At 49.8% G+C, this 280,204-nt stretch overlaps 21 protein-coding genes and 1 long non-coding RNA gene across 53 annotated transcripts in view; 9 read left to right on the top strand and 13 right to left on the bottom strand.

Annotated features, from left to right (window-relative positions):
• Window positions 1-663: 663 nt before the first annotated feature.
• Window positions 664-13,071, top strand: LOC122381388 (phenoloxidase-activating factor 3-like). Its single transcript, XM_043365468.1, has 8 exons — window positions 664-1,057; window positions 7,732-7,848; window positions 8,278-8,453; window positions 8,815-9,043; window positions 9,492-9,649; window positions 10,044-10,185; window positions 10,607-10,705; window positions 11,896-13,071. The coding sequence occupies exons 2-8, from the start codon at window positions 7,791-7,793 to the stop codon at window positions 12,207-12,209; spliced, it is 1,176 nt and encodes a 391-aa protein (XP_043221403.1). The 5' UTR covers window positions 664-1,057; window positions 7,732-7,790; the 3' UTR covers window positions 12,210-13,071.
• A 656-nt stretch (window positions 13,072-13,727) lies between these two features.
• On the bottom strand, window positions 13,728-49,865 carry LOC122381389 (synaptosomal-associated protein 25-like). 4 transcript variants are annotated; one of them, XR_006256522.1, is made up of 10 exons: window positions 49,670-49,827; window positions 37,834-37,981; window positions 32,275-32,316; window positions 19,346-19,394; window positions 18,718-18,836; window positions 18,254-18,381; window positions 17,782-17,926; window positions 16,493-16,578; window positions 14,970-15,034; window positions 13,728-14,691 (listed from the first exon to the last, which is right to left on the bottom strand). XR_006256522.1 is itself a non-coding variant. In XM_043365470.1 (9 exons), exons 2-9 carry the CDS (start codon window positions 37,906-37,908, stop codon window positions 14,685-14,687), a joined length of 630 nt encoding a protein of 209 aa, XP_043221405.1. In that variant the 5' UTR covers window positions 37,909-37,981; window positions 49,670-49,865; the 3' UTR covers window positions 13,728-14,684. The 4 variants fall into 4 exon arrangements, 3 of the variants coding, with proteins under 3 accessions (XP_043221405.1, XP_043221407.1, XP_043221406.1); XM_043365470.1 differs by lacking the exon at window positions 16,493-16,578 and having other exon boundaries at window positions 49,670-49,865; XM_043365472.1 differs by having other exon boundaries at window positions 13,728-15,034.
• A 496-nt stretch (window positions 49,866-50,361) lies between these two features.
• LOC122381390 (Bloom syndrome protein homolog) lies at window positions 50,362-69,964 on the bottom strand. Of its 3 annotated transcripts, none has more exons than XM_043365474.1 (17): window positions 69,886-69,964; window positions 64,743-64,861; window positions 63,814-64,157; window positions 63,449-63,612; window positions 62,878-63,136; window positions 62,482-62,648; window positions 61,302-62,111; window positions 60,930-61,032; window positions 60,309-60,427; window positions 59,613-59,845; window positions 55,002-55,139; window positions 54,431-54,662; window positions 53,945-54,030; window positions 53,465-53,607; window positions 52,747-53,085; window positions 51,519-51,718; window positions 50,362-51,269 (listed from the first exon to the last, which is right to left on the bottom strand). In XM_043365474.1, exons 2-17 carry the CDS (start codon window positions 64,826-64,828, stop codon window positions 50,598-50,600), a joined length of 4,095 nt encoding a protein of 1,364 aa, XP_043221409.1. In that variant the 5' UTR covers window positions 64,829-64,861; window positions 69,886-69,964; the 3' UTR covers window positions 50,362-50,597. The 3 variants fall into 3 exon arrangements, with proteins under 3 accessions (XP_043221409.1, XP_043221410.1, XP_043221408.1); XM_043365475.1 differs by lacking the exon at window positions 69,886-69,964 and adding an exon at window positions 66,622-66,639; XM_043365473.1 differs by lacking the exon at window positions 69,886-69,964 and adding an exon at window positions 66,215-66,482.
• LOC122381393 (mitochondrial import inner membrane translocase subunit Tim9-like) lies at window positions 64,700-77,164 on the top strand. Of its 5 annotated transcripts, none has more exons than XM_043365491.1 (4): window positions 64,700-64,720; window positions 75,943-76,046; window positions 76,204-76,299; window positions 76,864-77,164. In XM_043365491.1, the coding sequence occupies exons 2-4, from the start codon at window positions 75,969-75,971 to the stop codon at window positions 76,987-76,989; spliced, it is 300 nt and encodes a 99-aa protein (XP_043221426.1). In that variant the 5' UTR covers window positions 64,700-64,720; window positions 75,943-75,968; the 3' UTR covers window positions 76,990-77,164. The 5 variants fall into 5 exon arrangements, with proteins under 5 accessions (XP_043221426.1, XP_043221430.1, XP_043221428.1 ...); XM_043365495.1 differs by lacking the exon at window positions 64,700-64,720 and adding an exon at window positions 69,216-69,295; XM_043365493.1 differs by lacking the exon at window positions 64,700-64,720 and adding an exon at window positions 70,798-70,947.
• Window positions 77,157-79,808, bottom strand: LOC122381392 (nuclear nucleic acid-binding protein C1D-like). 10 transcript variants are annotated; one of them, XM_043365481.1, is made up of 5 exons: window positions 79,781-79,808; window positions 78,914-79,063; window positions 78,544-78,610; window positions 77,667-77,864; window positions 77,157-77,329 (listed from the first exon to the last, which is right to left on the bottom strand). In XM_043365481.1, exons 2-5 carry the CDS (start codon window positions 79,046-79,048, stop codon window positions 77,265-77,267), a joined length of 465 nt encoding a protein of 154 aa, XP_043221416.1. In that variant the 5' UTR covers window positions 79,049-79,063; window positions 79,781-79,808; the 3' UTR covers window positions 77,157-77,264. The 10 variants fall into 10 exon arrangements, with proteins under 10 accessions (XP_043221416.1, XP_043221423.1, XP_043221421.1 ...); XM_043365488.1 differs by lacking the exon at window positions 79,781-79,808 and adding an exon at window positions 79,463-79,777; XM_043365486.1 differs by lacking the exon at window positions 79,781-79,808 and adding an exon at window positions 79,463-79,485 and having other exon boundaries at window positions 78,918-79,063.
• A 4,802-nt stretch (window positions 79,809-84,610) lies between these two features.
• Window positions 84,611-86,671, top strand: LOC122381355 (transcription termination factor 3, mitochondrial-like). The gene is made up of 4 exons (XM_043365415.1): window positions 84,611-84,668; window positions 85,009-85,352; window positions 85,614-85,826; window positions 86,214-86,671. The coding sequence occupies exons 1-4, from the start codon at window positions 84,611-84,613 to the stop codon at window positions 86,580-86,582; spliced, it is 984 nt and encodes a 327-aa protein (XP_043221350.1). The 3' UTR covers window positions 86,583-86,671.
• A 693-nt stretch (window positions 86,672-87,364) lies between these two features.
• LOC122381391 (ribosome biogenesis protein NOP53-like) lies at window positions 87,365-92,682 on the top strand. Of its 3 annotated transcripts, none has more exons than XM_043365476.1 (9): window positions 87,365-87,383; window positions 87,824-87,953; window positions 88,211-88,390; window positions 88,617-88,780; window positions 89,122-89,256; window positions 90,394-90,533; window positions 90,970-91,172; window positions 91,760-92,023; window positions 92,487-92,682. In XM_043365476.1, the coding sequence occupies exons 2-9, from the start codon at window positions 87,835-87,837 to the stop codon at window positions 92,575-92,577; spliced, it is 1,296 nt and encodes a 431-aa protein (XP_043221411.1). In that variant the 5' UTR covers window positions 87,365-87,383; window positions 87,824-87,834; the 3' UTR covers window positions 92,578-92,682. The 3 variants fall into 3 exon arrangements, with proteins under 3 accessions (XP_043221411.1, XP_043221412.1, XP_043221413.1); XM_043365477.1 differs by lacking the exon at window positions 87,365-87,383 and adding an exon at window positions 87,419-87,472; XM_043365478.1 differs by lacking the exon at window positions 87,365-87,383 and adding an exon at window positions 87,419-87,448.
• Window positions 92,683-93,354: 672 nt separating this feature from the next.
• Window positions 93,355-100,513, top strand: LOC122381398 (ribonuclease H2 subunit A-like). 3 transcript variants are annotated; one of them, XM_043365503.1, is made up of 7 exons: window positions 93,355-93,427; window positions 93,633-93,819; window positions 94,173-94,371; window positions 96,769-96,895; window positions 98,594-98,780; window positions 99,192-99,315; window positions 99,796-100,513. In XM_043365503.1, the coding sequence occupies exons 2-7, from the start codon at window positions 93,678-93,680 to the stop codon at window positions 99,926-99,928; spliced, it is 912 nt and encodes a 303-aa protein (XP_043221438.1). In that variant the 5' UTR covers window positions 93,355-93,427; window positions 93,633-93,677; the 3' UTR covers window positions 99,929-100,513. The 3 variants fall into 3 exon arrangements, with proteins under 3 accessions (XP_043221438.1, XP_043221439.1, XP_043221440.1); XM_043365505.1 differs by having other exon boundaries at window positions 93,420-93,481; XM_043365504.1 differs by having other exon boundaries at window positions 93,395-93,819.
• Window positions 100,514-100,754: 241 nt separating this feature from the next.
• On the bottom strand, window positions 100,755-119,987 carry LOC122381395 (CLIP domain-containing serine protease B9-like). The gene is made up of 10 exons (XM_043365498.1): window positions 119,930-119,987; window positions 108,299-108,522; window positions 106,083-106,251; window positions 105,212-105,756; window positions 104,439-104,556; window positions 103,762-103,925; window positions 102,791-102,925; window positions 102,181-102,262; window positions 101,547-101,640; window positions 100,755-101,295 (listed from the first exon to the last, which is right to left on the bottom strand). Exons 2-10 carry the CDS (start codon window positions 108,384-108,386, stop codon window positions 101,161-101,163), a joined length of 1,530 nt encoding a protein of 509 aa, XP_043221433.1. The 5' UTR covers window positions 108,387-108,522; window positions 119,930-119,987; the 3' UTR covers window positions 100,755-101,160.
• On the top strand, window positions 116,701-125,273 carry LOC122381397 (mitochondrial genome maintenance exonuclease 1-like). Of its 3 annotated transcripts, none has more exons than XM_043365502.1 (5): window positions 116,701-116,741; window positions 122,838-123,541; window positions 123,900-124,119; window positions 124,359-124,488; window positions 124,759-125,273. In XM_043365502.1, the coding sequence occupies exons 2-5, from the start codon at window positions 122,869-122,871 to the stop codon at window positions 124,900-124,902; spliced, it is 1,167 nt and encodes a 388-aa protein (XP_043221437.1). In that variant the 5' UTR covers window positions 116,701-116,741; window positions 122,838-122,868; the 3' UTR covers window positions 124,903-125,273. The 3 variants fall into 3 exon arrangements, with proteins under 3 accessions (XP_043221437.1, XP_043221436.1, XP_043221435.1); XM_043365501.1 differs by having other exon boundaries at window positions 116,716-116,734; XM_043365500.1 differs by lacking the exon at window positions 116,701-116,741 and adding an exon at window positions 121,499-122,022 and having other exon boundaries at window positions 124,759-125,250.
• A 58-nt stretch (window positions 125,274-125,331) lies between these two features.
• LOC122381394 (plectin-like) lies at window positions 125,332-140,418 on the bottom strand. Its single transcript, XM_043365496.1, has 21 exons — window positions 140,284-140,418; window positions 138,966-139,108; window positions 138,566-138,699; window positions 137,774-137,876; window positions 135,692-137,318; window positions 135,227-135,424; window positions 134,432-134,567; window positions 133,958-134,090; window positions 133,544-133,698; window positions 132,812-132,958; window positions 132,228-132,339; window positions 131,831-131,903; window positions 131,507-131,681; window positions 131,073-131,162; window positions 130,695-130,812; window positions 130,051-130,182; window positions 129,621-129,759; window positions 129,140-129,219; window positions 128,712-128,875; window positions 126,101-126,239; window positions 125,332-125,784 (listed from the first exon to the last, which is right to left on the bottom strand). Exons 5-21 carry the CDS (start codon window positions 136,386-136,388, stop codon window positions 125,563-125,565), a joined length of 2,910 nt encoding a protein of 969 aa, XP_043221431.1. The 5' UTR covers window positions 136,389-137,318; window positions 137,774-137,876; window positions 138,566-138,699; window positions 138,966-139,108; window positions 140,284-140,418; the 3' UTR covers window positions 125,332-125,562.
• LOC122381396 (putative serine protease K12H4.7) lies at window positions 125,670-128,531 on the top strand. The gene has a single exon (XM_043365499.1). It carries the CDS (start codon window positions 126,741-126,743, stop codon window positions 128,208-128,210), a length of 1,470 nt encoding a protein of 489 aa, XP_043221434.1. The 5' UTR covers window positions 125,670-126,740; the 3' UTR covers window positions 128,211-128,531.
• LOC122381356 (39S ribosomal protein L48, mitochondrial-like) lies at window positions 137,061-138,723 on the bottom strand. The gene is made up of 3 exons (XM_043365416.1): window positions 138,566-138,723; window positions 137,774-137,876; window positions 137,061-137,318 (listed from the first exon to the last, which is right to left on the bottom strand). Exons 1-3 carry the CDS (start codon window positions 138,721-138,723, stop codon window positions 137,061-137,063), a joined length of 519 nt encoding a protein of 172 aa, XP_043221351.1.
• A 13,612-nt stretch (window positions 140,419-154,030) lies between the features above and the next one.
• Window positions 154,031-158,863, bottom strand: LOC122381399 (leukocyte surface antigen CD53-like). Its single transcript, XM_043365507.1, has 3 exons — window positions 158,434-158,863; window positions 155,210-155,407; window positions 154,031-154,801 (listed from the first exon to the last, which is right to left on the bottom strand). Exons 1-3 carry the CDS (start codon window positions 158,662-158,664, stop codon window positions 154,583-154,585), a joined length of 648 nt encoding a protein of 215 aa, XP_043221442.1. The 5' UTR covers window positions 158,665-158,863; the 3' UTR covers window positions 154,031-154,582.
• An 880-nt stretch (window positions 158,864-159,743) lies between these two features.
• LOC122381400 (loricrin-like) lies at window positions 159,744-161,460 on the bottom strand. Its single transcript, XM_043365508.1, has 2 exons — window positions 161,251-161,460; window positions 159,744-160,803 (listed from the first exon to the last, which is right to left on the bottom strand). The coding sequence occupies exons 1-2, from the start codon at window positions 161,263-161,265 to the stop codon at window positions 160,030-160,032; spliced, it is 789 nt and encodes a 262-aa protein (XP_043221443.1). The 5' UTR covers window positions 161,266-161,460; the 3' UTR covers window positions 159,744-160,029.
• Window positions 161,461-176,930: 15,470 nt separating this feature from the next.
• LOC122381401 (nucleolar and coiled-body phosphoprotein 1-like) lies at window positions 176,931-190,124 on the bottom strand. Its single transcript, XM_043365509.1, has 7 exons — window positions 190,022-190,124; window positions 188,668-188,798; window positions 186,499-188,304; window positions 186,036-186,186; window positions 185,121-185,214; window positions 179,247-179,459; window positions 176,931-178,645 (listed from the first exon to the last, which is right to left on the bottom strand). Exons 2-7 carry the CDS (start codon window positions 188,792-188,794, stop codon window positions 177,989-177,991), a joined length of 3,048 nt encoding a protein of 1,015 aa, XP_043221444.1. The 5' UTR covers window positions 188,795-188,798; window positions 190,022-190,124; the 3' UTR covers window positions 176,931-177,988.
• A 489-nt stretch (window positions 190,125-190,613) lies between these two features.
• LOC122381402 (autophagy-related protein 2 homolog A-like) lies at window positions 190,614-225,980 on the bottom strand. 2 transcript variants are annotated; one of them, XM_043365511.1, is made up of 38 exons: window positions 225,713-225,980; window positions 219,665-219,833; window positions 219,235-219,396; window positions 218,915-219,017; window positions 218,532-218,715; window positions 217,971-218,102; window positions 217,587-217,699; window positions 217,139-217,299; window positions 216,671-216,827; window positions 216,246-216,301; window positions 215,827-215,957; window positions 215,310-215,425; window positions 210,315-210,474; window positions 209,881-210,020; window positions 209,424-209,556; window positions 209,021-209,124; window positions 208,395-208,614; window positions 207,775-208,057; window positions 207,357-207,510; window positions 206,726-206,859; window positions 200,599-200,774; window positions 200,182-200,332; window positions 199,830-200,011; window positions 199,211-199,398; window positions 198,358-198,842; window positions 197,882-198,003; window positions 197,419-197,523; window positions 196,822-197,043; window positions 196,411-196,524; window positions 195,345-195,467; window positions 194,854-195,021; window positions 194,405-194,561; window positions 193,827-194,040; window positions 193,322-193,477; window positions 192,957-193,078; window positions 192,427-192,581; window positions 191,975-192,121; window positions 190,614-191,564 (listed from the first exon to the last, which is right to left on the bottom strand). In XM_043365511.1, the coding sequence occupies exons 1-38, from the start codon at window positions 225,878-225,880 to the stop codon at window positions 191,337-191,339; spliced, it is 6,195 nt and encodes a 2,064-aa protein (XP_043221446.1). In that variant the 5' UTR covers window positions 225,881-225,980; the 3' UTR covers window positions 190,614-191,336. The 2 variants fall into 2 exon arrangements, with proteins under 2 accessions (XP_043221446.1, XP_043221445.1); XM_043365510.1 differs by having other exon boundaries at window positions 195,345-195,482; window positions 225,713-225,944.
• Window positions 225,981-227,273: 1,293 nt separating this feature from the next.
• On the bottom strand, window positions 227,274-237,916 carry LOC122381403 (lysosomal cobalamin transporter ABCD4-like). Its single transcript, XM_043365512.1, has 10 exons — window positions 237,585-237,916; window positions 232,489-233,092; window positions 232,016-232,132; window positions 231,667-231,792; window positions 230,669-230,936; window positions 230,075-230,376; window positions 229,550-229,850; window positions 229,083-229,222; window positions 228,617-228,749; window positions 227,274-228,135 (listed from the first exon to the last, which is right to left on the bottom strand). The coding sequence occupies exons 2-10, from the start codon at window positions 233,043-233,045 to the stop codon at window positions 227,986-227,988; spliced, it is 2,094 nt and encodes a 697-aa protein (XP_043221447.1). The 5' UTR covers window positions 233,046-233,092; window positions 237,585-237,916; the 3' UTR covers window positions 227,274-227,985.
• Window positions 235,919-236,714, top strand: LOC122381404. Its single transcript, XR_006256523.1, has 2 exons — window positions 235,919-236,356; window positions 236,527-236,714. It is a non-coding gene; the product is annotated as an uncharacterized LOC122381404 (long non-coding RNA).
• A 245-nt stretch (window positions 237,917-238,161) lies between the features above and the next one.
• LOC122381406 (putative OPA3-like protein CG13603) lies at window positions 238,162-249,825 on the top strand. Of its 2 annotated transcripts, none has more exons than XM_043365516.1 (4): window positions 238,162-238,204; window positions 248,158-248,311; window positions 248,806-248,925; window positions 249,192-249,825. In XM_043365516.1, the coding sequence occupies exons 2-4, from the start codon at window positions 248,173-248,175 to the stop codon at window positions 249,506-249,508; spliced, it is 576 nt and encodes a 191-aa protein (XP_043221451.1). In that variant the 5' UTR covers window positions 238,162-238,204; window positions 248,158-248,172; the 3' UTR covers window positions 249,509-249,825. The 2 variants fall into 2 exon arrangements, with proteins under 2 accessions (XP_043221451.1, XP_043221450.1); XM_043365515.1 differs by lacking the exon at window positions 238,162-238,204 and adding an exon at window positions 247,643-247,890.
• A 340-nt stretch (window positions 249,826-250,165) lies between these two features.
• LOC122381405 (equilibrative nucleoside transporter 1-like) lies at window positions 250,166-275,328 on the bottom strand. The gene is made up of 11 exons (XM_043365513.1): window positions 274,198-275,328; window positions 270,806-270,887; window positions 258,717-258,877; window positions 254,763-254,908; window positions 254,363-254,480; window positions 253,935-254,064; window positions 252,807-252,926; window positions 252,279-252,402; window positions 251,856-251,941; window positions 251,215-251,414; window positions 250,166-250,853 (listed from the first exon to the last, which is right to left on the bottom strand). The coding sequence occupies exons 1-11, from the start codon at window positions 274,320-274,322 to the stop codon at window positions 250,742-250,744; spliced, it is 1,404 nt and encodes a 467-aa protein (XP_043221448.1). The 5' UTR covers window positions 274,323-275,328; the 3' UTR covers window positions 250,166-250,741.
• A 1,236-nt stretch (window positions 275,329-276,564) lies between these two features.
• Window positions 276,565-280,204, bottom strand: part of LOC122381407 (RNA-binding protein 42-like) — a 13,548-nt gene continuing 9,908 nt past the window's right edge. For all 6 annotated transcript variants that reach the window (XM_043365517.1, XM_043365519.1, XM_043365518.1 and 3 more), the window contains exons 7-8: window positions 280,160-280,204; window positions 276,565-277,742 (exon numbers count right to left, since the gene is read on the bottom strand). The exon at window positions 280,160-280,204 is cut by the window's right edge and continues 150 nt beyond it. In XM_043365517.1, coding sequence (XP_043221452.1) covers window positions 277,630-277,742; window positions 280,160-280,204 — 158 coding nt within the window. In that variant the 3' untranslated portion in view covers window positions 276,565-277,629. The remainder of the gene's footprint in view (window positions 277,743-280,159) is intronic.

Below are 280,204 nucleotides of genomic sequence, written 5' to 3' on the forward strand. Positions count from 1 at the left end.
ATGTAAATATGAAAACCTGAACATTATTCGAGGCATTCACATTTAAACGTCATACCTTGGAAATAGCCACGAATAAGCATAGTTTTATGTGAATGTTGAGATTCTAATTCTAGAGCGACCTATATGAAAACCTGATCCTTTGAGATTGATATCGATCTCTTTCTCTATGTGGGTAAGCTACCGAAGTCTGGTACTTTCAATACATCTCATTAAAAATTGGAGGAGGAATTTGGAGGAACATTGGAGGAAGCATTTGGTATTTTCGAACCACGGGCCTCGTAATTGCAGCCTGTCCTGTTCGAGCTCATCGCTTCCCCCCCCCCCCCATTGCATATCCACGAGCTGTAAAAATTCTTTCCGCTGTCTTGAAGCCGGTACCTTACAATTTCCACAGGGCCTCAAACAGCAGAATTGCTACTTGCGTCACGAAACGCAACTGTCACGCACATGGATCCCCGATACCCAGAATATGTCCACATCAACTGGGAACGGAGTGCATTACCTGTATATTACCTATGCGTGGCTATGTTAAACTGATTACTGCGGCCTCCGGCGTTTTTTCCAGGGGAATTCCGTGACGTCATGTCCGCACTGAATGCTCACTGCTCGTGGCTTCGTTTCACAATACGAGGTCAGGCACCTCAGTTCCGGCCTCGACCAAACAAAGCTCGCGGGGTCGGGACTCGGGACGAGCCGGCGACCCCCAGCCGGGCCGGACTCGGTTTTCTGACGGGGACTATCTCCGGTCCCATCAGTCCCGCTCTGAACCGCTCAGCAGGTCCGCCGAGTACCTGACGGCGCACCTGGGCCCAGCAGCTCGCTGTGACGTCATCGGTGACGTCACAGCTCGGCGGCGGAGTCTGGACGACCGGGTTTTCCGGCGGCAGGGGAGAGCGAGGTCGCCCGGCGAGCGGTGACGTCGAGCGGGCGAGGGAGGAGGGCTGTCGGCCGGCCGGCTGGTCAGACCAGTCGAGCTCGGCGTGCGGGCAGGAGACGCTGTCGGAGACGGGGACAGGAGACGCTGCCGGAGACGGAGACAGAGACGGGACCTGACCAGGTGAGACGGCCGACCGGCCACCGACCGACTGCGGATACCCGCGCAGGTGTTGTGATTATTGTCGTCTGCTCATTCTGAGAAAATATGATGTTGCCGAAGCGTCATTATTCTTTTCCTCAGGTTAATAAATCTCTAAAAAGTTAATTGTTTTCAAAACGGGCTTCGCTGAGGAAAACTAAATATTCCTCAAACGCCGGATATTTCGCTAAAGTTCTAAAGTTCAAACGAATCTAGATGCTAAAGTCGCTGAAGTTCAAACGTAGGTATCAATAGATGCCATTAGTGGCTACATTAGCCTTTCATCTAATACGATAGCATGCTGCATGAATGAGTTGATTACACAAGTTTGGTTAGAGAAGAGTAGCATAGTTAGTTACCATGCTGTCCGAGAAGCCGTCACCTGGCAACCACGTTACGTATTCAGTCGAGCTTAGAGACGTGACGGTGTTACCTTTTTATCTGAATCGCATGGTTGAAATGACAATTTACATTATAAACTCAACACAATGTAATTTCTCTGAATGTCCACTTTGATACGGGTCTCTCTCTCTCTCTCTCTCTCTCTCTCTCTCTCTCTCTCTCTCTCTCTCTCTCTCTCTCTCTCTCTCTCTCTCTCTCTCTCTCTCTCTCCGTTTCTTTGTCTCTCGAAGTCGACTCTCATCCTTGTTGCTTAGTATGCCTGCCTCTATCTGTTCTTTTCCTTCTCTCTCCCTTCCCAAGCAACAGATGCAGTGCGCCGAATCACGGTTGTCAATGCAACTGCATGGTGATTGGAGACACCTTGACTTGTCTTGTATACCAATGAACAAGTGCACCAAAGTTGTCTACCTATCTGTGGTTGATTATTTATGAACAACAGGCGCCTTGGCTGCAGAGAATATGGATAACGCATATCATTTGTGTATGTGTGCATATGCAAAGGAGGATAATTTGAATCGAAACCAGTTCTATCGTTTGTGGGAATACGTCAAGGGCTTCGAGGCTGGAATGTAGTCCTGGGACCTACAATGAGAAGGTTCTTTTGTTTGACGGTTGAAAGTAATTGCGTTTTTGTACACTTTGGCCGTGATGACTCACCGAAATCGTTGACTTGTGCATTAATGTTTTTTTGTTTTACTCACAACATGCGTGACTTTGCCGTTTACAGGCTAGTGGATAGATTTAAATGCCTGTACATACAACGCAGTTCAGTCGTGTTGCTCAATGGTATTTTCACGACAATTGGACCATAACGAGTGGCAGATACCTACAATTTATAAACAGTGTGACACCATCGGACCGGGTTGACGGGCCTTGCAGACGTCACCAGAACTTAATCCTGCAGAGGTGGTGGCTTGTCTGTTCAATGTCAAATGCCTGCCGGCCGGGCCGCGACCTGGCTGTTTTTCCGGATGTTCTATGCAAGCGAGGAGATTTTCACATCATTCATACGCAGTGAATACCTTCGTGACTGGGCAATGGAGACAGAACCTAAACGCTGTTTCGTTTTTGCGTCTCATTCCAAGAACTTGTCATGCGCGATTATCATTCAAGCCTTGAGATAGTCGACCCAAGAACACGAGAAGAAAGGTTTTAAAAGCGCTGCGCATCTCAAACTCTGGACCTGCATTGGTCACAAAACATACCTATAGAACCGCTGTGACTTATATTTGTGAGGTGCCGCAATGTCTTCGGACGTGATGTTAAAATGTGTCTTTACAATTTGAAAAAACTCCCAGTGCCTTTATCAGTAATTTTGCCTTTATCTGCACAAGGAAAGGCTCCCTGTCCCTAATCTCAGTGGCACAGACAGTGCAAACTGCAAAACATGTCTCGCCAATCGCAATTACTCAACCTTTGCGTTTATGATGTCATGTGCAGGTGACAAGGCGGATTAACTAGTTAAGCTGTTCTCGATAGACTTGGCGCATTTCCCTGGAACATGACGTCATAATGCGGACGCTTTTCTTTGTTGTCTGGACAAGTCACAATGCAAACTGAAAGTGCTACTGACGCGAGAAGCAGTTAGCACTGCTGCGCAGTGAATGCTGCTGGAATAACCAACTCGTACCGTCTGTTTATATAGCTTATCGAAGCCGTAATGTCTATTAGTTTCTCTGATGTAGCGCTGACCTTCATAAGTAAATGAATGTAGTTATTGCCATATAGGTACACCATAGATAAACCTCGTAATGCAAGGTGTTCTCGACATTAGCCTAGTCATTGCTGCGAGGAAAATGCACCTGTTTCGCATTGTCTGACCGCAGCTGGCCGTACGGGGCTCGGTCTGGCGGTGATCCACCACCCTCCCTGAGTCCCGCGGAGCCTCCTGTCCGGCCGCACATGACCAGTCATTTGCAAACACAAACACAACCGCCGCGGGCGGGCAGGGCTGCCGGTGCAGGGCTAGACCGACGGGGATGGATCCGGCGCGCTGATTGGCTAGATTCGGCTGACGCGAGCGGTATCAGCGTTTCGAGAACATGGACTGCTGTCTGACGATGTGCACAGAGCAAACTGCTGCTAACGGAACGGCGACCCAGCCGGCTAAAAGTGGTGTAATTTAGAGGTATAAGCTGACCTCGGGCTTGCATCAACTGAATTGTATGTGCAATTTTTTATTGAACAAATCTGAAATCTCATTCGAACAAATGTCACCTAAACTTCATTAGTAGACAAACACCGAACACGCTCAATTTGAGCGAAAAATAGAAATAAACGTTTGTATCGCCTGCTACAGTACGTTCATACATGTCGTGAGCCAATGGCGTAACCCAAAACATTTCTGTGATTTCGTAGATAGCATAGCAGACACCTTTATGCAAGACGCATGGGAACTGATTAACCTATACTGAGAACCTGATGTTTCATATAAAAATGAGTAATGTTCCTGCAGCGTGGGACTTATGCGCAGTTTGGCAGAGCCAGGAATACGATTCGTAGCTCTGTAAAGCAACCCCGTCGGGCACGGTGTCAGCATAACTGCCGCATGACAACATTGCCAAATGCCGCAGCTACTGCCCGCTCGCAACTTTCATGATTATAGGTTCATTATTTTATATATGATATGCTGAATGTCGTAGATTGATGATTTAACCACGCACTGAACTGCTGGGACTTCATAGAACCCTGATGAACGAGAACTATGAATAAGAGAAAATTATGCTGTTCACTCGGAAGGATATAGGTTTACCGAAGCGATGTTTAGCTGTAGGCCTCCACATCCGTGATGTTTATTCTTTGTCGGTCAGACAAGGTCAACTGGGTATTACCCTAAAGCCGTAGACCTTCACCTACCGTAAGGTGGGGCTATTTGAGACAGTGGGGCTATTTGAGACAGTATTTAGAATTGTTATAAAATAAAAACCGTTTGAAATTTATGCTTAATTTTTGTTCAGGCGATTTACCGCTCGATTCCACACTTTCCTGAGCAAAAATATCACATAAAATTCAAACGCTCCTCATTTTATAGCCATTTTAAAAACTGTCTCAAATAGCCCCACTGTCTCAAATAGCCCCACTTTACGGTACCCCTAACTATTCAGTATCCACCCAGTCCCTGGTAGATGATATGCCCTTATATTGCTGTGTCAATGTCAATGTGATAATCTCTGCAAAGTCAGGGTCCTAGCTTTCCTATAATCAGATAGTTTTGGTGGATTAAAACGACAAAGCCTGATTTATGTCATGGCGTCGTCAAACCAAAACGTAACGAGCAATCCAATCGTAGAACGTCTGTTACTAGTTAGGTGCTAACGAATGATCAGATGATATTTCCAGGACCAGTAGTGCCAAAAATAGTCACTGCTGATCGCAGCTCCGCCTGCATCGCTCCTTCGTGCTTTAGCAACAACTAGATCCCTGGCGACCGGACAAAATTGCATAGAAGAGACATTGACGTTTGGCCATGCCGTCTTCTTTCTATAGCTATCCTTGTGTTGTTGTCTTTGCCGTGACATTTGAAAGTTCGACTTATCTCGCGACGAATAAAGTGACGTCGTTAACACGAGCGCTATTAGATCACCTGCAGTTTCCAATGGAGAAGTGGGCAGCAATGTATTGAACTCGCAGTCTTATTTTTTGACCGTATCGAATGATGCGGAAAACATTATAACACATTTTTTTGCAAATGCTGGGTTTGCTTAGGTGAAACCCATCCCCATCACTTCACGAGAACCTTTCGGTTGGTGCTTGTGCATTACTTTCGATGATATTAGCATTTTTCCTCTCGAAGAAGTCCTCATTCAGACTCGTTTTGCTAGTGTCTCTGCAGGTAGATTGTCCGCGATCGGTCGGGCCGCGGCAGTCGGCCCTGGCTCAAGGACATGCCATCTAAGCTGGCGGATATGTGCAGCCAGCCGTGCTGGGGGAGGGGAGATTAGGGTTCACCGGACGGAAGATCGGACCCACTGGATTTGGGGAGGGGAGGGGGACTGGGGAGGGATGTCCACCGGAACATCCCTGATTGACCGTGACGGACTGAGTCACGGATGGACTGTAATGATCACGGCCAGACCGTGACGTAACAACGGGCTGCCTCACGGGTATAGACTGCGTGATTATCACAGGCAGACTGCGTTTTTAAGAGACTAAAATTACTCCCCAGAAATATTCCCAGCCATTTCTACACCTGAGACGCAGACTGCATGTTCAACTACATGCATATTGCACATTTAGGCATATGTCGTTCACAGACGACTTTACTCTACGCGGTCAGATTGCTGAGGCATGTCGGCCTGCAGCAGTAGCTTGAATCGACTGCAGCAATGACATTCATCGACCGCGAACACAAACTCGGGAGCTTGCAGGCAAAACCATGCACTGGCCTTGGTACATACCCGTCTAATCAAGCATTCAAATTAAAACCAGGAACAATATGCCATGACTTATCTGCCAAGGTGAGCAGCTTCTTAGGTGAATTCAGCATTAGGAAGCAATGACATTCTTGGCAGTATTTTTAGAGCCATTCTCTTTGGTATATAGCTGCAGCTCAATCCAGCTTATCAAAGCCATCAAAATAAAGATAGCTGAGACGGAATAGAAACATTTAAGTGTGATTAGCCTAATGAAGGTTACGTTTGTGCTCTGTGCAGTTAACATTTGCGTACAAGGTCTTTAAAAGGGAAAATGAGTGGTTTTGATAGGCAAATACCTACAATAAATGAATAGAAGCTCGTGTAAATGAAATACCGGTAAACGTGAACTTTTTATCAGACATTTCCGGGAATGCTTGAATAGCGTACTGAACCATTGTAATGGAACACATTACACATCCGTGCATTGTGTGATGTGTTGTTTATACCTACACTTATGCATGAATCATTTGTCACATGTTGTTTTGTTGTATGTAGTTGCATGTTGTATCCGCCGCATATTAAGCAATAATTACATTCATGGGAGGTCTCTTCCACTCTTTTGTCCGTCCCATAGCTCAATTGGAAGTGCGTTGGACCTCCGGCTGGTTCATGAGAGCCCGGGTTCGAGTCGCTCCGGCGCTCAGCATACAAGTACCAATGTCCCCTGACGGGTCGGTATGCGATGGGTGAGAGCAGCTGCACACAGTTTATCAGTTGAATGGGGTCCATTATTTCCGGCTTTAATGAGTACGCTTGATTTTGGCATAACAATTCCCCCAAAACCCCATTGCCCAATCGCACGGTTGGGGTCGCGGCCTGCTCAACAAGCTCTGCTCAGCGTGGGCTCCAAGTCTGTAAAACCGTTCATTCAAACATGCAAACTAAACTAAAAAGCACTGACATTGTCATCAAGATTGTGCAGTGCTAAAATTAGAAGATACACCACCAAACAGGCAAACGCTGAACTACCACAGCATTATAGGTTATGTAGGTTATGTACATACAGATACATATGTTTCATTAGTTTCATCAGTCATTGTCCTGTGACAGTCGCGGAAATTCCGAAATGACTGTAATTATTATCGACTGCCAAACTTTAGTTGAAGGTATCCCGTCCGGTTTCCACCAAGCAGCACGAAGAACGAGAGCGGCTCAGAACGCGCCCAGTTTGTTTTGAACATTATACGACTCGCATGTTGCAAAACCGTGTCAAAACAGTGGCACAACCATAGGCACATACTTTCTATCACAGGCGACGAGTCGTGTTGGATTTGCGAAGTGTTTGCGACGGTCAGGTGCTACACTGTTGTGCTATAGCTGCAGTCTCCAGGTCTCGGATAATTATGTTCAGCCGTAGGTACACAAGAAAATTAGTATCTATAACATGCTGGCCACAGTCACGAACCCACTTCTTGTGATTCGTACTGTTTCCTTTCTAATGCTGCTTTCTTGTGCCCGTGTTGCAGTCTTTCAATGCCGGCCATCTTTGTCACGCGTTTCTAGGGTTAGTGTCTTGTGCTTTTGTTGCAGTTTCCATGTGTTGGTGTATGCCGGTGCAGTTTCTGTTTGCTGACTACTGTACGTTTATCTGTACTTCTGTCGAACTCTTCACTTGTCAGTTGTCACCGGTCAGGTGATACATTGCTGTGGCTTGCTGCAGTCTCCAAGTTTCGGCAGTCCTCATCTCCAAGTCCTCGCTGAATTATTTATATAGTGACGCCAGGTTCAGATCTATTGTTCGGTTCACCTACCCCATAACGAAATACAATTCACTGCGCCAATATTGCTGTTATCCCTGTTTTCTCTGTCACTGACGATCTTCTTCATTTCTATCACCAGCTGGGACCAGAGTGATCAACGTTCTTACATCGTGAGCTGACAGCTGGGAGAAGCTCAGAATGCAGATGGCTACAGCGGCCCTGTTACTGGCGGGCGTGGCGCTTGCCAACGGACAGGGTGCGTAATATGCGAACGACAGCGATAGCCGTTCTCTGACTTCATCTATGCATGCTTGCTTATACGACCTTGCACACCATGAATTAGTACGGTCCCAAGAAGCGCGCATCACTCGTCTGACTGCCTTGCATTGTTATCGTATAATCGGATTATCCCTGTTCACGTTCAGCTGGCTTGGTTCTAACGATAAAAGCGAAGTTACATGACGTTACTTAATTTATACCGGATTGCTGCATTTCCAATTTGCATGAATGGTATTTTATTTAGCTTTAATAGCTTTCTTCGGTATTGCCTGTCATTTAGGTATGCCTTTGTGAATACTGGAGAAACGTTTTTTAGCGTTGATTATCACGTTCTTATATCAAAAGGTAGTAACGCACGGCTGTTTAGCGTTTATTGCTAATGTAAATATCTATTCTCTTTCATCAGCGATCACATTCGGCGGGGAGTCGAGCGGACCGGCGTCCTGCCGCGACTACCTCGGCCGGCAGGGGCTGTGTGACGATGTGTTCCAGTGTCCGGCCTTCCTGGAGATCCTCCGGAGCCGGCCGACGTCGGCCGAGCTGAACCCGATCCGGAGGAGCGTCTGCGGCCAGCGCGGCAGGGTGGGTTGTCGAATACTGACCGATTAGAATGGACCACAAAGGCACATCCATTGTCGGCAGCATATAGGCATTGACATCAGTATAGCCAAAAGCCATTGTGACTTCAGGATAAGGAATATAATTTCATTTTCCTGCATATTTTATGCGTATGCATAATGCATAGCTGATCACATATCGAATTGCATGTTCATCAATCTTAGTTATCCAAAGTTCGCTAGAGAAGAATGACTGCCAATTGTCATGCTGGCTGCATCTCACAGACGCAAAACTAAATCCATTCACATACGGATTTAGCCTCTGAATCGTATCAGACGAGTCCCACCCACCACCCGCCTGACCACTGCCCCGCCCGTTTCGGCAGCAACCCCTGGTTTGCTGCGCCAAGGACACACCTACACCACCGACCCGTCCGACGCGACCTCCTACGAGCGGCCCGTTCACCGGCGACCCAGAGCGCCACCCGAACCGGGGTCTGCTGCCGGACCCGAGTCGCCTGGAGTGCGGCACATCCGACTTCACCATCAAGATCGTGGGCGGCGTGGTGGCCGACCTGGGCGAGTTCCCCTGGGTGGCCATGCTCGGATATGAGAGTAAGTGGTGGCAAAGGGAGTGTAGGGAGGGAGGGACGGTGACTCGCCCGCCCGCCTGACGTGGCGTTCCCGGTAGGGCAGCGGGCGGTTCTGGCCGCTTGGTAACGATCACGGGAAGTACGGGTGGAAAGTGGTCAATGGAGGCAGCAACACAAAGGGTATTTGGTGATGTCATTAGCCGTCAGCAGAATTTGGAGTAATTGTTTTTGAACTTCAAAGCATATTGTTTTTGTGTTGTGTTGTTTATTCCTTATAACCTGTGCAAAATGTCTTAATTTCTCATCCAAACTGTTGGAATCTGTAAAGTGCGTCTGTGTGCAAACGATGCCATCCAAAGACACGGTGCCTGTACCAGTATGTGTCTGCCTGCATCACTTGAACAGCCCAGCGTTAACCACAATCGTACGTAACAGCCCCCAATATCACCAATCTCGGCGTTTCCCTGCAGGGTCCGGAGCGGCTGAGGTGGACTTCAACTGCGGCGGCGCGCTCATCAACGAGCGCTACGTGCTGACGGCGGCCCACTGCGTCACCGGCCTCCCCACAGAGTTCCGACTGGCCAAACTGCGGCTTGGAGAGCACGACCTCACCACGGACCAGGACTGCGTGAGTACAGCGGGTGTGCGTTTGGGAGGGGAGTGAGTTAGATTGGTGAGTTGGGGGAGGAGAGTTTGAGGGTTGCGAGTTAAAAGGGGCGCGAGTAAAGGGGCGCAAGTTCAGAGTGCGGGGGCTTTGTGGTCGTCGACTCAGGCGATGCGAGCACTGAGCAGGCACCATGACTTGCACAATTCGAACGGTGAGGTGGTGCTACACGGTGAGGTGGTATGTGCTGCCGCATCGGGCGTTTCAGATTTATTTTCAGGCCACCGTGCTCTAAGTGCCGGTATTAAAGCGCTGGCTGTAACAAAAATTCCAGCTTATGATCTGTAAAAACAAAATACGGCAAACGACTGATGTTATTCAAAGCAGCCACTCAACATCCACCCGCGTCCTTCGGCAGATCAACGGCGAGTGCACGGGCCCGGTGCAGGACTTCACACCGGAGGAGGTGATCTCTCACAAGGACTACAACAGCCCCGAGAGGTTCTGGAACGACATCGCGCTCATCCGGCTCGACAGGCCCTACGACCAGGCGCTCGGCTGTGAGTTGTAGAACAGGGAAATTATGGGGTGCATGAGCATTGTGGGGAGGTTGAAGATGCTATGCTTACATATTTGTGTTTGTTATCTGTAGTGAGGTCTTGTAAATGTAATCGAAAAGAGGTCGGAACATTACAAGAATATTATAAATGTGACTGGATAACAAATGTTTCCATGAGTCTGCTTTAGTATTAGCCGAAAGACTGTGTAGGAGGGTATTTCATGTGCACATACCTAAATAAGATGAGATTCAACCATGAGCAAATAATATGCAAGCTCACCATAAAACCTACAAGCTCGGTCATACATTACGACTCTATCATGTTCATGTTTTATCGTGGTCTTCCGTGATACAACTTTCCTCGCAATCATGCCTCGCTCGTACCGTCACTGTTTGCTGACAAAGCGTGTCTCCATTTTCAGCGGCCATTCGGCCCATCTGCCTGCCGTTCGGAAGCTTCGGAAAGGACCCGCTCGATGACAAAAAGTTCGTGGTGGCTGGATTCGGACTGACGGAAGCATGTAAGTTGATGGTACTCGAGCCATTGAAACTTATTACACATCTTGGAATACGTTTTGAGGTAGATGTCATAATACGAAGCGGAATAAAGCACAACTGATTGGCGAATGCTAGGTGCAAATAGGGGAGAGTGGTGCAGGAGGCCCCCCCCTAAGCTCAGTTACTATTTTTAGACAACTGATAATATTTAAGCGCTAACGTGTGCATGCGCTGTGAGCATGCATCATTTTCCCATACATATTTGCATTCAAAATGAATCTAGGGGGTACACAAACCGTAAACTTTAACATTTTGGAAAAAGTTGCAAAAGGGCCTCTTACACTATGGGTATGGTAAGACGCCCCCCCCCCTCGGGCGTTTTAAAAGTCAAGTCGACTTGTAAAAGACGCTTTGCGAACACAGCTGCAAGGCCTTTTATTTCGAGAAGCTAAGCAAATACGGTGTTATCGAAACCAATAACACTTCCAAAGCGCTCGAACAATGCGAAAACTAGCACAACCAAACGCTGATGACCAACGAAAATTGTACCTATAACCTCTAAGAAAAGAAACAGAAAAAAAGAAACAAAAACAAACTCCTTGAAAAAAGAATGCCACGCCTGCCGCAGGTGCAGGCGTTTTAGCATCGGGGGCGTTTTTTTATCGGGGGGCGTTTTATCATCCTCGAAGGGAGGGCCTCTTAAAAAAATACAGTGTTTTAACGTCCACAATATTTATGGTTTATGAGACATTTGCAGCGCACCAGAACATGGTCTATTCTGAAGCTAACATGTGACAATTTCGATGAGAAAAGATTGCATTTGATAGCCATTGTTTTTTCAGATATATAAGGGTGATAAAGATGCATATATCTAGCAAGTAAAGGGGCAAAAACAGAAACAGGCTTACCAAAAGTCGCTGCGACGCACCTGATACCTCAGGTTTCGTGAGTTGTTGTTTCAAGAGGGCTTCTGCTTTACAAGAACATTAAAAAATAAATAACATTATTGGTTTGGTAAAAAAAGCGATGGGGCCTCTTACCGACCCTGGGCGTCTTACACGGATCTCCCCTAACCTTATCTGTACTTGCTTTCTTTTCTGTTAAGCCCTAACAAAAAAACTAGCTCAATGAGGAAAAATGTCTCATTACCTCGACAACTGATGCTGTTAACCTGAGCCGCAGACCTCTGACGGCCCCCCCCCTCCCCCCTTAGTCGGCGACTCCAGTAACGTCATGATGAAGGTCAACGTGCCTCTGTTCGACGCCAACAACTGCTCGCAAGTGTTCCGCCGCAACCAGGCCAAGATCGGGCCCACGCAGCTGTGCGCCGGCGGGGCGCGCGGCCAAGACTCGTGCTCGGGAGACTCTGGCGGCCCCCTGATGGCCACTACCCGGTTCGGGCCGCCCTACCACGCCGTCGGCGTCGTCTCGTTCGGTGTGACCCGCTGCGGCACGGCCAATGTGCCCGGAGTGTACACCCGTGTCTCAGAGTACCTCAACTGGATCATGGATAACATGCGGCCCTAGGAGGGCGTAAAAAGGGTAGAAGAAAGGAGGGAGGAAAGAGGACGGAGGGAGGGCGAGTAGAGAGAAGAGGGAGAGGGATGCAAGGGGTGTCGAGTGGTATGATTGTAACGGAGACATATTAGGAAGGTACGGCACGGTAATGTAAGGACAAAATGAAGAAGGAAGTTGAAGAGGTAAACGCTATGCCCGAGAGTGTGTGTGTTTGTTGACGATGTACGCCTGCTAGAGGAAAAAATGGAACGAAGGCAGAATACCTGCACTAGGGACAGCATAGTGAAGGGAGCCACCTTCCGCACTGTGAGAAATGAGATAAAGATAGAGGAGTGAAATAGCGGCAAAGCTCCCATACTGTGACACTGTCACCCTGTCCTGTGCGACCTCCACGTTATCAGAGAACTGTGTGCCTGTGCTGTCTGGGGAGGATACAACGCCGCACGCTGGACGATGTATCGGGCTGTGTAAATATCTGAGGAGAATCGAGCCGAGTCTACGTCTTATGGATTGCGATATTGTCCAGCCATATAGCCATCGATGGAAGCTACGTGTAGAGTTGAGTTTTCACTCTTCGAGCGTGAAGCCAGCAGGATCGAGAACTCAATAACGACCTCGATATTCAAGCGAGCCGGTTTTATAGCTGAATTTTTTACTATCACGCATGCCGATTTTTTTATTGGAGGTTGCTATGCAACACAGGTTAGGTCCGCGTTCACACAGCAGCATTGCCTAGAGCACTGCGCAGTGCTTCAGTCATTGTGTGCAAACGCGCACTTCTCTGCTGGTGCAGGTCTGTGGGCTGCTTCGGCTTGGTTCTACGAGTGCGTGCGTTCATAGAAATACATTGTAATACATCTTTTACATCCTACTGCTTTTGCTGATGTGAGGATGTCTTGCTGGGACTCCTGGTCGCCGGGAAGTTGCAGCGGGAAGGATGGGACATCGCACTCGGTAGTCTCATGATTTGGTGGCCGTGAGCTCAAGACGGGTGTGTGCACCCCGTGCAGGACGGAGACAAGTCAGCTGGTGCTCGGACGTTCGATATGTCTGAATTATGCATGAACCTATCGAGAAGTCTGCAGATCGAACGAAGCAGATTGTCGCAAGGGGCTATGTCTGAGTGTAATCTCAACAATGTCACTTTACTATCAACTTTCACTGACCTTGCGGATCGATAAAATAATCCTGCCAGTAAGATAAATTAAATTATAATTTCTATGAAGACTTACCAGTAAGAAAATTAAAGGATATTCGTTTTATGAACACAGGCAAACTTCCGTTCAAAAAAAAAAAAAAAAATGCCAAGCCTCAATGAGGTTTATATGTCATTTAAAATTAAGCATATCGAGCGACTTTACGAACGCTTTCATCCTGCCGGCAACTGCGTGGGCCGTCTATGAGTTACTTGAGAGAGAAACCACAATATTTTTTGTGACAAGTTCAACCTCCCTCTTCAATCACCGTCTTTGGTGAAGCTATTTTGCACTGTTCGTCCCAACTCCCGCTGCCCCACAGTCGACAGCATCCGTTATAGCGGTTATATTTGTAAACCAGACAGTATAGTTCCGTAAAGCCTCGCCTCAACAAACCTCGGTCGCAGCCAGCGGACCGAGGGGACCCCCCCCCTCAGAGAGGAATGCCACCTATCTCACCAGCGGGTTATGTACACTTTATACAGAGACGCCGTATAGACATGTGCAAACACTACTCTACAGCCTGCCAATCGAGCGCGCCGCAATAAATAGCTCATTAAAAACGCCTACCAGCTATACGGAAACAACGAAACTGCCCGCTGGCGGGCCTGGTCTTTTGTCCGTCCCGCTAGAAGGCAACAAAGTCCGCCAGCCAACACTCTGATTATCACTTGAATACATCAAAATAGGTAACCAAACGGGACGCGGCCGGCGACCGGTGCGGCCGCCCGAACCAAACGGTGCCACCGGGCCGGAGGAAACCGCCCGTCCCGAGCGACAGCCCCGCCCGACCCGCGGACGGGGCGGGCGAGACCGGGAAAGCGCCATCTCTATTGCGTGTCGACCCATCACAGATTCTGACCAACGCTGAACGGCGGAACGTTTCAGTGTATGAGTGGAAGTGTGTGTGTGTGTGTGTGTGTGTGTGCTACAAACTATGGTGTCATCTACCTAACGCTTACAAACGGGCTCAAAGCGCCTCAACGCGGCACCACAACACGAATGACGCGACAACACGCGATGCAGAAGCAACAAGTCACGCCGACTCGCGACGAATTCGCCTACAGTTTGTAACAAACAAGTCGTTATCTGCGATTTTGATGACCGTTTCTTCACCGCCGCCGCCATCTCGGCCCGGCTCTCGAGCTCGGGGTCCTGACAGCGCGCGCGGGCCCCCCGGCGGCTGCAGAATTCGATGTGCGATCCTGTTGATGACGGCGGTGGTGCTGGTCCACAGAAGAGACTGAGAGCGGCAGAGGCAGCCGTGCAGGACAGGGGAAAGATGCAGTCACTTGCTGAAGCGGAACAGAGGAGAGCGCCGGTCTGCAGTCAGGCTATATAGAGGGCAGGACCAGTGCACAGCGACGGCAAGCGGTGGCGACAGGATATCGAGACTTGCCAGGCCGAATCTATCGGCACTGCGTACTGCCAGGCCGGGGAGGGGTGAGACCGGGATACGGCACGGACAGAGGACAGACACAGGGAGCGGACAGCGGACACCGAGCAGCGCCGACCGCCCGGAGGGACAGAGCGGGGAGAGCGCGGATAGGGAGCACGGGAGGAGCCGCCTTACGCGTTCTTCAGCAGACTGTTGGCCCGGTCGTTGGCCAGCTTCAGACGGGCCTCGTTCGACTGGCTCTGTAACAGCGGCGGGGCGCGGGTCAGAGGCCGAGACACGGCGCCGGTGGTGACGGACGGGTGGTGACAGACGCGACACTCGCAGCGGCGTGAGCAGCGTACACAACACGGACAGATTTCCGAAAAACAGCAGCCGGCTCACGGGCAGCTCAGTGACAATATGAAACAGAGACTGAACATTGCTCGCCTTCAGAGACTGAACAGTTGCATTAGGTCTGCTACAATATACCAGCAATTACAATAATTTGAGAACAGAACATGAACGCACAATCCACAGTCAACAGCTAGTCTGTCAGCATAGGTCAGCGACTATGCTACGCGGGTCCAACAACGGCAGGGCTTTCTGAAGCATGAAGCACGACAAACATACCAGCACGTGGACGGATACACTGATACACACATGCACTGAGGACCAGACGATATCGCGATAAGCGAAGCGCTAGGGAAGCACATGCAGCGAAAGCGCAGGCAACTGACGTCACAGGTAACGGGTTAGAAAGGGGAGACAGCTACGGGCACAAGAAGCCACAGAGGACGAGACGCAGCGGGTGCAGCGACACCCTACACTGAGGTCTAATAAGGGGCAAAATTGAGTGAGCCAGGAATACCGACAGTTGTGAGATAGAGGCTGTCTAGTGCTGGGCAGTGGGCACGGACAAGGACCTTGTACGACATAGGGGATTCGACACCATTGACTAGCCACAGTACAGGCCGTACGGGGGATCGGACAGGTTGGCGTGGCGCACTATCTTAAAGAATAAAGAAGACCTAATGACCTGGTTTCAATCTACCGTGATAACCTCATGCAGATGCGGGATGGCCGTCCAATCGTGTTTTTTATCACTTCATTACGTATTACGCAGAAGTTTTGGAACTGTTGTCCGTTTTTATCATCAGATAAATTTCAAGCAACGTCAATAAACTACCTATTGGCTATTGTGACTGCATCTAGCAAGCAATGAAAGTGATGTACATTTATGTGATACTGAACAATCAACGCTATTATACCCTCAGCTTTAGTACGGACTCTAAATGAGACCATAAAGAAACAAAATAAGTCGATATATGGTTGGATGAGGATTACAAACTCACTGGAAGAGCTGAAACATAACGAACATATTCAGTGGGATTGATAGAAAACTTTTCAACAGCATCAGTTGCTTTCAGCTTGAAAAACAAACATTAAAGAAGCAAGATGAAATCAAAATGAACGCAATAAATGATCGGTAGATAATTTCTGACGTGTTTAAGAAAAAGATAAGCCTGAAATGAACTAAAACATATAACACGAGTCTGAAATAAACCAAAACATATAACACTTATCTGTGCCTATCTATTTCGTGGCTAGAACAATACACCTAACTCAACACACAACTACTAAACTCTGATGAGCCAAACATAGCGGCGGGCAGGCTTACAATCCCTATGGGCACTACCGACGCACGCTCCGCGCAATACCGGCATTTGTGGCTCGTCTAGGCTGATTTCAACAGTTTTCCGGCGCGGTTGGCGGCCTCTGACACATGTGCCTCGTTGGAGGCGGTCTACGGACATAGAGATAGGGCGCTGTGTCGGAGGGCGGCGGGGTACAGATATATACAGGGGATGAAGGGGACGCACATACACGATAGAGGGAGAGGAGAGGGGAAGGAAAACAAGAAGCAAAGGAGCGATAAAAATATTTCCCCTGAGAATGATGTAATTTACAGGGGGAGATTTGGTTGATATGGAAAGACGACAGCGGAGGATTGAGTGCCAATATGAAGCAGCAAAAGCCAGCTTACAATGATAACAAGGCGTCAGCTAAGACATAAGTGCTTGCTGACCACGCTCAGCCCACGGAAGGTATCATAACTATTATCGCTCAACTATGATAACTGCAGAATGGACGTATTCCAAACCAAACTGCAAATACACGCCTAGTTGTATTTCCGTGTTATGAGCGTTGCCATGGCGAGGGTGTGGCCTGAGCCGAAGGGTGGGGTTGAGGTTAGGTGTGGGGGTGCAGTCCTACCAGCAGACACACACACAGGCAGATCAGCCATGAGAGGACAAAACGGTGCCGGCGGTCGCAGTGGCGGGGTGAAGGGTGCGAGCGGAACAGATTGAGGCGTTCACCGCCGTCGGGCGCACTCACAGGCACACACAGACACACACATAGTGAGGATAGTGGTAGGCATAGACACGGTCATGGAGACATACAGGGGCGGCGGGAGATAGAGCTACAGCTGGCCACCGCCAACGGGAGGGCATGCAGCACGGGCGGCAGCGGCAGGGTATTAGCAGCAGCAGCGGGGGAAAGGGGGCATTATGTACACCGTGGTGGGCCCACGGGGAACAGCTGAGGGCTAATGTCCAGGCACGGGGCAATATAGCACAGAACGTACGCTAAGTACACGCTGAATATACTTCATACAGACCGGACAGGATTCATAGACGCCAGGATAAACCCCACAGACCGAATCAAACAGACAGACTAAACAGAAAAGAACAGATTGTGCCGAACAAACTTCACAGTTCACCACATTTAATATGAGGATAGACAACAACACACATGAACCTAAGTACAAATAAATCCACACATAGCTCACTCATTCAGCAATATCTGCGTAACATTAGACACATCCTAATCCAGCCACCAGCTCCACAGCATACACAAACACATACACACACTCCTCCCTCCCTCCCCTCAACACCGCAAACACACAGAGAGACACATCGTCACAGCGCTTCCCTTCCCCGCTCACCTTGGCGCTTATCCTCTCGACCTGTCGGTTCTGGTTATCGAGCTCCGATCCCATATCCATGGCCATGTTACGCAGGTTGCCCACCATGGTGTTGACCTGTTCCATGTTACCCTCCATCTCGTCCTCACGGGCGTCGTTGGTAATCCTGAGACGACGAGCAGACGGTTAGATGAGAGAAGAAGAGGGATAATGCCACGGCGGTGCGGAGACGGAGATGGTTATAGAGATTGTGATTGAGTTTAGGGTGACAGATCTCAAGTATTGATGGAATAACAACAATCTAGCCCTAGCCCTCAGATAAATAAATACGAACGCTGTATGCACACCACCATGTTCAATTGTATTTCCTCAGAGAATCATGCTCGCAGCATGGCTGACAGTGTTACCCTCAACTACTATCTTCCAAGACTACGGAACTACAAATCCGACCTACCGTCGCCAGCCCCACACTATGAACCCCCTGACAACCCACCTGCCGATGTACCCGCCGCCGGGTCCCATGCCGTTCCTGTCGTCCATGACACGCTGCGGCTGGCTGTTCACCACCTTACCGTCGTCATTGCCCTTCCAGGTGCCGTCGTCCTCCTTGAACTGGCCTCCCTGCGGACGGCAAAACAGGTAGCGGTACTCAGAGAGCTTCATAGATGGCAGCACCAGGAGCAGAGCTACATTTCGCACGGGATCCATATCAAACAGAAGGTATTACGGTGGGTGATATAAGAGGATATTATTTCCAACCAAACTGCATTCGCAAACAACGGAATGTTCGTTCAACACCCGATATCCGTAAAAACAACAAAAGAAGTGCGATGGCAAGAGACGTAAGCTATTGCTTTCAACGTTTGCAAAAACGGAGCAACACCAGCAGAGCTGAAGCCGCTCCGCTCCGGGACACCCTGCAGCTGAGGGGAAGATCTGACCGGACAGCGCACCCACCTTTTTCCAGGGCAGGACGCAGAGGCCGCAGCATTTCTCCATGCCGGTGAGGTTTTTCTCGGCCTCGCGCATGTCGGCGTTGATCTGATCCATACCCTCCTCGATCCTGTCCAGTTGCTCTGTAAGTGGGGGGATGGGAGAGGAGCGGGGAGGGGGAACAGCGTCATACGGGTGGGCATTGAAGGTGCCACAGCACATACAAATGCTAACGCTTATACCGCCAATGAACCGCTAATGTCATCAGGTCAGTTGCTTTCATAATAAACACAATGAAACGTTATAGAATTTGAGGACAGGTTAGCGTGGGATAACAGAAAGCAATCATGGTCACGGCGGTAACTGGCAAAGACAGCGTTATTCGTTAATCAAAATCCGAAAAAAAATGTTGGAAGGAATACGGATGACGTAGACCAGAATAAGACACATGCTAGAAAAAAATAAAGCAGTTAACACTTAACATGTAAGACACCAGCCACCCACGCTAAAACCCCGATTATAAATATGCCTCAATTAGACAAAAGCTGGAGATGAGAGCATTAGAAATAGAACATGGACGCGTTATTCACAATGCTAACAGCGATGCCATGACAAGGTATGGGTACACATGACACACTTCAAAATTGCTTACCGCCTTGTGTTTGCAAATTAACCATCGTCTTTGCTCCTACGTCTTGACTCTAGAAATAAAACAAAACAAAAAATCAAAGAAACATCCTTCAATAAAAACATGCATCGAGCAACAAAATAACACCAATAGCAAAACAAATAAACAGTGCATGACATTATCGCATGCACGTCCTGAAAAACACTATATTGTGAAAATGGCATGCCAGTCCACATCAATATCAACAATGAATGGCCTCCATGAGCAAACAATCATAGATCCGTCACGCAGTATACATATACTCGTATTCCTGGACGGCTTTCAGTGATTGACGGCGCATGAAAACAATGGTGAGGCCCCTGGCCACCGTCGGTGTGTGTATTCTCAGTGTGTGTTTGTTTTGTTTCTATGTAACACCCAACAATAAACCGAAGCAGAGGACGATTTTGAAGATATGCGGGAGACCATTCCATGATCTACTCGTAAGAATAAAAATATCTTCCAGCATCACCATAAAATCGAAGACTAAACACGAAAAAAAAAATGTAGCAAACGTCCCAACTGCAGCGATGTGAATAAAACCACAAACGGAAACCGACCAGTTTTCAGCACCACGCCCCAGCAAAGAACAAAAAAAAAAAACAGATCCGTTCACAATGACCCACATCACCCATCACCAGTCACCCAACACCAATCCCGACACACACCAAATCACAAACAGTGCTGGCCCTCAGCAAAGGTCACCGGTACACAAATATGTCCCCCTCTGCGCGGCCAGCGCCGGCAGACCGCCCCGCCACTCCAGCACCCAGTGTCACTCCGGGTTACTTGATGTCACTCACCACCCTGCTCGTCTAGCAGACACACCACCTTGATGCCGGCGTCGCTGGCCTACAGCAGGGACATTGGCACAGCTCGTAACGGGGCTGAGCGTGCACACAGCAGAACGGCACACGGAGGCGCTGACACGGCACGACAAGAGCACGGAGTACAGCACAGCATACAGAGCACAGATCGGACAAACGAGCACATGTACGGAGCACAAACCAGCACAGCACAACCCTTTCATAGAACTGACCAAAACAGTCTCAGCTATTGGAGCACAGCACAAAAGTTGTGGACCACGGACCAGTCTTATCAGCTCAACAGACACTGAAATTGCCTAGCTATGAATAGCAGAGACCATTGCGAAGGTCTCCGATCTACGCCGAATACAAATAGACTCCCTAGAAGTGTTGTGCCTCCTCGTAAATGTGTGATGTGTGTCGCAGGTTAAACTGTCTGACCTTTAGCGGTCGACGCTTCTTGATGTGGAGACGAGTACACGAAATTCTGGCATTGGTAAGTTCTTCAGAGATGCTTGCATAATGCATAAGACGTCTGGAGGCATCATGCGCCGCATGACTTGTTTATTAACCTCTCCCTAGATGTCACTACATCAAGCGCCTGAAGTGATACTGCGCCGCACGACTGGTGTTTACAATACGTCCGCTAGATGTCCCTAATGTCAGCGCCTGTGAGGATACTGCGCCGCGCCGCCTGCGTTTGCAATGCGTCCGCTAGATGTCTCTAGTATCGGCGCCTGAAACGATGCTGTGCCGCATGACTCGTGTCTACAATGATCTCGCTAGATGTCGCTAGTGTCGGCGCCTGGACGGATGCTGCGCCGCACGGCTCGTATTTCTTTTCGCAAAGGACTGTCGCACACGGCGCGTTGACAGGCCGGCACATCACATTACCAGTTGACCTCATAAATACTTCACCATGGAGTGGCCGGCCGGATCATTCCAACTACCACAGCTCTCTGCTGATCTGGAAATCATACGATGACCGTCCCGAAATTCCCGAATGGACGATCTCCAACTGCCCGCCCGGACGAGTCGTTCCAACCCGTCATCACCATCTGCTGGCCTCTTTCCAGCACTCAGTCCGCGTCAGAGCACCAAGCCGTGGAGGCCCAGTGTCCCCGACGGACACAGAGTGCAGGAGGACAGCTGCTGTGTCCGCAGCAACTGTGTTCGACATATCGTCTCCGCATTTGATAAGGGGGAATATTTGTTTCTGGTCCCTAAAAAGCTGTTTCTAGCACCTAATTGCTGATCAGCCCCAAAATGCTTATTCGACCCTAATATCTGAATCCGGCACCTAATTGCTTCCACACAGCCTAAAGTTGCCAGATCGTCTAGTTGAACTCCGTATTTGCTGTTTGCTGATTCAGCACCAAAACCAAAACATCCAGCACCTATTTTATTCCACGTTTGCCTACCTAATTCGCGTAATCTTCCTGATTTTATGTATTCTAACAACATGAACGTTGCATTCGGTGATGTCAAGTGCCATTTTCGCCAGAGGAGATAATGATTAATGCCATTTCTAGTCAAAAGAGAATCACTAGCCAGCTATGGTGCAGCATAGCAAGACGCTCCTATACCAGCCCGCTATGTAGAGACTAGAGATTATTGCACCCTCAGCCATTTTAACGTGAAAAGTTTGGATCTGTCACTTCCAGCCAGGCTCTCAGGTCATATACTGGAGTAAAGCAAAATGTCAACTTTGAACAGACATGCCACGCAACCGGCCCTCTTTTCAATATTATTAGCTTTCTGCAATCATCGTCTGACTCCATCTCGATCAAACGCAGCATCCGGTTTCTACAGGGGCGTTTGACTGACCGGCCACACAATAACCAAAAACAAAATCAAAGCTTCATGCACACATATGACATAAGTAAGAAACGGATGAAAAAGGCACAACCACGGCACAACTCTGCGCGGCAAACAACGGACAACGCAAGCCACGCAAGATCCCGCGTTTCTTCAGCGGCCTTGAACGGAATGAAAACATTACATTTCTTTTTTGGAGCTATTTGATGACGTCAAAAAATACAATACCCGTTTTAATGGTCAAAATCGAGACAATTACTCACAAAAATGTTGCCGTTTAAGCATTACAAATAAATACTTTTAAATATTTAAATGACATTGTTTTTTCAAACAAATCAATATCATTTGCTTACTTAAACGTCATATACAATGCTGAGATCACTACGGGGCTGTCTTAGAGTGTAGCTGCACTGGCAACCTTTAGGCTAGACTCCAGGGGTCATTATACCAGAACAACATGATTCTACCAGCCAGTAGTTCATTTTTCTACTAGATTGGTGCTACGCTCAGCATTTAGGTGCCAGATTCAGAAAAAAGAGTAAGGCGTACCAATGAATAGGTGCCAGAAACAGCTAATTAAGGTCATTTTCCATGATTGGTGCTGGAATCCACCAAATAGGTGCTGAGGACCAATTTTGGGGCGAGTCAGCTTTTAGGTGCCAGAAATAGCTTTTCTGGGACGCAATTAAATGGCGTCCTTTGATAAGTGACTCAGACTGTTATCCATACACGGGACCGACGCAGACGTAGGGTAAACCGTCAGGGGCGGGGGGATAAGCACTAAGCAGCTCTCCGAAGTCCACAACACTGACCCGAGAGGCTCCAACCCGTCTCACGTCAAAACATTATCCTGTTTGAAGGCGGCCGTCCGGCTTCCTTTGTCACCCGTCTCAGGTGAGTGGGCGAGTGAAGTATCAGTGAGCTGAGCTAGGCGAGATTGGCTGTAAGACGGCCAAGAAAAAGTGCTGTATCGCCACATTGGTACTGCTAGTAATACAGCTTCATGGACTGCCATGCGTTCTGATGAAATCCGTCTCCGACGACGTTCACCGTGGTCCTCCGCTAGACCTCCACTGGTCCTCTATACCTGCGCTGGCCCTCCGTGGTCCTCTCCCCTCATCCGGTCCCCTATCGATCGGACCTGGAGCCCCAGTGACCCCGCCGCCCCACCAGTGACCTCCACTGCGAGCCCCGGCACGGCGTGGGGCGGTCGACTGGCCGACGGACCTACCACATCAGGGACCGGTAGATCCAACACACACACAAACAGTGCCGTTTGATCTGCCCTAAGCCGATGATGTTATGTAGGTGGTGGTCAGCAGCAGTGACAGAAGAACTTCCACTGTCGTGTCTCCAGACCTAGTTCACATGTGACTCGGTGCTCGCCAGGAAAGCCAGGCTGTAAGCGGATGTGATGTGACTTGTAAGCGGTTGTCAAACAACACACAAGCTTGACATACCGAATTGATCCGCAACAGTGCAGCCTTGAGGCAGAGAGCGAACCGCTTTCCTTTTACAATGTTTTGTAAGAAAGGCGATATTTACAACCTTGTTTTAGCCAAACCACCTGCTGTTGAAATACTTTTCAATGGCCTCCTTTATTTCTAACATAAGTCTACCAAAACTTTTGGAGCACAAGTACTAAACCTGCCAACGAATCGCATTTCCTTACTACTGGTTCAATGGATCCAGCAACATCCTTGCCCAGCTGATATTTCAAATGCGGAACCTGCGAAACTTAAGCTGACTCGTTCGGAGGGACCATCAGTACAGGAAAAAGCACCTGGCATCTTTGTAACATGTACGCCGCCGTCTCAGGCGCGGCTGACCACACTCGGACGCGGCCGGCCGGGTCAGAGGAGCCCACCGACCTACAGAGGAGACGCCGCCGCGGCGTATCGAGCAGTGACGTCACCCGGAGCCGACGGCGGCCCACGGACGATAGCCGGCAACAGGGGATGACCGCCGCAGAGGTCAGAACGGCCGGCGGAGTGGAATGGAATGAGAGTGGAAGGGAACAGTGCGCAATGAAGGGAACTCAGAGTAGCAGGTTTCAATGTTAGAAGCAAGTGGGCGGCGCCAGACATGGTCTTCGGGCGGGCGCTAACAGGAATGGGATAGCGTCAGCAGTCGACATTGCCAGAAACTGGGCAGACGCCAACAAAAAACTGCCGACTTTCTCCTTGACTAATGTCGATCTCTTCCACACCAATGACGACGGTAGTTTCAGCGCTGGAGCTAACAGCGCTGTGAGCAGCTTCATCCGTTCAGGCGATGGAGCTAGCGTCGGCGGCCGGCCATTCCATGTGTCCGGACGCTGATGAAAGGGGAAGCTCGCCGGGAAGTGGCGGAAGCCCGCTCCACTAAGCATGAGCCCGCTGTCTGACAGCATCACAGGCAACTGGTGGCCTCCAGACGTCAGTGGTAGCTGGTTGCCTTTGAGTGCTGGGACTGGTAATCACAGTACGGTGCGGGATACGGGATAACGTATGAACCTACTGGAGCTCGGTTTAGCACGATCAGAACTCGGCTAGGCACATATCGACACATGTGATCAGCTCCGGTGAATAGGACTGGCTGTTGGTGCATCTCTGTGATTTCAGTGATGAGCCGTGAACGGTCGGTAGCAGAACGCCAAGCATTCGGTGATAACCATTCGGTCTGCCCAGCAACGCTGACCACCGCCCAGCAGCAGTCTGCCGGCAGCTCACGCCGGCCGGCGAGCAGTGACGGCAGTCGGCACCGACCTAACCGTCGGCCGCCGCCCCCTCGCGACGTGTGTTGTTTTATGACCGGGGGCGCTGCAGCTGCTGTAGCGTTACTGTTTCGTGGCGCCATCGACGCGCGTCCGGCGGCGTGCCGGCCGTTCCCTGGGCGCCACCACAGCTACCAGTGAGTTAGGGCGACCATTGCAGGCCACCGAGGGCCAATGCAGGCCACAGCGGACTACTGCATGCCACGGCGGGCCCCAGCGGACCACTGTAGGTACGGAGGGCCACAGCGGACCACTGTAGGTACGGAGGGCCACAGCGGACCACTGTAGGTACGGAGGGCACAGCGGACCACTGTAGGTACGGAGGGCACAGCGGACCACTTCTGGTCACAGGAGACCACTGCAAGTCACAACAGATCCCAGCGGACCACTTGAGGTCAAGACGGGTCACTGCAGGTCACAGCCAGTTGAGCCGGATGGTCACTGCAGGCCAGATTCAGTCGGTCTCGACGAACTACTACAGGTCAGAAAGGTCATTGTGCGTTGAAGGCAGATCCATACCTACCACGGCGGCACACTATCTACCACGGCAGGGTCACCTCCACCTCAAGGTGCGCCAAGTGGCTGCAGACGACGATCGTTTAGTCCCAGCAGCATCACACATCCGGTATCGATCCCGATGTGTGTGCCCCGTGACCTGCAGACGGCGTGTGTCCGGTACACGGCCCCCGTGACCAGCTGCTCCACCGGACCGGCGCCCGGGGGACGGGGACGGCTGACGTGCATTGGTGCAGTACAGACACCGTACTGCGCAGTCCTGCTGTAAATGTGCCGCCAGCGCCACCACAGTCATTACTACCGCCGCCGCCACCGCCACTAATGAGCAATCCAACTGCCAGCCAGCGCGACACAGCGCTGAAAACTAACCTCCGGCTCCGTGTAAAAGTCGCCACTGAACTACTACCTCAGCACCCACCATCAGGCACAAATCATCGCCTAAAACTCAGCCATTTCAGGGCAGTTCGGCTCAATCGCCGGCCCACCAGTCAAAGTGTTGTCATAGGCCGGTCGGCCAGCGGTGGCTGTTTGAGTCCCAACTCTGACACCGGCGTCGGTACAATGACGCGGCGCGGGTCGGACAATCGGCGAACCGTTCGACCTGAGGCAATCACACTCCGGTTGGCGCCGATCGGCCGGGGCGGCGCGGCGGTCTGGTCCGACAGGCTCCGATTTCAGCCCGAGACACGGCGGGGGAGAAGTTCGTCGGGGCCGACGGTATGAATTGAGTTTAGTCAGCTCAGCACGACGATAGGCGGCTTCGTTTATGTTGAGTTCTGGACACGGTTCACCCGTGTGACTAATGTAGTGCTGAATATAGAGCTGAATGTTACACTTTCGGCACTATATTAACTTTCTGAGAAAGGGGAGCTTCCGTGATATCATGAATGATCGTAGTCGTAAGTGGCTAGCCGAAAGATAAATTCACGATCAAAGACAGCTGGTGAAAATAAAGAGATCATGAAACGGCAAGATTGATATGCAATTAAAACGCACGATCACAATTACAAAATGAAGACAGTTGCCTCCTAATGCAGCATCCTTGTCAAAACAGCGACCTTGAAGCACAGAACCGGAATCGCTCGACTCAAAAGATTAGCATACACGTTAATGCATCAGCCGAGGCCGTAAAAGCACTTATGAAGAGCATCGCCTCGGCATCAGCTGCTTTCATACATTCATATGCAGCCAGTGCTCGGGTGCACGTCACACAAAAGTACAACACAGTGAAGTTGAGCACAATAAACAAAAACTGCAGTAGAGTGCTGGTACAACTACGTAAGCAACAACTACCGAGCGTTGACATGATAAACAAACAGTTGCGAACATCACAGGCAGTGCACATGCGCAGTAACATCACGTGACACCCTCTGTATGGAGAGGGTAGGGTGGGGGAGGGGGCTGAGTCGCCCCGTCGAACCCACCTCCCTGGTCGTCCAAAGCGACCAGCGTGCGGATGCCGGCCTCCTTGCTCTACACGCAGCGTTAGGAAAGGCGGGCCGGGTCAGATTGTCACGTGATCGGGGTCAAGGCGGGTCAAACGGCAGGGGCGGAATTAGCTCAGACGACAGAGGCTTATTAGAGGTTGTCGAGAGTATGGGGAAGAATCGTCACACGACAGGCGATATCACTATTTAGTGATTCGTTGGTTTAAACCAACGAACACATTTGGGCACTGACACTACAACACAAGGCACACACAGTGTACGCAATCACGAGGTTGCGTAACCACAGAACTGGGTCCCCTTTGTGCAGTCTGCTATTATTCCACCCCGGCCTTCCCTTATTCGAAGCGTCAGAAGAAATAAGAAGCCTTTTCTCGTTGAATGTCCGAGCCAGGCAGCTAAAAATTTGGTCATGAGCTCCATATCAGCTCATGCGTCCTAGCAGTCTTGACGTTGCTCTCTGCTTTTATCCGCCGTCTCTATCACCCAGCCAACTCCCAATTCTAACCCTATCCACCCAAACACTAACCCTTACTGCCCGCCCACTGCCCTCACGGCCAAGCGTCTCCCTCAAAGCCCACCCACCACCATTGCTCACCTCTCCTCCCGACAACATCTGTCAAATGATCAACCACCGCGCATATATCTAATCAACTGCCTTGCCACCACTCTCCCCCTGTCATCCTCCCGCTCTCCCCGCTCTGTCCAGGGAATCATCCATCTACTATCATCAGCGTGGCGCCTGCGGCCGCACCATCCGACAGGAGGGGGCGGAGGAGGCGTTTTCCTGCCGCCATCCATTGTGGCACCGTCCTATCGACCTACATCTGCCCTCCCCATAGACCCGACCTCGCGGCTACAGCAGAGCAGGCGCGTCGGTCGGACCCACGCTGGTTATCCTCGCAACAGCCCGGACCGGCACCGTGACATTGACCTGACCCGGTCACCCTGAATCTCAGCCGACAATACCGGCATCGCCGCCACTTCAGCCCGATTTGGAATTCGAGTACGGATGGCCCCAGCTGCGGACAGAATCACCGCTCGATACGCCCGGCTGGAAATGACTGCCGCGGCGCGTCCCAGACGAACCAGCATCGCTCGTAAGCCGGGGATCGTGTTCCGAATGGCACTCTGCTCGATCCCCTGAAAAATCACACCACATTCAAGGGCGGCCGCGTCTTCTGCATTCAGCTCACACCGGATTCGAAGTTGGCTCGAACTGGGTCATACTCATGTGGACCCCAGACTGGGTCATGGAACGGATCCCGAACAAGGTTGTGGAACGGATCCCGAACATCAATGGCTGGGCTGAAATTTGGATCCCGAGGTATTCAAGTCATTTTGAGCCCCGAACCAAGTATTAATACTAGTAAAGTCCAAACTGGGTCACAATGTAAATTACAAAGTCACGATATACACCCTGAACTAGGTCATGAGTCCAAATTAGGTCACAAGGATCCCGAACTATGTAAGTACATAATTATATGGATCCCGCGCTAGAGTACGACATGGATCAATAGCAAGTCGTGACGCCTACTATGCATTTCAGACCCCATGAGACCCTGTTTTTCGGCGATAATTTCTCCAATTTTTGTCCAATCAGCTTGAAATTTTGGCATACGGCATTTCAGCTCAAGCGCCAATTTTTGTCAATATGGTCTCTTAACAAAATATCAAAATTTAGAGCACTTGTCATTGGCTCGTAATGTTAATCAGTTTTTGCACCCGGATAGAGGCTCGCTCGCTGCCGCACCGGATTGGATAGGAGCGCTGGCCAATCACGTTACGCCGGGCCCAGCTTAACTCCGCCCACTGGCCGTGGCCGCGATGGGCAGTCGGCGTCAGCACCGCGGAGAGGTCGCATCAGGACCGCATACTGGAGACAATGGAGCTGGCAAAGTTGTTACGGGACGAAAGCCCAAAAATTATCCGTTCGAGGGCAGTGGTGTCCTCTTCTCCATATTTTGGTATTTTAACGTCGAACCAGCTCATAATATTCATAATGATCAGAGGCCAGTTTTACTAACAGAACAATAGCCGCCTGCCGTTTTTCTTTGCGGAGACTGCTTCAGATACGGAGCGTAAAAAGCAAAGCCCTATCTGATTACGTGCCCATCGCGTTTACGCTCCGTATGTGAAGCGGTCCTTAGGTGAAAATTTCCGGCAGGCGGCCATTTTTCTGTTGGTAAAACTGGCCTCAGAATCAGAGTAGGATCAATTATATTATAGGACCGAACCGGCCGTAAGAGAAAAGATAGATGAACTCTTGGACTCTGGGCACTTATTTACGCCGGAGTTGCACCTATCTGATCGTCAGGCTGGGTCAGGTCACTATACCCGATTACCTGTGAGATAGTGGTGCCAATTTCATGAAATTTCAATTCCAATTCCGATCCAATTCCAAGAAATTGCCAAGTAAATTTCCAATTTTGTCCAAAGCGGGGGCTATTCCAATTTTTAACGATTTTTGCATTTTTTGCGTAAATTTTAAAAGTGTTTAAAAGCGTTTTAAAGGCCTCCGTTTTAAAATTTTAAATTTTAAATGCCTTGTGTTCCGATTAATTTCCAAAAAATGTTAAGAATTCCGTCCAAATTCCAAATTGGAATTGGACAAAAATTGGAATTCCAAGAAAAGAAATTCCGATTGGCACCAATACTGTGAGATCATGCGTAAGCCTCCACATGACCCAAAAATATTGATATATTTGGCAGCTTCAATAAATGTTTCTGAGGAAGGCGCAGAAAGCAACAAAGTAGAATGAAGACTAATGTCGCGGGCGCGGCCGATTGCCTGGGGCATCACTCCAGCGAGACGACCGTATTCGTGATTCGTAAAGCGGTGCGGGGCGCCGGGTGGAACAGAAGCGTGATGTGTCGTGTGGTCGAATTGTCCTTTATCGCTGTATGTGTTATATTGTTATTTGTTAAGACGTGCACAAAAAGAAATAGGAATGTGGCAGGCGGACGTTGAGCACTATACGGGAACGGTCAGCACTATACGGGAAAGGTTTCGCAGGAAGAGCTGTCAGGCCTACAGAGCTCTAGAAACATAAAAATGTTCCGACATAAAAGGTGTAGAATTAAGAAACACATTTTTTTTTTGTAATTTGGACGTAGTCTGACCTGATACATAATTTTACGCAACCACTTGAAATCAACAGCATCTTTTATGTGCGTTTTTCACAAGCCCCGAAGCTTGTGTGGAATTTATATTTTTGTGACTGAACAGGAAGTACGTACATTTGTGATAAATACAAAGTCAAGGGCTTCAGCTAGTGCGTTACTTATGCGCGCTTTTTTTTTGCTCATTCGATGAAGTTACGGCTGCAACAACTGCACGGCAGCTACGCTCCATGCGAGCCGCCCCGGTGCAGCAGCCACCGCCGCCCGCTCCACGAAGCCGACTGACCGGCCAAGGTCACCGCCCCGTCCGCCGGGAGGGCGGAGCTTAATGGTCACGTGTTTGTGACGTCATGCGCACGCACGGATAGCCTCTACTCCACTGACGGATTTACGGAGCCGATTTTAACATTGCGAGGCAACGACAAGTACCCTTAAATTTAATATTTTGTTAAGAGACCATATTGACAAAAATTGGCGCTTGAGCTGAAATGACCTTTGTGAAAATTTGAAGCAAATTGGACAAATATTAAATAAATTATCGCCAAAAAACAGGGTCTCATGGGGTCTGAAATGCATAGTAATTAACCATGCGGTAACCACAACCAACCCCAGCCAAGCGACGACCCGCGCCCACTCCACGTCCACAGTTTACGAGCGTCCAGTCCAACCATTGACCAAAAACACCGGCCGACCCGCCACGCGGCCCGTCCGGGACCGGTGCAGCTCCCCTGCCCCCTCCCCGTCCGCCCGGGGAGGCCGGGAGTCGATAGCGGCGTCGACGCTGGCCGGGAGGGCGGCCAATTCGGCGCAGAGAGCGCGCCAGCCGCCAGTGGCTCGTCCAGCCAGCGCGGATCGATGTTGACACGGCGCTGCAATGCCGCGACGGTCCGCCAGAGACGGAGTCAGAATTAGAGAGTGGGCCAGAGTTGGGATCTGAGCCCCCTGTGGAGTGCTCCCCACCGCACTAGCTGAAGCAGAGTGCAGAGTGGCTGAGGCGATTGCGGGGGAGAAATATCTTAACTCCGCCGCCGGTCAGCGGCCGCCGTCTGACAGCCAGCTGCGTCTCGGCCGCAGAAAACAGCGGAGAAAACGTCCGAGACTCTGCCGAACGGCGCACTGGGCCGTCCAATCGGCCGCCAACAAATGGCATGCATCCCTCAGACGGCCCGAGTAATACAGCCCGACCCGGAACGGCGCTCTGACGGAGACTCTTTCCGTTCAGGGATAGATGCACGGGCACGTTCGGATAGGATGTTCAATCAGCGAGTTATGCTGCCGGGGATATTTGTGGGGCTGATATAAAAGGGAATTGCGCCAAATCAGCATCAGCCAGATCGGCCAAAACACTGAGGGAATATTCTATTGACCGATTCGCCGGGCGGAGTCAGCATCCAGACACAGCGCTGTGGCCCCTCGAGGCCACCTATCAAACCCTGCCCAGCTGGCCGTCCGGCCGGCGGCGCCGGCGGTGGAGAGCCCCGGAGAGGCCGTTCTGCCTTGTCAGAGGCGGCCACTGCCACCGCCCACCCTCCGGGCGGGGGCGGGGCGGGGCGGGGGCCGCGTCAGCCGGCAGATGCCCGGTCGATCCGCCCGCCGCCGTCCGGTCGCCCGGCGGGGTTTCGTCAGCAAGCTGTCGTCTCGCTGTCTGAGAGTCGAGAGCCGTGTCTCTGAGGAGACGGTTCCCGAAACTAGCTAAATCTGAAGTGGGAAAGACAGAATCCATAACAACGATCCATACCGGGAACCACGTCGAGTGAGGGATACCACCAAAACTGGGAATCACGTAACAAGAAGAGAAAGCGAGTATTTTTGGACTACATCAGCCGGGTCGTCTTCCCAAGTAACCAGGCCAACAAAATAATCCGCATCTGGTCCCCCATAGCTCTTGATCTGTTCTTCTCTGTGGGTTCACACATGACGCACGTGAAAGATAATGACACGAGTCATGTTAACAATCAAAACTTCTATTATACGCGGTCTTGACTCAATTTCGACTGTACATAACCCAGCCATGCCTATAAGCCTCGCTCCCATCTGGGCCACGGCGCACCATCCCAAAACCGGGACCATCCGTTAGATCCATAATGCATTCCATCCCAGCATCCCAACACATGTAATCCCACTGTCCAAACCACCTTGCCCGGTCTGCTAATCTTTCCATCCCCCCTCCTCCCCCAGCAACCGCCCTGACATGCCAGACCCATTCGTCGCACAATCACTATCGTCCGGCGCCACCCCGCGACCTAATGCTACCGCCACTGCCCCAGGCGCTGCCGCTACCGTCCTAGCCCCAGGCGCTGTCGCCACCAACCCAGCAACTGGTGACCACTCTCGGTACGCGTCGGTGGCCGGTGGGAGTGACACGGGACCATTGGCGTCACACACGCGTCAGTGAGGGGGGGGGAGGTGCAACAAGGGGTATACACGCTCACGGTAGGGAGGGTGGCTTACCTCCTCGCATAGTGCCAGCATGCGCCGAGTGCTCTCCAGCGACTGGAAAACAGAGGGGCAGAGAGGTCAGATGGGTCTGTGAAACAGTGACGGACACGAGAGCAATCAGAGGTAAAAAGATCGGTGATGTTTCAGATCAGTCTAATTGGGTCTCGTCCCGGGCTCAGGTCCATATAAACCGGAGAAAAAAAAACTATAAAATTGATATCCATTGTTGAGCGAAGTATCGATATCTATGAAGTATGAACAGAAGAAGGATATCAACAACGGACAGCTAATTACCAAGCGACACATTTCAAAACCTATCTTTTCGCTACCTACTGCTCATCATTTCTATACTCGTATATCCGTTTTGTCTGTTTGGTGGGTATTTGGGGCGGGCTGACTGCTGGCTGCTTGAGACCATTCAGCCTAATTCCACCTGTCCACCGTTATCAGCGTTGGCTATTTACTGTATCACGGCACCCGCACAGGATCACGGGATCGCGCTATCACGGAATAGCGGAATCATGGTATCCCGGGATCACGGCATGACATAACTTTAACGTCCCGGACCTGCCAGCCGCGCCACCGATCGAAACCATCCCAACTCGGCGGCCATTCAGCCAGATAAGGTCCCCGAGCGCACCAGTCTAACTCTGACGTCACATCCGGCCAGACACCGCCGAGTGACGTCACCCGGCCGGGTCGGCGCTATGACGTCATACATCCGGTGCCGTGAGACGCGGTCGGATGTCGGGAGAGGTCACAGACTCGGTGACATTTCCATCCGACAGTATCATAGGAACTCGTGCGGTGCCGTGAGTCCCTTCCGTTGTGTTCTGTTTCCGACTGCACGGATGTTCTGTTTCGTGTCGTTCTACATATGTTGTCTCGTGTCCTTCCGTTCCGTTCCATCGGGGAGCAGCGTCTGGCGCCCCGACCCAGCCGGCCACCCGTTCCATTTCGCTCCATTCCAAGTCGTTCCGTTCCGTTCTGTCGGCGTCTGACCGCCCGGATCCGGTTAGTTCCGTTTCGTGTCGTTCCGTTCCGTTCCCCTGTAGGCGTCCGACCGCCCTGTCCCGCTTCGTTCCGCTCCCCTGTAGGCGTCTGACCGCCCTGTCCCAGTTCATTCCGTTCCCCTGTAGGCGTCTGACCCCCTGTCCCAATGTGTTCCGTTCCCCTATAGGCGTCTGACCGCCCTGTCCCAGTTCGTTCGGTCTCCGCCCGAGACCCACTCCTCACAGTGCGATCAATACCGGGTGGGAGCCCGCCCAGACCACCCGCCCGCCCGCTCGCCGCGCTCCACACATGGTAAACGGGCTCAGAGCAGCCGTTCCACTTCCCAGAAACGGCTCCAAATTAACAGAACAGGATACGAGCTGGAGACTTGTTAGTAACCCACCAAGCCGGCGATGTATGCATGGGGATTATGGGATGATGCAAACCTTTGAGTAACAATAGGTCTACTAAGCACACAAGCTGCGCAGTTTGGGTTTAGCTGATAAGTGGAAAGTTACAATGAAGACAGCACATGAGAAACTGAAGCTGGCGATCGGTTGCGATGTATATGATTGATGTTACTCTTTCTTGCAGTATGAGAAAGACTAACCAAATTTTATACTGAACTAACATGCTAAATAATGATATATCTTACCTATTAGCATACAAACTAAACATACCTATACAAGGATACCGATTCCGCTCGGCTCTCGACGCAATGCGAGCAGCTATCAGAGTACCCCAGCAATCAATCACGGCCGTTGCATTGCTAAGACCGAGTAGAAGGCAGTCATTCGCGGCAGCAGATGAAAGTGCGAAGCGCCGCGAGAGACCATTGGAGCGGGCAATATCAGCCGCCAATGACGCGTTGATCCGTACTGCCGCCGCCACTGGCGTCAACTCATCAGCAACCTAGATCAATATGACGCCCAACTACCGACCAGGAATGACGCAGGATGACGGTCTCAGCCGCCGGCTTTGTTCTTATGGAGCTACGATAGCAAAAAGCAATGACGCAAAGACTCCAAACTTAGCGTGATGAGCTGTGTGCGCATATCTCTCGTTCGAAGAACTCTGATTGAGCAGCGAAGCCCAAAGATAACGAAAAACCAAGCCACGTTGGAATAACCTAATGCGAATGTCAGTTGTATTGAGACGCACCGGGCGATTTACCGAGAACGAGCTTGACGAGAACTTACAACGATAGCGTGGGTGCCGCGGGTTAGATATCAAAGGTCAGAATGCAATAATAATAGACGTCAACGCCGACACACACTAAAGCACATGAGGCTCTCGGTAACCCGTCGCGTCAATTCACGACAGCAAATAGGGATCGGGTGTCTTACGTAAAACATGATGCATTGCACATGAGGCTATGAAATATGCTAGACCGTGATTTCTGACGACAGCCGTGATGAGCCGTCCGATCTAAAAGCCATCATTGATCGGCATAAAGGTCATTTGTGGCTCCAGGCTTATCGGGTGCCGTAAATAGATTTCATCAGCAATGGCTGAATATAAGCTTCAGTGAACTGTCATTAGATGCGGAATGCTTTGCACGCAGTTTGCTCGCAGAATGGCATTATACATTGGCATTGCCAGGAATCAGTTTATTAGCTCGGATATAAATTTTCCAGCACCGATATCATCAGCATACCACCAAATGTCATAAATAGCAGTACAACACTAAAAAATCGTCCATTCTAAGAAAGCTCAAGTGCCGTTTCCATAACATCGCCCGTTTCGTTCCAGCCCGTATGAACTCAGCAGCAGCAGAGCAGTTCGGAGATTATCGGCACTGCAGTCTATCGACCACATTGTCCCACGGATGTCGGCTGCAACCGCCATACGAACAGAAAAAAGATCAATCAGAGCTTCCGAACAAGACTGGACGAGCCAAAGAAGAGACCACTAAGTAAAGGGAACAAATGATATGAGAGCGCGCAAATGTAGGTACAAATAATGTATTCAAGTGACAAAAGTAGCCATATGCTACAATAAGTCAGACTATATTTATCAACCGACTAGCGCGCACCGCTTAGGTCCACGGCTACGGACGGTTCACATTGTGCATGCTGCCATGGCGGTGAGCAGCCGACAGTTACGGAACACAGGTGTTTGTGGCCGGCTTACAGACAGAGCGGGCACCAATAACGGAACGCGCCGGGAGAAATGGCAGGCACCCGGTTTTCCTGTCCAGCGAACGAGTTTTCCTGCTAATCCGCGTACTCTGTCCAGTGTCTAACAGACATAATCGCCCAACGCGTGACTCAAGTGTAGGAAACGCCAGCGTTCTTATGTAGCCTCTCATATCTCAGCGAAACGCTCGCAGCGTAGGTATGTCAAATAAAATGGCCTGAAGATACGATTTCCTAGATGCTTTGGAGAACACGTCGGATGGTTTGATCTTCAAATACCCGATGGATCCAATTCCCAAATGGCGTCACTGACATTTTGATGACCTTCAAGTTTCTCAATGGTTGATGGTCCACGCCGACGACATTTCCAGTGAGCTGTCAGGATATATGCGGTCGCCAGTAAGTCACCCTATTCTGTACACTGTTCGGTCGTGTTTCCTAGATATTTCCTAGATGTGTCTTCGTGTCCATCTACACGGTTTCTTTTCCCCTCCATCGGTTCATTCGTCCGTCCCGGTCCGTCTATCTCTTGCGATAAGGGTACGGGGGAGAGCCACAGGCTCCGTTCTCACAGTTCCGGCTAGCTCAGTTGGCTCTCAATTCTCAGTGCTTCAGTTCGATCAGGTAGCATTCTGTTAGCTCAGTCAGCAGCTGTCGATCAATATCATACATCTCCACCCGAAGTTTCATCCGATCTACTCGTGACCGAGCTTAAACCATTTTGTAGCAATTTCACTACAACTCGCGTTACATCTCTTCATTCTCTTCAAAAGGTCGGCATTCATAAAGCAGCATTCCACCTAAAAACGATCCATCACCTTCACAGACCCTGACCCCCGCTATTCCCACAGAGACCCCGGTCGTCCATTTGGGCCAGTTGACGGCGCGCGGCCGGCCGCAGAGCCGTGCCAATATTCGGCCGGCCCCGCCCTGCGGCCAGTGCCGCTGCCGGCTGCGACGCCCAGCATTAACGCTATTGGCGGCCGGGAATCAATACGTCCCCATTACCGGGCCACGGGCGCAGAGCGCCGCGTTACTTATTCAGACGGCGTAACGAGTCTGGTCTGCGTGACGGAACGGGACGCGTGTGTCCGTTACGGCCGATCGTGACGCCGACTCACGGCTGAGGTCCTTCCGCGGGCTTCCGTACACCCACTTTGTGGGGGGGGGGGGATCCTCACAGGGGTAGGGTATGTGTGTGTGTGGGGGGGGGGGTATGCAGAGGTGACAGCTGAGCGACCTGAGAGCTGGGGATATGACAAGACGTATGCCAACAAAGGGGAATAGCCGACCCCGCTGGTGAGTGTTTGCCAGAGAGATGCTAACCTTCTCAGTCACAGGGGTCACAGGGAAGGCATACGATGATACCGACCATATAGCTCGATACAGTAATTGTTTTCGAAAATTGTCTTTGATAAAACGAATACTACTATGTAGATTGTAGAAACCTGTACCGGAAGTTTGCAGGGTATTAACGACATCACGGTTGAAATTCCTGTCGCAGTTACAAAAACTGAACTACAAACATCCGGCGTTATATATCCGTGGGCGTTGACGAGGTTGGCTAGGTGAGGTATGGTCCTCCTGTGTGAGATGTGGTTTGAGACTCTCTTACATTGCCGCCATCACCCGGTACCGACCTGCCGGCGGGCGGGCGGGCGGGACCACGCGCGTTACTGCCGCCGCCCCTCACCGCAGCCATCCATACCGGCCGCAGCTAACGATAGATGGACGGCCGGCAGTGTGGGGAGTGTGCGAGAGCTCGGGGAAGTACAGGGCCGCTGATTGGTGTGATGGTCTAAACGGTACGACCCAAAAGCAGCTGGCGATTAGTACCTAATTTAGTGTCACATGCTGGATTTGACTGCAGCTTCTTTGAAAGTGAGAAAGTTACGTTTTAGCAAGTATACAATAAAAGGAAAGGACTTCTCTTTCTATCAGGCAAAAAATGCCCTGTCCTATCACGTGGATGTAACAGGCTAGGTGGTATAAATAGAAGAGGGCGGCAGACCGGCCTGCCACAGCGAGCCGCCAGTTATTGATTTCACTGTTCTCTTATTCACGCGCTGTCTTTGAAAGCATGAGGCTGATTCGTTTCCGCGAAACGAGACCACATTTTTAAAATTCCAGTTGATAAATAGCTTCAAAGTGGAACGACACCCATGTGAAACAGTTGGTAGCAGAGCGCTCGTATCAGACCCTGTACTGCGTCCCCTTTCATGGACCAGCTCAGCAGTCAATGAGCCCCAGACAGAGTAAAAGACGTCCCACCACTGATATTATCTTTGACCTGAGCGAGGTCAAGGGTCATCACAATTTCCATTTTTCTAGTGACCTGAGCGTGGTCACTGCACACTCACCTAGCTCGTGACCTAGCCGAGGTCATCACCATCCCTGACCTCACCCATGACCTGAGCGGGGTCACCGTTACGTCACTCACCTCATCTGTGACCTGGTTGGCCTTTTGCTGAAGCTGCTCCAGCTCCGAGCGCGGCTGTTCAGCGTCGGCGGCCATGTCTGGTAGGGCGGGCAACGGTAGAGGTGACGGTAGAGGTGACGGTCGAGGCGGTGGTCACTGCAGACACCGGCTGTGGAGGTAGAGGGGGGAGAGTCAGAACGGGGAGAGGTCACTACAGAAGACTGCGGAGAGAGCGAAAGAGAGAGGAGAGAGAGAGAGAGAGAGAGAGAGAGAGAGAGAGAGAGAGAGAGAGAGAGAGAGAGAGAGAGAGAGAGAGAGAGAGAGAGAGAGAGAGAGAGAGAGAGATGCAGCAATGGGCAGCCGGCGCCCGGCAGAGTGAGTAAACTGGTCATGGGCTATTGTTGCATGGATCATATTCTAGCGCTGTTACGCAGTTACACAAGCACCCGTTTCAATGGGTACATCAACTCAAAGCTCACGCGAGATTAAAATTCTAAAACGAAACCATTCCAAGTTTGGCCGCAAGTTTGCGTTTTCAGGGTGAACTCTTCTAAAGCTTTCAGCTCTGAATGAGCACCGCTCCAGCCTTTTGATAAGTCGGTGTTCGCGGAACGAACTGAGGTCCGCTGCGATTGAGAGTCAACGAACTGGCACCGACCGGGCTTCGGAGGACGCATGAGCGCGCCCGAGTACCCGTCCGGAGCAGTGGCCAGCTGAGCCGGCTCTCCCAGCGTGCAGGGTGCGGTAACATTGGGTCAGGGACGGTGAGGAGAGGGACCGCTAGAGTTAGCTGGAGACAATCCCCGCAGCTCAACCCATGAACAATTGGAAGATGGGTCGAGTTTAGTCTACGCTGGTGCATCAGCGAACAAAAGTCAAGATTGGTGAATCGGCAACAACAGACGACGGAGGAACAAAAAATTAAAGCGCAATCCAGACTCTGAAAAAGATGGTGCTTGAAGGTGGCTGGAAACGAAGCCCGCTAGAAGCGAGCCAGCTGTCGAAAGGAATTCTCCGGACAGTCAACACAGTCGGAGAATTGAATAAAACAAGCCACAGTCGACTCTGATTTCCCCACAGAGCTGCAGAGCTAGGCGGTGATTTTGCTCGACCCGAGTTGGCGGCCCACGGCACCCTGCAAAAACGGCGTACACCGACCCCAGCCCTGGCCAGTGGCCATCACAACGTCAGACTTGCTTGGGCCAACGCAAGAACGGCTTAAAGGAAATAGTTCACTTTTTAACATGGGTTTTGAACTGGAATAGCAGTTCCGTAGCTTGGGCTGAGACGAGCATAAATCAGGAGCTTTTACAGCCCAACGATCACCCTAGGCAAAGATATTCTATTTCTCGTCCCGAAAAAGGTGTCTTGCGTTGAGGATGTGTGCCTTGCATATATTTCCATCCAGTATGAAAAGAGCATGGGTCCCGAAAATTCTTCAGAAACTAGAGAAATTATCTACGAGAACTCGAGAGAAATTCTCGTACTGATCAATTAGGGCATTCAGGGGAACATTATCAGATCGAGCAGATCGCCCAAATGCCGGTGGCTGCGATAATTTCTCTGTTTCTGAAGAATTTTCGGGACCCATGCTCTTTTCATACTGGATCGCGTGTGCCTTACAGAAACTGAAAAGTTCTTCCTATATCAAAATATAGAAAATAATATTTTGTTATAAAAAGGTTTTATTTTCTTTGCTGATTATTTTGAACATAAAAAATCATAAATCCGTTGCAAAAAAAATAATTTCGTGAAAGTGAACTATTTCCTTTAAAGAAGCCGGGATTCACCAGTTGTCTTGTCAAGCTAACCACAATAAATAGGGCGAAACAAAGCGAAGGCTTGGACGATGCAATGAATAATAAATAAAGTAGGCAACCAACAGACACTAGGACTTCATTGATTACCTCCGCAATCCAAATCCTGCGGCCTTGTGTCCCAGTGGTTTCACACTATTCAGCAATCACATCATTCATCATTTCTGACCAAGAAGAACAAAGTAGGTAGTAGGTACCGATATCCAAAATAAAAGAACAAGAAAACTAAACCAACGCAGCGAACCTGATGAACGCCGTCTCTCAGAAGATCTCAAACGCCGAGCGCCCTCCAGAACCCACCAAAGGTCACCGTTCTGACCTTCCCGTTTCAGGCAGCTCCTTGGAGAGGCCCGGGGCGTTGGGCACACAACTTGACGAACTTACAGCCGGCTGAGAACGCTATCCGCCTCTGCGGCTGGCGGCGATGGTCTTAAACCAGACCCGTGACGCAGTCAGAGCCAGAATAACCCTCCAATGCCTGCCGAGCTGGAAATCAGAACGCTTGAAGAATACGAGGGTTCTCAACGATGGATAAAATTACTGGAGCGGCGTGTGATCTACTAATGATCTAACAGAGGCCAGGGTTAGATAATATAGCTCATAAGCCAAATGATTTGGCACGGCTACTCTTGCCAAAACACATTTAAAATTGTAGCTAGTGACGCCCCATACAAGATTGCTCGTAGTCGTACCCAACGTTCCCTCTTTTCCATTCACATGACTGTCACATCCTTTTCCTCCACGCCTCAGTCCCCTGTTCCGGGCTGGATGGGCAACTTAATCCCATACGGGATTGCCCGTAAGAGCACGCCCGTAGCCGGGTGCGGTAAGTGATTGGGTGGGGGGGGGGGGGCTGGTCGGTCTGTCCTCTGGACGGGCTCAGCCCTGGCGACTCACCAGGGTGCTCGGCCAGACCAATGTCTCTCCTTATTCCTAATTCCTATCATCCTTCCGGCATTGAAATGGTCTCGTCAGACCGAAAGAGCCTAACCCAACAAAACAACATTTACTTGAATGACCTAAGCACCATATCAAACCAATTGAATATCATAACCTTTGCAGATGACACTAATATCTTCCTCAGTGACACCATGTATGACAAACTAGAAGGCAAGATGAATAGGGAGCTACAACTTATCAACACTTGGTTTGAATGCAACAAGCTTAAACTGAATCTTGAAAAAACGTGCTATCAAGTGTATACCAAAAGAAAAGAACAAAATCAACTTAATATAAATATTGAAGGCAATAACATCAGGCACGCTCCATGTGTTAAGTTCTTAGGTGTTTATGTAGACTCACAGCTATCTTTTAAAGAGCATATAAAAAAGCTTTCTACTAAGCTAAGTCAAATTGCAGGTATAATCAGTCGGGCTAGATGGTGCCTAAGTGAGCACCACAGCCTATTACTGTACAACGCCCTTATCTTGCCTCATATAAGCTATTGCTGCTTGGTATGGGGCATAAACTATGAAACAAACTTAAAAGGCATCTTGACAGTGCAAAAACGCATAGCCAGAACAATTATGGGTTTACCATACAGAGAATCCGTGACACGCCGATTGAAAGAAATTGGTATGCTCACTATTCGAGACATTGTATCGTACAAAGCTACTATTTTTGCATATAAATACTTAAATGGTCTTCAACCAGCAATACTAAGAAAATCGTTCAAATTTAAACCCCCAAGTGTGACCAGAAACAAAGACACATTCCAGGTACCCTCCACCAGAAACAATTATCGAAAACACACTGTAAAATTTTACGTCCCAGAAGTATGGAACAAACTGAGCATACTCTGTGACTTATCAAAATATGACAGAATAGGGATAATCAAATCTAAAGTGAAGAACCATCTACTAAGATGAAAAGCACCAACACCGGTATAAAATGAACATGCAATGCTGTTACTCTCATCGAGTACAAGTCCTGACTACCGGCGCACGGTTAACTAGCTATAAGAACACATATCATAGATTTTAAAGAAAACGAAAAAAGAAAAGAAAAGAAAACTCATTTTATTCTTCATCAAATCCATACCGTTTTTAACTAAAATACTACGTTAAGAGATTGGTACATTGACTGATACGTTGCCCCCACCCCACCCACCGGGCTAACCCGAGACCGGCCCAGTTTAACTGCGGGGCCGGTCGGCTGGCCGGCCGGGCGGGGGGCCGGCCCATACGATGGGCTGACCTCCCACTCGGCTGGCCGGCCGCGGGGCGCCGTCCACGCGTGATGAACGCGGTACGCGGGACGGCGCGGGTGGGGGCGGGCCGCCCGCCTGGAACGCCGGGGAGGTACCCCACAGATCTCCCCGGCTGGGGAGGCAACGTTGAGTTCCCCCCGGGGCCGGGGCGGACCATTCCTCACGCATTGGTGAATGATACCGCCCTGGCCTGGCCAGGCGGGCCGCAGGAGTGTGAGACTGGGAGAGTGTTGGCATGGAAATGTTTGCTCGCATATAATCACCATATCAGGCCCCATCTCCCCGATGACTCTCTTGCAACAAGCTCGGCTTAGCTGGAGGGCATCGGGAGGGATGGCAAGACAACATGCATGAATTAGACCAGACCTGATTTACCCCACTAATGTCCCCTTCCAAGTGAGTGTGTGCGTGTTCCTCACTAACAATGTACGATTGAACCCTTAGCGGACAGTTGATGCTAGATTTGGCATTAACTACTATGGCTCTCTGTATCTACTAACCAAGTTAAATAATATCATACGTAGTCAATTCCGCTTCTTTTATGTTTTTTCCTCTTCTTAGCAGGGAGTGCCGCGACTTTTCAACTTTGATTTTTATTTTGGTGTTAACGTAAGGGTTCTTTGCGTCGCTGGGACTGAGGGTGGGGGCACTCCTGGTTGCCTGATCATGGGTAACGGACTATAAAAAAAGCTCGTACGCCGTGACCCTGAAACTAGAAATAAACCCATAAGAGGCAAGTGCTCTTAACTATTGGAATGAACTTGACCTGACCTGTTGCCGGTCAGTAAACTGGCCAGATAATGGTCTGACTTCTATGATTCTGACAGTTTTAACCCGTGCCTGGTAGGCGGGCTCATTGGACAACACACTGGTCTGAACTGTGGCTGGTGGGTGTACTAGACTGTGTATCGCATATAGATTGACATTTGGCCGATGGTTGGGCTAGAATGAGCGCTGACCTGACCTGACTTGACCTGTTGACGGTAGGTGTTTTGGACTGTGCACTGACCTGGCCTATGGTCGATTATTGTAATCTAGAATACCTATTGTCTCCTGATTCCATCTGAAGTTAACTATAGCCGAATGAAATACTAGGCTGTGACCTACCCTGCGACCGGTGGGTATGCCGAAATGTGCACTGTGCACTGACCTGACCCGGGGCCGACGGCAGCGCAGTGCGGCGACACTGAGCGCCCGTGTCGCGCGCGTTCACCAGCGGCAGCGGCGGCGGCGGCGGCAGCCAGGTACCGCTCTGCACTCCGACTGCCGCCGCCACCGCCACCGTCGCTGCCGCCGCCGCCCAATCAATACGGCACCCGCCGCCGCCGCCGCCGCCGCCGCCGCCCACCCCGAGAACAAAGAGCCGACGAGCCGGCAGCGGAACAGAACGCCGGCGTCCGCACCGGCACGTGCATCAGTCGGCACTCAGAGGTCGGGTCAGGTCAGCCGCGAGCGAGGTCAGAGGTCATATAGGGATGACCTAGGAAAAGGACGCACAGTGGTGGGAGCCATTTGGCAAGCCGTAATAAAGTTTTATCCGTTTCGAAGGCAAAACAGATACGCTATTGAAAAGAATAAAATCACACAAGCTGCGATCGGATAGCTAAGTACCACAAACATCCCAAACGAAAGAAAGACATGCTTAACTGAGCAAGTCATCCAAGGGGAGCGAGCATTTAGTTTGCAATTCAAGCAGGCTTGGCAATTCCCGTAGCTACCATTGGGGCCCACAGATGACAAGAATTTCCATATAAACGTCTTTAGATGGCACTATGTGAAAATGCCTACCATAAAAGCGTATGCCAGACCCTTCCAAATGACCTCTGGGAGATACAGAAGAATGCAAAAACTTCCGATTTAAAAGTAAATACATTCGCAGATACGAATCGACCAACTTTCTTGTGAATAAATTCGGAGTTTTTCCTCAGTATCCTGTCGTGTGATGGGCAATTACCCAAGTCAGTTTCGGTTTCGTATCAATAGTCTTTTGTAGCATGTATTAACTACGCCCCCCGTAACAAGAGTGTATTTGACTGAGCAATGCAAATATAAATTTCGCCATCTTCCAGTGATGCTTCCAGCACGGTTGCCCAGGCTGAGCCAACGTGGCGTTAGGAGAGGTCCGGTCTTACCGCTGCCCACTTCGGGAGCAACCGATTGACACCTGTTCGGCGCCCATTCAGCAATACATCGGCGGCCGAGACCCTTCAGAGGATCGGCATTCGGCGGGCAGCGACACGTGCAGGCGCGCCAGCTGTGGGGCGGCGCCCGCGGCCACGGCAAATGGCAGCCGGCCGCGCGCACAACACAGCCACGCCCGCTCTCTCATAGAATATTGCACATGCAGGTGCTGTATTGTACCTACATCTGCGGACCCATCATGTGGCAGCGTGGCTTGTGAGTGCATGGTAAAAAATGAAAGTGCATGATGAAAGTGGTGGGTAGTTACTTGAACAATGTAGGTAAGAAAAGCAGCCCAAACTGCAGCCAACTGGTATCACACTGCACTGCCTGACGGCAGTCGAGTGAAGGATTCTGACTACCGCTACTCGTGAGAAAGTTACCGGTGATATAAAAATTGTTCAGTGACGTCCGAAAGATATTACCTAGTGGCGACAGACACAGGACTATAGGTGGTCTAAGACACAGGCGAGCTGTCTCAGTGTTCTGCGTGAGAACAGAGCGCGATAACGACGTTACTCTTGCTGCTATCACGTAACACCGCAATCGGTCACAGTCATCCGAGACTCTTTACGGCCGTAATTACGACGGGTATATGACGTGTCACATGACTTAGCGACACACAGTAGTACCTATCAGCCAACAACCCCTCGGGATCGAACGAGTCAGCAATGGCCGCAGTGCCCTTGCACTTATGAACTGCTACAACATCGGTGCGAGCGACAAATAACTCCCAGGTGCCACAGAGAAGTTGAAGCCGTGTCAAAACATCTTATAGATAACGGCAAAGCCTAGTGCACGCCACCGACCTTGATAGTGAAGGCCGACGCCCGATCCCACATAGGAGACCGTTATCGAGATACTGAGAGAGGCAGCGGTATCTTGTTCCGCACCCCCGCTATCCGGTCTCACGAGGGTCAGGCTCATTTGGCCAGGAACAAGCCTGATTGGAGCTATGGATGGATGCCGAGATCCTAAGTCAGAAATGTCAATATAAGTACAAATATGCATCTCATGACAGATACCTAGATGGCATTTCATGTTGGTGTATCATGCCTGTATTGGAAAAAACAAAAAAATGGTGATGTTTGGAATGCAGACAGCATGACACATACGTGGTGCACTCCAGAAGTTTTGAGACTTTTTCAGTAGAGACAGTTGTCTGTTTCAGAGAAGCATGAAACTTGTATGACTCTCGAAATGGAACCTCCCGAGTCCAATGCACCTGCTTTAGCGCTCCTGTCACTGCCTGAAGGCCTGCTGATAGACCTTCAAAGTGAAGGTGCCCAGGGCCTCTGTCACAGCCTCACTCATCTCCTCCACATCCTACGAAAGACGGCCCCTGAGCTTCCCTGTCAGTTTGGGAAACATCCAGAAGCCACGGGGGCCAGATCAGGACTGTGGGAAGGGTTACGGACGGTTTTGACGCACATCTGTGTCAGATAGTTCGTCTCCATGGTGGACTTGTGGGTGTGTGCGCTGCCCTGGTGCAGGAGCCCCTGGTCACAGTTGAAGAGTTCCGACCTCTTGCGGCGAAATATCTTTCTCAACTCCCTCAGAACCTTCACGAATCATTCCTTGTTGACCATCTGGCCGTAGGGGACCCAGGTTATGAAGTTTTTGCCTTTTTGCTCTAAGTAAGGGATTAATTTGAGCTTCCCAGTGGACCTGCGCTGTCTGTCTTTATTGGGTCTGAAGGAGTCAGTGTGTTTTCATTGGACCTTCTGTCTCTTGGTCTCCTGATGTTAAAAATGCATCCAGCTTTCGTCTCAAGTCACTTGAGGGTCAATTTGCTATGTTTCTCGGGCATTTTTGCCAAGCTAATCCCAAAATTTTATTGCACAGCGACCCTCCAAGTTGTCTTCACATGAATAACCTGACTGTGCTCTACACTGGTCACTGTGACAAGCCGCGTGCGACTTGCCATGTTCAGGGTGACACTGTTGCCGTCTTTTGCAACGTAGAAAAACAAAATTACGCAAGTACGTTTATAACAACTGTGGTAAGGACTTGTGAGAACAACAAGTATCTAGCACTGTTCATATGGATTTTACGAGGCCAGTCTCAAAACTTCTGGAGTGGACGACGTATATAACTTACCAGCCTCAAGACACTGAAGTGTCATGTTAGTGCAGGCCGGTTTCAAACGGCACTAATAACATATTTATGCAAAACCAATCCAGTGCTGATAAAACACACACCTCTGAACAGAAGCATTCCTGACTATGTTCCATCTACAGCCAGTAACAGCTTTTGTTCAGGTGTTAACAGTGAAACACTGTTCACAACTTCACATGTTCATTGAAAACATAGGTTTTCATTTTCCTTGTTCCATTTCTGGATTATTATGGAATAAGACCTATAAACTGAGAAATGGCAAGCAAGCAAATAAGCAAAATCAAAGCCTAAGCCCATCTTTAGCAGTTAGCACTTTTTCAGATAAAAGCTATATAACTCATAAAATGTTGATTGGAGTACCCCAATTATGATAACCCTAAGATTTATCACAGTAACTGGCTTATGTACTGTTGTCAGATGTCATGCATTAGTGAATGTCATTAAGTAGTCTACACACAGTTATAAACTTAGTGATGATGATAAACTTAAACAGATGATAAACTTAGAGTCTGTCTATGATGACCAGTCACACTGAAGAATCTTGCCATCACCCAAAGACAACCAAGCAACCAGTCACAGTACAACCCAGGTTATATAGGTAGAATAATGGAGTGGATGGGTTCACAGTGCAATCATTACAAAAGCACACCAGCACAAGGCAGCCACAAAGAGGCAAGGTGGGGCCGGGGCATTCGTATGTACCCCAGTTCATGTTTGCCAAACATATGCCACAGCAGATTCTGAAGGTTGTAGGTGGGAGGTTTGAGGTTAGTAGGTTGTAAGTTGTAGATAAGGTGAGGTGAGGTAAGATTATGTTTTGTTTTATATTTTACTGTGAAAGGATGACTGTGATGATCATGAGGTGTGGATTTTGTGGCATACATGACATACACCTGGGCGACCTGGCAAGGCAATGTCCATCTGTGCCTGATGCTTACCAAAGTAGATGCTTACCAAAGTAGAAAGGAAAGAGGCAAAGGGAGCGGGTTGCTCATGGGATGCTGCCTCTTCTCAGTGTACGGACATGTTTATCATATCTGTTTTTGAAGGTATTGGTGTTCTTGCTCAGTACAACTTCAGATGGTAGTTGATTCCAGTGGTCCACCACTCTCGAAGTGAAGAATTGGTTCCGCCTGTGTAGCCGGTGTCTTGGCTTCTGTAGTTTGAGTGCATGTCCCCGCGTCCTCTGCATGTTCGCACCAGTCTCCATTCTCAGGAACTCCTCTCCAGCATTCACCTTGTCGAGCCCGTGCATCAGTTTGTATACCTCAATCATATCTCCCCTGATCCTTCGCTCTACCAGTGTTGTCAGCTGGAGTTCCTTCAAACGATCCGGGTACGGAAGGTCGGCGAGTTCAGGGACGAGCTTCGTAGCCCTCCTCTGAACCCTCTCCAGCTTCATGATATCCTTTTGGAGGAACGGGGACCAGGCTTGTATGGCGTACTCCATGTGGGGGCGCACCAGGGTTTTGTAAATAGGCAGGAACATTCCCTTGTCCATGTAGGTGAATGTTTTCCTCACTCTTCCTAACATGGAGTTCGCTGCTGCTGCTGCTCTGGTCACTTGCTCTGAGACCTTGAGGTCCGGTGTAATGACGATTCCCAGATCTTTTTCTTTTGCAGATGTATCAAGACATACACCTCCCATCATGTATGTGTATCCTGGGTTATTGGACCCAAAGTGCATTACTTTGCACTTATCCTCGTTAAAGCTCAGAAGCCACTTCTTGGTCCATAGTTGCAGTCGGTGGATATCCTCTTGGAGGTCGATCCTGTCATTGGGGCTCCTTATACTCCTGTAGACTTTAGCATCGTCTGCGAAGAGCTTCCCAGATGACTGCAGACCCTCCAAGAGATCATCAATGTATATGAGAAAGAGCGTAGGTCCTAGTACGCTACCCTGGGGTACACCACTCAACACATCCCTCCACCTGGAATGACAACCTCGGACAGACACTCTCTGTTCACGGCCAGTCAAAAAATCAGTGATCCAGTGTATGATTGGTCCATCAATACCCATCCGTCGCACTTTGGCTACAAGATGCTGGTGCGGGACAGTGTCGAACGCCTTGCAGCAATCCAGATACAGGGTGTCCACACAGTCCCCATCATCAAGAGCGTTCTCCAGGTCGAAAAGGTACTCTAGAAGTTGAGTCAGGCAGGATCTGTTCGAGCGGAATCCATGTTGCTGATGACTGAGCAGATTATTGGACTTGAGATGATCAACCACCTTTCTCCTTATCAACTTCTCCATCACCTTACATGGGACCGACGTCAAACTTACAGGACGATAGTTAAGAGGATCTGAGCGTTTGCCTTTCTTGAAGATTGGAGTCACGTTCGCTCTCTTCCAGTCCTTCGGCAGTCGTCCAGACTCAAGGGATTTGCAGAAAATAATGAACAGTGGCCTTGCGAGACTAGTTGCACACTCCTTGAGTACAACAGGGTGGACTCCATCAGGACCAGGCGCCGTTGGAGTCTTCTGCTCCTGTAGCAAGGTCACCACCTCTCCCAGGTCGATGTTGCACTGATCCAATTTGACCCCAACAACTGGCTCCAGCTCTGGTGGTTCCGTGCCATCAGGCTTCCTGAAGACCTGTTGAAATTGCTGGTTCATAACTTCACATGTTTCCTCCATTGTTGTTGTCATTTTCCCATTTTCCTTTTTCACTGCCAGCAGTTCTTCTTTGATAGACATCCTGCTTCTTGCATATGTATAGAACGCCCTGGGATCTGACTTGATTTCAGATGCAAGTCTGTGTTCGTAGTCATATTTTGCCTGTCTAACAGTTTTTGTGGTTGCATTACGCGCTTCAATGTATTTCTTCTTGAGTCTCTTTGACTTCCTGTTCCTCCTGTGCCTGATCCAAGCTTCCTCTTTGCGTCGCACCTGATCTAGCACTTGTTTATTGGCCCACTTCTTATGTCGATTCCTTGTCTTGTCAGGTTAGAATGGTACTGTTGCATCTACGATGGTGTTGTAGTGTCCCAAGAAGGTGTGCCATGCCTTCCGCAGTAGCCCAAAAACATTCATGTCCTGTACATTTCCTGCATCAACCAGTTTAGGTGGCCTTACATAACCTCATATTATCAGTGTGGCAGACACTGTACAATCTGACACCAATATTTATCATTGTGAAGCTCATCATGAACAACAGTGAAAACAGGGCGCCCGGGGCGATTTTATCAAGGTTCGTGAAATCCACACGTGACGTTTAGCATGTAGAAGGCCCACGAAGGGGGAGAAGTCACAAATGTCACGTGGTTAATATGCCCTCTGGCGCCCTGTTTTCACCGGCGACCCTCACCATCTCACTTTCCGTCATTTTGATTCGGATTCGGAATGATCAGATTTCCAGCCAACACTGCTTCCAGTAAGTGTGGTGCTCAGTGCAGCTGCAACCAGCCACATGAACAAATATTTGTCATAATAATCGAATTAATTTCTCCAAACACAAACCACCAGAACTTGGCCTGGACCGAAACTTGAAATTTACATGAACGGCATCGAAACAATTTGACTTTGACTTACTTTAGTGCACGAGTGACTGGCTTGTCAAACTGCTGAAATGTGCAGTTCGTTATTCCTGCAACAATTTCCCAGCTATCTTGAATCACAAATCTGTAAACGCCACAGCTAAAAATCAAAATATGAGGAGACGACAACACAGACAACACCAAGGCCATCTAAAGACAACACGACGCATAGCGGGGGCGTGTGAAAGAATGGAGAATCAAGGTTACGCATATTTTACAGTTGTCATGGATCTACAGCGAGCTGAATGACATCACAAGTATTTAGTATGACGTCTCAGTACCAATAGTTCCTCTACGTCCGCCCGTCAGATGCCCTGCTAAGTGCTATGTATATCTATCTCTTTATCTATGTTCTGTTCGCTTTTTGCACGTTGCCTTCTGCCTTTTGCAAGTCTTTGTCTGCCCGGGTCTTTGGTCTTGCTAAACAGGGAGCGTAAAACTAACGATTTCTCTCGTGTCTCTGGCCTGCTATATCAGTTTTGATAACTGGTTTGTGGTCCAAAAGTGCCATGACAGAAGGTAGCACTCTGAATCATGGCATTAGGTATCAGCTCCAGTAAAAAGTCGATAGTCCATACATATTAGCATCCTGTCGTGTGCAGCACGGGAAGACTACACTGTCAATGTCTGTGTCAATGTCCGTACTCTTTGAGGTTCCAGAAATGCATGCATCAACATTGAGTGGTGTAAGGTAAAAGCGAAATATTTATTTCTCCTCACTGGCCTAAGACTGTCACTGGCAGTGAAAAACCAATGCAAATATCACAATCACATAATTGTCATCTCAACAACAGGCGAGTCAGCGTACGTCATAACACATGCGGTATATAAAATGGTTCACAACCTTCCAACAACGATCAGCGTGCCGGGGTCACGCTGGGCACGGAATCACCCCGACACATTGACACTATGACAGCCGAAGCTCAGAGCAGTGACATCCGCGGCGCGCCGAGGAACGACCTGGGCTGTGGGGGCGCCATCAGTCCCAGAGTGGAGGTCGCCGGTCGGCCGGCCGGCGCGCCCCGTCCCCGTCCGCGGCTCACAGCCACTGCTTTATTCCGCGCCGCCGCCGCCGCCCACGACTGGCCCGTCTTGGCCTTCTTCGCGGGCGGGGTGCCGCCGCCACCGACCGCTCCACGACGCCGTCGGCGGGGCGCTGCTTTACCCGCCGTCGACGCCTTCTTCCCGGCTGCCGCCGCCGCCGGCGCCGCTCTGGTGCCGGCCTTTGCCGCGGCCGCCGCCGCCTCCTCCCGGTCCATAGCAGCCACTTCCTCTGCGTACGGCCGGATGGCCTCCAGAAGACGAGCACCGTGTTTGGCGAAGTTGGCCTCTGTGACGTGCGTGATCTGCAGCATCTCCTGGCGCGAGGTGGGCAGCCGGTCGGCCATCTCGTGTAGTGCCTGCACGTTGATGATGGTGGACGGTGGTACTCCGGCGGCGCGCGCCAGCTGCTGGCACACCTCCGTCAGCTGCTGCAGACACAGCTCCCGCACGGCGGCGCGCCGTTCCGGGTCGCCGGAGCCGGGGCCGCCCTCCGAGTCAGCCCGACCGCCGCCGGTGGACGCGGTCTGCTTCCGCGACCGCGAGAACCACACCTGAGGAGGGGAAACAGACACAGGGGTGTCAGACCGTGGGGAGCATGCGAAGCAGTTTACATACTACACAGAATTATGGGCTAAACTGAACAAGCGCCCGGTGTATGAGGATTGAACCGTTATAAACCCTGTTAGTCGCAGCGCAGAAGTAACAGGCGGCAGGTTGTCCGTCAGCTGCCGAAAATAACAGAAAGATGGGCACGCCCGCAAATGACCACCTCTCCCTCCATCTTTCTTCTGTCGCCTCACCTTTCTGTCCGCTCCAGCCGCCGGCCCGGTCAGCTCGGCGGCCCGCGGTCCCAGGCGCAGGTAGGCGTTCACGATGTCCTCCCTTCCGGCCACCATTTCCTCCTCGAGGTACCGCTCCAGCAGGAGGTGGCGCATCAGCCGCTCACAGTCGCCCCGCTCCCAGTCCTTCAGAGCGCCGTGCAGAGGGATTCGGTCCAGGCCTGGAGCAGGGGAGGGTGGGTCAGCGGAGGGTACTGATGACTGCCGACTGGTTACGGTTACGGGGGACTGGTTACGGGGACTAGTGACTGCCGGTATGGCTGGAGCACTTCGCGGCACGACGGTGCTAGTTTTTAGAGGTCTACATGCGTTACATCAAATACAACTTATGTGTATTTAAGAAGTTTGTTAATTTCACGTAAGATAAGATTTCATCTTTTTCACTTGAGACTTAGGATGTTTCACTTGGTATGCCTCACTTGGCTTTTTATATTTTACAAAAAAAAATCATTATTTTTTAGTCTATTTTAACTAGTTAGAAACTCTGAAATGTCCATGGTACGACTCAAACGCGGTGAGGGACGTGGCTTTATGGCGTCACACCAGATGCATGCTGATGGTGAGATGGTGTTAGGGTAAGGAACTTCAAAGCAGCTTGGTACTGGTGAGTCCAGCTTTAGCACACAGTGCACCGTAAAAAAGAGGTCGCAGGGAAATATCAAACTGAATATATAGGCGAAGCACGAAATTGAACACGATCAACTCTAAAATATTCACGGGTCAGCAAATAAAGTTCCTGGACAATGCCGATATGGAGCTCATTGGAGCCATGGAAATGAAACACAAACAGCAATGGTTAACCGAAGGAAAACACAAAAATACATCTAAAGCCAATGTAAAAAACTTATGGAATTCCTATGACACATTTATTTCTCAGCCACCACAGCTGCCCGTCCAAGGCTGATGAAGGCTGCACCACATGTCGAGAAATCGACCTGTGAAGAGTACGGTGTATGAAAAATGGTGCTTGCGAAAACTGATATATTGAATAAACGTACATCTGCAGAGGTCAAAACGCGTAAAGTGCGGGGCCAAAGAGCAATAACGCACCATTGGACACTCTTTAAACGGCAAGGGAATTAGGAAAATTTGCTTTTGATCCTCTAAACATTCCAGCGACAAGTAACTGCAGAAAGTAATTGCGCTACGAGTCACCTCTGAGTTCTGATCAGACCACCGACCGACTCACCGTTGTCCAGTATTTTCTTGTTTCTGCTGCCCTTCAGTAGGTCGACCAGCTGCTGCTGCGTGAAGTTGCCGCCGTAGGTGCGCGCGCGGATCTCGCTCAGCGCACCCACCACGTCCCGGGCCAGTGACGTCACGTCCTGGCGCTGCCCGGCGCCGCCCTGTCGCCGGCAGTTGTCGCAGGCGGTGGCCGGTGAGGCGCGGCACGCGGCGCGGTCGAACCGCTCGCCGAAGTAGTGCAGCACCAGGGCGCGCCGGCAGTCGGTGAGGTTCTCGGCGTACCGCACCATGTCCCACAGGTTCTTCTCGTGGGTCTTGTGCGCCTCGGCGTTCTCGCGACTCTCTGCCGGTGAGGTTGTATAGTCAATGGTTATTGGCATTTCGCTGAGCGAGTCGAGTGCTACGATTATTTGTTTGAGAGCTAGGTTCATATTTAAGGTTATCGCATTGAACGTTAAGAGATAAGTAAGGGATCTTGTAAATACATCATCAAGCTCAAACAAACGCGTGTCGCATACACCTTGAGAAGCTCGTATTCTTCAAGATACAATGGTATGCACAAGCCATTTTCCGGCTGCATAGGCGGCCGCCTAACCTAGTCGCTTTACCTTCCCACGGAAAAAAATATTCAGAAAGTTTTAATTTCAACATCATTGCCATCAGGAGCAGACGAATCCCAGCAGCCTCCCACCGCAGCACATCCCGGCCGTCTCCGCACTCACTGGCCAGCAGTCGCCGGATGCGGATGACGTCGCTGTAGTTGTAGTAGAGCACGCAGTCGGCTTTCAGACCGTCCCGGCCGGCACGGCCAGACTCCTGGTAAAAGCCCTCCAGACTCTTGGGCAGTGCGTGGTGCAGAACGAACCTGACAGAGGCCAGCGTGATGGTGAGCACTCGATAGTGAGTGGTGAACAGTGAATGGTGAGAAGCAGTGGCACTGATGAGCAGTGGACTGAGGTGAGCAGTTGACGGTGAGAAGTGGACGGTGAGAGCCGCAGTAACGCTTCTGGTGAGTACTGAGTGGTAGACTAAAAATGTCGAGCGGTTGACAGTGAGAAGCAGTGGCGAGTATCGTATGAGCGTGGACGGTGATGGCGACGCCGGTCACCGTGTACGACAGACACCGCCCCAGTGAGAAGTTTGATCTTGGCATAAATGATACGCTGAGTTGAGGCAGAGTAAACGAGGCATGTCTCACCCACCTGACGTCCGGCTTGTCGACGCCCATGCCGAAGGCGATAGTGGCACAGATGACCTTCACCTTGCCGGCCAGCCACTGGTCCTGCACCTGTACACAGGGAGCACACGGTCACACAGGGCATATCACATATGGTCACCGATTGTCGGTGGAAACGGAGCAGGGAATTCACCCAACAAAGACCGACGAGCTGCCAGTGGTAGCAGGCAAACAATGACCGATATTGAATGACATGATGCTCAAAATATAATTGGCTCAGATCGAAAAACCCCTTTTTAATGTCAGTTCTGTCTGGTTCCCACTTGGATTAAACAGTAGTCATCCCCTGCACTGCACTGTCTTGCCTAAAATGGGGAATGGGGGATTATTGATCCCACTGATGGTCTCGCAACCCCTGACCGAGTGTCCCGCCGAGAATCTCTTCCCCCCCCCCCACACACACACAAAAACACACCTGACCTCTCCCCTCCCAGTCACCCATCCCTCTCACCTCGCCGCGCTGCGGGTCGGTCAGGTCGGCGTGGTAGGCCGCCGCCTTTATCCGCTCCTGGCGCAGCGAGGCAGCCAGCCGATCGCAGTCCTTCTTCGACAGACAGTACACGATGCCCGTCTGTCCCGGGTGGCGCTCTCGGATAAATTCGGCCACCTGGGTGGTCACTTTGGCACCCTTCTTTTCCAGCACTTCGTACCTCAAATTGGAACGGTTGAAGCTGGATACGAACCTGTCAGTCAATGGAGAAATTAATGGGTTAGTTATTGGTCTGGCTTAGAGGATGAGCCTGAATACTTGCAGGGTTCATGGTTACTAATGGCGTTATCTTTAAGCTATTCGAAAAATACCAGAATCCAGGAAATCAATGTTTTAGACAATATTTTAAATGAAGAACCCATATATCAATGGCAGCAAGACCGATGAACACTCACTCAGATCCACGTCAATAAAATACATTTAACAATGCTAACTTATGCCTAATGAATATCAAAATTAACTTCCCAATATCTAGTTCGGCTCGCTCATGCCTCACAATTTACTGGTCATGTCTCCCCGTTTTTTTTCTCACCATTTGACGCCGGTCAGCCGGAGTCCCAGCTGGTGAAGGATATCACTGCGGACGCGCGGTGTGGCCGTGGCCGTCAGAGCCATCACAGGAGTGTCGGGAAACAGACGGCGCAGCTCACTCAGACGCTTGTAGTCCGGCCTGCGGGACACAACAGACGGACTTGTTACACGCAGGAACGAGACGGGTTAGAGGTGTCGGGAAACAGACGGCGCAGATCACTCAGACGCTTGTAGTCCGGCCTGCAGAGGAGACGGACGGTGTCAGTTGTTATATGCGGGGTGGGAGGGATGTTGCCGTAAAAGTTACAGCTGGTGTCGGGTATTTCAGTTTATGCCACGAAAACGTGTGACATGAGTCCTACCCTTCCATCCACTTAACCCGCGCCCTGCTGGGGGGGGGGGGGTGTTTGAACACCCCCCTTGTGGTTTTTCGCAGATATCTCAAAAACAACTTATCGTACATCAATTCTACACATGTTGTGAAAATTTCAGACCAAGGTCATTCAAGGTCAGGTCACCAGGTCACTTGAAGTGACCTCACCTCATAAAAAGTTTCAATGTCTGTCATAGCTACACCGAGGCTGGGGGGATCCATGTGATCGCAAGGCACCTCGCAGTTGCGATCAGACGTAAGTTGAATCGGAACAGATATTGGAGGGATCCATCACATCGTAGGCTAAGTAGATACGCAAGTTGTATCGCAAATGGTGAAGATACGAACTAACTTTACGAATCTTCTCGGTCGATCGGAAGGCCGATCGTAGCGAAGCTTTACCTCTTTCTCAAGAGAAAAATATAAGAAATTTTCAAAATTTTCACAAAATCGAAATATATGTTAAACAAATATGGTTGATGAACACGTGTGCAAAATTTGAAGTCGATTTCTTCAAAAATGGCTGCGCTAGAGCGTTTTAAATTTACACGTTGAAAACGGTCACTTTCACGTCATTTTTGTATTCACTTTTTTCAATTTTGAAATTTAAAAAGTGTTTTGGGCAATTTTTCGCGTTAATTGCGAAAATCTGACCAAAACATGTATCGCACCATCAATGATCCGATACGCCATCAGAGGCCGCGCCGCGGACAGGTGGGCGCGACGATACCTAGGCCGCGTGGGGGTTACACTGGTGTTCGGGAAGGGCTATGTCAACGCAAGGCAGGCCGCGGGGGAGCCGGTTGCGGCGCCGGTCCGTATTTGTCGGCGCCTAACAGTGCAGCGGTGCGTTTATGGCGGAGGGAGGGGAAGCGGTGTAGTGTCGGCAAGGCCGCACACAGGAGAGGGCACCGGGCCTCCCCCCATTCGAGTTGATGCCCCTAATCTTTAGACCGCCGAACACCATGTAAAATGAACTGAAATAATGATTGAAAAGACCGGGAGGGCCCATCTCGTTCCCCAGCAGGCCCATACGAGTCCATAAATGCCCAGTAGCGCAGCCAGGGGTATTGTGGTGAAATTTCAATGGCCCTCAAAAGACCTCAAAGGGCCCACAGATGGGGTCACCGGGTCCTCAGATGGTCTCGAAGGGCCCTCGGTTAGCGTCAAATGGCCCTCATCTGGTGTCAAAGGGCCCTCAGATGGCCAAATGAAGGGCCACAAGATGGCCTCAAAGGGCCCTCAGATGGGTCCAAAGGGCTCTCAGCCAACGTTAAAGCTACCTCAGAAGACCTTAAAGGGCGTCAAAGGGCCCTAAACCTGCGTCAGAGGGCCCTGAGCTCGCGTCGAACGACCCTCCGAAGGCCTTAAAGAGTCCTTAGCTTGTGTCAGAGGGCCCCCAGCTGGTGTCAGTGAGCCCTCCTCAGCTGGCGCCAAAAGTCCATCTGAAGGCCTCAAACGGTCGTCAGCTGGAGTACAACGGTCCTCAGATGCCGTCACGCGGCCCTCAAAAGTCTCAAGGAGCCCTTATAAGGTCTCAAAGGGCCCTCATTTGGCCTCAAAAGGCCCTCCGCTAGCGTTAACTGGACTTCAGAAGGCCTCAAAGGGCCCTTATCTGGTGTCAGAGGGCCCCCAGCTAGTGTCAGAGGGCCCTCAGTTGGCGCAAAATGGCCATCAGAAGGCCTCAAACGGTCCGTAACTGGAGTCCAACCGCAACGGTCCTCAGGTGGCGTCAAGCGGCCCTCAAAAAGCCTCAAAGGCCGCTTAGAAGGCAGCGAAGGGCCCTCATATGACCCCAAAGGGTCCTCTGCTGGCGTCAAACGGACCTCAGAAGGTCTCAAAGGGCGTCAAAGGGCCCTGAGCTCGTGTCAAATATAAAAGCGCCCTTAGCTGGTGTCAGGAGGCCCCCAGTTGGTGTCAGCGTGCCCTCAGCTGGTGTCAGAGAGCCCTCAGTTGGCATCTACTGGCCATCAGAAGGCACCAAACGGTCCTCAGATGGCGTCCAACGGTCCTCAGCTGACGTTAAGAGGCCCTCAAAAAGGCCTCAAAGACCCCTCGGCTGCTGAAGAGGCCCTTAGCCTCAAAGGGAACTCAAGAGACGTTAAATGGCCCTAAAAAGGCTTGAAAGGGCCCTCTGCTGGTGGCAAAGTGCTCGTATATGACGTCAATAACAGCTTTGTCAAAAACGGACCTGAGAGACCTTGCCGGTCCCTGGTTATAAGGGACTCCTGTCTCTTGCAGTAACCTGAGTGGCCCACGTTTACTGAGGGGCCCCTGGTTATTGAAGGAGTCCCTGGTTACTGGAAGGACCCCTGGTTATCAGAGGGTTCCCTGGTCACCTGGTGGGTCCCTGATCAATTGAAACCTCCCGATCATCTGAGCGCCCCCTGATTGCCTTGGTCTTGGCGTTGGCGTACAGTTTAAAGTCGTCGGCACACTGCGGCCTCCTCTTTCTCAACAAGTCCCTCTATTTCTTCTGCAGCGAGGGCGATTTCGTCAAAATACTCCTCCATCGCGAAGCCTCGTGCGCAGACGCAGTCTTCGGGGCGCTCGCTGCGCCAACTCTTGACGCCAACTGACGGGCTCCAAATGGAACAGATGGACTCCGAAACGAACATGGGAATGCCGACACATGAGCCCTCCAAATTTACAGAGGAGGAGATGTCCCTGACAGCCTATTTGCAATAAGGGTCACTTTTACACTATAGACGTATGGGGAATTCGACCTTATCGACATGGTACTACGAGGTCAGCTGATCTGCTTGGCATTTAAATCGTAGTAAAACTGGCATTTAAACGCTGCGAAACAACTTACGTACAACGTAGCTCCGATTTGCCGCTCTTTCTTTTTCATCCCTCCGATTTTCTTCCGATCAAGAGAAGTTTCGTACCGAGAGAAGTTTCGCAGCCACGTCCGATATAACTTACGATAGCACGGATCCCCCCAGCCCGAGTGACCGATCGCTTTGAAACTTTCAGCGATTGCTAAGAGCAATAGCATGTACAAAATGTATATCTCAGAATTTTGATATCGATGACCTAAGGTCAGGTCAATTTTGCGACCTCCCCATTATAAGTCAATGGGAGAAAATTGAAATGCGCCTCTTTTGGACAAAATACATTATAAACACTCCCAAACACCGAATTACAAGTGGCTTAGACACACTGAACATCTTAGGTCTTAGGTCACGAATGGTATCTAACAGTTTTTCGCAAATAACTTTTGATAGAGGCATGCTAGAGCGATGAAAACGCTTTAGATGTGTTCAGCTCGACGATACGGATCGACTGATATGCAACATGACCCTTTCCGGTCAGGTCATGACCTTGACCTGAAGTCAAATTTTCAAGTTGACCTTTCAAGGTCAACTTATAGTTCATTCGATGCGTCTTGACGAGAGGAACACAATGCCGGTAAAAGTAAGCTCGTACAAGGCTTGGGTCAAAAGTTATTGCAGAAAAACTGTTTCCGAAAAAATCGGCTATTTTTGCAATTTTTGCCCCCTGCAGGCAAAACCGTTGACGTTAGGTCAAATCTGAGAGAATTACTCAGAAAGGGCTTTAATAGGGCTATCGAATGCGCTTTTCCGCGGCGCTGTAGCTCTATTGGTTCTCGAGTTATGCGTTGGCTTCTTGGAAATTTTCGACATTCGACCTGGAAATCGGCGAAATTTTGCCTTCAATGACCTCTGGTGACCTGACCTTTGACCTGACCAAAAAATTGACCGAAGTGATTTCGTCATTATTTTTGACGCTCTTTCGAACGCCGCCTTCCGCGTATCGCTACGTGGCCCAGGAGCCGAGTTACAAGGGGGGGTGTTCAAACACCCCCCCCCCCCCCAGCAGGGCGTGGAAATCCAGGACCCCCAGCCGGGCGCGGGTTAAAACATACCTGAGATACATCCCCAAGAGACAACTCGAGACACCCCCTCCCGGCCTCCCCTGGTCCTTTCACCCACCTGAACTCGTAGTCGTGCCTCACTGGAGACACAGCACTGAATAGACACCCCTCCCACTGTGACATTCACGTATCCCCGCTAGACACTCTCCCTCCCTCCGCTTCCACCCACCTGAAGTCGTGTCCCCACTAGAGACACACTGGCTAGACACCCCTAACCTGTCACCCACCTGAACTCGTGCCCCCGCTGCGACACCCCTTCCCTCCCCGTTCACCCACCGGTAGTCGTGTCCCCACTGTCACACACCCCTGTAAGACAACCCTCCTCCGCCTCCACCCACCTGAAGTCGTGTCCCCACTGGGACACACAGTGTGCCTCGTCCACCACCAGTCTGCTGAGCAGTCCGCGCTTGTACAGCGAGCTGAGCGCGTCCCGCAGCCTCCCGCTGGCGGTCACCATCTCGGGCGTGGTGTAGAGCAGCTTGACGCCCGGCCGCGCCTGACTCAGCTCCATGTACACGCTGTGTCCCGTGGAGCCGGACGAACTGAGACCGGAGAGGTGCGTGGCGGGGATCTGACCCAGGGGGGGGGGGGTGAGTCCAGAGTCAGACGGCTGAGGGTCAGACTAGGGATGGGTGACGTGGGGCGTGGACAAACGAGGTGCAAATACCTCCGGAAATTTATCAGTAAGAGCGCAGAATTTACCAGTGAGTACACAGTGAACTGAAGCTTGGTTGATTTGGGACTATTACATTCAAGACGTGTATCAACAGAGTCTATCTAGTGCGTAGGACCAAGCCCATTTAATGCGAATGTATGAGTCACCAATTAAAGATCAAGAAGAAATCCTGACTGTGCATCGTTGGGAAGCTCCTAGTCATCAAATCCAGCCATCTAAGTCCACACAGCATCGCAGCCACACATGCGTCACACTCAGCGTTTCTGAGCCGCACTCAGCGTTTCTGAGCCGCACTCAGCGTTTCTGAGCCGCACTCAGCGTTTCTGAGCCGCACTCAGCGTTTCTGAGCCGCACTCACGTCGAGCGAGTTGAGTTTGCTGATCTGGTCTCGGATGAGCGATTTGAGCGGTGATATGACCACGGTGACACCCCGGTCCAGGAGAGCAGGTAGCTGGTAACACAGGCTCTTACCGCCACCTGTCGAGGGATGGCCGATGGTGAGCGGAGACATACACACTCGATAGTGGAAGGGGGAGGGCGGTGGTTGAGCGTAAGAGATAATAAGAGGTACGTACGTAGCGGGTGGGCTGTGGGCTGACCGGTGTCAAGGGGCTCGGTTGATGGAGAGGTAACGAAGGAATGAAGAAAAACGTTATGCAATCTACAACAAAGCGCTGCGCCATCAAACTAGCTTCAGTCGGTCCCACTGCACGCCCATCCTCATACCTCCTCACCCAACGGTCAGCCACAATACATTTGCAACGTGCATTGTCTAACGTCTATCGTCCACCGACCACATACTAATCCTCTATCGTCCACGTCCATCGTTTACCCACCATCGTCTACTAACCACTATCTATCGTTCCTCCCTCTCTATCTTTCCTCCTTCCGCACCTCCCTCCCTCCCTCCTTCATCCATCCCTTTACTCTCGTCCTGCCTCTCTTCCTTCATCCACCGTCCTGGCGGTAGTTGGCTCACCAGTAGGCATCAACACGAAGGTGTCGTATTTGAGCATGGCCGCCGTGATTACCTCCCGCTGGTTGACGCGGAAACTGCGCAGACCAAACATCTCACGGAACACCTGCGAACACGGGCAAATGCGTGCACTGTCACGACAGAGAAACGGAGCACGCAGTTAATTCCTTAGGCCAGAGGCCTCGCTAACCAGAGCTCGTTGGTCACCAAAGCGGCTCAAATCAGTCAGTATGTTATCACCCTTTGTCGATTCAAGGGTCAGACACTCTCTCATTGAGCTTCTAGCACAGGACTTTTAGTGGTTACCAATACGACATTCGGTTGTCACGAAACATGCACTGTGAGAAGTGAGAAGATATAAGAGTAAGTACGAACCTTGGTCATCTGCTCGCTAAACGGGTAGGTCTTCTTGAACTCGGCAGAGCCGCTGTCGTCCTTTTTAGCGGTGCCATAGCTGGCAGGCTCCGCGGCTCCCCCCACCGGCTGGGGCGTGGCGAAGGCAGCCGCTGCCGCGCTGGGGGAGCCTCCAACCAGCGGGGACAGGACCCCCAGGGGACGGGGGGCAGCCGGACTGAATGTTCCATTGGAATATGTGGAGGCGGGAGTATATGACGTAGAGGGAGTTGATGTTGTGGCAGGGCTGAAGATTGTGCTCGGAGCTGGGGCGACGGGACAAAACGTCGAGCTGGAGGCCGAGTAGGCAGGACTAGCGACCCCGTTAGGCGCTGAGTAGGCAGGACTAGCGACTCCGCTCGATGCCGAGTAGGCAGGACTAGAGACTCCATTCGGAGCCGAGAAAGCGGGGCTGAATGTGGCACTAGGAGCCAAGTATGCGGGGCTAAACGTCGAGCTACCATGCGAAGGCACGGAGCCGAATATCCCCTTGGTCGCTGACACGCCGGTATTGAATGTCGCCTTGGCCGCTGGGGGCTGACCGGGACTGGATGTGGCCGGGGAAGGATCGGCGGCAGGCGCGGCGGGCCTGCCCGTCAGTCGCCGGTAAGCCACCAGCAGCCGCCGGCATTTGGCGCTGTCCAGTCCCGGCACACCGTCCAACGAGACGGCCGGCAGCGCCTCCAGCATGTCGGCCAGCCGGACCGCCAGCTTCATAGCCTGCGGACTGACTGATGACGGCGTCTCCGGGGCCGGCGGAGGGCTGAGTCCGGCCGACGACGGCTCCGCGGCCTGCAGGAAAGGACCGGAAGATGTAATTGCTGACACTTAATCTGCCGTACAAAGGACGGCAGTAAATATGCATAGAAACCAATAATAACATAATCTAAAGCACCTAGAAAGGGGAAACGCCTGAAAAGTTAAATGTCCCTGAGCTGACAGAATATTCTGAAAGAAAGCGCAATATATGCAGGTGAGACTGGACGTGCAGTGGTGCAGATATTGCCACAGAAACCTATCATACCGAATATCTAAAAATATTCGAAAATAGGATTTGGAAATTCAAAGCCCTGAATAAGCTAAGATGTGGCTCACAAGATTAGGAAACGGACTGAAAGTGCATACTGCATAGTATAAGCCTCGTTCTCTCCCTTCCTCTCACCGGCGAATCGCGGACCGGCGGGCGGGCGGCAGCCGGCGCGGTGCAGACACCACCAGGGCCAGGGCCAGGGGTATTCAGCGGCTCGGCGGCGGGCTGCGAGGAGCCGATCACGTCATCGTCTTCTGGTTCCAGCTGTGGCGTAGGAGGACTGGGGTGCTGCCACCCGGCTGTTTGGGAAACGAACGGGGCGGGAGAACAGCTGTCAGGGGTGTGGTCGTGGCGAAAGCCAGACTACAAAAGGCAAATAAGGGGCTGCTCTGCTGATGACCATAAGGCGGATAAGCAAATCATAATTGAGACTGACAATGATTATGTGAGAGGCTATTCTGAGCAGCTCAAAAGAATATACTGCATAACATCACAGCTAACGGCCCTCTCCCACGTCCACACGCCCACCTGTGTCCCTAGCCGGCTCAGGTGAAGACATCCACTCTAATGCTTCGTCGACGTCCATGTCAGGTGGCGGGGGCGGCAGCGGCTCCTCGGCGGGCGCGAGCGGGGGCGGGGGCGGGGGCGGCGGCGGAGGGTCCTCGGCGGCCAGGCCCGACAGCAGCCCCACTGGTGGCGGCGTCAGTGACGGCACAATGATGTCCTCTGGTGGCTGCGCCACGGTTTCGGTCTGCGCCCCGGGCCCGGTCTCGGGCGATGTTTGTGGCTGTCGTGAAAGAGACCAATATTGAGAGGGATCGCTGTCACGGCGGTTCAGTCTACTTTCCCATAAACAAAACAAAATATGTCAGGATACCTTCACCATTTCCCCGCAAAAGTGTCTAAACATTTAAAAACCACTGAGATGGAGAGGGGAATGGTAACATCTGAATCGACATTAAGCTGATCATGAGGGCCTAAGATAAGGTCCTAGAAGTAAAAAAAAAAAAACACGGAATCAGCTGTGGCAAAAAGCAAACACTCACAGTCCCACCCTGTTCCTATGCAAGGATCAGCGCTGAACCTGGAGCTCCCCTACCTTCGCCGGCGGCTGCACGGGCTGTTTGTCGGCCATGACGGCTGCCGTGAACTCCTGGCTGCCGATCAGCATACAGTCGTCTCCGCTGTCCTCACCGTCGCTGGGCAGCACTCCCGTTCGACGCCGACGCCGCCGGCTAACGCTGCGAGTCGGCTCGGCCGAGACTGGCAACGGCAAGGAACGGGATCATTGCTCGGGGATTGCGATGTTTATAAGTTATCACAAACATTGCTGAAAGAAATCATTGGGATGAAAGTAAACACCAGTGTCTACATTTCTTAATAGCCATTTTCATACGCTATGAAACATCGAAAATCGAGAAATATGTGTGGAAAACATGTGGTTTGCCTCTTTAGATCACTCACCAAAGCTGCTGTTGAGGTCAAAATCATCCAAGTCTTCATCATCACCCGCTCCACCCGCCGGAGGTCGCGGTGGAGCGGGGACGGGCGCCGCCACGGCCTGAGGCAGGGAGGGCCGCCTGGGCGGGGACGCTGCTGGCCTGGCAGCAGCAGATGACTTCCTGGCCGGGCCGCCGGACGCGGCAGGAGGTGCCGGTGGGGGTGCGGGCTGTCTGATCGCGCCGGAGAGCTGAGCGGGAGCGGTGAATGGCAGTGAGGTCCGTTTGGCCGCGCCATTAGCCAGAGCTGAGGACGCTGCTGGCAATGAGCGCCTGGCGTCGGTTGTCAGCAAAGCTGGAGCATTTCCACTGAAAGTATAGCACAGTGTAATCAGGGTTCACAAAAAAACACTGTTTTATCAATGAGTTTTATATCTGCTAGGATGGGAGGCTTTCCAGGGCAGAAACCATGCTGAGCAGAGCTAATTGCAGAGGACACAACAACACCAAATTGCCAGTTAGTCCAACTCCCAAGTTTTGAGAGCTTAGGCTTTAGTTGCTCAGGTATTACGACTTAAATCCTATATCAGAGTCTCAGTTCAGACTCCAGAGCAGCCTTCATTAATCAGTTTCATTCATGGATTAACTTAAGGTAGGCGCTAAAAATAAAGATGCCATTCACATAGAGTGTGAGGGTATATCACAGCTATATTGTGGTCATCATAATCTACTTCCCCAATAAGCAGCTGGGAGAAAGGATTGCTTGGTGGTAATAGCATTTGTTGATGGGGTCAAGGTTCATTAAACATATTCTGAAATTGTAGGCTCTAGTAAATGTGTTCTCTCCCATGATTACAACCAACTGTTGACAGCTTTAGCTCCCAAGGGGCTGGCTGATTTTGATATTTTGGCATCATGGAAGAACTTATAAGGTCAGGAAAGTTTCAGGCATACCTGTTGAATGACAGTGTCTTTTGCCCAGAGGCATTAGCATGGCTGTCTGGTTTCAGTTTAACAGGCTTGAACTTGAACTTCTTCATGATTTTTTAGCAAGCATACTTGTAGTCACTAGTCTGAAAAGGAAAATAAATGTAAAAACAAAAGTGAACACAACAGTAAACAGCATACCTTAGTTCAGACTATTAGGACTATCTGGCTTCAACTAGATAGGGAGGTCTTGAACCTGACCCACCAGAATCAAGCTCTAGTTACTTAGAAAGAACTCAGTGAAAAAGGGCAATTGAACAATGAACAGCACAAGTGCTAGGCACTAAAATTGCCAGTAATTTAGAATATTCACAGCCAGAGGGTATTTATTTCTTGGAGTCTCAAAATTTTAGCTAGCCATGCTGAGGAATTACAGCTGCCACAGCATATCAGAAATAGGTATGCATAGCTAGGTAAATCATTTCAGGATAGTATAGAGCTTACATAATTTTTCATATGAGCAGTCATTCTTCAAATGTCTGCCAAAATTCAGGGTGACTTAAGGCAAAGTACAATGGTAGCTCACAATTGTTCTGTTGATAAAACTAGCATCAGGGCTGTTTCAGCTTGGTCACAGCTCATGACATGAGTCCCAACAGTATTCAGGGAATGTGAAGATGAAGTCCAGGTATATAAAAAACATAATCTTACTTCACCTAACCTTACCTACCTACTAACCTACTAAACAACCTACCAACCTACAACCTACCACTTGGACTTCTTCACATATACCATCATCAGTCCCTATGGCCAAATGCCCACTATTCTTTCTTTTCCTTAGCATCATAGGTATATCAGTTACAGATTCAAAAAGGCAGTCTTGGGCGCTGCAGGGGAGCACCGAGCATGCCACAAAAAACTCAATTCCAAAATCGTTGGATTTTCATTCCTAATCACTACTGTGCAGTTTAATCACTAGGGTAAGGTGCCTAATTAGCGACCCTTTCCGATTTGCGACCTACCTCCCTACAGAAAAACTGGCAGGAGAAAACGGGGTAAAAATATCGTCAAAAGGTCAGCCATACTTTGGTTATCAAATTAAATTATTTTCCGGTCGTCGATGTTTCTGGTGGGACGTTTCAGGTGAGTTTTAATAAAAATGACGAGTTTCTTATCCAAAATGTGTGTGTTTGGGCCCTCTCTGATGAAAAGCGATGCACATTAGGATGATGCACCTTTTTTATTCTGAATCGACATTCCTTCTTCAATTGATTGCCGTTTTCCCATAGTGAATCGCTCAACTGTGCACAGCATGGCGGTTAAAAATGTGTCGCAACTCATATTTCCTATTTGCGCCTGACATGGTCGCAAATAGCTCAAGAAGGGAAAGAAAGGGGAAAAGAGAGAAATGAAAATGAGGTGTTGCTGAAGCTTGCAATGTGTGGCAGGGGATGCCAAATGTCGTCACCGACTGCAGGGGTGCCGAATTCAACACGGACCTCGAATATCATACGAGATAGCCCGCAAAATTTGGGTTTCCGCCTTCTTTTCGCCTTTCGGTGCATCACGTGATCAGTTTTTACTTCCGTAAATGTGTTGGATAAACGTTCCTGTTCGAGTGATTGAAAACTTTGCGTATAGGTTTCCTTTTTGAGATCGTATTTCATCTTTTCAGGCGTCGCATTTTTTGCCATTTTTAATATGGGGAAACCCATAGACTTATTAGCGACCCTCCCCGGTCGCTAATCGGGAAGAGTTCCCTATCAGTCGGTGACACACCAGGGAAATAAGCTAAAATTAGAGCGCTCTATTTATTGCTCCCGCTACTTCACCGTCTCCCATAGGGTCCTGTGTTGAGCTGGTGTCGAGGCTCTAAAAATGACGCCGATTTTTGCACCCTTCTCACGAAAACCGCTCGGACCGCCTGGAAACCAATTGTTCCGCTCTAAAAATTTCATGATCGACGGGAAAATGAATGAGGAAAAGATTGGTCCTGAAATAATTCTGAACTCCCTGTAGAACATATCGAAATATGGCTGCAAACTAGGAGCATGTCAAAATCGACAAAACAATACAAATAAACTTACCGGGATTTTTTTTATTTTCCATGCATCTGTGTATGAAATCAGTCGGTTTTTCGGAAAGATCATCTTCTGTTTAATAAATAATTCCACAATTGCAATCGAGAAAAAAGAACATTTCCGCTGTGACAGCAGTTTTGGCATTGTGCCAGTAGTGTGGCGTGCGCGGTGCTGCGTGGTCGTCGGGGAGTTGTGAGTTATATTCGGTGTTTTAAATGGTTGATGGCCATTTGAACCAGCTTCATATTATTTCCTACAAATTTTTGCATCAAATTATTGCTTTGAAAGACCATTGAAACCCCTTATCTCTTCATGAAACACGATCATATTCATCGTCGACGAAAATGGCGCGGGACTCCATGTGCATTCCGATCGAAATAAATCGTAAATTAAATAATATTCGATGATAAGTATCATATTCTAGTGACACATTTTCATAAAATAAGGCATAAACTTTGCAAGGAAGTCAACATTGGATAATTTGATTCTTATTTTGCTCACATATCCTTGTAGTAGTCAAATGGCTCAATTGTTAGATGTAAGTATATGTTTTGGCTTGATGTTTGCTGTGAAACCACCCAGCCACTTGCTGGTTGAGTGGTTTTCTGATAATTACCTGATAATCATTTCTCCTTTTCCTTAAAAGAAACTAAAATTCCTTTCAAAGTAATCCATTTTATGGAAAGGCGGCTTGCTCGTTGGCATTTCAGGTTCTTGTTTTGTTATTGCTGGCAGTATTTTGATACAATAATGCAATATGAATTTTTTGCAATAATAAAACCTAAGACAAACTTAGTTAATGCGTCAATCAAACACCCAACAGAAAGATTGTGAGTCCTTGTGACGTGAAGTAGAATATTCTATGAATGTGTTATATAGAATATGCCAAATATTAAATTAATTATTATTTGATACTGATAGCTGAGCAGGCGAATTATGCCACAATATAATTTCATTTTCTGGTTTTGAAATAGCCGGCAGTATTTTACTTCAACAAATGTAATATACATGGAATACATGTTGTTATGTTACCTATGTTAAAAGTTTAATACATGTTGTAGGCTGTAATAAATAAATAATAACAGCCAACAGAAGGAGCTGTTTCAGCAGATAATGTTTGTACCTTATGCATTACCTTTCTTTTCTGCAGGACCATGCTTCCGCTGGGTGGTCGACGTTTGCCTCCTGAAGAAGTTGAGCAACATGAAGACCACCAGATGAGGTGTCTGCAGTTCATGTGGAACTCTGCAGACTACAAGTGTTATGCCAACCACAACCAAAGTGCTGTGATCATGGAGGCATGAACCTCATGACAACACTTCAGATTTGCAGTTGAACCAAAGTGTGATTCAAACCACCTGTGGCATCTCGCTCAGTGTGTGAACAGTGTGATTATTGTGCAGTGTTCAGCTGCAACTAAGACATTTATTAGTGACTTGTTTTGCAATTAGCCACCAAAAGCATTTTTGGGCTGGCTGCTGTAATTTGTTGTGCACTGCGCAATAGTGGTAGTGTTTTGTTACTTGTCAAGTTGTCAGTTGTGCATGTTGCAGGTTTCTCTTCCCTCGGCCCTCATTATCAGTTAAGTGGTGAATTGGCATCACTCAGTCTCCCCAGATCTCCATTGACTGTCTGTCAACCACCTAACTTGAGATGGTATTTGCTAATAGTGTCAGAAAAGAAGTGATTGTAGACATTTTTAGGAATATGAGCTCCGTTTCATGCGTGTTCCAGTGGTCATTTTGTCACATGTCCCATAGTGTAATAAATGGAAACTGTTGTTCCCTTTTGAAGGTACTCGCGGATGCAGAAAGCGTTGGGCCTAATTATTAAACGCACCCTCCTATCAGCGACGCACCAAATCGACAAATATCATCCTTTTTAGAACAGGAGGAAACGAAAACTTGTGAACATAGCTGTACCTACAACAGTGCATAAGGAATTGAAATTCTGGGAGTTTTTGAAATTCGGAGAAACTCAAGTTGTCGACAGGTATATGCCCCCTTGCACGTCAAAGACCGCCTAAAAAACAAACGTCTACAAATGAAGGCAGTATTCGTATGTTCGTTGTAATTGCAGCAGCCTAGCAACATGTATTGCGGTCCGATGGCGAATTACACTCGTGCTCAAAAACTATGCCGGTAACTGCCAATGCACTTAGGTCATAGGTGAGGAGAGGAAGGGTTATGTCATATGTCAATTGTCAACATCATAGAAATGGCTTCATCTGAGCTGTGCCTATTGTACATAATTCAACCAATCTATGCATTTTGTTTCTTGCAATCTACTCATGCTTTCACTCCAGCTTCAGAGTAATCATCCCATATTGTACGTCTTAAGATATTGATTTCTATGGCGGTTTGCAATTACTAGCCACGTCTCACCTCAGTTTGGTGACCCCGCATCGGCCCACTCGGCCGCTCTAAAATTGACTTACGGAGGAGGATGGTGCCTTTTATTTTAGCTTCTCCGCCGACTGCGGGGAGCGCCGTCGCCGAGGTAGGAGCAATAATTAGCTTATGTTTGGGACTAATTTCCACGCTTAATTAACATTTTAATGTTATTTTAATTAATTCATGTTAATCTTTGACGCATTGTCTTTCTATTGATACCATCCACCGGTCTGAGAATTACTGCCTTGCTGCGTAAGGGCCGATAAAAGATCACGCTTTTAGGGGTATCTCTTCAACATGGGGCAGGAGCAATAAATAGAGCGCTCTAATTTTAGCTTATTTCCCTGGTATGTCACCAACTGCTATTAGCGTTTTTTGCAATGGTTTGCCAAAATGCTCACTACAAATAAGTTAGAGAATATTGGGGCAGAAAATGACTATGTTTTAATAGAAAAATGAACGGTCTCTCCGAAAATCAAGCCAGTAATACATTGGCACCCACAGAGCGCGAGCAATGACGGTTCAAATTAAAGGGGTCGCTAATTAGGCACCTTACCCTACTTGTAATGCACTACTGTGCAGTTTAAAACAAACTTGTTCTAATAAAGGTAATTAAGTTTATAGTTTATTGTAAAAGAACACAATCATTTCTCAAAATTGTGGGCCAAAAACAAACTATCAAGTATCAAATCTTACATCGAAAACAGCCTCCCTTCCTTGACTCTTGGCTCAAGACCTTGACTCCCTCTCTGCGCGCGGTTCGTGAACTTGAAAAACATTACAAAAAAAATGAAACCAAGGCCCTATATACCAGGTAGGGTCGTCCGGCGATTCTACCTTTTCGTGACGTCAGCTCGTGACGTCATTTGGAGTCAAGTCTCGAAGCCCCGTTCAATCCCCATGTAAATGAGCGATTTTCGAAGCACTGTAGAATGAAGTCTGCACAAGATATATCAAACCTAAGTATCTTATCTGAAAGAGCAGACAATTTTCTGCAAGTTATCTTTTACGTGTTTTTCGCTAAATCTTTTGCTTTTTTCACAAAAGCGTAAAATGTCCCCCATGTCTCCGCAGCCTCCCTGCCGCCGGCCGCCGCGCGGTCGCGGTAGTGTAGTGGTTAGCGTGCCCGCGCAGTATTCCAAAGGTCCCGAGTTCGAATCTATGCGGTGCGGAACTTTAATTGCAATTCCAAGCTGAATATACTCACATCCATAAAAAATTATTATTCGTAAAGCTTAACTGTCACCAAGCTATCCATATAAATTGACCTCACCCAAAATATCGGCAAGATTCTATTAAAATATAAATTCAAATATGGCGGCTTGGACTGCCGCGTGCGTTAGGCTCCGCCCATAGCTCCGCCCACATGCGTGACGTCATTCGTGTTAGTGGACACACACGGAGATAGGGGACGACATGGGCCTGAATGAAACCATATTTAAATTTGGTAGCCTTATATAAAACATTTCTGACGAGTGCGCGACAATTTTATTTTGTTCTATTACCGACACAAGCGAAAGCACTTCTGCTGACAACCTTGTGACAACCAATGCACGAACGGTGTATCGCTGCTCATACAGAATTACTCTAGCTAACATGCTTTTAGAACAGGGTGGAACCTCCACACCGTGGCCAACGCGTTCGTAAGGTTCTGAAAGCACTAGTCGGTCGCAAATCACCAAAATTATCATTAGGGCTGGGTATATTATATTATCATAGCTTGGTATTGAAAGTGCATAGTGTGTAGGTTTGGTATAGGTGAGTGGTGAGTATTGTATTTTCCACATTCTGCTCAATCACGTGTTTTGCTCCCACAATCAAGGAGAGGCGGCAGGCGCCATACGCGGAGATACTTCTTTCTGACCAAACCAAACTTGACCCAACCTAAACCACAACCTACATCCTACAATCTATAACCTACAGCCTAGAAACCTACAATTGGTCAGAAATTTCAGCAGCCAGCTGGTTGCCGACCTGAGACCGTTATATCATGAAGCAGGTACCCCAACCACTATGCCGCGCACCCATCTGGCAGGGCTGTAGTGCCCTGGTGGCAAGCTGGTTTTTAAGGGTGCGTTTCACGCGTAACGCTATGAGAAACGTTTTTCGTGAATATCTAGAGCATCGTTGCTTCGATTGCCTTCGTTTTTGGATATGTTATGAAGGACGTTAACCTCGTCATCACAGAGTGGTTACCGTTGTTCTGCAATCCACATATACTGAGCAATTGAGACAAACATATTGAAAAATCAAAATTTCAAACGAATAGAACTCAATAACGGATTGTCCTACGGCTGTGATGTTTGCAGCTTCGAACTGACGAAGTCAAGGAAAACACTTCCTAGCAAGCCTTTTTTCAAATTTTGTACTATGTTTTGCATGATACAATTTTCATCTTGCGGTGCATTGCATGAAAGCCATGGCAACAATTTCAAAAATGTGGCTGCTAGGAATCATAAAGACATCGATTCTCTACACAATCCCGTAGAGTGAATCATCATTGCATGCATCACTATGCAGTTCTATTCATTTGAAAGTCATTGCACAGGTAGTTCATAAAATCGCCGAGAGATGTCTCTGGCTGTATGGCCCGCGCGTTTCGACGGTCCCCTCGGCTCGTCACTCAGCGGCGTTTGTTGACAGTGTCGCACCCATTAGTTACGGCGCTCCGCTGGCGTTCGGCCGCCGTCGAGGTGCCCTGAACCCTCCCTGCTAAGTTTCGCCGTGACCAGACGGGTCGGAGACTCATCCCACGATCTATCCATGAGCGGCACCCAGCCAGGCGTCTCCTATCGCGCGCCTCTCACTCTTGATCGGGAGTACGCCGGGAAAAGCTTGTGAGAAACTGACAACTTTGAAAGATGTCACAAGTTTTGTGTGAGTGGCATTACGAACAGCGAACAGGTATATTTTGACAATAGGTGGGTATTTGACCTGACCTGGGCAGTCGGTACGGAACATAAATAATGAACATAACCAGCAATACCTACAAATTCCATGGAGACATAGACTCTAAGTGACGTGAGACCAAATAGCCGTTTTCACGACGGGCTATCTAACGAATGCACCTAATTTGACCAAATCTGCACCAAATCTCTTTTACAATAAATATCTTCATATCATGACTATTTCAGTGTTTTAATTGAAAATAATGTTTGAAAATTAGAAAAATGAAACATAAGCATATGTGCAGCCCAAACTGATAGAAAGACAATGAAGCACAATTTTAAGAAACACAATGAGCCTCATTTGACCAAATCTGCACCAAATCTGCACCTAATTTGCACCAAATGCGTACCAGATGGCCGTCGTGAAAACGGCTATTATCAGTTCGACTGTTTGTCAAAACCCTCGCCCTGGCAGGGTATTTTTCCTAACGCGGCGTGGCAGGGGGAGGGGTCAATGCGAGTTGCGACCCCCCTCCCCCAGCGTTTCGAAACTAGCGTCGTTCGCAACAAAGAGCAGTCGATTGCTCTCAACGAGTACCTACTCGCGATTGGTTTTTACCCTAATTCAATAGTTGACCCAGTTATGACAGATCAAAGGTCAAATTTCGGGGAAAGCTGCAATTATCCAAATTACTTAGCCAATATTGGCGAATCTATGAAAGATAGTGACATGAAACTCTCATGACCGTGTTTTTCAACGAATTAGCAACAAAATGATGTATACTTGATTTCATTTCAGTCAAAATAGCGTCTCTAGAGATAGTTTTTCACGTATCACTTTTGAAGTAATAAAGCTAGGCAAAAACTGCATAAGAGCAATTAGCAGCATCGAAGTCCTCTCGTAATTTGACAACAAGCCTTGCTTAGTTGGACGGCCCTACAGAGGCTCAGTAAATGACCCTGCCTGAATTTGACCAGAGATGTTACCTACAACAATCCACTATGTATGTATGACTGTATCCCCCTCAGTTGTCTTCCTCCCACTAACTTTCCCCTGTGTGAGTGAGCATCAGTGGGCGTTTCAGGGATGAGGAGGGCAGTCACTAACTGTTTGCAGTTGTGACTACTTTGCTTCTTTTATACCATCTATTAACAGCATGCTTACTCCTCTGATATTCGCCTTCTTTTGTTTTTTTTTTTCCTTACTCTTAGCAGGGAGTGCCGCGACTTGTCATATTAAGTTTTCTGGTGTTAACGTAAGGTTCTGTGTGTCGCTGGGATAGAGGGAGGGGGCACTCCTGGTCACCTGTTCATGGGTGGCGGTGTAGAAAAAAAATTCGTCTCGTAGCATATATGTGCTGACTTCGAAAGGTCAAGGTCAAAGGTTGACCTCGGATCACATAACCTTAAGATACACACTGGTGGGGCTATTTTTGCCCCCCCCCCCCCTATCTCCGAAACTATTGGACGGATTTGCAAAACGCAAACGCAAACGGCGTTCGTTGTTTACCTTGGGAAAATTAACCCGCGCCGGGCCGGTGCTCTGAGATTCCGCGCCGGCCCTGGGTTCCACAATTTCACACACGATGAAAAATTGATGGATGATAAGCTATGCCAAGTTTTATATTATATAAAACTTATATAATATAATAATAAAAAGCCGGTTTTATATAACGGGTGGTCAGTATGAAACTGGACAAAGTTTGATTAAGCATAGCATCTCCAATTATGGACAGATTTTTATTATTTTTGGCAGGTGAATACTTCCATTTATTCTTTATTACCAGCTCAGATTTCAACTTTCTGCTATTAACTAGTAGAAAACATTGTGCCGGTAAGTCAGCAAGCGTTCCGGGACCTGTTCGCGCAAGTTTGTGAAAATAACACAAATTACAAACATGCTATCATTATGCGTCACATTACGTCATAGGGTGTAACCAGATCTTAAGAATATGTGATCATCGATAAATTCTGAGGAAGTGCAGATGTTTTGCATGGTGGGAACGGCAAGACCACCAAGAAAAGGCGCATTCAGCACCGGAAGAAACAAACCGGTGCCGTTACCGAACAGTTGGGGCTCTGCTTTTGATCTCTGGGAAGAAATTTTGGAATCTTCCAAATAAATGAACAATTAATGTGCATCAACAAGCAGGAATCAGGTACAAAAATAGGAAAAAGGTGACGGGGGCATAATTTCGTACGCAGAACACCCGCCTGCGCCGTCTGTCACAGGGTCCAATGCAGGGTAGTAAAAACATGGAGGTGCATGCATATGGACGATGAATCTTATTTCACCTGCAGGCTGCAGTGGCAGTCAAACGCCTTCCATTGTCGAATTTTACACCTCAGCTGGTGGAGACACTATTCCACATGTGGATCGCACCTTCGCTTTCGACCTGAGAGCAAGCATCCACCCGAGATGCCCGTCTGGCTTGCCATGAGTCCGAGGGGCTCACGCGTCCAGTTACTTGCCGAGCACAGGCAATGAAAAGGGCGAACTGTGCTATGAAAAGTGTTTGAATGGCGATTGTTACCACTTCTTGAGTCTCAGAACACAGAGCATGATGCTCTGTTAGGTTCCGACCCTGCAACAGTCACAGTACGCGCGCTAGAGCACGAAACTTCTTGAGGAGGCTGGGGTGCCCGAAATAGCACGTGACATGAACCCGCCATGTACCCCTCAGATTTAGCCCATTGAGGATCTGTGGGGATCATCAAACAGAAAGTGTATAAGGGAAGGTGACAGGTCAGCTGAGACGCATAATTGAAGCGGAGAATCCACCAGGCGATCCGTCAAATCGACCCGGAGGTGCCGCGAAAGACAATAACGGGGCTGCCAGCGCGCGTGCGCTTGGAGGCTGACAGAGGTCCAGTGTCGTACATCCATTAGGGCGAGCGTGATCACAACAAAATAATGGCACGGTAACGCGATTTTCGTTGTTTTCGCATGAAAACTTTCGACACAGTTACAATTCAAACTTTGTCCAGTTTCATACTGACCACCCGTTATTATATAAAACCGGCGCTTATACTGGCAAAAAAACTTGCAAGTTTGACAAAAACGCCCCACCTCCCCAACCGAGGACTAATGAAGCTAACACTATGAATGTGACTGAAGCTGCTTTCCTGTACCTCATTCTGATTCTGTTAGCCTTTTCATTATTCCGGTCTTTCCCTATCCGTGTGTGTCGGCGCGGGTTCGGTCCAATGTCGACTGAGTGCTTGACATCTGGTCCTTTCCGCCCTGCCTGATCGGCGCGGCGGACCCGTGCCACTCCTCCCCGAACTCGCGGGGCGCGGATGGGGAGGGGCGGTCCGGCAGTCGAACCCCTCTGCGCTAACAGATGGATGGACAGGGGAAATGTGATACTTGTCCTATGACAACAAACCGGCGTTCAGCGCTAGGGCCATCTACTGGTCTAGAAACGTATCTCTATGTCGGCAAGATCCTCGCCAGGTGGTGTAAAGGTCGCGTGAAACGCACCCTTAATGATGCAATAGGGTATTCCCCCATAGTGCCTTTGCGCAGCCGGAATAAGGAATTACCCTGCTTAACCCCCGCTATAATACTTGGAAAAGGATCCTTGTTGGCTCCTCTAAGAGTTCTGAGGGAAGGTTACCAGAGAAGGGTAATACAGATTACACGGAAAAATGCCCACTTTATTTCTCAAAGCATTCCTACAGCCTACACCTCTGCTGGCCTTGGTGAGAAGTGCTGCCACATTTCTTAGGTTCCCCATCCCCCCAGCAGCAGTGGCACATAGTACAACTAAGGGGCCAGCAGGTTCAGGACTTGCTCACTAATTAATGTGGAGTAACACTGTATTTATTTTCTTGAACTCAAATCTATGTGTTTATATTCCAGGCAATCGACTGCTGTTCCAAATAAGAATGGCAGGACTACTTGGAGGAGCCCCGTCTGCTGGTGCTGCAGCCAGTCCACAGGAAGAGGCAGAGCAGCTTACCAAGGTCGGCAGTGGCTTCACTAAATGGAACCAACAGGGAATAAATATTGCACAACCATATTTATTTGTTGATTGCCTTTCCTTCCATTATAAAACCTTGCTAGATTATGGTAGGTATGGTGGGCAATTTATGGCACCTGACCAAGGTTTGTTGTTTTCAGATCAGAGATTTCTTCATGCATTTCAACAAGATCTCTGAGATGTGTTTTACAGACTGTATCTGGGACTTCACTTCTAGGGACGTCCGTGGCAAAGAGGTAATGAAATAATTTTTGTGACGACCTCCGACTGACTAATTTGTATGGTTCATTAGCAGCGTGTCATATTTACCAAATTTGTGATATTTTGTGAGCCCATTAGCAGTCCATACATCCGGGCTGCGGTCAGCCATGACACGCTATACCACCTATGAGTTGTTGAGGACCATGGTCGTCTTTTCGTGCCTACGGTCGTCTTCTCGCGCCGCCCAATTCCTTAAAGTTTACGACTTCGAATGGATTAAACGTTACCTTGTACGCCATCATTATGATATCTAGGGCGATTAAATTACTAGAAATAATTCAGCCGAATTTATGAACGACCCTGGCGCCAAACGGCCTGGAATATAGCATTCATATTTGATAAGTTGGATGAATGATACAATTACCTATCAGCAGTGGTAGTTGGAGAAGCAAACGCGCTGTAGGTACATCATGGCTCCACTGTGATAAAATGTGCAGCATTTTCTACACTGAACCATAGTGTAATAAATAACACTATGGCTGAACTGATGTCATTACCATCGAGTATTGACCCGTTCGGTCCTTCTACTCTTTTCACAGGAAAAGTGCGCCATCTCCTGCCTGGAGAAATTCCTCAAGGCCAGCAACCGGATATCACAGCGTTTCCAGGAACACCAGATGATCGCTAACGAAAGCGCGATGGCCGCCATGAAGGCAGGGAAGTGACGCAACAGACCTCCCGGACATTAATGGCCATGTTTTCTTTGACACGGTGTTCATGTACGAGTTTGGTGTGTGCGTTGCCTCTTTCTTGTACAACTACATACATACCGAGGTTCCATGTAGTGCGGAATGCTTGTGATGAATTATCGTTTTGTTTGTATAAAATGATACTCGTGTGGTTTGTAAGGTTTATTGCATACGACAATGGATGATGACGACGCACGTAATACGGTAATACGATGAATCCACATGGCAGTTAAAGCACGTTAGGTTTTAACTCACGTCTTCTTTTTCCGCTTCACGGCGGGATCCGCTGATGCGTCAGCTGAACGCTTGCCTTCGTCTGTAAATTAAAAACAGGCCCTCTGATTAGCTACAGACAACACGTCAATGTGTGTTTTTTATATCTCTAATTAGTGATTAGTGCTTTCGGTCGGGGCGTGGGTAGAAGGAATATGCAAAAAAAAAAATCAAGAACACCGAGAAAAATACAGGTCGTGCTTACTGCAGTGCACACAACTTTAAGGAAATGGTGCAATTTATGTAGTACAAACGTGTAAAACGAACTCATTGAACCGACTTATTCGGTCTCACATTATCGCACTCTCGTCGGCCGTCGCCCATCCTCGCACTCAGCACTGGTGGAAAAGATCAACTGCCTCGCGCCGCTCGGTACTCACCCGGCGTGCCCTTGGGCGCCCTCTCCTTGGCCTGCCACAGGCTCTTGGAGACCATGCGGTGGGCGGCGGGCCGGTCCACGCGCATCGCCTTGGCCTTGTCCTCTATCTCCTTGACGCGCAGCATGGTGGTCTTGAGACGCTCCAGCTCCGTCTTGATGCCGTGCTCCTGGGTGTCCTCGCCGCGGGTGCGGAGATAAACTGGAACCAAACACACTGACACGGTCAGCGCGCGGCGAACGGTCAGCAGGGGACCGCGAACACCGCCACAGCGCAGCGTGGATACCAAATGATGAGACTGTTTGACAAATAAATGGAACTAGCGGCGTCGACATGAATTCAGCACCCGATGTGGGCAAGCGCACAGACCTGAAGAGCAAGGTGGAAATCAGCTTGGCTAATTTCTGTTGTTGACTGAAGTAGAAGTAAATATCAGTTGGTATGAAGTAAATGCCTGTTGAATATTCTACATTAAAGATTCCAAGTGAAATGGCAGAAACTTTCACTTTTGACAAAAATAGGTAAACCTGAAACCTTTTAAAAGAATGGATACATAAACAGTGAGTGACCAAAGCACTGCACTGACACTGTTGAAATGTTTGCTGATGATGGACAGGTAGGCAGAGACTGACAGGTAACATTCACATCGCTTTCTGACATGCATTCAGTCCTTGCCAGCTTTCTCAGTGGACATAGAATACGGTGAATTGTAATATAAAAAGATGAATACATTAAGTAGCCACTACCTTCCTCTACCAAAACATAATAATTATTAAAGCATAGGTATCCTGATTGGTAATCACCAACTATAAAGAGAGAGAAATTGCCCTCAGTAAACAGTTACTAGTGGTGATGTTTTTTTTTTGCAGTGGGTACTCACTCCAAAACAATGAGTTCATGGCATAAGCTGACACCAGATCATACTTGGCACGTTGAAGTGGTGTCATCTGCAAAGCATGGAGAGAGTATTTCACACAAAAATAACTGACATCAAAGCAAATGCATATTATGCACCTGATGGACATATAACACAATGGATATAAAATATTGCTTAATCAAAAAAAAAATTAATAAAACAACAATAGCTTTAACTGATACAATGGCAAAATTTACAAAAAAAAAGGTTAGAAACTTTTGGTTTGGTTACAGTGTAGACTGATACCAAGCTACAGTAGAAATTGGCACGAGCTATATCAATATAAGGCAACCACAACACAGGTAGAAGAATCTTGAACTGTTTGGACACATACTGACTGATATGATTCTTCTAGAGGAGTAGAAAGGAAGGGATCAAGTGATTTTTCCAAATTCTTGAGGGCCTTGTCCATTTCACCTAGCTTGACTGCTAGGTCTTTTGGAAAATCACCAGAGCTCTTGCTTGACATGGTAAATTTGACGAACTGAAACCAGAACAAATAGTGATATTAGTGGTGTGCCCATCAAGCCGTGATTGAATCATGCATGCCTGGTCAGCAAAATGCAAAGCTTGTAAACCTATGAAAATAAATCAACAGCAGACTGACCCAGTCAGTCCGCTAAACGATTTTTTATTATCATTAATATACCTTGGATTAAATATGACTAGTCCTGTAAACCTAATGTAAGTACCTATTCAATATTTGATAGCACGGCAATAAATCTGCACAGACGCCCAGTGCAAACGATGATGAAGACAATTATTGAAAAAATATCGTGCTTTTTAAAATCTTTTAACCCTATATTGAACCTAAGTGGACAAATTAATCTAAAGGAATTATCACCACGGTATTTATCACATTCGCCCACGGACCACTACCTACAAGCAGCCACTTTGCATCTGTTTTGTAACTGGTGCGCCATCGATGTGCCGCTAAGGCTGCTGAGATTGAAAATGCTATTTAGCTGTTTTTATTGCAATGTGCCACTGATCCAGTCGATACAATATTGCTGACACCACTCGAGTTTCAGTTAATACTTATTTATAATTTTGATTGAGCTTTCTTCTTCAATCAATTGAAAAGAGACCAATTTTTACGTGAAATAGAAAATTTCGCGCAATTCAAATGAATCTAAAAGATGATACGTCACAGGTGACTTTGCCTGGCGGACCATGATTGGTCAACAGTCAAAATGTCAACCTTATGTTTTGCTGCAAGCCTGCAAGTTAGCTTCATGATCCGGAAGCGATAGCATCGCCTCACAGTCAGGGTTGCCAGACTTGGCGATATGTCGCCAATTTGGCGAATTTTGGAAGTCATTGGCGATAGAAGCACGGCGTTTGGCGATAGGCGATAAAACGTCAAATATTGGCGAATTTCCGAGTTCGCCTCCAAATCACCGAATATTATTTAAAAAAATAAACAAAACAAAGCGAAAAACATCGTTACGAAATATTTCGTAATCTGATTAATTTAACCTTCCGACGTTTCATATTAGGCACTAAAATATAAAATCTTCCTGATGAAAATATCTTCTGAACCACATCTCGCACGACCTTTGCTCAGGGGTGGAGATCTGTCAAAACTCACCTGTTAAACTCACCTGTTAGGTTTCCACAACCTTGGCTCGTAAAGGAAGGAGTGGAAACCTATTGCGTGCAGAGACGCGCCAATTCCTTGGGTGGGCAGATGGCTGGACCTCAGGCAAGGAATTGGAATGGTGCGTCTGCATTTGGTATAACACTGAAAAAAGAAAACTGGTGCGTGTTTTAAGTGCCAGAATCCTAGACAAGATGATCAATTATGTAAATGAGAAAAGAGGGTACCGAAATGTGATACGTTCTCGGAAGGAAAGGTCAGGATAGGTAACCTAGGTTAGTCCACCCGGTCCAGCTCGAGAAGGGCGGGCAGCAGCTACCTAGGGGGTAAGGGCGGAATATGATAGGTAGCCCAGGCGCGTATAACCCCGCCCCAACTTGGGAAGGGTGGGGCGCTTACCTGGGGGGGGGGGATGAAGGATGAGATGTGGATCGTTTGCCTTCTCTTATCCTGTGTGTTCGTACAATCTACTGCCCAGTGCGGCTTTCAGTCCCTTTTTAAACTGCACCAGGGACTCCTCGTTCACCAGCCAATCTGGGAGGGCATTCCAATCGCGCACGACTCTGTGGGTGAAAAACCGTGACCTTGCATCTATAAGACTCCGACACGTTTTTATCTTTCTACTATGCCCGCGCGTTCTGTTGTCGGCCTCCAGATCCCAGAGGATCTCCGGGGATATCTTACTGTGGCCGTGAAAAATCTTCCAGCATTTGATAATATCGGCTCGAAGGAGGCGTCCCTTCACAGAGAATAGGTCAAGTTCCTTTAGGCGATCACCATATTCCATATTGCGGAGCCCAATCACATTGCGAGTCCAGAGCCTTTGAACAGACTCTAATCTTTTGAGATCCTGTACATAGCCACTGTTCCAGATCGGTGACGCGTACTCGAGAATGGGGCGAATGTGAGATTTCAGTATATGAGTCATAAAGTCAGGCGAGCGACACCTGGTCGATTTCAAGAAATTGTGAGCAACTCCTCCAGCCTTCGCTGCTATGCTGGCACAGTGTTCATGGAATTTCATCTCGTTGTCGATGATAACACCCAGGTCACTACATGACGTAACGCAGGGAATTGTGTCACCAGCCAGTGTGTATGCACGGGGCTCGAAGTCATGGAATCGTCGCCTAAATCGTATGACGGCGCACTTCCTGAGGTTCATGCTGAGACCCCAAGACTCTGCCGTAGAGTGGAGCAAGTCTATATCCTTTTGTAGCGCAGAAAATGTCAGGGGGGTCCTGCCCGTGTCCATGCCGGGCAGATGGAGGCGGGCTGGATGCAGTACCATTGACTTACATAGCAGTAATTCGTTTTCAGGGGGGGTCCTGACCCCCCCCCCCCCCGAGATCCCCACCTCTGCCTTTGCTATTTTATTTGGCGCTGGTTAAGGTACGCTGTTATGTAGATGAATATGAGAAACGAGATAGGTTACACGAACGCCAACTTGCGCTGCTACGTATGCTTATACAGCGCATCCTATTTGGCGAATTTTGGCGAAATTCGAGGGGCGAATTTGGCGATAAGGACCATTCTGGATCTGGCAACCCTGCTCAGTCACATTCACACGTTGCATTGCACTGGAGAACCACAGGGTATATTTAATTCTGGAGAACCATCTTATCCATAGGTTTATATAGCCTTGGGTGCTACTGATACCATGGCCAACCCAGGGCACTAAAAGAGTCAATAAAGCACTAAAGGTGCTACCACAGTGTATTTGGGTGCTACTACATGTACTCAACAAGATGTCGATCTTGATATGTCAGTGTACTGTGTAGCTTGTTCAAGAGGGAAGGCCTTTTATTTTATTTAAAGGAAATAGTTCACTTTTAACATGGGGTTTGGAACTGGAATAGCAGTTTTGTTGCTTGCGCTGAGACTAGCACAAATCAGAAGCTTTTACGGCCCAACGATCACCCTAGACGAAGATATTCCATTTTTCGTTCCGAAAAGAGTGCCTTGCAGAGGAATGCGTGCCTTGCTGAGGAATGCAGTCACGTCATCGTCAGCCAATCAGAATGCTGCTTACAGCCGATGGGTTTGTCCTACGCAATATGATTGGTCAACGCGTAATAAGCTTCCGCGTCAAACATTATTTTATATAGAATATAGTTCTTCTTATACTAAAATATAGAAAATAATCCTTTTTACAAAAACGTTTTGTTTTATTTTCTGATCATTTTGAGCATAAAAAACATAAATCCATAGCAAAATACTAATTTCAGGAAAGTGAACTATTTCCTTTAACTTTTAAGACTTTTTTGTTTTGCAAATTTTCCTTTCGTTTTTCAAACCCAGAGCGGATGAGTATTGAAAAATTGTTTCAAGAATTAAATTCTTGCAGTGTGTTACGTTCTAGGCGTTAGAAGAGCAGATTTCACGATGTTTATTAACTAAAGAGAGGTGCTATACCTGGAGCCTGGAGGTGCTTTTTTTCTAACAAAATCTGAACAAACCTAACCTTACCTGACCTAACCTAACCTAACCTACAACCTTCAACCTAAAAACATACAAACCTTCCCTACAACCTACAAACCTCCAGGGCCTCTCCTCAGTTGGAAAACTGAAACCTGGCTGTGTGTGATGTCGGTCTACTAATGCCACATTTTATAGAGACCTATGTAGGTAGGTAGGTAGCTAGTAGGCATGTAGTGCCAAAATCAAGGGTAGTATTATACCTAATGCATAGTTTATGAGGGTTTAAAATTTAAATGCCCTGTCAGGTTCTTAGTTCTGGTTCATGAATATTTATATTTGTGTCTAGTGGTGATCACATATCTTTGTTAAGATGTTAGCTAATATAATTAATGTTGTATAACAAAAAAAGTATTGGTATGGCATGCAGATGATTGATGATAAATACAGGGTGTCCCAGAATTACCCGGACATTGTTAATTAGCGTATAAAATAAGGCAAACACGATTGCGCTTTTTTCTTTTTATCGTCCTATATAGTCAACTAGGGTGGCTGTGAAATAGCACATGCAATAGATACGCTTGTTACAAGATCAGCCGACAATGATTGAAAATGCCAGCCATTGCTGGTCTCAGTTGTTTTACGGCTCTCCCGAAACTGGGTGAAGGCCTGTTTTCTTTGACCTGTTGCCGGAGGATAATACGATTATATAAGATAAACATAACATCAAAGTGTTCCCAGGTCATAAGGCATTATCCCCCAAAACAAAAATTGCTGCCTACACCACTTTTGCCGCGTTTTTTACATCTGAAGTGGAGAAGCTCCATGTCTGAACATGGCGGGACCTTTGGCTTCCAACAGATTTGGTTTCCAAAACAAACCCGTCCATGGCCATTTGGTTTACGGCATCCAGTTTTTTTACTGGTAGAATATTACCGCAGTAGTACTCTGTGCTAACGGCTGTCGTTGGGCCATCATATCAAGCCGAATGAGTGCACAGTGGCTCAAAATGTCTCACAATTTGATTTTCGACGGGTGCCTGGCCGTCTCTGCTGTTGGGGCGTTGCAGCCATCTGACGTTCACACACGCCTTTTTCGGGCGGTTCAAATGACAGAATACCTTCGTTAGACCACAAAGTGTGCTTCAATATAATTTTTTGTTGTATATGTTATATTTTTGGGATGAATTGTAGTGATTTTCGCTGCTTTTCCCGTAGTTTTCGCATATTTTTCAGGCGTGGGACCCCAAATTCCAAAATTTTGCGAAGATAGTGGTGGAAAGTAGACCGATGTTCTTTAGATAATCCTGATCTATCGTTTAGCTAGTTTTTAGCTAGATCAGTGACGTTTGTTGTCCATGACAAGCAACCACCCGTTTGACAACTGGTGCATGGCCCTTTTTGGCCGAGCCCAAGCTTGTCAATCAGGTTTATCTCTTGCTCTCTCTGGCTTCGTTAGCTGATATAATTGCGCTTTGCTCAATCCTAACTGCTTGCAGATGACCTGCTGAAGCTCTCCAGCAAAAACCATGCCGAAAGTCCGTTTACAAAGTTGAAAACGGGAGTTGATTCACCATGGTTGCCTATTAGTGGCTTAAGCTGAAAACGGAAAAGGACTACTCTTACTTGACTCTGGATAATACTTGACTCGAGTCGTTACCGGTCACCAAAAGCACACAGTCCCCAAGCTCGACAGCTAAGGGATATCTTATAAAAGTATGATGTTTGTATATCATTAGAATCGAGCGCAATCGTACTTTTAGCCAGAAAATAAATGTCCGGGTAATTCTGGGACACCCTGTACTTACTTCATTAGCTGGCAAGTTGCATAGGTGCTTTAGTAAAGGACCATGGATGATCAGATCAAACCAAACAATGGTTCAGGTTGAATCCATTGATCCATAACCCTCCAAATAATCCAATGTTCAAAAAATTTGAGTATACATCATTAATATTTGGAATGTGTTGCCTGTTGGTGTTATGCATAAATTCCTGTTATTCCATGGTATCTGATACCATGTATCATGTTAATAACATTATTTCTTGCTTTCAGAAATACAATGTGGACATCAGCTGTAGCAAAAGTGAAGCCCAGATTTCTTCTCAGCTCCTCAATACACCCATTATTGAAAGAAGCCAATCATCAGAGAAGTTATAGTGTGTTGTCTGCTTTAAGGTCAAAGCAACAAGCCAACTATGTACCTCTACATGTGGCATGTGCCAACATGGTTTCCACCAGATGCATTTATTCAGAACATCCATGGGATGACAGTAAACTCCTGTCCAAAACAAAACCAGCACCTGCCATAGCTTTTTCCCATGAAATCAACAATGATGGTAGCAAGTGTGACTCTGAGCTTGTTCATCTGGCCTGTGAGTCTCAAACGGATCCCAGTCGTGGTGAGTCACTTTCAGCACCTCTGCCCAGCGCCCCGCCGCAGTCAGACCCACCAGCGCCGAGCGATGACCGTCTCCCCGTGGAGCGCGGGCGGGCGGGCGGCGCGCCGGTGCGGACCCGCGGCCTGGCGCCGTTCGTGGCCGCCTCGGCCGACCTGCGCCGGCTGCTGGCGCTCGGCGTGGACGTGTCCGGCTGGGATCGGCGGCCCGGCATCCCGCAGCTGGTGCTGCGACTCCAGTGGGAGCGTGACATGGCGCCGCGCATCCGCTTCCTGCACGACGCCGGCGTGCCGAGTGACCGGCTGGCCGCCTTCATCACGCGCAACCCGCTCATCTTCAAGGAGCGACTCGACGATCTTCGGGTACATATTGCCGTCTGAGCCGTCTGAGTTCGCTTGTGGTCTTTGAGTGTATGTCATAGAAAACTCTCCGAAGAAAAATTGATTTCACAATTGTTTTGTGGTTACACAATTAGGGGTTATCCAACATTTTATTTTGTTCCGTTTTGCTTTCGAACTTTCAGCGATATCATTTTTTAGTAGCAAATACCAAACAGCACTTCCTGATGCAATAACCGTTGACCACCGATGCTATCGCTTTGCCCTCCCCCTGTCCCGGCCCAGGTGCGGGTCAACTATCTGGAGGCGAAGCGGTTCACCCGGGAGCAGATCTCCTCTGTGCTCTCCCGCGACCCCTTCTGGCTCATGTTCAGCACGGCGCGCATCGACCGTCGCCTGGGTCTGTACGCTGGTCTGTTCGGGCTCCGAGCGACCGAGCTGCGACAGTTAGCAGCCAAGTGCCCAGACCTCATCACCAGCAACGTGCAACACGTCAAGGTGGGTGCTTAGGAGCACGTTTGTGACACAGTTGGCTAGTGTGTTCACTGATCACGTTCGGTATGGGAGTTTTTTTAATCAAAGCTTGTCTAAGGGAATTTTTCTCGATCAGCTCCTATCCATATTAGTTTCTGGACACCGCTGTGAAAGGGTTGGCAACCATCGCATATAGTCGCATCGCATTCACAGGAGCAAATAGTCGCCAATAAATACAGATTCTAAAAAAAACGAGTCCTCATTCACCGGCTGGCTCAGCATTTGGATATCCCCCTTCTAAGCTACTGGAGCTTGCATGTTTTCTTCAGAGCATAAACTTTCCTTTTTCGCTGAATGCTCACTAAAAAGTTCCAGTATGCACGTCTGCAGCTTAGTGAACCATGTTTGCAGGACTCGCTATTCACAATCAAAGAAGAGTTCGGGTTTGAGCGTGCAGAGCTGAAGCAGATCCTTCTGGGGAAGCCGAAGGTGTTTATGCTGTCGCGCTGGGCGCTGCAGGACCGACTTCAGTACCTTCACAACGAGATGGGCCTAACGCACGAGCTGATCGCCGAGTCGCCCAACGTGCTGACGTACCGCTCGTGGCGCGTGCGGCAGCGGCACCTGATCCTGAACATGCTGCGGCGCGACCAGTACGACCGCAGCCGGCCCGGCTACGTCAACCTGGACCGACTGGTGGGCACCACCGACGAGGAGTTCTGCCGCGATGTGGCCCAGGTGCCGGTCGCCTCTTATAATGAGTTCCTCAAGACATTGTGATACGGTGATGCTGTATGTCTGAATGGGCTGTGGTGTACCGGTTTTGAATGTTTGAACATGAAATAAAATGTTTTTGATTTTGAACACTATTCAGCTATTGATTATAAGTGATGGAGTGATCAAAGGGGGTCGTGATGAACAAATTGGACTGAACCTGTTTATTCTCTGGAGATTTGTCCAGAACAATGCATCAGTTGCACGGTGCTGTTATCTTTTGATAGTCTGGCGATTTATTGCTGATTGACATTAGGCTCACGTACCGTCACAATGCACATGCATCATCCTCGCCTCACCCTCTTCAGGACAGGGTAGCTTTGTGGTGTAACAAATGGTGGTGTAGGTGGTCCACACTGCCATCTACACGAAAAAAAAAGAAATGTTCACTAATTTCCTAGTCATCCGACGGCCCTTTTTCACTAACGAATTGTGAGTAGACTGGAAGTTTACTCGCATTTTGTTAGTAAAAAGTCGCCAAATAGCTTAGAAATTAGTTAACATTTATCACAGTGTAGCTACTTTTTGCCTTGGTTTAGCTTTAGCTTAGCCGTCGCACTCGCAATGCAGTTCGCATTGCGAATGTGAGCAGACTCCGGAGATCACAATAGAATGCAGAGGAGTGAGGACTCCAGTCTTTGATGATTCAAACTATATAATTTTTTAAGAGCAATTGTCTTTGCACCCGCAATCCGCATTGAGATGTTTCCAACAGTCGTGCAGATTTCATGAACCCACGGACACTGAATGAAACTAGGGCTGGCAATCACCTCGAATCTATTTAGTAGCGGCTTCCTGAAGCTTATCGTTCGTGATTTTGACGCTCTTGCTACATTTACCCCGTGCGTGTGTTATGCTGTGAAGCTAATAAGGTCTTTTTGCAGCTTGGTGTGGAAGTATGACTGCTTATTCACATTGTTTAAGTTTTGTTGTTTTATGGCGATTTTGCACAAAATATTATATAATAACATCTTTTATGTTGTTGGGAAGTTAGGCTTGTTTCAAGCATCTAGCCGGGACTCACGGCTGACGGCGCTTGTTGTTGTTGAAGAGTTAGGGCTGACGGCGCAGTTTCACATCAACATGAAATTAAAAAGCGTACCCACGTCATGTCGTCATCGATCAGAAGATCACTGCTTTATATTTGGAATCTGGACAGGACGAATATTCTCAATATGAATATTTGCCCAACGAATTGTTCTATATTTTAAAATAGCCCAGAAGTGTCAAATTTGCCGATCTTACAGGAACTGCTAACATGGGGGCAAAGAGTAAAGGCCGCATTCCTCGGAACAAGAAGAAGTCATGGAAGAAGCAAGTAGACATCTCAGAAGTAGACGAGTACCTAGATGATGTTCGACTACAGGAGCGCTTTGGGTAGGTGCCACACTTAAGTCCATATTTTAGAGTGGTATGCCTTTGTTTGAGTGAATCATCTTGCTGACCTTGAGCCATTAGGTACTTCTTGGTTGCCAGTTGCCACCACAGGTGTCCAATTAACTTAAGATGATTTGCCGGCCTTCAAATTTTCTGTCATTAGTAAGGAAGGGTAAGGATAATGCTATGTTGAATGAAGGCACACATCTATGTAACTGCAAGTAATAGAAGTTCATGATTTGTCAATGCTTTTTCAGTGGTCTTGTGTCGGAGAAGGAGAGTGATGAAATTTTCACCATCGACAAGAGCCCGGATGAGGTCGATCCTGATGTTCTGCTGCGTCAGAAGCGACCGAAACGGCCCAAGGTCGACCAGGACAACCTGAGATGCTTTCAGAACCTGAAGGGCCTCCCTGGTGCCAAAGTACCAGTGAAACAGTAAGTCAGAAAACCTCTTGATTCATTGCATGCTCCAGTGTTTGAAATTATAAATCCACTATAAAGAGAGGCCTCAAACTCACATGCTGCCAGTGAAAGGAGTAAGTTTCTTACAAGTGACTAGTGCCCTTAGTCCTCACTTTTAATTTTGTGTATTATCTCATGTTTTGCAGTGCTATGCTATTGGTATTTGCATTTAGTTATAATTCCTTGCTTTCTCTTTTAGCAACTACATCAAGGACAAGCGACCAGAGTATATCAAAGCAAAGACAAACAGGAAGAAGGCTGCGAGCAAATTGCTGGCTGCTGTATCCAATGACATTGCTTTGAAGAAAGGAGAGGAAAAGAAGAAACAGCTTCCGAAGGACCCATGGGCGGACGACGAAACTGGTAAGACAATCCTTTCGAAATTTAAAACGATCCTCTGTAAACGCATCGCAGATAGCCGATCGTGCATTGAAAGACGAATGTCAATTATCTTGGCCAGCAAAATTTTCGTTTTCCAGACAGGACCTGATAACTATTTTGAATGAAAAATGAGACAATGACTGATAAGTGACTATGCTTACCTAGCTCAATTATGAAGGGCACCGTCGATTCTGCGAGTGTCTTTCACGACTCGCGTTAGCTAGTTTATGCTTAATATTGTGTTATGCCGCCCGTCCCCCACCCCCAGGCTTCTCAGTGTCGGTGTCTGACCCTCCCCTCCCACCGTCTGTCGTATCTCGCAGCCGATCCGGCCGGCGACTGGCTCGAGCCGGCGCTCCGAAAGATGCGCCGCTGCCGCACCGAGGGCACCGTGCGCCGGCCGCTCTACATGCGCGTGAAGAGGTCCCTGCTGCCGGCCGTAGAGCCGCCGCACGCAGGTCAGTTGTAATGGAGGTAGTCTCTGACATCCCAGATCAGTTTTTGACTGCTCTCCCAGGTCAGTCGAAGATTTCAGGCGAAGTTGTCAGCTCGCATCAGCGATCAATAGATCGCTAGCGAAGTCATCAGCTCTTTGATTTGTTGTTGAGTTAGTAACAATTTCCTGTTCAAGATTATACTCACCTCCCTCAAACTTCAGGCTAGCTATGGTAAGTGTTCAAAATAATGATATACAATGATCCGAACCCTGTACAGGTCTCGCGGGTTTTAGCGGTAGGTTTTGCATCTAGAAAATTTAGTGTACTTCAGGCTATACCTTCGTCGTCTTAGCGTTTGAGTGTTGAAGATGCGACCGACTTGTTGGGTAACAAGCCGGCCATGACAGTGTGACCAAATTAATTTAGCGTTAGGGGGAGGATGTATAAAAAAAGTCGTACGAGGATGTCACTATTTTCAAAAAAAAAAACTCGTCTTCAGCCTTCAGCCTCATTTTAGGTGCAGTTTTTACAGATAATGTGGGAAAAAACTATACCTGACGTCAAGTTCTAGTGAAAAGTAAAAAAAAAAATTGTCATTAAAGATGTAAAACAACGACATTGCAAGCGCGACAGTACGAGTATGACGGTGCGAATCGTACATTGGAACATTTTCAGTCTTTATTCCTACACTAGGTAGGTATGCTTTCACGACAAAAACGTCGTGATGATGTAATTTTAAAATTTCTGAGGATGTCATTATACTTTTCATTGGGGGTGACTTTCCCCGCAACATCACCAATTTGGCCACACTGGGCCATGATCGTGTAAAATGGCTTCATCGTAGATCGATTATTTTCTGAGATGTAACCGGAAATGTAAAAGTGCAAAACCTACCGCTTAATCTCGCGAGAGCCGTACCTTGGTCAGTCGCACCTCGACCAGGCCCTGTACCTTCCCTCACATCAGTCACACCTTGACCCGACTTCCTGCACTGAGCCCAGGGCGCTAGTTGCTCCTTTACGCGGCCTCTTTATCGACCCGAAGGCCAGTCGTACATTGACCCGAACCGACTCTTCAGGCCAGTCGTACTGTGCCAGGCCCCTATTCCTCTCCCAGTTCAGACATACGCTAACCCGACTCGCCGGTATCTATCCCCAGGTCAGTCGTACCACCCGGAGGCAGCCGATCACTCGGCGCTTCTCGAGGAGGCGGTCCTGGTCGAACACAAGAAGGAGGCCGACTTCCAGCGCTGGGAGCGCCAGACTACCGCCAAGTTCCCCTCGCGGCGGCCCACAGAGGTACGTGATGGCTTTCTACGCGACAGTATCACACGCCGTCAGCTGGGCCCTTTATTTTAGGACCAGCTATGTTAAATTGATGTGTTAGGATTATTATGCTCACGTCATCGTCACGTCAGTACACCTTTTCCTTGCATATATCTGCAACAAATACCTAAATTGTCTTTTTGCCGGCTGTCGTTATCACCCATTATCATCCGATACCCACATTGTAATGGTCGACCCATAAAACGTACCTAGTTATCGGGGACTGAGTGGTCTCGATGCGGTCTGCCGCTCGTAACAGAGTGAATAGATGAGGGTGCCTAGCCTGGCGATATATTCAAGAGCATTAGGACCAAAATGAGACATTTCGCTTGCTTGTGAGGATAAATATATTTTATGGTGTGCCTCTGCATAATAGGATGGGAATCTCACTCATGTCGTGTGTGCTCAGGCCGACTGGATTAAGGAGATGTCGGGAGGCCTCGGAGAAGACGAGGAGGAAAAGGGCGACGACGAAAAATCCGTGACGCTCGTAAAGAAGGTACCCAAGCCGAAGACGCGGCAGCAGCGGCGCAAGATGCGCGAGCGGGAGGTGGCCGAGCGTCAGAGGCTGGCGGCCGTCACCACACGGCGCTCAGAGAACGAGGTGTTCAGGTACGACGCCCGGCTGGCTGGGGGAGACGACTACTAGCTGGCTGGGGAGGGGCAAGGTACGACACCAGGCTGGCTGGGGGAGGGGAGGGTACGACACCAGGCTGGCTGGGGGGGAGGGAGGGTTCGACACCCGGCTGGCTGAGGAATGTGGGGGGAGGGGAGAGGACGCCCGGCCGACTGGGGAGGGGAGGTACGACACCTGGCTATGGGAAGGTCTTCAGGTACGATGAGGCTGCTGGCTGGGAGGGGAGGGGGTACCGACGTCCGGCTGACTGGGAGGCATGAGGTGCCGAGTGGGACTTGCAAAAGCTTCCGAGATGTTTTCAGCTTTCCCTCGACTGAAAATTTAATTTGTATTGATAAAAGTTCGAGTTCTTAAATTATCGAAGACCATATTTATTTTTGCTGTCAACTGTGTCAATCGGTTCAGACGTTTTTTTAATCTATTGTAGATGTCTTTATCGGAATATTTTTTACCGTTTGTATTTCAGTATCGTTGGATGCCGGAACTTTCTTCCTGGTCGTCCCCTTTCAGACTGTCGGCACTGCGTTCTCATCTCTCCCCTCTCTCTTCCTGTCTCCCGCAGGGTGCGCACCATCGCCAAGGAGCTGCGCGCGCGCGAGGCGCGGACCGTCGAGCGCCAGGCGCGCCGGCTGGAGCGCCAGTGCGCGCGCGCCATCCAGCCGCTGACGCTGGGCCGCGAGCGGTTCGAACCGACGTCGCTGGAGCTGAACCTGACCGAGGAGCTGCCGGGCTCCCTGCGCAACATCCGCGTGGAGGGCGACCCGCTTCAGGAGCGCTTCAAGTCGCTGCAGAAGAGGAACATCATCGAGCCGCGCGTGCGCACCACGTGAGTGCTGCGGAGTGCGGGGAGAGCCGGGGCGGCGGTGGCGGGACTGGGCTCGCCGGGTGAAGCAAATAGCTGGGACGATGTTTAGAAATTAAATGGGGGCATAATTTGGTGATCACGTTACCTCTGACTTTTGATGGCGAGAGACGTGATGGATTTTTTTCTGGGATTAGCGATAGCCCTGAATTACTTGGTTATTTTAAGTGGGATGATTATATGCGATCCTGGGAGGTGGGGCAGGGCTCAGATGATTTCTCGGGGCGGGAGCTAAGCTATTAACCGGTAACGGTTGTTGCTAATTGCGGAACTAGCGCTTGTGCTGCTAGAAAATTTTTCTCAGGATTTCGAGACATAATTTTTCGTTTTGAATTGGTAGCTGGTATTTTTTAGGACGGACAAGTATTCCCCATCGAATGCTCTCCGCCAGTGTGATCTCTGACGAACTACCTTCTGGCTTCCCCAGGCAAAAGAAGAAGTTCAAGAGGAAGCGCTTCGACCGGATCACGGCCTCGGATCGCGAGCCCAACAAGCTGAAGACGGAGCGGAACTTCTGATTTCGTTTCCGGTCGGAAAGAACTGTGTCACCAATATGCTGACGTTGCCGTTGGAACTGGATCGTAACGCGTTTATGGAGACTCGAATAAAGGCGATATATCGGATCGGATATTTTTTTACTAGTCACGGACTGAGTTCAACTACGTATGCTATAGTTACTGTTTCATTTTGAAGTCGCAATTTTTTGAATGTTAGAGCGTGCTACCCTTAAAGATGATCCGATAAGCTTCCAGTAATCCTTTGACCAATGAGTAGTTTGAGAAAGGCCGTGTAGATCGTAATCTTGGCGTAGATGTTCGGCGTGAGACCACTTTAAAAAAATGACGGTCGGGATGAGGCACGCCTTTTTTGGAGACTGAGTGTCTTTGTCGCTTTACCTGCTAAGCAAGGGGTAAGAAAATATCTTATTTACATTATATTTCTCAGTAGGTGCCGCTAAATCTCGCGGAGAAGATCACATAGGGTACATTATATTTATTTCGATACACTGTCCCTTTCTTTGTATTTCATAAACTGCGCTTTTGTTCCAGTAATTGCGCTGGTGCCTGTTCACTATCTTTATCTTTTTCTTTTAGCTTACTTAATACTTTCTGTGGGCAATGTTTTTGCTAAAACCATTGTATCGCATTTTTAAAGAGATACTTAAGTTCAGAAACATTTTTTGGTCATAAAATGTGTCGAAGTGTTTGAAAACTACCTTTATTTTTGTCTGAATCTCTGACGGCCTCTTACTGATACCGCTAGCACTCGCTTGTGAAATGTTTTCGAACAGGAGTCGCGCAAAATGCGCGGGTCTTCCGTCGTCAAGCTCGATCGGCTCGATCGCCCGCTCGCTATCAATGCCCTCAAGTGTTTTTATATTGATATACCTTGGGCCCTAAAACATATCGTCGGTGCGCTGTTGTCTGTGTCGGGTTTATATCGATAACTTTTCCATTTTTGGATTTAACCTGTACTAAACAAGTTTCTAAAATCTCTAATCATTTATGTTGATACTTCTGCCCTTTTAGAACTCATAAATTGTATACCATAATCCCATTATTGATCCATATAGGTACCTTTGCTGCTTGAGCGGTGGGCCTCAGTGAACCTAAATACAATGAACATCGGGGAAAAGATAGCAGAGTTTGCGAAGGGTGGCAGCACTGGTAAATATTTGATCACATCAGATATTCCGGCTATCTGCAAATCTGAACCATGCATGATTGGAATAGATGAAGCAGGGAGAGGTCCTGTTTTGGGTAAGTTTGAATCCTTTGAATCATTATGAAAAATGGGGATTATTTTAAGCAAAATGTGGGTTAATTCCTTGCTGCTTTCTGTGTTTTTTTTTCATATTTTTGACAGGTTCTCAGCTTTATATTTTTATCAGATCTATGCATACACTTTAATAATATTCAGTTATTCATTTTCAATGAAAAAGGTAATGTTGAGCTTGCATAGATTGGAGAATAGCAAGTGAAATTGTAATTTTGTTTGTAATAATGATGCAAAGTCTGTATTTTTGTGTTGAGTCCTTTTTGGTCTGCATTTGATTGCCTATATTTGTAATTATTCAAGTGTCATTTTGCTACAGTTTTAATTTGTTTTACAGGGCCCATGGTCTATGGCTGTGCCTACTGTCCCATCAGCAAGCTGGAAGATCTGAAATCGCTGAAGTGTGCAGACTCCAAGACGTTGAGCCTTGACCAGAGGGAGAAACTGCTCACTCTGATCAATGAAAATGCTGATTTCATTGGCTGGGAGGTGGAAATCCTGTCTCCTAGCTTCATATCTCAAAATATGTTTAGAAGGTAATGGTATGATATTCTTACAAGTTACACTGGCTGGTGTCCTTCAGCCCCGACTGGAAAAAATGCACGCTTTTGTCGAGAACTCGAGCGTAGTTGGGCGTTTGCGCCGAAAATTTTCGGCGTACTTCGGCGTAAATCGACGGCTTGCGCCGAAATTTTCGGCGTACTTCGGCGTAAATCGACGGCTTGCGCCGAAAATGTCGGCGCACTTCGGCGTATGGGCGTAAATAAGCCTGCGCCGAAATTTCGCCTTGATCCAGTGCTTCCGGCCGTATTCGTATGCTCCCAGAGTTCCAAACAAATAAAAAATTTTACCGTGACTGCGCGATGAGCTATATTCGTATAGGGCGGACGGTGGGACAACACAGAAGTTCAGGCTCTCAAATTGCATGACCTCATTTATTTTATTATTTTTGGCCAATTACAACAGCCATGCCATACCTGGGACCATGTAAAGTTAACCCTCGCCGGACGCAACAGTTTTCTCTATCTCTCTATCGACTCTATCGCAAACGGCTCCGGAGCAGTCGCGAAAAAAACCGTCAGGGGGGTGGCACCAACCCCCTCGGCCGGTGAGGGTTAAATGTCTTCGGGAGTTAAACATCTTAAATGTCACTTATCTTGTCTCGTGTTCGTCTCAGGGTATTTAACCCTCGCCCGTATTGGTGTTTTTCCAGCCACAAACGTATAAGGGGGGGGGGGGGTCCGTTGGACCCCCCTTGCCGTTTCGCCCCTGATCGAGCTAGAGCTTCGCGGAAAAAAACGAGCGTGTTGCCCGTGACGAGAGGGAGCCGATGATACCCAATTTTAAGGTCCTAGGTCATTGGTTGACCTTGCAGGTCAGGTCAATGACCCAAAAATCGGGAAAATCGGGACCTGTTAGAACGTCGTTAAGTGTGGCTGCTATGAGGTTTTTCGGGGTGCTGATCACGAATATCATGTTAGTTTTGATCACAGATGATGTCTTCATGCATTTAGGCCAGGTCGGGTCAGGTCAGGTCAGGTCAACCAGTAGGGGTCCTACCGGGTATTCCTAGTAGGTGTCAACCGCCTCCGACAGCTTCGTAACATGTTACGAAGGCACCAAAACTACTTCGTAAAAGTTCATATGGTTGCTAAATTCGAATTTAGCTCCAAAAAATGGCCTAGAAACATGTAAAACTCGAAAAAGTGAACCGAGGTCATCAAAGGTCAATGACCTGACCTGACCTTCAGATGACCTTGACACCCACCCTAATGCATGGGGGCAACACCATATCACATGTTTGAACGCTTGAAACCACGAAAAGACTGCAAACGCGCCGCTAATGCGAGCCGACATACGCCGAATCGCGATTCTGGCCAAACATGGTCTCGAAAAGTAGGTCACAGGTCAAAGGTCATTTGGGTCAGGGTCATGAAATTTTCAGGGTAGGTGTAGAATTGATTAACGCGAGGGTACTGAAAGTTTCGTCGCGATCGGCCGCTTTTTACGCGAGTTATTCGCGAAAAACCATGGGGGGGTCCGTTCGACCCCCCCCCCCCTATACGGGCGAGGGTTAAGTCATGTTCCGTGAACCTGATTGTGACTCTCCCACGGCGGGAACAGTTCACCGATCGAGAGTGAGGTTATGGATTGTCGGATCCCCTAGTTCAGATAACGTATGCTATCGTGTGCGTATTGACCGTTGTGATTCCTGTATTTCCGGCGTGTGGTTTGTGAGCGGACGCCGGCAATCGGTCCCGCGTGGCCTGGTATATGCCCGATCCCATCGGCCGTGCTGGCACCACGCCTGTTGAAGGCCCCGTCAGGCGTCAGTCACCGGCTGGGCACTACTGCTGATCAGAGCCGGGCAACAAAATAAAGGTTATGTTATGGAACATGCCAGTGAGTTTGTGAGTCAGGAGATTTTGTGAATTGTGATAGCGAACGCTGGTGCTCGGTCCCGCATGGCCTGCTGATGTCTATTGTCTGCCCGATCCCGTCGACCGTGCCAACAACCGTCTGTAGACAGTAGTCACTGGAAGACAGCCACACACACACGCCAGCCCCCCCCCCCCCTCGACGAAAAGTGCGTGGCTACAGCCTGCAGCCATCAGTAAGCCTTGAAAATTTTCGGCGCATGAAGCATGGCTTGGTAAAATAATTTCGGCGCATAAACCCTTGCGCCGAAATTTCGGCGCATCACCTCCGCCGAGAACTTCAGCGTAGTGGAGGCATTTTTTCCAGTCGGGCCTTCAGCCATCCTCATCCCTGAAAATGTTTGCCTATTTTATTTGTTATGGTCTAAGCAGTAGTTGAAAGGTTAAACCTCCCTTTCTGGGGATGTTGATATTGTGTAAAAAGTGATGTGGTGCTAATGGATCCTTCACCAATGGTACTCCAAATCATCTGTTCTTTATCTCCATTTCTCATAGAGCCAAGTACAACCTGAACTGGATGTCGCACGACGCGGCGATCGCGCTCATCAGCCGAGCGCGGGAGGCCGGCGTCAATGTGACCCAGGTGTTTGTCGACACTGTCGGTCCGCCGGAGAAATACCAGGTGCGATAGAAGGGAACTGGTGGGGGTTGTGTCGCTATAATGCTGTCTGATTGCCTGGGGAAGTGCTCGGTTGGATAAACGGGAGAGATGGTGTATTTGCAGTTGATGTGATTCACTTGAAAAAGTTTGTCGTAGAAACGCGTAGTTGCCTCTGGCTGACCACGCGAGTAACAGGATAGATCCGCCGCTCGCCCGTCATGGCTTCGTAACTTCTCACCCACTATTAGAATCTATGAATGCCCCGCACATCTCACTCTGGACGAGCCCCGCCCTGCCCCCCCATAGCGGTTCAGGTCACTGAGGCGGGCTGGGCGACCGACTTGATCCGGTCACGCCCCACCCCGGGCGGCGCACGAGCGCTCCCAAGCAGTCTATACAGGGCGGCTCGTCCTGGGCCCTGTTTCACGGCACGCCGAGAGCGCTCATTAACCCTATTTTTTAGCTCATTAACCCTCCAACGTATCGGCCGTCGGCCGACCGCCGCCTGCCCCGGCTGCGCGGACGCCGGCTGTCCGGCCGCCCGGTGCCTGGTGTGCGAGGAGGAGGCGGACACCCCGCAACACGTCCTGCTGCGCTGCCCGTGCCTCTGCGGGGCCCGCCTCCTCGCCATGGGCAACATTTACGGACGCCCCACCAACTTGAAGTTGAGACGGGACGACGTGGTGGCGCCCTTGGCCGCCGGCTTTCGGTCTTTCCAGGGTCGAACGACTACGCCCCGGTGACGAGGCCGAGGGGAACACAACAACAACAACAACAGCGCTCATTAACCCTCGCCGGACCTATTGGTTTTCTACATACGCGCCGGCCGAGGGGGGGGGGCGGGTACGACCCCCCTCGCCGTTTTGCCCCTGGTGGAGCTAGCGCGTCGCGGAAAAAACGAGCGTGTGCGCCGTTACGAGACGCAGAGATTGGTACCCGATTTTAAGGTCCTAGGTCAAGCGGTGACCGCTAAGGTCAGGGCAAGTGCCCCAAGGTACGGTTCAGTTTTTGGTGAATAACTTCGCAAAAAAAAAAAACGGTCGCAGAGCCCCGATTTTGGCAGCATCGTGTTTGCCTCGCTCAGGCGCGTCGAATGATATACTTTTTGTTCGGTCACGAAAATGACCTGACCTCATATGACCTTTAGGAAAAAATCCGAGATATACAAGTTGTGAGACTCATAATGGATACTAGATCCTGCAAGTTTCATTTCTCTGTGACATCTCCTCTGGCAGTGAGGGCGTTGTGAAGTTGCGACATCTGAAGACCGTGCAGAGGCTCACTTATGACGTCAGTGACCTGACCTGACCCAAAAATGCGGTTGGTGTCAAAAGATCCGGCTTGAATCAAAGGTCAGGTATTCCAAGTTTCAGCTCTCTATCGCCAGCGTGTTCGGAGCTATCGCGAAAAAAAAACTATGGGGGGCGGCACCCGCCCCCCCCCCCCTCGGCCGGCGAGGGTTAATGCTATTGCGCCTTCGGTTTCCATCGAAACAACCATTTTCATCGTGAAACTTGGACGCTCACAATGAATTATGTAGATGTTTCCGTGGAAACCGAAAGCGCAATAGCCCCAGTGAGCGCTAGCGGCGTGCCGTGAAATAGTCACGGACTCACGTGACCATGGAAAGTGCATCATTTCCGGGCAATAAAAACTCATGTATCGCACCATGCTTCCCATACACTGTTGTCCTGTTCAGCACCTCCGCTCTGCCGGCAGGCCAAGCTGGAGGCTCGCTTTCCGGGCCTGCAGATCACAGTCAGCAAGAAGGCCGACGCCCTTTTCCCCACCGTCTCGGCGGCCAGTATTTGCGCCAAGGTGGTGCGCGACCGTGCCCTGGAGACCTGGCAGTGCCCCGAGACGGTGCCGATGGACGTCACCAAACTGGGCAGCGGCTACCCAGCAGGTCAGTCGGCGGCGCTGGCAGTGTGGCGTTTGGGATGGGCCGGCCCGTACGCTGACATGACGGCTGGCGTGGATGTTGGGGAGCGCACATTTAGATGGTTTTTGGCGGGTGTTTGAAGTTAATTGAAATAAATGGTGTATCTTTTTAGCTGTCTTGTCACAGCTTATGTGAAAAAAGTTGGTATGAACTGGTTACAGTGGTTACAACCTTTTCATACTGAGAAGAAAAATGAAATGTTATGATCTGACGCAATTTTCTGCCTCGTCACCATGTGCTCATGGCCTACTCGCCCCACGGTCCGCGCGGCTTATCGTTTGAATACCGATCATATATTTGGTTTTCTTTCTTTCGCCGCCGTGACGTCTCGTCCTTCATATCATTTGTCTTCTTGACGAAGTTCTCTGTCGCCAGACCCGCAGACGAAGCGTTTCCTGGCGGAGGGCATGGACCCCGTGTTCGGGTTCCCCAGTCTGGTGCGGTTCAGCTGGTCCACCTGTCAGACGCTGCTCGACAAGTCTGCCGTCGGAGTACAATGGTAAGTGAGCGTCAGAGGTGGTCAAATCTGCCTTATTGTACTGTTTTGTGATTGAGAATGAAACGGGGTTGTATTATTCTTGAACATGTATCTTGTACGGCGCTGTTTTGAACGTAGTAGCCCGTGCACTAGTGAATGGTTCCCCATTCACCAGTCCATGTCCTCCATTGTTTATACCCGTAAATTTGTGGATGTTCAATTTCCTAGCATGATTAAACACTCCCTGTTGTATTGTTCGGTGACGATTTTACCCTGTTCATACAGCCGATACACTTGTAAGTTTCAAAACCCAGTCTTTGTTATTAGGCAGGTGTCGATAAAAACTAGTTCTCTACTTTTTTTCTTCCTTCATCGTATGTTAGTTCATCGTCGAGAGTTCATCGTATGTTAGGCTCATCAGGCTGCCTACTATCACTTGTCACATGTGTGTGTGTCAAGTGTCAATCCTGTGTCTGATTTCACAACCTTCTGTCTGCTCAGGGAGGAGTCTGATGAAGAGATGGACGAGGCGGCGCAAAACACCCCCTCCGTAGCCTCGTTCTTCGGTGGCGGATCGGCACAGCGGCACGTGTTCTTCACCGAGTGTCGGCTAAAACCGGCGGCGCCGCTGTAAAGTGTCGTCCTCTACCGCAGGGGACGCGTCCTCCGCTACGGAAGGTCGGTTCGCGGCCGCTCGGGAGCGGTCACAGTGCTCTAGGCTAGTGGGTTAGGATTCGGCGGTGGTTTGGGGGCTGGGGCAGAATGGAAAGTGGATGGACTGTGTTGTGGACGGACTGACATGGGCAGATCACTGCCAAACGTTGACACACAGACTGTGGCATTGGACAGACAAAAGTGTAGACAGACTATCATGGCAGTGGACAGACTGGAAGTCGACAGACTGGAAATGGACAGACCGGAATGTGGAGGACAGACAGACCGCTGTTGTTAGAGTGTGAACATGCCGTGAAAGGGGCAGAATGATGAGAGGGCCGATGAAACTCGCGGGCTTCCCAGTACAATGTCAATGCAGAGATGTCGTAGGTATGTGTACTGTGTAGTTTGTGCCAAGGAGCGGTTCACCGGTTTATCTGCTGTAATGTACATTGTACAAAGCTTGCTAGGATCCCATTTTCGAGGTAGACTGAAGAAGCAACTTTCTAAGACTTATACTGAGTCATCCCTTACCTAAAATGCGTGAATACATTTTCTTTTTAATTGTGACTTTTTACGCCCTGGTAAAACTAAAATTATTTTGCATTTTCCTCGCAAGCATCGTAGTTTCGCCGGCAGTGGACGCACTTGCTGATGGTAATACTGTATCGTCCAGTAGCTGTTTTATTCGCTGCTCAACTGCACATCGAACATCTGTCGTTCATAAACTTCCTCCGTGTGACTCACAATAGATGTATGGTGACTGGCGGCAATAGTTTCCTCATCAGTCCCGTATACTCCAGCACTTCGTACATCCTTTGTATTTCATGTAACCCCATTGAAGTCTCACACAAGATACGCTTCACCATCATTTATAGTTTTTGGCGACATGATGCCTGTGACACGAATTGTGTCTGACTTTTTACGAAAGAGCCATTTTATCAAGATCTTTCAGTACAAAAAATGACTATACTTGACGCATTATAACGACTATCGTCGATAGCTATCGATGTTTAGTCATTAGATAGATAAGTATCTTGGTCATTGCGATATCCGCACTGGTTTCTCATATGACTCACTGATATTTCCAAAACGTCACTGACACCTCACTGACACAATACGGGTCAGCCCCTGTTGGATCCGCAATATGCGATATCCACACGCTCCCCGCACGCCTCTGTGATGAGTTGTCGCAGCGTTCCGTCCCGCCTTCTACACCTCCGCCATGACAGCGGCCATCCACTCGGTGTAGGCCTGCACGCGCGTGTACAGGCCGGGGATCTGACCTCCGCAGATGACCCCGCCCAGACTGACCACGCCCACCAGCTCGTACTGCATGCCCGTGTCCTGGGGTCACACGGGGGGGGGAGGGGAGGGGATGATACACACGTGCGCATGTTACATATCGAGGGCTTGCTGACATACATTCACGCATCAATACCATGTAGATATTCGTACACAGTAAATATGCGTAAACTCATGCATGCGGTGCATATTTTATCTCGCCACTGAGCTGTATATTGTATAAGGGCCCGACGGAGCCGCTACAGGCCTGTTTTAGGGGTCGTTGGTCAGCTAGTCTGATCTACGTAACTCACCTGTATGAGTGGCCCTCCGGAGTCTCCGCTGCAGCTGTCGACGCCCTGGCCTCCGGCACACAGCTGAATGGTGTCCCGCACCGGGATACCGAACCTGGCCGGAGTGCAGGCCGTCAGTTAGGGACGAGGAAAGCGACGAACAGGACCTGATATCTCAGTTCACACTATCATAGTGAGTGAGTAGTAGTACCTACATAGTATCACAGTGATTGAAATGAGAAGCCGAAACAACTCTAAATGCGGGGCTTTATTCCCGGCATAGCGCACACTCCCGTAGCAAATAAGAATGGGCACCAGCATTGCGGAACAAATGGGAACCAGCATTTAGGAACAGCATATAAGGACACTTCGACCATCGTTGGCTGCTGTCCTCAAATAATTTATCGTTGGTAGGAATTGAATACTGAACAGTGAATTTGTCCTATTGCGCCCCTCGATGTCTATTCGAATTGCGTAAATTGTCTAGTCAGTTGGTAGCTCGTCTTCTCTTCTGAGAGAAACATTTGAGTCTGGATGACTGTTTTACATATTGTCTGCTGTGCTTCACTGTGCCAGTCGTCTGCTGTGCGATGTGCTGTTTTATATATCTGCTACCGTGCGCCTACCGTGCGGTGTGGCGAGGAGCAGTGGTTACCTGCCGAAGTGTTGTCTGCAGACTGTGCCGTTCACCTGTGTGACGGTCACCTCCCTCAGCCGGTCGGTGCCGTGACGCACCCCTGCCGGTAACGGTACACAGGTCACAGTAGGACACAAGCACATAACACACATTTGTGACCGCTAACTCCCTCAGCCGATCAGTGCCGTGACGCACCCCTGCCGGTAACGATACAGGTCACAGTGAGACACCAACACATAGCTAGACACATAAGCATTTGTGACCGCTAACTCCCTCAGCCGGTCGGTGTCGTGACGCACCCCTGCCGGTAACGATACAGGTCACAGTGGGACACAAACACATCAATAGACACATGTGTCATGCCAATGTGTGACCGCAGCCTCCCTCCCCCCCCCCCCTCCCCCCACACCCTCCCGCGACCGGTGGCAATCAAGAAATGGCAGTGTGAGACAAAAACACAACCCATGACATACAATGATGATACATATGCATACATGCGAGTAACATCAATCACTGTTCCATCCATAAGCAATTTCATTTCATCCATAACTATTTCGTCCATGGACGTACAGGCATTATCCGGTTCATACCGGACAAACGTTTTTTTTAACATTCCGGACAAACTTACCGTCGCTGCCCCATCCCGACACTATGAACTCGTTCTCCTCGGCATTCGGTGTGACGGTGGCGGCGGGCTGGTCTTCGCTCGGTATCTCCACCGGTGGACGCAGCACTCCCGGCAGACACACCGGCGAAATGTTCTCTGCAATGGGCGTACAGGCCAGTTAGGAATCGCGGAGTTCACTTTGTGGTAGGAGGAAGCGAAAGTTCGTTTCATCCAAAGACTGTCGTTTTTCGATAGGGTGTTCTCAGTGTTCACTGTTCCTGTGCAAAGTTCATAACAACAATGCAGTAGCTGTGGTTAGGTTACATGATAATCTGTTCGGTGTTCCTGGAAGAAGCGATATTTAGCTCATTTTCCTTACATTTGTCCGATGAACATTTTCCCCTTTTAAAGATCAATGGGTTTCGTCAGCTGTTACTGTAATTGACAGGTTATGCAGCTGATCTTCATGGAGGTGGTTTGTTTATTACCTGTCTGATTGACCCTCCTGTCCAGTCGGATGAGGGCGGCGGTTGCCTGTGTACCTGACCTTCCTACGGGCGGCGTTTACCTGTGTAGTTGACCCTCCTATCCAGCCGGTGAGGGCAGTTGTTAGTTACCTGTGCACTTGACCCTCCCGATGTCGTGTTTTACTTGTGTAGTTGAGCCTCCTGATGTGTGTTACCTGTATAGTTGACCCTCCTGTTACCTGTATAGTTGACCCTCCTGTTACCTGTATAGTTGACCCTCCTGTTACCTGTGTAGTTGACCCTCCTGTTATCTGTGTAGTTGACCCTCCTGTTATCTGTGTAGTTGACCCTCCTGTTATCTGTGTAGTTGACCTTGCTGAGTTCTCACAGCGGCGGTTACCTGTGTAGTTGACCCTCCTGTCCAGCCGGATGAGGCGGCGGCCACCTGTTTAGTTGACCCGCCTTGTTACTTTTGTAGTTGACCCTACTGTTACCCGTTTACTGTGTAGTTTACCCTCCTGTTACCTGTGTAGTTGACCCTCCTGTCCAGTCGGATGAGGGCGATGTCGTTACTGTACTCGGGCCGACCGGTGTAGTTATCGTGCACGATGATCCGCTCCGGGATGGCGTCCACCACCGGCCCGTCGTTGTCGTTGAACAGATCGTGCTCGCCCAGACGAACCCGCTGGCTGGCGACGCGATAGTGGGATGTCAAACGCATTCATGACCAACATGGTGCATGTTTTGAACAAAACTACTTGTAAAGTGAGATTGATGTAGTGATCTATTCAGTAGCGGCGGAACACCTTCAATTAAGGAGGGGGGGGGGGGCATTGCCGACTTTTGGTCCCATTCTTTTCATGCAACGGTCATAGGGCTAATGTTAAGATGGCAAAATCAAGGGGTCACGGTGCCCGGTGCCCTGGTGCCCCCCCCCCTTCCCCGTTCCGCCGCCTATGGATGTATTGAGACTTGGGGGAAGCTCGCTTTACATCAATTAGGCTGTGATATGATTTAAAGCTTCTCCTTAAAAATGTTATACTTTGAATGGAAATCGTAAAGGCATCCCTCATCTTGTCTCATCTTCGAAGAAGCATCTATAATCGATGCTTGCGACCGCCCTGCCTGAAGGCATGGTACGCGGCCCTTTGGCCTCTACCACAAGCTGTTGCGTCTCTGAACCCCACCAGGGCGCCACTCACAGGTCTGTGACCACCTGCAGGCCGTCGGCGGTCTCCTCCGTGACGCAGTGTGCTGCCGTGACCACGTGCCGGGGCCCGACCAGCGTGGCGCCGCACGCCCAGTACACGTCCTCCGGCACTGGCGGTCAGAGACGGGTTGCGGGGACGGTTGAGTCGCTCTGGGTCATGGAAAGGTCACATGGCATCTATTAGTGAGTTTCACCATAGCATTTCGATGAGTGAACTAACCCATAAGACATGCATTGCATTTGCACGCATCCCGTTCGCCAACTGATTTATGACTTCATTTCATGCCCTGACTTGGCTGATTTTCATATATGTAATTATTGTGCCCACTGCCCTGATAATGTTGAAACCTGGCTGCCCTACATACCGAAGACATAGCCGAATACGGCGATCTTTGGACCTGGTCCGTTTTCGAATGTTTCTATATGCACCGAAGTTATAACCGAGTACGGCGGTCAACAACCCGCTGTCGGGTGTTATTACGTACCGAAGTTATAACCCAGCACGGCGATCAACAACCCGCTGTCGGGTGTTATTACGTACCGAAGCCATAGCCCAGCACGGCGATCAACAACCCGCTGTCGGGTGTTATTACGTACCGAAGCCATAGCCCAGCACGGCGATCAACAACCCGCTGTCGGGTGTTATTACGTACCGAAGCCATAGCCCAGCACGGCGATCAACAACCCGCTGTCGGGTGTTATTACGTACCGAAGCCATAGCCCAGCACGGCGATCAACAACCCGCTGTCGGGTGTTATTACGTACCGAAGCCGTAGCCGAGCACGGCGATCCACGGCCAGCTGTGGGGAAGCGCTTCGACACCGCCGAAGATGCGCGTGGCCAGCCTGCCGAAGCCGCACTCATGGAATTCCTCGTGCTCGTCCAGATAATCCAGCTCCTCGTGCACCTCTTGGCTGGGATCGCTGGACGAGAAGAACCGCGCCACTAGTTCGCCTTCCTCGGCGGCTGAAGACGTGTTGGCGGGCGCCTCCGCTGGCTCCGGTACTGGGTCGGCAGGTGCTTCAGCTGGTGCTACAGCTGTGTCAACGGCTTCTGATGGTGTCGAGGCTGGCTCAACGGGAAGCTGCTCTGGCTCAGCAGCCGGTTGCTCGGGTTCAGCAGACGGCTGCTCGGGCTCAGCAGGCGGCTGCTCGGACTCTGCAGGTGGCTGCTCGGGCTCAGCAGGTGGCTGCTCGTGTCTTGTGTCGGTTTTCGGAGTCCCCGTCTCGGCCTCAGTTGAGGGCGGCTGCTCGGGGGATGGAAGTATATCGTTTTTATAGCAGCACACGAATGGTTTCCTGTCCACTATCCTGCCGGACAGACGGGGTGACAGATGAAACATGACTGTATGCGGGACTTTATGCTCAAGTCATTGGTCCCTGCTTCAGTGCCTGTGTTGTCAGGTATGGGTAATGGGTATCAGTGGTGCACCCGATTTGTAGATGGACCTTTGTCCGACGACATAAACATAAGGAATATCTTAACCGATTTGAAACATTTACTCGCGTTCAGTTTTACATTATTCTTTTCTCGGGGGAATTAATACCTCATCGGTTGCACTGTACCTATGGCGTGTGTCGCCCCATCCTCGTGCCCGGCGCCCATTGGCATTCCGTCGCACCCAGCCGCGACTCACCTGCACGTGCTGGCTTTCAGTCTGCGTACACTCTGAATGGTGGGCAGGCTGAGCAGCTCATAGAGCTTGGGGCAGCTGCTGATGGGAACGCACTCGGCCTTCTGGTGGCAATCCCGGTGGAAACTGCTGCTTCGGGCCTCCACCAGCACGGGAAACACGTCCCCCAGCACTGCGGGAAGATATACGCGACGGGTTGTCATCTGGGGACCTGAGACATGGTTAGTTATCGAATACGGTACAGGATGAGTGGCCGAGAGGTAACTGATTGGTTATGTACAGCAATTAGCTCTGGTCCAGCAGTTAGCTCTCAGAGCTAACTGCTAACCGGATGTGCAGGTCGCAGGCCTCTCGGACGTTCTGGGGTGTGCAGGAGTTTCGGACGGTTCTGTCGCGTGTCGCCGCTCCGAGCGCGAGACTTTACTCGGTCAAGGCCTTCCGACTCCATTCAGGCGCGCTCCTCCCAGACAGTTACACGCCGTTGTTTATTTATGGAGCCGTCGTATACACGCGCTGTGACATAGGTCACACCGCTGCCAACTTTTCGATCGCTCTGGCGGCAACACCTCTCCCAGAGCTTTGGATTTGCGAGGAACGAAGCCGAGGTGGGGAACGCAAGTCGCGGTGGTTCACTGAGTGGTTAGACTGTCCCGCCGGACACCGGTGCATTGCGGGTAGCCTACAGAGTAACTGACATAGAGCACAGTGTGACAGTTCAAGTTGTTCGGCAACCGACAGTCTTGTTTATGTTTTGCACGTTTAGTTTCAGGCACGGCTACCAAATTGATAGCACTCAAAGCTAGCGCTACGATAGAGTTCGGCAAGATGGGTGACCCGGGGCAAATCAGTTGGGTAAGGGTTGGATTCACTTTGTGCGTGCATGGGTCGCTATTGAGCTCGCTCATTCCTCGTCCAAAAGGCGCTTGCTCATCATTGCACTGTGGTTAACATGAGTCAGGTATTTACTATTTAATATGAGACATTACTTCGCTAGGTCAAGTTTAAAGTTATGGCCGTGCTTTTTTCGTGCATGGTCCTTAAAGGAAATAGTTCACTTTTAACATGGGGTTTGGAACTGGAATAGCAGTTTTGTTGCTTGCGCTGAGACTAGCACAAATCAGAAGCTTTTACGGCCCAACGATCACCCTAGACGAAGATATTCCATTTTTCGTTCCGAAAAGAGTGCCTTGCAGAGGAATGCGTGCCTTGCTGAGGAATGCAGTCACGTCATCGTCAGCCAATCAGAATGCTGCTTACAGCCGATGGGTTTGTCCTACGCAATATGATTGGTCAACGCGTAATAAGCTTCCGCGTCAAACATTATTTTATATAGAATATAGTTCTTCTTATACTAAAATATGGAAAATAATCCTTTTTACAAAAACGTTTTGTTTTATTTTCTGATCATTTTGAGCATAAAAAAACATACATCCATAGCAAAATACTAATTTCAGGAAAGTGAACTATTTCCTTTAACAGTAAATACTTTGTTTTCAGCTGAGACCTGCTCTGCACCTGCCTGAGGTTTTGCACTTCTCTCCTTGTCCCTTTGCCTCGTGCCCTGCGGGTGACCGGGACTGCCTGGCAGTCTCAGTGCACAGTCGGGCGGATTGAAACGGTCGTGTTTATTTATAATATTGCAGCGACTCGGGTCGTTGGACGGCGGGCCGAGCGGCCCGGTCGGATCGGACGGAACTTAAAACCCTGGCTGGTAGGACAGATTCCTCCTTTATCCTCCCGCTTGGAGTCTGATCGTATAGCATCCGACTAGAACTAAAACGGTCATGCCATTGCAAGTGTTGAGAAGATTGATATGTAGGTATAGCGGCCCGTAAGATGGAAATCCCGTTTGCCAGTATTGTTTAGTGTTATGACTCGTGGAATTCCCGTTCGCTGAATATCTGTTCAATGGACGGCTGCTAGAAATATGCTAGGCTAATATTTGCGTTAGCATATACGCTTCAGTCCAAAATGACTTCGATAGGCTTTTATATTTATGCGCTGAACCGTAGAAGCTTTCCCTGTTACATGTTCCTACCTACCTATACAATCATGACTTTCCTGAACAGGTTTGATGGATTGTAAATATGCCTATAATCAGCTCAGCTGCCAACACTATTATAAATTGTGACGTTTTTAGCTTTGGAAGATCATGATGACTTCGTGGCTGCTCGGTGACTATAGGCGACTAGTGACTACAGTAGAAGTGTCGTACTCACCTGGATCATACTGTGGTAGCTCGAAGGTGGCGCTCGCTCCTACCGCCACCAGCAGCAGCAGGGCGGCTATCCTCCGTGTGCGGTCCATCGTGCCGAGCGTCGTCACCGTCAGCCCACCCGCCTCCAGCGGCCACCGCGTCCAGCGACTGAGCCCTGCGCGAGGAGCGGGCCGGCCCCGCGCCGCGCCTGGAAATTCCGCCGCCCGACGCGACGACAGCTGACCGCTGTCCATATCGTGACGTCACAGCCGTCCCGAGACCGTGACGTTATACTGTAGCAGCCCCCCCCCCTCCTCCCCGATACACACATGCACACATACCTACACTACACTTATGAGAGTCGACCATTATAAAACGTATGTTTTCTTTCGGCGCACGGCGCACGCTGAGTACCTACCTAAAGAAAAGTTGGAACATCTTTCTGTTGGTCCCGTGGCAATAGGACGTTTAAAAACAAAGACATGTGGGAGAACGAAATTGCGCCATTTGGCCGCGGAGACGGCTCGGGAATTTTGACAGAGAGGTTACTTTGGTTTGCATGGGGCCAGACCAGGTTACATATGCCATATTTACTTTTTTAGGTCACACTGGGTCAGGACAGGTCACAGCTTTACTATTGGACACGAAGGGACACCCGAATCGCAAGTCACTCGGGTTATCTTCCTTGAGACGTCACAGTATGTCCATGACGGCCGGTCGAAAAGACGAACACAATACCAATCAATTACCGGAATGTATGCGACTGCATCGGTCGTTTTTTGAGAATGTTACCTTAGGTGATACCGTACCCACCCCTGTTATATACCCATTTCCGTGGCCCTGAAAGGTCAACAAGACGATTCCGCCTATACATTGGTATGACTTACGATAAATGGATCATACCTGAATTGTCCATACATTGGCCAATGTCATACCCTACCTACTTGGTATCTGAGCGTCTACTCGGCGGATTAATTAAAACTAAAACAACATAAATGGTGTCCTACGTGATCTCGTCGTCGTCGTCGCCGCTCCCTCTAGCCACCCCAAGCGGGCGTAGCCACTGCCAGACGGCTCAGTTGGGCGCGGAAGCCGGCGGCAAAGGCTGTGGTGTGGTGCCCTCGGAGAGCCGGCGAAGTCTTCAGATGTCGTAGTCGGAGAGGGAGAGGCTTTGGAGAGTCAAACGGGATTCGCCACTGTCATCCCTCGTACTGGGTAGATGTCCCAGCCGGTTGGGCCGTGTCCCCCGTGCACTCTCCTCCACCCCTATGATCGATACCCTCCTCAAGGTGGACGCTGGCCCGTCCCAGTGGTGCCCGTAGGGCTAAACCGCGCCGTAGGAGGTATAGGCGTATATTTAAACGAGTGAGGCTCGTGTCGATCAAAGAGACCAGTTGAACAACGGAACTGAACAGTTTGGCTTTACATTGTTGAGCCACGGAGAACATTGGTAGTAACGGTGAAAGTAAAAGTGACATCTGTGTGTAGCGGCGCAAGTAGAGCTTCGCGGTCTGCCGCCAGGGGCAGACTGAGCAAGCGAGGTGGCGCAGCTGTCGCTACACCACCCTCCCCCCAGACACGTCGCTGTGGAACGCGACGTGGAGAAAACGCGCTGGTGGGCGCACAACACGGCCGGATCGTGTCGTGCGGAGACACGGTCGTAGCGGTGGCGGCGGGGGCGGCGGCGGGGGCGGCGGCGGTGGCGGCTCAGGGCGAAGTGGCGGCAGGAGGAGCCGCGGCCCAGCGGCCGGCACCGCCGAGTTCGAAGGTCGGCTGACGGGGCCGCAGTCGGCCGCCGCGGCCGGGGCGTCAGGCGGCTCTACGAAGGCCGGCTTGACGCGGTCGATGGACACTGTTTCCTCGCGGCCGTTTCGCAAGATGCGCACAGTTTTGTCACCGCACTGCTGCACTCGGTACGGCCCGTCGTACGGGCACGCCAGCGAGGGTCGCGCCTCTCGTCGAACGAACACATGAGACGCGTCCCGGAGTGTCTGCGGCACGAAGCTCGGCCGGTGAGTGGCCGAGGCGCGCGGCACCACTGGCGTCAGGTCCCGCATGTAGCGGCGGAGCTCAGTGGCGTACGAGGCTGGGTCCGTGACGGCGGCGGTCGGCGCGTCGCCGAGGAACTCGGCCGGCAGGCGGAGTGGCTGGCCGTACACCAGTTCCGCGGCTGTGCAGTCCAGGTCCGTCTTGACGGCTGAACGGACGCCGAGTAACACCAGCGGGAGCGAGCGGGTCCAGCGTTCGTTCCCGTGGGCCCGGAGGGCTGCCTTCAGCTGGCGATGCACCCGCTCGACGAGTCCGTTTGCTTGCGGGTGGTAGCTGGTGGTCCGGTGGCGGGTGCAGCCGAGGATGGCAGACAGTTCTTGCCAGAGGTGCGACTCGAACTGCGAACCTCTGTCGGTGGTGACACGTGTCGGCACGCCGAAGCGTGCGATCCAGCCGGACACGAATGCATTGGCGACGGTGGGCGTCTTGATGTCAGGGAGAGGGATAGCCTCCACCCAGCGGGTGAAACGGTCCACGCAGGTGAGGAGGAAGGTCTGACCTTCGCTGGGCGGCAGCGGGCCTACCAGGTCGATGTGAATTTCCTCGAAGCGACCGGAGGGAGGCGTCCATGTTGCTACCGGAGCGCGGGTGTGCCGGTGGACCTTGGAGCGCTGACAGGCGACACAGCTGCGGGTCCAGTCGCGCACGTCCTTGCTCAGTCCCGGCCAGACGAAACGGCTGGAGATGAGCTGCTGTGTCGCGCGGGCGCCGGGGTGCGACAGACCGTGCAGCAGCTGGAAGTAGTGCCGTCGGAGGGCAGTTGGGATGAGCGGTCGCGGTGAGCCGGTCGACTCGTCGCAGAGGAGCGAGCTCCCTCCAGCGAGCGGTACGGCGCGCACCTGCAGGCTGTGGGGCGTGTCGAGGTACGCCTTCAGCTCGCCGTCTTCCTGCTGTGCTGCCGCGAGTGCCTCGAAGTCCTGAAGCGGCGGCGTCGGCGACTTCAGCATGCTGACAGTCCGGGACAGTGCGTCGGCCACCACGTTCTCGCTGCCCGGCACGTGACGGACGTCTGTTGAGAACTGGCAGATGAAGTCGAGATGCCTGATCTCCCTGGGCGAGTAGCTGACAGAGCCGGAGCCGATGGCCGACACAAGTGCCTTGTGGTCGGTGAAGATGGTGAAGGGGCGGCCTTCAAGAGAGTGCCGGAAGTGTTTCACCGCCAGGTACACGGCCAGCAGCTCACGGCCGAACGCACTGTAGCGGGTCTCCGGCGGTTTCAGCGTCCTGGAGAAGAATGCCAGCGGGCTCCAGGCTCCGTCGATGTGCTGCTGTAGCACGGCGCCGACCCCGGTGTCCGAGGCGTCAGCCTGCAGACTCAGCGCGGCCCCGGGCGTGGGGTGCGCGAGCTGGGTGGCCTGTGACAGGGCGATTTTGACGCGCTGGAAGGCGTTCTCTGCGTCTGGTGTCCACTCCAGCGGTGCAGCGCGTTTGCGCTTGTGGTCCAGGAGACGGTGCAGCGGACATAGGAGGCTGGCGGCACCCGGCAGGAAACGATGGTAGTGGGTTACCATACCGATGAAGCGGCGTAGCTGGCGCTGCGTGGCGGGCTGCGGAAAGTCCTTCACCGCAGAGACCTTCTCCGGCAGAGGGGCGATGCCGTCCGGTGATACGTCGTGGCCCAGGAACTTGATTCGGCTGGCGCCGAACACGCACTTCTCCGGGTTGACGGTGATGCCGAACCTGTCCAGGCGCTCCAGGACTTGGCGGACGTGGCGGCGGTGTTCCTCGTGGGACGTGCTGGCGACCAGGATGTCGTCGAGGTACACGTAGCAGCACGTCAGGCCGCGCATCACCTCGTCCATGAAGCGCTGGAATGTTTGGCCGGCGTTGCGGAGCCCGAAGCTCATGCGGCACATCTCGAAGAGGCCGAAGGGCGTCACGATCGCCGTCTTCGGAATGTCGGCAGGTTCAACCGGAATCTGATGGTACGCGCGCACGAGGTCTATCTTCGTAAAGACCGTGCAGCCATGCAGATTCGCGGCGAAATCCTGAAGAAACGGTATCGGGTACCGGTCGGGCACAGTTACTTTGTTGAGTGCGCGGTAGTCGCCGCACGGTCGCCACTGTCCGGGTGTTGGTTTCGGCGCCAGGTGCAGCGGCGAGGCCCAGCTGCTTTTGGATGGGCGAGCGACGCCGATCTCCACCATCTTTTCGAACTCGTGTCGAGCGAAGCGGAGCCGGTCCGGCGGCAGGCGGCGGGGGCGCCCGACGCGAGGGGGGCCCCGCGTGACGATATGGTGCGTCACGCCGTGCCGCACGGGTAGGAGCCGGGTGGAGGTAGACGTCACGCGCGGAAATTCGCGCAGCAGGCCACTATAATCACTCTCCGCGCACATCCGGACGCCAACGGAGCTGACGCTAGCGGGAGAGCCGACGACGCACGTTACGCCTTGGTCGGAGCGCAGCACCCGGCGGCGCATGTCGACGGTGAGTCGGTGGAAGGCCAAGAAGTCGGCGCCGAGGATTGGTGTGGAGACATCTGCCACCAGGAATTTCCACTGGAGAGACTGTGCGCCGAGCCGTACGGTGGCGTCGACGGCACCGTGGAGCTGGATGGCGGAGCCATTAGCGGCTTCCAGTCGTGGTGCGTCGCGTTGGGCGGTCACTTGGTCGTCCGGCGTCAGAACACCCGGTGGCAGGACGCTAACCTGGGCGCCGGTGTCGACCAGAAACCTCCAGTTCTTTACCGTGTCGGTAACGTAGAACAGAGGCGCCAGTGGTGGGCCGCCCGTCTTTGCTGGCGCGAGGGCAGACAGGCGAGCTAGTTTCCCTGCCACGAGCAGGGCTGGCGGCACTGGTGGGCGTCAGCGCCGAACCGCTCGTGATACCAGCACAGCCCGTCCGTTGCCGGCGGCTGCCGAGTGTCGGCGCGGGCCGTGCCCGTGCCGGGCGTCGCTGGCCGGCGTGCCGGGCGGGACCTGCTGCGTCGCCGAACGTCTGCGCGGTGGCTCTTGTACGATGCCTCCATCCGCGCGACGGTCGCGGTGAGAGCGGCCACGGCAGCTGTGAGATCCGTCCCTGCCGACTGCTGACAGTTACAGGAGTGGCTGGCCGGCGGAGCGACAGCGGCGGCCGGCGGGGCCACAGCGGCGGCCACCACGGCACCTTGCGACGCCTCCTGGAATCGGTCTGCGGCGCTGGCGAGGTCGTCGATTCCGGTCGATTCTGGCAGGAGGGCCAGGGCAGCGCGCGTGGTCTGCGGCAGGCGCTGGAGGAAGAGCGTCCGCAGGAGGCCGGTGTCATCTCTTGAATTACCCAGCATGTGCTGCATGTTACGCAGCAGCTGGGTGGGCTTCTGGTCGCCTAACTGCTGGTCCCGGAGCAGGGTCTCTAGGCGAGACGCGCGAGACTGCGCCAGCCGAGACCGCAGCGCCGTCACCAGGTCCGTGAAGGACGGCGGCGTGGCCGTCACTACGTCACGTACCTGGGAGGCTACGTGCACCGGTAGGTTCGCTACCAGCAGCTTAAACTTGGTCGCATTGTCGGTGATGTTTGCGACGTCGAATGCGCAGTCTACCTGCACCAGCCAGAGTTCCGCTTCCTCCGGCGAGAAGGCGGGCAGGCGAAACGTTGCGGACGGACGCGAGTCTGCAGTGTCGGGCATGGTGGCGGAGGTGAACGCTCGTCGCGCACTCGCTGTGCAGCCACTGGGGCGCCCGCTGCGCAATCACAGAGCGCTCGCTGCGCTGTCACTGGAGTGCACTCGCTGTGCAACCACTGAGGCGCCCGCTGCGCAATCGCAGAGCGCTCGCTGCGCTGTCACTGTAGCGCACTCGCTGTGCGGTCACTGGTGCGCTCGCGGCGCAATCACTGGCGGGTCTCGCGGGCCCGATTGCCACACACACACACAGTCAATCCGCCGGGCAATTACGAGCCCATTCTTGCCGAGGCGATGGGAGGCCAGGTTCGGGTAGAACCTATTCTTGCCGAGGCGGAGCTGTCAGAATCTCGTAGGATCACGTCGGGGTCACCATTTGTGGTGTGGTGCCCTCGGAGAGCCGGCGAAGTCTTCAGATGTCGTAGTCGGAGAGGGAGAGGCTTTGGAGAGTCAAACGGGATTCGCCACTGTCATCCCTCGTACTGGGTAGATGTCCCAGCCGGTTGGGCCGTGTCCCCCGTGCACTCTCCTCCACCCCTATGATCGATACCCTCCTCAAGGTGGACGCTGGCCCGTCCCAGTGGTGCCCGTAGGGCTAAACCGCGCCGTAGGAGGTATAGGCGTATATTTAAACGAGTGAGGCTCGTGTCGATCAAAGAGACCAGTTGAACAACGGAACTGAACAGTTTGGCTTTACATTGTTGAGCCACGGAGAACATTGGTAGTAACGGTGAAAGTAAAAGTGACATCTGTGTGTAGCGGCGCAAGTAGAGCTTCGCGGTCTGCCGCCAGGGGCAGACTGAGCAAGCGAGGTGGCGCAGCTGTCGCTACAAGGCCACCACCACGCCGTCGTCTTGCGTCGCCGTTGGGTGGATGGTGCTCACGCGCGCTGAGCGTCGCCCCGCCCCACCAGAGCCAGGCAGGACGCATATGCCGTAGAGCAGGGGTCGGCAAATGGTGGGGCATGCCCCCTTTGGGGGTAATGGAGCCCTTTCGGTGGGGGTAATGAGGGATTCTGAGAAAGCCTATCTTTTTAGAGTTTGTAGCTCCAGTGATGGAGCCATCGTGACTGTTGCATCCCAGGGTTCAAAGATTAGCCCAGGCCAAAGGCACAACACACATTGATTAGATACCAATTTTCACGTACCTGCTCGCCTCACCATCTCACCCCTCCGTACAGTCGTACAAAAGCAGCTGCAGCTTTTGACCGTCGCCCGTCTGTTTGCGTTTCAACAGCCGCTAACGTAAGGGGGAGGAGTCGATCGGACCCCCGCGGCCTCTCGGATTCTGATATGGAGCTGTGCATAAAAAAGACGAGCGTGCTACCCGTGACAATAGGAAGCCGCTGCTGCCCATTTTTAAGGTCCTCGGTCATTCCGTCTCATTCAAGAGGGCAATGACAAGTGTCGAGAAAATCGGGACCCGCTATAACTCCTTGAAGTGAGAGTTTATGGCTCAAGATGATCTCCAGAAAAAGCTCATAAGCCAACGCCCAACGGTCATTATGGGTCCAGAGGCCAGTTTTACCAACAGAAAAATAGCCGCCTGCCGGAATTTTTGCCTAAAGATCGTTTCACATATGGAGCGTAAACGGTAAAGCTCTATCCGCTTACGAGCCCATCGCGTTTACGCTCCGTATGTGAAGCGATCTTGAGGCAAAAGTTCCGGCAGACGGTTATTTTTCTGTTGGTAAAACTGGTCTTAGGTCATGATATTTTCCGGGCTGGTAAAAAAAAAAAAATATGATGGGCTCGAGGGTACAATTTGGTCGTGATCCAATGCCTTTTACGTGAGCTTTTAACGAAAAACCACCCGCCGCCCCTATACGTACGTACAAGGGTTAAATGGGATATAGCATAGGCGGCGGAACGGGGAGGGGCAGGGCACCGGGGCACCGTGCACCCTTTGATTTTTGCATTTTAACATTAGCCCTATGGGCGTTGCATGGAAAGAATGGGACCAAAAGTCGGCAGTGCCCCCCCCCCCCCCCGAAGGTGTTCCGCCGCTACTGGGATATAGGCATTAAATGTTTTGTGGAGGAAGTGTCATGTTTTAAATTTGATGCATTGGAAATGCACAAATACCCAAAGAGTTCCAGGACGGTATGGAATTTCAGTAAACTTGGTTGTGTCAGCAATGGGGTCTGGTAGGTGGGGGTAATGGCCCTGCCTGGCGCCCAAAAAGGGGGCACGACCCCGAATGACCTGCCGACCACTGCCGTAGAGTGTCCGCCTCCTCTCGGCACATTTGGCAGATACGACCGGACACTCCACGGAGCTGCTCCAGTCGTCGATCGGCGGCCGATATAATACGATGGAGATGCTGAATTGATCCGAGCAGGACCAGTGGCCGGCCCGGAGCGATGAACGTCCCACGGTGACAGAGAGGCGGTCCTGTTCTCTCCCTCGACCGGGCACACTGTCAGAGTAGGTATATCGATTTAGGCTCAAGCTATCTTTAGCAAACTCGTCTTTTTCACCTCCCGAGGTCGCTGAGATCATGCACGGTCACCATATTCTGGATGAATGGTTCAATTACACACCCAAGACCAAGACGAATGGATGCTATTTTAATCACATCGGACTTGGCCAAGAATATCTGGGACTCGACCAAGGCTATAGAACTAAACGCCCTATACATATTCAACCAAATACACGCTGGACGTGTGATTGCTGCAAAATAGTTCATCGAGTCCGAGATTAGCATCGTTTTAAGTGACGATACAAGACAGCGATGGCGCAGTTGTTACGAAAGTGAACTATCGATGTATTTGTATTGTTGGTATTTGTAAGATCTTAGAGGATCGCGCAGGTAAGGGGTGCGTATTGAGCTCTTAGAATAAATCTAAATACTTGCAACTACTAAAGAAGTAGATGAGAGACCAAAATGAGAGAAAGAGATCACAGCGAAAGAAATGAGAAAGAGAGCTGTGGAACTTGCGAGAAGATTGTTAGAGAAAGGGACAATGGAGTCAAATGCGACAGATGTGGCGCATGGTACCACGCTGGGTGCCAAAACCTGAGTGCTGAGTTCTACAAAATTTTGAAGAAATATGAAGAAGAGCAATGGTTCTGTAAGATGTGTCGCTCGGAAATAAAACAACTAGATGATCGGATCAAAACACTGGCAGCAGAGAACAAAGACCTCAAAAAACGAGTCCAATCGTTGGAAGAAAAGTGGGAGCTATTCAAAACTGAACTCAAAGAAGAAACTGTGAAATGCACTCTGGAGAAAGTTTCACAGGAAATGAGCAAACACATGGAAGAACTTGAAGAAAGAAGCAAAAGGAAGAACAACATTGTGCTTTACAATGTACCCGAGTCAACAAAAGAAGATCCGAAAGAGAGGCAATCTGATGACATGGTGAGGTGTTTGGACCTGTTCGAAGGATCCTTGAAAGTGACAGATGTCAAGATCGAAAGTCTGGTCAGAATGGGAAGGAAAGAAAATGAAAGGAAGCGACCCCTGCTCGTGAAACTCTCATCCGAAGGTGAAAAGAAACACATTTTGGCAAGTGCCAAAAATCTGAAGGGTGAAGAAAACCCATGGAAAAAGCGAGTAGGCATATCACGAGATATGACAAAAATGGAAAGGGATCAGGACATGAAACTGAGGGAGGAACTGAAGCTCAAAAAAGCTGCGGGTGACCACACATGGTACATAAAAAATGGGAAGCTACAGAAGAAAGAGGGAGAGGTACAGAAAGACCAGGAGAGAAGGAACTAGTAAACCCAGACAGACTAAGCAAGAAGAAATGGAAAGATGAGAACATATCAAGAAAGAAAGAAGAAAAAAGCAAGAAAAAAATTGTCATAAATCTAGTCAATGTGCAAGGATTAACTAAGCCAAAGGCTGTAGAACTAGAACAGCTCCTCCAAACAGATTGTGATCTCATATGCCTTACAGAAACTCAACAAAAATATGAAAAAGTGCAATTTTCTAGAGGTGTAGATAAAGTTGAGAGTATGAGAGAGATGGAAGACAAGAAAGGAGGAGGATTGCTCCTGATGTACAAAGCAAATGATCTTTTCAATGTAACAAAGGTACAAACTGCAAACCGTGATATTTTGTATGCAAAAGTGAAGGTAGCCAGAGAAACTTTGCATATAGTGATAGTTTATTTCTCTGTTGTTAACAAACATGAAGATAAGAAAAGGAATGAAAGGATAAAAAAGGAAGTGGAAAAAATAATTGAAAACGTTGAAGAAGAGCATGAAGCACTAGCGATTTTAGGTGATTTCAATGGACATATCACCGGCCTAGGGAAACAAAGAGAAGATGACAATGGAAAAACAGTTATTGAATGGTTGAATGAATATGCATTGATTCTTCTCAACATGGATGGAAGATGCAAGGGACAAATCACATGGCAGAGAAAAGATCAACAAAGTGTGATTGACTTTGTTATAGTAAATGGTAGATGCTACAAGTGGTTCGAGGAAATGATCATAGATGAAGACAGAGAAAAGTTCGATCTGTCAGACCACAACATGATTACTGTGAGCATGAAGATACCAGATGGAAAAAATCTAAACTTCACCCAAGGGAAGGAAGATGTCATTGAATATTATAAGACTGATGAAGAGACACTAAAAGAGTTTGCGGAAGAAGTATGTAAAAGGGTACATGATGAAGAACAAGTTACGATGGAAGTGTTAAATAGAACAATGAAAGACACAGCTGAAGAAAAGCTGAAAGCCAGATATATAAGGAGAGTTCTGAACAAACAAGAGCAAGTGAAAGAACCTCCATGGATGACAAAAGAAATAAGAAAAGAAATCAAGAAAAGGAAAGAAATAAACAGGAAAAAACGAAATGCCTCAACTCAGGAAGAGGTAAAGGCCATGGAACTATTGTATTTAAAGCAGAAAAGACATGTACAAAGCCTGGTCAAAGAGCAGATGAGTATACATGAAAAGAAGATAACCAATGAAATAAAATGCAGCACAAACAGAAGCAAGGCGCTATGGATGAACATTGACAACTTAAGGAGAAAGGATGGCAAAAAGAATGAGGAAACCAACCTATTCAGCACAGATGGACATAGACTAGAGAAAAAGGAAGAGAAGGAAGAACTGGTAAGATATTGGAAGACTGTATACCAAAAACATGAAAATGACATAAATCAGGTATGGAATGAAGAAAAGAAAAGTGAATACATCAGAACTTTGCAACATGATGAGCAAACTATCAATGCCAGAAGACCACTTAAAGATCATGAAGAGTTGGCTCAAACTGCTATAAGTGAATTGAAGGCCATGACTGAGCCAATCATAAGCGAAGAAAAGGTTCAAAGATGTGTTAAAAACATGAAAGGCAAGACATCAGCAGGTCCTGATGGACTGAAAGCAGAGATGTATAAAGCACTCCTAAAGACAAGGGACGGATTGAAAATATTAACGAGCTGTATAAGAAGAGAAGTGGAAGAAAGAAGGAAAATGAGTGAATGGAAAACATCAAAGACAAGAATGATAAAGAAGGTACCACGCCCAACAGCAAAAGACCTTAGACCTATAGCGCTCACAAATGTAGGGTATAAAATCTTCATGACCCTAATGAAAAATGAGATTGAAGAACACATAAGAGAAAATGATGCTATAATTGAAACCCAAGCTGGATTCACGAAAGGGGGGAAGATTGAAGATAACCTCTACATCCTGAACTATTGCGTAGAAGACAGCTATAAAAGGAAGACCCCACTGTATGTTACATCAATCGATTATAGAAAAGCATTTGATTCCGTGAAAAGAAGTGAAATGATAAGAGCTTTGATGGCATATAAGATCCATCCAAAAGTTATAGATGCCGTAGCAGATATATACCAAGGAGACTCTACACTGATCAACTTGAATGAGAGCACAACAGAGGAAATGGACGTGACAAGTGGAATTCGACAAGGATGTACCGGTTCTACAGCATTGTTCAAGATTGTTACGTATATAATCACCAAAGAAATACAGGAGACAACGCTTGGGTTCAGAAACAGGAAATTCTACATTCCAATACTGTTCTTTGCAGACGATGGACTAATATTAGCACATTCACTTCATGAAACACAACTGCTGATCAAAGTTCTAACCGAAGTGAGTAAGAAGTGTGGTCTGGATATTAACAAGGATAAAAGTGCTGTATTGGTATTCAATTGCAAGGAACAACCAGCTGAAGTAGAAGGAATACCGACAACAGACAAGTTGAAGTATCTGGGTATAAGGATTGGAAATCAGCGAAACATGTTCAAGGAGCAGAAACAGCAGATGATAGAAAAAGCTCAAAGGATGGCAAACATGACTTATGGGGTGATCGCGAGAAGTTGCAACAAGCTCATGATAGGAAAAACATTCTGGAAGAGCCTTGCTCTACCATCCATTTTGTATGGTGCCAACATATTCTACATAACGGAAGAAGAGGTAAAGAAACTGGAAATGATAGAAAACGGAGTATATCGACAGATACTCGGTGCACCGAGATATACCGCCAACTGTGCCCTCCGGGGCGAAATTGGAGCTTCGACGATGAAAACAAGAGTTATGAAAGGGCATCTACAGTATGTTAGAAGCACTCTTCAAGGAAATAACCAACTATTGAAGGAAGTAATAGAAACTCAATTAGAAGAGAAGAGTACGAAATGGGCAAAAATGATCAACGCGCACCTAGAAACGCTAAACCTAAGCCAAAAAGACATGAGAGACTTGAAGAAAGAAGAACTTAACCAAAATATGATCAGGTGGGACGATAAAAGATGGAAAGAGGAAGTAGAGACCAAAACAAGTCTGAGGATATACAAGAGATGGAAACTGAAGGTAAAAGAAGATGATGTATATGACAACACCCCACAATCAAGAATCCTCTTTCAAGCAAGAACGAACACTCTCCCTCTGAACTCTAGGAAGAGGTTTACAAAAGAGAAAACAAACTGTGTTCTGTGTGATGAACAAAATGAGGATCTAAAACACTTCTTGTTGGAATGTCCAATATTGAGTGAGATTAGAGAGAAATGTCCCGAACTGCAACAGCCATACTGGGAAGATAAAGAAGAAGTCATTATGAAATTTCTATTTGATGATAATAGGAAACATATGGAAGATAAGAAACAAATTCTATACAGCATGTGGAAGTTAAGATATAGAAGGCAAAAAGAAAAAGAGCTCAATACTATCATGCACCCCATACCAACTCATAGCGCGATAGCTTAAGTACAGTTTAAAAGAATAGGAGGAGCCGTTGCAAAGGCAAATCCTCTAAACCATCATCATCATCATCATTATTTGTTCGTATTGGGCTAGAACAGTGGTCGGCAGGCCCTCCGGGGTCGTGCCCCCTTTTCGGGCGCGAGGCAGGGCCATTACCCCCACCCTACCAGACACCATTGCATACACAACCGAGCTCACTGAAATGTCATACCTTTCCGTGACTCTTTGGGTATTTCGGGTATTGGATGGTATTATTATGGAAAAACGTCGCATCACGACACAATTTTACCCTCGAGCCGATCATTTTTTTCCTTATCTGCCATAAAGCATGTCATACATTGACAGAAATAACTGTTGACTTGTTAGGCAGTTGTTTCTTGAGTGATGGAAGGTCATAAAATTTCAATTCTAGAAGGTACAGCGGGTGCTGATCAGATCTACTACACAATTGTCATTGACCCTTTGAAAGTCTTAAGTCACCCAATGGCCAAGGAAGTTAACCGTCACCCGTATTGGTGTTTTGCCAGCCGCTAATTTATGGGGGGAGAAATTCGTTGGACCCCTGGGGGTCCAACGAATGTTGGAGGCTAGGGTCCGACCGGCCCCTCCCCGTTTACGTTAGCTGTTATGAAAACGCCAATAGAGGGGCGACGGTTAGCGTTCGATCTTTGAACCCTGAGACCAAACAGGCGTGATGTCTGTCCCATCAAGGGAGACATTAATTCTAAGATAAGGCTTTCTCAGAGGCCCCCATTACCCCCCGCCGAGGGGCTCCATTACCCCCAAAGGGGGCATGCCCCACCATTTGCCGACCCCTGGGCTAGAAGATAGCTATATAACTTTTGAATGTTTGTTTTGGAGTGTTGTATTGGATATTTCACCAGTCATGAGTCAATATAATATTTGAGGGGTACATATGTGCTGAGTTTCTAGATAATTGCAAAAGGCTGAGTGTTGTTGGAATTATCTTGTGGAGCTGCTTTTAAAAGTGCTATTACAATTATTTATTAAAATTGCCTATGGAATCTCAAGTACCCACTCCTAATAACCAGCTCCAAAGCTATTCAAAAACATAATTAAAGATATTCACAATCATCTAAATATCGAGAGCCAGTGCAGATCCGGGATTTTCTTCAGTTAGAGCTCAAGCTTAGAGGCCTCGGGCCTCTAGGCTCTAATGGCTCTGGGGTCCAGTTGGGGGCATCATGTTTCAACTTACCAGGGGTGACAAAATGTTTGACTGTACCATTTAAGTGTAAAATCGCAGATAACCGTTCAGGCGGAGGCGATGCTAACAGTGTTGTAGCACCCTGCTTCGTAGTTTGTGACTCCGCAGGGTGACATATTTTTCTGTAATCTGTATTATATTATTCTTGTATTTTTCCTAGACAGTGCTGCTCACATTTTTACCAGCGAAGTGTCTCATCATTGATCATCCGCTTAGTAAAAAGTTTTTTTTTTCAGGTCAGGTCATTTTTTCTCCACACATAATCAAAGCCCAAGAAAATTGGGAACTGAACCACTTCTTGACATAGATGTGTGACCAGCAATAATCAGTTGGGATCTTACATTGCATTGCATCTAACACACATGGAGAGCCCACTTAAACCTTACTTTAATGGTGCTAGATGTTTCAGTGCTTTACATATCACTATAATGGTGCTAGATGTTTCAGTGCTTTACATATGTTCTGTGCTTTTCATAATGCATGTCTCCTTTTCCAGAAGGTACCAACAAAAATCCCAGTAAGCACTAATGGCCATGGGGCAAAGTCTGCAGCTCTGTCAGGCACAAAGGAAACTCCTGCAGCTTCTCAGTCCGCTTTTGCACAAGCCCAGCCTGTTTTGCAAGCAGCTCTGCCTCGGTGCCAGTGTGGCAGCCGCTCGCCGGAACCTGCCCCGCTACCGGTACGAGCTGGAGAATCGTCTGCTGTTCGGCCGGGTGGTTCGGACTCCAAGCGGCGCGCCCGCTGAGCGGGAGGCTGACCCGCCCGCTGGTGTTACCGTTGTCTCCGAGAGGGGCTTTCCGGAAGGCAGTGTGGGCGTGTCGGTCCGCCCCCGGTCCCGACGCACCTCTGCTTCGGCCACCTCTTCTACCAGCACCGCCTCCCCAAAACCCTCCGCCGCCGCCGTCCCTGAACCAGCTGCCACCTCCTCCACTACCGGTCCCTCCGCCACCTCCAGCGCCACCCCCAGGTCCCGCAGTACGCTCCTGGGCACCTCGAGCGCCGCTGTTCCCCCGGTCAGCTATATGTACCCGACCGAAGAGCCGACGGACGCGCACACGGAGAGGCCAGCGACGCCGCTGCCCAGCGTCAGCCGCGTCCTGCAGGCCACAATGAGTGAGGAGAGTCGCGCGGCACTCCGCCGGTGGGAGGAGGCCATGATAGCCCGGCACGGGCCGGACGGATTCGCTCAGATCAAAGAAGGTGGGTGAACCTTGGGTGAGCCGCACAGGCCATTCATTCGTCGCTTATACCGATGTTAAAAACTTTTCTTTTATCTGCGTTCCGCGGCAGTTGATGTGAATATTGCTGGCTGGACTTCATCAAAGTGAATTTCTATCTTACATCAGCGGTAGTTTCTCTCATATCAGTTGTGTTCAGTTTTCCCCTACTGCCGTCCACCATTGACCTTACCGTATGCCCACGACACCCTTACTTCACATGTGTCCGGTTTCACTTCCGATCCTACAATTCTTCATCCGTTCGGCCCGGTGATCCCCGTCTACTTTTTGCTTAATCCCCCGCACCGGTGTGCCTCATCTTCCCTCCCCCGCCCCGGCAGCCATGTTCTCTGTGGGCCGGGAGCTGCACGCGGCCATCCACCGGCACCTGCTGGGCTCCGCTCCCGAGGCGCCCCTCTCGCCGGCCGCTGACGGGTTCTGGCGCAGCGTGCGGCCGGCTCTGCGGCACGTGGACGGAGCCGGTCTGCTGGCCGCCGAGCGGCCGCTCCGGCACACCCAGCTCGGCTACCAGGGCGTGGTCGACTGCGTGGCACCCTTCCGGTGAGTGGTGGGAACGCCGCGATGGCTTGGACGTCCGGGAGGGATGTTATATAGAATGGCGTCCGTTAATGGCGGATTTTGGTGTAGCGGTGTTATGTGCGGCTCGAATTCATCGTTTCATTCGCTACCGTGCAGCTCATGTTAATCTTTTCTTTTCTTTACTTAACTCCGTGATCAAACGTCTACATATCTGCGTTGAGTGGTGTTCAGGGGTGACCTGAGCTGACCGTTTCTTCCAGGTCTTGCCCGATGGTGATCGAATGGAAGACTGCCCGCCGGCCCAAGTACAGCGTCCGGGAACTGTACGACAACCCTGTGCAGGCGGCCGCGTACCTGGGCGCCTACAACTACACCCACAGAGACGCCCAGGTGAGTAAAGAGTCCACCCACAAATTGGGGGCATACCTCTCAGTTATGAGCTGCACACGAGCCTCGGGTGAACCTTACGTGATCGTGCAGTTGCTTCCACTTTCGCATACTCGTATCTTCTCGACCCTTGTATTGGATGACGTAATCTGACCATCCAAAGTGGATAGTTATGCATAACGCTTATGCGTAACGCCTCTCCGCGACGTGATGCCTGCCCGGCCGTGAGCCCGTGACGCCTTTCCGCGTCGTGACGCCTTGCTGTGCCGCCAGGTGGACCGGGCAGCCGTGGTGGTGGCCTACGAGTCGGGCCGGCCGGCCACCGTCCACGTGCTCTCCCCGGCCGAGTGTCGCCGCCACTGGGCCGCCTGGCTGCAGCGGCTGCTCCAGTACAGGCGAGAGACAGACGTCGTCTAGGGCGCCATTGGGCCGCCTGGCTGCAGCGGCTGCTCCAGTACAGACGGGAGACAGACGTCGTCTAGGGCGTCTATTGTGCGATAAATTGACGTCGCATTTATGTGAGGTGGACACAGACGCGTATTTACGTTTGCGAAGTACTGTCCTGGTGCTGTGAAGTTCCTTCAATCGTACGGTGATGCTTCCCAGAAGAGACGCTGTTGTGGAATGAGGATACGGAGCGGTTTGCGCTGTGCTCCTCAGGGGAGTAGGCGATACTGTGATATCGGCCGGTCATGCCGTTTTGTGGTAGAGCATGTCCATTACATCATTTTTTTTCGAATTCAGAGAGTACAAATATTGCCATCAATAAGACATGCATTGACCTTAAACGCGATGTTTTGGTAGCTAGATAAGTCATTGATTGCGTCTGTGACACATGAGATCATCAAGATTATCGATCGAATGCATTGTCCAATGATCAAAAAGCATGAACCACCATGAACATATCGCATCGTCAACAGTCTACACTCGCACATTACACAGATCACACTTCAAATGATAGCCATGTTGCCCCTGATCCGTTCTCACTCGTATATCACTCAACACAGCCAAACTCTTGATAACTGGTTGGTCCACCCATTGATCCTCCAAAGGCCCTTCTTGTCCTCTCCCGTTCCTCTACAGATCCTCCTTCGGTAGCGGACAGACCGGCTGCTCAATCTTGATCTCCACTTTGCTGAAGGGCCGCATATCGACGGCAATGCCAACCATTTTGACGAGTTTGCGTCGCTCCACGTCCAGTCCCGCCATGGCCTTTTGGACGGGCTTCAGTGAGCGTTCGCCGGCCTTAGAGGTGGCTAATAGGGCGGCCCGCAGCTGCCAGTCGCGCTCCAGCGACTCCTGAAAGGTCACACAAGGTCACATGGGATCACACGGGGTCATGGAAGATGGGATTGGCACAGGGGTGGACCAGGCACAGCATGCGGTAGTCTGATAAGCCATTGGGATCGCAGAATGTTGCGCATGTGAATGCAAAAGCGAGAGAATCTATTGCTAAGTGAGAATGAACACCAGTTTCATGCGCTGTTGATGGAATAACACGGATTAGACGTTACGCAAGCACGAACTATAGGTTAATATGTTGCCGTCACGTCCGTCATATTTGCGGATTCAGATTCGCTATTCATCATTTGCGGATAATCCGCATATAACTCACGGCGTTCTTTTGGTTGTGGAGTTTGGTGAGCTGTCGCAGCTCCGTTTCGGCCTCCTGCATTTTGACCCGACTGAGCTCAATCTCCTGCTGCACGTTCCGTTCGAGCTGCTCATAGAAGGCCTTCAGTTCACGCTCCATCCTGTCGGACCGTTATAAAATCGCTGTCATGCTAATGCTTCATCGTTAATCGTAGTTAGACGAACATTACAGATATGGGGAAAGTGTGAGTCGAATCTGGACTAATCAATCTCAGCGGCTGTATCAACCAAATGATACTGGGAATCGTGTATGGGAGATGGGAGAAAGGTGAGACCACAGCACTGTCCAAAGAAACGGTACAATCCCGATGGAAATCATCCATCCTGAGACTGTCAGTTGACGGGCATGGCTTACACAACATGTGGCCAGTGTCATGTACCAAGGCGGCCGCGCCGGGGACAGATAGCGCTGTATCAGCGTCGGGGGTCGCCCGTCCACGGGACCACACCCGGGTGGGTCCCACGCCATCGGCTTAGGGGCGTCCGTCGGCCTGGGAGGCGGCAGGTGGCGGCCGTGGCAGCCTCGCCCGCGGTGTCTGCCGCCCGCGCCGGCCGCCACTCGTCCCCCTGTCGTCCCTGCGGACGCTGCCGCTCCCGCCGCCATGCTGCCGCTGCTCAGCGTCGTCTCCCTCTCCCTGCTGGCGTGCGCCGCCGGCCGGCGCTCGCCGCCGCTGCTGATGGCACCGCCGCACGTCGGCGACGACCCGCTGCCTCCCGACCAGTGGTACACGCAGCAGCTAGACCACTTTGACGCCAGCGAGACGCGCACCTGGCAGCAGCGCTACCAGGTGAATGACTCGTTCTACCAGCCCGGCGGGCCCGTGTTTCTCATGATCGGCGGCGAGGGACCGGCCAGCGCTGTCTGGCTGGTGTCTGGAACATGGATCGACTACGCCCAGCAGTACGGCGCCCTCTGCTTCCAGCTGGAGCATCGCTTTTACGGCGATAGCCTGCCCACGGAGGACATGAGTGTAGAAAACCTGCGCTACCTGAGCTCGGAGCAGGCGCTGGCCGATCTGGCCGCATTCTCCGCCGCCATGACGGAGCAGTACGCGCTGCCCGAAGGCACCAAGTGGGTGTCTTTCGGAGGCTCCTACCCGGGCAGCCTGTCCGCCTGGTATCGACTGAAATACCCGCACATGGTGCATGCTGCCGTCTCCACCAGCGCCCCGCTGCTCGCCAAGACCAATTTCTTCGAGTATCTCGAGGTGGTCAACTATGCCATCCACGCCAAGTCGGGCGACGAGTGCTATGGCAACGTCGAGCTGTCGTTCCAGGCGGTGGAGGACCTCCTGCAGGACGCCGCCGGCTGGGCCACGCTTACCGACAAGTTCAAACTCTGCTCCAGTCTGGACGGAACCAACTCGAACGACGTCTCCAACCTGATGCAGAACCTGGCCGACCTCTGGAGCGGCGTGGTTCAGTACAACGAGGACAACTTCGGCTTCCGCGGCGGCAGCAAGCTGGCCAACATCACCATCAACACGCTCTGCGACATCATGAACGACGCCGGCACCGGCTCGCCGCTCGACCGGCTCGTCGCCATCAACGATCTCATGATGGACGCCTACGAGGAGACTTGCCTAGACTTCAGCTACGACAGCATGATCGCCGCCATGCGCGACACCGACTTCAGCAGCGCCAACAACACGGGCATGCGCCAGTGGATCTACCAGACGTGCACCGAGTTCGGGTGGTACCAGACCACCGAGTCGGCCGACCAGCCGTTCGGGAGCCGCCTGCCGCTGCCCTTCTCCATTCAGCAGTGTGTCGACGTGTACGGCGCCCAGTTCGAGCAGACCTTCATTGACGCCGCCGTGGCGGCCACCAACACCGACTATGGCGCTCGCCAGCTGCCCGCCAAGCGCGTCGTGCTCGTCAACGGCAGCATCGATCCGTGGCACGCCATGGGCATCATCGAGAGCTCCGACCCGGACCGGCCGGCCATCTTCATCAACGGCACTGCGCACTGCGCCAACATGTACCCGGCGCGGGAGGAGGATCTGCCCGGGCTGACGGCGGCGCGCCAGCAGATCGGCGAGCTCATCGGAAAGTGGCTCCAGGAGGACTGAGCCTCAGTGAACTGAACAACGCAGGACAACACTGGGGAGTCGCACAGTTGCCGAGGGAGGGGTTACGCCCGTCAGCTCACATAGTCGTTTGATGTATCCATCCGTCAAACAAAAACTGCCTCAATAATCCAACCTAAAATCGACCTAAATACAGAACGGAGCGCATTAATTATCGAAGGATGTTTTACGAATAGTGATTTTTCTTGGTCAAGCTGCATGTTTGTGTTATATGTACCCAACGAAGTCCATGCATATTATTTCCTCGGTCCAGCATTTCTGTTTTATGGAACGAAGTTCATGTAAATACATTTGATATTTCGACGTGGTGTTTATCACATACTAGCTTTTCGCATCGCACATAACTGCCCCCAACTAATCACGATGTCCCCCAGCAGCGCACCGCAATATCTCAAAACTGGTTGCACTGTCCTCCAATGCACGGAGATACCACCACAACACGACACATTCCCTGCTGACCCCGACATCCCTCCCCCCACTGACCGCGATATCTCGAGCTGGTATCCGCCGTTACAGAGCGCCACCTGGCGGCACCAGCTGCGCAGCACCACGATCAGCTCCTCCTGTTGGAGCTGCTCCAGCGACTGACGCTGGCTCAGCTCGGCGTACGAGCTCTGCGTCATCTCCACCGTGCTGCGGTAGCCCGCCTGACGACAGCGCAAGGGGAGGCTGACACAGGGACGGATAACGCAGACCGGAGCATAGCTGGCAGGTGCGCGGGTGACGCAGACATGGGATATGGCTTGCACGTGCAAGGGTTACGTCTGATATGAGCAATGGCACGGCTTACAATATGGGAAGAAGGCGAGGCTTACATGAGCACTGTCTGAAGCTGGCTGGCTGACTGAGCTAAGACCTAGGGCTGAGACTGATTGAAGATACACTGCCTCGGTTTCCAAGGCAATACTTACGATCTCGCTCGTCTTCTGTCTCCGCTTTTCTATGAGCTCCGCTTTCTCCAGCTCCTGTTCTCTTTTGCGCAGCTCCATTTCTGAAAACAAGCCAAAAATACAGCAACAGGTATAGTTAGTTAGTTTTGGCGCGCAAAGGCAGCTTGCTACTATTATAGAGATGATTTGAGGGCGAGGCAGAAGCTCCTTCTTCCCTTTCTTCCCTCTTCTATCCCCCTCCCTTCTCCTCTCTCACCCTCGACCTACTACTGTAGCTCGGCGGTGCGGGTGTCCTCCCTCTCTCCCTCTCTCACCCTCGACCTGCTGCTGCAGCTCTCCCCCTCTCTCCCTCTCTCACCCTCGACCTGCTGCTGCAGCCCTCTCCGTGTCCTCCCTCCCTGTCTCCCCTCTCACCCTCGACCTGTTGTTGCAGCTCGGCGGTGCGGGTGCTCCCTCCCTCTCCCTCTCTCTCCGTCCTCCTCCCCCTCTCTTCCCCTCTCACCCTCGACCTGCTGCTGCAGCTCTGCCGCCTGCTGCGCCCGCTCGGCAGTCCGGGCCCGCTGCTCCACCAGCCGCTCCGTCTGGCGCTCCTTCAGCTCCTCCAGCTTCTTCGTCTGGGTGGAGAGGTGCTCGAGACGCGCCTGTCGCCGTGGTGGCCGCAGGGTCGGGGTGTTAGCGGTGTGTCCAGTTACGCACAGAACAAACGTTCAGGTGCGTGTTGGTTACAGGGGCGGCCACTGACGGTGGGAAATGCGCTGTAAAAACAAACGTAGATGGAAACCGAGGAGTTGGAGTGCTACCGCCGCACATAGTTTGAAATTACCTACTAGATACACTAAAATGTCCGTACATGAGCTCGGAAGATTTGCTATGAGAAATTTAATCAGCCGCACCTACTAATTGGTCTACCGCCACGAGATCATCCCGCCTACCTGCGCCTTCAGGATGGCGGGCTGTTTGCCGTCCTTGAGCTCGGCCACCACCACCTGCAGGTGCTGTAGGATGTCCAGCTCCTCCTCCGTCACCTCCTTCAGCATGTCCCGAACCTTCAGGGCGCCTTCAGTCTGGTGGGACGCGACAGAACGTGGTAACATGATGATGCTTGTGAAGATATTGTAATGATATGCAAAGAATTGCACAAAGCAGTGCATGCAATTTAAGGTGATAGGTGAATAGAAAGGATAGAAAGGTCATTTGTGGTACAAAGGTGCCTGAATAAACAAAACAAATCTTGACAGCACGGGAAAAAGCACCGTGCTGTTGAAACAGCAGGCCACGCATGGTAGGATAAGGACAAACTGCAAGCGGACTCCTGGGCCCTGTTTCACGGCGCGACGCTGCAGCGCGCTACGAGTATTGGTGTATTGGATTCATAAAAAGTCGGACGCTGGAGCATTATAAACGTCAGAGACTATTGATGTTTACCGGGAAACCTAGCCAACCGATACGCGTAGCGCGCTATAGCGTCGTGCCGTAAAACAGCCGGGCCCGTACTGCCCCAGCCGGCCGCCGGAGCCCCGGATTTCGGCGGAATTTACCGATCCCCGGCCCGTCCCGACTCCCCGGCCCGACTCACCCGGGCGTGGACGTCGGCGAGGATGGCGTCCGTCTCCTGCTGCCTGCTGACCAGGCTGCTGTACAGGGCGCCGACCCGCTCCCGCAGGGTGTCCAGGTCCAGGTCGACGATACCCTGACTGGGAACGGGAGGAAGGGAATCAGAGTAATATCAGACGTGTATATCGTCTGTCTAGCAATGAAGTTTTACGTGACTGCGTCCCAGTGTTTGAGTCACTGGTACCCCCATAGCGAGTACTTATCAGGAGATGAGCAAGTAGCTATCAGACCCGACGCAAAAGAAACCCAATAACAGACGACCTGACTCCCACACTTGCCCCAGACCACAGAACCGACCCCAGTCACTCAAAGACGACAGACCCGACACCCAGCCACTCACAGCCGGTTGATTTCGGCCAGCTTCCTGCGCGACGTGACCAGCATCTCGTTGGCCAGTTCCATCTGCTCCTTCAGCAGGGTCATCACCGTCCTAAGGCAGACGGACGGTATGGTTAGATGGCACGGTACTGGCATAAAAGTTGTTAGTCCGTGCTAGCACATGCAGGTACATGCAGCATGTTGACGGTAGAGCCAGAACGTAAGGATGAATATGGGGTACCGATTCATGAGAGCATGCGCGGTGGTCAATATGTTCTGCATTATTATAGACGATTATTTATTATCTGCGCAGAATATTCTCAATATTTCACAAGGCGTCTGATAAGACTCTGGCTAACCTCATGTAACGCTATGCTTAACACACACCCAAACCAACATTTACTTCGTCTCCTACTCCCCTCCTCACCCCGTCCCAGTTCCGCCCTAATCACGTACAGATGGTCGGCCTCCATGTTCTCCATGTCTTTGAGCGCGCCGCTGATGGAGTCGAGCGTGTCGGCCACCGTGACGCGCATCTTGTTGCGGTCGGAGGTGAGCGACTGCCGGCGCCGGCGCAGGTCGGCGTGCCGGCCACGCGCCTCGTGCTCCCTCTTCTTGGCCACCTTCAGCTCTGGGGAGCGTGGGAAGCAGAGGGGGAGGTTAGGTGGGGAGGGGCAGGGCACGTTCTAGAGACGAAACGTAGATGTTGACAAAATGTCGGCAAAAACCTGCATGGGAGTTAAACCGATGAGTTGGGAGTCAGCTTAGTGAGATACTAACCTTCCTCGAGGAGTTGGATCTCCTGAATTAGAGGACTAATGTCCATCTCTGCTGCCTCGCCCTCCATCTCCAGCTGATAGTGAAAGAGGGGAAAAGAAAGAGTGTGAGCGATCAGTCAGCAAATTGAAACGTACTTTGGGAAAAACGAACCAATCAAAACAGGCGACTTTCAAAGGTGACTGTTTTAAGTGATTCACAAAGGAAGTTGACGGAAGGGGAATTCAAGACGACACCATCTGCGTCTAACGCAGCTATTCGATGGCGTAACGTGTATACCAATCACGAGTGAGTTCGCCTTGAGACATGACTGAAATCCCTCTCTATCCTTAACAGCCCAGGGATAGACGGATCACACACACACGGGTGTCCCTTGCTGACCGGCAGCTGCACTACCCACCTGCTCCAGAACGTGGGTATCCAGCAGGTGCATCGTGTTCCTGACCGAGATGCGCGCCGTCTGTACCTTCTCATGGACCTCCGACCAGCGCTGGGTCAGCGTGGCGAACGACCTGGGGTCAGCAGGGAGATCAGAGTGGCGAACGACCTGAGGCCACGGCGATCAAGTCAGCGTGACGAACGACCTGAGGTCAGCAGAGAGATCACAGGTCACACATTGATAGAATCCGAGGCGCAAAAGCTGACGAATGTTTGAACGCTGACACTACAGGAAAAGTGATTTTAGGGCACCCGGAGGTCATCAGCGTATTATTACATAAAAATGTGTCGATAGACATTTCTCTCTAGCGAATTACATCATGAGCATGGAAAACTTTCATCCTTTATTCCTTAGCAACCATTTCGTCCATCAAACACTGCAAGCCAAAACAGCAGCATCCACAGTCAACTCATCAGAGCTTTAAATACTGCACACGTCATAATTAGAGCTACCAATATCAAAACCGCCTATGCCGGCACCACAGTGACCCATGCAGTCTGCCACCCACCACCCATCACCCAGGGAACAGCCACCCACGATCGCACCTGTATCGGTCCTCGGTGGACTCCTGTGCGTCGGCAGTGAGCGTGCCGAGCCGGCCCAGCTCCCGGCGCAGCGGGTCGGTGCGCTGCCGCAGTCGCCGCTCCAGCTGCACGGCCTTGTTCTTACGCAGAACCACCTGACGCAGCTGTCTGGATTAGGAGGGTGGATATTAGTGGGGGGAGGGGAGGGGGCACTGCAGCGCGTCGGTGTGGAGGAAAGAAAAAGAAGAACACAAGGGGTAGAAACCAAACGAGGAAGTGGGACGTCACTATGTGTGTTAGAAGAGACACATTAGGGGTACAGGTCTCGCGGGATTAAGCGGTAGGTTTTGCACTTTTACATTTCCGGTTATATCTCAGAAACTAATCGATCTACGATGAAGCCATTTTACACGATCATGGCCGGCTTGTTACCCAACTTGATGACTTTGGTTGATCGCATCTTCAACACTAAAAAGCTTAAGACGACGAAGATCCTGAAGTACACTAAATTTTCTAGGTACAAAACCTACCGCTAAAACCCGCGAGACCTGTACATCGATCAGGCGCGGACACACTAGCGCGAGCAAATGTATAATACCTGTTGGGGAATCCCGTCTTTGATTTGACCCAAGTTATCTTCGAAGTATCTAAAGCATAAAAAACGTTACCTCTGAGATATCCAAAACGTTTCAGTATAAATGCTAAATATGGTTCCACTTAACACCACACTACTGTCGGCTGTCGCCGACTCACTGTTTCTTTTTCTCCGTCTCGGTCTGCGTCTGCGTGACGCTGTCCTGCAGGAGGACGAGCTCCTCCTCCACCTCGTCAGTAAACTGTTCCGACAGCAGCTCGTGCAGCGAGTCGCTGCGGATCAGGTCCGCCATGCTCCGACGCATCAACTTCATCTGAGAACGGAGAAGCGCGTTACAGCAGACATGCATGCTTGAGCGCTGTCCTATAATCCATTCTAGGTTATAACAAAATGATAATGTTGACAATCAGTTGGGTAGTTGGGCGCCTAGAATTCGTAGGTCATCGACGCTCATGATACTAAAACGAGGAAAGCATCCACTGTCGTTTCCTTAGACGGCATGTGCCTTTATCGCGCTAATTTAGAGCCGTCCTATAAACTCCCTTCTTCCCAAAACCAGCACCTCTGCTAACCTGTGACCGGAGCTGCTCCGTGTGTTCAGAGGCGTCCAGCAGCAGTGCGCGGTACATCAGCACCTCCTGACGCTTCAGCGTGGTGAGGTCCATCAGACGCACGTAGATGTTCTGCACGCGGCCGCGGCCCGCACTGGCGGAACGCACACATGGTCAGCGGGGGTGGTAGTAGGAATGCGTTCCTATGCGTTGTGCATAGGAAAAATACCGGTGGTACTGCATACTTCACTCTCGCCATAAACGGTTCTCAATATAAATAAGACTAATGCTCTAGTTCAATGCCAGTGTGGCAGAACTGCGCGCATATTTGTGCACAAATGATGACAAGTTTTTAACTTTTCGATTAGAATGAGCTTAATCGTACCATCTCAGGTAGCTCAAATCCCTCACGGGCCTCAGGCCTCCTATAAATCCACACTTCACGCGACTCGTGCACACAACGTCACGGCTCTATTTTCCCTGCCCACAGCTGACCTGACTCGCTCCGCCTGAGCCACATATTGGGTCAGCTTGTGGACGAGAGCCATGTTGACCTCGATCTGACCCGAGAGGCGCTCCATTTCCAGTTGCCGCTGGGCGCGCACCTCCGTTATCACCTCAGTCATTTTGGCTGTCGAACAGAGGCGGGCGCCGCTATTAGAGAGCACGGAGAGGTATAACGGGTAGGGGGCCTGAGATACCAGAAATGGAACTCGGGGTGGGTTGAACACATGGCGCTGACTAGGACACGACAAGGAAGAGACACTGGGGTGGGTCCGGCACACTGGCAGAGACGAAGATCGTGTGACGCACGAACTAGGTACAGGGGTGGGTCCGATGCGGAATGTTTTGACCTGCAGGACGGATAAGGGCTCAGATGCATAGCTGCATCTATGGGACAGTGATTTCCGCCCTAAGCTTTAATAAGTTTCGCCCCATCTTATCGATATTGCACGCGATGATGCGCTTTAGGTGTTGCGCGAGTAGTTGATTTGAAGATTTTCCAGCTTTTCCGATCAAAAATAGGGCAGACTAGCCTATATTAATAACCGTCCAGCAGTCACGCACGAGCGAGAAATGCAAGACACTCCACGTCTTATCTAGTTAACCATGAGATCATACCTAACCTAGCTAGACATATCTATGTAGATCATATCCAAGCCCAGTTAGACAATCAGTCATCCCCGGCCCCTCCCTTTCACACGACAGGTGGCATTACATGTTTCCTCTCCGCACACCCCTCGCCGTATCCCTTCATCCGACCCCAGCCATCTCCAGCCAGCCCCTCACCCTGGTACTGGATCTGCAGCCGCCTGTGCAGCGCCTGCAGCAGCAGCCGGTGCCGGCTGTGCGCCATGCTGCGCAGCTCCAGCTCGTGGTGCAGCGCAGCCGCCGTGCTGACCAGCTGGCGCAGCGCGGCGCGCAGCAGGTCAGCCGGCTCCTCCAGCTCCGGAGAGTGATTGAACGGACCCGTCAGCAGTGTGGTGTCTGAGAAAGGGGAGGGAAGTGTGCTGGTTAATCGACAGCAGGACAGCCTTTCGCTATTCATCAACGATATAAGCATCTACACAATACACATTTTTGTACTACGATCTGTGAAAAGCATTTCCATCTAAACTACACGTCTATTTAGGCTCAACGCAACTTAAAAGCGTGCAATCTTTGCCGAACGCTACAATCAAATATTGAACCTTTCCGTCATGCAGAATCCCCGGCCCCCGCCCGATACCAGAACAGCTCAGTTCGCGCACTCACTCAGCTGTTCGAGGCAGGTCCTGGCGAACTGCAGGTGCTCGCGTCCGGGCGTCTCCAGCGGCTGGTCTACGGCCGTCAGCGCGGGCAGCGTGAGCCGCAGCTCCTCCGGCGGCGGCCGGGTCAGCGCGTCCCGCTCCAGGGTCTCCAGCACGCCGCGGTAGCGGTGCTGAAGACTGGCCACCAGACTGTCCAGGGTGGATACCCGGCCGACGCCGACGGAGGTGAGGTGTGGCCGGACAGCGCCGCGCGGCTCGTCCGGGGAGGACTCCAGCTGCCAGTGGCCGGGCGCCGCCTCCAGCACGGACGGGGCGCGCCGCCACTGCTCGGCGGCCGCCTCCGCCTCCGCCAGGCGGGCCGCCTCCTCGTCCACGGCCGGCGGCCACAGCTCCAGCGGTGTGATGGCGCGCCGACGAGCCGCAGGCATCGGCGCCTCCGCCAGCGTCCAGGAGGGCGCGGCGGCCGGCTCGGCAGCCTCGTCAGGCCGGCCGTCCGGGTACAGCTCCAGTTCTGCCAACAGGTCCAGCGGGTCGCCCGGCACCTGTGACCAGTAGTGGGAGCCCCGGCGCTGCGGCTCGTCGCGCGTCCAGTGAGAGCCGCTACCCTCCTCCGGCGCCGGGTGAGACTCGGCGATGGGCGGCGGCCGGGAGTCCACAGACGCCGGCTGACCGGGTTTCTTAGGTCGGGTTCCACGAGGCATGCTAAGGCTGTGGTGGTCTGGAGGATGGTTGGCTCACTTGGGTTTGGTGAGCCGCTGGATCCAGGATTTCCTGGCAGAGCTCGGGTCAGGTTTCAGAGCCAGCGAGTCGTAAGACCACTGGCAATTACCACAGTTCACGGGCCTGACAAGACTGGGATGAATAAACCTACCTCTTTTTTAAGAGGCGGGGTTTCCAGCCAACCAACGCTCAGTTACCGATACATTCACTACGATATCTAAAATTGATTACCTTTGATAGATACTAGAACCTTTTACAAATTGAATCGTAAGTGAATCGTTACTTCTGTAACCATATGTAAAACACCCAGACCAACAGGTAGTTCACGAAAACCCTCAACGAAAACCAATAGACGCAATTTGCAAGCCCGTGGAGAAAAACCTTCGGTCTCGTGAATTTCATCGAGCAAGTGCTAGCAGATAGCATACAACAGATTTTTTTTCAATGCACGCATTCATATATTCAAAACTACGTTTGCGAACATCTGACATCACAACGAAAATCGCTGAAGTTCTCTCACTCCCATTGACAGAGCTTTCCATAATTATCATCTTAGACGGTCCTTTATCAACTTCAAAGTCAGCACAACACAACGTCACACCTCATACTCGCTGCCGTGCACTCCACCCCCCCCCCCCCTCCCCCGCGCACTACTAGCTCTTCTCTGGCGCTGCTGCTGCCGCTGCGGCGGCGGCGGCCGCCTCCTGGGCCGCCCTCCTCTTCCGCTTGTCGGGGTCCATGCCGACCTCGGCCAGCTGCTGTTTCAGCTCCTTGAGCTGCAGGTCGGGCACATAGCGCACCTCGTCGTACTCGCTCTTGTGGCGCTGCAGGCACGCCTGGACGCCCGGCGGTGTGCTGTGCTGCAGCAAGTCGATCACCACTGGTGCCATGGTTGTAGGCAGGTCACGCAGCTGCCGATACACGAGGGATGGGAGAGGGGTGAGCTGTTGCCGCGGATGGCGGGATCGAGATCTGCCGAGTCACCAGGACAGTGTATGACTGTTCAATACGAGCACTCGACGCGGGGGCACACAGTGAGCAGCCTTGGTGTAGATTTTTCGAATGTTTCTGGTACCATCCGCGTGCAATACGCCAGACGCGCAGGTGCGTTTGCGTAATGCCACTGTTCTCGCAGTAGGTACCGTTCCCAATGGGAAATAATAATCTACGTAATACAAGTCACAACAGCCAGCGCAGCAATTCCAACAAGTTACCCTATTCATTCCTTTTGTTGCTCTATTCCTCTTTTCCTGCCTCAAGTGCCGAGGCGTCCTCCCATATTTGAAAGATTTTGTGCCACTTCTAATGACACTCCTACGACAGTCAACAAATACATCCAACACACTAGGTTCGGCGGCTGACTTACCTGGACGTTCCTCTCGTAGAGATTCAGATCGTAGGAGGTCTCCACAATGGCCGTGTTTGGTTTCAGCCGGGTGACGCGAGCACTCGTGTGGGGGGTCGCCCAGCTGTCACCAAAAGCAGAGTAAGTCACGGAGCAGAGCATATTGTGAGGACATTTGGAGCTGGGTGTGACCGACAGCACGGTGAAGAACATACGTCACGGATAAGGAAATACCGATGAAAATTCGAGCGAAATGCGTATAACAAGTGGCAAGACGCAGAACAGTAGGGCACAACAAAAACGATGGAGCAGAGCCGGGGTCATCAGAACACGGTGGGGATGCCTCAAAGGGAACCGCAGCGGAAACACATAGCACAGAACACGGCAAACGTCACACAGAATATGGCGCCAGATTATATTAAAAAGCAGGCATTGTAATGAGAAAACATGAGAGCATACAAGGAGCACCGGAACACGTCGAAAAACATAACACAGTGGAGAATATAAAAACATAACCGCCAGGCCAAACGGCGAAAAATACAACAAAATGAAGAACACGGAAATACGATGAAGAACACAGGAACTGGCGAGAGGAAGGAAAGACGGCAAATAGTACTATGGCACACGGCCCTAGTCCACGAACCACCGTTCACGACCCACTATCAGACCATCGCCCACCATCTATTATCCACTATCCGATCCCCGTCCACCGTTATCATCCACTATCTACCATCCCCGCTTTCATCGCCCGCTCACTTTCAGGGCAAATGGTAAAGCCGCCCACTACCTGTCCCTTGTCCGTCGTTAACTCACCAGTCCTCGACGTCGACGTTAATGGCCCGCAGCATGCGGTGCACCCACTTGGCGTAGTGTTCCAGCACGGCAAAGTCGTACGCCTGGAGTCGGATGTTCAGCAAGTCGTACACGGGCACCATCGGCTCGGAGGGCTGCGACCAGAGGATGAAGGTCATCGCACGGGCCGACCTTTCTTTCAATCTTCAATACCAACAACCGCCAACAACCAAGAACTTTTCCTAACCCATAAGTTAATGTCAGGTTTTAAGAGACCCAATATGAAATAACCCGTGTGGGTGTATGCAATTTCCCACGTCGAAGATGCACCTTCATATTTCAAACACTACTCCAACTCTGCCGCCCGCCCCGACATCACCACACTGACCATCAGCCGTTTGCCCAAACTCGCCACACTGACCGTCAGGTACTGCGGCTCCAGCTTCTGATTAGTGACCTTCACGAGTCGTGGTGCACGGCGCGGCCGGCCGGCCGACGTGGACAGCCGCACCATCTGGCCAGCGGAACGGCTGGACACGAGGAGCGCGGTCCTCCGCCACATTTCTGCACAGAGACAGACAGAGTAGACACTCAGATATACACACAGTCAGACATACACATACAAACAGCTGGACACGAGAACACTAGCCTTTCGCCACATTTCTGCACAGAGACAGACAGAGTAGACACTCAGACATACAGGCACAGACAGACAGAGACACGGTCATATAGACACAGCTGGTGCAGCACTTTACATAGTGACTGACAAGTGACATGACTGATTTTAGATATTTTATGCATGCTTTTGCGGGTGTTGCTTTATATTGACGTGTATATTGTATGTGTGTGTGTGTGGGTGTGTGTATCATGCATTGACTGGGCCGTAATAGCCACTTGTGGACAAGCCCTAAATAAACGAAACGAAATGAAACGAAAACACACCCGTATAGAAAGTCAGGCATACAGACAGATGCACTAACAGATACAAAGACTGACAGACATACATGACAATAAGGTTAGGTTAGCTTGGTTAGGTTGGGTTGGAATGGAAATTTCCAACATTTCAGGGAAATAAACACCAAAAAACGCCTTTTGGGCGAAGAACGAGCGCGAGAGATGGTGAGCCCTGCACGTGCGAAAGGGCTAGAGAGCTACTTCCAAGGAGGCTTGTGCAAAGCCTGGTGCAAAGCACCCTCCTAACCAGTCGCTAGCGGTGTGCCAATTTTGAGCGCAATCGGCCCAGCCGTTCCTGAGATCTGGAAGCGGCATTCTGCACGTGCGCACGTGCAAACGGGGTCCAAACTTTTTTTTTTTTAGTGGCCCTAACTTACGTTACCGGCCTCGCGAGGAGGGCGGCGACCTAACTACGCCGCGCAAAACAAACTGGCCGTCCTAAGACCGGTGGCCACTTTTACAGCAAGACAACATGGGAAAACCCATATCCATGTACTATGCCATGAATATGGGAAAAAACCCATGAATTTACGTTAAGACACATAAATGACAGTGAAACTTACCGGTAAATTGATGTTTGTGAAGGGAGGGAAGGAGGAAGTTTGTGAATGGTAGACTTTTGCAGGGCACCCTACTAACCGGTCCCCAGCCGAGTACCAAATTTGAGCACAATCGCCCCAGCCGTTCTCGAGATCTGGAAGCGCCCCCTCAATATATAGCCTTTGCAAATATTTTGTTTATTTTCAGCGCCTCTCATGCTCTGTGGTCTGTGGTCTTCAACTCACTTCTTTGCACCGTGTATTGGTATGTTGAGGTTCCCTTGAGGTATCCGTGACTGATAGGTATCTTATTTGAATTAAAATGTGTATGGTATTTTAATCCAACACCAGTCTACCAATTCAAACATCGCACACTCCCACCTGCTCCCACCCGCATAAATGTTGTTGTTGTTGGGTTAGGGCGCGTAATCGCGAGGCTCAAGCGTCCCTACTTGGTCCCTACCCTGCAAGCGTCCAACCAAGCGTCCAACCACCCGCATAAAGAATCACCGACTAGGCACAGTATTTGTATATTTGTATAAATCACTGAACTCTATAATGTGGAATGCGCATCGGCCGCCAAATCAGTCCCACGCACAAGGGGGAAAAGCTAAAAAAATTGAGCGCTCAAAAAATTGAGCGGGCCCCATTATGAAGGAATAGGCGAAACGATGGTATTTTACAATGCCTTTAGCGTCACACTACGGCAAATATCGTATCCAAATAAGGTATCAATGGCAAGAGAGAGCAACAAGGTTTCTTCTCGAACACTCGCCGTGATAATTTATATCGGTGTTTTTGGAAAGAAAATGCCCTAAAGACGCTCAACTTTTTGAGCGCCACTTGTCGTTCGGGACCGCGATACTCAATAAATTGAGCGCCACGACAGACGGCAGTCAGCTGGCGCTCAAAAAATTGAGTGCCGGCCAGCATCTACACTCAATTTTTTGAGCGTTCTCCGTGACAGGTGAAGCCGGTACTGGCTGCCATTTTTGATGTTATGTTCGTTGAAATACGTTAAACTGAGTTGAAACAGAAATGCAGGAAGTTGAATGCTACGTGGTACCTAAACTTTTCACAAACCCATGGCATCATGTCACATTTCCGCTAGTAGTTTTATCGGTCTTTCGGATTCGGCACACCTCAAATAATTATACAAGGCTTGAATAATCCGTATGAATACTGTAATTGATATTCTCTGACTGTACTGGGAGAAGGGAATACGTGAATACAGAAAGATATCCACCCACGCTTGAATATTGGAGAATTATAGCAGGAAAAACTGTATTGCCACGGTTACAACTTACAAGGCCATCGGCCGCAAACAAACAAAAATACTATACAGTATACAATGTGGGTTAGATTCACAAACATCAAGTGTGGAACACAGAGACGAGCAAAACAACATCACATTATCGCATGCCAGCCCAACCACATTGGAACCGGGTCCGGGTGACCTGCGACCGGAACCTGCGTCTTGCCAGCATACATCACAAAAGCAGGAGGCAGTGTCGTACTGCTTTGATCCAAAATATGCCATATAACAAATGATATAAACAACCTAAGCTCGGACTAAGCTTATCATTATCAAATCCTTAACATGTAAAGGACGAATGGAAACATCGAGTCTCAGACCAGCAGTAGCAACGATCACAGTAGCAACATCACAAAGAACAAGCGGCATTATCAGACAGCCGTTTTGTTATCGGGCTACAGGCGGCGACGGCGTGGTTGCAGACCAGCTGCGAGGTAGCGGCGTGCGGGCAAAAGGCGCGGGCACACCTCCATGTGGCCGTGCAGACAGTGCGCGGTCGGCGTCGCATAGTGGGCGGCATCGGGCTGTCCCGGGCCGTCGAAGCCGCACAGGTTGTCGGCGCATGTGGGCGCGCGCGGTCACCACGGCCAGCTGCTCACCGCCAGCACAGACTGCGCAGCGTCGCCGCTCCGCCGGCCAGAACACGCAGACAACCCTTCTTGCAGTCGCACAACACGTCGCCAAACTCATTCACCTGCTCCACCATGTTGTTGATGTCACCGAGTCGTTCGAGTTGTGGCTCGTGCCGTCGAGCATGACCTGCCCGATCGGACACGGGTCAGTGGCTTCTGCTCCAGCGAAGTCTTCATCTTGGTGACGTCTTGCTGATCTCCACAAAGGCTGAGCAGATGACCTTACCCACAGGGACGGCCGACGTCCTCGCCAGCGACCGCTTGGTTGTGCAGACCTGCCAGAAAAAGAAAAGCTGTTTGGTGATCTCAAACGATTTTTTTCTTTATGCAGTGGAACAAAACGGAAACTATGTCATACAACAGGAACTAAAAAAAGATGCAGCCTAGGTCGTCTAAGAAATGGGTGAACATTGATAAAATTCTTCATTGAATGAATTCTGCAAATGCTTTTGATAAAATGTGTGGTGATTATAAGGAGACCACTTTACTATAAAATTGCTCAGGATTCCCTATCTGGACCTGTCAAAAAATCCTGACTGCACACCAACAATGAGCATTAAATCCAAAACCTCTACCAGGTACCTAGGGATAATTAAATTCTGATTCAGGAAAATATTTCACATCATACAAATAAAAACCTTTACTATATTGAAACTGAAAATGTGATGCTGATGCAGTGACCTAAGGGTCTCAAAGTATAATAATGAATTAATCTATTATAAATTTGGTGGTGACTGCCGACTGGCGTCTGGCGGCCTAGACCTTGAGGCTTGAAAGTGGCCTTCCTTTTCCGTTGACTCCGATCCTTCAGATGGAAATGATATAAAGGATCATATGAGCGAGCCAGTTAGCAAAGTGGCTATCCTGTTTCAGCATTCACCCACACAATAGTTGACTGTCAGTCTGTCATGCTGTCAGTGTTGTGAAGTAATGAAGGAGTTGAGTTTTGTTGATTATAAATTGTGATGTTATGTAAAGGACTGGAAAATGAATGTGAAAACTATGGAAACATATTGGCAGAGTATTGTCACTTACTATCAGGACATATGGATAGAGAATACATTCAAATTAATAAGAAATGCCAAATATCAAGGTACTCAATCACTGATGGCAGTGGACTATCATATGTTTTAATGTCAATTATATGAAAGTTAAGACTGAAACTACCTTTTACCTCGTCATAACTAATGAAAAATTGTGTGAAGAAAACATTCACAGCCTCTTTGAAGCACTTAGACCACTAAAAAACAAAAATTTTCACGTAAATATGTTGTGTCTCCTTCCTTCAAAACATCATATCGGATGGCGCCACTTTCGTCGACAGTTACTTATCTGCACGCAAATCGAGGAAAACGTGATTTGATTGACGTTTACGTGTTTCCAAATTTAAAATTACAGCATATTCAAACTTTTCAGTGTACCTTTTAACATCTAAGTACAACTAAAACGATAAAAACTTACCTTCAACACAAGGACGACGACAACCACGCGACCGGAGACGTCGCGACGAAATAAACAAACGGCGCCGCCAAATGAAAAATATTCTCCGATATGGGTAATGTGAAATTGAATCGCAATCATTTTGGGTAGTATGAAAAATGCTCTTTCCAACAGAACCCTAGTAAAAAACGTGAATGGACAAAAAATAACTTTTATTTCGACATAAATATTGGCCTGTTTTTAAGTCATCCTGGTATGCCGTAAGATTTCGACCTATAAAGTGGTGTTCCCCCAATCATTGAAGCTTGAGCAGTGAAAAATATGAAAGCCTAATCTGTTTTGCACCATTAGTGATTCTCCTAGGGTGTTGCCATTTCTCCCTAGGTGTTGCGAGTTGCTTTTGCAAAACGTGTTCCTGAAACGGCTCAATTTTTTGAGCCCTCAGCATTACGCCTATGGAAGCCTCTGACGTCACACGCTCAATATTTTGAGCGCTCAATAATTTGAGCTTTTCCCCCTTGTGCGTGGGACTGAAATGGTGTCCAACGGTGCCGCCATGTTGCGCAGACCAGAAAGCGGCCGCCGCCTGTGCTGGGGAATAGGGAATTCGGGACCTCGATTTACGTTTGCGGTCGCTGCATCCGTTACGCTCAAGCTATGTGGACACAGAACCCGGCATCTTACGCAGAATTGAGTGGAGAACAAGATGAAATCCTAAAAAATCATCAGCTGTAAGGAACTAATACGTTAAACCCTTATAAGTCAATGGGGAAATATGAAAATTGTTATTTTGGCGCCGAGAATGATCTGAAACTATCTCAAGCATATAAAATCATGATTTCATGCACTCTTTGCAAGGTTCTATGCTTCATATTTGCATTGTTGCCCTTGCGTGACGTCATTCGTGACGTCACAAGGGTCACCATTTTTCTTCAATAACTCCCGATCAAATTGAGCTAGCGAGTCGGGAAAGCCACCAATGGACTCAGGAAGACCTGCCGAATCGAATGATATGCGACATGACCTCTTTCGACCAACTTCGTGACCTGGGGGTGCTGACCTGACCTTGACCTGAGGTCAACACCCTAAGTTGACCTGACCCGAACAAAAAGTATATCACTCGATGCGCCTGAGCTAGCTGAACACGATGATGCCAAAATCGTGGCTCTACGGCCATTTTTGGCGAAGTTATTTACCAAAAACCGAACCCGTGCCTTAGATCACTTGACCTGATTTCAGAGGTCACCGGTTGACCTGAGACCCTTACAGCGGGTTCCTACCAGTCACTCTGCATTATACTTTGCCGCATACGACCACTTTACCGCTTAATTCAAGTTTAATTAGCGGTGCATTAGCGAGGTGGGTTCAATCAACCCCCTCGGCCGGGGCAAATGTAGGTCAGGCGAGTGAATTTGAGGAATTCTGAAGATATGATCGTGTTCCCCACTCAATTCTGCGTAAGATGCCGGGTTCCGTATCTACGTAACTTGAACGTAACGGATACGGCGGCCGCAAACGTAAATCGAGGTCCCGAATTCCCTATTCCTCAACACAGGCGGCAGCCGGTTTCTGGTCTGCGCAATATGGCCGCCACCGTTAGACACTACGGCCAATAGGGTTGAAGCGGCATTGCTCCCCTGTGGTATAAATTGAAATACGACGAGGTACCCGAATCAAAAAACAGCCGAACGGAAGGCGCTGCGCCGTAAATGAAAATCTTACGCTGTATTTGTCTTCAAATAAATGCTTCCATATTAAAGTTATTTTTAGGCATTTTTTATGGGACAGCACGGACAGCACTATTCAACCGCCACCCTTGAAGTCATTCTACAACTCGGGAATCACCGATCCGATCGGAATTCGGAACGCACTAAACACCATTCGAATCAGGCAGGATCGTGGGGGCAAATGCCCCCGCACTCAACAGAATTCCCCCCTCCCCAGTCGTCGAGATTTGCCCACTATAAAATGGGCATAAAGGAACAGGGTGACAAAAAAACGACTTGTTTTGCAATGGATGTCAAATGTGTCAGCCTGCAAGTAATGACCAGTGGTGGATCCAAGGGTGGGTCATATGGGTCATGACCCTCCCCCCGCTCCCTTGGGGCCCGGGGACACCACAGGCCTGCCAGGGGCTGGGGGCACCACAGGCCTAGCAAGGGCACCACGGACCTGTCAGCGACACCACGGGCCTGTCGGGGGCACCTCAGGCTTGTCAGGGCCAAGGGACACCACAGTCCTTTCAGGGGCACCACAGGCCTGTCAGGGGCACCAGAGGCATAGAAGGGACACCACATGCCTGGCAGGGGCACCACCGGCCTCGCAGGGACACCTTGGGCCTGTTACCCAGCCAGCAATTCACTTGGGCTGAACTGTGGCAAACGTCGGGCAGCTTGGGCTTAGCTTGGGTTTGCCCACTTTGATAAAAAACAATGTATTTTTTTACTAGGGCTGAGCTTGGGCATGCCGCAGCTATGCCCACGTGCGGATAGCAGTAGCTCAGCCCGACATCTGCCCACGCATCCAAAACAGGCTTAACTTGGGTGGAGCGCGGGCTGATCAAGCTGGCTGTGTCCTTCGGCTAACTGGAGTAAAGCCGGAGTTAAGCCATACTTGTTCGGCTGTCCGCGCATGCGCAGTTCTGCGCCAATCATGTGCAGCGTTTGTGACAGTCTGCGCGCTGTGCGACGAAACGACACACCGGTGTTGGGGCATTTGGTGGTTGATGTTTGGGCGCGTGTGACAGCGCGAAGAAGGGATAGTGCTCATTGCTCTTATCAAGTGGACTGGCATGGAGTTTTACGGTAGGTAATTGTATTGAATGGTGCGCTTGATCGTATGTAAACGTCATTATTTTGACTGAGTTTCACGCCATCAAACATGAAGCTGAATAGCTGTTCAGCCTGGCGACTTATACCCTCGTTCAGAAAAGCCGCATTCCGTGCCTTTATGTATATCTTTGTGAAATACCAGCACTTCTGAACCAGGAAAATGAAATACAAAACACAAATATTTATCTACTTATCACCGAGCACGTTCATTCTCTGTCCGCGTTGAAAAATTCGAATGAACATTTTATACGGATCAATGAGAAGTGCTGTTACAGTATTAATGCAACAATAAGTTATTTTTCAAGCAAACATGCAATGTAAATTAAACCAATTGATCTCTTTTTCAGGTACGTACCATTAGAGCAAATTGTTCCAAAAAATGGAATAGTTATACAAACCAGGACCGGGTGGACGCCGCTGTCGCCCTCGCCAAGTGGTTTAGCGGAAACTGCCTGCTTAGGTAAAATAGGTATACCTACATATGTATATGGAAACTGCGCCGAAAGCTAGCCGACCACCTACTGCAGATGTGTGTGTGTGGAGGAGCCAGACGCCTCCAAAGCTCCCATTCACCAGAGTGAAGTTCTTTATAAACGATTGTTTGCTAATTGCTTTATGTCTTATGAGCGATTACTTGCTGTCCTTACTTTATGCTTTCGGTTAAGTGTTCAACCAAGTATTATGAACGCCGAACGGGGAGGAAGGCTAGCGGGTCTTCTGATTGATTTATAGTTTTGATGGGGCTTTTTCATGACTCATGCCATATTATTGCTGCAGTTTGCAGTCCACTGTTTCATGTATTTGTGTTTCATTTGACGAGTCTGTAGTCGTTCGAAATAAACATCCAATCAAAGTCAACCACTACTTTCCTTTCGCAATGCTCGATGACCGGTTAACAGAGCATATGAGTGACCGTAGCAATTTTAAATATGCATTAAAACCACACAACCTGCTGAAAGTGCATTGGCTGCTCCTTGCTACTTGATCCAGTGTGAAGCAAAAGCAAGATGAAGTCAAGTCGAGACTTGAGAAAACAGGAGCCGTCACTCGAGCCGAACCCGAGCAAAGCCACAGCAGTTTGCAATGTATAAACCCCATTCACTTCTATGGCTTAAGTCGGGATAGACAGGGCACACAGAGTGGGCTTGCCGGAGTTCAGCCCGCTCGGGCCCAGAGTAATTTCCATTATATAAATGGATTCACTGCTCGGGCTTAAATCGGGCTAACGCCAATCGTCGCTCAACTAGGGCTAAACTACAGCTGCCCGGAGCTCGCAGAGCGGGCATACCTCCGGCAGAGCATGGGCTTTAGTCGGCGTTTCTGTGTCATACGCCGACTTTAGCCCAAGCCCTAGCCGACTTTAGCCCGACTAAAAATCTCGGGCAATCCGCACTTGAGCCTGCTTGGGCCCGGAGCAAAATTGCTGGCTGGGTAGTGGCACCACGTGCCTATCGGGGACACTCCAGACTTGTCAGGAGCACCACAGTCCTGTCAGGGGTCAGGGGCACTAGCGGCCTAGCAGAGGCACCACCGACCCAGCAGAGACACCACCGACCTCGCAAGGGCATCATGGGCCTGTCAGGGGCACCACGGGCCTGTCGTTGGAACTTCAGGCTTGTCAGGGGCACCACAGTTCTTTCAGATGCACCGGCGGCCTAGCACCATGGCACCGCCGCACCATGTTTGGCCGGGATCGCGATTCGGCGTACTCGTATGTCGCCTCGCATTAGCCGCGCGTTTGCAGTCTTTTCGTGGTTTCAAACGTTCAAACATGGGATATGATGTTGCTCCCATGCATTAGGGTGGGTGTCAAGGTCACCGGAAGGTCAGGTCAGGTCATTGACCTTTGGTGACCTCGGTTCACTTTTTCGAGTTTTGCATGTTTCTAGGCTAGTTTTTGGAGCTGAATTCGAATTTAGCAACCATTTGAACATTTACGAAGTAGTTTTGGTGCCTTCGTAACATGTTACGAAGCTGTCAGAGGCGGATAACAGGTACTACGAATACCCGTCACGACCCCTACCGGTTGACCTGACCTGACCTGACCTGACCTGACCTGACCTGACCTGGCCTGACCCGACCTGGTCTAAACGCTTAACGACATCATCTGCGATCAAAACTAACACGATATTCGTGATCAGCACCCCGGAAAACCCCTTAGCAGCCACGCTTTACGACTTTCTAACAGGTCCCGATATTCCCGATTTTTGTGTCATTGACCTGACCTGGAAGGTCAACCGATGACCTAGGATCTTAAAATTGGGTATCATTGGCTTTCTCTCGTGACGGGCAGCACGCTCGTTTTTTTTCGCGAAGCTCTAGCTCTATCAGGGGCCAAACGCGAGGGGGGGTCGTACTACCGCCCCCCCCCCCCTTGTGCCGTCGAAGGACTCAAAATGGCCTGTACGGGCGAGGGTTGAAACCGGAAAGGTAGTACCGGACGTCCGGTCGACCTTTATTTTTGCTTTGCTTCTGAATGGGCAAATCGACGCCACTGGGTGGGCAATTGTCGTGATTGGTATGGCGCGGGCTAAGCCCGCGCCCTGATGGGGGGCCATTTTGGCCCCCCTGTGGTTTTTCTTAAATAGCGAGAAAACAGCGGCGCGCAGCGCCGCCAAATTTTGGGTACCTTACCGGGCATCAATTTGACACCTTCACACAAAATTTCAAGTCACAGGTCACCTCAGGTCAGGAGTTATTGAGGTCAAACTGAGGTCATGTTCGAGTAAAAATGAGCAAAAAACATGACATCTTGAAACGCTCACCAATTCTACAGTTAATAAGCAATTTTAAAGTTCTTTATGTGGTTGTGTAGAGAAAAGACGGCGCTACAACATTGTTATCTCGGATTTTCGAAATTTTGGGATTTTGACCCCCAAAAATCAAAAAATTGATTTTTTTTAGAAAAACTCAAAAAAATTCTAAAAAGAAAAATTCGAATTTCGAAAAAAAACGGAATATATGTGATAGTCCCTGCGCTCTTCCATATACATACCGAATTTTAGATCGATACCTCTTTTTTTGGCCAAGTTATAGCGGAAAAACTGTTATAAATTGATGACGTCAAATTTTCGAACTCAATTTTTAGCAATTCTAGACCTCGTAGCGCAAAACAGAGACCAACATTGAACTCCCCGTGACGAGCTGCATCGAATCTATACCCATTTTATGCAAAAATATCAACTTTGAAATTTCGCCTAATTTGACCTGACCTTGACCTGACCTTGACCTGACCTTGACCAAAACGTGACCTAAGCTGGCCCTAAAGTCTGTCTGACCCACATAATCGCATTTGTCATGTAAAATGAACCATAAAACATGTATCACACGACACTTTCATATTGTGACCCCCCCCCCCCCCCCCAGTGACCTGACCTCTGTGACCTGACCTGGTATCAGTGACCTCAAATAGCAAAATATGTGTTTGAAGAACATTTCCCCATCGATGATTTTCAATGAAATGCATTTTACACGATTTTACAACGCATTTCTTGAAATGCCTGTAAACGGTGAAAATTCGACCTTTGACCTGACCTGTGACGTCATCGGTTTGACCGAGGTCAATGAAATTTGGTCACAAGGCAGTTCCCCGTTGGGGCTATCCAACACCGTTTACCGCTTGTCGCTATGTTGCGTGGTTCTCGAGATCTGAGGGAGGGGGGGCCAAAATGCCCCCCCCCCCCATCAGACCGCGTTGCTCGGCAGACCCCATCTGGGCGCAGGTTAGAGGAGGCCCTGATTTTTTTGCCATAATTAGGACTCATCCAAGCATTACGTGCTCCTGCTCGAGCGAAATTTTTGTCGTGCTGCCATATTGAAGGATTTTTTCAGAAGAATGCAGACACTTGGGTAACACCGCCCACTTGGGAAACTTGGTATTTAATAGCACATTGTGACACCTATAATCCAGGAGTGGCGCATTTCAAATAAAGAAAGAACGTTGTTGCTATGTTTTACTTTTAGAAGATAATGAAAAATTTCGAGAAAACGAAATTCTGGGACTTTATACCACATAGTACCAGGGATATAATAAAAAATCCATTGGATTTTTTTGTATATACTAAAGCGCCTCGAAATTTACAATAAGAACAACTTAACCCTCGCCGGCCGAGGGGGGGGGGCGGGTGCCGCCCCCCCCCCCCATAGGGTTTTTTTCGCGATAGCTCCGAACACGCTGGCGATGGAGAGCTGAAACTTGGCATACCTGACCTTTGATCCAAGCCGGATCTTTTGACACCAACCGCATTTTTGGGTCAGGTCAGGTCACTGACCTATGACGTCATAAGTGAACCTCTGCACGGTCTTCAGATGTCGCAACTTCGCAACGCCCTCACTGCCAGAGGAGATGTCACAGGGAAATGAAACTTGCAGGATCTAGTATCCATTATGAGTCCCACAACTTGTATATCTCGGATTTTTCCTAAAGGTCATATGAGGTCAGGTCATTTTCGTGACCTCACCATTATAAGTCAATGGGGAAAAATTCAAACTGCTATTCTGGCGCCGGGAACGATCTCCAACTATCTCAAGCACACAGAATCGTGATTTGATGCACTCCTTGCAAGGTTAGATGCGTCACTTTTGCAATGTTGACCTTGCGTGACGTCATTTATGACGTCATCAAGGTCAAATTAGTTTTTCGTCAATAACTCTTGATCAAATTGAGCTAGCGAGTCGGGAAAGGCACCAATGGACTCAGGAAGGCCTGCCGAATCGAATGATATGCGACATGACCTCTTTCGACCAACTTCGTGACCTGGGGGTGCTGACCTGACCTTGACCTGAGGTCAACACCCCAAGTTGACCTGACCCGGACAAAAAGTATATCATTCGACGCGCCTGAGCGAGGCGAACACGATGCTGCCAAAATCGGCGCTCTGCGGCCGTTTTTTGCGAAGTTATTCACGAAAAACTGAACCGTACCCTGAGGCACTTGACCTGACCTCAGAGGTCACCGGATGACCTAGGACCTTAAAATCGGGTACCAATCTCTGCGTCTCGTAACGGCGCACACGCTCGTTTTTTTCCGCGACGCGCTAGCTCCACCAGGGGCGAAACGGCGAGGGGGGGTCGTACCCGCCCCCCCCCCTCGGCCGGCGCGTATGTAGAAAACCAATAGGTCCGGCGAGGGTTAAGTCCAGCAATCTCCAAATTTCGTCGCTTGCTGAGCTCGGGCGGTGTTACCCAACGGTCGGTGTTAACCCGAAAATGTAGGCATTTACTAAATGTGAAATAATACAATTATGAACATAGACGCGGGAACCATGGGGGCAATGGGGGCAAGCTGCCCCCACAACTTGAAGGCTGTGGGCAAGGCTGTGGGGGTGACGCCCCCACAACTTGAAGGCGTGGGGGCGACGCCGCCCGCACAACTCTTTACTGAATATGTTCGCTAAATATTTTGTTTTTGTTTAAGCTTTAAAATGTAATTTTGGTAATTTTCAAAATGAAGTGGCCCAAATGCGAACTAATAAAAATGGAGTAGTTTGATTTTGGGGACCCAAGCTGCCCTCCCCTCCACGGTCGGATAAAATGGAATCAAGGCAAAAATAGGTGAGCCACTGTGGGTGGGCCGAGGAAATTTACTTAGCGCAAGTCTGATATGGTGGCATTCCTCTCATTTCTTAAAAAGTGACCATCCCACCTAACGTTAGTTTTGAGTTGAGATAGCTTAATTGGGGTCCCTAGCCTGCAATTACCGATTTGGGCACTGACAACGAGAACTGTTTTAATTCGGAAATATTAAATTTCGAAGTCTGCAGTTTTCGAATTTTAAAGGGCTAATGCATTTGAATGCCTCCTTCGACAGCGCAGAGTTGAAGTCCGCAGTAATTTTAATATTTTTAACGTTTGTTTTATTTATTTGATTACGTTATTCGGCATTTCGCGAAATGAATAGCCTATATCCGAAGAGAAAATTTTATTTGGGGTACCTTGGTTTTGTCCCCGGAATCAGTCTCCGCCACAGCCATGACCCTTGCCCCCACAACTTCAAACTAGTTCTCGCGTCCCTGATTATGAACGCCTTACGACACTACTTGATCTTTTGACGCCAACCGCATTTTCGGGTCAGGTCAGGTCACTGATCTTTGACGTTATAAGTGAACCTCTGCACGGTCTTATGTCGCAACTCGCAACTTCGCAACGCCCTCACTGCCAGAGGATCTTTCACAGGGAAATGAAACTTGCAGGATCTAGTATCCATTAAGTCTCACAACGTGTATATCTCGGATTTTTCCTAAAGGTCATATGAGGTCAGGTCATTTTCGTGACCTCACCATTAATAAGTCAATGCCCCATTGCAATGGGGAGAAATGAAAACTGCTGTTCTGGCTCCGGGAATAATCTCCAACTATCTCAAGCACATAGAATCGTGATTTGTTGCACTCATTGCAAAGTTAGATGCGTCACTTTTGCAATGTTGACCTTGCATGACGTCATTTATGAAGCCATCAAGGTCAGATTAATTTTTTTGTCAATAACTCCCGATCAAATTGAGCTAGCGAGTTGGGAAAGCCACCAATGGGCTCAGGAAGACCTGCCGAATCGAATGATATGCGACATGACCTCTTTCGACCAGCTTCGTGACCTGGGGGCGCTGACCTGGCCGTGACCTGAGGTCAACACCCTAAGGTGACCTGACCCAAACAAAAAGTATATCATTCGACGCGCCTGAGCGAGACGAACACGATGCTGCCAAAATCACGGCTCTGCGGCCGTTTTTTGCGAAGTTATTCATCAAAAACTGAACCGTATCTTGGGGCACTTGACCTGACCTCAGAGGTCACCGGTTGACCTAGGACCTTAAAATCGGGTACCAATCTCTGCGTCTCGTAACGGCGCACACGCTCGTTTTTTCCGCAACGCGCTAGCTCCACCAGAGCCGAAACGGCGAGGAGGGTCGTACGGGCCGTACCCCCCCCCCCCCTCGGCCGGCGCATATGTAGAAAACCAATACGTCCGGCAAGGGTTAATTTTTTTTAATCGATTGTTCTTATTTTTGGGGGTCAAAGTCCCTAAATTCGTAAAATCCGAGGTATCAGTTTTGTGGCGCCATTTTCTCTATACGACCACATAAAGAACTTCGAAATTGCTAGATAACTAGGTATATTTTGTGAGCGTTAGGTACAAGATGTCATGTTTTTTGCTCATTTTCGCTCGAACATGACCTGAGTTTGCCATCAATATCACCTAACCTAAGGTGACCTGTGACTTGAAATTTTCTGTGAAGGTGTCAAATTGATGCCCGGGAAGGTACTGAAACTTTGGCGGCGTTGAGCGCTGCCGTTTTTCGCTATTCAACAAAAACCACAGGGGGGGGGGGCAAAATGCCTCCAATCAGGGCCCGGGTTAATATTCTTGTATCAAAAAGAGCATCAGGTTCGATGCAGTTAAGTCATGGGGAATCAAAGGTAGCCTTAGTGTTGCGCTACGTGATCTAAATGGCTAAAAGTTGAGTTTGAAAGCTTAACGTCACCAATTATGAGTCGTTTTTTTTTTTCGCCAGAACTTAGCCAGAAAGGAGGTATCGATATCAAATTTGGTATGGCGAAATGGTGGGGGATCGAAATGACTCTCAGTGTAGGTACTCAAGGAAGGTATTTAACCGCAGGTTGTTTCTTCATTAGACAAACACTATTCGTTAGATACATATAAGTACCATGGTAGGTAACGATCGTGTAGGTACTTACATGCCATGAACTTTAGAGTAAGAACGAACAACACTCTGTTATAGGTATTTGCAACATTTAGCAACTTATAAGAGAAACAATGCATACGGTTACAGGTAAAGGTACCTAGTTGGGTCTTTATTGTTGAACAGCTGACAGTTCATCGCATAATAATGGAACAATCATTATATCGTAACACCATGCCAGGCTGCTAATGCTACCGGACACGTTTTGACTGCTCGTATACCATGCGCAATACCGAATATGGTATATCCCAGCTTGCACCTTCGGCCTTTGCGTGGATTCTCGTGAAACGAATCACAAACTGGTGCTGAAGTTGACAATTACACTGAAAGAGGGACAGATTTTCAGCTACTTTAATGCTTAATTCTGAGACCGTTCACTATGAGCGTACCTATACTCGTATGCTGTGTGTACAGACTTAGATGTCAATTGAATAGACCACTAAAATCACCGATGCTCTCTTCATAGTCAATGATATAGTAGGTACTGCACGAACAGAAACAGTGTAGGCAACAGGCCACGCAGTATACTGAGGGACTACCCTATCACAGGGATCTGGAACGTTCGTCGTTCGAACATCTTAGCTCACTGCACTGACAGATGCTGTCGCCCAAGCAGCTGCACACTCCACAACTAAGACGCGATTGAACCTCGGATGGAGCAGGAAAAGATCATAGACAGAAACAGGAAAAGTGCGACCACGATAGCAACGGCGCCAAAAAGTTTGCTGTTCTCGTCAATGAAGTCGACCATCTTCTGGTAACATCCGTCAGTGTTGGCCCCGCATGAGTCCGGTTTGGGGATGCCCCTAGCGTTGTAGTCTGCCGGTCCATTGACTCCACAACACTCGAACTGAAACAGGGCGACGAAGGTTAGTGAGAGGCACATCCACAGGACGATCCGGTAGATCGACTGGCTGCATAGTATGCAGGACGGAGGAGGGGAGGGGATGGAGGGGGATGGAGCGGACAGGAGTGGACCCGACGGACAAACAGACAGACGGACGGACGGACGGAGAAACAGACAGACAAACAGATGAAGCATATTAGGTAGGTAGCGGGCGGTATTTACATCTACGTACTTTCTTGTATACCGGCATATATCACTCATAGGTAGGTTAGTATTCACCTTTAAAAAACCAGCCATCATACCTACATGTTAAAAGAAGGTAGATATGTTACTGCCTAGTGCCTACATATGGTTACCTTTTAGCCCTTTCGTGAAACCTATACGACGACAGCACTCTTCATTTTAACTTACGCCTTCCTGCACATCATCCCAGGCGTTCTTGGTGTCGCTGTCTTTTGCGTAGTTGTTCAGCGAATCGTTGAGAATGTCCTCGAGGCCTTCAGTGATGGCATCGCCGCCGAGCACGAAGCCGGCCACGGCGCCGGCAGCGGTCAGCACAAAGAGCACCAGCACCAGGCCGAAGAACGTGCCCAGCATGCACCGGCTCTCCTGCAGACAGAGTTACAGGTCAGAGATCACACACACTCGCCAGAGGGGTCACTCTCCACAGTCAAGGATGGAGTCCGAAATATAGGTAGGCTACCTCAAACCCAGATCCGACGATGCATGTCCTCACCTGGTAGACGTCACCAGCGGGCATTGTGATTCAACATTTTGGTACCCTTACGCAACAATTACGGTTAATTTGAATAATGTTTGCAGTATCTGACGCCTTCCGATGACATAGTTTCGTCCACACATGTGCATCAAGCTCATTCTTTATTACACTTTGATAGGTAAATTCCGAAAATGGCCAAAAGCATAAACATATCGTCCCAAAACGCTGCACTACGCAACGCGGCTTTGTTGATCTTCGGTGCCTGATAGTGGGCACGTCTTATCGTCCTAACTTGTAGGCAGGCTGAGCCTTACCGCGCGCCCACAGCTCAAACATCGATAGCAGGACGGCCTCTGCCCGTCCTGCTACTTATGTGTGCCTCTGCACCGTGGCACACACTTGACAGAGCTTCTACCGCGGGTACCTAAAGCTCGCGTCGCATGCACCGTTAGAAACTATCAGTAGCATTACGCTTACTTGGCTTACTTTATTGTCGTTTAATTTAGCATCTTTTTCTATACCTATGCGTGGATCTTTATTTTAAGTTGCAATGTGAAGCAATAAAGTTGATAGATAATTTAAAGATCGCGGATTTCGATACAATGCATAAAATTCCTTCAAATCATCACCTAATAAAAACCAGTATAGCGCCTTTTGGGGCGACTAACGGAGCGAGCGAGAGGGTGAGCCTTGCACGTGCGAAATTTCGAGGGGGTACCTCCAACTGACTTGTGCACGGCACCCTACTAACCGGTCTCTAGCGATGTGCCAAATTTGAGCACAATCGGCCCAGCCGTTCTCGAGATCTGGAAGCGGCACCCTGCACGTGCGCACATGCAGAATGGGTCCCAACTGACTTGTGCACGGCACCCTACTAACTGGTCCCTAACCGTGTACCAAATTTGAGCGCCATCGGTCCAGCCGTTCTCGAGATCTGGAAACGCCCCCTGCACGTGCGCACGTGCAGCAGCACCCCAACTCTGGCACATGGATATGCAGTGCCTAGTGGGTGCCTACCTACATGCCAACTTTCAGCGCAATCGGCCACGTAGTTACCGAGATATTGCAACAATTACAAAACTGACACCTCTTCGTTTTGCGCGTGGCACGTGCATAAGGGGTCACCCACATGCATCGGGAATAGTCCAATACTTGGTAGAAGGAATGAAGCTACCCTACAAAAATTACCCCGTGTAAATCGGTCAAGTGGTTGCTGAGATATAAGCCTCGCAAAAGCGTCCGCACGGCCGGCGCTCATACTCAGAAATTTCCGCTAACCCGCGCCCTGCTGGGGGGGTGTTTGAACACCCCTCTTGTGGTTTTTCGCGAATATCTCAAAAACGGCGGCGCTCCGCGCCGCCGTTTTTGGTACACCTTATCATACATCAATTCTACACATGTTGTGAAAATTTCAGACCAAGGTCATTCAAGGTCAGGTCACCAGGTCACTTGAAGTGACCTAACCTCATAAAAAGTTTCCATGTCTGTCATAGCTACACCGAGTGACCGATCGCTTTGAACCTTTCAGAGATTGCTAAGAGCAATAGCATGTACAAAATGTATATCTCAGAATTTTGATATCGATGACCTAAGGTCAGGTCAATTTTGCGACCTTATAAGTCAATGGGAGAAAATTGAAATGCGCCTCTTTTGGACGAGACATTATAAACACTCCCAAACACTGAATTACACGTGGTTTAGACACACTGAACATGGAAATGGTGTCCGTGACCCCCTGTTTATGCCCTGAGGTCATCTTAGGTCACGAATGGTATCTAACAGTTTTTCGCAAATAAGTTTTGATAAAGGCATGCTAGAGCGATGAAAACGCCTTAGATGTGTTCAGCTCGACGATACGGATCGACTGATATGCAACATGACCCTTTCCGGTCAGGTCATGACCTTGACCTGAGGTCAAATTTTCAAGTTGACCTTTCAAGGTCAAGTTATAGTTCATTCGATGCGTCTTGACGAGAGGAGCACGATGCCGGTAAAAGTAAGCTCGTAAAAGACTTGGGTCAAACGTTATTGCAGAAAAACTGTTTCCGAAAAAATGGGCTATTTTTGCAGTTTTTGCCCCCTGCAGGCAAAACCGTTGATGTTAGGTCAAATCTGAGAGAATTACTCAGAAAGGGCGTTAATAGGGCTATCGAATGCGCTTTTCCGCGGCGCTGTAGCTCTATTGGTTCCCGAGTTATGCGTTGGCTTCTTGGAAATTGTCGACATTCGACCTGGAAATCGGCAAAATTTTGCCTTCAATGACCTCTGGTGACTTGACCTTTGACCTGACCAAAAAATTGACCGAAGTGATTTCCTCATTTTTTTACGCTCTTTCGAACGCCGCCTTCCGCGTATCGCTACGTGGCCCAGGAGCCGAGTTACAAGGGGGGGTGTTCAAACACCCCCCCCCCCCCCAGCAGGGCGTGGAAATCCAGGACCCCCAGCCGGGCGCGGGCTAATCTAAGGAAAGACTACGCTCGCTTCGCTCGCTCCGTAATGAAAATATTTCACATATCGATAACAACTGCGGCTCAACGGAAAGAATCCATTTTAATGCTACATATGAACCATCCCTGGGTATGCAATGTCCTACCCCTTCGGTTGAAACTTAAACGGACCACCCATGCAGGCTTAGTGTTACCTTCATGTGCAGCATTGAAATTAGAGCCTCCGATAGCGATTGGGCGTCAAATGTCTCGGCACAACGCTCAATGATATGTAACACGAAAATGCCAATGTCAGTGGCTCGAATCATTTTGACCATTAGACTGCGATATACGTTGAGATATGCGACTGCATTCCTGTGACTGAGACAGGTAAGGAGAGGGCCGCTATATGGCCTACCCGAAGCTGACATTGAAAATTCAAAAGCCCTACAGCACTTTCCCATGAGGGGGCACCCGGCCAGCACAGTTACCTTGAAGGCGCCGCAGCAGCCAAAGAAGCTGACGACCACGATGAGGCTGCCGACGGCGATCATCACGACGGCTGTGCCAGAGAGCAGGTCGCTGTCGATGAAGTAGCCCAGCGTGGCGCCATCGTTGGACAGCGCGTAGGCGCCGACGCCGATCAGCCCGCAGCCGCCCAGGAAGATGGCCAGCGTCACCAGGCCGAACAGGTACTTGATGATGCTTTCGCAGCAGTTCATGGTGCGGCTGGCTGGAGGTGCGGGTGGGGTGGTCCGGTGCGGCGCAGCAGGGCGCGACTGCAGTCACCACCGGGGCCGACGCGGACCGACGGCGGCGAGCGCGCTATCTTATCGCATGCCTGTTTGCCCGCCGCGCCGGCCGAGGTTTTGTGTGCGCGGAGCGTGGGCTCGAGAACACGTCAGGTTGTGCGTCATGTGGGTCTCGAGGAGGGAGACGCGTCATAGGTCACGACCGAGGTGGGTCGCCCGGAACTTGGCTGATAGTGGCGCGTGGTGAAACACGCCACTTCGAGGGCCGTCTTACTCAGTCGATACCGCAAGGCAACGACTTGAACAACTAGCTAATCTCCTTAGTGCTTTTTTTTAGAACGGAGCTGAAAACGACGCTTAGGTGGATGTCTGACAAGTGAAGAAACACGAAATTGGATGTCATGTTGCGCTGGTGTTGAATAGGTATAATTGAATAGGTATAACGCATACCTATAATGTAGGTATGCGTACCACTCATTACACAGGCACGTGTACGGTGGGGTATACGCATCGGTACGCACACTCATATGTTTGCTGTCTTTTTGTGCATTGAGAAGTGGCAAAGAAACAACTGTTTTACGTCATGCTTGCAGAAGCTCGAAGATAAGTTCTCGGTAATGGAACAGGCGCCTGTCTCGTAGGTATATTCGGGAGGCAGTGGGGTATATCGGACAGACAGTTCGGTGCCGTTTAATCCAGTGTGTGTCGTTTGATTATGTTTGCAGGTGTTAGTTTGATCCTCGTTTCTATACCTATTCAGGCAGCTGGAACTAAGCGGTCGCGAGAAACACGCTAAACCGGAGGGACCGTGTCTGTGATACCTACCTGCGATAATTAAACTTTCCACTGAAATTATTACCGATGAACCGGGCGTGGGCCGAAAGGCTAGTGATGGGTCATTCGCGACAATTACTGCTTGGTACTTAGTGAGACACCAGGGCCCACAGGCACCCACTTATTCATTCGGATTGCGTATAGGATGTCAAAAACCTTTTTGTCAATTGTATTCGGTGGAGTTCCCGGTATCCGCGAAGTTTGGATGCAATTCATACCTCTTTAAGTCTTTATTGTGCCCACATGTTTACATTTTCACAGCAGCATGAGCATTAAGATATACATTCTCCGCTTTTGTTGCAATATGTTTTTCCTCACAACTCCGGAAACGAAGCTGTCACATGTCCATTGTTGTAAAAACAAGAGAATACTATTGTACGCATTCAACCAGTGCAAAACAATTGTTATTTCGGCTTACTGATTCACTGCGGTAGCCGGTAGAATATGTTACTGCTACGAAAATCAACTCAGAAGAGAAACCCGCAGCAAAGCATCAATAAGTTAATAGCTCGTGGACGGGGCACTGTATCCACTGGACGGGGCATTATATCCACTGGACGGGGCACTATATCCACTGGAGGGGGCACTGTAACCACTAGACGGGGCACTGTATCCACTGGACGGGGCACTGTAGCCGCCAGACGGGGCACTGTAGCCGCCGGACGGGGCACTGTAGCCGCTGGACGGGGCACTGTAGCCGCTGGACGGGGCACTGTAGCCGCTGGACGGGGCGTAGCCGCTGGACGGGGCACTGTATCCGCCACTCAGTCCCCCGCCGTGCCCGCCGCCGCCCGAGGACGAGCCTTTGACGATGCGCGGCGCGGAGAATGTACGGGTGGAGATGGTGCCCCCGTTGTAGCCGCGCCCGCGGAACAGCGCGCTGCCGCTGACGTACGTCGGACGCCGCAGCGGCGCGTAGATGATGCTGTAGTCGCGCGCCGGGCCGTAGCCGCCGGCGCCGGCGCCGCCCGCGCCGCCGCTGCCGTATCCGGCACTGACGATACCGCCGCCGCCTCCCAGACTATACCTGGTCACGGCCCCGCCGCCGTACCCGCCGGCACTGCCGCCACCGTATCCGCCGCCGCTTCCACCGCTGCTGTATCCTCGGCTTCCACCGCTGCTGTATCCTCCGTTTCCTCCGCTGCTGTATCCGCCGCCGCCGCCTCCGCTGCTGTGGCTGAGGCCGAAGCCGCTCACCTCACCGCCGAGCCCCTGCGGCGCTCCGTAGCGTCCGTCGCCACGGCACGCCGTCACCAGGAGGGTCAAAGCCAAGGTCTGCAGGACATACCGTGAGCGTCAGAGGGGTCACCGTCCATAGTCCACCAGTGGGACAGGACACGGCGTGAATTATAACGGAACGATCAGTGAACTTCCGTGAAAGAGTGCAGCGGTGTTACCGGTCGTTTTGGAATATCTGTATGAACCCAGCGTAATGAACATTCTGCTTACGGTAAATATCGACCATAATTGAAAGTAAGACGGTAATTAATGTGGTGTTTCCAGATGAGAACAACAAACAACGTCTACTATCACATTAAAATGAGCTAAAAGACAAAACATAAGTACACATAAACGATGACTTCTTCATTATTTCGTCAGTAGTTGCAAGAAGGACAGCCGCACCCGTATCAAACCAGAGCCGTTTTGTGGTATTATATATCACTACATTCGCCCCCTCCGCGCAGCATCGCTGTGATCGGACCGTATTCGTCACTCTCTCACCCTGAAGAGAAGCATGTTGTCGGTTGCTGCGCTGCCGCTGGTGCAGTGTGCCCTGTGTCGGCTCCGCGCTCCATTATATAGGAGCGACCCTCGCCGGTCGCCGTTCGGTGACCCGCGGGGGTCAACCGAAGGCCGCCGGGCCTCCACTGGCGCCCACAGTGAAAGGTCGAGCGGCAGCGGCACCGGGCGATCCCTAATGACTCCCCCTAGAGCGGCGCGGGATGACTCGGCAACACCGCCCGCCGGGGGAGGGGGGGGGGGGGGGGCAGTGAGGATGGTCAGTGGTCGAGGGTTTTCCGAGTCAAACGGTCGCAGGGACCGTGACCCATATACGAATTTGTGTGTGAAGTGGACAAGTAAAAAGTGATCCCTTAGAGACCATGCGTTACATCAATGGTAGACAAAAACCGGACGCACCGGCTCATCGGGGTCCCGTTCAGATTTGATGCTCATGGCTTCACAGGAATGGGATGACAGCATTCACAATACCTCTGGCATTGAGGCGTCAAGTGCGCTCTAAATCACGCTGCTGACTAATATAGACACTAACAGCATACCATTAGCCGCCTAAATGGCTGCTGAAATACGTCTGTCAAGACAGCCACAGATTCTTCTGGAAATATGATGCCCTTATACCAGCCTGTGAGACGTTTCACTAAGATTAGCGAGCACTCTCGAACTCGAAGCAGCCCGTAGCTCTCGAAGCAGCTTGGATGAATATTGTATGAACATCGAACAAAACCTTTCGAAGCTGTAACCGCCGGTATTGAAGAATTTACGTTTGCAATGTCGCAATGTGTCGTGTTTCGAGTGAACGAATGATTATGATTGCTATTTATCAGTCATAGACCTCTGAGACCTCTGTATATATACAGAGGTCTATGTATCAGTGCAAGCCTTGTCGCAATAACTGTTGAATGGCATTGATCGAACTCGGAATAAAGCAATACCAACCAGCGATAAACGATCTGCCTAAAAAGTGAGAATCCAATATAATCCAATATAAACTATTTTTATATAGGTACGATAGACGGCTGCCCAAGCCCAGTAGCCAAGTCACCGAGTTTCCATTTCGGGCATGCATCAATCAATATGTTAGTAGCACGCTTGCATCCCCTCAATATGCTAGCTGAATCGCCACGAACCGATAGCCACTGAAAGATGCTGGAGCTTAAATCTTACACTCAAATGTAGCCATCTCTCGGGCGATATATCTTATCAAAGTTTTGCTCCCCGTGGAGGGCGGAGTCTCTTGAACACTGAACGGCCACGCCACACACTTCAGGGCCGATTTTGACGAGCCCCGAGACCTCAAACACGGACAAAGTCCAACTATTCAGCCTTCAACGGCGGTGCAGTCGTCACTCCGCAGTCCGTACCATCACACCATTGACAACTGTTGCCCTCTGCACTGCATGATCTCATGGCTGGGCACTGAAGAGCAACATAATTCGCCCCGCTAAGCCTCAGGCTAGCACACTACACGTGAAAAAAATAGATGAGCTGTCGCGAAGATCACAACACCTCCAGGACAGGTCAAATTAGCATACAGATCAAATAACAAAACTCCTTTAACCCGCGCCCCACTGGGGGGGCTATTTATAGCCCCCCTCCCGTTTTTCTGCAATAACTTCCAAACCGCTTGACGGATCGACGCCAAACTTTCAGTACCTTTGGCTGCATCAATTTGACACCTTGTGTCAAAATTTGAACTTCGTAGCTACCATAGGTCGGCCAGAAATGACGTCAGAGTGACGTCATGTTCGGCCGATTTCGACGCAAAACATTGAACCACGGCAATCGCTCCCAAGAGCTCAGTTTTTAAGCTAGATCCAATTTCTTTGTAAGAAAGGACTCAGAATTGACCGCGCTATCAAACTGCTATCTCGGATTTTCAAAATTTTGAAAATTTCGAAAATTTTATATAACAAAATTCAAAATTTATATTTTTATATTTTTTTTCAAAAAGTTTTTTAATTTTCGAAAAAAAACCGGAATATATGTGACAGAACGCATGATTATGACTAACTCTAGGAAGTTTTAGCTAAATATCTTCAAAAATGGCCAAGTTATACGCATTATTGCAAAAAATTCACAATTATCAGTTTTTCAAATCAATTTTTCAGTACGTATTTGACATCGTACACCAATATAAATGGCACCATCGTGTTCCTGAGCTCAAACTGCATCCAATAGACACCTTTTTTGTTGAAAAATTTGAACTTCAAAATTTGACCTTTTTTGACCTGAAAGTGACCTGACCTAAGCTAGATTCGACTCAAAATGACCTCGAATGACACAGACGACATCAAATTCGAAATCTATGGCCTAAATGGACCATAAAACATGTGTCACGTGACCGACGCATGATATAACCCTCGCCCATGTAGGGGGGGGGTTGGTGCAACCCCCCCCCCCTGAGGTTTTTCGGAAATAGTCCAAAAACGGCGGCGCGCAGCGCCGCCAAATTTTGGGTACCTTATGGGGCAAACCTTGCGCATCTTTTGATAAAAAAATTTGACCGGGTCATGTCAGGTCACGGAGTTATGACGTCACAAAGGGAACAGCCTCCGGCCGGATTTTCACAAACTGAGTGCCAACGCCCGAGGTTTCCTGCCGGTGGTACGGACATCGGTTGATGGATCGTGATGAAACTTCCCATGCATGTTATGGCAAGTATTGGCTATCATATGGTATAAGAAACTTGACCGGGTCAGGTCAGGTCACGGAGCTATGACGTCACAAGAGGAACAGCGTCCGGTACTATTTTTGAAAAGCGCCCGAACCACTATTTTGCTAATTCTTGTCACCTCAATGGGAATATGCAGCAATATTAGCTTCTATAGGGAGCAAATGGACATCCCAAATCCAAAAATACAATCAGATTTCAAAAATTTAAATTGTGATTTTTCGAATTTCTGCCGCCGACTGTGACCTTCCCGACTTCCGGCGCCCCCAACGCGCCATTTTTAGAGCTAGGGAAACGAAATACATACCAAACGATAGAGAATTGATCAAGAAACACGATAGTGAAGGTTTCAAGTCGATATCTCCCACCGTTTTGCCGCAATCGCCGCGGAAAATCTGAAAAAGTCTATTTTTCCGAAAATTTGACCTTTGACCGGTCAAAAGTAGGTCAAATGTTGACCTAGGACCAAAAAATATACCACCAATCGCGAGATCTCGGCGAGAGCAATCCGTTGGTCTTTTCCGCTAAGCTCTACGACGCTCCGTTTTCAAACGCCAAGGGGGGGGGTCGCACCAACCCCCCCCCCCTGCATGGGCGAAGGTGGCAGATCGCCGTTTACGGGCGAGGGATAATATTTTCGTGACCTGTGATGACCTGAGCCTGACCTGAAAATCGAAGTACAAGTTTGGTACCCTCAAGGTATCTAGAGCATCTGTTCACGAGTGTGGAAACCAAAAATGAGCCTGATCTGACTTGTAAGACGGCGGCCAGAGCCCAAAATGTGAACAAGCCAAAATGCTAATAATTTTTACTTTGACCTGACCTGTGACGTCATCAGTGACCTCGAGGTCAATGAAATTAGGTTTCGCTCGACAGTTTTTCCGGGGCTATCAGACACCGTTTGAATTTTGACGATCGGCCCAGTAGTTTCGGAGTTAGGAGGGGGGGGGCTATGAATAGCCCCCCCCCCAGTAGGGCGTGTTATACACAGACCCCAGTGGGGCGCGGGTTAAAAAAAAAAACAGATCAGTTATTGGATAGAGCGGAGAAGCTTCCAGACAGATCACACCTATCAGCTTCGGACAGATCTGCCCATTTATCCGCACGTATAACGTGCATATATTTACTGTACATGAAAGTACCATCCTATAGCTAATCAGATCACCTATATCTAATTTTCCGACAGCTCACTTACCTGACGATCAGAGCAAAATCTAGATAGATCAGTCTCGAAAGATATTGTTTTATAAGTCTACAATTACTACTCATAGCTTATAGGTATAGTTACCATTCGCCTGATATATTCGAATGATGTGCGGCAACATTTTGGCTAAATGTCTTGTGTATATGCATTGCATGTTGCCAATGCAGGAAATGCCTATCCTATGTACTGTGTATATGTCACAATACAGCACGTTTCCCTTCTTTCATGCCACGGGCAACAGCAGCACATTTAAAAGAGCGCTTCATAAAGCGTTTAAAATGCACCTGAGAAAGCCGTCCCAAGACGGGTTCAACCGTTGACAAAGTGTCAATTTTGTAGTTTATTGAAACCGTCAACAGGCACGAAACCCAATAAAAGACGGAATTACAAAGTAAAAGCATAAATAACACTAAACAAAATACCACATCTAGGTACAGAGCTCCCGAGAGCTAAGAAACGCCAATCCACACTTCCTAAAAGATGATCGATTAGTAAACAGATCAGAGCTCGGCATTGTCTGGTATAAGAAGTTCGCTAGGCGCGGCAGCCGACAGATCATTCGATTTCTGATCGTTTCAACTCGAGCCACGGGGACGTGCAAAAGTGCGTGGTGATCTAGTGAGTCTAGGTGGGACTGCGAAGGCAAACGTGCTAGCGATGCCAGTCGCGTCAAATCTGCCGCTAAACACACCATGTAAAAAGGTAAGATCGTGTTGTGACAGTCGACTTGTGATTCGTTGAACCTTAAAGTGATTGAGCAAGTGTGCGTAGTCTAATGGATCAGATGGGTTGAATCAATGTGACGGTACATTTCATAGCCAGTAGCCACGGATGGTTAGAGTGACCGCTATCTATTGACTCAATAGGTGCAGTGTCCTTTCTTTTGAGTAATCCTTTTCGGGCCCGGTGATTGTGCTGTCTTTGGTCTGCCGAGTGGACAAACTGCGCAATATCAGCCGTGTGACTACACATGATAGCAGCAGGGTGGCCAGCACACTCAGGAGACGGCTACATAGGTTAGAACTCAGATCCCGCCGATGATCGTGTATCTACAGGGTGTCATTTATCAACGAAATAAAAAAGACGGCTACCAGAGATATTGTTTTTAATTCTATAGCGATGAAAGACCTTAGAATCGTATGTCATTTGGGGTTAGGTATACCGTAGCGATCACCGTGTGATATGTCCGTCTCCTAAAGGATATCATCTACAGACATTGCTGTGTGATATATCCGTTCGAAGTACCAACATCGATCCTGCCGATCGGACAACTCAGGAACAAACAACCTACCAGGGTCGGTTCGTCGCGCGAGCAGAACAGAACGTATAGACGTGAAGAGGGTGAATGTGGCGGAATAAATATTCATCAGCTGAGCTCGACGAACCGGTGGTGAACTGATCTCATAATCCGCCGAACGAATTAACAGACACGGCGCCGCTGCCGCTAAGCCTCGAGCACACCGACCTACGGGTCACTGAATGATTCAGGGACTAAATGATAGGGTGAATAGGTCAAAAACGCCCCCATTAAGCGCGAAACCTTCTGACACTCAACCCAACCCAGATTACTCAAACCTTTGGGCACCATCATGTAGCTCATTCTTTTTACTACGATTTGAGACCAAGAAAAGACACTTGCGTGTGGTATTTAACCCCCCAAAAAGGTTTCCGCATACCCTTACAAAAGGGCGTTTTGCCCCACACCCTGGGTAATACGCCCACACCCATGTGCAAAGCGCCCCCACCCCATCCATCAACAGAAAATGATGAACATGGCAGAACTTGACGTCATTCTGACGTCATTTGTGGTCAACCTATCATAGCCTTTGGAATAAAATGTTGTTGCAATGTGTAAAATGGATGCCCGGAGGAGTCCTGAAAGTTTGGTGACGATATCTGCAGTCGTTTAGGATATATCAGCAAAAAAGGACAGGGAGAGGCCTTTTCGGCCCCGACCTACAGGGCGCTACCCTGCACTCTCACCACCGTGCAAAACGCCCCCCTTTCAGAAAACTGGGGGCGTCTTGCCCCATGCATCGAGTAGGCGTCTTTCCCCATCCACTCCATTTCCGGTCAACAAAATATTGACAAAAAACGCGCCACTAACGCCGCAGCACAATAAATTCAACAGAATGACAATAAAACGCAGATTTGAGTGATGTGCACAATGGCAAGTTTTGTGATATAAAAAAGGCATCAAAAGCTTAGGAATCTTCTGTAAAAACAACAAAAACAACACCCAAAACCAACATCAGCATCTACCCACGCTGCTCCTCAAGACGCAGAACCGGAAATAGAGAACTACGTAAACAAGCAGCTGACTGTTCTGAAAGACAGGATAAAACACCCACCCGTCGATAAGATCTACGATTTTTTTAGGGGAGGCGTTTAACCCAGGGGTGCGTTTTCCCCACAGTTACCCTAAGCATCGGACGTCAGTAACAAAGGTCAGGGGACATCAAAGGCATAATCAGACAGAAAATGTCATCAGTTTTTTTTTTTGCAGCACGAGTAGCAAAAAACTTTTCCTGGCCCTCAGTCTCAATATGTAAATTGCGAAGTGACCGTGGCGAAGGCGGCACGCAATTAGACTTCAGTCTCCGACCATGATATTACACCTGGCCGAGTCACGTGTGCCGCCTGGATTTCTCGGAAGAGACACATTTCAGAGTCACGAAGGGTCAGCGGCGCCGGTCCCACCGATCGTCCCATCACCGCCCTCAGGGGAGGTGAACTCCTTCACCAAGGCCGGTTGGAGCAATCCCAAACACCTTCCAACGAACAGAGACGCCGTGCCGAAAACCGCTCGTAAACCCGGCCCGAGGGACATCCCCAGCCTGGCTGCGTGGATTGCCTGGTGATGGCGGGTGCCATGGATGGGTTGACCCTAGGGTACCCACCGCGCTATAATGGCTGACACCTGCTTGCTAATTGTGTGAACAGAGACGATAACAAGCGAACGGACTTCCCCGAAACATCGATGGGGACATGAGTTACAAATATTTATCTTATCAGGCATTATGTTACCTAAATTCATGATTTACGTATCGTTAGAGCTGAGGTGATTATACAGTGAATACAGATAAATATGAAATAAACACCTGAAACATCTCATACATATTCGGAATGCATTCATTAAATCAATTTTAGATGCTGCTAAATTAAACTAAGCGACACCCCTGGGCCCTGAACCTATAAAGGCGATGCGTTTAAATATGCGAATACAAACACTACTATTGTTTGTATGAAAACAATTTGAAAACAAAACGTGGGCAATAGGGCGCACACTGCACATAAATCCTGTCAGGTCGAGAGTGTAATGTGCGCCGGCCTATTTTTTTCGACTGCTCGGAATGTGAGAAAGTTATACGTTGCCATACCATATAGTGCAATTATTCATTACATTATCATCATATATACTTAATCTGAACTCAGGACGAATGGTTTGTCAATTACCTCATTTGAAGTTGAGGTTCTGCGTTTTTTATCTTCTAAGGTGTCATGAATCATCGCGTCCATCGGTTCCTTGTAGGTATGTAGGTAACGGTGAAAAGAGGTAGCATTTACGTTTCACATATAGCATAATGGTCAATGGAGTCACCAAAGACACGGCGGTCCGTGACCAGTGACACGGTCAGAGCTGCCGTTGAGCTCCATTCGCGCGGTGACGGTCACCCTTTGTCTCTGTCCGGTGGCCAGTCACGAGAGCAGCTGGGGTGAGCCATATGCCCAGACCGGCACATCTGCCAAGGCCACGGCCAGACGCTGAATAGCGGCCCCCGCTGACTGGAAGGTCCCCACATCTCGGGTAGATCGAAATTCATCAGTGAACCTGGTCAGTCGCTTTAGTGAAATGCGTTCAAGTCATGCTGAAGCGAATGTAGAATGACAGTCATTGCGTCCACCGTGAAGGTGCTTTCTTCAGACGGTAATTTATAATTTCACTGTCAATTTTATGCTTATTTTGTGTGGCAAACGTTATTTTCATACGATGCATCAATGAACGTTGCATTAAAATTTTATTTTGCACATTCCTCGATGGTTACCTACTTCACACCGGACGCTCGACCATCCCTCATCATTGTGCAGATTCACGGGTCTTCCGAGCACTCCAAATCCCATCCCTGATGCATTAAGGTAAAAACATGTTTTTACCTTCCTGGAGCCAAATGATCACCCGGACATGGACCCACTCAATCCATAATGACCCAGACCCAACCAAAGCCCTATATTGACATTCGACAAACAATGATATAATGGTGTCGCGACTGAATGCTGTTTATGTGAATGACTGCAATGTTGATGCAGCTGCGATTGCATGGCTTTCTGTCCAAATCGCTCATTTACATTTCCTTTCGGCATTTTTCGTTTATCAATCTATCGATCCGCATATCGCATCCGGAAAGGCCTCCGCGCAATATGGATAATGGATTTATCTTGAAACGTAAAATTAGGCATTAGCAAGGACCCGGAGTAGGTCGGGTTCGTACTCCGACCTCTCATAGGGTCACCACAAAGGCTTCATATACCTACTCCTGAAAGTCTATAGGATACCACCTCGACGGCCAACCCTCCTACTTCCCAGTGGCCGTCCTTGCTTCCCAGTGCAGTTTTGCACGGCAATGCGTACGTACTTCAGGTGAGTCAGGTGACTGCCTGTGCCCTGTACCCATCTGGTTCTGTCTGTATCTGCACTTCAGGTGGCCAGAGGGGCGAGGGCAGTCTCACGTCACCGGTACAAGAATCTGTTGAGCCGGCTATCGTCCACAGCGTGACGTGAGCCCACTCTCCACTGCGAATCGTCTGCACTGAAAAGCTATCAAATCAATGATCCTATTTCGAGCAGTATCTGAAGACTCAAGGTAAAGGAATGTTGTGCAACGGCCAAGCCAACGCATTGCAGAATCACGATAAAACGTCAGCAATAGTTTTTTGTCAGTAGCGGCGAAACACCACCTCAATTAACCCGCGCACCGACGGGGGGGGCGGATATCCGCCCCCCTGAGGTTTTTCGCGAATAGCGGGAAAACCGCGGCGCGTAGCGCCGCGAAATTTGGTATGACTATTCCCTTATCAATTTTACACATGGTGTGCAAGTTTGAACCTCCTACCTTTCAAGGTCAGGTCACCAGGTCACTTTGAATGACCCAACCTCAAGTCACTTTTTTGCAACTTTGTCACCGTGCCAGAGCTACAGTAGATGTCGGAGGCCTTTGAAAGTCGCAGGATGTTATTAGGTCATTAGTAGCTACAATTTGTATATCTCGGAATTTTGATATCGGTGACCTAAGGTCAGGTCAATTTCGCGACCTCCCCATTATAAGTCAATGGGGGAAAAATCAACTCCCTGTTTTTACCACTAAAACGGGTCGGAATGGCCCCATATACCATACATGACTTCATATACGATCAACCTTCACTACCTTGAGGTCTGTTTTGCTGTTGGGCAGCTGTGAGGTCATGTGACGTCATCAAAGGTTACCAAAGGTTTTTGGCCAATAACTCCGTACAGGAACAAGATACAGACGCGTGGATGGTCTCATTGTGTTCAGCTCGTCAAGACGCATCGAATGATATACATGATGACCTCGAGGTCACGTGACCTGAGGTCAACCTTTGACCTTGACCTTTCGAGGTCAACATATATATCATTCGATGCGGATTGACGAGAGGATCACGATGATGCCCTTAGTTTGTTCCTATCTTGACTAATTCGAAAGTTATTCGAGAAAAACTCTCCATATTTAGCGCCGCCATTTTGACTTTTTCGACCCCTGTGACGTCATCTTTGACCTGACCTGAAAATGACCTTAGTAAAAATTGTAGATCTTGACCGTGCGTATCCGATGCCGTTTACCGCTTGTCGCTATCTTGCTTCGTTCTCGAGATCTCAGGGGGGGCGGTCATCCGCCCCCCCCCGTCGGTACTAAGTTGGCGCAGACCCCCCGTCGGTGCGCGGGTTAAGGAGGGAGGGGGGCACTGCCGAGTGCCGACTTTTGGTCCCATTCTTTCCATGCAAAGCCCATAGGGCTAATGTAAAAATGACAAAATCAAGGAGGGCACGGCGCCCCGGTGCCCCCCCCCCCCCCCCCCGTTCCGCCGCGTATGTATCAATGATCCTATGTCGAGCAGTATCTGAAGACTCAAAGTAAAGGAATGTTGTGACTTGTGCAACGGCCAAGCCAACGCATTGCGGAATCACGATAAAACGTCAGCAAACAATTTTTTCTGTGACCTGATACGCCCATTTCAATCACCTGCAGATATGAGCCATGCAGCTTGTGGGTGCCAATTGTTTCTTCAAGGCGGGACCGCCGGACAGGCGCTCAGTTACGTTACCCGAGTTTGCGGCCGACGGTGACCGCAGCCCATCGACAGCACCGGACTGCTCCCTGTCCCCCGGCAGTCGGCACCGCCCCGCTCGGCGTTCCGCTCGCCTGGTGACACAACCGGCTGGGTTTCCCTTGCCTGGGAGACCAAAACAGTGCCGGCGACGACCAGCCGCGGGATATTACATGGGCGGGGCGGTTCGATATGATGGTGATGGCTTGCTTAGATGCCATGCTTGGTCTCGAGAACCGTGCGAGAATGGTGCACTAGACATGTAATGTTTTACATTTACGAGTGAGTCGATAGGTAAAGTGTGTGAGCATCAAGGTCGTAAATGAACAAAGGATGGGTGCTGAAATGAGACGGATGTTTAATTCATGCTAGCACCAACTTTGATGATGGGAAGACTTCACCGTCCTAACCGTTCAACGAATATCTATTACCGAAAGGTTGTTGAGAAATAACGAATGCTGAAGAATTGTGACGAAGAGCGTGCCTCAAGTTCGTGGCCAGAGCCCACCCGGCTGTCATCGGCCCGCTGCAGCCCCGCCCGCGGAGGTGACCCAGATTAATTAGCGTTGCTCACGGCCAGGTCAGCTCCAGCTCGTGTGGCGCGTCACCCTACCGAGCCCCGAGCCCCGCCCAGCACCGGCGTGCTCCCCGCTCGCCGCATTCCTCTGTTTATTACCGCGGGACTCTGCGCAACACGGCAGGCTGCCGGGCGACAGGCCGGCGCCGGGTACAGCGGCGGCCCAGTTGGCACCCATCGCCGACCGGTCAGCCCCGGGGGCACACCCCCGGCACCCGCCCGCCCGCGCCACCCGCCCGTCCGGTGCCTCGAGTCCGTCAGGCAGCTGCTCCGAGGGCCTGTGTGGCCCGCAGAGGGGTGGTGTGAGGTCCAAGGCCGCCCTCCCTGCCGTGAGCTGACACCCCCATCAACACGCCGAGTTGGCGACGCGGAACGAACCGGGGCGGAACCGTATAACGAACTGCGGAGCCAGGAGGGAGCACTGATAATCAGGTCAGAGTCGAGGGGAGCCTGTGTTGGGGGTCCCAGCCACAGAACAGAGTCGGCAGGGGACCAGTCATCTGGCTGGGTTGGACCGGTGAACGCCTATACACCTCGACCATGGCTCCCTCGCGACAGCTGGCCACGTTACCAGACTTGAGTGCGAAAAGAGCCGTCATGATGACGGGCCATGAATAAGACAGGAGCTGGCCCATACAATGCGGCTGACACACTTACCAGATGACTTGGTCAAGGGGAGGCGGGCCGTATCATGCTGGCCATCTTCCAGTCATTTGGCGTGTGACACTGACATTGGCTCTCGACCGTATACCTGCAGCGGTGGCCCCTCAGTCGGAATTCAAGTCAGGCACGGTGATTGAGGGTCACGTTGGACAGAAGAAGTGAGGACAGGCGGCAGGGAAAATGTCCCGAGGCACTGAGTCAGGTATCAACTTGATTAATCTTGGATATGATTTTTTTGTCGGCTTATGTCGGTTTAATTGGTCAAAAATCAACTTCGACAACCAATATGTATTGCCGGAAACTCAAATGCACTAAGCAATAAATCATCGATTCTGACTCCTGATAACGCGACGCTCCTTGTAGCCTTCCTTCCAGTGTACCAGCGGTATGTTTCGCATTAATTTTCTTAAAATCTATACCTACCGTGCCGGTTGGTTTCCCATTGCCCACATATCGATGGGTATTTGGCTCGGCAGACGGCACCTAGGGCATTTCACACATGGTCATAAAGTAATTGCACAAAAGAGCCAGGGGAAGTAGCAAGCAACCAAACCAAGTGCTGCTCCGATTTCAGCGAATGTCGTTACCTCAGTTATGAAACGGAGCATATGTGACATTGTATGAAGTTGGTTTTATGAACCGAGGTTTACGTATGCCCACAACCGCACGGAGAGGTAATAGTTCACACCACAGCGATAGCACAACTTCGGCAGCAAGTTACCCACATTGGCAGGTTTACTCACGTGAGCGACGACGTAACCGGTGGTCTCAACGCTCCGTGCTGTGCTTACAGTTTATCACAATTCACACACATAACACTGAACATACCCAGCCCTTGGAAGCGTGCATTGCGGTAGAGCATTTTCCATTCCATTCTGATGTGATTTACTGATTACTGTGTTATATCCCGCAACACAGTAAAACATACAATATACCCAGTCCCGCGAGTAGTGCGGTGCAGCATACCAAGTTACTGTGTGTTGCGGTACAGCATACCTACCCAGTTCCGTGTGACGTGCGTTATACTTTTAACAACATACCCAGCTGTTGTGTGGATACCGTATAACACCCAGTTTTGTGTAACTGTATGTAGTACGGCACAGCATACAGTTGTGTAGTGCGGTACAGCATACCCAGACCAGTTTGTGTGTAGTGCGGTGCAGTATACCCAGCTGTTGTGTGCATTGCGGTACAGCATACCCAGTTTTGTGTGTATGCGCCCTTACAAGTTACATTATACCATTACCCAGTCCCTGACAGCGTGTAGCGGTAGCGGTATACAACATGACCAGTCTCTGTGTGTTGTAGTGCGGTGCAGCATATATCCTCAGGCTCAGCAACGTTACCCGTCCCTACGACAAAGTGAAGAGCAGTTGGCAGCAGGCACTTACGCTCAGCTAATTTGTATTCTTTCGGCTTTCCGCATCTATTTGTCGGTTATTACTCATACAAGGTTACTGGTAAGGTAGGTACGTTAAAATCATCGATATTACCGTAGCCCCTAATTCGCAGCCTTAGTACACAATCATACAATACACAATGCAGACTGTAGAGTGCTTTCTCAGGGTTCAATAGAACGCCATCACTCTGAATACGACGCTTAGAGTGTAAATTTCGTCTCCTGCCTTATCACACTTATATATGTAATATATGATCGCACGCTAAAATGGCATGCATCATCAAGCAATGGTCGATGCCGATTACGGACAGACAGGACATTAAATTACTCAATTACAGCCAAGCCGGTTTTATCTATAAAGCGGTTGAACCGTCGCGGGAATATTCGGCCATTGGGAAACTCCCTAGACCATGTCATGACACCAACGTTCACCTTTCATGAGCAAAAACCAGTTCTGACTCTGAGCTAAATATAGTTGGCGCCGAGGCGCTGCCTACTACTAAACGCTTCCATGACACGTCTAAATCGATTTAGTGAAATTTCACGTGCCTTCTCGGATACTATTCACGTTATGCAAAGAAAATGAACGTATATGTGGTTTTAGCTGGCACCTAATCCTATATTTACATTACTAAATGATGCCTAAATGCCATGAAGGAGCATATCCATTTTGCAAAATCGGCTTAACTTGTGCCATGGAAACATAGCTATGAAACAGTGTCAGCTCAGCCAGTGTCCGTTGATCAGTCAGCCTCAGTCGATACGTTATGCAGGTGCACGCCCTACGCAAATAAGCTCCATTTGACGAGTTGGGATAGACAGCCGCGCGATGACGGATACGTTCGTCTTTGTTTGCGCGCAATCAGTCGGCAACATTCCACCACAACCCGTCTGGCCCGAGCTGGGAGCTGTATGAGGGGTTAACGTTTAGAGTTTGGCCCGACTTAGGAAACTGAACACAGGACACCGACCGGTGACACCCGGGTCTGGGGGGGGGGGGGAGGCGTCAGGCGACACCGTAACTTGACACCGATTGGCAGATCGACGACGGATGATTGTGCGCGCGCTAGAAACTATACTCGATATTGATACCAGCTTATCCTCGATGACATGGCCTGTCGGGACCGAGTTGATAACTCTTTTGAGCCACTTCGGTCACTCGGTGCAACCGATTCAGAGACGGTGAAAAGAAAAAAACCTCTACCGTCGTACAAGAATAGGGTTGTTATTAATCTCTAATTTTGATTGCCCGTTATAATATAAGTATAAACACAGCTATTCGTAATATGACGGTGTCTTCAACGGGTGGCGAAGTCCGATGCACCGCTTATTTCTAACGTAACGGTATAAAAATGATCACTAGGTACGGGGACTGAAGTCAGCAGAGGAAGCCGAGTTGTACGTGATGTTATTATTTACCGGACTCGAAACGCTGACGTCTGCCAACAGAGCCGGCAGCGGTCAACACTGAACATATGGACGTCACCGCCTTGTCAGCAATGCATAATAAGCAAATGTACACCTGACCTTGGCCAACCGGGAAATACTCCAGTGAAGGCACTGCGGAATCCCTGCATTGCGCAACCACTTGCATGACTGCATAACCTATTGTTATGAACGCCAAATGACCTCGGCATGTAGAGCAGCCTCCATAAGAACTACATTCGCTCATTGGTGCCCAGTCCATTATTTTACCGCTGGAGATCAGCCAAGGGAGGCCCACCCGACGACTCGACGTCATGCTTTGCACCATGGAGAGGTCTGCTACTTCAGCAGGGCCCCGCTTCCCCACTGCACATTCGCATAAAGTTACATCCTATCTGTATCTATAATATCTATAGCCGTATCGACGAAATACACCGGTCCCCCAATTTCGCCTAAAGGTAATGGCGTAATGTCTGATTATATGGCTTGCAAGCATTTCCCCAAGCTTCGACCTACAATTTAACCCTCCCGGGCAGGCGGCACCAAAAACCGTCACCAACCCTTACTTTTGTACTTGACCTCAGAGGTCACCGACTGACCTGAGATCTATATAGTAATGAATGAGTGACAACGCTCAAAAGGGAGTCAGAAGTTCGCTAACAAACATCAAACAATTATCAGTTATCCTATTCCATACATCAAATACCCCGTGAGGATCGCTAGTCGCTACCATCGTTGAGATATTTCACAGAGCAGCTTCGTCTTCATACCACATCAGTGCATGACTTGATTGAAACACGGATGGGCCAATCTGACGCACAAAAAGTGGCCTGATGGTCGAGCGAGGCCGCTGTGATTCCATTCAACTAGGTCTGCTGAGGCCGCACGGGCGCACAGCCACGGTGCTAGTGTGAAGATGGACCTCATTGGAGAGGAGCTGATCGCTCCTGACCGGGTTAGTTCGGCACAGGTCAACAAGGGACAGGTCAAAGGTCTGGTAACATGACTGGCTGGTCACGAGACAAACAGTTCCCTGACCCAGTCATGCCATTGGTCACACAAGACTGGAAATCCGTGTGTTAATCCGGTGAACCCGGACACTCAAACGCGTGCAATTTGGACATCCTCACTAAGGTGACAAAAGAAACCTACCCGCCTCGAGAGAGCATGAATTGGCTCAGACTCAAAGCCAAAAGCACTCGCAGTTGCAATTCGGATTGCAGGAATATCGCATTTTCGGGACGTACCCGGGTGGTAAAAGGCCCGTCCGGCATCACGGTCCCCCAAACGTCACCACAAAAGTCATATTGATTATGATTGCAAAAACACCACACGTGACCCCGTAAAAAATGTCCGAATAACTTTTCATTTCGACGTAACATTTCGTTTATCCACTAGGAAAGTTGTATTTACAAAACAGCAGCTTTATATCCCAGCACAGGAGCCACCATGAGAGCATTTCGACATCAGCACACTTCAGCAACATAGCCTAAAAGTCCAATAGTATTCCAATAAATAATAGAGGATGGAGAACGCTGCAGGCAAATACAGATTGAGTAGGGATAACGGTCGACGGTGGTTGATATGTCACAAAAAATAAAACTCGATGTCTCATTTAATTTACTTGTCATAAATTTGTTTCCACTTTCGTTCATAAAACAGGTATCAATCATACGCGTTGTCTAGCGTTTGATGGCAATGTCGTAAACTTATACGAACATCGCACACAGGCAAGTTCCCCCGAGTCGCTGGAGCTAGGGCAATGCGCGGCCTTGTCAAAACAGCCGAGCTTTGATATGCGACAGTCACTGGCTTCTCGAGATCGCAGTAAAGTCGCTCTAAACGACACTGCTCCGCTGATAGGGCGCCTTGTGGTACATACGACACACCTACTAGTGCCAACAGGGCCACACTTTTTACACACCCCAAGACCCCATTTGGCAGTGAAGGCCGTATCAAGCACAAATGCACACTCAAACATGACCGCGCTCACACAAAGGCACACATGCACAGTCTACGGAAGAAATAGAGCGGTGAAGGTGGGTGATACGGCGTTACTCTGTCAAGAACCCCCTATGACCATGACGATCACCAAAATATTACCCTTACGTTACAAAACACGGCTAATTATAAGAAGAGTCAAATACATATATGACCGACGGTAATTTTCATTTATAAAATAAGATACGTGCTATGAAACAATCAGTCGTTATGTCGGGTCGGTAAAAAAGATCGAACCGAATTACAATCGGTCCCAATAGAACCCAAAAGCATGATCTATCCAAAACATAGATCGAGTCGGTGAGTGATATAAATCGTATCTGCGATCGTATCGGTCGTGAGCAAACGGCCAATCGTGTTTCGTAGGCCGATCGTCTCGAGTCATTTTCATTGCGTCAGTCGAATTGCAACGTCAATCCACGAATTCGTATCCACCCGCTAAAAGTCCTCGCATTCTGTCGCCTTCGCTTTAGCCTGACTGATTTTGGTCTCCGCAAACTTCTGTCCGAGCAGTCGCATCACATCGGCATGTTTGGTGCCGGTGCCAGCGGAGCGTTTCATAGCGCTGTAGTGCTCCTTCACAAACAGAGCGAACGGCGCGGCGGCGCGCGGTGTGGCCGGGGTCGCTCCCCCACCGCCCTCCTCGCCCCGGCGCGCCGTCAGGACGCACTCGAACACGCCCCGGCAGCGGCCGCACACCTTCCTCGTCACGTCCAGCGACTTGGAGTGTCTGCCGAAGCTGTACCCGCAGCCGGTGCAGCGGTAGGTGTACTTGCAGTGGATCTGGTAGCTGTGGCAGCGCGTCACTGGCGGCAGCTCTGGGAAGCGGCGCTGCACGCGCGCCGCCCAGCCGCGCCACACGGGACCGTGGCCGCCCCGGTAGCCGGACACCACCCAGGCGGCCGCGTGGCACAGCTCGTGCACCAGCGTGTCCCTCAGTCGCTCGGCACTGTCCACCACCTTCTCGGAGAGTTCGACGCGCGCTGAGCGGCCGGCGGCGCCGTCCGGGCCCGCGGACACCGCCTGTCGGCTGTAGCAATAGCCGGCCGTGCGCAGCATCCGCTTGTTGAACTTGATCTCCATGTCGGGGGGCAGCTACAGGGCGGGGGCGGGGGCGGGTGTGATCGTAGTACCTACAGCTTATTATAATAAGTGTGTAAACGTGACGGTAGCCGTGCTTCAGGCCTATGTTGTGGGCTAACTATATCCACCCATAACTGCACCGTAAACCACCGTCGAGCCGCGACCCTTCCACTCGGGGGTTACAACAAATCTACAGAACCATAGCTAATTCCGTACACTAACCCAACAGGCAACAGCTACAGCGAACTATCACTTCAGCTAATACGAATGCAAATGAAAGTTTACGTCATCCGGCAGGTAGCTAATTTTCATATATTCGGCTCGAATACACCAACACTAGGCGCTTAAAGCGGGCATTAGTTGGGGAGTCAGCTAATTTAATTGGCCACATTTGTCGCGCACCGTAAATAGCTGAATGAATCTGTTACGGAAAGTGATAAAACGGGTCCCTAACGAGGTAGGTTCTTTCGAAATGACTAGGATTTTGTCACCCAACGACGTCGCACTATTCCCCTATTATCCTTCACACCCCATCCAGCGGCGCCCTCTCTTGTCTTCCTTCTGTTAACTCCGCCCCGCGGCTCCCTCCCCCTCCCCCCTCCGCTGTCCTCACCTTGCTGTCAAACACCTCCGAGTTCACCATGTCAAACAGCCTCCTGGCCAGCTCCAGGCGACGGCTCTTGAACTTGCCGACAAACGCTGCAGCCTCTGGGTGTCGCCGGGCGCCTTCCACTAGGTGAGAAGCCAGCGACGACATGAAGCTGAGCGTGCCGCCCTTCTGCGGGGTGGGGGTCGGACGCGTCGAGCCCGCCGGCCGTCGACGCACCTAGCCGAAACGCGGGGTGATGGGTGTTAGAGTGAGAGGGAGAGGGAGAGGGAGAGGGAGAGGGAGAGGGAGAGGGAGAGAGAGAAAGAGAGAGAGAGAGAGAGAGAGAGAGAGTCAGAGGAGTTGCAAGCTTAAGCATTGGGAGACAGATAGGTGAACTTATCACCAACAGTCACTTCGCGTCCTATTGAATCTGCTCACTCGGATATATTCAGCTCCATCGCGATGCCTCCGGTAGCTGCACTCTCACCCCGGTGCTCTCATTTCCCCCCGTTTCTCCCTCTCCCCTCTCCGGTACTCTGATGCCCTCCCTCCTCCCCGGTACCCCCTCTCTCCCGCGCCTGCCCATATCGGGGTCAGCCCCGGCCCCGGCTCTGTGCCACCATTCCATCCAGTGCCCCAGTGCCGGCAGGCTCGTCCGGCATGCACCGCGTGCCACCACGCCGTATGGCACTTCGCCACAAGGCCGGTCCACAGCGGCAATCATAATGAGTAAAACGGTAGCCAACGCCGGCGGGCAGCTCACCCCGGACGCGCTCCGCTAACTACGCACCCGATGACGTCACACAGTTTGGCCAAATTGGTGATGTTGTGGGGAAAGTCACCCCCAATGAAAAGTATAATGACATCCTCAGAAATTTTAAAATTACATCATCACGACGTTTTTGTTGTGAAAGCATACCTAGTGTAGAAATACATACTAAAAATGTTCCAATGTACGATTCGTACCGTCATAGGGGAGAGCGGGGCCAGTTGAAACACGGGGTCAGATGAAACATGGCTTTATTTTCAACAGTATGCAACATATGGCGTTGCCGACACCACTGCGCATCCGCGCTCGACCACTTCCTTTGTCAACGGCGTTTGGGCGGCAAACGGACGGTACTTTTGATTTGATACTTGTTTTTGTGTTTTTGAGGGGCGTTTGGGAGAAATCGTTTTTATGAATATTTTGTGATATCTCATATACCTTTGTTTGCTGAAAGAAGAACTCCTGGCTCCGGAATAACACCTTATTTGGCCCTTCATTCAGCATGATGCCGTCCCTCCAGCTCGTTTGACATGTGCTTTACGGCGCGTGCGAGATGGCGGGAGCGGATGGGGTCAATTGAAACGCTTCTCTGAGGGTCAGTTGAAACAGGGCCACAGGCCGTTTCAATGGACCCCGGTGACCTTTGCAATGGTTATTGTTCCGGGGCTGTAAACATTAAAGGAAATAGTCCACCTTTGAAATGAGCTTTTAAACTGAAATAGTAGTTCAATAGAGTTCAATTTTTTTACCCCTTTTCTCCAGCCTTTTGCTTGAAAGCACACTATAGCCTGAGATATTTCTCATTTTCCTCATCCGCCCATTTTACCATAGTCTATGTCCTTTATGTCACCTATTATGAGGAACTTTGCACTTTTAGCTTTCCAACGACCTATTGAATGTAGCATTTGGAAAAGTAAACCGGACAAAATATCTCCTTAAGAAAGTGGCCTTAAAGAGGAAAACATCCCATTGTTAAGGATAGGTGCAATTGACCCCATGGGCTGGTTCAATTGACCCTCGCATCGGGGTCATTTGAAACGGGCGTAGAGCTGTTTTATAAGCATGCGTTTGGCAGCAAAATATGTTTGAAACATAATTTTACATATCTTAAAATAAAGCCAAAAGAACATATTTTTTCATGGTATTGTGCATTTTTCGATGTGACAACTAGATCTCGTTGTGCATGTCAATATATAAAAAGTGGTTCAACTGGCCCCGCTCTCCCCTACTCGTGCTGTCGCGCTTGCAATGTTTTTTTTTTACATCTTTAATGACAATATTTGGAGTTTTTTTTTTTTACATTCCACCAGAGCTTGACGTCAGGTACCTATAGTTTTTCCACATTACTTGTAAAAACTACACCTAAAATGAGGCTGAAGACGATTTTTTTTTTAATAGTGACATACTCATACGACTTTTTTATACATCCTCCCCTAACGCTAAACCAATTTGGCCACACTGACGTCACAGGGGGTACGGTGACGTCATTAGGGGGAATGACGGCCGTGTCATAACGGTTATTGCACTGGGTTCGAGGAAGGAAGGTGCAGTCACCTGCCAAGACGTAATCTTATTTTGTTATTTGATTCACAGATAACGACGTGTCTGCGGGCCTTCCTTTGCAATAAAGAGACATCTTGTTACTTTATTTATATGACGTTGATAACGCTGAAGATCTCATTCTCGTGTCAGTATCCGTAACAATGTCGTGTTTTACGAAGCAAACCAGCAAACCTGCCTGCCACTCCAAAGCACAAGCCTCCTTGCACATCAGCCCCCCGACCGTTAACCAGAGCCTTATCGAAACACGCCCAAACATTGACAATCACGCCGCCGCGTTATCTGTTCGTGGCGTCGCTCTGGCGACACCTGCTCGACGCCGCATACCGCCCCCTCCCCGCCCCCCAGCCGGACGAACGGACTACATAGATAGTGGATATGTCAATCGGTTTCAAACTTTTTGGAAAAGCAATTCCGAGCCGATATCAGCTAAGCATTTGGTACTTACTACTTTCAATCCAATGTTTTTTATATTTTGTTGGCTTTATGTAGCCGTCACCTATGTGTTAAATCCTCTTGCTTTGGTAAAACATAGTATTTTTCTACATACCCCAAGATGGTTTTGGTTTTGAGCATTCTTTGATGATTTTGTTGGATAGCTGGTTCGATACAGGCTCCCAAATATTCTGCTATTAACATCCCTAGAAAAAACCGACGAAACGACGATCACGTGCTCAGCCGCGGAGTAACGTTCACCCCTGTCGGGAGTGTACCGGCCGCGGCCCTGGTCCACGGCAGGGCCGTGACAGCATCAACGGTGTTCCCGGGGGTTCACGAGCTTGTACCATGTTTGCAGGAGGTTTACCAGTGCTTAGTCAAGCAGGAGCTAGACACGATAACCGGGCGCCAGTCGCGACAGCTGCACTTGAAAATAATCCGAGATTACGCTAAAGCAAGTGCAGCTATTCGAGCATGCTGTCAAGTAAAGAACGTGCACGTTCATGTAGTTCTGCTTGGTAGAATGAAGCGACGACGCGGGTCGCCGATGCATGTTACCATTACCCAAATCAACCATACGCTAGTCTGGCAGCCTGGACTAAAATATGCTCGAGAGTCTCGTATGGAAATCATTGATTTCAGCACATTTGCGGAATCGCTGAATGTTTGAGTGCTATGGGAGAAGCGGCATCGTAAGCATATCACAAAACCGATATCTCACTTTCACTACAATTTAATTTGGCTTTTCTCACTTTCCATCCCCGTTTCATCTATCTTAGAGCAGCTTTGTCTCAGCTGTCCCAAGAGCAGCTGTTTCATGCCTCAACTGAGTCATGTCTCACCTGCCTCGTGAACGCATGTCTCACATGCATCTGGGGGGGGATGCAGATAGGGATGCAATAGGGAGCAGATAGGGATGCAAACAGAAACACCCCGCGCCGTGGGGACACCGAGGCGGAATACAGGCGCGCTCGTAACGCTGCCAAGGCTGCCCAAAGTCGGTCACGGTCAAATTTCTTTTTGACAAGCTATCGGCACTCGAAACCAAAAATTTGGACCGACATTCGGAAATTTTTGATTGCATCAAAACGTGACAGCACAGGCCGTAAAACGACCGATGTAAAATCTACTGAGTGGGCAGACGCATTAAACACTCATTTTGCATCCGTTGGTCCTGGTATTGCCTCATCGCTGGAGACGGTTGCTGCGGAGGGGCAGCGGTTGACGCCGCGGCCGCCGCGTGTCATTAGTGGCGCATTTCGCGTGCACCCAACTACTCTGTCCGAACTGTCGTCTGCACTTGCACAGATGAACAATTCAAAATCCAGTGGTGCCGATGGCATCACAGTGGCCATGCTGAAACAAACGTTTCCAGTTATCGGACCTCACCTTTTACGTATAGTGAATGCATCCATCCGAACAGGAACATTGCCGGATGAGTGGAAGCTGGCCATAGTGACACCCCTATTCAAATCAGGTGATGCGACTGATGTTAACTGTTTTCGCCCCGTGTCGGTTCTGCCAACGGTGTCCAAACTGGCGGAGCGGGTGGTATGTAATCAACTGGTGGAATATCTTACATTGCATAATGTTATTTGTCCGGAGCAACATGGCTTCCGTAGGGGTCACTCCACGGAGTCTGCTATGCTCGACGCTGTCCAATTCATAATATCGGAAACTGACAAGGGGAAAGTGGTGTCAAATATTGCGGCCGATATCTCCAAAGCCTTTGACAGCGTCGAGCATGGCAGACTCGTGGATAAACTAGGTTGGCACGGCGTGGATGGGCACTGGTTTTCCGACTGGCTTGACGGTAGGCGTCAGATAGTAAAAGGGGGGTCACACCTCCTTCCTGTCACCCATGGCGTGGTACAGGGGAGCACTTTGGGAGCAATCTTGTTCTCGTTATTCACTAATGATGTCGCTTCCCATGTCGTTTGCGATAAAATTGTAATGTATGCCGATGACTCGCAATTTCTCAACAGTTTCAACAAAAACGATATGAATAGTCATAAACACAAAGTGGAGGATATGCTCTCCATCGTTCAGAACTGGTATGACCAAAACGGACTTAAAATTAATCCGGCTAAAACCGAAATGATACTTTTTGGCATGCCAAAACAAGGCATTGGTGGCGACATTATGGTGAACTTTGCTGGTGCGCAGGTGCGGCCAGCAATCAAGATGAAAGTGTTAGGCGTCACATTGGACCCCGAGCTGAAGTGGGAGGACCATGTCTCGATGGTGATCCGGAGATCATACGCAACTTTGGCAGGGCTGGCGAAATTTTCCCATTCTTTACCCACCGCAGTAAAAAAGTTCATTGTTGAGGCTCTGGTCTTCCCACATATAGCGTATTGCCTTACTGTTTGGGGTGGGTGCAGGGATGTCCAGCGGAAACGAGTCCAGAAGGTGCTGAATCATGCTGCCCAAATCACTACCTCATCACGGCGCAACGTGCACGTCACACCGTTGTTCGCTGAGCTTAATTGGCAAAATTTAGACAAACTTATTGTGGAAAAGGATATTCTCACGATTCATAAGATTCTAAAAGACGGAACTTATTCCGCAAATCTAAAAACTCTTGTCGAGTCCCGCGCAGACATATCAGCACGCAGCACCCGGGCCGTTGAAGCTGGGCAGCTCCAGCTACCCAAGGTGCGCACTGAACGTGCCCGGCGCTTCTTTACCTACCGCGCCGTGACTAGCTGGAATGGAGCGCCACCAGCTGTCCGGGAGGCGCCGACCGTTAGGCAGTGCAGGAAGAATATCAGAGAGAATGCGTTAGTGTGATAGTTTGTGCAATGTTTATATCTTAGGTGTCATTGTTCGTTCGCCTTTTAGGTCATTTAGTACCGCTCCATTTACTGTCATCTTTTACATATATTTCATGTACCTATTGGATGGTGATTTAGCTTACCTCAACATTTTATAGATGCTGTTATCGTGGTATTTTAATATTCTTATCGTGTTCTTGTATTTTACTTTTCTTTTTGTCTTTTTATCTATGCCCGAGATGTGAGATGATTTTCATGTATACTGACACTACAACGTAAAAGCCACTACGTGGATGTTGTAACGAGCCTAAATAAATAAATAAATAAATCTGCATCATGGCAGCAATGTCTCACCTGTCTCGGTGGAGGAGGCAGGAATGGCTGCTCCTCGGGAGTCGTCTCGGCAGCCTCCAGAGACTCATCGCTGGCCCGAATCTGGGGGTTCACACTGCCCGAGACACATCAGGTCAGGTTAGGTCAGACATCATTCCCAAAGGTGTGAAATGATTAGTAGACGACGGAGTGAGAATGTTGCCTATCTATACAGAGCATTTGCATTTTCTGGTATTGGAAATCCTCCAATACAAACGAGCCAAATACCGACCAACAACAGCAAAATTAACACCCGACATAGTATATACAACAAAACCCGTGACAACTAATTCCGTAAAGCCTTTGAAGCTCGATAACACATCATACGCTACGCTACGGAGGTAGGTACAATTAATCTCGACTACATAGTTCATGGACTGCAAAGCTCATGCGAGCGCAATGCCACGCATATCTAACGGCAGACGCGACCAGCCGGTGTAACGATGCTCCCATTTCGAAACACAGCAGACCGGTAAAAAGACGTCCCGCGACCCGTCCGGTCGGGTGACTGTGGCGTACGCAGCATTAGCGACGCGCTCAGAGAACGGCATCAGAAGCAGGTCGACAGTCAGGCGGGCGGTTACAGTGGATAATTATCAGAACGGCGTATCAAATCAACTAAGGATCTACCAAATAGCTTGTCAGACTCTGATCACTCGCTCACTCTCACTCTCTCTTTCCTCTCTTCCTCTCTTTTCTCTCTCGATTCTCTTCCCTCCCACCATCTATCTGCCCAATTCAGGCGATGTGATTGAGGCGTTTTGTTCTTTCAGCATTGCCATTTGTCTCCCTTATGTACTTACTTCTTCATTTTGCTTATACTATTGATTCTAAGTGAATTTAGCTTTCTCATATCACACATTTCTGCTCCACCTGCCCTCTTCCCCTGCCTCTCACCGTGGTGTTCGCCTGGCGGCCGAGTCGGTAGCCACAGCGCGATGGTAGCTGGAGTCGTCCGAGCTGATCGAGCCGTCGTCAATGAAATTGTCCTCGCCATCGGACGGTGACGGCTCGCGCGCCTTTCGAGGGGTCACAAACTGGCGTTTGACTGAGGGTCAGTAGAGGGAGCACGGGTCAAACACACGAATAGACACGGTTGAACGAATATTGAGAAGGTAAGAGCAACGGTAAAAGTATGGTCGTTTCTCAACCAAGTAAGAATATAAAAAACAACATCTTCACCGTTGCATACGGATCATTTCAGATTACAATATAATTGTAATTTATTTTTGTCTTTTAATGGATAGAGCTTAAAATTTTATCAGCCCATAATTGGCCAATAATAGACATTTTGAGGTAAGCAGTATCAATACCCAAAGCAAATGTAAACTAAGCTGAATGCATATTAAATCGTTCTCACATTTCTCGAGCTCGTCCTCTGACGCCGACGAGCCGGACGACTGGCGACGAGGGTTGCGCGGCGGCGGCGCCTGTGGCGACCTCTCTGGCCGCACCCGGCCGCTCCTGAGCGGCGGCGGCGGCGGCCCGAGGCCCGAGTCGGGCTCCACCAGCGCGGCGGCGGCGCGTTCAGACACGCTGAGCAGGTCCGAGTCGTCCCACTCGTGGTCCGAGTCGATCACTACCACATCTGACTCCTCCGAGACGGCCGACAGCAGCGGACTCTCCTCCAGCCAGCGCGCCACGTCCACGGCCGCCGAGACTCCGGGCGGCAGTCGCGGCGGACGGGCCGCCGGTGACGCCGCCGGCCGCCCTCCTCCCGCCGCCGGGGCGCGCAGGGGAGCGCGGGCCGCCACTGCCGGGACGGCTACCGGCGGAGAAGGGGAAGGCTGCCTGACCGCCGGCGGGGGCGGCTCCCTGACTGGTGATGGTGACGACTCGACCGGTCGCGCTGTCTTCTGCCGGCGAGCGGGCGCGGTCACCAGCTCCACCGACGGCGAGGAATCCTCCGAGGTCTCCTCCGCGAGCGTGCGCTGCGCGGCGGGAGCTGCCCCTCTCCGGTACTCCCCCATGATGACAGACGAGCCCGCTCGCGACTGTTCCGCGGCGGTGTTCGCTCCATGTCTCTCTCCGCCTGCTTTAGACGCCACACCACCTGGCAGCACCCCTTCAGCCTTCTGCGGTAACCCTACCTTATTCAGCCGCGCAAGAGGCGGCGACGGCGTCGGATCTGCCTCCAATACCGGTGAGGGCATCCCAGTGGCGTCCAGCCGCCAGCCAGCCGTCACACCCGGCGCAGGGGTGGACGTGGTGGCTGGCAGTCGGCGCAGGGCTCGAGTCAGCAGCGGCGCCTGCCTGCCGCCGCCGGTTTCGCTGGCCTCGTCCGACGAACTGGAGTTCTCCTGGACGGCGGCAGGCGCTCGGTGCCGCGCCGGACGCCGAGGGGTGAAGTAGGGCAGACTGCGCTCGGAACCGGAGTCAGAGTCAGAGTCAGAGCGTCTGACAGAGTCGGGTACAGGGGAGGCAGCTATGGCCGGAGGAGCGGCGCGAACAGCGGGAGTGCGGGCGGCGGCCGGTCGACCCACCACGGGAGAAGACGCCGCTGAGACGAAAGAGTCTGAGGATGGCTGGCGTGGCTCGGACTCCGCCGCGGTCACTGGTACCGGGTTCTCCACGCTCCGTGACTCACTTCTGGTGGGAGAGGGCACGTCTGTCGGTTGGCCCGGTGCCGTATATGACCCCGACCGCCGTGGTGGTGCCCGCGTACACCTGCAATCCGAAGACTCGGCCGCCGCCGGTATTCTGTCAGCCATCTCGACTGTGTCCGCTTCCTCATCTGCTGGAGTTGCCGTTGACTGCTCGCCACCATCCACGGCACCACGGGGCGCGGGCGCCTCTGACAGCGACATCTCTGTCATTTTCTGCAGTAGAGCGTCCGTCTCCAGCTTCCTCTCCTCAGCTTCTTCACACAGTCGTGGTGCCGCGAATCGTTCGGGAGCCTCCTTTCGTCGACATCCCTCCATCAGTCCCGACTCCTGTGTGTTACTCTGCTGAACGACCGTCGGTCTGAGAGGCGGCCGGGCCTTCGGCAGACCCACGGGCGGCGGCGGGGGCGGCGGCGGCTCGGCGACCGGCTCGATCTCGACAATCTCCGGCTGGGAGAACAGGCGGCGGCCCTGGCGGCGCGGTGTCAGCGGCGGCGCGTTCTCCTGGTCGGAGGGAGGGCCGGCTACCGGCTCCGGTCGGCGCAGTGACAGCTTACTGGAGCCTGGAGCAGGGAGTGGAGGGTCAGTGCATGGTCAGGGAGAGGGAAGAGACATGATGAGCCCTGCAAAAACACACAAAACTGACTCAGTTTGACATGGATGATCTAATCAAGACAGATGATCTGATATGTTATGCAAATTATGATGAAAAATACGGCAACTTCTATATGATATCTGGTAATATAAATGGAGATAAATGTAATGTAAGTGTTCCATCCTCAATTACAAAGAAAAAACAAAATATGATAATGCCACTCCTAACACTGAGCAGAAAAAGTGTTTTGCTTGGCACCCGATTGAAAAGAAACAAGCACCATCCTTCATCAAAACTGATGCTGAATCCATTGAATTCTTTGCTCGCTCACTTGCACTCTTTTTGCTGGACTTTGGACCTCTCCTTCTGGTGGTGACATTTCTGTCCATCATTCCAAATGGTGTTGTTGGATCGTCTGGGCAAAACATGGACATTCTGATTGTTGAACTCTTCTTCATATCCCTGCAACAGAAGACAATTCACAATTTTAATTCACAATTCATTTTTAATTTTTAATTTTTCATTTTTCATTTCATCATTTTTCATTTCATTTTTCATCATTTTTAATTTTAATGTTATGCAATTCACAAATTTTAATTTTTACTTCACAATTCAACTCCACATCATGTCTTTAAATGACCCTATATAAATAAGCTCACATATAAAGAGGTAAAGCTGTTGAAGCTGACATTAATTACACATCCCAAAAGATGTCAGAACAGAGCAGCATTCCAATGCAGGAAGTCTACATAAATCCCTCTAGTATGTATCTGCACAGATAAGTACAACCCCTAACAGAAATGTTGAAACAGAGGCATCCTCAAATCTCAGGTGCCATGCAATAATACTACATCAAAAGCTGCACTCTGCAGAGTAGGTATCAGGTCAAACACAAAATACCCATAAAAATAGTAAATACTGACAACCAGTAATTTTTATGTTGGTAAAACTGGTTGGTCTCAATTTCAATGTTATGCAATTTGGCATAATAGCTCCAAATAGGATCAGACTTAATGAAATTCCAGTATTTGTCAAGATAAGGTCCGATCTACAATTGTGGCACTGTTTATATTAATATGAAACAGTGGAAATTTTAGGTTGTAGGTTAGGTTAGGTTGTAGGTTGGTAGGTTGTAGGTAAGTAGGTAAGTAGGTAAGGTTAGGTCAGGTTTGATTGTTATTTCCTTTTATTTGGGAAACATGTAAGTATCATTTTTGGATTCAGGATGTCAACAGTCAAACAATGTAAGATTATGAAAAAAAAACATCCTTCAAATCTTCTTAGGACTTTACCTTGACATTTACCTAAATTCCTTCATCTTTTGTCACTATATCTTCCCATTCAAATTTGCACTGAGAGCACTGATTTAATACGAAAAACTGCTGCCTGACGCTTCAGCTTCCGACCCCGAAGTAGAGCTGAATTGGCTGCATTTAAAAAAGGAATTGCTTAAGATGATTCATACCAATTGGGAGCAGGCTACAATTTTTTTGTTGCATTCTTAAAAGTAAACCGACTAAATTAGCAATCATACGCAGGACTCCCTGTCCTTGACAAGCTGTGATGACTGATGAGTTGGCCGAGGCTCAGACGCTCAAAGTCAGACCACCTCAATGGTATTTGATTTTGATGCACCTGAAGCCACTTGTTAAATATGCTCAATTGGGCACTGAATCGACACCTACCTTTTCTTGAAAATCGCAAAAACTCCTAAAAAATCCTTTTGAAATCCGCACCTGACGCATCAGGATTTGTCACTGACGCGTCAGGATTTTGAACTGCTACCAAATTGGAGGTTGCTACCAGCTGAAGGATTTTCACCACAGTTGAAGTTTTTATCGACCGGCCTCGTCGGTAGTAAAGGAATCTTGTCGAACCAAACAGGCGATAATGCTCCTGATTTTCTGTAAGCTGATAGAAGCTGAAAAAGAGCTGTAGGCTGAATTCCGAAAACTTTTTAGATCGATTAGAAGTCTCCATCCTGACTTTCGAGCAGTCTGCACTTTTTGATAATCTTGGTCTGCACTTTATGGTAAGCCGGAAGAGGACACAGTCAGGATCAGCGCCAGAGGCAACGCAGCACGCACATCGTGCCCATTCTCCTCCCACCACAGTCATCTTGAGGCCCATGACCCACACCATCAACGTATCTCCAAGCATCAACCTCAAAATCCGCCTCTCGGCTGTCCATACTCCGCGAATCACGTAGGTATGGGTATATGCTATAAGACATTTATGAGCTCCATTTTTTTTTTCGCCTCCTGCCAAACACCAAGCCGGCAACGATACAAATATATTGGCGTCTGTGCATATCCAGCTACACTGCATTATGCGGCACACAATGGACACATTCAGCACTGGGTACTCGGGGGCAGGCTGTGGTCCGGCCCGCGGCAGCACCGGCTCGGGACTCGACTGAAGCGCGCGGGCGGCGCGGCCCGGCCGGCGGAGAAGCGCCGAACGCCGGCCGGCAGCGTCACGGAGGCACACGGCCGGGCGCCGCGCCCGCCCGGAATGACGGCCCGCCGCCGCCGCCGCCGCTACAAAATAGACCTATCACACCATCCACAGACGCACACAATGCGGCGTAAGAAAGACACGGTAACAAGCAGGCCGGCGGGCGGCCGGTGCGCCCGCCCGCCGCCGACAATCTGCCCGGTCCCCCGACCATGCCCAGTCACCCGTTCAACAAAGCTCCACAAATAAACCTGATAGGCGTGTGGACCATCCACTCCGGCAATGAAAATTGTTCAGTGCTGGACATAACATCCCCAGCAAGTGTTCTAAAAATCTTTTATTACACAGTGAACCCCTCCGCCATATGTGCCGTTGGGTCGACAGCCTTCCACTCAATCACCCGGTAATTCACTCCCCTCAGCCCCCTCCTAGACATAATTATCATCACATATTCCTGGCTATGGTAGAAACACCTCTCTCTTCCCGTCCCTCTCTCCCCAAACTCCCACCCCACCCCTCTCTCCCCTCCGTAATCCTCCCTGTTCACTCTGTAGCCTTCCACTTGTCGATGGCCTCTCGGCGCGCGTCGGGCGCCAGCTGATTGCGCATGCCTCCGAGCACGTTGCTGGTGGCCTCCGAGGCCAGTAGGATGGGTTTGACCATGGTGGGGGGTATCTGTCGGAGCACGCCGCCCACGGCGCCCGACACGCCCTTCTGGTCGTGCTCCTCGGCGGCCACGCGCGCCAGAGTTTGCGCCGTCTCGCCGAGACCCTGTGGGTGGGAGGACGCGGGACGGGTGAGGGGTTTTCAACGGGGGGATGGGAGATCGGGACAGGGGGATTTACTTATCGGGATGTCAGAATATGTTAATTCATTAAACAGCACAAATGGCATTTAATTCAACTAGATCCATTGACGATCAAATTTGATACGAACGATGCCTGCATATCAAACAAAGACAAAACATTTTCATCCGATCCAAATGAATGTTTGTGATCTAAGCGCCTCACAAAAAAAAACTAGCATTTGCATAATATAAAGACAAACCGACAAACATGTCATTTCTCATACCTTCTCCATTACCAACGTTTACCTTTCACTATCATTGTCGTAACAACACCACAGACCGTCCTATGAACTCCGCACGTATCCCTCAAAGTCATCAGTCCCGCATCACCCACCTCCTTGACGAGCTCGTAGGCGTTCGTCACGCCCTCCCGCAGGTCCTGCGGCAGGTTGGAGGTGCGGCGTCGGCTGCGCTTCTGGCGCCGCTTCTGTCGCATCGACGGTCCCGGCGACAGCATGTCGTAGGTGAACTCCGAGGCGCCCTGCTCGGAGATGGAGGGAAAACGATTCAGCAGGCGGACAGGGGAGATATGGAATGTGACTGTACTAAATGTTTTTTTTTTAAGAACTTCAGTCCAACTGAATAAACGGATGACTGGGCTCAGAAGCCACGCCAAGCGGTGCAGCACCACCGCTAGCTTGTATAATCGTAACGTAACAGCATTTACCCATCATCACGACTGCGTGATATCCATTTGTTCCCCATCCGTCCGCCTCATCCACTATCAAGCGGCGCCCCACCCACTACCCAGTACGCCTCATCAACCATCCGAGACACCCCGCCCACCTGAACATATCCGACGAGCCGGTTGGTGAGCTCGAGGAAGGCCATGGCGGTGGAGGTGGTGAAGCTGTTGGCGCCCCGCTGCAGGCCCTTGTAGATCCTGCCGTCCTTCTGGTACTGCTCGATGGGCATCCACACCAGGTCGCGGATACCCTGGACTGCGGCCGGAGGCAGACCAAGGGAGTCAGCGTAAAGAGAGTACGACATTAGTGGGTAGCTGAGGACGTCAGCTGGGAATGTGCTCAGTCAGAGGATGCTCAGATGATACTCAGTCGGTGGAGATGCGAGTTAGAGAATTAGAAATCGAGGCGAGTATTAGCGGAAAACCGCTGGGGAAGAATCGTGTCCAAAACAAAATTACCATAAAATTTCATGAATACAAAAGTACAAATCACATTGCATGCATTGAGCAAGCCACTTCAGGGTGAGCTCTATTAACTGACCGCCCGACGAATTAAAACTTCCACCATCTTAATACCCAATATCCTACCCGGGCTCCCCACCCCTCCGAGCGACAATATCCCGTCACTCACACAGCTGGACGAAGGAGTGCATGGGTCCGATACCACCGAGCACGCTGGGCAGCTGGTTCCGTCGGATGTCCGTCAGCCACTCGTTGAGCGCGTGCTGCACCAGGCGGTCCAGGCCGAGCAGGCTGACGGGGCGGGGCCGAGAGGTCAGATACTCACCGAGCAATCTTTCACAGCAAAGGTGTCTCATAAGCATCAACAAAGTACACTGAAGCGCACGAGACTGAACCACGTATGTACAGTACTGAACACTGAATAGCCATCAATATTTTTTACCACAATTTTAAAAGCTGATCATTTTACATTTGATGAGACCCGTGTAAGGGAGGATCAGCGTGAGCACGCCGATGCAAGACCCGCCCACATACCCGCTCTTATGGCTGATGCGTTTGAGTCGGATCTCTGAGCAGCTGAGCTGGCCCAGTCCGATGATGAGTCCGATCACCGGTCCGAACTGGCCAATATCCACACGCTTTCCCTGGTAGTCGATTCGGATCAGAACCTCCGGGGAGAAGGTGAACGTTCTGCCGCAGAGGACGGGGAGAGGGTCACGGCACAGCACTGCAGGCCAACTTCAAACGATGTTGTCGTTTATGATAAAACACTATTGATCAATGACGGCAACTTGTCCGGCTGCCAGCTGGTGTAAGTTATAGTGGAACACGATGCACTCTATTTTGACGGTTTCTGATAAGAAGTGTTGATCAAACGCCATATTCTTTATCAGTCACTCCAAAAGTAGGTAAAAACAAAGAAGCCTTTTGAATGCACTACCGCCAATAAGCAGCCAAAAGCGCCTTACCCAATACGATATTGCTCCCGATAAAAGCCCGATCATCTAACGCACTCCAGTCCCGCCCTGTCGGCACATACCTGAAGAACGTCTTCTGCGTGTCGGCGGCCGCCGAGCGGGCGGCCTGTGGCGGCAGTCTGTCCTCATCCTCTCCCTCGTCGTCATCATCGTCTTCTCCCTCTGCGTCGGCCCGGTCGTCGGCCAGGTCGAACGGCGCGTCCTGCTGGGTGATGGATAGGACAGGTGCGTCCGAGCCGGCTGGCACCGGTCCACCAGAGCCGGAGCCGGAGCCACCTAACGGAGGGGGGGGGGAGGTGAGTAGGAGGAAGAGGGTGATGAAAAGAATCGGGAGGTAATTGCACGATGAAATAGCTAGCACATGAAACACAGTTTCACTTGGCAGTATCGGGTAGGTCACGCCATTCGGTGAAAACAGTGTGAGAAAAAGATTCCAGCATGGATGAAATACTCTTCACTCTTCAGTAGAAACTTGCCAGTCCTCCCACTAAGCTCAGAGTAGATTCACACGGATGCCCCCTTGTTCACGCAAGGACAAAGCATCTAAACGCCCGCCCTCCAAACACAATCTCATCATCATCTGTTCACCTGACCCCATCACTTTGCCGCACACACCCTCCTACCCTCCCTCAGCACTCACCAGTCACGTCCCCTGCCACCTCCTTGAAGAAGTCCCGGAGGAAGAACAGGGCGTCCTGGTCGACATTGAGCCGGATCGGGCAGAGCGAGAGCCGTACGTCACACTCCTCCGTGTCCACGGCAGGGTCCGGCCGGCGGCTCAGCGCCTTCAGAAGAATCTGAGGGAAGACAGCAGGGAGCGATGTGAAACAGACAGGCAATGAACGGGATGAAACGGCGATACTTCAACGACGATTTCTAACTTTTAAGAGCGTTTCAGCTACATTGTTAATTGCTTTACGTGTCACTAAAACTATGAGCCCAAGTTATCACTATCGACACTACAGAAGCGGCGATCAGTTACTGCCAGCCGTATTTTCAATATACATTACAACCGATTTTCAGCTCCCAGATTCATGCCGTAACATTTCCCCACCAAGCCTAGTCTGTTCTAGCGCGGGCGTCACGCACCATGTTGGAGTGCGCCTGTCGCGGACAGCTCTCTGACGAGTACTGGTAGAGAAACTTGTTGATGTCCGAGGTGGCGATCCTGTCCAGCATCTCCACGTCCTGGACGGCCAGTACGAACCGGCGCGCCTCCTCCGTGTTCTCTGGGTACTCCTCAGCCTGACAGCGCACCTGCACAAGGAGCGCGGAGGGTAGACAGCTGCGCATCAGTTTAGACACCTCGGGGGAGCAGGGAGGGTCAGTACAGCGCACCTGAGAGGGATGGGAAGGATCATTCAAACGAAGAGAAACGGATTAGTGCGGGGAGCTTAGCTTGGCTCTCCAAGCTAAGCTCCCCGCACTAATTCGAGCGGGGTCTAAGTTAATTGATGACAAATTTGAATTATTAAACCTCAAACCTCAAAGCTCAACCTCAACCTCAACCTCAAAGGGCCCCGCTTAGTGCTTAATCGCTCCCTGCTCCTAGTCTCCGCCTCTCAATTCCCCTGCCCCACCTTGTTGAGTCGCAGCTCCATCATGGTCCTGGGCAGTCGGCCGGGTCCTCCGCGAAGTCGGGCCGCCACCGTCGGACTGGGCGGCGGCGCTCCGTCCGGGGGTGTCAGCGTCCCGAACCGCACCTGTCGGGGGAACAACTGAAACGGCGACAGGGAGCCCCGTCACAGCGCACCGCGACCGGACCGGCACCGCACCGAGAGGCATGCACAGCTGGCAACCAAAGGGAGGGGACAGTCGGGGCCCGTAACCTGCAGAATGGAAACAGTAGAGTGATACTACAGATAAATCTCTAGAAAGGTGTTTTGAAACACGGGTAATAAGAGAGACAAGGCTGCCATACTAGCAGTAAGAAATTATACCAAAACACGACGCAAAATTAGTAACCGCATACCACATGAAAACCGCATTCAGAAATCGGCAAGCCACTGTAAATATTTGGCAAACCACCCAGTACGAAACTTGCAACGACATCGCGATCCATTCAGGAACCATTAGTATTTTTGGTTCGGTTTCAAGTTTCAACTTGCAATCTTTTCAATGGTTGGCAATACAAGTCTATTCCAAAATACCATAATCTAATTCTACTTGTTCTTACCCAACGCCCCCAAGATCACTCATGTGTTGTTAGTAATTCCCGCGATAGTCACATGGCCTATACCAACACCATGATGATGAACACAAGCAGACACTAGCCATCAACACGACAACCGGCACGGCAAGCACTAGCGGAAATCTAGTAGACAGTTGCAGGCAAACAGACCCGAAGCCGAAAAAAAAATCCGAAAATACATTAAACGGAAAAAGTCACAAACGTCTTCGTTTGCCAGCAAGAGACAATTTTCCTGCTTCATCTTTTCTCTCAGCTACAGGTGTATTGATCTAATTTTGAACTTGACCATTCCAGCCTCCACCAAATGGGCGGCATGACTGACAGGCCATCTATCTGACCGCCCGTCTGACCCTGTCTAACCATCTGACCGCCCGTCTGACCATCTGACCGTCCGTCTTCTGACCCTGTCTAACCATCTGACCGTCCATCTGACCCGCCTGCCCCATATCTCGCACCTGTTGGGCGCCGTGTTTGCTGAAGGCCACCTCGATGGGCGAGCCGGCCGAACGCTGACCGATGCGGGCCCGTGGACTGCCCGGCGGGGTGGCCGACGGCGACTCGATCCGAACCTGGAGGCACGATAATAATGATGCTGACGTGATTAATTAAATTCGTAACAAAGAATCAAGTTATGGTGCACAGCACGACAGGATGACCATCAGTTAAGTGGAAAGCATCAGTAATGTGAGCATATTAAAGATAAGTCACATCGATGACGGGAATATTAGATATTCCAATAGCGACATTTTTGGCCATTGTCTATTTATTGGGGCTTTAGGGCGCGTCGACTGCATAGGTCACTCATAATGCGCCCAGATATTTCTGGCCAAATATCCCCCACGGACCCATCGACAGGCATGCCGTACCTTCCTGGCCTGTTTGGCGGCCGTGGTGCTGGCCAGGTCGTGTCCGCCGTACAGACTCCAGCTGACAGACATCTGCTGCAGGGTGCAGCGGCGCAGGGGAGCGGCCAGGTGCGCCGGGGCACGCAGCACGTCCGCTCGGCTCAGCGGGGTTGGCAGAAAGTTGTCCACTATGCGGATCGGCTCGGTGGTGAGCACACGCACTTGGGGTTCTCCTGAGCGTGACTGGAGGGAGGGAGAGAGATAGAGGAGTCAGCAGCGTCGACAACATGGCACCTGTTTACTATATGCCAGCTGAGCTTGGTGACCGTGAGGCGTGAGCATACGTCCTGAACCTGAATCATATCCACATCTATTCGCGACTAGGATTATGCGCCCTTTCATCAAACGCCACTCGCAAACTCCGATGCTGATGACGGTGATGCTTGAGTTCTAGAGGAGCTCGGTCTCCACAAACTCTATTCGTTCATTTTGTTCTGAGAATTAAAAAGTAACTGCAATTAAAATCACCACATGATATGCCAACCTCAAGAGCCACATCAAATCCGTCCATCCCCCATTTTAATCTGATCCCGAGATCGCCCTTCCCGAATCCCTCACCCTGATTCCTGAGCCGGGGTCGTCGTCTAGCAGACAGAAGCTCTCGTCAACGTCATCGAACTCGTCCTCAATGTCGGCCAGCGCCTCGGCCATCGTCGCCATCACCTAATGGAGAGGCCGCGGGAGGTGACGCGTCAGACCACTCGCTCTGCTCAGCCTCTTACGAGCTAAATTATATACGCCATAGTCGTACAAGCAACTATAACTATAACTATATAGCGCTGAGACCGAGGCGCCTGGCTGATGAAAAAAGCTAATTATGTCCAAAGCGGATGGCGGAATCAGCGCACAAGAAATTATATCCTCCAATCTCTATGCGCATAAAAACTGGCATTTTTTTGTCACTTACGGTGCATTATTTCAAGAATTCTTATTATTTAATAGCATCATTGTTCACTGATCCACCAAGGACACGCACCTAGAGAGACCCTTCCCCGGCCCCCTGAAATGCTAGTCGTCTTACCGTGCTCGGCGGCTCATCAGTGGCCGGCTGAGGAGGCGGCGGCGGCGGGGAGCCAGGCGACACGTGGGGCTCGTTGGGGAAGAAAAACACCTCTACCGGGCCCTGACTGGCCGGCGCCGTCGCTGAAAAAAGAAACAGCAGCTGTTAGGATAAGCACACCCATGTCTCGAATCGCGATGTGATAAAAGCGAGCGTTGGCCGTTAGCACTCAGACCCACTTTTCCAACGAGAATACTTGATTCTGCAAAAGAATAGCAACATCTTCGCTGCCATAAATGCAAAGCTACTTTTATCATCGTAAAATAACTTGAAAAGTCATGGCATCAACGAAATATCGGTTAGCCCCTCTAAGCTGCAGTCAAAGATACAGTGCCAATAGCCGTCTAGACCTCCTAACAAATTACTGTCTAGCCCACATATTTATCGATCTATCCACGCCTGCTCCCCTCCCCGTGCCCCCTCCGTCCCCTACTAACCGGGTCTGGGCGGGCTGGCCTCCTGCATGGCGTCCTCCATGAGGTCCGCCAGACCGGCCCCCTCTCCGGCCGCCTGGCGGGGCTGCACGCGCGGCGTCGGCGGCGGCGGGGGCGGCGGCGGCGCCGGCTCCGACTGATCACCCTCCCCGGCCGCCAGGTAGGTCACCAACTGAACCAGAGCGCGCAGCGAGTCCGCGCACGTGCGCACTTGCACAGAGTTATTGCTGCAGCGGAAATCAAACAGTGGCTGACCGCCGACGGGCGCGTCACTCTTCCGGACGGATAGCTCGAGCAGACCAGCCTCGACGACGCAGACGTACTGGGCCAGGATGTCGGCGAGCGCACCGCCGCTGCGGTCGGCTACGTGCAGCGCGGCGTCCTCCAGGATGAAGCGCAGGACGGTGGTGCCGGTGGCGGCCGCCAGGTGGGAGGAGAGTGTGAAACTGTCCACCGACAACAGGTACTGGTACGGCAGGCTCAGCGGTCTGCGGAAACGGAGAGTCAGATACGTCAGAATCAAACGTCCGAGACAGACATGTCAGATTAAGCACACACGTCAGAACCAATCGTCAGAATCTAAAGACAAACCCCAGAGACAGAGTCAGAAAAAAGATCCATCTTTTGACATACTCAGACAGTCTAAGACAGACAATCTAGACATAAGAGTCAGACAGGCTCTAAAACTAGCACTAGTGTAACAGGTAAACGCACTATATGAATGCGAATATCGGGTGTTCAATACCAAAGTATACCTGACAACTGGTCCTTTCCACATTGCCGTCACCAATGCCACCATTCATGACTCAATAGTGAATAAACCACCCTATTCCGTCAACAACCCTGTCCAACTGACCTGAAGTCGAGAGCCGAGTCGGCGACTCTGAGGTGCAGCTGAGTGACCGTCCCGGGCATCTCGTACCCAGCCACGGGGAAGTCGACCACGTCAAACATGTCCATTAGCTGAGCGACAAACAGCTGACGCGAGGGCAGCATCCGCGGTCGGAGCGCGCACCCGTCCAGCCCCACCGCCACCGTGAACGTCTGAGAATAGGGGACGGGGTGAAAAAGTCGTACACTAAACAGAACATAACTCGATCAGAAGAGAATCAAACAGAGCGGCGTCCACGATAAGAGTTAAATACGATTACAAAATACAAAAGCCGGTCCTCGATAAAAAGCCTTTCAGGTTCGTCTTATTATGCGCAATACAACACGGCGCATATCGCACATATTTTCATCCCTTACTCCCATAGATGGAATTTCGTGTCGGACTGGGGGAGGGGGGGGGGGGCGGGGGGGGCCCGGGCACAAAAAAAAAATCCGCCGCCTCCGTCCTAGCATCCGCCGTTTGTTGAGGCTCCAAAGCCAAGCGGGCGTGGAACTTGGAGAGCTGTTCGGACACCCCTAGCCCGGCACAGACCTCCACCTATGCTTACTCCTCTCTCCCGCTCGTCCGATCCACAGCTCCTCACCTTGATGTTATTGGTCTCGTCCAGCTGGTACTGCACCGTCACGGAGAGCATGTCAGCGGTGGAGCGCTGGCCGGCGCCGGCACCGGTCGGGTCCCGCTCATAGGGGGACACCAGTCGGTCTAGACAGGCCGGAATGGCGTCCAGACTGGGCAGCAGCGGTGACGAGCGGGTCGGCATCTGACCTGGGGGTGAACGGGTCGGGTCAGCTGCTAAGAGGGGAGAGAATATATCTGACATACGGATCATCGGGTTAGGTCATTCTCGAAAGGTCAAGTCTGAGAGACATGTCAACCACGTATGTTTGCCATTGGCATTGTGGTAGAAGCCGCTCCGGTGCGTTTTAACCACCCACCTTTGTGGTAGAGGCTGGCCCGGTGCGCCGACAGGCAGATGAAGCCGTGGCCGTACAGACCACCGTAGCCAGAGGCGACGAACAGGGAACCAGAGTCGACCGCCAGCTGCACCTCGCCGTGGTGGCCGGGAACGGGGGTGTCCTCCTCGGTCTGGGGAGAGGTCGGGTCAGGTCAGGTCAGGTGCATTTAGTCGTGACTTCTTGACGTGATGACTCGAAGCAGATTGAAAAAAAAGCTGTGAAACACAACTAACAAAAAGTGCAAATAAAAATAAATAGAGGATGGTTCAGCTCTCACGGAAGTAACGTCTCTACAAAACAATTCACTGGTCAATAAGTCTCTTCAATCAGGTACCCAAACCAGCTCATTCTATCTAGCCCTATCAGCTCCTGACCCTACCCCTCCCCTTCGCTCACCAGACAGGGCGTCTGGAGTGCCGCGATGCCCTGTCCGAGCTGCAGCCGCAGACAGAACCGGCTCTGTCGGCTGCGCACAGCCTCGTCCTGGTGCCTCTGCCGACGCCGCTGTCGCCGCCGCTGGCTGTACACTGACTCGTACACACTGGCCTCAGCGTCTCCGTCAGAGTCGGAGTCTGCCGAGCGGGGGACGGAGTCAGTCGGGCGAGCCGAAGACGGGAGTCAGGTTCAGTAAGGCGGGCAGGAAGACAGGGAAAGGGTCAGATTCGCGGCCTACCTAACAGTAAAGATGAGCCAGAATCCACCAACCGAAAAGGGCAAACGAGAGAACCAGAGCCGGATGGAGGGAGGGGGCGAGGACGACATGAAATCACATCCCATGTCTACATGTTCCTGTGCATGCATACAAGTTCAACAATGTTCAAATCAAATACACAAAGTTCGAATGTTTCACAACTACCTGCCGTGCAAAGGCAAAAACGCATAACTAACAATTTTGGCAAAATTTGTTTTTTTATACTATTCGATTCTTCTCGATGAGCTACACATGTTCATATCAATATTTAAGTTTATACGTCTATATCAGTTTGGAAAAAGCACACACAAGTCACAACACAATTAGGCAGGCATCCACAGAGGCAAAAACACATAACTTTTACATATCTGCTCCTGCTGGTAATCATCTGGATTAAATAATCATCCTTCCAAAACAAAACAAAAAATGCATATCTGTTGCAGATATGCGTATTGTTGGTCTCCGTGTGCAATAATGTCTTTGCATTCCAAGACAAAAACGCATATCTGTGTAGATAGGTACGCGTTTTTGGCTTGGTAAACAGTGAACGAGCAACGTGGATGTGCGTTTTTGTCGTGGTGGAACGATTCACAATTATGTTCATTCGACGAGAAGTTTGCAGATATGCGTTTTTGACCGCTTCTCCTAAGCGGAGGCGTCGTAGTGAAACACGTGATTCTTTTTTCGATGATATACTCTGTGTTTACCCTTTCTTATAGGTATCTTGTGTTTACCCAAGATTACTTTACTGACTACTCGTGTTTACCCTGTGTTTACCCAAGATTACTTTACTACTCTGTTTACCTTGGTGTTTACCTACGCACCTAAGATCCTTTACCTATACGACCTTGCCTTTACCTAAGACATCTGTATCTGTAAGAATCTTGCCTAAGACAAGGCCCGTTATAATCCTAAGATCGGGTTCACCAAACTTGGTGGTGAGGAGTGCGAAATGAGTAGTAAAGTAATCTTGTGCGAAACATGCATGAGACACACAATGACAAGGCCGAGACACCAGAGCAGTGCCTCGAAGATGCATGCGAAATCTGTGACTTACAAGGTGCACATGGATGAGGTTCAAACAGCAAGAGAAGAATACCGACGTGAAGCAGAGCGGCCATGGGACGATGGGGAAATGGTCGCAAGTGCCGACATGATGCGAGTCAGCTATCTTCCACAGTTGCCGCACAAGACCTGCTTCTTTACCCGTCGAGCCGTAGCCTTCAATGAAACGTTCAGCCCATTGCAACCGAAGGAAAAAAGGCAGGCACAGAGATCACCACTCCCTGGCCGTGCTGTGGCACGAAGGGGTGGCAGGACGAGAAGCGGCTGACGTCATCTCCGCTTACTGGGCTTTTTTGTCTCCAACAGGGATCTGACAAAAATCACGGTGTTCACAGACAACTGAAGCTCGCAGAACAAGTGCTGGACATTTTTGGCTTCCTCTTGAGTGCAGTCAACAGCGACACCTTGGCCGCCGAGACGATCGTCGATCACTATCAAGTACCTGACGCGCGGCCACACGAGTATGAGCGCCGACTCCATTCACCAAACCATCAACAAGAAGCTGAAGGCCGCTAAAAAAGTGGAAGACTTCTCAGACTATGTGGACCTGGCAGAGAGCTGCTCCGGCGTTAAGACTGTCACGCTAAGGCCCGAAGGGCTGATCGAAACCGAAGATGCCTTCAGTCAGGCCAAACTGAGAAGTCTCCAGAGCACCGGCCAACGCCCCTACCTGCGAAAGTTCAAAACCGTGCAGGTTCGCCGGGGACAGAGAAGCCTTTGGACGAAAACAGACTTCTGCCAAGAGTCATGGACTGTGTATGACATGGCCAGAGATTCTTTTGACCCAAAAGTGATGGTCTTCAAGGCTGTGCCTCGATGCGTGAACCAGTCGAAGATTGACCGGCTGTGATGCCCCTGCACTGATGCCCCTGATGGCGCCTCATAAGCGCGTCTTCTGGAGAAACCTCCAGCGAGAGGCCAAAGAAGAATCGGGTGATCTCGCCTGAGGTCGACGCGAGCTCCTTGTATGTGACGTATGCTAGCCTGTAGCGGCCCGGAGTCGCCGTTATAGGCCGCTGCCGGTCGGAATCGTTCTGTCCCGGCTCCTTGCCACCTTTACGACGCTGCACGTGCACAGCCGTACCGGGGTAGGCTGCACTGCACCGGCAGACGGCCAACGCCGGCTGCTATCCGTCGCAGTCGCGATGGGCAGCGTCTGTGCCCAGTGGTAGGCCGCAGACGGATTATGCTCATCAGTGACATTGTGCGATGTGTTCGACAACCAGTGTTCTGTTACTGGTGTGTTGTTTTGTACTTCACTCCAATTAGTGTTTGTCGCGGAGAAAATATAGCCATTTCGCGCACATAAAAACTCTGTCGAGCTTGGTGGTACTGCAAAGGAGCGCCGAACACTCATATAGTTCATAATCCATAGTTAATGCTACGTTCTCTATAATGCCATTGCAATGTTAACACCTATAGGATAATGACAATGGCCTATGCACCCACCAACGTTGCTTAGATGTGTAGGGCTTCTGACACAATAAGCGGGCAACACACAAAACTTCAAGGTCAAGGTCATTGGTTGACTTTCCAGGTCAGGCCAATGACCCCAAAGTCGGGAGAGTTGGGTACTGCTAGAACTTCACAAAATAAAGCTGTAGTGTTTCGGGTGCTTATCACGAGTTCCATGGCAGTTAAATCACAGATGATGTCCTCATGCATTCAGGCCAGGTCGGGTCCAGTCTGGTCAGCTCAATTAGAAGGCGCCCTGCCGGCTCTCCAAGGAGTCAGCCACTACCGGCGTCGTAGTAACAAGAAACGAAGACACGTCCAAAACTACTTCTAAAACGTTCAAATGGATGCTCAATTCGAATTCAGCTCGAAAACCACCCTGGAAACAAATGAAACTCGAAACAGTACACCAAGGTCATAAAACGTCAATGACCTCGGTCTGACGTTACGTGGCCTTGACAGTTGACACCCACCATAATGTGTGGAACCAATAGCATTTCACATAGTCGAACGTTTACAAGCACATTAAGACTGGAAACGCGCGGACAATGTGAGTTGATATACGCCGAATCGCGATTTCGGCCAAACACGGTCTCGAGAAATAAGTCACAGCTCAAAGGTCATTTGGGTCAAGGTCATCAAATTGTTTCCGAGTAGGTGTAAAATTTCTAAACTCAAGGGCAAAAAACTTTTCTTGCGATCGGCCGCTTTTTGCGCGAGTTATTCTCGAAAAACCAAGGGGTCCATACGACCTCTCCCCCGCCCTACAAGTGCGAGGGTTTAAAGGCCGGCAACCTTTTTACGGAACCAGGCACTTGGGTGAGGATCCACGACGGCGTCACAACATTAGGTATGGGTGTCCGTCAAAATTCGTGGAGATATGCTGTCCCACGATTTCAATAATGCCTAACATCAATAAATGAACTTATTTCAGCGTAACACGTGTCCGTACGCGAGATTTGGACATTTGATTGAAGAAAAAATCATTGAAAAGGCAACAGCAAAGTGGCAAAAAAAAAAATTGGACATCTTTCCAAAACCGTGCTTTTGTGTGCCTATGTATTTTAGCTTGTCCCACAACCTGCGAAAAAAAATCTACAGAGCTGCTGTGTAGTTATTTTTAGAGATAATTGAGCGCGAGGGAGCGTTGTGAATAGCAAAAACATTGAAATTTCTCTTCGTGGTTCTTATTTTTTGGTTATGCAATTTAGCAAAACTGCACAACGCAAAAACGTCTGTCCCACGGTTTTTGGCAAACTTTTTTCTGGGTCACGTTTGCTTCTGGGTCACGGTACTTAGCTCCTCATTCAAAGCATTACGGACCGGGTAAGCAGGGTCTGCAGACTTGCATATGGTCCTATCCCGCGAAGGCGCAGAGAGCGGGGGCGGAAACTGAAAACTGTCAGTTGGGCTAGGCGAACCCAGGGGAAATCATCTCCTGCGTGCCATAAGATTTCTTTATTCTGGGTCACACGCCCTTGTGGCTTGTGGCTGGTAAGTGTCGAAAAGAATCACAGTGTCGTGTTGCTGCGCGCTCAGGTACTCCAGATAAGATGTACTTGGAGATTAGTATTCGATAACAAACTTGCCATATTCGGAAAACTGTAAAAACTAGTGGTGTCAGTTTCAGAAAATGTATGTCCAATGTCCGTCCAATTTCCAATGCTTACGTCGATTGTCCGTCCAAAAATGTCCAAGCCAGCCATTTGTCCAAAGATGTCCGAAACCTACGCAATAGGTTTAACATAACACTCAACACTGTTATTTAATTTGTTTTAAATGTACTATTACCAGCTTTAATGTGTTAATCATCTCAAAAGCTGAGCTTTCTATTCGCCAATCAGTGTTAAACACGATTGCTTTATAAAAATGCTGAGGTGTAGCAAGTGATTGTCCAAAGTTGTCCAACGCCTGCCGTCATTGTCCAACCGAAATCCGAATTGGACATTGGACAAAATCGGAATTCCGAAGATTCAAGTTCCGATTGACACCACTAGTAAAAACCATTCCCCTGGGTCACGCATTTTTTTCTTCTGGGTCACGAATTTTAGCGTGACCCAGGGAAAAAATCGTGACCCAGAAGAGAAATTCTGCCCACCTACATCATCAAGACATGCAAGTCTTTCCGCCTACGTGTGGAGAAGGTCATTGCCGATAAGGGGGTTATATCGCGCATGAAGTGAGTGAACGTATCTGGTTTGATAATGCGTGACCCAGAAGAAAATTTCATTTTTCTGGGTCACGGACCATTTTACGCGCATGCGCAATGGCATTTTTGAATAATGTCAACTGTGAACAGCCTAGAGTGCATGGTTTATGAAAAGGTAATGATTTCTAGGAAATCAGTTGTGGGACAAATATCGACCCAAATCTCCACGAATTTTGACGGGTACCCGTATACCACCCGATACCACCGCACAAACGTCTTGCAGCTATGTGAATCTGCATCTCCCATAATTGATCACAGCGTGTGGTCAGTTACGTGTGCATATGTAGGTATTTACGGGCATAAGTTTTGTATGCACGAAATAACAAACGTATCATCCAATATGTTAGTTGTCTAGTTGGATAGGACGATTGTGGCAATTATGCACATCTTACTATACGTCTCTTTTCCAGCTAGCTGGTGGCGTCTGTGTCCAATGACACGTGCGCATATCTCCCAATATGCGTATTTGCCTATAGTGCTACCGCCTTGTGCCGAGTGGCAAATACCAAGGCAAATACGCATATCTACCGTTGTGCGGATTAATGCCCAGATACGCGTTTGTTGTTGGCGTGGGTCACCCCAACAAAGAAAATATTGCAATGGCAGAAAAACTTTTATGTAATAAATGAATATTTATTACTTTTGGACGATGATACGCATGTACAGTCTGTCTTAAAAGTACCGCGCAAAGTGACGGTGGATCCATCAAGCCTGACCGAGGAAGGGCCTGCTATAATTTGAAAGTCACCGAACCAATGGAGCTGTGGAATGGACGAGGATGTCCATTGCTTCGGTGGCTCAAATTTGGCAGTCCTTCATCGGTCAGGCTTGATGGATCCACCGTCACTTTGCGCGGTACTTTTAAAACAGACTGTACATAGGTAGAGCGCGTTATTCTGTTTCGAATGATATATATGTATGTAAATACATTGCTGTGCTTCTGGTCAATGGAAGACCACAATGACCGAAAAACACAAAACTCGCCCCTGTGTAAAACTTTGTGCTGAATGCTGACAGAAAAATGTTATATATGCGTTTTTGCCTTTGCACGGCAGCAGTTGGCCGCGAAGTTGAACTTTGAAGCATAGACCTGCAGTCCTCACCGTAATTAGTGGCCGATTTGCACATCTGGTATCCGTCTGTGAGGAGGACGAGTGGGTCGGCCGGCCGGTGCGCCGCCTCGGGGCTGGAGACGGTGGGCGCCGCCGGCTCCCAGAGCGCCAGGTCCGTCGCCAGTCTGCGGGCGGACAAGGAGAGACACGTCAGAGAGGGACGGAGGGGTACGGTGACTACTGCCGGCTTCCAGAGTGCCAGGTCCGTGGCCAGTCTGGAGGACGGGAGGGCTACGGCTGTCAGAGGGGTACAAAAAGGGAGTCCACCAGACCTGAAAGGAACCGGAACAAAGGGCTCGTCAGGCGGGTTAGCATATTCGTCAGCTGATGACACTTTTATCAGGACGCGCGCAGTTTTGTAGAGCGACCAGAATCCATGGAAACATCGAAAAAAGTCGGACATCGGTACATTTCAGAATCGAATTTAATGGGCCAGTCTAGATCATCTCTGAAACCACCCCAAGCGTGAGTAGTTACGTGGGGTGAACTCGCCAAACAAAGGTATTCCAATATAATTGTTAAAGCTAGTTAGCACTACTAAAAACTTAACTATAGGTACCGGCGTCTGGGAAGGCCAGAATCACGCTCTCCCCACGCCCGTCGTCTGGCGTCTCGTGGTTACCTGTTGTAGATGAGCTCGTAGAACCGTTTGTTGGGCAGTATGGCCTCCATCACAGGCAGACTGAGCTCCAGCAGGGTCTGGCAGTTGGAAACGGTGTCCTCGACGAAGGCGTCCACCTCCTCCCGGGAGCCGGGGATTACCAGCTCCTCACCCTCTGTAGAAGGAGAGGGGGAGGGAGAGATAACGTACCTAAAAGCACATAACAGTACCCCACGGAAGCATAGATATCCACTAGACCGGCGCCCAGGAGCACATACGGCTGCAGTAGATATAATTCAATCTGAAATTAAATTTAAAAAAAAAACATTTAAACATTGAGCTATATTTCAAATGCAACGGCTGAAGTTGACACATATGACTAATTCTACATTTTCTAACGATTAACTACCCTCATTAATGCCCATCTGCTGACTCCCACCTGAGGCGGTGTCCGGCTCGCCGCGCCAGTGCGAGTCGGTCTCGTACACCACGCGGCGGCGGCCGAACGGACTCGGCTCGCGGTCGGCCGCCGCCGCTCTCAGGCCGGCGAACGGCGATGACGAGGATGAGTCGGCGGCCGGGGACGAGTCGCGGCCGCCGTCCGGCTGGTCGGCCTCCAGTAGCGGCGGGGAGCGGGTCGGGTACAGCGAGAGCACGGCCCGCGGCCAGTCCAGGCCGACCGCGCCGCCGGCCGACAGCGAGTCGCCGCCGGAGGCCGATACCTGGACGGGTGAGTGCAACAGGGACGGTCAGCGAGGGGGAGGATCAAGAAAACGAAAACACAGATCAATGGTAAAGGAAGAGAAACAAACGCGAGTATCTTAAATGTTACTTTTCGATGGTTGGATTAACAGTTTCGCTTCAAGCAAAGGATCACAAAATTTTAACATTTAACTCAACGTCATGTCCTCCAATTGAAGCACTGAAGCAACAACGTCCTGAAAATCACTACCAGCGAGAGAACAAAATAAAAAAGGGTCTAAATCAGCTATCACCCATCAAAAACCATATAAAAATATTCCCAAATCACCAACAGCGCGCCGTACGGTCGCCTCTCACATTGATGAACACGACGGGCGTCGCCGCCTCGGTCTCCTGGTACCCGACAGTGGCGTGTCGCGCCTGCAGCTCCAGCCGCGTGCCGTCGTCCCGAGAGTGCAGCGTGGAGCGTACCGACGCGTCGCGCAGTCGGATGTGGAACGAGTCGGGTCGGACGTGCCGCTGCCACCAGGACGGCCGGTCCATGTCGCTGAGAGGACGCAGGTCCGGTATCGGAATCCTGAAGGGGAGAGGGATCGGTTAGGTGGCGGATTTGGAACGATCCTTAGGAGAGTGAGCTATGAAGAGGTGGCAGTGTGCCGGAAAAGGAAGAGTAAAAGGAAGGGTAGCGTCAGCTGGTAACGTACCCCGATAACGTCAAACGACAACTAACCAAGCCAGAAAAAATGCACAGCATTGACAAGAATCATGGTGTCATGCTATACATTTAACTGACATCACACCACAAAGTCGAAGATATATGGTTATATATGAACCGATATTGCTGAGGTTAGATGATACGGCTCTTCCTAAAAAGCATCACCGACGCCCACCAGAGTAATACGAGTAGATCCGCCAGCGGCCCTCACCTGAGTAATACGACTACATCTGCCAGTATCTCTCACCTGAGCTGGATAGGCCCTCACCTGAGCTGGACGTCCACAAGCGGCGCCGAGACGTGTACGTCGACCCGCGACTCGCCGCCGCCCGCTCGGTCGTCCATCGCCGCGTTGAAGCACTGCTGCTTCGTCTGACAGAGGCAACGGAGAGAGGGAGCGGGAGTGGTTAGAGGGAGCGGGAGTGGTTAGATTGTGAGGGACGAGCGAGGCTGTCATGAGCAGGTAGACATGAAGATTGCTCAGAGAAATATTCGCAGGTCGTAAATGCTATATCTGTACAATATAAACCATGTTTATATCAGACTTGTTGCGCATACTCAGACGGTAAAATTTCCATTCGGTTCATTCATTTTTGTCAGAAAGAAGCCGTCTAGCGGTACGCGTAACGAATAAAGCTCGTATTGACGCAGTGGGGGGGCCTCGAACTCACCACGTCGGCGCGCTCGACGCTGGAGGGCGTGGTTACGCGGTGGGCGGGGTCGCGGGGCGCGGGGTTGAGCAGGGTCGCCAGTCGGTCCGTCAGTGAGATATCCACCTCCGTCCGGCACGGAGCCAGCTTCAGTCTGACGGAGGACCGGTCAGATCGGGGTCAAATCGAGGTCAGATCGGGGTCACACTGGGTACAGATCGGGACGGGTTGGACTGGGGCGACTCAGAAACGAGCCAAGGAAGCACTGAGTTGACCAGAGATGTGGAACTAATGACAGAATGCATCCACATCAAATCTGACTGTTACAGAGCACACCAATTAAGTTGAAAAAATCGCGCCCATTTAATCTAAAAAGGACCCTTATGTCCCAGCCCACCAACTTTTTAAACCCCAGCTTCCCTGATGATGTGGGTTTCTCTCTGAGCCATTCCCATTCCACAGTACCACTGACACCCACCTGACATTGACGGCTGAGCTGGCGGAGTGCCGGTTCACCAGCGGCTGACTGTGACGCACCGTCAGAGTCAGGGCGCCCTCGGACAGCACCTCGTCGGACCGACCGCCCGGCGGCGGCTCGCCAGTCTCGAACGTCAGTAACTGGTGGACAGCAAGATCGAAAGGAGAGAGGTTCAGGTGAGGGGAGCGAACCGAAAGCAGTTGCTTTTCGCAGAATCCACTAACAGAAAAGACGGGAGGCGGGAGCGACCCGTAACGCACCTCAGTTTATAACCAGACGGGAGCAACCGGGTTCCAGCCCCATCTGCCGAAAAAAAAAATCAAAAACGATCGAGACCCCCCACTTATGTGTAAGAGGTGAGTGGAGAAAACGGGTCCCTCATCTTGGTTAGAATATCAAGTGTTAAGAGTGATAGGTGCGACCGGTTGCCTCACCTCTGTGTAAAGGGCGGAGGGAGCGCTGACTGAAGTGCGCCTCTCCACCAGACACTCCAGCAGTTCAGCGACGCCGGCCGTCAGCGTCAGTGAAAACACACTCCTGCTGCCGCCTGATGGCCGCTCGCTGCACTCCAGCTTCGTCGGAGCGGCCACGAGACTGCGAGCCGGGAGAGGCACAACAATAATGTCAGAAGCTCGCTATGACAATTCAAGAGGGAAAGGCTACTATCATGATGTAACACAATTATGCGTGCAATGTGCATGCTCAAAAAGTGCAAATGTAGTAAACATTTAATTGAAAGCAAACAATTTTAAAGGTTAAGAATTATTGTAGCACGCTACATCTTGAACATTAAACGTAGTATCTTTTCGGCACGGCTCGGTCCGGCAGTCCCTCTCCCTCGCAGTCATGCCACACGCCTAGCCTCGCTTTCCCACACCCAATCCCCCCCTCCCCAGTTCCCTTAATCTATCACTGTCCGCACAGAATGGGCAGCCGTTAAACTCCCATTAAGACGCGCGCTTTTGGAGACAGCTACCGCAGGATGAACGATTCGAATCCCAACAAGTAACAGCTGGATCAGTAACACTGTCAACAGCTCGTGGACCCACGCCGAGGACAGATAACGGCTGGGAGCGCTGGATCAGCAAGATACGTCATCAGATCATGGAGCAGTGTAAAGGATGGATGCCGGCTGGAGCACACAGCCTCCTTTGTCGGGGTACAGCAACCCAGGGTGACTGAACCTGGCAAAACAGCCGGGTGACCGACCTCACAATGGCCTCATGAGGTAGTTCCAGAGATCTCCGCAGAGGAAGAAGGCGCTGACTTACGGCCACACCCGGGCCAGTGGGCGGAGCAAGAGTGACGTCACAAGGGGCGTTGCCGGCAGACGAAACGGAAGGAAACAAAAGTTTGAATAAAATGAAATTGAAGAATCAAAATTAAAACTCGAAAATCACAAACTTTTCGGGGATTGTTTTATGCCAGCGATTACTAAAATGATAAAGCACTCAACACGAAGACGATTCGACGGCCAAAAATTGCATGCACAGAGGAGCAAGGTGACTAAACAGGACAGAGGGCGCCATCTTACGGCCCCACCCACCAGAAGAAGGCAGAGGAAGATGACGTCGCAAGGGCGTGGCAGTCACCCCTCCCCCCCCAACTATAAAAGGGTGCGCCACCCAACCAGAGGGGAATCACAGTCGAGCAGCCGAGAGTCACAGTCTGCAGCTGGAGCCGGGGACGCCTTCTGGGAGCCGCCGTCAGTCCGGGGTCACCCGCGAGAAGCCTCTTCAGCTCGAGCGATCAGAACCGAGGACAGCCGCCGACGCTTGCGACCACACTGAGAAGCGGAAGCACAGAGAAACTCCAGAATGTGAGTGTTGTTGAAAAGTCTGCTCAATCCCGATCCTTGACCCCCCCCCCCTCTACCCAGCCTGCCGTGCCGTGACGACTGCCAAACATTTTCGGTTGCCATAAAATGCACTCTCAATTGGAATTGGAAAACTTAAATTACTTTGAACTTATTGGTCCAGACACCCTAGTAGCACGTTAGGATCTGAATTGTGAGGTCATGTCAGAGCCGCCAGTAAATACGTTATTGTCAGTTGGAGTACGGAATACATCGCGATTCGGTCGAGAACGGGATGCTAAAATTTGAATAAGCAGCTCAGTGTCTCGAACGCTGAAATTGATGACAGGATGCGTGACAGCGTTGAAATGTCTTTGTCTTTGGTTAAACTGGTTCGTTCGATTTATTATCGGCGGATGCGATTTGAGGTTGGAACGTTTGTGAAATTGAGGGTTTAGATTCGTGCTGTACTCACTAAAAGTTGCATTGCGAAATCATTGGTAATATTGCTGTAGGAATTAATTGCGAAGTCGAAATCATTCGGTTATAGAACAGGTAAATACGGTTGAAAGAATGTAATGGTTTAAGGTGGCGACTGATTCATGCAATCGATCTATGAATATGGCTATGAGTTATGATTTTCGACAGATACGAATGCTTGAGCTTACGGCGGAATTTCTCTGTTACTTAGGTGCAGAGTTGAGAGTAGTGGTTTGAGGTCGACGGTTTTACACTTTGCAACTTTAGATGGTCCTTGTACTTTGCGTCATTGAAGTGGCGAAATGTCGAGTAAGAGGTAGATGTAGAATTGTTTGTGGTTAGGACTAATATGCGACTAATATAGGTACCGATCGTTGTGCTTTTGTAGAATAAATACTAGAAAAGACTATCTTTGTTGGGAAAGATTAAATGGGACAGGAATTTAATTCTTAACCACTTACGTTGAACGGAGCTGATGAAATGTCGAACAGGAAAATATTGCAGCGATATTTTACCAGATTCACACTCACTGACATATCCGGTGAATCTACCCGGCCAGAAGAGACAACACGTACGAGCACTGCACCGCGAGTGATGGCGCGCCCATCGCGGCGTGGCCTTGACTGACTGTCGACGCGACGCCAGCCGGCGGCCGTGGTATTCGTCGTTCCCGACGCGGGCGTTGAGCCGCCAGAGGGCGCGAGGAGCAGCCACAACAGGGGCAGTGGGTTAGCCGTAATTGGGGCGCGTGCGGTAGATGAAGGTCACGTATGGGAGCATGGTTAGTTGTGGAAAGTTGCAACGGGATAAGAACGTAAACAGTTAATGCATAATTTTAAATATGACATGCTATTTGATATTTAGGACTGCACTTCGTTTGATGTGCATTGTTTACTGCTAATAGGATGATTTAAATTTTATTTTCTATGAAAGGCTAGGGACCCCTATGACAATATTCTGGCACTCTATAAAGATAATTTGTATAGGTAACTAGTAGCCCATCAGAAGCTATCGAACGAGTTTCAAGGAGTCATTTCCGTTGAGCATTCAGTAATTCACTATGATACGGTGGATCACAACCAGACGACAGATCGGTGCGTACTAATTGGTTCTAGATCATCTGATTAAATCAAGAGCGGTTCAAGGTCTGCTAGGAGTGTATACGAGAACTAGTGATTAGGTTCATGCGTGCAGCAGCAATTATGGACTTGAGATTACGATTAGGTTGGATCAATAATGCGTTTCTGTTATTCGCGTTCTTACGAGTTAGCGCCAATAATTACTCCACCAATATTGGCACAGGGCATTGTGAGGCGCAGACGGCTTGTTTGCCCGTCTCCTATGGCGTAATGTTTACCAGCATGACTGTATGAGACACAGATGCACTTCTCTAAACCCACGTCCAGACCGGAATAATAAGAGGGACACACCGTCACGTACGCAGGGCATATGCACGTTTTCCGCCAGTGGTACCGGCCACTGTTAATTTTCCCGCTTAGGTAACACTGGGTGAGAAGGCAGTGAGAGGTTTCTACGGCAGGGGGAAGGGGAAGATTGGCACAGTGTGCAGTGGAGAGTAAGTTATGCCAAAGGCAAGAAGCCGAGGGTCAGGGGTGAGTCACCCAAAAGTGCGGATAAGGCGAGCCGTAGTGTCCCGAATAAGTCCTCATACTTATTTTGTAAAGGTACCTTAATCGGTACTGGACAGCCTCAGGGGAGGGAAGAATGTACTCCAGGACACGTAAGGCCTTGAAGAGTAAATCCCATGGTTTAAGGAGAGTTCCTGAGGAGAGTTCCAGGATATGAACGGTGGTCCCTGGGTCGTGAACGGAGGTGTTACACGCGGACCGGAAGAGGGCATAGGTAATCTCTCCCGGATAGAGAGATAAGTCGGATGTAAACCGCGTATATGTGTACCATAAGTCTATCGGACGTGTAGTGGATCCCATAAATTAGCAGGGTGGATATTTGTGCAATTATTCTGGACGGCCCTGCGATAAGTATCTTAGTCGCCGGTTAGCGGAGCATGCATATGGATTTCGGAATGAGACATTTATCTCGCCGGGGAGACCCTGGTTTGTAAGACGCCTAACACTATCGGAGGGAATTTCGGGGGCTATCAATTAAATTTGGGTGAATACATGAAATGCAAACGTAATGCGAGCAAGGGTGTGAGAATGACGACGCATGAATCTTAGAATAAGGCCGATAGGAATTTGATAGAATTCGGTTACGGCAGTCGAACAAATGATTCTCGAGGGCAGTTAAAACTAGCAACGCTAATACGAATTAAGTGGGCAATTTTCTTAATGGGAAGGCCAGTATAGGAATGGGTGACTGGACAAATGATCACATTCAATTTATCAATGTAATGACCACCCATATGTTTGGCAGTGGTCATCGGGACTTCGAATGCCCTGTCCTTCACCTGCCCAACTGTGCCGCAAACCCAGCTGATCGGATCCCTCTATCCCAAATCCGAGCAGTGAAGAAGCATCTCGTGCATCATGGTCTATACAATGAACAGAATCATCAAGCCTCTAAATTAAAAAGCATCTTCCATCAGATGTATTTGTACGCAAGGTGGATCTATATCTACATCTCTCCCAGGTGGACGTCATCCCAAGATCTTTCTCAGGATCTCATCTTCATCTCTATCTGTATCCAGATCCCTATAAGGATACCTACATCTATCTCAGGATCTCATCACTATCTGGATCTCTCTATAGATCTATCTCGGGATCTCTTCAACGACTCTCAGGTTCCCCTGTATCACCAGCTCTACTACCGACAGCATTACAGCAGCGAATTATTCTCTCTGCTACAACCAGCTGAATGACAGAGGACCGCAGTATTTGATGAACCGCAAAGAAGATGCAGCCTTTTTTATTCCTTCTTTTTTTCTTTCTTTTCTAAATCCCCTCGCTACATTATACATCTGTCAGTCCCCACAATTCAATTACTATAAACAATTCCTCCATCATCCTCATTACCAGTACCTATCACCAGTCCCAGTACCTTTGTGTGTTATCCATGACAGATATATATAAAAATTTAGCAGACACACAGTGATCAAGGTATTTGTTACCGAAAGCTCTGTTTTTTAATTGTGTATTTGAATACATTGTCGTTTTTTATAAGTCCCAGTACCTACCTGAGGTGGCTGTGAGGACAGGCCTCCAGCAGGGCGGGCCGGGTGCCCCTGGCGCCGTCGCCGGCCACGCAGACGGACGACAGACGCGCCAGGCCCGACTCGACCAGACGCTGCATCTGAGAACGGAAGGACGGACGGACGCGTCATGACGGGCATGTGCGCAAATGTGGGATGTTGGCAGTCGAAAGTAACATACGAGAAATAGCAACAGGATGCCTCATTAAAATACACGATCACGACTAGAGATTGAAAACGTCTAAAAGACTTGCCGGCAATGAAACATTATACACCAGACGGCAGACACAACCTGAGCCTTCGACAAAACCTTCGCACAAAACACTCCGGTTCTCCCGTTCTGCTTCACCCCTCAAGCCTGGCCGCGGCTGTCCGAAGTCGCCTATCAGCATTCAGCCCCTTCACCTTACTATCAAACGTCCCATGACCCACCTGTCTGAGACTGGCCGACGTCAGCATCTGACTGTCCGGTATTGTCCGCTGTTCCTTCCCTCGCACTCACCTGTCTGAGACTGGCTGACGTCAGCATCTGGCTGTCCGGCGCCGTCACTAGGACGTCCTCGTGTAGCAGCAGGGCGCAGACAGTACCCAGCTGCAGACGCAGCCGGATAGAGTCCTCACCCTGCTCGTCGTCTGAGGACGGGGCAGATAAGGTCAGAGCACGACAGGACACGGTAGGGCAGACAAGGACAGGGAAGGTCAGGACATCATAGAGTGTTAGCGATGGAAGCCAGAGCAGATTAGACTTAACATGCAATAAAAACATCAAAATAAGCCAATTACAATGATTTGGCTGCAACAAGCAGAGGATCACCCAACTAGGCAGATGCTGAACGAATGCCTGGGCTGATGCCCCTCCGCTCTGGGCGTCTCAGGTCGCTCCCTTCACCCACGTACTCAGAGCGAGGGAGTCAGCCTTACCTTTTCCCCTGTCGCGCCGTCTCCTTGGTCGTGACCGGGTATATGAAAGCTCCGACCTGCAAACCATCACAACACAATCTCAAAATACATTAAAAACTCAGTGCAAACTGAACAATTGATAACATCTTCTATTCACATTGGTCAAATACTTCCAGCTCGTCGGTCTAATGGCAATCTCAAAGCCTCATTTCCTTTAGAACTCTTAACTCGCTGTAGCAGTCGCTGTCAGCTACCAACAACCCCGGGTCCGGTGCAAGTCCGTCCGGGACCCAACTTTCTCCGCAGAGAACCATCCGTAGCCCAGCCACGCATCGCCTCAGCCTCCTGCCTACCTCTGCGGAACGGAGGCTCCGTCCGAGTGTAGGCTGCCAGGGATTGTACCGTCCCCACCTACACCTCACGGAGGACCTTTGCCCAGTACCTACCTCTGCGCCACGGAGGCGCCGTCCGAGTGCAGACTGCCGGTGGCCGAAGACGTCATGGACGTGTCCATGTCGGCCGATGTGGCCATGGAGGTAATACTGGCGCTGAGCGGCGGCTCGGCCGGCCGCAGGAACGGCAGAAACTCCTCGTCCTCGTCCTCTGTAGACAGACGGACAGACAAGGGGTGGTGAGAACCGTTTCAAACGAAAACATACATCGCACAGACCGTAAGGGCGATTTCCCGTGCTCCGACGGCAAATGCCAAAGGGTTGTATGGTACCTACGAACCAGTACACACAACAGGGCACACAATCAGATCCAAAGGGATGCCAATGGTGATGATGAAGCGCGTCTTCAAGACGCCTGGGCTGCCCCTCAATTCCACAAATTCTAACTCCCCCAGTCCTCCCTATACTACAGAGCTGCTGCCCCGCTGCGGCCCTTTCCGCCGTCTGGTCCCTTCATCTCACCGAGGTGACTCGACGACCATCCCTGAGTGCGCAGTGCCTGCGTAGTGAGCATCTCTCGGGCGGCCAGGTTCTTTCGCAGCAGCTGGTCCTCGATGACCTGGTAGTCGGAGGGCGTCATCGGCTTCTCGCCCTGACGTCCGCCGCCGGCCGGCCGAGGCGTGCTGTCGACAGAACGACGGAGGGTGGAGGTTAGAGAGACGGGATAGATGGAGGGGCGGAATGGCAGAGGGGCAAAGAGACGGAGAGATAGAGGGATGGAGAGACAGGGGGATGTATTGGGGTTAGGAGGACAGAGAGACAAAGGGTTTGAACCACAAAGACGGAAAATCACGAAATAAAATTTTGATTTTAAATAGAGTACAGCCATTCAACTAAACGGCAATAAAGCCCTGCAGCTAACGACCCATCGACGAACCGACCAAATCACGAGCCAGTGCCAACTGCTGACCTTTTCTCGACCTGTTGCGGGTCGACGATACCGCTGAAGAGTTCGATCAGATCGTGCAGCTGCCGGGGGCCGAGCATCACGCAGAACGCGCCGGTAGACACCTGAAGACTCAGCTGTGGAACGGAGAGCAGCGGGCCAGTGAGGGAGACGTACTCGCTCGTATGGGTCAGAGGTCATGTGTCACCTCTTTTGCGAGTAGCAAGTACGTTTCATCATTCTTAGCGAGCATTTCTTCATTTATCTTTCTTTTGTCTCTCATTAAATCAATACATCTGCCGAAGGGAAAAGATAAAAAGAATTTGAAACGAGCATTAAAAAGTAATGAGCAGAGGAATTGACACAAGATTTCTTCCATTGAAGCATACACCATTTATCTTCACTGACCTTGGGTCCTGGCGCGGCGTCGGCGACCTTGACCTCACAGCGAAGCTCGGTGCGGCCGTTGAACTGACCCAGAAGGATGGGCTCGGCACCGTCCTGTGGAGGACCGCACGAGCCGTCCTCCTCCTCATCCTCCTGGGCGAGAGGAGGCCAGATGTGGTTAGATGTCACGGGTCGGGCGTCATGCAGTAACTATATATCTTATTACAAGGTCACATAAATAATTATGCACAGAAAACTTAGTCCATGGTCGCAGACTTGCCGTTTGAGGCAAAATGTCATGGGGAGCGACCGAACTTGCACAGCCTGCAGCAGTTGCAGGCTGTGCAGGTTCTGTCAGGGTAGAGACCGGAAACACCTGCTCTTATTCAAGCACTTATGAATGTAACATCCTCTTTTGAGCAACGCACAAAGTAACTCATCTGACTAAGTAGCGCCGATACAGAGAAAGATTTTGCATCATAAAGACCAACACCAAAGACACCTAAACTATCCACTAAAAGCTGCCTCAAACACCTCACCCTTTTCTCAAACACACCCGACACACTCCCGCCGTGGACTGACCGCGTGTTCGGAGAACGATGCGGCCATGCTGCCGGGCTGGGCTCGCCGGTCCGCTGGAAACTCGACACTGTGCAGGGAGACGCCGTCCAGCGAGAGACGCTTCACGGAGAGGGCGGCCGGAGCCAGCGGGCCTGCCGACGGCTCAGAGGACAGATCGCGACCGGCCTCGTCCATGTAGTCCATGCTGGGGATAGTATGGGTGATGATTGTGAATTGGGGTTTTTGGGCACCCGGACTACAGTGGTCATCGGTGCCATGATAGTACGGATGAGTATGCGGTTACTAAGCGGTGGATGGAAAGGCGGCGAGTTCACATCAGGAAATTAAAACAGCATAATCATTAATCAACCAGAAGTTTTCCTCAGTGTGTCAAGGTCACTCACCAGGCGATCCTGAGTTCCACTCCGACGCCACGGCCGCGTCCCTGACCGACGTGTTCCACGCGCACCACCGTGTCTACAAAACGGACCTTGATCCGCAACAGCACTGGGGAAAGGCACGACGATTTTGTTAGACAAACAGACGGACAGGCATACAATTACGGAGCCTCACCGCGCACTCTCAAGCTAGCCACACATAGCTTTAAGCGGTAAGCAAAGCACTGTAGTAGACAAACATACCACATACCCTACCTTAAAACTCCTACCCATCCCATCGTAGACCAGACCCATTATCAGATCTAGTGTCCGCCACCCCATCATACCGGTGTCGATGGCGGTGGCCAGCGCCTCGATGCCGTCCAGTGTCTCCGATGCCGCCGCGGCGGCCGGGTCGGCGCCGCGCGGGTCCACCTGGCTGAGACACTCCTTGGCCATGTCCATGGTGCTGGTGGACATGCTGTCCAGCATGGAGTCGAACATGGCGGCTACTCAAGAGAACGGAGGAGAGAAGCGGTGAAATTGGGCGTCAACAACAGGCTAGACATTGGTTTACTGGTCGATTGATATATCACTACAATAAGCATATAGTTGAATTGACAAATCACCCACTTGGAAAGGGACTTTAACGAACATAATTCATAAGAATGAAAACGAAGTTTGGAAGACAAGCAGCCTATCATACAATCTAAGTAGTATCCACATAAAAAACAACAACCTCCAATCACCCCTCCTCTCCGTCCCCTATCCACTGACCGTCATCGAGCATCTGTTTGGCCTGCACGGTGAGCATGAGTCCGCTGATCTCCACCGTGCTGCTGGCCGTCAGCAGCGTCGACCAGGGGATGCTGACGCGCACCTGGCGGATGTAGCCGTCCACAAACTCCAGTGGCAGGTTGTTCGCGGCGCCCACATCGTTCAGCGCCTGCCGCAGAGGGGAGCAGAGAGAAATGAATAGAGTGCTACGGGCTTATATTACGATCGAGGTAGATGGGAGTGCATAAATGCGCCCCTTACCCTCACCCTAACCTCGATGCATTACGGTCGGTTGCGAAGTGATGGGAGTTGTGACCGCCGGAATTGTAAGTCCCCGCCGGACCAGTCGGCTGCGGGGCGCGCGAGTTGTGGGCCGCTGACCGGGACACGTGACCGGCCGCCTGCGGGCGAGTGGGCGGAGCCGACCCTCGGTGGCGGCCGCCCGTCAGCAGTCGGTTGGCGTCCGGATCTCGAGCCCGTAAGGTACGGCATTCTGCGGCCGATCTATTGCACACGGAGTAGAGTGACGGCACGTCAGCTCAGGCACCGGGAGAGTGCGGGAGAGTGTCAGCTGATCGGGCGAGAGTGTTGGATGGTCGGCGGACGCTGGCAGCGCGGTGCAGCCCGGTGTCGACCCCAAATTGGAACTTTTGTGGTGTAATGCATTCCGGATCGATATCGGTAAGGTCAACCCAGTGCTGTTTTCTCTCCGACGGTTGTCGTTTGAAGGGTAGCTAGTCACGGGTTGCATTTGATTGTGCATATCATCACAAGATATGGCGGTCATTTACTTAGTTCTTTGAATAGTCGGCTGAAACTTTGAGTTAATCCGGACATATGTTTGTCTGAATACAGTCCACACTTTTATACACGGCCAGAGTCGCAACAAGTGAGTTGATTTATTGCATTTTCGACCTTAAATAACGTTAGGTACATCTGGCGTTACTGATGTCATCTGAGACCAAAACATTCTTCCTAAATAACTTCCGATGGAATTGGCGAATTCGGGTCGAACAAGACACCAATAACCCCAGAACAAGCTGCTGATTCGAAAGATATGCAACGTGTCCTTACTCGGCAGGCTTCCTGGCCTTACCCTCATTGACCTGACTGACCTAAGTTAACACCCAAAATGACCTATCCCATACAAAAGCATAACATTCGACGCTTCTGGACAGATGAAACGGGATATTACCGAAATCGCTGCTATGCGTACTGCAGGCAACCATTTTCTTGTTGTTACTCCTGGGACCCCCTTATGGAGGACCACAGCCGAGCGGCTCCCTGTGGCGATGGTAGCCGGCCACCAAGCAGCCACCAGGTCGGCGTCCCGCAGCCGCGACGGGTCGACATGTATGCTGCCCTTTAGCCGCAGGTGAGCGCCAGCGAGGGCCGGGCGGCGGAGCAGCACGTGCTCCGGTACGTCCGCTTCCTCCCGGCACACGGCGCGCAGAGCGCCGTGGGGCATCGCTTGTCAGGACACTGCAGGCATGCCGCGGAGGGGAGACGGCCGATCCGGTGCAGATACTGGAGCAAACGGCCCCAGTGACCCGCCCTCATCTACATAGTGCACCGAAACGGCAGCCTCTCGGTCTTTTACGGGGATGAGGAGTGGCAGAGTACTCCCGAAGATCGTCTTGAAGAAGGATTCGGGCCAGTTGCCGCGCCACTGACGAGTGGCCGCCCGATGGACTGCCCGTGTCAGCGAGCGGGCGTCCGAGGGCACAGCGTCCTGGGGCAGTGCGGCCGCTTGTTTGGCCAGTTCGTTGGAGCGTCCATTACCCTCGATCCCGCAGTGGATGGGAAACCACTGCAGTGTCACCTCACGGCGCTCGGCGATATCCAGCGGTGTCGTCCAAATCTCCGCGCCGAGGGTGGAAGTCTGGGCGGCCGCTCCTGCGCTGAGGAGGCTCGGGGCGGCTCTCGAATTGGAGCACGCAACAAGGGGGTGAGAGACGGCTCGTCCCGGACCCTCTGCAGCACCGCCCGCAGGGCGAAGAGCTCTGCGCGGGTGCTGGAGCACAGCTCTCCCGCTGCCACCCTGACCTCGACGGTCTCCCCCGAGGCGGTGAAGATAACGGCGCCGCCTACTCCTCGCCCGACCCCGGCGTCTGCAGAACCGTCCTACCAGATCCAGGTGGTCCGGGACAGGAACGTCGCCAGGTGCTCCAAAGCGGCCTCTCGTCTGACCTCGTTGGGGGCGTCCCGTCAACCGCCGGACCGACGTCCAGCTTGAAGACGATCGGGCGGTGGACTGTCCATAGGGGGAGAGGAGTCTCCAAGCACGGTTCCACCGTCACCCCCCGCGGCGCCCGCCTCGAGCAGCGCCGACCGTCCCTGCTGACGCCAGCCGGTGGTGGATCGAAGGCGCGTGGGTGGATCCGCCTCCGCGGTGACATGCCGTCTGGAGGGATCCGCCTTCTCGAGGTGGACGGTGTGGGCGGCGTCAGCTGCCCGGTCGGGTGTGGAGAGCGGCTGAACTCACCAAACGGATCCCAAGTGCCCCCCCCCCCTTGGGCGGGATGCCGTACGGCCGACGCGCCGCCCCCGGCGCTCCGCAGCCGCGACAACACCGATCGTTTTCGCCGACGTTATGCATACCAAAAATCGGATTCCGACCTTTGAGTTGTTGCTTGACCTCAGAGGTCACCAGTTGACCTGATGTCTCAAAACCACATACCATTTCCTGGATGTTGTACCAGACCATATGTTCGCCTTCTCCTCTCACAAGTATCTGGCTAAATTAGTGGCGTTTTAGCCTCATAAAAAGGATTGGTCCAGCGATGATTTAAAATGTGACAAATCTGAAACTGCTGAACCAAACCTTAGTCTAGCTTCAACTTCAGTTAGTCAAAACTGGGCATAATAGTTTTCAGCTTAAAAATAAGAATCTAGCTAGGCCCAGTTTCCCTTGCTATTCATAACTTTTTATTTCAGACAGAGACAGAGGAAATGTGTGCAATAGCAAATAAAACAATTGGCATACAAAACATTAGATGATATCAGCTGAGAAATATCACTTTTATTAATGCCTTATGATTAAATCTCTGGTGGCTTTTTGCACAATGACTGAAACCTCAGGAATTTGGAATGCTTTACCGCATTGGGCAGCCACTCATGTTGTACTTATCTTACACCAAAACAGAGAACTCTATATATCTTGAATAATAGATGAGCTCTTTTCACCCTCAGACAGATGTCTGATAAGACACTTGCCTTGCAAAAAGGTTAAGTCCAAACCCATTGCTGGTGGCCTGTGGCATACATCCCAGTACATTCCATCATCTGAGTTTCATCACTAATCTGATCAGCTACCACCTACCTACTTAGACTTTCTGGCAAACTTCATTATAGTAAGAATTAAAAAGTAAGTGGAAAGTATAAGCATAAGGTGTGATCACAGATAACAGTAGTACTGGATTGGAAACAGAATATTGGCAGTTGCAGTAAGAGGCCGAATGCTTTTATGCGGCGGCGCCAAAATGAGATTCTCGCGTGCTGCTGGGTGGATAATTTGTGTGTTGTGTATTGCAAGGAATCGTCTTTTTTGTGTTTTGTCGTTTACATTTAAAATCGAAGCTACCAAAGTTACTTTCATTTGCTTAAAAAAATTAAAGTATTTCACTTTTAATTTGATCATTTAGAGGGCACAATGCGTGGTGTTTTCTTTTGAAAAAAATGTGGTGCAAAGTCTTACATACGTATAGGTACATCAACAATGGAGGAGGGGAATGAGCGGTAAAAACTGGTAAAAACCTGCCGTTCTGGCTACAACCCAACGAACCAAGAGGAACAAAAGATTAGAACAGGAGATGTCTCACATGCCACCTATTCGCTTTTCTCACCGAACATCTCTACGGGCTCAGTGGGTTGGCGCCATGGGTCACCGTGACCGGGCTTAGTGGGATCAGGACTATTCCGTTGTGTGTGAGCTGCATTTCAGAAAGGAAAATTTCGAAGAAGATCGGTCATTTCGCACCGGCATGCACAGACAGCGCCGTCGGCTCAAGAGCGGCGCAGCCCTGTCAGTATTGACCAGCGTGGATTACGCGATGCCCCCTGTGCACGAGCGGCCAGCGAAACTAGCCATGGCATCCGCACGCCACTCACACCAGAAGCAGGTTATGAAGGGCCAGACCGATGCGTTGTTCACGAATGACAATATCAGCTATCAGGTGGCAACTACAACTGGTCGAGTGTCCGACAGTTCCTGGACAATGAGGCGGTACTCCGGGTCACTGGTCACGTTTCAGCCCCGCCGACGCCTCCGCCCGAATGGTACCATCACAGCAGGAGTGACAGCAGGATGGTGCTCTTGTCATCCAGGAGCTAGTGGCCGCGGTGGCGAACTCCACTGAAATGGAGGACCTGGATGACAGCGCCAAGGCCTCCCTGGGACACAGCTCCGGCGCCTTGGCACGCTCGGCTCTGCGCTCGGCCACCAGGCGTAACAAGTACGGTGCCTCCGCCTTGCCTCCGCCAGCCTGCTGATCTATCATGGGGCTACGCCGCTGGATGTACGACTGGAGAAAGACGAGGAAGACATCGACCTCACCGTGAGGATCTGCCAGATTTGGAGGCAACTGCCGAAGACGGCAGCTAACAGGAACCAGCTGCTGGTCTGCGATCAACCAAGAAGTGACGCAGAAGTGACGAAGATAGTCGTAAACCGAGATGTCGAACTGACCGGAAGTCGTTTGCAATGATAGCCAGCCACGACGTCCTTAGGAGCCTCCTTCCAGAGATGTATGCGACGGTTTTCAATCTATTTGCTGGAAAGTGTGGAAACATGGTAACTGATAAGTGAGACAGACACTCAAGACAGTGCTGTCCATCGAAAGTCAGGAAGCAGACACCCCAGCCACTGGTGCAACCCGATCGAGGAGCGACAAGAGGCCAAAGCTCAGCAGGGTCAAGAAGATGTAAGGCGGGGAAGTAAGGTCGCTGATGAAATTGGGAGGGCAGGCGAAGCGAAGTGACACTTGAAGGGGTGTTTTGTGACGTTGGTTTGAATCGTGACGTTTGGATGGTTCGTTGTGACAGGACTGGTATCGATTAGCATGTAAATAAAGAGATCAAACTCCCATGTATGTACAAGTACTTTTTGTGGATGAGAGTGAGAAATCATTATAATCAAATCAGTGGCATACGTTCCCTCACAACGGTGAGGAAAGTGTAACCAGCAACGTTTAGTAAATAAGTTGCCATTATGCAAAAATGCAGCAATAAACACGAGCACGGCTAGTCGATTGCTTCTTTATAAGTTTCATTCACATAAACCAATATTTTTTGTTGCCTGTGAGAGGAGATATCGAAATATGGGCACGAAATATTCGGTTCTGTTTTCGGCCTCTTACTGCAGCCACCGGAATCCTGTTTCCAATCCAGTACTACTGTTATCTGTGGGTGTGATGAATACAATATAGAACATATTATGACTGCAAAACTAAACATATGCATATGCAAAGAAATATGCATATATTTATGAGAGCATAATGTTCTTAATGAGTCCTCTTCCAGCTACAACTTTGAAAAAGCTGAGCCTCTTCCATAAACATGTAGGACAATGCAAGACACCTGAACATAACACAAAGACAATACAAAGAAAGCATGCATTGCCCTTTGCAATTTGTCTCCAATTTGGGCACCACAAAGAAGGTAAGAGGAGAAAAGAGCTAAAATATGATTCAGCCTCCCTGAAATGATAACATTATATCAAAACTCATTTCAAGTACAGGCAGCAATAGAAGCAAGCGGTATAAGTCATTTTAATGAGGTCAAAACTATAATGTTCCCAAACATTCAGAATCCATTTGTTGTGATCCAACTGACATTTAGCAAATACAGCACTGATACCCAGTGGCAGGAACTGCTCTGAAATCAGGACAAGCATACAAATTATTCAGAAAAATGGCAATTGTACTTGACATGCAGACAAAGACACACATCTCGGATTGCTTTACTTTAAACCGATTTTCAAGCATGGCAGGTGCAGACCTTTGCCAGGAAAGAATAAAAAAGTAGCAAAATATTCCATTTTCTACTTACATCAACATCCAGAAGAATGTCCTTGATTTCTCCAGTGCCCTCGTAGATATCGACGCTCAGCTGTTCCAACGTCAGCTTCTCCTTTAGAAATTGACCTAGATATCGTTGCAGCAAATATCTACATGCTCGCTTCTTGATGCTATCTGACCATGGAAAACGCCAAACCATGGTGCAGCAAAGAAATATTCCTCCAGTCAAACCCTCTCAAATCATTTCCAAACAATGACAAAGACGTCAGACCTCAAGGCCTCACATCTGCGTTGTGCGTGACGTCATGTTTGTTTTGCTCGCAGCTGTGCTACCATATCCAAGGTAAGCTCAGCGCTACCATATGAAGGGAAAACAGGGGAAATCCTTCATTGCCATAAGCACGTACATACAATGGGGGAGAACACTGGGGTTTTGCATATCATTTGTTTCGTGCGTGTGCTAGCTTAAGCAAAATGGCTGCTCAAAGCCCAACGGTTAGCTTCTACCTAAATGTGTTGAGCCTACAATAATCCTTTGAACGGGGAGTTGAATTCAGTGACTGACATATCCATGTCCGATCGGCGATCTGGATTCATCCACGGTGACTATAAATAGCTAAATAGGATTCATCATTATCCATTCGCTTTTTTCATTCTGCTTTGGGACTTGGGGCCGAAAACAAAAGGTACGAGTCACGAGAGGAACAGCGATAACTGACCCCGCCTCTACATCTACGATTGATTGAAATTCATAGCTGTGATAGCATACTGGCCGGCTTCCGCTTCGCAGTACACCGTGAGACCGCAATTCACATCCATTCATCCACCCGGCAGTCAGCTATGCTCCGCCGCGACCATCAGCAGCTTGTTTGGCCGTTCGTCACCCGCTATCAGTCAAGCCAACGTCCGATCTCGTAGTGCTCCACCGGTCCACGTCCTAACTCGCTGCGCCCGACCAGAGCACGTGAGATACGCGCGAGCTCCGCCACTTCACTCCCAATAGGCGAGAATGGAAAACGAAACGACGAAAGACGTGTTCCACACTGTCGACGACACAGCTGCGGCCCGCCGGTCTTCACATTGGGCCCGACAACCAGGGGCTTCACCTCACTCTGTTTGTATGCTCCACTCGGAAACATAACATTTTTTAACGCATGCATTTTTTGTCACACTATAGTTGTTTTTCTTGAATTTTGGCACGTCATTTATTGTTTGCTTTATACATTTCCTGATTCACATCTGATCCGCTTCAGTACATACATGAGGATATCCAGTGTGAATAAACCATTAACCAAGGCACGGAAACATGTGAGCATACTATAAGTTCGACCCGTTTGCATTTATACATAGCTCGTGGCATGATTAATGATTGTACAATGTACTCACGACTTACTTGACAGTATTCACAAAAATGCAACGAAATCACATACAAAATTGAGGAGGCATACATATTCACACGCCCCACGACTAGGCGGAAACGACGAAAACTTCCCGTTCTTTTCTTGATGCTAAGAAAAGTAACGATATACCAAACAAAAAGAACACAACTCGTATGCATGCGGTACACGCAAGTACCGAATTATTAATATTCAATGTAAAATTAACTCCCATACATCGACAAAGTCTGCTCCCACCGCATGCGCGAGTATATAATAAAAATCAAAATATTACCAATAATCATCCACCCACATACTTCTGGAAGGTTTCCATTTCCCTTCCATCAGAGTAAGACAGCATAACAATTAACAAATAAAACGTCACGCTAATATACAATTTGATTTAAATGTGGCAGTAAATATGGCAGTTATAATGCAGACAAATCTGGTTGGTTCCCAAACCTCGCATTGTACAATGGACTAAAACATCCACACCATAAAGCATTTAGCCATAGACTAGCAGGTGCAACTCCTCGCATTTCATTCATACATTACCCTGCTAAGCACAGCCTATATAACGATAAAACATCCTTGTAAAACTCACTAAGAAATCCTAAGGCACGCTATCGGTGGGAAACCATCCTCTCACGTGATGGTTAGCGCATTGTTTTGCGGAGAGTGGGCAGGACTAGACGGCTCCCAGCTGCCTCGCTTCCGGGGGCGGAAAACGGTGCCGTCTGCGACCGCTACTCCTGATTGGGGAAGCTAGGCGGTCGGTCCCTTCAGCCGCTACTCCTGCGCGGCACGGCAGGCGAGCGGAAGGCGGGCGGTAGGCGGGCGGTCCGCTCTGCCGCTACTCCTGCGCGGCACGGCAGGCGAGCGGTAGGCGGGCAGTAGGCAGGCGGTAGGCGGGCGGTCTCTTCTGCCGCTACTCCTGCGCGGCACGGTAAGCGGGCGGCGCGATGGGCTCCAGCGACCACCGGCCACCGCCGAGCAGGTGCAGCTTCCAGTCGTGGTAGGAGGTCAGACTCTCACGGTGGCCCACGCTGAACAGCGTCATCTGTAGCCGCAGACACTCCTGGCGGATATAAGATACACGTGAGCCGTCTCACGCAGTGAATATTACGTCGCTAGGCTAATAGTTTCGTGAAACGGGCGAAGATACAGCAACGTGTCACTCAATACATGCCTTGCCAACGAAATAAGACGGTGCACTGAGCGTTGCTCAACGCTCCGATTACGCTAACGGTAAAATTCGTGTGAAAGTAAAAATCCGGCGGTGTTCTCAACGCCATCTGGCCTAGGTAAAACATAGCACGATGCGCTTGGTTTGATGGATGCGACAAGCAAGACACACACAACGTCCGAAAGCGTTTTATCGTCACGCGAACAACAGTTCAAAACGCTTAATTGTTTTGCGAGCTCGGCTGTCTCGTTCGAATCCTAGTCCCACTCAATCCTAGTCCAGATATCGACACAATATATCGGTATCACTGAATAGTACTAACTCGGTATCGTACTTTCAGGCAAGATGACCTAATGAACCAGCAATGTCTTACCTGGTAGAGGATCTCCTCCATGTCGGGACTGACGGCGCTGGTGGCCTCGTCCATGAACACAAACGAGGGACGGTGGTGGAATAGACGCACGAAACAGAGCCGCTGCATCTCCCCCGGCGATAACAGGTCGTACCTGAAAGGTTACGGACGGCGCCGTCAGCCAAACGATAGGAGATGGTGATCGTTATGAATACCGGTGAGAGCTCTTGATCCCCCGAGTGTTTGGTGGCACATATGGATAGCAAGTCGAACTTCACACTACTTTTATTTTCAACTGCAATCGCAAGAAGCTTTAAAAAGGCGCACTAGGATTTCCTATAAAATTGTCATCTAATTTTCTGCCGCTATACGGCGAGAGCCAAGCACTCTTGCAGGCGAAAAACAACATTGGCCAGGCATTCCTTCCTTTTCTGTCGCGAGTGAGCGAGTGATGAGTGCAGAAGCGGCAGAAGCGCCCACCACTAACCAGTTTCTGGCGACGTCGGCATCCAGGCCGCCGCAGCGCTCGGCCAGACCGGTGAGCTGCGTCAGCTGCAGGTAGTGCAGCATCTGCTCCGACTCGGCCGCCGAGTAGCCGTCCTCCTTCAGACGCTCCGGGTACACAATCTGACAGATAAATAAGTAAGGTCATGAAACAAAGGTACACATCCTGAAACAGGAGGACTTGGTGTACAGGACACAGGTATAGAAAGCATGCCAAAGGAGCACAGCACGATTGTTTCAAACGACCGACTCACTTATCTGCACGCTGAAACTAAAAGGGCCAATCTTCTAGCTCGTTCCTCTGAATAAAATTTGCATAGTTACACAGCATATCGAAATCGGCATACATTATCTACCATTCTCCCAAAGTCAGAGGGTTCCGATTCGATATGATATCGAGCGAACCGTCAGCCTACCTAAACACGGTTCAACACCACCATTACTTCATACCTGTTGCCGGAGCGAGCCGTCAGTGAAGAACGGTCTCTGCGGCATAAAGAACACATGCCGCGGTCCGGGCAGCACGGTGCGGCGCACACAGCCGGTCGCCGGCAGCCAGAGGCCGCGCAGCACGCGCAGCAGGCTGGTCTTGCCGCTGCTGCTGCTGCCGGTCACTAGCAGACTGCGGCCGCGGCGGACCGTGAGGCTGAGGTCGGACACCAGTGCCTGGCGGCCGCCGGGCGCGCGTACCGTCACCGAGTGCAGACGGTACGGAGTGTCGAACCGCGCGCTGGTCGGGTCCGCGTCAGCGCTGCCGGGGAGGGAGGGAATGGAGCTACCGTCAGAGCCAGAGTAGACGCAGTGATGGTAGACACGATTAGTGCAGTCAAAGCATAAACGATGATTGAAAAACATATTTGAAGGGTAGGGCATCATCAAAAATCGCCTTAGCATCTACCGAAAGGCACAACATAAATTGGAACGTTTTCATTGCAAACGATTTTAAATATAAAACAGACAATCCCCGACACTCACCTCTCATCACCATCCTCTGTCTTCTTTTCATCACCAGTTGTCATCACCTCCTCCTCCTTCAACTTCTCCCCAACCTTCTCTCCCTCCCGCTCTCCTTCCTTCCCGGGCGGCGGCGGCGGCTTCCCGTCACCACCGGCCGGCTCCGGGGACGGAGTGCGGCTCTCCCGTCTCCTCTGCAGTGTGTCCAGACGCTCCATGAGCTGACCGATACGGTGTGTGACGCCCACCACCTCTGTGGCGCTCGAGGATAGGTCCACCAGCTGGGTGAAGTTGTAGATGAGGTACATACAGACGAACGAGTTCTGGAACCGGGGAGGGACAGCGTCAGTCGGAGACGGAAGCTGGCGATCGAGGTTGACGAGTTAATGACGAGAAGCATTCTTGAGCTGAGCTCAGTCATGATCAAGCTTTGAGCCTGAAATCGATGCGTGCTTATCACTGAAGGAATTAACATTTGATAATATCGCATACCCACATCGGATTGATGTCCACTTTACGACATAAAACGACTCATTGTGACAAGGCCTGCACCCCCAACCCAATATACTAGCCAGTACGGTCGACTATCCCTATCCCACTCTCGGGCAGACATACCTGGCTAATAATAGCGCTCAGCTGCTGCGGCGTCTTGTCGTCATACATCCCAGCAAATATCGGGATGGCAATGACCAGATAGTTGAGGATGCTGCCCAGGTAGTCGAACAGATTAACAACCAGCGTCAGCATGAAGCGCCGGTTGAACAGCGCCAGCTGGGTGGCGACGAGCGCCCCGAGTCGCCGGTTACAGCGGTGCTCCTCCACCACGCTGCAGCCATGAAAGCCCAGCGCCTCTGCGTGCACGCGGATCTGCATGTGCTTGAACCTGACGGAGAAAGGTTAAATATATTAACAAACGATCCATCAATCGGGTTTTGCGCCCAGTTGATGTATAAACGGTCTAAGTGTATCACCCAGCCGTATGACGTGGCTTACAGTCCAAGAACTCCTATTTTCGGCAATAGATGTCGCGCCAATCGAGCGCCTGATGCATACTGTGCCGCATGACACTAAGCTTCTTCATTTCGCCGGTAGATGTCTCTAAGACACGGCGCCTGAAGCATGCTCAATGCTGTGCCGCATGACACTAAGCTTCTCCATTTCGCCGATAGATGTCTCTGGGACACGGCGCCTGCTGCATGCTGTGCCGCATGACACTAAGCTTCTCTCTTTCGCCGATAGATGTCTCTAGGCGTTGCGCCTGTATCATGCTGTGCCGCAGAGCTCTAACCTTTACTTCGACGAAAAATGTCTCTGGGCGTTGCGACTGAAGCATTCTGGACCGCAAGCCTCCAACTCCGATGAAACACGATATGCGTTACTTCAGACATGAAATGAAACAACTTATTTAACCAAGACTTACACTACCGAAATGTTCCAATAAAGGGAACATTTCCAATAAAGGGAACATTTTCCAATAAATGTTCCTTTATCGTTTTTTAGTAACCCGATCTAAAACTGACAACGTTCCGCAGCGGTATATCAGAATGCAACGCTGCGCAACGAAGCAGAGCACGCACTGAGGACAACTGCAGCCCACGTCTCCCGCGACTAACCTGAAGGTGCCCTCCTTCTCCTCCTGACGCACCACGTACGTCACGATCGGCGTCATCATCACCTTGTTGACCACCGTCGCCACCACGAAGAAGCCGTAGATGCTCAGCACGCCAATGTACCCCGTACTGTGGGCGATATAGGAATGACTGAACAGCAAACTTGACAGCGATCATATGATATCGAGTCAAATGACATGAACTTGCGAAACAAACTCGATGGAAGACAGTGTGCCAATGTAACATCCAGGAAATTGATTTCAGGAATGTTGGATGCAAGATGCAAACAATAATTCCAGATCTGGGCAACAAGAAAAAAGGCAGTAAATCTCCTCTCGCAGCGGTGGCTTACTTGGAGTATACGGCGTAGGTGTAGTATCCAATGATGAATGGAGCCACGAGCAGCTGGGCGATCATTGTGCTCAGCGTTTTACACATCTTATCGACATCCTGAGTGATGCGCTGGTCACTGCGAACGGCATAACGAGGAATCTCAGGGAGGAGGCATATAAAAAGTGGGACGTGATGAGTCGCAGGACAACGTATAACGTGTAATCATCATAGCCCAAATCCGCCCACATTAGAGTTCAGAGTAGATATTCATCTAATTGGGCGGAAATATCGGAGATATCGATAAGCGTCAGCTTAGTTTCCTAGCAAACAATTAATTGCACACTTCCAGCAAGTAATTAACGAAATATCATTAAATATTCATACGTTAGAGAAAAAATGCATATGCTACAACAGAAAAAGTGCATAGGCTGCAAACCGATGCCGATTCACTCAGGTCCCCAAGTCCACCCAGGGCCTAGTGACACCACTCACGGGTTATCGATGCGCTGATCGAGCACGTTCAGCAGGTAGTAGTTGATGCCGGCGAAGTAGCGGCGGTGCAGCGCCCGATCGATCAGCTGCCGCCAGTTGACGTACAGCACCGTCGACAGAAAGATGCGGGTGCCCTTGACGAACGAGATGACGAGCACGAGGCCGAGACACTCGGACGTGAGGACGCCAAACGCGTCTAAATCCTTGTCACCGAGCACTTGGTAGTAGCGGCTGGGTATGATACCCACCCAGTACACGACATACTGTTCGGCACCGCACGCCACCATTAGCGCCATTAGCAGGAACACAGTGTAAGCGCCGCATGACGGGAACATGACACCCAGCAGAACGCGCGCCCGACGACAGAAGGTGGCGTCCAGCCCATATCGGCGACTCGCCGGCTCCGGGCCGTCAGAGTCGGCGTCCTCGGGCTCCGACGGCGGCGACGGGTCGCCACCGACGGCCGGGTGAGGAGCCCGGTCGGCGGGGGGCACGAACGCGGCCTCGACGTCCGAGTCCCCGCCGCCGCGTGACGAGTGGTCCCCCGAGTCGGTCATAGTCGGCGACGGCAGGCGGGCCGACCGGAGAGAGTCGAGGGCGGCGGCTGCCGAAACGGCAAAACAGTCCCGGTAAAAATAGATTTCTGATTAATTAGGTACCGCAAGAGAATTGATAACACTAACTTTCCCCGGTCCTGTAATACCTAAATGTTTTAAGGCAGAAATGCCCGAATGTCTTCCGCATCTAATGTTGCCCCGGCCCTTCACTAAGCGCTGTGAGATCCGCGCGCGTCACTCACCGAGCAAAGACTGGCCGCCAGCGGGCGGCGCCCCGCGACCTCCGAGGCGCAGGTCACGTGACGGCGGCCGCCATAGGCGGAGGCAGGCTCTCAAGCCTGGAAGGCTGGAGCTCGCCTCTCACAGCGCTATAACGCCTTCATCGAACGTGACTTCGTATGTTGTCTGCGCGGGCGGCCGAATATGTTTCACGGCATACACCGCCACAGGCCACTCGGCAGATCTGAAGTCTGCAGACTACCATCGAGTTATTTTATCATTTAATATAACTAGATTTTAGTCAGTAGTCACACTTTGTCGATGTTTGCCGTGAGCCCCAAGCCCAGTATGTGCGCCGAAAGACGTGCAATTGACCCGGGCGGGACATCTGTCCTCTCGAGTCAGGCATTCGGAGCTCGAGTGGTCAGTAGGCTGCAGTTCGCTTCGGATCGGGTCGCGTGATCCTGTCGCTATGGCCGTGCGGCGGGCGTGAGCGAGGTCCTCAGACCAGATAGCCGTCAGAGAAAATCGAGATCTGATCAATCAGACAATGGTGTAATCCAGTTTATTTCATTCAGGAATTGGAAAGTACTCCGGAAAGTACATACCTAAATTTCCCCAGATTCCCACCATTGATTGGCATGTTTGGCTTTTATTTGAAGTATTGGTCAGAAGATTCAGCCTTGGATCTGAGGAACGACCGAACGGGTATCTATTAGGCGAAAAGGAACACCAGCCGCCAGCCGCCTATAATTATCGAGCCGTCAACGTCCGGACTCCAGACACCCCACCGGGCACCGACTGCGACCGGTCAGTCCCCACGGTTCGTCGGAAGGTCATCTCAGGCTCAAAAGAAACGATATATACCATTCGAAAGCTGACGGCGAGCTGAATCCAAAAATGTAATTTTTATCAAAATCGATCGATGGCCTTTTTTGAAAATTGCGTTTTTGTAAAAACTTAATAATCTTTTATTCAACGGGCTGTCCTGGACATTCTTGAAAACATAAACATGTATTTTTGAGTTCCAGTGAAAGCTGAATGCCAAAAGAACAATATTTAGCGAAGCAACATTTCCAAACATTAATATGCGTCTCCCACAGCCGAAAATAAGGCGCAATCACACAGCTCAGTGTCACGATGGACCAAAGTCAGCCACACAGAAGCGTGAAATGACCCTTATCGACTCGCAGACCCGGCGCTCTAGGCCCGCCTGACCGGCCACGGAAAGAACGTTCGGCTCTCGTTCTACTAAACAAATGTCATATTTGTCAGTTTAACTGTCCACATCGCTATTAAAGTCATCCAGGATACCTGTGAAGAAAATTCATTGTTCTGTCATCCTCACATCATGCATTAATTTGCATTTGTTCATGTCTACTTTGCTCAATTGAGCTTGGTATCATGCCCATATAAGGAAAATTGGCCGCGCTGAAATGTCAGAGGCTGCACCGGCCTCAGCTCGGGTGGAGTGGGGGTAGCGCCCGGCGGGGCAGGGTAACCTTTGACCGGTCGCACGGCCGAGCAGCTGTCACCAGTACAGCCTCTGACAGTGAAACCCCGCTCACTTCCCCTGCGCGGGCACCGATCGCAGCTGGATGGAACAAAACATGCATAAGAAAAATGTAAATTAAAGCATGTTGTAAATCGAGCAGAACAATGAATTTTCTTCACAGGTATCCTGAATAACTTTAATAGCGATATGGACAGTTAAACTGACAAATATGACATTTGTTTAGTAGAACGAGAGCCGAACATTCTTTCCGTGACCGGTCAGGCGGGCCGAGAGCGCCGGGTCTGCGAGTCGATAAGGGTCATTTCACGCTTCTGTGTGGCTGACTTTGGTCCATCGTGACACTGAGCTGTGTGATTGCGCCTTATTTTCGGCTGTGGGAGACGCATATTAACGTTTGGAAATATTGCTTCGCTAAATATTGTTCTTTTGGCGTCCCTAGTAGCACACAACATTGATACAACATCGAGATATGTTGAAATCGGGTTGATTGTCAATATTGGTGCTTCAACACGAATTCAACATTGATTCAACGTTGATATCACGTTGAAATTTGGTTGTGCTTTGTCGAATCTTGGTTAAAGTTCAACATTGTAGTTCAACATCGATACAACATTGTCCCAATGTTGAGTTCACAATATCGACAGATTTAGAATTTCAACATTGTGATTCAACATTGATACAACATTGTCATGATGTTGATTTCACAATATTGATAAAAGTAGATTTCCAACATTGTGATTTAATTACTATATTGCCCCGCAGTTGTGTTGACACTTGACAACATTAAAGGGAGAATGCCCCCTCGGGTGTAAGAGGTCCCATGAGCTCGACAGGTCCTAGCTAAGGCGTCAATCGGACTAGTAAGGGTGGGATCACTGAGGTTCCAAATTGACGAATATGGTCGTATATAAATAGTACCTATTGGTGTCTTATATAGGCATATACGTCTTGAATATGATATATAGAGAGTTATAAAGTGAATCGATCCTTAAATAAAGATAGCTCCACTTCATAAAATCCTTTTATAACATCCTCAACCTACGTTGAATTAAGCAGTATTATTGTAAAAGGCATTATTTTATTCGGGTGCCACCGGTGCCATTCAGTATCACGGTAGATCCTATACCAGTCATGCGTTGAGCTCTTTCAGAGACCGTACCGACTGGAATCTAGCGACCGTTGGGCGCTGACCGTTTTGAAGACTGTACGCGGCCGGCAGCGGGCGGTCCCATCCTCGCCTCCGGCTAGAGAGGGGGAGACCGCGACAGGGGACCGCGCGTCCCCGTCCCGTTGTGCCGGCTCGCAGAGTGCGGACGGGTGTGACAGTGTGTTGAGTGTGTGGTGTCCAGTGTCGTCTTGCGTCTCCTCTTCCGACCATGTAAGTTTCCGCCAGTTTCTGCTGTGTGACAATCAGTGCATTTATCCTAGTTATTGCAGTGCTAAGTTAAAAAAAAACTGGCGCTGAAACGTTCTCTTCAAAATGGTGGCGATCACCGTCGTCACTCACTTGCCTGCGGCAAAGGGAAAAAGTGCTACCGGTGGCGTCATGTAGCGCCATGCCTTGAAACAGGGCCCGGTAAGTATAAAAGAATAGATGCAGGGTAGTGGGACGTATTAAGGGTACATGCGTCATACTAAATGCACTTACATAAGTATCTATTATCTGAGCTGAAAATGACTGAACTGAATTTACTCAAAGGCCCAATTTATTACCGTTGTTACATAGGAATCTCCGCTTTGTTACAGGAGTGCGAGGCTCGACGGGCGACTCAACCCCCACGGCCCTGACTCAACCGCTCAAGATGTGAAAATGGCGGGGACTGAGCGGCGGCCGAGGTTGTGTGACGTGACGTGATGTGTGAAGTGTAGCTGACTCGAAAAAAGTGAAGAGCTGTCATACTGCATATATCATAGAAATACATTTTTCCCCCGAATATTGACTGTGACGGGGACACTGGAATATTTTAGGTAATTACGGGATACGTGATTTCGTACACGTATAGGTCTGTCGACAACAACATCGAGACAATGTTGTATCAACATGGAAACAATGTTGAATCAACCAAGAATCAACATCGGGACAATGTTGTATCAACACCGAGACAATGTTGAATCAACCAGAAATCAATATCGAGATAATGTTGAATCAACCAAAAATCAACATCGAGACAATGTTGTATCAACATCGAAACAATGTTGTACAATGTTGTCCTGTCAATATTGATACGATGTCGAAATTCAACATCGTATCAATGTTGAAAGTGGCTAACAGATTGACATCGATACAACATTGTTGTCAATATTGATACAACATCGATACAATGTTGATGTGCTACTAGGGGTTCAGCTTTCACTGGAACTCAAAAATACATGTTTATGTTTTCAAGAATGTCCGGGACAGCCCGTTGAATAAAAGATTATTAAGTTTTTACAAAAACGCAATTTTCAAAAAAGGCCATCGATCGATTTTTATAAAAAATACATTTTTGGATTCAGCTCACCGTCAGCTTTCGAATGGTATATACCGTTTCTTTTGAGCCTGAGATGACCTTCCGACGAACCGTGTCCCCAGGGCTTGTCTATGAACGATTGGTCAATGATACAAACAACTATTTTCCCAAGTGAAAACAACACATTCACTATCCTCATCCTATTGCTATGTGATATTACAAGAAATTATTGTAGATGATGGCATTGGTATCTGAATATTTATCGTAAAAGCATTCGCATTTCGGAAAGAAAAGCTAGATTACGAATTCGCTGATCGGACACATCCGGCATTGAATGTGCAGATTAGAACTTACCTCAGTTTGTGCACGAATTGCAGAAGAATATATCCAAGCGTGTCACCTGTAGAAAATTAAAACCACCTAAGTTGCGGAAAGAATTATCAACCCGTGTCAAGCAAGAGCAGTCGGTGACACACCAGGGAAATAAGCTAAAATTAGAGTGCTCTATTTATTGCTCCCGCTACTTCACCGTCTCCCATAGGGTCCTGTGTTGAGCTGGTGTCGAGGCTCTAAAAATGACGCCGATTTTTGCACCCTTCTCACGAAAATCGCTCGGACCGCCTGGAAACCAATTGTTCCGCTCTAAAAATTTCATGATCGACGGGAAAATGAATGAGGAAAAGATTGGTCCTGAAATAATTCTGAACTCCCTGTAGAACATATCGAAATATGGCTGCAAACTAGGAGCATGTCAAAATCGACAAAACAATACAAATAAACTTACCGGGATTTTTTTATTTTCCATGCATCTGTGTATGAAATGAGTCGGTTTTTCGGAAAGATCATCTTCTGTTTAATTAATAATTCCACAATTGCAATCGAGAAAAAAAAAAACATTTCCGCTGTGACAGCAGTTTTGGCATTGTGCCAGTAGTGTGGCGTTCGCGGTGCTGCGTGGTCGTCGGGACGGAGTTGTGAGTATTTTCGGTGTTTTAAATGGTTGATGGCCATTTGAACCAGCTTCATATTATTTCCTACACATTTTTGCATCAAATTATTGCTTTGAAAGACCATTGAAACCCCTTATCTCTTCATGAAACACGATCATATTCATCGTCGACGAAAATGGCGCGGGACTCCATGTGCATTCCGATCGAAATAAAGGACATGCCTAAGAGCTGGACTTTTTGCACGCGTTCCCCGCCAGGGGGCGCCACTGAGGAAGCACCCTATGACGTCACGATAAAACTGCGCGCACTGTGCGCACGGTTCTGTAAGCAAGTAATATAGTGGTGGTTTCATGGTGGAGATTGGAATAAGTATTTTGACGCTGTAAAATTTCAAGCCGTTTTTTGAAATTAATTAGTAAATGCATTTCAAAAGTATTTATTTAAAGTGTGAAAGGAGAATAATTAGAAGAACATGCATATTTTTGTTCCAATAGCTTATTATGTGAGACCTGATCGGTACTAACGGGTACTTCTAAGAAATAGTGAAGAAGTACCAAACAGCCTGCTCGGCTACGATCGTCAGCTGTCCTTTGGAGCTGGACTTCAGCATATTTACGTCTGGACAACGAGTTGCGGGGAAAAGTGCTGATTGTGTTGCAGTTTTAGGAGCCGGTGATTAGGCTGGATTTTTGGGTTACTTTTTCGTTCCGATTCATGTATTTCATAGTGTTTGGCTTTTGAATATTTTAGTTCTTTCAGATAAATATTACTCGCCTTACAACTTTTGTAAAAACGTTTCATTTTTTATAAGCCGACGTTCAGAGTCCTAAAAATACACCAGCACTACAATCATTGTAAACCTTGTTGTAAACAAACAAATGGAGCACACAACCTGGCTCTGTTCCAAGGCCAGTTTTTGTACGTCGTTTTGTTGGATGTTTTGAATCCCTTGAGATTGACTTATATCATATTTAAGAAGCATGTTGACTGAAAACAATCTGAAGTATCCAGGAGGCTGACAGAGGTCCTGACTACTGAGCAATATCAATATCAAGTTGAACAAGTTGTGAAATTTTGGTTGATAAACGCAAGTTGATCGGGCTCATATATAAGCAAGAAAAAGTAAAATTAAAAGAGCTTATTGTCCAAAAACAAGCTATAATATTGCAGACCTTGGAGCAATACTGAAGAGCACGCTGAGCAGGATCATGCCAGAAAATGTTGACTGATGAGCGCATATTGATGTATTGGTATGAATAATGAATGGTAACTTACAGCAGCAAGATAAATTAGTGCTAACTATCAAGTTAAAATCTAGAATGAATGGACTTGGGCAGTTTTACTATGCTTACTATATTTAGATGCTATGCAGATTGTAATGTGCATCGGTACTCAGTGTCTGGCAAATGAAACATGCAATCATTCCATTGCTACTGGAGGAGAAAGCTTGGATCACTAAATCCACTTTATGTTGATTTTGATGTTAATCATCATCACTGTATTTCTTTAAAAAAGGATTGTAGTAAAATTGTCAATGTGACAATACATGCAATGATGTGATCATATTATGTGTTCATAGTCATTCGTAATAGTCATTATTGGTCCAATATACAATGGCAAAGCTCTCAGTCTCAGCGTTTCTTCCTGTGGATGGCCAGCAATGACTCAGAGCTTAGAAGTATTAGGTTTCTTCACAGGGCTGGAATAAAAAGTACTGAGGGTAATCTTCTTCCACCAAGGAACTCTACTTTGACATGGTATGAGATGTAGGCACAAGTAGGTAGGTGCTCAGTTCCTATAGTCAGTAGTTGACAGTTGTGTATGTTTAGTCGGGTTAGCTTAGATCAGATTGTTAGTTTTTTAATTTGCCAAATGTCCATAAAAATGTGACCTGAGCAATGAGCATACCTGAACCTGACTAACCCGACGGCTGACCTAACCTCAATCATCACACATATTTGCATCCTACCCAAGACCTGCATGGCAGTAGCACCCAGTTATAGGTAGGTACTCACCCTAACTCAATCTTACCTGCTAACCTTCAACTTGCCAAAAGTTAGCTCACATTGCCAAGCTGTGCCCAGGGAAACAGTCAACTGAGGAACTGGCTCATTGGGTGGCTGGTGTGAGTCTGTGCATTTAAAGTGTTTCTTCTCTGAAGCTGCTCTGCACTGCTGTATGCCATGTTAGATGCTCAGAAAATGTGGGAAATGATTACTAAGCTACTTAAGTGCTTTGTTAATGCTCGAGACATGAACAAGTACAGATCCTGCAGGGTACAGCTATGAGTTAGGTGCTAGGTGAGTAGAGTATGTTATGTGAATGTGCTGTTCCCTGTTTGACCGTAAGTATACAAACAAGCACAGGGTCACAGTTATATTCAATCTCCACATAAACATACAACAAAAACGGCCATATAGCCTAACTCCGAACACACCACAGATAACTTAATTGCCTTTGAAGGCACAAAATGTTTTGATTAACAGGACAGGTTTACAATATATCCTCTGTCCTAGGGGGATCTTGCTGCCAAGTTGAGGTATGATGACTGAACTTCAGGATTGATCAACCTTTTCTTAGCCACTGCTTATATACGAGAAAGACCAAATGCTTGTTTGTTTTGATTTACAGGACATGTATACAATATATCCTTTGTCCTTGGGGGATCTTGCTGCCAAGTTGAGGTACGATGAATGAACTTCAGGATTGATCAACCTTTTCTTAGCCACTGCTTATAAACGAGAAAGACCAAATGCTTGTTTGTAAACTGCGTTGAAAATTTAATGATCCACCTTCAATTCTGACATGAAGGCACAAATGAAATAGTTCCCTCTCCTTTTGGAATACACAAAGCAAAATATTTGATAAATTTTAGTGGATGGACAAGAGCAATTCAAATTAGCATAGCTTTCCCTCAAGTTCACTTCTGGCACTGTTGATGAATTACAACTGACGCTTATTCGCTTCATATTTTGTAACAAACGCGCTAAAACTGCAATATAACAGCACTATATCCTTCTTGACAAAATGTATTAAAAATTTAGCCCTGATGGCATTCGTTCTTGGTGAAAACGTAATTACAAAATATTTTGTAGTAACTATTAAATTCCGGCCGAAAACAGTGCACGGTTTAAAAAAGAATCATTCCAATGACGGTCCATTCTTGCGGTCCTGAAATCGCCACTATTTCCGGCCTCTCCAACGCAACTCGTTGTCCAGACGTAAATATGCTGGACTTCAACGCTGTAAAAAAAATGTGTGCTGAATTAATTTTTAGTTTCACCAAAATATGAGCATTTTATCATTTCCTTTTCACTTTTGTAATTATTGTTGAGTGAAGAGACATGTTGCTGGTTCTGACAATATAAATTATTAATTAAAAAAACCGAAATGCGACGGTAAGTATCTGCTACTAAATTATCACTTTAACCAAATACATGGAGAATCTTTCTACCATTGCTTATAAAACGTGCTTATCAATGCACAAATGTTTTATTTCAGACAAAAAGGATTTATTTGCCTGAAGTCTTGCGTCATGTGCTACTGCTTTGATTCCAAAGACGCTCTCCGGGTCGGGGTAATTTAACTTTCTTCATCGATCGATAAGAGATTTTGATTCCATTGATATCCAAATTGATAAGCTCGGCAGTCGGCACCATGGAGTAAGGGCGTCCCCACAGGGGTGACGCAGGAAATATGAATGGCGTTTACACCGACAGTAGTTTCCCACAGCCGGCAATGGGAATCTCCTGTCGGTGTAAACGCTACTATAGTCCCATCCAACTCAAACACTGGGGAATATCCCCGCACTTTTGAGGACGGAAATCTATGGACCAGTGGATAAAATGCGGCGAGCTTTCAGTTTTATGGTTGGGTCTCCCTTCCGAGGCACATATTTACGTTACGGTCCAAACTCCATAGACAAGCGGACATACGGTTTTACAAGAGTTAGGCGACGAAATGCTCAGCTTAATGATTAAGTAATGGGCACCATTAGGTAGGCCATACAATTTTCTGTAGTACCGCATAGTCGCTGCAGTCAAAGGTGTTCTGGTTTTTATGCTATATGCCAAAGAATTTTTGCGTGTAATCACCGGTGACACGACATATTTCTGCTTTATTGGGTTGGGCGGTGAAGTCGATGACGTGATCACAATGAAAATGGCTTAGTTTTGTAGAACATTGAATTCTGATTCCGGCACGACTCTCGCTAGTCCATTTTTTATTATAAATAAACCATTAATTGCGGTACAAAGTCAAAACTAGCCCGAAACGGCGCCCGCAGCGGCCGTTAGCACAGCGGCCTTATGGTAAACAGGTTAGTTCACATTCCCGCCGCTATGCGAGTGGCGGCGGCGCCACCTGTCCTCATGTCCGCCTTGGACCGTAACGACGGGGGATATTGGGTCATATTCCCCCGGCGTCCTGATGATCGGCGCCCAGCTCAACGTCGAAGGCGCCCTGATACACGGCACTGCTATCTGTGAAGGTGCCCAGGTTGCTGCCGCTCGAATTTTGGTCGCCTACTTAACAAAACCTCCGTTGGTGCCATCTCAGTTTCCTCGAGGTCAGGCAACCTTCACACGCCGTTGGCTACCTTGGCTGGCCGGCGACTCGTTCCCCTCGTGGCGACGCTCTTGACATCCAGTCAAAAGTTGGAGTGGCTGGCGCCCCCAGTGGGGGCCGGGGAAGGGGCAGTGGGCCTCCACGTTGCTCTCTTCCCGAGCCCATGGTGACTTGGCTCAACTCTCCTCAATAGAATCTGGATTCTGCACGCTGTATGAACATGGGCGTATTGTATTGTATTGTATTGTATTGAACAATCATGAGCGATCCACATTCTGAAAGTGCGTGGCGATTACTGCTCAGACACCACTACGGACAATACGGACAGTGGGTGTGACAATCAGTAGTGCCATTCATATAGAGGGTGTCATATATGAGCGGAGAGGCAACAGCACAGCTGAGCGGAGAGACAACATTAACACAACAGTACAGCTGGTGTTGCATGGAGCTGCAGGCAACCAGACAGCGGAGGTTGCGAAAAATAAACAATTCGTCACTTCAACGTATAAACAATAGTAAAAGCAACATAAACACATATTCTCATGGTCGAACCCATGCACTAGCGGCTCACGGCGGGCACAGGCACGCAGTGCGGTAGCGGTACCGGATCACACGTCATGGGCGTTGTCTCAGCATAGGTTGTTATGAGCGGAGAGGCAACAGCACAGCTGAGCGGAGAGACAACATTAAAACAACAGTACAGCTGGCGTTGCATGGAGCTGCAGGCAACCGGACAGCGGAGGCTTGCGAAAAATAAATAATTCGTCACTTCAACGTATAAACAATAGTAAAAGCAACATAAACACATATTCTCATGGTCGAACCCATGCACTAGCGGCTCACGGCGGGCACAGGCACGCAGTGCGGTAGCGGTACCGGATCACACGTCATGGGCGTTGTCTCAGCATAGGTTGTTCGCAATCTAGTTGAAGCCTAAGAAGACGGCCAGTGGGGTCTCACTGCTGCTGAGGCGACCTCGGAGACGATGCGTCGCTCCTCCTGTCGGCGACCTGCGGTGAGCAGGACTCCAGATAGCTGTCTGGCACGTTGCCGACACTGCCAGACGCTGTCAGCAGGCCTCACTGCTGCAAGTGATGTGCAGATGGACGCCAGGTGACTTCGTCTGCAGGCGATTCCGGAGACCGCGGCCTCACCAGGCAGCACCACCTGCATCGCCATGTCGGTGTTTCTAGAAATGGAAAAATAACAGTATCGGTGAAGGACAAGCAATACAATGTATTCTGTTTTCCTCTCTTGCAGGTATACGTAATCTACAATTATCATTGTTCCTATTTCATTCAACTGAACCTGAAAATTCCATATTGGCACATTGTTTGACTAAATTTGTGTAGTTGGGAACAGGGGCGACACCACGGTGCGACGACTGGAGGGGACATTGACCATTTTGGAGGGGACGAGGACTATTTCAAGTCGATTCTTTCCATGCAACGCCATAGGCGTAATGTTAAAATTTTAAAAAGTGGAGGGGACGAGATCCCCTCCGTCCCCCCCCCCCTGTGGTGACGCCCTTGGTTGGGAAGCAGATTCTGATTGTTTGAAATACATGTTTGGCTGAACAGTGCGGAAAATATTTCATTGATCACTATAGCTGCAACAAAAATACTGAGACAGAAAACATTTGCGCTTACCTGGCTCCTTAGTCAGTCCCGCACAACGGAAGTGGTACCATTTATCGCAGCCGTCGCATCCGACCATCGGTGCTGCACTGATGCTGCTGCACTCCCCACATTCCCAGTACCTTGGAGCATCTTGGCTGTGAAAAGATTACATGAGTCATGGCGCATACATGAATAGTAAGATGTTTTATAAGTTTAACATCGCATAGCAAAGACACAACAGCTGGGAGTCAAATGTAAGCCAAAGTGTAAGCCCTGCCATGTTTTGTAGACTGGATTTTAAGCAAGAAAAGCTTTGCTAAAAATGATGCTTGACGAAGCCTCATCCTGCTGGGCTGTCTGACATGTCTCCCTGTGAAAAGCATGTGGCCCTTATATTGTATATATGATGAATATGTTAATAATACAGAGAAAACACAGTATAAAATAAATTATACCCAACGTTTCATCTTAATCGACTTTGCCAAGGGTGTTTGAACAGCTTGAGATGAGTGAAGTGTAAGGGTACCTAGGTACATCTGAAAATAAACTGAATCTGCGTTCAATAAACATTGATTTTGATAATACATTTCACAAATCAACTGCTAATAACAATCATACCTACTAAAATAGCACGACAGATAACTAACAATCGCATGAAGAACTTCTTGATTCGCCTTGACTATTGTCGTCCGAACGAATGTTGTCTAAAGTTACACATTTGTCTTTTCTGCGCAGCATTTGTGTTTGCCATTTACCGCACCAATGTTCGCCAGCGATGGTGACTTTTCCTTACCTGCTCACGAAACGTCACACACGACATGACGTCACCCGAAGACGTCATCAAAAAGTCCAGCTCTTAGGCGTGTCCGAAATAAATCGTAAATTAAATAATATTCGATGATAAGTATCATATTCTAGTGACACATTTTCATAAAATAAGGCATAAACTTTGCAAGGAAGTCAACATTGGATAATTGGATTCTTATTTTGCTCACATATCCTTGTAGTAGTCAAATGGCTCAATTGTTAGATAGATGTAAGTATATGTTTTGGCTTGATGTTTGCTGTGAAACCACCCAGCCACTTGCAGGTTGAGTGATTTTCTGATAATTACCTGATAATCATTTCTCCTTTTCCTTAAAAGAAACTAAAATTCCTTTCAAAGTAATCCATTTTAAGGAATGGCGGCTTGCTCATTGGCATTTCATGTTCTTGTTTTGTTATTGCTGGCAGTATTTTGATACAATAATGCAATATGAATTTTTTGCAATAATAAAACCTAAGACAAACTCAGTTAATGCGTCAATCAAACACCCAACAGAAAGATTGTGAGTCCTTGTAATGTGAAGCATAATATTCTATGAATGTGTTATATAGAATATGCCAAATATTAAATTAATTATTATTTGATACTGATAGCTGAGCAGGTGAATTATGCCACAATATAATTTCATTTTCTGGTTTTGAAATAGCCGGCAGTATTTTACTTCAACAAATGTAATATACATGGAATACATGTTGTTATGTTACCTATGTTAAAAGTTTAATAACAGCCAACAGAAGGAGCTGTTTCAGCAGATAATGTTTGTACCTTATGCATTACCTTTCTTTTCTGCAGGGCCATGCTTCCGCTGGGTGGTCGACATTTGCCTCCTGAAGAAGTTGAGCAACATGAAGACCACCAGATGAGGTGTCTGCAGTTCATGTGGAACTCTGCAGACTACAAGTGTTATGCCAACCACAACCAAAGTGCTGTGATCATGGAGGCATGAACCTCATGACAACACTTCAGATTTGCAGTTGAACCAAAGTGTGATTCAAACCACCTGTGGCATCTCACTCAATGTGTGAACAGTGTGATTATTGTGCAGTGTTCAGCTGCAACTAAGACATTTTTTAGTGACTTGTTTGCAATTAGCCACCAAAAGCATTTTTGGGCTGGCTGCTGTAATTTGTTGTGCACACTGCACTGCACAATAGTGGTAGTGTTTTGTCACTTGTCAAGTTGTCAGTTGTGCATGTTGCATGTTTCTCTTCCCTCGGCCCTCATTATCAGTTAAGTGGTGAATTGGCATCACTCAGTCTCCCCAGATCTCCATTAGGCATTAACTGTCTGTCAACCACCTAACTTGAGATGGTATTTGCTAATAGTGTCAGAAAAGAAGTGATTGTAGACATTTTTAGGAATATGAGCTCCGTTTCATGCGTGTTCCAGTGGTCATTTTGTCACATGTCCCATAGTGTAATAAATGGAAACTGTTGTTCCCTTTTGAAGGTACTCGCGGATGCAGAAAGCGTTGGGCCTAATTATTAAACGCACCCTCCTATCAGCGACGCACGAAATCGACAAATATCATCCTTTTTAGAACAGGAGGAAACGAAAACTTGTGAACATAGCTGTACCTACAACAGTGCATAAGGAATTGAAATTCTGGGAGTTTTTGAAATTCGGAGAAACTCAAGTTGTCGACAGGTATGCCCCCGCCCCCCTTGCACGTCAAAGACCGCCTAAAAAACAAACGCCTACAAATGAAGGCATTATTCGTATGTTCGTTGTAATTGCAGCAGCCTGGCAACATGTATTGCGGTCCGATGGCGAATTACACTCGTGCTCAAAAACTGCCGGTAACTGCCAATGCACTTAGGTCATAGGTGAGGAGAGGAAGGGTTATGTCATATATCAACATCATAGAAATGGCTTCATCTGAGCTGTGCCTATTGTACATAATTCAACCAATATGTGCATTTCGTTTCTTGCAATCTACTCATGCTTTCACTCCAGCTTCAGAGTAATCATCCCATATGGTACGTCTTAAGATATTGATTTCTATGGCGGTTTGCAATTACTAGCCACGTCTCACCTCAGTTTGGTGGCCCCGCATCGGCCCACTCGGCCGCTCTAAAATTGACTTACGGAGGAGGATGGTGGCTTTTATTTTAGCTTCTCCGCCGACTGCGGGGAGCGCCGTCGCCGAGGTAGGAGCAATAATTAGCTTATGTTTGGGACTTATTTCCACGCTTAATTAACATTTTAATGTTATTTTAATTAATTCATGTTAATCTTTGACGCATTCTCTTTCTATTGATACCATCCACCGGTCTGAGAATTACTGCCTTGCTGCGTAAGGGCCGATAAAAGATCACGCTTTTAGGGGTATCTCTTCAACATGGGGCAGGAGCAATAAATAGAGCGCTCTAATTTTAGCTTATTTCCCTGGTATGTCACCAACTGAGAGGGAAAATTTGCAATCACTGTTTTGTCACAACAGCGCCATAAATGGAACACAAAATTATTCTGTTCAATCAAGTTGTTCTTTGGCGTTCGTAAGCCAAAAATACGTGAATGTCTCATTTCGATTTGCTATCTAGCAGGAAACTCCTAATACTCACTGCTGATAAGAATAAGGAATACTACTGGATTTATTTGTCTTCTTTTTGGTGCCCCAAATAATGCAAGTAGATGAAGAAGATGTCGAATGTCGATGTAGTTTGTTGTTTCATTTTGGAATATTCACCAGCGCACTTGTGAGTGAATGGTTTCTGCACTTGAATATCAAGACATTTTGTGACTTACTGGAGTTTAATTTTAGTTTATGGCTGTCATCAGTTTCAGTTTCTTAGTCTTCATGATGTTGCATCCACGGCAGCATGTCCAAGCGCATTTTGCCGCAACCACAGTGTATTTATATACACTGTGGTTGCATCATGATTGATTTGCATGCGTTGACGTGAGTCATAGGCACCTAATTCATTTCTGATAAACTTCTTATATTGTCCCTTATTTCTTCACAGACAGAGACAGCCAAAATGGTGGCTGCTTTTCCACTGGCCAAGCTTGGCACACTGGTAATCAAACAGGTCAGCAAGCCACTGGCCAATGTCATCAAAGAGCGGGCTAAAAGGAGCTACTTTTTCCGCACCTACGTGTGCATGCCACCTGCACAATGTGAGTATTCATGGAAAATCAATGCATTTCAGTAGTGACAAAAAGATGTCTACAGCTATGGAAATCCAGGTATTTCCAGGCTATGAAGTGCTATTTTATGCCTACCAGTCACTAATCAGTGACATCATCCAGTCAAAAACATGTTTATCAGGGCATGCCATTTTTATCACCTAAATCACATCATTAGCCCTTGACTGGCCTCATCCCTGGTGCTAACTAGAAATTGTTGAACATAATGTGCTGTGACACTTTTGATAGACATTGGAAACTTGCAACAGATTACAGATATAATGTATTCATCCACTGGTCTAATTTTTAATGCCTATTAATTTGTGTAAAATAGTGTTTTATGCATCATTTATCATAGGTATGTGTAATTGTACATCCTCCCAAGCGCCTAAATTAAAGCATTTTATGATAAGTATTTTATGTTCTTATAAACTTTTTATTATGAGTATTTTACTGTTTAATGTTCTTATTGCTGATGTTCCCAGTGTATCATTGGTGTGAGGTACGAACAAAGATGTGGATCATGAACTTGGGGAGGTCCGGAGATATTCCAAAGCTGAATGAAGCAATGGCTATCGATCTTGGGGCCAACATGCTTGGAGAAGGTAAGCCTGAAAAGAAATTGTGTTGTTCATCCATTCCCACTAATCAATGCTGACTCAGCTTCTCAAATAATATGGAATGGTCTACTTCTTCACCCTTTTATTCATTGTATTGCTTTGATAAAATATGATTGCATGAGTTTCATGAAGTTACCAAACACAGCCTTTTGCTATTGTAATGTTCACCACCTCTGAAATCTGCCCAAATGCACACACATGCCTGCAGCTGCGGTGCTCCTTAACCGGTGACTCGCGGTGCTCTCTCACAGGCGTTATTCTGGGTATCGCTACCGGCGTGCTGCTGTACGAATACAACCGTTCAGCAGCCAAAGAGGAGGCCCGCGAGGCCGCCCAGCACGCCCGGCTCCGCTCCCTCGAGACGGCGCTGGACGACCTGCGCTTCACGGCCGAGGAGCAGGACACGCGACTGCGCGAGCTGACGCGCCGGCTGGTGGCGCTCAACCCTCCGCCGGTGCCCCCACCGGCCCCCGCGGCGCCCGCCGGGACCACACCCCAGCAGCAGGGCGGAGAGGGCCGGCTGCAGACGGCGATAAAGGACGCGACGGGACGACTACGGGGCAGCTGAGAGGGCGAGCTGTGGGGAGGTGTGTGTGTAGCTGTAAATGTTATGGCTTCCTGTGAACGTTACCGTTGTGTGGCATAATTCGCGCTGAGAGCTGCAGCCCTGGTGTCGCCGGCGTCGTGGCGACTACACTGTGCTTTTTGTACCTGCTGGGATAAGTGAAACAATGCCCTTAGAGCGAGACCCCATCACGGCACTCGAGATGCTCTGACAGTCATGAATCATTGACATTTAGAATTTCCTGTGTAAGTCTCCAGAGATGCTCGCAGCTCGTGATCTATATTTAGGCTCGGTTGTTCGTACCTCATTATCCACATGTCTGTTGGAGCAATGCTCGATAACGTTACCACTGGGCCAGTTTGCGCTGTTTTGTTTGTGCTCCGATGTGGCTGGCTCCCAATACGCCCACCGGTTCAGGTACCGTTCCGGTGGGTGGGCTCGGTCTGCCCTCTGTGAGCCGCGGAGGGTTGGGTTATTTGGCGATCCCCGTGTCGGATGTGACAATCCTTGCAATGGTGCAATACAGGGAGAGGGACGGTGGTAAGATAACAGGTGCTGTGTGTGGGATATCACGGAAGGAAATGACTAGTTTTTTTTTTATATTTTGAGAGAACAAGTTGGACTTCACTGTATAATTATGTTGATAAATCACTTTGACGATTATCGCTGGTCAGATTTTATTGACAGCGCTCTAAAACAGATACGTGTAACATCAACAGGCAACAGTTGGAGCGGAGCGACATCCGATGAAAGCATCACTTCCACACGTTCGATATGAGGCGACATTACAGCTGCGGTGATGCAAACGAGGAACATCGGCGACGCTGAGTCGCAACCGATCCGTGGAAGTGACAACATATCACGATAAAGTAACTCAATTTGGCGAGTCGTCTTGACTAAGGGCGACACGTAACTCTCATGCTCTCGCAGCGGAGAGCTCGCGCCGTCTCAGATAGTCCCTTCCTCTCTGCCACCTGGTGATCATGTAACGAACCTGTCGATCGTTTCTTTTCCGCTAGGCGGCAGCACATGATGGCAACACTAACGTCCGTTCGCCATCATGGCGCAGCTCTCCGCCAAACGTTTGATTGACTATCACTGGCGGGAACGATCGACCCGGAGACAAGCCGAAGCACCGCGCCAATCTCGTGCGCCAAGCTCGTCACGAGGTGCGCCGGGCTCGTCACGAGCCGCACGTGACGTGACGTGACGTGTGACGGCGGGTGTCGCGCACGCTCAGATAATCTTGATGGTGACGTTGCTGAAGAGCGCTCCGAGGCAGAGTCCGACGCCGAGGAAGGCCGCCATCATGGAGCTGGCCGTGTTCTGCTCCTCCGGCTCCACACACCTGCCGGACGAGACGAAAGAATGGGTCAGGACTGGAGGTCACACAGCTAAGGTGGCAGGTCTAGGGACGGAGTCACCAGACTTGCAGAACGAGACGAGACAATGGTCAGGACCGGGGTCACACACTTGCCGAACGAGGGACCGGGTCACAGTCTCACAGCTGAGGACCAATGCGGAGCGACCACTGTAATTCACCTGCCGAACGAGGCGGGGACAGAGGTACGCTGGGTCACGACCGAATCACACTTCTGCCAACCCAGGAAAAGGGACCGCGTCACACATATGGGCCGAGCCAGGGAACCGAGTGCCACGGCTATCAACGGAGAGGCGAAGGCACGGGATTCTATAGTATCTAAACTCACCCAGGTCCGTAGATCATACAGAGCGTGGCCAGGTAGCCGTTACTGAGGCCGAAGAACGTCATGAAGATGATGTAGTATGCGTCGTGGTTGAAGACGGTCGTCAGGTTCTTGTGGTCGATGTGGCAGTACATGAAGAGTGGCACGAACACCACACGTAGGGCCACCAGCAGTAGTACAAAGTACCAGTGGTGCTTCTTCGGCTGCGGATCGGAGACAAAACGGTCATTAACGATACGAGAGTAACAGGGGTGGCGTATGCGTAGTTTGAAAGCAGACTTCGATTGACAGCTATTTGCTCTATCACTAGGCCATCCCATGTTGGCTGGTTATTTATTCATTTATTTATTTTCTATCATCCGGTCAATCCGCAATAATTAAGCTACTCATAGGCCGTTGTCATACAAGATATAAGGCACTCGCATCACACATTGTAAATCATATCACGGACGCGAGTCGGAAAACGAAAACGAAGTGACTTTTATACCGTTGCTAAGAACAAATTTATTGTAAAGCCTGGCCGAAAAAGTTATATTAAATACTGCACACCGAGGGTTCGCCGCCCGTCAGAGTGTGTATCCACCGGCACTTCGCCGGATGTCAGCGGGCATATTTAGGACGTCTGGGTGCTTTCACAGACTTACCCAGACTGTGTATCCGCCGGCGATTCTGCCCAGGTAGTCGGTCAGATTGAATAGCAGGAAGCAGCACACCGGTACGAAGTAATCACCTGAAACAAGGAAGAGCAATGACCATGCGATCAGTAGGAGCAGCATGGTGTACGTGTAGAAATTTGAGTAAACAAGACGATCGACATTGACGAGTCCGGACTTATTTTTATGCACATCGTTTTTGAACCGATGTTACACGCTGCTAAGTGCTACAGAATGTAATTAATTACGTTAAAATTAAATCCCTCCCATAATACAAAAACGGCATTTTGTTGGCCGCAGGTTGCAGCACATGCATAGAGCTTCCCACATAACATCGAACCACCGCAGAGTGCCAGTTTTATAGGACCGGTGGGCTAATCCCGCGTCTCCTCGGTGGATAGAGGCGTCACTCACGTGCCCAGATGGAAGGGTGCTCCTTTGTTCCGGTGTACATGGGTCGAATCTTGGCAGTGATGGCCGGGAACATGGCCAGGGTGACCACAAACACGAGACAAACGGACAGGGCGTACCACTTGATCTGGGGACACGGCAGGAGGGAGCATGGGTCACATTCTTGAGGGCCTGGGATACCGTGAAAAACATTCACGGGATAAAATGAAATTTATGATGTGTGCTCCGTGATATTGAAGTATGTGCATAGCACACATAGTAGATTATTAGTTATCAGTAAATCGATGAGTATCTGGCGCGCTTATAAATGGTAATTGCTGAAAACGGATATTCACAACTCATTTTTTTAGCACATCAACATTCCTATAGCTACAATGCATGGGTGAATGCGTCATACGGTGCACACGAACTCGACAGCTGCTCTTTGACCTATATCTGCACTATGAACCCGCCATGTGCACCTCAATATGGACCTTCTACGCCCGCGCTCGGCCCCTGACGCCGTCGGAGGCACGCGCAGCAGACGCTCACCTTCAGAAAAACTTTCCAGACGTTGATGGAGGGTTTCTTGCCGGACAAAGCTGTGGTGATGGTGGCGCCCTCCTTGCCAGAGCTGGTGCCGTGCGACGACGTGTAGAACTGGTAGAACGCCTGCGGGGGCACGGACGGTACCCACATCAGTTAGAGACGGTACATACACGTACCCAGACGGTGCGCATGTCAGTTGTAAACGAAAAACGAACGGTGCCCTTTTTCCATTTGGAAACGGTAGGCGAAAGGCAGCTACGTCGGTCTGAGATGACTGCGTTGAATTCGGAGGGACAGTGTTGAGGTGTGTTGCAATTCTCCTAAATTTGCAACTAGAGTGATGATGTGTTTGTGACTGAATTTCTGAGACTCATGATCTCTAGACATTGGTGGTATCCTGAATACCCGGAGGCACTCAGTTTGTAATACGTTGGGACTTTCTCTGGCTAATGGGCGCAATGAAAGGTTCACAGAAAGCGGGCTGCATCTGCTGTCTGCTCAGAATAGAATTAGCCATGTTTGGCTGCAGCTTCATCACGGCTTATGAGACTTGTGATGCGCTGAATGAATCGCGTTGACTGACACCGTGAGGTCAGCCACGAACACCCTACCCTTAGGCGGTAGGGCAGAGGCCTCTCCAAAGCGTCCTGCTCCCAGCGTCTCGGTCTTATCAAGGTTGTGACCCGTGTCCATCGTTCGTGCCCGCCTGCAGTCCGATCGGGCAGCGAGCCCTATTCAGTCGCCACAATTGGAGAGCACTGGAGCCAATCGAAGCACCGTGTTCCGGCGACCGCAACTAGAACGTCAATCCAGTGCATCTGACATGCTTGACAGCAGAGTAATAGAACGTCCCCGTTGCATGAAGTCCTCAAGTGGTTGCTTCCTACACGAGTTAGGCTATACGGATGTGCAAGCAGAAAATAAATGATGCTAATAACCTCCAAAACAACTCAATAATCAGTCAAAGTAGGCAGTAGCACGCTTGGCTTGGTTAGCATTTCATCGCTAGGTCGACGAAAGGTTCATCGAAAGTTCGACAAGCTTCCTATCTGAAATCATAGCCCCAACGTCCCCGATGGTTCCCAAGTAGCCTGCTGTGACCTCCGATCTTCCCGTGACGTCACTGCTCACCGTTTTGGTCATCCAGAGGAAGGCCACCATTGATATAAGCAGGGTAATATCGGCCAGAGTAAAGTACACCAGTGCAGAGTTGACGGCCGCTGCTACCGCGTCCTCCCCGGCCACCGCGATCGACACGATCCTGGCGGATGGAAATGGTACTAATCAGCTAATCAGAGCACATTTATAACATTTATAACACAAATTTATAACAGAGCACACAATAAGATGACATTTATTTGGGTAAGGACAGGGATAGTCATGTGCCTTATACGTCAGATGTCAAATCTAATTAGCTGAGACTCGGAAATTCACTTTGAGAAACATCGGTTGAGCGACATAATCCAGAGGAACAATTACCATTATGAACATATAACAACATTCTACTCAATATCCATTGATTTCTGATAAAAACCGCTCAAGCCACTGTAGCACCCCACCTGCAGAGGCAGGCGAACACGGCTCCGAGCGCCTGGCCGGAGAGCACAGCCGACAGGTACTTGGAGGGGAACTGAGCCGACAGACCGAACAGACCGCCCTGGAACACGGCCGCGCCCACTGCAACACGGGTTAACGCATGGTCAGAACTAGATACAGTCAGGGTATGCAACGCGCTTTGATTCATTTATGTTTAATGGCGTAAATAACGTCGTCCGTCGATGCGTTAGGATACGACCAAGTCGTATACTATGGGTACGACTATTTATGTTTCTTTGGACTAGGCATCTCGTCCAAAGAAACTTAATTGACTTGTCCTGACGGCTCACGCAAACCAAATTAGTCTATGGATGGACCTGACATTCACAGATCACCCGCCGTTTCCAAGCCCCGTGATCTCACCGTTGAGAGTGACGACTACGACCATCGTCAGCGCGAAGAAGGAGTACTGCCAGCTGTCCGAGTTGATGGGCACCAGGATCGTGGTGAAGATGAAGAACACAATGACAATGCTCAGCGCCACAACCAACTTCAGCTGCTGGTTTATCCTGCAGCAAAAACAACCATATTGTGTCAATCCAGAGACGACAACGATCAATAGACGTGCCGATGCGATCGACCATTGCACTGGCAGCCCGAGTCAAAGCGATCGCATCCGTTTCAGCACGTCGCTTATCAAAGTACCTACTTATTATTTTTCTTCTTTAAAACGCTGATGCTGCCTGTATTCACAGCATTCCAAAGCCCCATTGGGCAGTGACTCCACCCTTATCCAGAATATGATGCAAGCCTGCCATGCTGAGCATCCGGGATCAATACACATGTGAAATGAAGCGTGTCTGGAACATGATAAGCCGCTGTCCGAGGTATCTCACACGGTCCGAATTCGGAATTTAGCTCGAATTATGCTTCCGTGCAGCGTAGTGGGTCGTGCCGGCGGCGCCATGGGCGGACGAGCGCCGATTGGTCCGTTCTCGAACACACCCCCTGCTCTCATTGGTCGTCGGCTGCGTCACACCCACCACCTGACCGCGATGATCTTCAGCACGCGCGCTGGTCACCTTCAGCCGTCCCATTGATTTTCCCCGCCTCGGTCCGCACGGGTTCAACCTCTCCCCATATGTTGCAACAGTCTGTAGCCAGCCGGCGTGGCGCCATGGACGACAACCACGATCTGCACCAGATGTTTAAGGCCTAAAATGTATAGGCATCGAATTGCCGCTGAGAACCCAGTAAACTAATTACCAAAAGCAGCTGACATTGCTGTTCCGTACTGACAATGCAGCTAAGCAGGGAATCTACGCATATGCTGAACGTTTTACTTGTATACGTATCTGAGAAAATACGTCTCATAACCGATTGGGCAGTGCAGTTAATATGTAGAAGCATATAAAATTCGATATTCGAAGTTCCCGGCTTCATCATAGCACGTGTTACAGCCGTAAGAAGATTTGGGTCTGCGACTTGTCTACCTGCAATCGGTCAACGGGAAAATAGGGATTTCGGTTCCGGGTTGGTTCCGGGCGAGCCTCCAGTAGCCTAAAAGTATGACGTGAGGACATTTTATCCTCATCACATTTATTGATCAAATGGGTATCGATGACGAAATGTACATAAACGTCCCATTATTCTAACCAAATTCCGTAACTTATTTCAAGCTGTTATCAATAATTGCACTACGGATAAGAAGGAACCCAAAAGAGGCGCAGGGGCACATATGTCTGGCATCCTTAGCTCCTGCTGCCCCTTCCTCACAAATGCCGCGAGAGAAGGACGAGGTTCTCCTCCTTACACCGCGGAAGACATGCGAATCCGAATCCACAATTGGACAAACTCGCTTACAGGATCGACACAGATTCCACGACCAGTCAAAGCCTCCACCGAAGAGAGGTCTGGCCTTCCAGAGATGTCAGCTGAAAGCTCGGCCATCACCTTTGTCAAAAGTGAGACCTCTTTTAGCCCAGAGGAAGGCGAAGGTGAGTGCAAAGTTATTCTGCCTGCTCGGGACGTATGTCCGGAGCTGGACCAGGTGGTGGCAGCTGTTGTTGCCGCAGATTTCCATCCGATCCCGGATGGTGACTGGGAGAGCGAGAAGGGTCTCGAGGAAGAGGAGGTGACGCTACTTCAGTTGAGGCAAGCCGGAGACGATGAGCTCAATGTTACATCTCTTGAACGTAAGGCAGCACAAACTGTCCTTCTAGTGAAGCCACAAGTAGCTCGTCAATCGTACGAACTTTCTTCCGCGCTGCCATTCAAAAGCAAATCAGTATCGAATCCTCCCTCCTTACCTCATATCCCGGAGCAGCCATCGGAACCTTTACCTATCTCCGTCACAAAACCAACAAGTCTAGAAACACCAGAGGACATGTCTCAGGATATACCAGAGACTCCGGGTTCAACAGAGCAGACGGGTGACAGCCCGACCGACCAGTCTACGCTAATCACAGTCTCAAATTCGTCCGATTCAACATCAGTAGTCGTGTCCCAAGAGATACCAGAGCCTCCATCTTCAGCAGAAGTCATGTCCCAAGAGATACACCAGCCCCCATCTTCAACAGAGGAGCCTCACACCATCGCTGACTTATCGACTGAGTCCCCACTTGAAGCACCTTCAGACAGCATTCCTCCGAAGCTTCCACTTCTGTCTGAGGATCCCACCCAGCCGTCTCCATCTACTGAGCTTCTGGACGCCATCTCCAACCTCTCGGCAGCCCGCGGCGCCACCAAATCCCGCCGCTCTCGTATGACCAGCACGCGCGCACCGACCCCTTGGTCCGCCACCGAGCCAGACGATGACGATGACGCCACTGACGAAGGTCTGGACGAGGAGGAGCAACTGGAGCGTGCCGACTCCTCCGGCAGCAGCTCGCCGTTCGAGAGCGTGGCTGCCACCACGGACTCGTCGTACCATACGCTGCCGACGGCCTCGAGTTCTGTGGAGCGGGCTGACCAGGTGGGAGACCGGCCCGCGGAGCAGGAGATTGTGCAGGCGCGACCGATGGCGGCGGCCGTAGCGGAGGAGAAGACGACGCAGGGAGCGGAGGTAAACGAAATGTCAGGTGGGGGACGGGAGACCCACACAGACACGACAGGGACCAGCGAGACGGAAGGAGCAGAAGAAGATAACTCTACAACGCCAAGAAACACCGCTACACATCCAGCAGCTCCAACAGAACCCGCAAACAGAACACAACCTTCCTCAGGACCAGCTGTAGAGCCGCCTCTCATTTCACTACCTCCACAGCAGGCAGCACACTCATCCGGCACTCCGGCGGGCCGGGAGGCCGCCCCCGGAGGAGCCACCGCCGCCGGTGACCAGCCACCAACTATCACCATCTCTGACGACGTGAGTCTGCGGTATTTCTGCGGTACTTTTCAGCCGGCCGACCACCATATGACACGCTACGCCGGCCTGGAGGGCGCGGCGGCGGCGCCGGAGCCGCGTCCCGTGCCCTCGGGCCGGTCCGACAGCGCGGTAACCCCGCCCGGAGAGGCGGCCGCTGGGAGGGGCCGCAGCGCCGCCTCCGATAGTCGGCTGGGGGTGAGGAGCTCCTCACCCAAACCGCTGACCGGAGAGGACTCGGGTGTGCAGCTGGAGGCGAAACGATCCACCACCAACTTACCCCCGCAGTAGAGCTGACAGTGAGGATAAATGGAAGGGAATCGTGACGGAGAGAGATTTAGGAATGGCAAGAAGGAATACGTAATGAAAAGATTGGTCCAGTGACGAGGCAAGGCTGAGCACAGCGAGAAGAAGCAGAGCAGTTATCAATCGAGAGTGGCGGTGGTTGAATCGGATGATGCATCGCAAAACATTCGAACCTGAAGTGTGCATATCTGGCAGGTTTGTCCTAAGATCTCGTACTATTCAGCAGCTGATCAACGTTAGAACTTCAGAGAGATCTAATGAAAAGAAGAACGGAAGATATTGTGACAATTGCGCCAGCCATATTACTTGACACTGCCTGAAACCCTGTGACGCCGATAGCAGCGTATTGCATGCTGAAAGTCTGCTTATAAGCAGAATATCAGCAATAGCTAGCCCGTATGGTCCATGCAACACGGTAATTTATTCAACGAAATGCGCTTGAAAGTGATCAACATGTACCAGTAGCAATTGACTTAAAACGTTTCGTGAGCAAATACATATAAGTACCTAAAACAGAGCCGATGTCGAACCAAAGCATCACGCTCTTTAATGATGATTGATGATGATGGGTCTGAAACTGCGGCCAAGCGCCGACCACAGTTTTGTTCGGTTTTAGGGGCTGAAAGGGGTCCTATGGTCTGATTTCCTGAACACTACAGCACCATGGGCCCAACAAAACACACATTGAACGGTAGTCATTTACTAACTTGTGCGCGAAGATGGCGTTCAGGGTGAGGAAGGTGGTGTTGGGCAGCATGGAGGCGACTGCCAGGTAGGCGGCAAAGTTGTACTGCAGCTCCGTCTTCGATTCCTCCGCAGTCGAGTTGTTGATGTCCACTGAGGCATTCCGGAACTTGTAGTTCCAGTACTGAAACAGGGCAGAACGAGCAGTCATAGGTCTGTGGTTAATTTGTTCTTTCTTTCTTTCTTTCTTTCTTTCTTTCTTTCTTTCTTTCTTTCTTTTCTCTCTCTCTCTCTCTCTCTCTCTCTCTCTCTCTCTCTCTCTCTCTCTCTCTCTCTCTCTCTCTCTTCATTCCATACAATAATCATTAATCACTACATCTCATACATCTCACTCCATCTCAAAACCTCACCGCAAAAGCCGGGCTGCAACCAGACCTGCAACCAGTGTGGCCCTTCTGCAACCTCAGATCAACACTGGCGCAAAGACAGCAGTCACCACTGATATTGACAGCAATAATGTGCCAGCCATCATACAGCAACAGGTGCTGAGCACTCGTTCGTAGTCTCATCACCCACCCCCGGCGCCCATTAGACCACCTCAAGACAGAAGATTGGCAGGGAGGGTGTTATACCAACATCTCTGTCGGGTAAGCACGGACCACTGGGTCTCCGGGCCTGGACCCGAGCCAACAACGCTAACTGCCAGGCCACGCTGTAGGTCACACCGAAGCGCACTGCTGTAACACTCTTGGGCTAGACGGTCGAGATCAGGCCGGACGTTCCAGAACTGGTGGAAGTGCTAGCTTTACCAGTCCTTGCTAGCTTTATGTGGGTGAGAGAAATGCTCAGGAGAGCCACAACTCTGTCGCGTCACATTTCGAGCAGATGTGCCAACGTGGGGTCTCGTCTCGTGGCACGTGGCATGTTGAAATGGTGCCAGGAATGTGTTGGCACCGAATGCCGAGCACTATCCGGTGCAGACAGGTCAGACTGCTCACCGAACAGTTTCAGAGATAACCCACTGGATCCTACAGTTCAAGAGCAGAGACTCTGCGGTATAGACCGGTAAAAAGTTGTGAGCCGTCTCTGGACATGACATATGCAGTGCTCCGGTGACAGTGGTAAAAAGTAATCGCCCTCCCTCAGAGATGAGCTCGAGGACTCTCAGTGAGCATTAATCAATTATCCAGCCATTAAACTTCTAAGTAGGTCATAAGAGAGTCAATAACTAATCTAAATCAATGAAGGACGTTAAAGACCTCGAGAACAACAAAACCATTGAAGGAATAAATACAGCGCAATTATCTCGTCAATGAGCATCAATGGAATCGACAACGCTTTCACCGAAAACGGCATCAAGTTCAGGCCAGAGCATCAAAGTCATCTGACCAGCGCATAAGAGCTACACAACGAGATGAAAGCTATACAAGGCTCCAGAAAAGCCAGAGCTAACTAGAGTCGCTCGCATCAAAGCTACATTAGGTATATAATTGCGACCAGACCGCCTCAAGGCCCAAGGGCTCCAGATAGTTAGCTGCATTAGATCCAAAACGGAAACCTGATCCACTGAGCTGTGCCCCACTCTGTATCATGTCTCGCTGGCAGCAGTCCACTAAGCGCCGCTTTCCATTCCAATAATCCCCTCATTTCCAGCAATGTTGCACCATGCCTCTCGCGCGTGCTCGGCACTCTCCGGCTAGCTAACCCTAAGCGGCCCCTCATCCAGGAACGGTGTACAAGTATGTGTACTCAGTAACTATCCGTGACTATTTCAAACTAGCATGCTGACGACAGGACACGTGCCCCTGTGTGCGAGGTGTTTATTTTATCGACGGGCATACACGAGAACAAGCGTTGCTAATTACGATAATCTATCAACGCAACTGCATGCAAAGCTATGAAGTCGTGTTCAAAGAAGCGCAATCTAGAAAAACGATTTTAGATAAAAGAAATAATGAATTCCTAAGACATTCTCCGTTGTTTCATGCGCCTGAACTACAATATTCAAATTATTCCAGCCCAGCAGCTGTAGGCCAGTAAGGAACAACGTCCTCTACATCCGTTAAGTGATCACAAACCCCGATATTCAATCCGTCAGGAAGCAGATTTATGACGATAAGACGGGCGTCTGAGCTGAACCGACCAGCCTGACCACAGACCGCCCCGAAGTCCGGGAGACAGACGGAAAAGCAGCAGCTACCGAGGCGCGCCGGACGTATGTAGTCACATGAGATGGGCGTGGCTGGACCGGGTGTAGAACTAGGGGCGTGGTCAGATGGGGAGCGTGCTCGTGCACCGGATACAGTCAGCAAGACAGCGAGCACGCCCACTACTGGACTGATCGCTGATCTAGTAAATATCTTGTAAGATTAGTAGATAAAAAGTTGATTTTTATCACTTTCAATTGATACTATTTTTAAGGTTTGGTAGTTCCTCTGATCTGACGTTCCAATTGATTGGGTAGGTTAGGTATATGATGAACTTACTCTCCCATATATGTCCTGTTTCGAAACTATTTTTTGCCAAAATGTGGTTGTCGACCGCGTCTCGATCTCGACCCACCAATCAGCACGCACCAGCGATCCAGCAATCCACCAATCAGCGGCGGCCGATCCGCTCGTTAGTCGGAGGCGGCCCCAATGGGTGACGGCACGGGTCAGAGGTCACAGACACCCCCGGCTGCCGGGGAAGTCCGTATCGACCCGTGGAGAGCGCCCGGTCCAGGTCAGTGCAGGTCACAGCAGATCGGCGGGGGTTGCGTCAGACGGCCTGTGACGTCAGACGCCGCATCGACCGGTGACGTCATACTAACCGGAATAGACTGTAACCGGAAGATTGCAAACCTAGACTAAAATGCATTGAACAAAAGGTAGCAAGGCACACGGTCTACAGAATCATTTGATGATTGCCAACTAGCTTTATCAACACATTTACTCTTATTATTCACATAAGTCGATTGCGGGTCACTTTCACGCCCCGAATTCATTATAAACCCAAATTCGGATTCTTTCACAACTAAAGAAATGCCACAATGCCAAGGTCAAAAAACACTCCGCTCAGCATACACTATACGCTGGTAATATGGGTGCCGGTGGCTATTCGCCGATTGGCTATTTCCGCGCCTACTTTCAGAGTGCCTGGTGCTAGCCCACCAGATGGGACCAGTCAATGGCCACGAGTGATAGCGGATGGTGGCACGTGCCCCTCCCCTCCATCGGCCTTGGCACTCATCAGAAATCGTCGGCCTTTTGTCCGGCTCCACCCCCCTGTCGTACGCTGCCAGCTACCAGACAATACTCGTACGTCGAGTAGTGAATGTGAATAGTGCCGGTAAATACGCCAGAGAAGGGGCGATCTGCAGCTAAAATTAGTGCACGATTAGTGCACGACATAAAGACGAACTCGGTTATTAAAAACCCACAAAGTGAGACACTGACCCACGAGGAAATCACGAGACACGTCTAATAACCAGCCAGCACTAACAATCCAAATATGCACCTACCGATAGCATACAACATAATAAAAAGTTAAATGGAAATAGCCCTATCTTTGTCGAGAACACGCAGGATGGACATAACATAGCTCACTAGACTCAACAAACACCTGGGTTCTACAAGACTGCACGCGGGATTTCCTGTAGCATGCCTGTAGGCTGTGGTTCATGATCATAAAAGAACCAGAGGGGCTTCTGAGACAGATGTAACACTCCCAGAAGTGTGCCATGTACATAGTTCCCCAGTCCCATCCGTGGCACCCAGTCCCACCACATGCATGTATGATGTCAGTACGTAAGTACAAGCTCAATAAGGTAGCCACTAGCCGGGAGTTGAGACCGCAGCGGAACTGCGCCGGGCCGAACGTGCGGCTGCCGGGGCCGGGGTCCACCGGGACCGGGGTCCGCCCGTCGCGACCGTGCGACAGATGCATTATCGTGCAGTGTGTACTGTGAACGTTTACCTACTGTCTGCGACTGACCGGCAGCTGGATGTGGTTTCGAGCACCGCAATCAACCATCTGGTGTAAAACAAACTAACCGAAACAGTGCTGCAAAACCAGACTAACTTCTGAGTGTAAGGCCCTAAAAATGGCATTTTTAGTTGTTTCATATTTTTGACGATAGTGCTAACTGCGAACCAGTGAACATTAGTGCAATTTTATACAAGCATTTACCCTTCAAAAAGTTAAAAAGACGAAACGTCGGATTATTTCTGCGTTCGAATTAGCAACGATTTAATGCTTTACAAATTTGAAGGGGTTCATTACTACATACAGCTTTCAGTCCTTCGTAGTTTATCAAGAGGCTCTATGCTATGACTATGAGCACTCATCAGCTTAGTTGCAAGATCTTGTTTGACAGCGCAGGGCGTTCATAAACGAAGTACATCTAGTCAAGGCCATCTATAGAAGGTACAGTCACTCCCCCGCCGACCAATCAGAGACAGATCCTGAGTGACGTCATCCCTGATGCTCGCAAGGGGTACTCCATTCCTTTGCAACGTAAAAATGACTAACTTTATTTGAAGATTATTGATGGCACTCTGCACATACCGCTCAGCCATTGATGTCAATGGAAAGCCCAACTAATTTTCCAGCGACAAAAAAGAGCAGCAATATGCTAAGAAATGGCCGGTTTTGAAGATATAAACGATTTAAAAACCCTCTGCAGCAGCAGGAAAGCAACGTAAAAACGCATCGAGTTTATATTTTTACTATGGATAAATCATTTTTCAGTAAGTTTTTAGATATGGTATAGATTTAAGTTACAACTTCATTACAATATTTTCATTACTTGAAACTTTATTTCAAAATAATATTTTCAAAAATGGCAGCTGTTGGCCAGTAGCTTGGGAGCGATTGTGGCGCACCGCGCCATTAATTGTCCTGAGGCCCCCTTTTGATGTCATCAAAAGTGGAGTGACATGGGCCTGCATCTAGTGTCACATGACAGCATAACATGAGTTATAGATAATTCATATCTTAATGACGAACTCTGTTTAACATTCCCTCCCAATGTCCTAAACGACACCCCGTTTATTTTGAACACTAACTCCTTATAGCGTCTCCTACCCTGCTCTACTGGCGCCATCAGCTGTGCACCATATGGTAGCCGTCTATCGTCCCCCGTCCATCTGCCAGCCTCCTCAACCGGGAGGTCCTCTTCCTGTCACAAAAAAGCGGCGGGCGGACGGACTAATAAATTAGTGGCCGTGTCTGGCGGCGGGACACGTGTAGCTGGATACTCGTCTCTGCAGTTCGCTGGAGGTCTGCACGGCTCATCACACTCCGGGGAGGGAGGCAGGAAGTCACCCCGCCGGCCCCAGGACAGCTGCCGGAAGACTGATGGACCCCTGCCCTGGCCACACACACCTGCTCTGGATTCATAGAGTGGGGCCTTCTTCGGGCACTGAGAACGGAACTGAACGTTACAGTAACGTCATATGACGCGACTCGCGACATTCAGTTCACGACCGCCGCCTACTCATTTATGCTAGTCGATGAACGCTTTGTTTACACCATTGATACCCGATGTTACATTAACATTCCTCCCGATGACATTTTCTCGCACGCGATTGAAATATATCAGGACTCAGGAGGTTCCATTCTCCATGTCATCGGCAGCATGCACCAAGGCTATAGAACACCAGGTAAGGACACCAGCCGTTTGACCTTGAACGCCGCCGGCCGGCCGATGACGTCATTGGAGGCAAGCCGGCTCGGCGGACGCATCGAGCGAGCGTATATCGGAGGAGCGTTGGACGTTGCGGGAGCCGGGGAGAGATTTTAACGTTTGCATACCACCATTGTTATGTTGATTGATCTAGACTGCATTCTTATCAAGCTCGACGCATCTTAGGCCTGGATGGTGCGTACATTCGTAGAACGGTCCGACGTCCGTGGTCGAAGCTGTCTACTCTACATGTACCAAAAGACGCTAAGACCGGTGCAATAACGGCGACCCGATCCCGTCCCTGGCGATTCTAGGACTCGTTAGGACCCAGGCCGAGTCTGACCCGTCTATTTTTAGGGAAACGGGGTGGGTGAATTGACAACCGAGTACCGATGGTTAGAATTGATCCCGTCGTCGAGCGATGGCTGATTGACAGACAACACATGTTGTAGTGGGCGGATAAGCATCAGGGATAATGCCTGAACGTAGGCAAGCATAATTGGTCAGCCATATTGTTTAGGAATATAAAATCGTAACGGAGGTCCTTGAGGATATTATCTCTTCATTACGAGGATTCACCACCAGTGAAAATTACTACTGTTAAACCCTCGGTCCCGGGCAACTCCGGGGAGCTGCAGTATCCGGCGGCCACCTCGTCGACTCGCAGGTCCTGTGGGCTTCCGTGATGCTTCAGTGCTTCACCCAGAGGCACGGATAGAGCAGTAGGATGTGGGGTGAGGTGTCTGTACGCCTCTTCATTGTAGGTACGACGCATACAGCGCCCAGTCCCGTCGAAGCTCGATAATCGACCGTGACATATTCTTAATTGGCGGATCCAAGAAGCGGTCTTGAACACATGGGGGGGGGGGGCATATACCCTAAAAAATGTTTCTGTGAATAAAAAAAATCGGATTTCGATTCCTTGCGCACTACTGTGCACTTCGATCAATACACTTTTCCTCATAAAAGTTATGAAGTTTTCTTTTTATTCTCGAAAAACGATTTCGGACGCTGCCCCGGATGTGGGCCTGTGGGGGATAACATTTGTCCCAAATGCCTTCCCTTGCATCCGCCAGCGGGTTGCCCCGCCCCGAGCTTAACTAAAAACGTCTTAAAATCCCACCAGAGAGCCGAATCCGATAACTCATCTCTGTCTGCCCGTCTAAATTACTACGCACCGTACGGCGCCCAGCCCCGTCGAAGCACTGAACCGACCGTGATATTTTTGGTTTTCCCCCATCCCCAGCTCCATTAGAAACGTTCTCTCTCCCCATCCAATTGCTCATGATGTCATTTCAAATTCAATACCTACCTCATCTCTGTCTGCCCGCCCATTCATTGCACACCTTACGGCGCCCGGCCCCGCCAGAAGGATCCTAGCGCGCTGAGTGGTTGCCTCCAGCCGCGTCATCGCGAGGCCCCGCGGGGCCCGCAAATGAATACATTGCGTGAATAGCCGTGTCGCCCCCCTGGCATGCACTCTCATTAACTAATCCCTCGAGACCGGTGCCATCATGTGGATAAATTCCTGAGCGAAGACCTGCGAGACTTCTAAGCATATACCACCAACGTAAACTGTACCATATCGAGCTCTATAATCCCGTCTCTAAGATCCACTGCACGAGTCCGTTGAACTCCGACCAGACATCTATCATCGCAGCCGGTCTTGTCAAACAGCACGGTAAATGACCCTGAACCGTCCGACAGCACACTTCTGTTCCCGTTCCATTCCTCACACATGGTCTCTTGAGGTGGCCCGTCGGGGTCCATCAGCCAACTGAGGAATGAGTGTCCTGCTCCTGGCACTCGCCAATCATAAGCGCATAGATGGGACCAGGGGTCAATGGGTGCGACTGGACACTCAAAAGCCATTCAATCGGCGCAAAGAAGACGTTGTGTACCCATCTGCAAGACGGCTGGAACCCACCACGGTTTGTGGGCCCGCGTAACGTCTATGAGCAAAGAATGATAAAATTTGGCAAGCATTGGAAAAGAAAGAAAAAAAAGCGAAAGCAGTTATGTGCCTTTTTGGCTTTCGGAAGTTGCGTTTGAGTGTGAATAACTTTTACGCTGTCCTTGAGATGTTCAATTTCCGGCAGTCGTGTGGTTTTACTGACATCCCTGTCGGTCTTCTGAGGCCGCTATACCCTGACACGTGCCGTGCCGCGGCCCCAATCCGCCTGTGTGCTCACCGTGGCCCTCTCGTGCCAGCGCCGTCACTGGCGGAGACACGCGGGATCGACGGAGCAGGTGGACGGTGACATAAATCCCCGACGGAGCGATATCTCGCCGGAACCGGCCCCCGAAACGATAGCACCGCCGTTATGTGACGGGAGTAAATACGGGTGACCACGTGGCGCATATCAACAGAACTCGTTCTTCAAATCGTCAATTGACATAAATAAACAACTTAATATGAATGAGGCATGACAGAAGGTTTTCGTTCAGCGGACGATTATCTAGAGAAAAACTAAAAATATTCGAATGACAAAAATAAACAAATTTATATCAATGAGGCAAAACAGGTTTTCATTATGATTTCCAAACATCAAGTGTAAACGGGCAGTTATCTAGGAAAAACTATCTGGATTGTCTCAGGAAATATGCCCAGAGGCTCTGGGTCTCTCTTTATCAGATAGATGCTGCAGCGGCTCAACAAATGTTTATCAGTTATCAGTCGGGTATTGAGGCTGAACATGCGTTTATCAGGGCTTCCTCCGTTTCCAAAAAAAAAAAAGATTTCCGGACCGGAGCGCACAGATGCGCAAATTTATCAGCATTTCTTGATAGGTACCCATGTTCTGGAACATCTGGTACATATAATACAATTTGACATCATTATCAGCAAAAATCAACCGGCAGAAAAACGTCATAATTTATCATCCAAACATGAGATAATTATTAATCAGTGTGCGTAATAAATAAACGCAAGAACTTTTTTAGACGCTAAATATCTAAAACAATCACGAATGCATGAAGATAGTTCTGGTTTGCCGTTTGAGTGTTTGCTGAAATGACAGCTGGATTGAACTGGCCATCATCCGAATATAGACACATTTTCTTTCAATTGAGCAGGCCAATCTTTAGTAATGTTTGACGCCTTAGTTAACAATCAGTGCACTTGCACTTACAAAATACAACGTGATCTATGACCACAAAAAACCCTCCCTCGCGCCGAGCCCTGTTCGCTCAATAACCTCTCCCTCGTTGTCGGTTTTATGGTTGGCGGCGGAGGGGCGTCCCAGGCCGGGCGCCGTCACCCGGCGGCGGTGGGTGCCGTCACCGCCGAAAGCGTGGGTGGGGAAGGGGAGGAGGGGTGGGGGAGGGCGGGGGAGGGGCGCCGGAGCCGTCGGTGCCGATGAGCTGGCGTAGGTCGGTGTCTTAGGCCTGTTTGGCACGGTTCCGTATGGCCCGGCCGTGCGTCGGCGGGGTGGGGGAGGGGGATGCGTAGGAGAATCGTACGTACGACGTCTGAGGCGTGGGGCTATGAAAACGTGGGCTTTTGAAACGCGCGGGGCTATGACGCATGGGTGTCTAGGCTTGGTAGGGCCCGAGCCCTACCAATTATTTCAGGATCATTTTCAGCATTATTTCTATGGTGCTGCATGGTAAAAATGGCTTGATATCCTTACATTACTCATTGATACAGCCCTACTAATGACTAATCAATTTGGGAAAGTGACGCCCTTGCTATGACGGCAGACTGAAAACGTCTACCGTGCAGCACAGCCCGTTACTGTCTGTGTAAGCCGGACCTTCGGTAATCCCAGACGGCCGCTGATATCAGAGAGCTCGGAGTTCCGCTGCACCGTGGCAACCCGAGACCATATAAGCCGAGTCTGGCGACGCGGCATTTCCTTTCAAGCTCCTCAGCTCACCCAGCTGCCGCCATGGCTGCCGGACAGCAGAGCTGGAGCTGGAGTCGGCCCCTCCGGAACATTTCACGGCAGCTAGCGGCACCGTCGCGTCGGAGCGGCGGCGCGCGCGGCCGACCGACGTCCATCGACCGACGCGGCCGACGGGGTCGTAGGAGACGGAGTCGGTTGGCAGACTGCCCCACGCGCCGCCGGCCGGGGCCAGCCGGCGCGGCGGACGGCACGACCGGCCGGCCCGGACCACGTGGTTAGTGGGATGCCGGCGCGGAGTTGAGGCATGTTGAACATTGCTCGGGAGTGACTAATCGGGAAGCCAGTTTGATGGCCTGCGAATGGCACGAGTGAACCTTTGCGGAAGTAATGAACCATATGCAAGAAGCGAGGATTCAGGGTGCCGTGCGCTTTTTGTTTAAGTGACAGCTGTTTTTAGGCGGTGAGCAAAAATCCAAAGAATGATGTATGCTGATGCATTATAATTTGTTCCCATATCACCTACGAAACTTGTAAGCTTCAAGTCCTCGTTTAACTTTTATCTTGCTGTGCGACTACATAGTCCAAAATAAACTTGTTAATTAATGGACCCCAAGCTTCTTCTAGACTGAGCGAGCATTAAATCACCGAAGAAGGCTACATGTATCGCGCCGGTTGGGCCAGAGCTGGCCGAATGAGACCGATGATACTGTTCCGCAGCGCACAGGTGCAATGCGGTACAGTATTACCCTCAGTACGCTACGACGTAAAATATCACGTAGCACAAGGCTCTATGTTGTCATAAATTGTCATCACTTGGCTTCAGCGCGGAATATGTTGTGACTTTCCAAAAAGACGGTTTATTTATGACAAGAAGTAACCATTGAAACCCATGACCATTACAGACGTAAACATTGTCCTGAAATCCATCACTTTTTTAGGAATGTTCGGGCTATACAGAACGTTCCGCCTGGTATTTGACCATGGCATGGAGGGGGCGTGGGGGGGAGGGGGTACCAGACACTATCCAGACGACATGAGATTAGCGGGCAGGGTGGCCACTGGTCAGGGTCAGCTCCCGGGCGGACAGCGGCACCCCGAGGCGGACACATTAGGACACATTACCGGCCGGACAAGAGGCCTGGGATCGTCCGCTGTCCACCGCTGGTCACCACTGGTGAGCACAGGGCCCACAAATAGACGCTAGGATCCGGGATTGTCCAGCGATACCCTCTGTGTCACTGTCGGGTCACCCTCGACCCGCTACAGAGGTCCGGGCTGTTTTAACGTCCACAGTAAAATGATTCTTAATATCAAAGACAACTGAATTAACTTCGTTCCTGCTAGTAATAAAAGGAGTACTTTATTATGAAATGGGTTATATAACAGAATGATATTTCCGTCGGAACCGACTTAATCTAATCCGGAGCCTTCCATTTTAGTTATCCACAAATTAATTCAACCCACTCAGATTTCACAACCAGTGCGGATCCAGTTTAAAGAGCACCGAAATAATCGGCGGCCTGGTGCGGCCAGCTGGCGAAACAGAAGTCATCTGAGAGGGATTACGCATATGGCGTAGAAGTCATGAGTTTATATACAAACGTTCCAGATATGATCGTCATGTCTCCAGATCTCCAGTAATGTGCGTCCCAGCAGCGAGTCCTGGCCTTCTGGCTAGCAGCGTTCCGGATTGAGGATTTATATGGGACGTTAGGACATCACTAACTAGAATTGTGAATGATACCGCTACTGCACTCCTACGAGGCTGTATGAAGTAGGTATGTTGAGCACAACAAATGCAACTATGATATTTTCCTACGGCACAAATAATACACCATGGCCCATGCAGTGAGGCCAAACATCATCAGTGGAAGCATATAATGCTGTCGGTCGAATTGTTTCACTTGTGGTTCATTAACCTGGCGCTCATATCTGGTAGAATAGGCAGACGTGACAGGTAAGTGGCCTATGCTATTATCTTATCCATTTTCCACTTGACGGTCCTTTGAAAACTGAAGCATTCTCACCCTCTTATGTCCACCAACAATCTAAATAAATACACATACGCGGTACTTCTCACAAAAATGCACAAAAATAGCCGTTCAAAACACTAGGTCTGGGGGATACCGCACTGTTGAGCGTTGGGAAACGGGTCGAGGGCCGAGGGGGAGTTTGAACTGAGCACAAAATGCTGTAGCGTCCGACAGATGAGACACAGCACCAGCAGCTAGTGTTGACACGTGAACGTTTTTACCAGTGGCTGTGAGAAATCACTGTCAGTTCGGGGTGGGGTGAGGCGGGGGTAGAACGAGCAATGGTGCCCATGGATGACGGTATGTGTTTAAGCTGCTTTTATCGCGAAACAGCAATGCAAGTGAATTAAAAAAAAAAGAATTATGATTTGAATTTCTACATACTGTTCCAAACCATTTCACTAAAACTATTACCTCGCAACGCTGATAACTGTCATTCGACTTACGAATGCACTAGCCGGTCGTCAGGGTCAGCTTCAATACGAAAAACGACGCCACAACGCACCACGCACAGTGCACACGCTACGTGAAACCTGTTCTACCGACATGACACCGGTACTTACCGAGTCGGCAGTGATGAAGAAGTTCCACGGCAGAAGCGTGCCCATTCCCAGTAGGTAGAAGATGTAGTATATGATCTTCGGGCTGCGGCACACACACAGACAACTGTCAGAAGGCATCGGCTACACAAACCAAACACATCACCAAACCAATCGCAACTGCAATTTCATCGAAATTAAATCACTTGTTTAAAACGTTTAACCGATAAATATTACCAATAGGCGTTTACATATGCATCTGCTAGACTTGATGACTATTGTCATCAACAATGCAGCTACGATCGTTTATGCATGAATCATGAGTAGCAGGAAGCAGCGTTGACCGACAACAGCGTTCTTCTCCGTTGAGCCAACCTGAGAACCCCTCCTCCTGACGTCACTGAGTCCTTTGTCACTGCACTATCCACTCTCGTCTCTTCCACTTCACCATCTAAACTCTTGTGACCTTCTCCTTGAAGCGTCATCCCTCTTACAGGTCACAACTCACAAGCACTCAAAGGACAGCTACCAGGGAGAAACACCAGAGAGGAACACTGGATAGAACACGGAGGACGCTCTCCCAGTCTACCCCCGTCCCGGCTGGGGAGCCTCAATGATCTACCGACCACCGGCGGCGTATGACATGCGTGCTCATGAGCAGGACATACGGCGGAGACGCTGCTGGTCGTCGGTCGATGATGGATAGCCGGCTGAGCTGGGAGCGGTATTACGCGATACTACACGGTATTAGACGATACGGGAGCAGGACAGTCGGTGCAGGAGAGAGGACAGGGAGGGACTTTGGTTCTGTGCTCCGGGCAACAGGTAAGATACGGACTACGTGTGGGGTAAACTGTATGGACTTTCAGGATACAGAGGAAGGCGGCGAATTGAACATTGGCTTATACGTGCGTGTGAATTTTGGAGGGAAGCAGGATCTAACGATTGATAGGAGACAAGAGACCGTTCCGTTATGTTTTTACATACCTATTGTTCAGCATGAACGTCACGCGGTAATAACTCAAAAACTGATAAGGAAAGAAAAATGCTACCTTACTCCTGCGACCTCTCGGCAAGATCTTCAAACCATTAGATTCGACAATGGTATGTTGACGGCTATCAGTTTCAGTATCCAAGGCTTCGACAAACGAAGCCAATATTGTGCAACACACACCAGCGGATGAAGGACCGCTGCTCGCAAAAACGTCTCAAACTTAATCCGGATATCATATTTCACCATCTAATCGCCATCCGGGCGAAATCGATACCAATTACCGTCTGCATTCTGATAGGTGATACCGATATGCATGTGTCGCATTTCTAACATGAGGAAACATCGAAAGGATCTAGTTATATAGGGATAGGTCGTTTTGGTGGGTCGTCTGATACGTTTGGTTGGTGTGCTGTGACTGTACCGTCTACAAACTGGCGAAAGGAACTATACTAAACACACAGTGAAACAATTTAATTCAGACGAATTTTGTGACTTGTGAGATTTTGCAATTTGGATGTATCGAAGTTTATTTTTTTTATATAGTCTCAAATCGTGCTTAAAAATAATATAATGCCACTATAAAAGACTTGAGCTGTCCACCGACCACTGCACTCTGAGAAAGTGTGAAGAAAGGGGAAATCTACTAATGGATACACAATTGACTGTTTCGTCAAGACATATACAAATAGCCAGGAAGTTAGTAGTCCATTACGGAGTCTGCGGCTTTCAAAGCCTGAGCATGAATTGAGCCACTTCGGACAGGTCCCAGAGGGACAGAGCGCCATTACTGAGGGGTCGTCGTCACCGACCCTAACTATACACAGAGGGTTCGGAAGCTGACCCTGCGACAGACGGCATGTGACACTGTATTTATACCATACCAACGGGACGGAGTGCCATCACCGAGGGACCGCTGACCCCATACGGACGGAGTGATCTCAACCGTAGCCCTGTGAACTGCGTATCATACCCCCGGGACATAGTGGCACCATCGAGGGCTCGCCGCCCGCGTACCCATAGAGTCTGACCTCCCCAGCACACGGTGTAGGTAGGTACACCATGTGTGCAGCCCGCAGTGTTTACAGGACTGACTGCTAGCTCCCCAGCCAGGCTGTGACTGTGCTGAGGGACCTCGACAGGACTGCGGAGTTTGTATGTACAGACATGCTGTGTATGTATATGTAGAACGTGCAGTTATGGTTCAAGGAGTGGCTTTGTTCAAACGATCGGCAGACGAAGGACAAACGATCGTCGTAGATCTCGATAGTGCGACCCGATGTGTATCCGCGGATCGAGGCTCGAGCTTACGTACTTTCTGATCTAATGTTTTTATTGCGCCCCATTTTTGCAAGAGATAGCCCACCTCATGGAACCGTAGTGTTTACATTGCGAATTTACCACATGCCTTATTGTTGACACTAGAGAAGCTCAAGAATGCCATAACGCGGAAGAGCATGTTTAAATCGCAGTTAGAAATGTACGGCCTTTATCGCCCAAACATATGAGCACGAGCATCGTAGCTAAGGTGTAGCTAAAATCATATAAATAATCAGATATATATGGCCAAAATACCACGAAATGATTATTGTAAAACAATTGCATTGCTAGTAGTTAGGACGTGAAAGAAGAGAGCCGTACTCCATATTGCATTCATGCCGATTAGTGACTGAAAAAGCGGGCGGTCCCGGATACATAATTCGCAATGTACTGTAATTCAGTGCTGCCTGGGCATGACTCTCTGGAGAGGCCGCGACCATGTCGACACTGTTCCGAGCAAGAACATCCTCAGTGTCAAATTTTTCCCAGTTGAGATTTTTATACCATTCGACTCAGCTCGACGAGATGAGTCGAATGGTATGTAAGTAAATCGTTCGGCAGGACAAGTAATGCAAGTGACCTAATTATATTGAGATAGCATAACTGGGGTAAGATGCCTCCTACCCCGTATCCCAGAAAGGACTTTGGATGTTGAAGGGAAACGGCCTGCTTACCTAACGGGGATAAAAAACATTAAATAAAAATGATGCCGCGATGATCAAAAGAAGAAACTTAAGCATTCATACTCAAAATAATGCCGACCATCGTCCACACAACGAAACTATGAGTGCAAACACTTTTTGAGCTCATAAGTTAGAGTACGTACGTAAGTAAACGAAAGTCTGATCAAAACTTCAACACGACAAATGTCGGACACACACAGCACCGGTCTAAAGAACACGTATCAGAGAATGTCCGAGAACAGAACAACAGGAAACAGAAAATCAGAAAACAAGTAACATTAGAGAACATATAATCAGAGAAAACCATCATAGAACATAACATCAGCGAACATAACACCACAGGACAGAACATCAGAGAACAGAAAACCACTGAGAACAAAACACGTTTTACCCACGTGAGAGGTAATGGAAAGCACACTTACGCATCAGGCTCCACGTGGGTCTCGATCATTGACGCCTCGACCTCCTTGGAGCTGAGGTGCTGCGGCGAGCCGGCACCATTACGGTCGTCGTTGAGCGCCACATCCTCCTGTGACCCGGCCCCCATGGCGGCTTCCCGTCGTCACGGCAGAAGTCGGAGCGTCTTCGTCGACGACCGTCGACGATTGGGCACGGGGCGCGAGTGACGCCCGGGGCGACAGGCCGCCGGCCGCGCCGCGGGGGGCTCGTCTCCGCCGGCAGCGACACACAGCGGGAGCCGCTGGAAACAGGCTGCCGCGCGCGCAGGGGTCCCATGCCCGGAGGGTATGTGAAGGTCGCCCGGTGCGGCGCTGGAGGCGCGCTGTCCAGGGGGCGGTACCACATCGCTGACCAGAGCTTATAGGAAGAGTTGTGGTATGGAGGTTACGTCATGCAGTTACGCCTCTTTCTGAAGGGCTGGTATGGTATCGTCGAAAATATGTTACCGACTTTGCATAATGACTGGAAGCGTATTTCTCATTTGTCAGTCGAAAACAAACAAAAGATAGCCCCAGCGGTAGGCGGAAGTGCGAACAATAAATCTCTGGAAATCAAACTCTACGGAAATCAAATGAGTACACACGGGTCGCCAATTTTTACTAGCTTTTGTATCAGGCAGGTCTGTTTCGAGGGCACCAGGCTACCCGAAATCAATTATTGCCTTCGCTTTGTAACCGGTATCCGCGATAATGCACAGCAGTGAGCAGCTCCTTTCCAGCGCACCACGCTCGGATGCTGTGCCGCAGTGCTCCGGTGCGTCCCGGCACAGTCTACCCACTCGCCGGTGAACGGCGCCTTCAAAACGGGTAGCCGATAGGCTGGAAAACAAAGTAAAAGAAGAATGAGATAAAATGATGTAAGTGCTTGCATTGCCGGGTCTTGGCACCAGCCATAAGAAACAAACGACACTGCATGTCCTTCGAGGGGACTCGGTGCCCGGCAGTAGGCACTACTTCCCCATTTTCATTAGCTAAGTGATGGATACGGACGAGCCAAGTATGCCAATCTAACTGAGCCAATGGTGAACTTTTGATCTTATCGCGCATGGCATTAGTCCTTCCGGCCTTTGTCTACGCGGTGCCATTCAGCATAATGACATAAATCGTACGCCAATTGGAAATGGAATATCGCGAAAGAATGCGTGTAGGTGTGTGTCTAGCTCCTCCGTGAGCACATTTTTCGTAAACTGCTGGATGTTTGACCTTTGAAATTACGCTGACACGGCTCGTTCACCAACTGTTTAGAAATAAATCCTAAAATCGATACAGGCTCCAGTTTTGACTGACGACACGTTGATAACCGCAGATAGCACTGGCGGGCGAAGCGCTCTATATCGATCGTATACTCAGCAAACAACCTTATTACGAGCGAGCGAGCGCAGCGAGCGAAGCGAGTCTTTTCAATATAACGGAAAAATCTCAGTATGAGCGGCCCGGCCCGGCCCGGCCCGGCCTGTAACGCTTTTGAGAGGCTTATATCTCAGCAACCGCTGGACCGAATGGCCTGCGGTCTTTTTTGCTGGGTAGCCCCATCCCTTCTACCCCGTAATTGACTACTTTTGATACATCTCAGTGACCGCCGTGGCACGTGCCACGTGAAAAGTCAAGGGTGTTCAAGCAGTTTTGCAAAAGTAATGATTTTGAGAGGCCCATATCTCAGCAGCGGCTTGAGCGATTGTCTTGCGGTCATTTTTATAGGGTAGCTGCATCCCTTCTACCAAAGGTCGGATACTCTTCATCTATGTGAGTGACCCCCACTGCACGTGCAAAATACAACAATAAGAGGTGCCAAATTTGTTCCCATTTCAGTAACTCGGTAATTACTGGGGCGATTTCGCTGAAACTTGGCATACAGGTAGGCACCCACCAGGCAATGCATTCCCATGTGTTGCGGTTAGGGTGCTACTGCACGTGCGCTCGTGCAGGGGGCGTTTCCAGATCTCGAGAACGGGTGGGCCGATTGCGCTCAAATTTGGTACACGGTTGGGGACCAGTTAGTAGGGTGCCGTGCAAAAGTCAGTTTGGACCCCGTTTGCACGTGCGCACGTGCAAAATGCCGCTTCCAGATCTCAGGAACGGCTGGGCCGATTGTGTTCAAATTTGGCACACCGCTAGCGACCGGTTAGAAGGGTGCTTTGCACAAGCCCGTTGAAAGCACCTTCTCGCCCTTCCGCACGTGCAGGGCTCACTATCTCGCTCGCTCGTTCTTCGCCCAAAAGGCGTTTTACTGGTACTAACAACCGAGGAGATAACATAAACGTTCGCACGGCTGTAGTACACGTAAAAGCCAGCACCGCGACTTCATCCATAAAACTTAAAAAAAAAAAGAACCCAGCAGCCGGCTAACTGTATTCACTTTTTTTCGGCGAAAACCAAACATCTGATGACACACAAGTACACGATGAATGACGATGGTAAGGTCACAAGAACAGGACAGAGCTTCCAGCCGACATAGGGATAACGTGAGAGGTCTGTGGGCTGACGACACTGCCAAATCGATGCGGCAAAGCTCTCCGGACTTACGGAACCGGTTACGTCAGTCAGAGTCTAACCGTTCTGGAGCTTCTGGAAAACGCTGAATGAAATGCCAGCATTTGGTCAATATGTGGCAGAGTTTGTCTATGAAACCTTTGAGAGGAATTTTGCGCATGTATCAAAGATCAGAACGAGAACCCATCAATGAACACTTTCACGCGATGTAGGAATATTCACTTCCCAGCTTTCTAGGATTGGGTGTTTTTAGCCTGAGCCCGTAAGTACAAACATCTTCCAGCAAGTCAGTGTTGCGCAATGCCGCAGCTCTCCTTAGACGTGGCAATAGCATTCAATCACTGTTTGAATGGTCACCGAGACACCGTCTGAGTCACTTGGGGTGGTATGTGCGGCTTGGACCAAAGCGTGTCATTCACAGCTCCATGACACCAGCGACATCAGATAGGCCTGACTGGTGTAGGTAGGTCCGGGCAGCGTGCATCCGGGCAACTATCACACTGCACAGGCTGTCGGTCACCTCTAACCTATCAGCTTCACCGCCACGGAACTCCATCCAGCCAGCACCCGAGCTGCACTGGTACGGGGTGACCTCTGGTGATCCGTCAGCAGTCGGGACGAACAATGATGGCAATGGTAACGGGGGTTCTGGCACGCGCAAGTTCACTTCCCTTACGTCCACTGAACAATCATGCACGCCACAGGACCGCTGTTCCGTCCTCTAGAGATCGCCTTACTGTCAGTTTCGGCGTAAGTAATGCACACTGCACTGGGCAGTTCACAGCTGTGAGGTCCCCGCCGCAGCGATACACACCACATGAGCCGCTCTGATGACACGAATTAGACACAACACGCCGCATGTTCTGTTGGACTGAGGCTAATCAAGATACTCGTCGTGGACGAGCATCACAACAGTCCGAACGCAGCGCGCTCCTTTTGCTTCTTTCGGACAACATCGATCTGCCGGTCGCGCCACTGGCTCTTCCTCAGCTTGATTGGTCTGCTGCCCACGTACTTTCCTACAGGGGAGCACGGTACGGGTCAGATGGGCAGGGGTCAGAAACGACGGATCATCTATTAACTTGAAAACAGTGTGGTAGCACGATAAAAAAAAATAAGTTGATAACAGCCAGAATAGCTTATGTGAACAAGTAGGCAACCTGTAAAGGAGAGCAATAAGTTGTCTGAAACGTTAGAGCGTTTGAATTAAAACATGCACGATTATTTTATCCGCATGAAACCTGAAGCTATGGAAGCCATGAACGCAAGCAACAAAAAAAGCTTTAAAACATCTTGTTAACACGCAGAGAGCGAAATTCGTAAGATCAGTTGGTAGTTCTGCAGATATCATCTTTCAAAAGGGAATATTTAAACAAAAATCCTATTCCTAAAAAAATCAGATGAGGAATGAGACAAAGGTTAAACTTACGATTTGTTGTTTCAAGCCAGGTTGCAGTTATCGGTAAAAAATGAATAAAAAGCAATACGAGAACAACACATGGTGCAAATTAGTGATACAAAAAAAAAATAGAGCCAGCGTACTTCTCTAATCCCAACCCAGACATAAAGCCCCATTAACCCGCGCCCTGCTGGGGGGGGGGGGGGGTGTTTGAACACCTCCCCCCCCCCTTGTGGTTTTTCGCGAATATCTCAAAAACGGCGGCGCTCCGCGCCGCCCTTTTTGGTATACCTTATCATACATCAATTCTACACATGTTGTGAAAATTTCAGACCAAGGTCATTCGAGGTCAGGTCACCAGGTCACTTTAAGTGACCTCACCTCATAAAAAGTTTCAATGTCTGTCATAGCTACACCGAGTGACCGATCGCTTTGAAACTTTCAGCGATTGCTAAGAGCAACAGCATGTACAAAATGTATATCTCAGAATTTTGATATCGATGACCTAAGGTCAGGTCAATTTTGCGACCTCCCCATTATAAGTCAATGGAAAAAATTGAAATGCGCCTCTTTTGAACGAAAGACATTATAAACACTCCCAAACACTGAATTACAAGTGGTTTAGACACACTGAACATGAAAATGGTGTCCGTGACCCCTGTTTATGCCCTGAGGTCATCTAAGGTCACGAATGGTATCGAACAGTTTTTCGCAAATAACTTTTGATAGAGGCATGCTAGAGCGATGAAAACGCCTTAGATGTGTTCAGCTCGACGATACGGATCGACTGATATGCAACATGACCCTTTCCGGTCAGGTCATGACCTTGACCTGAGGTCAAATTTTCAAGTTGACCTCTCAAGGTCAAGTTATAGTTCATTCCATGCGGCTTGACGAGAGGAACACGATGCCGGTAAAAGTAAGCTCGTACAAGGCTTGGGTCAAAAGTTATTGCAGAAAAACCGTTTCCGAAAAAATCGGCTATTTTTGCAGTTTTTGCCCCCTGAAGGCAAAACCGTTGACGTTTGGTCAAATCTGAGAGAATTACTCAGAAAGGGCGTTAATAGGGCTATCGAATGCGCTTTTCCGCGGCGCTGTAGCTCTATTGGTTCCCGAGTTATGCGTTGGCTTCTTGGAAATTGTCTACATTCGAACTAGAAATTGGCGAAATTTTGCCTTCAATGACCTCTGGTGACCTGACTTTTGACCTGACCAAAAAATTGACTGAAGTAATTTCCTCATTATTTTTGACGCTCTTTCGAACGCCGCCTTCCGCGTATCGCTACGTGGCCCAGGAGCCGAGTTGGAAGGGGGGGGGTGTTCAAACACCCCCCCCCCCCCCCAGCAGGGCGTGGAAATCCAGGACCCCCAGCCGGGCGCGGGTTAAGACGGCAAACTTGCGCATGCTCAGTGCTCACCATGTGCATTCCAAGCGAGCGCCGTTATCCACACCGCTGCAGCATCCACCATCCCAACATACCAATATCAACAGCTCCCTATGAAGGCTAAAATAGTTTTTGCAGCGCATGCAAATCGCCAGCCCCGCCAAGTAATGTTACAACAGCTATTTCACGACACAGACAATTTGATTCGAGGACGGAAGGATAACCTTGGTCATAAATCAAGAACCGTGAATTTAGGTCTAAGATAAAATGACTGTTTCAAAGAGTTTGCTATTTCGTCACTAGATGGCAGTCTGATCGGCGCCTGCAATCATGCTGTACCGCACTGCAAGAATATTTCCCCATTCCTGCCACCAGAGGGCAGTGGGGTGAAAGGCTGGAATGTTAATCATCAATTAAGGATCAATTAATCATTTTCGTCTGGCAACACTCGCAATTGGACAATCGAGCAAGGAAGAATAAAGCAGATAAACCAAAACCACTCAATCACCTGCAACAATATACCACAAACTGAAAACATCCGCAAGCGTAACTTGAGCAAGCGTACCAGACACCAACAAATCCGACATCCACCACCACAACGCATGCGCCCATTATACCCCTGCGTTCCGTCTCCCTGATTCCCTCATCTCACCATTCATCTCCTTCATGGCGCGCACGTAGTCATCCGACTCGCGGA

The sequence above is a fragment of the Amphibalanus amphitrite genome, unplaced genomic scaffold (genome assembly GCF_019059575.1).
Source record: "Amphibalanus amphitrite isolate SeventyFive unplaced genomic scaffold, NRLGWU_Aamphi_draft 000119F_arrow, whole genome shotgun sequence".
Classification (NCBI taxonomy): domain Eukaryota; kingdom Metazoa; phylum Arthropoda; class Thecostraca; order Balanomorpha; family Balanidae; genus Amphibalanus; species Amphibalanus amphitrite.

Bases quoted from the DNA above. Each gene is read 5' to 3' on its own strand.
- LOC122381388 (XM_043365468.1), top strand. From the start codon at position 7,791: ATGCAGATGGCTACAGCGGCCCTGTTACTGGCGGGCGTGGCGCTTGCC. The intron at 9,044-9,491 runs GTAAGTGGTGGC...GTTTCCCTGCAG, and splicing joins GGCCATGCTCGGATATGAGA to GGTCCGGAGCGGCTGAGGTG. The intron at 9,650-10,043 runs GTGAGTACAGCG...GTCCTTCGGCAG, and splicing joins TCACCACGGACCAGGACTGC to ATCAACGGCGAGTGCACGGG.
- LOC122381389 (XM_043365470.1), bottom strand. From the start codon at position 37,908: ATGGCCGCCGACGCTGAACAGCCGCGCTCGGAGCTGGAGCAGCTTCAG. The intron at 19,395-32,274 runs GTAAGCCACCCT...TTTTATTTCTAG, and splicing joins TGCTGGCACTATGCGAGGAG to AGTCAAGACGTAGGAGCAAA. The intron at 15,035-17,781 runs GTGAGCGGGGAA...CCGCTGTTACAG, and splicing joins TCGAGAGGATAAGCGCCAAG to AGCCAGTCGAACGAGGCCCG.
- LOC122381390 (XM_043365474.1), bottom strand. From the start codon at position 64,828: ATGAAGAAGTTCAAGTTCAAGCCTGTTAAACTGAAACCAGACAGCCAT. The intron at 64,158-64,742 runs GTATGCCTGAAA...CTATACTTTCAG, and splicing joins AAGACACTGTCATTCAACAG to TGGAAATGCTCCAGCTTTGC. The intron at 60,428-60,929 runs GTGAGCCAACTA...ATCCCTCGACAG, and splicing joins CTTCGTGTTGATGCCTACTG to GTGGCGGTAAGAGCCTGTGT.
- LOC122381393 (XM_043365491.1), top strand. From the start codon at position 75,969: ATGGCAGGACTACTTGGAGGAGCCCCGTCTGCTGGTGCTGCAGCCAGT. The intron at 76,047-76,203 runs GTCGGCAGTGGC...TGTTGTTTTCAG, and splicing joins AGGCAGAGCAGCTTACCAAG to ATCAGAGATTTCTTCATGCA. The intron at 76,300-76,863 runs GTAATGAAATAA...CTCTTTTCACAG, and splicing joins GGGACGTCCGTGGCAAAGAG to GAAAAGTGCGCCATCTCCTG.
- LOC122381392 (XM_043365481.1), bottom strand. From the start codon at position 79,048: ATGTCAAGCAAGAGCTCTGGTGATTTTCCAAAAGACCTAGCAGTCAAG. The intron at 77,865-78,543 runs GTGAGTACCCAC...GTTTGGTTCCAG, and splicing joins CATGAACTCATTGTTTTGGA to TTTATCTCCGCACCCGCGGC. The intron at 77,330-77,666 runs GTGAGTACCGAG...TTTAATTTACAG, and splicing joins GGCGCCCAAGGGCACGCCGG to ACGAAGGCAAGCGTTCAGCT.
- LOC122381355 (XM_043365415.1), top strand. From the start codon at position 84,611: ATGTATCATGTTAATAACATTATTTCTTGCTTTCAGAAATACAATGTG. The intron at 84,669-85,008 runs GTAGCAAAAGTG...AGTCACTTTCAG, and splicing joins ATACAATGTGGACATCAGCT to CACCTCTGCCCAGCGCCCCG. The intron at 85,353-85,613 runs GTACATATTGCC...GTCCCGGCCCAG, and splicing joins AGCGACTCGACGATCTTCGG to GTGCGGGTCAACTATCTGGA.
- LOC122381391 (XM_043365476.1), top strand. From the start codon at position 87,835: ATGGGGGCAAAGAGTAAAGGCCGCATTCCTCGGAACAAGAAGAAGTCA. The intron at 87,954-88,210 runs GTAGGTGCCACA...ATGCTTTTTCAG, and splicing joins CGACTACAGGAGCGCTTTGG to TGGTCTTGTGTCGGAGAAGG. The intron at 91,173-91,759 runs GTACGACGCCCG...TGTCTCCCGCAG, and splicing joins TCAGAGAACGAGGTGTTCAG to GGTGCGCACCATCGCCAAGG.
- LOC122381398 (XM_043365503.1), top strand. From the start codon at position 93,678: ATGAACATCGGGGAAAAGATAGCAGAGTTTGCGAAGGGTGGCAGCACT. The intron at 94,372-96,768 runs GTAATGGTATGA...CATTTCTCATAG, and splicing joins TCTCAAAATATGTTTAGAAG to AGCCAAGTACAACCTGAACT. The intron at 98,781-99,191 runs GTCAGTCGGCGG...CTCTGTCGCCAG, and splicing joins GGGCAGCGGCTACCCAGCAG to ACCCGCAGACGAAGCGTTTC.
- LOC122381395 (XM_043365498.1), bottom strand. From the start codon at position 108,386: ATGGACCGCACACGGAGGATAGCCGCCCTGCTGCTGCTGGTGGCGGTA. The intron at 104,557-105,211 runs GTACGTAATAAC...TCTGACCGCCAG, and splicing joins CGTGCTCGGCTACGGCTTCG to TGCCGGAGGACGTGTACTGG. The intron at 101,296-101,546 runs GTGAGTTACGTA...GTGTGACCCCAG, and splicing joins CCGGAGGGCCACTCATACAG to GACACGGGCATGCAGTACGA.
- LOC122381397 (XM_043365502.1), top strand. From the start codon at position 122,869: ATGGCCATGGGGCAAAGTCTGCAGCTCTGTCAGGCACAAAGGAAACTC. The intron at 124,120-124,358 runs GTGAGTGGTGGG...CGTTTCTTCCAG, and splicing joins GACTGCGTGGCACCCTTCCG to GTCTTGCCCGATGGTGATCG. The intron at 124,489-124,758 runs GTGAGTAAAGAG...CTGTGCCGCCAG, and splicing joins ACACCCACAGAGACGCCCAG to GTGGACCGGGCAGCCGTGGT.
- LOC122381396 (XM_043365499.1), top strand. From the start codon at position 126,741: ATGCTGCCGCTGCTCAGCGTCGTCTCCCTCTCCCTGCTGGCGTGCGCC.
- LOC122381394 (XM_043365496.1), bottom strand. From the start codon at position 136,388: ATGCCTCGTGGAACCCGACCTAAGAAACCCGGTCAGCCGGCGTCTGTG. The intron at 131,904-132,227 runs GTGGGTAGTGCA...TTTCACTATCAG, and splicing joins ATACCCACGTTCTGGAGCAG to CTGGAGATGGAGGGCGAGGC. The intron at 129,220-129,620 runs GTGAGAGGGGAA...GCTTGTTTTCAG, and splicing joins GCTGCAGCAGCAGGTCGAGG to AAATGGAGCTGCGCAAAAGA.
- LOC122381356 (XM_043365416.1), bottom strand. From the start codon at position 138,723: ATGACCTTCATCCTCTGGTCGCAGCCCTCCGAGCCGATGGTGCCCGTG. The intron at 137,877-138,565 runs GTGAGTTAACGA...TTTTGGTGACAG, and splicing joins AACGTCGACGTCGAGGACTG to CTGGGCGACCCCCCACACGA. The intron at 137,319-137,773 runs GTAAGTCAGCCG...GTGTATCGGCAG, and splicing joins TCTACGAGAGGAACGTCCAG to CTGCGTGACCTGCCTACAAC.
- LOC122381399 (XM_043365507.1), bottom strand. From the start codon at position 158,664: ATGAACTGCTGCGAAAGCATCATCAAGTACCTGTTCGGCCTGGTGACG. The intron at 155,408-158,433 runs GTAACTGTGCTG...CTCTGTCTGCAG, and splicing joins GCTGCTGCGGCGCCTTCAAG to GAGAGCCGGTGCATGCTGGG. The intron at 154,802-155,209 runs GTAAGTTAAAAT...GCCCTGTTTCAG, and splicing joins GGGATGATGTGCAGGAAGGC to TTCGAGTGTTGTGGAGTCAA.
- LOC122381401 (XM_043365509.1), bottom strand. From the start codon at position 188,794: ATGAAGAAGAGTTCAACAATCAGAATGTCCATGTTTTGCCCAGACGAT. The intron at 186,187-186,498 runs GTGAGAACGATT...ACTGACCCTCAG, and splicing joins AGAGGACGAGCTCGAGAAAT to TCAAACGCCAGTTTGTGACC. The intron at 179,460-185,120 runs GTGAGACATTGC...CGTTTCGGCTAG, and splicing joins TGCCTCCTCCACCGAGACAG to GTGCGTCGACGGCCGGCGGG.
- LOC122381402 (XM_043365510.1), bottom strand. From the start codon at position 225,880: ATGGTTTGGCGTTTTCCATGGTCAGATAGCATCAAGAAGCGAGCATGT. The intron at 218,716-218,914 runs GTGAGTGACCTT...TACTATCCCCAG, and splicing joins GTGGAACTCAGGATCGCCTG to CATGGACTACATGGACGAGG. The intron at 195,022-195,344 runs GTGGGGCAGGGG...CTCCTTGTGCAG, and splicing joins TGGAGCTGCGACTCAACAAG to GTGCGCTGTCAGGCTGAGGA.
- LOC122381403 (XM_043365512.1), bottom strand. From the start codon at position 233,045: ATGACCGACTCGGGGGACCACTCGTCACGCGGCGGCGGGGACTCGGAC. The intron at 231,793-232,015 runs GTAAGCCACCGC...TATCGCCCACAG, and splicing joins ACCTACGCCGTATACTCCAA to TACGGGGTACATTGGCGTGC. The intron at 230,377-230,668 runs GTATGTCTGCCC...CCCCGGTTCCAG, and splicing joins TGAGCGCTATTATTAGCCAG to AACTCGTTCGTCTGTATGTA.
- LOC122381406 (XM_043365515.1), top strand. From the start codon at position 247,816: ATGCAAGTAGATGAAGAAGATGTCGAATGTCGATGTAGTTTGTTGTTT. The intron at 247,891-248,157 runs GTGAGTGAATGG...ATTTCTTCACAG, and splicing joins GAATATTCACCAGCGCACTT to ACAGAGACAGCCAAAATGGT. The intron at 248,312-248,805 runs GTGAGTATTCAT...TGATGTTCCCAG, and splicing joins GTGCATGCCACCTGCACAAT to TGTATCATTGGTGTGAGGTA.
- LOC122381405 (XM_043365513.1), bottom strand. From the start codon at position 274,322: ATGGGGGCCGGGTCACAGGAGGATGTGGCGCTCAACGACGACCGTAAT. The intron at 258,878-270,805 runs GTAAGTACCGGT...GCCCTGTTTCAG, and splicing joins TCTTCATCACTGCCGACTCG to TACTGGAACTACAAGTTCCG. The intron at 254,481-254,762 runs GTGAGATCACGG...CCCGTGTTGCAG, and splicing joins CGTAGTCGTCACTCTCAACG to TGGGCGCGGCCGTGTTCCAG.